General features: G+C 45.7%; 4 protein-coding genes and 2 long non-coding RNA genes across 16 annotated transcripts; 4 read left to right on the top strand and 2 right to left on the bottom strand.

The window, feature by feature from the left end:
• The first annotated feature begins 47,701 nt into the window (after nt 1-47,701).
• Nucleotides 47,702-49,768, top strand: IL3 (interleukin 3). Its single transcript, XM_033178640.1, has 5 exons — nt 47,702-47,863; nt 47,961-48,002; nt 49,311-49,400; nt 49,528-49,569; nt 49,673-49,768. Exons 1-5 carry the CDS (start codon nt 47,702-47,704, stop codon nt 49,766-49,768), a joined length of 432 nt encoding a protein of 143 aa, XP_033034531.1.
• Nucleotides 49,769-60,303: 10,535 nt separating this feature from the next.
• CSF2 (colony stimulating factor 2) lies at nt 60,304-62,674 on the top strand. Its single transcript, XM_033178639.1, has 4 exons — nt 60,304-60,491; nt 60,594-60,635; nt 61,320-61,445; nt 62,254-62,674. The coding sequence occupies exons 1-4, from the start codon at nt 60,333-60,335 to the stop codon at nt 62,359-62,361; spliced, it is 435 nt and encodes a 144-aa protein (XP_033034530.1). The 5' UTR covers nt 60,304-60,332; the 3' UTR covers nt 62,362-62,674.
• Nucleotides 62,675-79,971: 17,297 nt separating this feature from the next.
• Nucleotides 79,972-165,736, bottom strand: LOC117065902. 2 transcript variants are annotated; one of them, XR_004430085.1, is made up of 3 exons: nt 165,607-165,736; nt 92,820-92,989; nt 79,972-80,101 (listed from the first exon to the last, which is right to left on the bottom strand). It is a non-coding gene; the product is annotated as an uncharacterized LOC117065902 (long non-coding RNA). The 2 variants fall into 2 exon arrangements; XR_004430084.1 differs by lacking the exon at nt 79,972-80,101 and adding an exon at nt 82,127-82,308.
• A 3,566-nt stretch (nt 165,737-169,302) lies between these two features.
• LOC117065901 lies at nt 169,303-176,901 on the top strand. Its single transcript, XR_004430083.1, has 3 exons — nt 169,303-169,514; nt 171,742-171,820; nt 176,355-176,901. It is a non-coding gene; the product is annotated as an uncharacterized LOC117065901 (long non-coding RNA).
• On the bottom strand, nt 175,958-212,227 carry P4HA2 (prolyl 4-hydroxylase subunit alpha 2). 8 transcript variants are annotated; one of them, XM_033181308.1, is made up of 17 exons: nt 212,076-212,227; nt 211,394-211,529; nt 202,847-202,946; nt 202,054-202,150; nt 201,498-201,649; nt 198,223-198,360; nt 194,599-194,838; nt 193,463-193,656; nt 192,024-192,200; nt 188,144-188,214; nt 187,808-187,907; nt 182,952-183,005; nt 182,396-182,455; nt 179,500-179,568; nt 179,015-179,111; nt 178,754-178,893; nt 175,958-177,182 (listed from the first exon to the last, which is right to left on the bottom strand). In XM_033181308.1, the coding sequence occupies exons 3-16, from the start codon at nt 202,926-202,928 to the stop codon at nt 178,781-178,783; spliced, it is 1,644 nt and encodes a 547-aa protein (XP_033037199.1). In that variant the 5' UTR covers nt 202,929-202,946; nt 211,394-211,529; nt 212,076-212,227; the 3' UTR covers nt 175,958-177,182; nt 178,754-178,780. The 8 variants fall into 8 exon arrangements, with proteins under 8 accessions (XP_033037199.1, XP_033037195.1, XP_033037198.1 ...); XM_033181304.1 differs by lacking the exon at nt 182,396-182,455 and adding an exon at nt 182,281-182,346; XM_033181307.1 differs by lacking the exon at nt 182,396-182,455 and adding an exon at nt 182,281-182,346 and having other exon boundaries at nt 211,394-211,566; nt 212,076-212,134.
• A 29,913-nt stretch (nt 212,228-242,140) lies between these two features.
• PDLIM4 (PDZ and LIM domain 4) lies at nt 242,141-256,916 on the top strand. 3 transcript variants are annotated; one of them, XM_033181302.1, is made up of 8 exons: nt 242,195-242,328; nt 245,745-246,058; nt 247,128-247,279; nt 251,078-251,159; nt 255,512-255,690; nt 255,899-256,062; nt 256,375-256,492; nt 256,609-256,916. In XM_033181302.1, the coding sequence occupies exons 3-8, from the start codon at nt 247,212-247,214 to the stop codon at nt 256,811-256,813; spliced, it is 816 nt and encodes a 271-aa protein (XP_033037193.1). In that variant the 5' UTR covers nt 242,195-242,328; nt 245,745-246,058; nt 247,128-247,211; the 3' UTR covers nt 256,814-256,916. The 3 variants fall into 3 exon arrangements, with proteins under 3 accessions (XP_033037194.1, XP_033037192.1, XP_033037193.1); XM_033181301.1 differs by lacking the exon at nt 245,745-246,058 and having other exon boundaries at nt 242,142-242,328; XM_033181303.1 differs by lacking the exons at nt 245,745-246,058; nt 256,375-256,492 and having other exon boundaries at nt 242,141-242,328.
• The last annotated feature ends 18,564 nt before the right edge of the window (nt 256,917-275,480 follow it).

Below are 275,480 nucleotides of genomic sequence, written 5' to 3'. Positions count from 1 at the left end.
CTGGTTGTGGGATCATGGCCAGGTCTCTCTCCTCTCTAGGCCTATTCCTTCCACTGAGTAATGGGACTTGTTCTTTCCTGTCCTGAGTTCCCAAGGTCTTCTTCCTTCTCTGTGAGTCTCCATCTGTGAACCATCTGCAGGCATGGGTAGACACTGTGACTCAGGCCCTAGATTGCATGGGTGTGGCATCCATGGAACCCAGGGCCCAGAAATGCCCAGGCCAGGCTGGGGAGCCCTTGGATATCCCTCTTAGTCCTTAGACAGCAAATCCAGCCACCATAGTGGCCAGCCATATTCACACACATCTCCTCCCAGACCAGCATCTCTGAGAGGGCTGGCAGATAGGAGCCTAATCATCTATTTGCAGCCCTGGCACGGGGTCTGGCCCAAAGAATGCAGAGGATATTATCCCATTTGACAGAGCAGAAGACTGATGTCAGGAAAGGCGAACAACTGTCTTAGGTCACACAGCAGTTCTGGGTTCCTGACTTCCATTTATTCATTTTTCATTCATTCTCTCCTACATTTTGATAGTTTCCCAAGTTGCAAGTGTCTCTGGTAGAATCCAGAAAACTCACTTTTCCAGCTTCCTTTGCAGCTAGGAGTGGATAAGTGACTCAGACGGTACCAATGAAACACTCTCATGAGCCTTTGATATAAAAGCCAGAAATGAGTGAGAGAAAGTCATGCACATGGCATCTACCTTGCTGGCACAAGGGTGGTAACAGAAACCATGGATGGTAGATGATTCTGGGAGTCATTTCAGAAACTGAAATTTGAGCCTGTTTCTTGAACTGCCCCCGAAGTTGAGCCTTTTAGAAGTGAACATATTCTTTAATGTACTCTTTTTCTGATTAAAATAGTCAGTCCAGACTTTGTTTAGTCAGTTTGGAGCCAAGAACTCAAACTGATCCACTCACCATCCCACTGCTGAAGGTCTTTCCTGCCCTCCAGAGGGTGTGGCTATGGGGCTGGCACACAGCATGATGCATCCTCCGTCCCCATTACTGCATCTCCTAGTGGAAGGTCTGGCTGATGGGGCTGGGTGAGCTGAGCCAGGTCTTTGCTTCTCTGTATTCTAACAACCACAGATTCAGAGACCTGAACCAAAAACTTGAAACCCAACAAAGAATCCACTAAGGATAGCTACCCCTTCTGGAACAATGGCTTTTAACACATGATATAATGGTTGGAGAGCTGCAAACAATATTCAACCATGTCTTTTACTGAATAGTGGTGTTTTCCCCCCTCAGATTAGTCAAATTGTTCAACATAGAAATTTTGGAAAATATAGAAAAGTATAAGACAAAATCACTTGTAATTTCATCCCCCAATGAGAATGCAATAATAACTAATACAGTTTTGTATATTGTCTAACAACAATAATAATATCCAACATTTACATAGGGCCTAGTATGAGGCAGACATTATTTCTAAGCACTTTACGTATGTGTTATGGACCGAATTGTGTCCCCCACATCCCAATTCATATGTGGAAGCTCTAACCTTCAATGTGACTGTATTTAGAGACAGGGTCTTTAAGGTAAGTAAGGATAAATGAGGTCATAAGGGTGGGGCACTAATCCAATAGGACTAGTGTCCTTATAAGAAGAGTGACATCAGGAATAAAGGCCTGAACTTTATTGCGAGAAAGTTTATTGCGAGAACTTTATTGCAGAGAGAAGGCAGTCATCTGCAAGACAGACACCAACTCTACCATCACCTTGACCTTGGATTTCCAGCCTCCAGAATCATGAGGAAATAAAATTCTGTTGTTTAAGCCGCTAAGTTTGTGGTATTTTTGTTATGGCAGCTCTAGCAGCCTAATACAATATGCTAACTTGTTTAATCTTTAAATCAACCCTGTCTTTTCCACATGTGTAGTGCAGTTCAAGAAATACTCATTGAATGAATAAGTGAATTATGGATATTGTTTATTCAGTATCTTATGTTGCTTTATCTTTTTTTTTTTTTTTGGAGAGTGCAGTCGCATAATCTCGGCTCACTGCAACCTCTGCCTCCCGGGTTCAAGCAATTTTCCTGCCTCAGCCTCCTGAGTAGCTGGGATTACAGGCACTCACCACCACTCCCAGCTAATTTTTGTATTTTTAGTAGAGATGGGGTTTTGCCAAGTTGGTCAGATTGATCTCGAACTCCTGACCTCAGGTGATCCACCCACCTCGGCCTCCTGAAGTGCTGGGATTACAGGCATGACCCACCATGCCTGGCCCTTATGTTGCTTTTTAAAAACCTGACATGAGGTTTTTTCCCATGTTATTACCTCTTTACATTTTAGACAATGAATACCTGAGAGCCAGCTGAGTCCCCGCTATGTGCAAGGCATTGTTCTAGGTCCTGGGGATGTAGCAGTAAACAAACAAAAGGTCCCTGCCTGCATGGAAAGCACTTGCCCTGTGGAAATGCCATTGTCCATCTGTCAGGCATGAATTAACCCCGCTTATTTGGGAGGGTTTCTTTTAATTGAAAATTCTCTGTTGATCCAACCAGACCAACAAAACCAATGAGATTCTTTTTTTAAAAAAACGCCAATTAAATAACTGAAGGGCATCTGGGATTTCCCCCAGAGCTATGGAAAGGCAAAGATAGAGCTCTCGGAAGTTGTCCTGAGTCCACTGGGCTGGGAGTTAGCACTGGTCAACTAGCACTGGTCAACTAGCTGGGAGTTAGCACTGGCACCTCCAGGTTCCTGAGGGAACACCTGTGCATATGTCTCCCACTCACATGAGGTCAGAATTGGATGGGAAACAAACTACATTTTAAAGACTGAAACTGAATACAACTTGAAGAAAATATAGATTAATGTTTACACCATCTGGGGATGGGGAAAGTCTTTTTATGCACAACAGAGAAGGCAGAAGCCACAAAGGAAAAGACTGGTAGATTTGAAGGTATCTGACTACATGCAAATTTTAAATGTCTACATGTTAAAAACCACCATTACAAAAATCTAAAGAATCAATAGATAACTTACAAAAATATTTATGCCACAGGCAACAGAGGGTTTGACATGTAATCCAAATCAATAAGAAAAAGAAGAAAGAGCAAAAGCCATAGCAGGCAATTCAAGAAAGAGATGGTGCCCTTCTCAGCCGAACTGCCCACTTAGGCGAAACATGAAGCTGTTGCCTGTATGTTTTGTCTCCCTCTCCCAGAGATTATGGTGGCATTGCAGGGTGCTGATCCCTGTGATAGGAGAGAGGACCAGCATTCCATAGGCCCCAGTCTCATCCATCTGGAAGCCCGTCACCCACCCCAATCCCTTTTCTCTTCACTGAGAATCCAGACCCTTTTCCCTAGTGGTCACCTAAGCAGCTCAAGCCCACCAAGCAGGCCAGATGATTTTAAACAATAAAAGCAGGATAGAGATGTTAAGAAACTATGTATCTGAGGGTCTGACATCCTGAGAGCCCTTTCTGGCGAGGTTTTGGTAAGGTGTAATACAGACCTCAAAAAACTCTTACCTTTGGACTCTCAATGGTGGGTTGCTCAGGAATTAATACAAAATGTGTGCATGTGGTGGTGGTGGGGGAATCAGGAATTATTTGTTCAAAAAGATTGCCATTGCAATATTATTTACAGTAGTGCCAAATTGGAAGCTACCCTAATGCTCAATCACAAGGTTGGAAACATTTTTGGATATCTATAGGATGGCATATGCTTTGCTACCCACAAAAACGATGATGCAGAAGACTGCACAATGACACAGAGAGATATTCATGGCATGCAGCCAATTGAAAAATGCAGGTTATAAAACAGTATAGTCAGCATTATTCAAATGATGTTTAGAAGCAGTTATATATTCATGGAAAAAATAGAAGAAAGGTTAATATTAGTTATCAGTGAGTGATGGGATAATAAGGCTTTTTTCTTCTTTAAATTTATCTGTATTTTCCAAATTTTCTATAATGAATAAACATTTTTGTAACAAGGAAAAATCTATTATAAGAAGAAGCCATTTCCGGTGTCTCTTGGTTCAGTGAGGGCTGGGGTGCTGGAGAAGGATAAGCAGGTCATGGGAAGATAATTAGGGAAATCAGAGTGATGCCACCTCCCACATAGCCTGACAGCAGGGTGTGAGTAAAGAGTTCCTCCTCCCGGGACCTGTCACCTTCTGACCCTGCAGTCTTTTGGCACCTGCCCCAGGACCCCTTTCTCTCGTGGCCATTAGAAAACCACAGTGAGCTGGGGCTGGAGAGAGAGAGAGAACAGGGCTGGAGGTGGCCATGAGGACTTTCAGGGTAGCTCCTATAAGCCTGGGAAGATGTTACAGAGGGAGAGAAGGAGGAAGAGCCAGAGGCTTTAGAGGTGGTGGAAGGAAGAACTCCAGGAGGCAGGCAGGTGCCAGGAAGTCAAAAAAGAGAATTTCCAGAAGAGGGTGGTGCATTCTCTGGAGGCAGGCAGAATGTGTCCTACTCACAGAGCTTATTACAGGGAACCAAGACTTCAACACCTAAGACCCTGAACCCTGCCAATTTGCACCCAGACCCGTGGAAAACAAAACCTGTGCTTTGGGAGGACACCCTCAGGGCCAGGGGAGTAACCGGAAAGTGGAAAAAAAAAGTCCCTCACTAGAAATCTGCTAGAGGGCGCCAGAAAGGTGCAGAAGGGGCCCACAAAAGAAACGATCCCAAGGACCAGTGGCAGACCACCCAGAAAGGCCAGCCGGGCAGGGGCCTGAGAAGCCATCAGAGCCAGCTGTCCTGTCCTCTCTAATTCCACAGAGGCCCAAGGAGGGGCAGGAACCTGCCCCAGGCCACACAGAAAATTAAGACTAAGACCAGACCAAATCATGGATTTCTAACTCCCTCCCTAATGCACCATTCATTATTCCCTAGGGGGAATGTTTAAAATGTTGAAAACTTAAATAATTCCTACATATAAATTATTTAAAACTATACAAAAACATTATTTGTCATCCAATTCAATTTATGAGGTAAATATAGACACAATTCCAAGACTTGATGTGACATCAAATTTTTTGAACTAAGAATAGGCCCATATTGAATATAAATACAGGCACCATAATCCTAAGTGAGGTTTTAACAGATGGATTAACTATATAAATTGAAATTCCATGAAAATAAAATAGCATCTCTCTCCAAGGTGCCAGGCTGATACGGAACAAGCAGCCAGGGGCAGAACCCACAGACTTGTTGAGCATCATCCAAGCACAATTGCATGATGAACTCACATTCCACTCCTAGCCACACTAAAATATAAGGATGCTAGGATTATCTCTGCACAAGCTTCTTTAGAGAATGCCTGCTCTCACTATGCCCTTCATTCCATCCATAACTTTATGATAGCAGCTGCCATGGTCACAGAAGTGTGACCCCATTCACTGGTCACCTATGAAACGTCTGGGAGACCAATAATTAATTGGTCCAATAACTAGCTGGACCCATCATAGTTCTTCCCTGGGAACTCTGAATTGGGACTTTAGTCCTTTTCTGCAGAGAATACATATCTGCAGAAAACATGACAAATGAAGCAAATATGCCCAGAGAAGCACAGATGAAAAACAGAGGAATGCATTGCTAGATTCTCCATAGGGCAGACGACAGGTGGGAAAATCAGTGCAAAAAATCAGACTAGGAGAGGGCTCAAAACCAACTATCCTGCATCTCAAAGCCCAGATAAAGGTTTTCAGCCAGTCGAGAATGGAGTCTGACCTTTCAGTGGCCCTCATTTCCCACCATTCCTGCAACTCTGATTCTAGTCGGCCCTGGAAGCCCAGCTGCACTCCTGCATTTGCAACATGTGAGATACTTCTGATGACTGGCTAATCAATCTCAATTCCCTTTTAGCTGGCTTGAGTAGGTTACGGTGCTTGTGGTCACTTGCACTGACTAACATCTCATTTAACAGATGAGGAAACTGAGGTTTAGAGAGCTGACATAGCTTGCCCAAGGTCTCCACAGCTGGATTTGAACCCAAAGCCATCCAAATTCCAAGCCTGTGTTCTTTCCATTATACCTATTTACAGGAAAACTGGCAAAGATCATACAAAGAGGTATTCACAACAATTTAACATCTTTTATCAATAAAATCTATTAAAATTAGAGATAGAGAATTTCTTATGTGGAAAAGGAAACACAAGAATTAATTTCTTGGGAAGAGGCAAACTGAATTCGGGAAGCACTCTGTTTCGTAGTAGGAAAACACAGCAAGGGTAACCCCAGAAAACGTAGTAACTGGAGCCTTTGCTGTCATCACTGAAGCTACTATAGCCTTGCTATGGTTGTGTAGGGGCAAATCTCAGAGGGAAAGAAACAGAAGATCCCCTGCATTTGTGGAAATACCAGAGCCAACCATGAGCTCTCAGTGATGACACAGCAGCAGGGAATCCACCCAATATACCAGTACATCCTCCACTCCAACCTCACTCAAAATAATTTCCAAAAAGAAAAGGTGAAATCTGTACAATGAAAACTCCCAAACAAGGAAAAAGTAATGGCACATAAAACACTCAGGACAGACACACTGAGCCAAGTGTGCAGTGAAGAGAGCACAGTTTCACAAGGTGAATTCCCCGAAACTGTGAGGTGAGGAGTAAGGGAGGTGACTTGGCCACAAACACCTGTGAAAAGTCAGATTGAAACCCACAGGGCCACCCTTTCCTGACATATATCACCTCCTACACTCAGCATGCACGTGGTATCTCACTCAGCCTTCTGGCATTCCAGAGATACTCAATAAAGGCATCCACTAAAATTTTGTGCTATAGAATGTAAGAGAGAAGTCCTTGAGCAGGTGTAAACACCAACAGGGCGTGTTCTGGTGGAGAGTCAGAAAACAATTCACCCTGGGGCAATACTTTTTGTGCCAGAGTCAGCATGTGCATTTTGGGAGCGAGGAGGATGGACCTCTAATTTGTGCCCTTGGAAAGGACCAAGAAGGGTTTCCTCAGCAGGGCAGGGGCAGACAGTGGCTCTTGAAGGAAAAGGAGCATTGGCAGACAGGCCCGTACTCATCCTGCGCCCTCCTCCAGGCACCTCTGTTCCTGCCAGCCCCCTTCTATGCACAGTCAGCCCCTCCTCCTCCATGGGCCATTATTCTATTCCCATCACCGTGCTCCTCAAGGGTGGGTCTTCCCTGCCCAAGCATAAAGTCCAGGTCCTCCGGCCAGCCCAAGTTCCCAAGGCCTGGTCCTGCTGAACCTCCTGCCATATTAATCACTACTCCCTCCATGTGCTTTCTGCTTCCCCTAACTGATTTGCCCCTACCAGCAGACCTATTTCCACAGTTCCCTGGCTGAGTATCCCTCCTGTCTCAACCTGGACAAGTCTATGCCTCCACATAAGACTCCTCCTTCCAAGATAAGCACCAATGAGCTCACTGGGGGAAAACCGCACACCTCTGAGAACAGGAGTCCACACTACTTTGTATTTCTGCTTTGAATTACTCCAATTTAGCTCTGCATCTATATGTGGATGGAAGAGAGAAAGAGGAAAGACCCAAAGTGAGTGCCTAGAGGGCAGAAACTCCAAGGGAGGCAACTAAAAAGCTTTGTACTTAAGAGGAGTATTCATGAGGTGGCTGGGTATTTATTACATATGGAAATAAACAGAAAAATTACAGGAAAAATGTTTCATTCAAAAAGCAACAAAAAATAGAAACTAACTGGGAATAAACAAGATTTGCGCAGGACCTAGATGAAGACCAATATAAAACTTTATAGAAGGACATAAATGCACAAAGAGGCAAACTCTGTTCTTGGATTAAAATACTAAATGCTACGAAGACATTAATTCTTCCCAACTTATGTTTATATTTAATGTAATCTCTTTTTTTTTTTTTTTTTTGAGACGGAGTCTCGCTCTGTCGCCCAGGCTGGAGTGCAGTGGCCGGATCTCAGCTCACTGCAAGCTCCGCCTCCTGGGTTCACGCCATTCTCCTGCCTCAGCCTCCGGAGTAGCTGGGACTACAGGCGCTCGCCACCTCGCCCAGCTAGTTTTTTGTATTTTTTAGTAGAGACGGGGTTTCACGGTGTTAGCCAGGATGGTCTCGATCTCCTGACTTCGTGATCCACCCGTCTCAGCCTCCCAAAGTGCTGGGATTACAGGCTTGAGCCACCGCGCCCGGCCTGTAATCTTATTTTTTAAGTTAACAATGTGAATCTAAATATCATTTGAAAGTTGTACATGTACAATGCTGGCTGAGAAACATTTGTGAAAGGAGAATAATAATAAGTATTAAAATACCATAGTAAATAAGTACAATGAATAGCACAAAAATAAAATCTGTGATACAAGTACAAAAATGGATAGATCAATTAATTAGAAAGCCCAAATATTAAATAAAAATACCACATAAAATTAAAAATCTTTTCAACTCAAAAAAATATGTATTATGTGAGGAGCTCTTTATAAATCAATTAGGAAAAACACACCCCAAAAGAAGCTGACTAAGCAATTCAGAAAATAAAAAGTACAAATCACTAGCAAATATCTGTCAATCCCAAAAGTAACCAAAGAAAAAACCAATAAAAATAAAAATAAGGTACATCTTTCCTGTCAGTTATCAGAGTTTAAAGCATGATAATAGATTCTATTGGAAAGGGTTAAGGACGTGGGTTTAGATCACCCTTTTGGGGAGGGAAGGCAATTTGGCAAAATACATAGAAAATTTTAGTAAGCATGGTAAACCCAGCAAGTCCCCCTCTAGGAATTTATCTTAAGGAAATATGTGCAAAAAATAGCTATATATGAATATTCAAAGATGTTCACCATGATATTACTGATAATATAACACATTTGAAGCAACTTCAATATCTAACAATGGTGGATTAGAAAAATAAATTATTGCATACTCATAGGACAAATATTATGTAGCCAGTAAAAATAATGGCATAAGAGAATGGGAAATAATGCCAGAAGATGACTGCACTGCATTAAATTAAAATGGGTTATGACATCCATTCTTCCAACAAATATTTATTGAGTGACTACTATGTACTAGGAAACAACAGTGAACAAAGATAAAACCACTGTCCTCATGGAGCTTACATTCCATTATGAAATTTATAAACTAGAATGGAAGGTATGGCTCCAAGTAACAAAAAGAAGATGTGATTGGAAGGGAGTCAGGAAAGACACAGACTGATGTGTCAGAAGTAAATAATGACCTCTGAGCTGGGATCGACGGTGGTTTTTATACTCTTTTCAGTGCTTTTCTGAGTTCTCCAAACTTTCTATAATGAACATATATCACATTTGTAGTCAGAAAGAAAAATGAAGTTATATTTTTGAAAAGGAATGCAAATTAAGACATGTGTAATAATCAGGTTTCCAAAATCACTGGGTTTGTTTTTCTCTAAATGCATTGCCCACTCCTGCAGAGAAGACAGGCTGGATGGGGCTCAGGAGTTGGCTGCTCTGGGAATGGAGGTGAGGGGGCACTGGGGAAGGGACGTCTCAGCAGCAGAGGTGGGTGTGGGATCCCGATAACACAGAATGAGAGGTGGGAGGAAAGAAAGTTCAGGCAAAGGAACATCTTGCAGGTCTTTCTCAAACAACCTCCCCCGCAAAATCATATTGATCCTGATTACAGCGTCTTTTCCATGAGTCAGTGTCATCTCATCCCCAGGCATGGCTGAGACCCAGGCGTCCCCTAAGCAGCTGGGACAGACAGGTTGCCCACTGGCTTGACTCAGTCCTTCCTAACCTGGCCTTTTCAGTTGTTTTTTTTTTCTGAGCCTCTGCTGACTTTTTGGAAATTGACCTTCAGAATTGGTCAGTAATTATTTGACCACTTGTTTTCTTTTTATTCATCAAATGTGTCACTTTTGGTTCCTTCTAGTACCCAGGCAATGGGTGGCCAAGATTTTTTTCCCACATCCTGAGATGTTGTAGACCCACCACACCCATGACAATCAACCCAGCCCAGTCTAAGCCTTTTCTGAGATGCGTGAGGTCCATTTTCTGACCTCTGCTCATCCTTAGGGGTATCCTGTAATCCCCTGGCAATAGTCTGACCCCTGTAATATCCACTCCTCAGGTCATTGGCCCCTCACCCCATCCCCCGTCAGCGACCTCCATCCCAGCCTCTGCTCCCATACAGCCTTCCTGTGTCCTCTGGACTGCAGAGCAGGAAAATCTCGAATGTCCTGGAAGTCTTCACAGACCCTCCCTTCACCTCCTGTCCTGATCTGGCCCAGGATGCTGCTCCTGGAAGTCCTCGGTAGGGGCTGTTTCTTCTCACAGACCACACTAAAGTGGGTTTAGCAGATGGGCAGGACAGCAGCAGTCACAGATCATCTACTTACTCCCTGTGCTCTGGCTCCTTATTTGACTGCCAGTCCAGCCCTGCTCCCTCTCCTAACGCTGGTTATGGTGATCCTCCTGAAAATGGAGTGCTGATAGTCATTGGGGTTTCATGTGGCTCCTAAGTCAGTCATGGATAGATCTTGCCCTGATCTGTGCAGCTAATTAATCATGTGGCTTCTTTCCCAGGTGTGGATGGGCCACAGGCTGGAGTTCGGCAGCATGAGTGAAGAAATGACACAGCTCAGAAGGAGATGAATGCTTCCAAACTTTATCATGACACGTGTGATGACTTGGAACCAGCTTACGGGGCTTCTCCCAGCCCAGGCACCACTAGCCTCCAAGAATGGCCCAGAACTTTAGGACCCCGTTCCTGCTCTCTTCTTCCAGTCCATCACCTCTGTGTCCTGGCTCTCCCCTTCCATGACTTTTACCCACACACATCCCACACAACACAGCCTCAGAACGGTCCAGCACTCGTGCCACTCTCCCTGCCATGCTGGCCATTGGGCCTCTATTCTCCCTCATCCTTTATTTCCACTCCTGTCCAGTCCCAACTCAGTGATGCCCATGCCCCCAACTCCCTATCAATCACTTTTGTCAGTGCCCTGGATTTTCCATCTGTGCTGATGCCTCTGTGAATGGGGATTAATCCTCCACTCCGTTGTCTCCAGCCTGGGATCAGCCTGGGCTGCTGAGAAGAGGTAGGCATGGGTAGTTACAGCGGGGTGGGCTGTATGCTCTGACAGAAAGACTCCAAGGGGTTCAGAGGGATAGGGCACAGAGGTTCCTAGCTCAGGGCCACTCTGAGTCCAAGTTCAACCCAGAACAGAGAAGAAAATGACTGTCCTGTGGCCTGGATGTCCTTTTGGACCACAGCTGTGGACCACATGGGCACTGGCTTCAGCCATGATAGACTCTTACTTGAATCCATTTTTACCCCCAAATACCGCACCTTTTCTCTTCCATTCACAGCAAAATTCCCTGAGGAGCCGTCTGCATTCACTATTCCCACTTCTCCACCTCATGGCCTGTCCTCCAAGGTGTGACTTGTCAAGGTCACTAACACCACCATGTTGCCAAATCCAGGGTCCACGTCTTTGTTTTCATCTTGCTTTTTTGCCAGGTAGCCTTCCTGTCAGCTGCAGGGAAACAGCTTCCTGAGTGTTGTCTTCTCTTGCTTCCATGACAGCACACACTCCAGGCTTTCCTGCCACCTCCCCATGCTCCTTTGTTCTCTCCTTTGCTGCTTCTCCTCAGGAGCTGTCCTGCCTCTAAGTGCTGGAATGCTATGGGGCTGAGTCCTCAGAGCACAATTTACACATGCTTCTGGGTCCCCTCTCCCAGCCTCACAGATGCAAGTACTGTCTACCCGCCAATGATAACTAAATTCTTATTTCCCACCCTGATATCTCTCCGGAGCTTCAGACTCCTACATCTACCTTTCCTCTTGGTAACTCCCACTGGATATCAAGTGGCCTCTCCAGTGAACCACAGTCCTATAGACATTGGTGCAGATGCGCTTTCCTGGCATCCTTCCCACCCTCCCTGCTCTGGTAGGCAGATACTCCAAGTGTGAAAGCAACTGGTAGAACCCTGCATCATTGCCACCGTGATTGGTCATCTAAATTAGACAAAAGTTCAGGACCTTTGTTTAATGGTTTGACAGTAGAAGCTTCTGCTGGTGGATGTCAGGACTGGAACCAGTGCAGCCATTTTGCCTTATTGAGGGATGCCAGACTGAGGACAGACCAACTGATGGAGAGGCGCTGACCCAGCCACACCAGAACCTGTGCCACCTCTGGGCTTTTCGGTCACTGGAGTCCATGCAGTACAACTGCAATTCTCCAGTTCACCCTTGCCTCTTTCTTCTCACACCTCACATCTCGCCCGCCTGTCAGCAGCTCCTTGCAGCCCTGTTTTAACGATACATGCAGAGTCCGTGGGTGACTGGCTGCTCTGCAGCTGTCCCCAGCTCCCTGTCCTGCCGTGGCAGGTGCCTCACTGGTCACCCTACTCCTACTCTTGTCCCCTGCTTCCCACTCTGCCACAGCAGCCAGGCTCATCTTTGAAAAACCTAAGTGAGATCATGTCACTAGCCTGCCTGAAACTCTCTTAACTTGGAAGATAATCCAGAGTACTTATCAGGCCCAAAAAGCCATGAACGATCCAGCCCTGCCTACCTTCCTGGCTCTGCCTACCTTTCTGGCTCATCCTCTCCATGGCCCCCGCCCACTCATGCTGGCCTCCTCTTCCTTGGAAACTCCCCAGTCACTCCCACTGCAGGCCCCGTCCCTGCTCCACTGTACCCACGTTCTTCCTATGCCATTCAGGTCTGAGTTCAGATGTCCTCTCCTCAGGGAGGCCTGGCCTATGGCCGAATCTCATGGTGCCCACCCAAACTCTGTCACAGTACCTTGTTGGATGAAGGGACACTATGGGACATCACCTTATGTGTGCATGTGTTCACTTTTTAATTTTCTGTCTCTCTCTTTCCCTTGGGAACTCCTTGTTGGCAGGCCCAGCTCTGTTCCTTGCTATATCCTAGGTCCTAGCACTGCGTTTGGACAGAATGTGAATTCCAGCAACATTTATGGCCATCATAGAAGCAGAAGGTGGTTGTGGCCTCGCTGGTGTGGGATTTTCTGCCCCACTGCACTGGAAGCCAGAGTTTTCCTCCAGGCCTCTGGGCATAATGGAGGTGTGGGCGCAGATGCAGAGGGCTCAGGGGAGATCTGTGAGGCTTTCAGAGACTGGTTCATTAGGGCGGTTCACACCAGTTCCCAGATGTTCTATGGAAAAAGCATCAGAGAAAAGGGTCCTGAGAAGCCTCTGTGGCTGCAGTCACGGGAAGTCCCAACTCAGAGAGGCCCTGGGGCGGGGTGTGTGTGGGGAGATCTCAAGTCATCCTGAGGCCTTTGGTCATACATTCCACATCTGCTGGGGTCTGGAGTTCCTGATGCCATAGTGACCACCCTGACCACTATGGGGCAGGTAATGCCATCTGGGACAAAGTGGGCCATGGCAGTCCTCAGGTCAGACGTGGGACTCTGCTGGACCAAGGCCATTCAGGTCCGGGCTGGGGGCGGTGGGGCTGCTGTACACATTTCCTGGCACACGCTTCCTTTCTCCCATTTGATGAGCATACGTTGTCACTGGGGCCTTGGCCACAGTTTCCTGCCTTCATCTCAGATCAGAAGCAACAGCCACAGTCTCAGTGGCTGCCCCACAAGGCTGGTCTTGGCTGAGAGTCAGTCAGACAACTTCAGAGACAGGGCCAGGCATATGATGTCAGCCCACGCTCCCCACCCACACCCCAGCCCTTCCCAAGGTGGGCACTTTGTGATTCAGGGGGCACACTCAGTGACAGCCAGTTGGATGTCTTGGGGAAGGTCAGCTCTGGCCCTGGATGGACAGGATAGCTCTGGGTAGACCTGCACTCAGCACAGGTTTAATGAGCACCCCTTAGGCTCTGGGGAACCCCACTGAACCCCTGGCCAAGGGTACAGCTGTAGGTACTGGCGACCATCTGTGGACCAAAATCCCTGGACTGTGATCTTCACCCAAGCTCTCCACGCCCCAGGCTTGCCATGCCTCATGCGCACAGCCCTGCACTCCTGAAGCCATGATCGGCCTGTGGCTCTCTGTGGAGCCACTCTCTCTTTCACTTTTCATGCTGCTTCCTCTGCCTGAATACCTTTCCCCACTGTCTTCACTCATGGGACACTCCTCCTGGAAGCCCTCCATAAACTCCCTGCTCTCATGGAGGGCACCCCTCTATGCTCTCAAAGGCCCTGAACAATTTAGTTCTCTCTTTATTTATTTATTTTTTTTGAGATAGGGTCTCCCTCTGTTGCCCAGGCTGGAGTGCAGTGGTGCAATCTTGGCTCACTGCAACCTCCCCCTCCTGGGTCCAAGCAATTCTCCAGCCTCAGCCTCCTGAGTAGCTAGGACCACAGGCATGCACCAATACACCCAGCTAATTTTTGTATTTTTTGTAGAGACGGGGTTTCACCATGTTGCCCAGGATGATCTTGAACTCCTGAGCTCAAAGTGATCCGCCTGCCTCGGCCCCCCAAAGTGCTGGGACTACAGGCATGAACTGCCATGCCTGGTCAACAGTGTAATTCCCAATGAGGCTGCAAATGGTCTCCCCAAGTGCTGCCTTGACTACTTTATTTAACATCGCTATCTCTCCTTCCTCTTCTTCCAAGTATCCTTGGTTCCCCTATTCTGTCCTACTTTTCCCAAAGCATTTATCAGCTTCTAACATCCCATACATTTTTTTTTTTTTTTTACTAAAATCACATGTAGTGTTAGTATTGTCTCTCTTTCTCCTTGCTGAACTTTATAAGGACAGGGATCTTTGGCTGTTTTCTTATATATCCTAAGCGCTTAGAACAGTGTCTGGCAACTAGTAGGTGGTCAATAAATAGTGGAATGAATGAACCATAGTTGTCTCTTTACTTGTTGGTAAGCTTCAAGGGTAGGGCCTAAAGATAAGTCACCTCTGTGTACTCAGCACTCAGTGCAGGATTGTGGGCAGAGCAGGCATCTGTAAACTAAAGCCCTTGGCCTGCCATTCAAGGATCCTACCATCTACAACCAAGCTTTCTTTCCAGCCTCATTCAGCAGAGTACAGCGGGAAGAAGTTCTGGCTAAACGGTTGGCCAGCTGCTTTGCCCTGTTCACTGTGGCTCACTCCAGGCTGCCCACTCTGCCAATACCTGCATCACCACATGAATGGGACAAACTCTGCTAAAACCTCCTGCCAATGATCAGTGGTCACTTGTACCTGGGAGTGAATAATTCTAACATCTGAGCATGTGTGGGCATCGGTATGAGTTGTGTGTGACCATGGATACTGCTCTGGGAACACTCAGAAATAATTGACAGATGGTAGAAGGGCATGGATGTGTGTGTGTCAGAGCAATTCCTGTAATTGTTCCAATTGCTATAATTACATTTGAAGAGGGGTGAGTTACAGATTACAAATCAGTGGGGGAAGGGATCAATTCTTCACTAATAGTGATGGGGAAAATGGCTTTTTGGGAAAAACAAAACAAAACAAAAGCTAGTTGAGATCCCTGCCTCATGCTTAATCACAACAAAATTAATTCCAGCTGGAGTAAAAGCTAAATGTAAAAAAAGAAAAAGCCCAACAACTAGAAGAAAAGTTTAAATACTTATCCTCTCATTGAATGATAGAGGACTTTCTAAATAAAAATCAATGAAAGAACTTATCCAGGAGATATCCAAGTACATGTCCATATAATGAATGCCTGTACATGAATGACTGCAGCTTTAGGTGTAGCAGCCCTAAATTGGAAACATCCCAAATTTCCACCAGCAGATAAATGGATAAACAAATTGAGGTATAGCCATACAATGAAATACTACTCAGCAACATAAAAGAATGAACTTTACTTTTTTTTTTCCTGAGATGGAGTCTCACTCTGTCGCCTAGGCTGGCGTGCAAAGGCATGATCTCCACTCATTGCAACCTCTGCCTCCTGGGTTCAAGTGATTCTCCTGGCTCAGTTTCCTGAGTACCTGGGACTACAGGCACACACCACAACACCTGGCTAATTTTTTGTATTTTTTTGTAGGGACAGGGTTTCACTATGTTGCCCAGGCTAGTCTTGAACTCCTACGCTCAAACAAGTCACCCACTTCGGCCTCCCAAAGGGCTGGGATTACAGGTGTTAGCCACTGCTCCTGGCCGAGGTATGTCTTATATATAATAATATATATACATATGTGTACAACTCAGTGAATTTTTGCATATGCATATATACTTGTGTAAGCAACACTCAATCATGATCTAGAACATTTTCAGTACCCCAGAGGTTTCCCTCATATTCCATCTTACTCAATATCCTCCCAAAAGAAACCAGAAAAAGGCCAAAAGACTAGTAGATGTGCTCATATAAATTTAAAACTTTTATGTGTGAAAATCATCATGAATTATATTAACAATTAAGTATCAGGCTAGAGAAAATATTTTCCACAATATGACAAAACATTTCTCACCTTAATATATGAAAGCTCTTCTAAGGAAAACACTTGAGGCCTTAATGGAAAACATGCAAAGGAAAGGAAAAGGGAAAAGGAAAAGAAAAGGAAAAGGAAAAGAAAAGGAAAAAGGAAAATGAAAGGAGGGAAAAAAGGGAGAGAGGGAAGGAAGAAGAGAAAGAAGGAGGAAGGAAGAAAAGAAGATATTCAATCACTTTCAGTCAACTGGGATTTATGATGGGACTACTGTCTAGGCATTGACTAGATGCTGAGATTATAAGAGGAAATAAGGCACAGTACTCACAGTGTCATGAGAAAGATGAGCAAATGACAATTAAACGAGAAGGATAAAGTCTACAATCCACCTGGTAAGCACAGGTGCTATCGGAGCCCACAGCAGTTATCTGACCCAGTCATGGAGGTTTCCTGGAGGAAGCAGTGTCTGAGCTAAGGTTTGAAGAGAAAGAGGTGGTATGGGGGCAAGAGAGGAGGAAGCCAGCATTCCAGAGTGAAAGAAAAACTCGTGTAAAGGCCTAGGAGGGAGAGAAAGCAGCATGAGTCGTTCAGGCTGGGTGAACCCAGGGTTCAGGGGCACAGGAGTGATGGGAGATAAGGCTGGAGGAACAAGGGGCCATTACCTTGGACACAAGACCATAGAGAAACTGAAGAATTTTGAGAAGCAGGGGAATGAGATGACTGGAGTTAAATTTAAGAAGATCGCATCTGGCTCTGGGTGGGAGAGAGATCGACAGAGCAGGACTGGAGGGCAGGATTCTAGTGAGAAGCCTATAGTAGACAATGAGTAAGAAGCCATGAGGTTTGGGGCAGGGGACAGGGTCAGGAAGAGTCTTCCCAACAGGATTGTGAGAGTGCTTGGAGGTAGAGGTGAGGTGAGCAGGCGATGTGAGGGTGAGGCACAGGGGAGGTGAGGATGACCGTGTGGCTTGAGTTTCTGGGTGGATGGTGGTGGTAGTCACTGGGTGAGAAATGCTTTGGGAAGAGGAGGCTCAACTAGGGAAAGATGATCCAGCTTAGAATGTGGTAAACTGGAGGTCTTTAGGGAGCAACCCAGGGGAGTCATTGGCCGAGAGGTGTCATAGAGCTGTGGAATGCCAGCTGTCCTGGCCTAAGTGGTAGAGTTCCAAGACTGTTTTGGAGTCAGACAGAGGCAGAGGAATAAGTTATAAAGTCTAGAACAAGCTGTCAGGAGGATAACCAGGAAAATCTGGTCCTAGGAGGTTGATGAGCAGCAATATGGCTGCTGCTGCAACAGGTTAAGGATTCTGAAACCATTTAGTGAAATCCCTGGAGTAGATACTCACTAAAATGGAACCCTCATGTGCTTCAACTATAGCAAGGACCTTAAGCAGTGCTCCTTTCAAAGCAGCCTCCTTGGGTAGTGGGCTCACAGCCCACACGGGAGGAGTGAAAAAGGAAATATGAGAGTAGGAGAGAACAGGATTTCTACCCAAATTCCTCTCCCCCTCCTTGTTGCTTGTGGTCCCTGGGCCCTGCTCCTTATAACTTTCCCTAGTTCCCAAGAAGTCAAGGAAAAATGGTATGATGACAATTATATTAAAGGAAAATGTTAGAGGATATTATCCAGTTGTATTTTCCTGGTAAATTGTTATCCACAAGGCTTCCCCAATTCCCATAGGTGGAATGTGATATATCTGAGACTTCCCAGGAAGGGGTCAGAAACAGAAAAAAAAAAAACCTTTTGATTTTCAAAAGCCCAAACTCTTAAGGGATTTGGGACACAGGGAATGAACGCAAAATGATTTAGAACTAGGCCTCTAGCCCAACTAGAAAAAGTTCCCCTAGACTGGTAGGAGGGAGTATTTGGGGTAAGGCCAGAGGGAAAGTGAACATCTCTAGGAAAAGTCCTGTCCCTCCCGCTTCTTGGCCAGAAGGATTTAAAGGATCTCATTGTGGAAGGGTACCCTCTTCTCAGATGGAGCTAGAGGGAGGTGAGACCACACAGTGGCCAATCTAGGCTGCTGGGCTAGAAAGCCTCACGGAGATCATTGTGAACCTCCAGCTTGGCCCAGGAGCAACAGGATGGCTAGGGGCAACAGAGCCATCCAACCTCTTCCCCCCATGGAGGGGTGTCTGTGACCTGAGAGAGGGTCAGATGGAAGAAGCCTGGATGAGGAATGAGGGAAGATTTTGCAATGACATATGAAAACCAACATCTGAAGGCCCTCACTGATTCATGATTACATGGTTTGTTGTTGTCCATGCCTCTCTCTTCTCTGATGCCTCCAAAATACCCAGAATGTAAATACAACCCAGGAAATGGGAAAAGACCCAGATGAATTTATCAAGTATCACAGACGCTTGCAATGGAGAATGCATTTAGTCACAAAAATAAACTAAACCGTTTCATTTATAGTAATATACTGGCCTAGCTTATTTGAATTGAAAAAAGGCATGACTGACTTGATAAGATAGTCAAGAAGTACCAGAGTATAAACTAGGGGTGGAGCAAAAACTGAAGGGGAGAAAAAAGGGGAAACAAAATTCAAAAGAGGTGTATAGAACACTGAAGCCACTTCTGCTCTAAGAGTATTTACCAGCCCTGTAAATCTTGACTTCAGTTCTGATGGTCTTATAGAGTGAGGAGTCAGAAGTCAAAGTGCAAGCCTGCCTGAGGTAGGAGTCTAATAGGGCACACTTTCCTCACTAGTCTGTGGCCCTAGAGGCCTACACTTTCAGAATAAGAATGAAAGAGAAATAAATCTGGCAGAAGCTAATGCAGGCATCTTCATCTTAGATCTCAACTATCACCATGAATAATTTTTCAAGGACTTTGAAACATGCACAGTAAAAAACAGGCATATGAGAAAACAAAGCACTGTGAATGAGCACCAGAAGAAACAGAACCACAAAGACTTTAGACATTTGAATTATCAGTCATAGATTATAAAATAACTGTTTGTTAAGATTCAGAGAAACAGAAGAGAAGCTTGAAAATATATGAAGGAAATAAGAAATTATAAAAAGTAATTTAGCAGTTTTGAATTAAAAAAATAAAGTAGAACTTGTAGCATTTAAAAAACACAACACTTAAAAAACTCAATGACAAGGTTTATAGCATACTAGATTCAGCTGAAGAGAGACTTAGTAAACTGAAAAACAGGCAAGAGGGCATTATCCAGATTATAGCCCAGAGAGAAGAAAGAAAGACAGAAAAAGACGGACAGGAAGGAAGGAAGGAAGGAAGGGAAAGAGAGAGAGAGAAAGAAAAAGAAAGAAAGAGAGAAAGAAAGAAAGAGAGAGAGAGAAAGAAAGAAAGAAAGAAAGAAAGAAAGAAAGAAAGAAAGAGGGAGGGAGGGAGGGAAGGAGGGAGAAAGGAAGGAAGGAAAAAATGGAAATTAGGATATATGAGGGATCGAATAAAAAGAACGAACCTATGTTTAATCAGGATTCCAGATGGAGCAGAAAGAATGAAACAGAGGAAATATTTAGAGACAAAACAGATTTTATTTTTCCAAAACTGATGTAAAGGTATCAATTGTCACACTTAAGAAACTTATTGAAACCCAAAAAGAAAAAATAAAAATAAACCTACACCAAGACACATTATAGGGATACTGTAGATCATAAACGACAAATAGGCAATCTTAAAAAGAAGCTAGAAAAGGAATATATTGACTTGAAAGGAGGAGGAATTAGATTGACAGTTGACTTTTCAATAGCAATAATAAAACCAGGAGGCAGGGGGAATCATTTATCGAATATGCCAAAGGAAATAACTGCCTGCCTAGAATTTTATATTCAAGAAATAAAAACTGAGAGATTTTGTAACCATCTAGTTCTTACTAAAGGAAATTCTAAAAGATATGCTCAAGGCATTAGGAAAGTAATTCCACATAGAATGTTTGAGATGAAAGAAGAACACAGAAAGTATAATCACGGAGCGGGGATAGAACTAAACAAACACAAACTGCATAAAACAGAAATAATAATCTCTTGTGGAGTTAAAATATAGAAGAAAATATACAAAAATGAAAACATATAAGTAGGGAAATCGGAAAATGAAATTAAAATGTTCTAAACTCTTTATTTCTCAAGAGGAAAATAATAATTAACTTTAGACCTTGATAAGTTAAGAATGTTATAATTTCTAGGGTAATCACTAAAAGAATTGAAATGCAGTATATAACTTCCAAACTAGAAGAGGGGTAAAAAAGATTTAATAAAGAAACTAATCCAAAAGAACAAAACAAAAAAAAGAAAAAGAAAAAGAACAGGAAAGACAATGAAAATCACTGTATAAGATGATAAATTTTTACAAAATATAACAATAATTACATTAGATTGAAAAACAAACATTTTGGGTAAAAGATAACAGTTGGGTTAAAAAGCAAAACTCAATTATATGTTGCTTACAAGAGACACACTTGAAACATGAGAAAAGTTGAACTAGAGGAAGATAGATATACCATGCAAGCCCTTACCAAAAGAAAGTAGGTGGAGCCATAGAAATATCCCAGCACTTTGGGAGGCCGAGACGGGCGGATCACGAGGTCAGGAGATCGAGACCATCCTGGCTAACACGGTGAAACCCCGTCTCTACAAAAAATTACAAAAAACTAGCCGGGCAAGGTGGTGGGCGCCTGTAGTCCCAGCTACTCGGGAGGCTGAGGCGGGAGAATGGCGTAAACCCGGGAGGCGGAGCTTGCAGTGAGCTGAGATCCGGCCACTGCACTCCAGCCTGGGCGACAGAGCGAGACTCCGTCTCAAAAAAAAAAAAGAAATATAAGACAAAATAGACTTTAAGGCAAACAGCTTTTCTAGAAGCAAAAAAACTCAATGACAAGGAATTGTTCAATTCAAGAAGATACAATAATTTAAGATTTGTATGTATAATCTCAAAATATATAAAGGAAAATTGACAGAACTACAAGGATAATTAGGCACATTTACAATCACAGTGGAAGATTTTTACATGCTACTCTGTGACTGACAGAATAAACATATCAAAAATCTAGTAAGGACACCAAATTTTAAAAACAGTGAGAAAACCTGACCAAATAAACATAGATAAAATGCTGTATCCAATAACTGAAGAATACAGACTCTTCTCAATTATACATGGGGCATTTATAAAAATTGACATTATACTAGACAATAAAGTAAGTCTTAATAAATTTCAAACCATGACATCATCTGTAGCTGCACTGTCCAATACAGTAGCCACTAGGCACATGCTGAACACTTGAAATAAGGCTAGCCCTAATTAAGATGTATCAACACTGTATTTGAAGACATTGTCAAAAAAGAAATGTAAAATATCAGTAATTTTTCATATTCATTGCATGCTGAAATGATATAGTATTTGGATATAATATATTGTGTCAAATAAAATATATTACAATTAATTTCCACCTGCTTCTTTTTACTTTCCCAATATAGCTACCAGAAAATTTTAAATTACATGTGAGGCTTGCATTATATTTCTTTTAAATAGCACTGAGCTAGAGCATATTCTCTGACCATAATGTAATTAAATAGAAATCAGTTGCAAAACAGACAAATGAAAAAAAAAAAAGAAAACTAGAAATGCCTAAATACTTAGGCATTAAGAAACATTTCAAAAATAACCCTTGTGCAAAGAATAAATCAAAATTGAAATTATAAAACATTTAAACTAATAAAAAAGTATAACATCAAAGTCTGGGATGTTGCTAAAGCAATACACAGAGCAAAGTTTATAACAAAATTGGCAAAATCCAGCCCACAACCCGATTTTATAAACTTTTATTGAGACAAAGTTACTTCTGTTTGTTTATTTACTGCCTATTGCTGTTTTTGCCCTACAATGGCAGAATTGAGTAGTTCAGACAGAGACCTGCCGAGACAAATATATTTACTATCTGACCCTTTACAGAAAAAATGTTTGATTTAGTACATACATTAGAAAAAAAATACAGCATGAAAAGTAAAAAATTAAGGATTCATGTCAAGAAATATGGCAAAAAACAGCAAAATAAACCCAAATAAAATATATGAAAGAAGGCTGGGTACAGTGGCTCATGCCTGTAATCCCAGCACTTTGGGAGGCTGAGGCTGGCGGATCACTTGAGGTCAGGAGTTTTGAGACCAGCCTGGCCAACATGGTGAAACCCCATTTCCACTAAAAGTACAAAAATTAGGTGGGTGTGGTGGCACATGCCTGTAGTCCAGCTACTTGGGAGGCTGAGGCAGAAGAATAGCTTGAACCTAGGAGGCGAAGGTTGAAGTGAACTGAGATCATACCACTGCACTCCAGCCTGGGTGGCAGACTGAGACTCCATCTCAAAAAAAAAAAAAAGTATGAAAGGAAGTAATAAATAGTAAAGAGTAATGAAATAGAAAATTATCATTTAATAGAGAGGATCGACAAAGCTCAAAGCTTTTGAAAAGATTAAAACAATTAACAAACCTCTAATGAAATAATAAAGTAGAGAGAACTAATAACCAATATCAGAACCTTTAATGTTGCAGACATTAAAAAGATGAGCACATATTTTGAAAAACCCTATGCTAACATAATTTGGAAAAACTTGACAAATTACTATAAAATTATAACCTCAAAGTTGACTAAAAAATAGAAAACAGTAATAACTCTATAACCTATAAAATAATAGATTCAGTAAGGAAACTTTGACCCCCAAATGGCTTTAATGGTGAATTCTACCAAACATTCAAGGAAAATGACTGTTCCAATCTTATACAAACTGTTCTGGGAAATACAGAATGAGAAAACATTGCTGTGGTACCAAAACTGGACAAAGATAATAGGAGAAGATAGTATCACAGGCCATTCTTACTACAGTGACCATATACTTTATTGTCCAAACCCAGGCACTTTAAGAGTGTAAGTGCTATCAATAATGATGCAGAAAAACTAGTGTAAACTGGAGTTGCTCCAGGTAAATCGGGCCATGTAGTCCCCTAAATCTCACTCATAAACATAGACACAAAAATCCTTCAAAGTTAGAACACATAACTAGTAATACAAAAAAATGGTAATAACATACGATGACCATGTTGGGTCTACCTGGAATATGAATTATTTTAACATTAGAAAATAACTTAATGGGATTCACCACATTAAAAGATTGAAGAATAAAACACATATGATCATCTCAATATATGTGGAAAAAACAGTTGATAAAATCAACATGCATTCATGATAAAAGCTCTTAGCAAACCTAGGAATAGAAGGGAATTTCCTTAGTCTGATAAAGAATATCTGCAATACACTTAGAGGAAACATCATGCTTAATGGTGAAATGATGAAATCTTTCCCTTTGAGATCTATAACAAGGATGCCTGATGTTATTACTTCTATTCAGCATTTTAGAAGATATCCCAGTCTGTGTAGTAAGGAAAGAAAAATAAATAAAAGACAGAAAACTAAGAAAAATAGAAGAAAATCTGTCACTACTCATAGGTGATGTATTTGTATACGTAGAAAATTCAAAAGGATCTACAGATACGGTTTTAGTATCGATAAGAGAGTTTAGCAAGTTTGCTGGATACAAAATCAATCTGTAAAAATCAATTGCATTTCTTTATACCAGAAAAAGACATTTATTAACATGATATTTTAAAAGAAATTGCAGTTTTAAATATAATGCCAAAATACCAAGTTCCCATGAATAAACATAACAAAAGAAGTTCTCTATTAAGAAAATTTTAGGCCGGGCGCAGTGGTTCAAGCCTGTAATCCTAGCACTTTGGGAGGCCGAGACGGGCGGATCACAAGGTCAGGAGATCAATACCATCCTGGCTAACACGGTGAAACCCCGTCTCTACTAAAAAAAAACAAAAAACAAAAAACTAGCCGGGCGAGGTGGCAGGTGCCTGTAGTCCCTAGCTACTCGGGAGGCTAAGGCAGGAGAACGGCGTGAACCCGGGAGGCAGAGCTTGCAGTGAGCTGAGATCCGGCCACTGCACTCCAGCCTGGGCAACAGAGGCAGACTCCGTCTCAAAAAAAAAAAAAAAACTTTAAACTTTATTGGGAGACACACACACACACACACAAACACACACACACAAAGTGAATATACTGTGTTTATGAACTAGAAGTCTCAATATTGTAAAAACATCATTCTACTGAAACTGATTTATAGAATCAATGCAATCTCAAAGTCCCAACATTTTCGGGTGTGCTGGGAGAAGTTGACAGGCCAGCTTAAAATGAATATGGATAAAGAATAGCCAAGACATTCTTAAAGAAAAATAACAAGGTGGGAGAACTTGCTCTTGTAGATACCAATATGTATTATAAAGTTAGAATATTTAAGACACTGTGATATTAGTTTAAGGAGAGACAAACAGAGCAATGGAACAGAATAGAGAACCCAGAGGAAGACCCACACCCACGTATCTATGAACCCTTGAAATGTAAGAGGCAGCAATGCAAATCAGCAGGAAAATAAGTCTTTGCAAAAAATGTGCTGGAACAAATGAGTATTAATACGGAAACAGCTAAACCAGAGCCCTGCCTCATGCAATTCCCGGTCAATTAAAGACATAGATGTGAAAGAAAAGACTATAAAGTTTTTAAGATCCTATACAAGAAAATATCATCATCTCAAGGTAGAGAAGGAATTCCTAAACAAAACAAAAAGCAGTACCTATTTTTTTAACTTTTATTTTAAGTTCTGGGATACAAGTGCAGGTTTCTTACATGGGTAAACTTGTGTCATGGGGGTTTGTTGTACAGATTATGTCATCACCCAGGTATTAAGCCTAGTATCCATTAGTGCTTTTTGCTGATCCTCTCCCTCCTCTTACTCTCCATTCTCCAAAAGGCTGAAATGTGTGTTGTTCCCCTTTTTGTGTCCATGTGTTCTCATCACGTAGCTCCCACTTCTAAATAAGAACATGTGGCATTTGGTTTTCTGTTGGTGTTAGCTTGCTAAGGATAATGGCCTCCATCTCCAGCCACGTCCCTGCAAAAGACATGATCTTGTTCTTTTTTATGGCTGCATAGTATTCAATGGTGTGTATGTACCACATATTCTTTATCCAGTCTCTCACTGATGGACATTTAGGTTGATTCTGTGTCTTTGCTATTGTGAAAAATGCTGCAATGAACACACGCATGCATGCGTCTTTATAATATGATTTATATTCCTTTGGGTATATATCCAGTAATGGGATTGCTGGGTCGAAAGGTATTTCTGTTTTTAGGTCTTTGAGCAATCACCACACTGTCTTCCACAATGGTTGAACTAATTTACACTCCCACCAACAATGTATAAGCATTCCTTTTTCTCCACAACATCACCAGCATCTGTGATTTTTTGACTTTCTAATAGTAGTCATTCTGACTGTTGTTAGATGGTATCTCATTGTGGTTTTGATTTGATTTGCATTTCTCTAATGATCAGTGATGTTGAGCTGCATGCATGCCTTCTTTTTTTTTTTTTTTTTTTGATTATTGGCTGCATGTATGCCTTCTTTTGAAAAGTTCATGCCCTTTGCCCATTTTTTATGGGGTTGTTTCTTCTTGTAAATTTGTTAAGTTCCTTATAAATGCTGGATATGAGACCTTTGTTGGCAAAAATTTTCTCCCATTCTGTAGGCTGTCTGTTTACTCTGTTGATAGTTTCTTTTGCTCTGCAGAAGCTCTTAAGTTTAATTAGATCCCATTTGTCCATTTTTGCTTCTGTTGCAATTGCTTTTGGCATCTTCATCATGAAATCTTTGCCTATGCCTATGTCCTGAATGGTATGGCCTACGTTGTCTCCCAGGGTTTTTATAGTTTGGGGTTTTACATTTAAGTCTTTAATCCATCTTGAGTTAATTTTTGTATATGGTGTAAGAAAGGGGTCCAGTTTCAGTCTTCTGCATGTGGCTAGCCACTTATCCCATCACCATATATTGAATAGGGAATCCTTTCCCCATTGCTTGTTTTTATTGACTTTGTCAAAGATCAGATGGTTGTAGGTGTGTGGTCTTATTTCTGGGTCCTTGATTCTGTTCCGTTGGTCTATGTGTCTGTTCTTGTACCAATGCCACACTATTTTGGTTACCGTAGCCTTGCAGTATAGTTTGGAGTCAGGTAGTGTGATACCTCCAGCTTTGTTCTTTTTGCTTAGAATTGCCTTTGGTTATTCAGGCTCTTTTTTTGTTCCATATAAATTTAAAAATTTTTTTTCTAGTTCTGTAAAGAAAGTCAACAGTAGTTTAATGGGAATAGCACTGAATCTATAGATTGCTTTAGGCAGTATGACCATTTTAATAAAATTGATTCTTCCTATTCATGAGTATGGAATTTGTTTTTCATTTGTTTGTGTCATGTCTGATTTCTTTCAGCAGTGGTTTGTAGTTCTTGCCAAGATCTTTTCACCTCCCTAGTTAGCTGTGTTCCTAGGTAGTTTATTCTTTTCATGGGAATTGTGAATGGGAGTTCGTTCATAACTTGGCTCTTGGCTTGAACGTTGTTGGTGAATAAAAACGCTAGTGATTTTTGCACATTGATTTTGTATCTTGAGACTTTGCTGAAGTTGCTTATCAGCTTAAGAAGCTTTGGGGCTGAGATGATGGGATTTTCTAGGTATAGGATCATGTCACCTCCAAACAGCAATAGTTTGACTTCCTTTCCTCCTATTTGGATGCACTTTATTTCTTTTATTGCCTGATTGTCTTGGCCAGAACTTCCAATACTATGTTGAATAGGAGTGGTGAGAGAGGGCATCCTTGTCTTGTGCCAGTTTTCAAGGGGAATGCTTCCAGCTTTTGCCCATTCAGTATGATGTTGGCTGTGGGTCTGTCATAGATGGCTCTTATTATTTTGAGGTATGTTCCTTCAATACCTAGTTTATTGAAAGTTTTTAACATGAATAGATGTTGAATTTTATAGAAAGTGTTTTCTGCGTCTATTGAGACAATCATGTGGTTTTTATCTTTAGTTCTGTTTATGTGATGCATCACATTTATTGATTTGTGTATGCTGAACCAAATTTGCATCCCAGGGATAAAGCCTACTTGATCATGGTGGACTAGCTTTTTGATGTGCTGCTGGATTCGGTTTGCCAGTATTTTATTGAGGATTTTTGCATAGATGTTCATCAGGGATATTGGTCTAAAATTCTCTTTTTTTTTGTTGTGTCTCTGCCTAGCTGTTGGATTCTGTTTACCAGTATTTTGTTGAGGATTTTTGTATTGATGTTCATCAAGGATACTGGCCTGAAGTTTTCTTTTTTTGTTGTGTCTCTGCCAGGTTTTGGTATCAGGATGATACTGGTCTCATAGAATGAGTTAGTGGGGAGTCTCCATTTTGATTTTTTTGGAATAGTTTCAGTAGGAACAGTACCATATCTTCTTTGTACATCTGGTAGAATTCAGCTGTGAATCTAGCTGGTCCTGGGCTTTTTTTGGTTGATAGGCTATTTATTACTGCCTCAATTTCAGAACTTGTATTGATCTCTTCAGAGATTCAATTTCTTCCTTGTTCAGTCTTGGGAGGGTGCATGTGTCCAGGAATTTATCCATTTCTTCTAGATTTTCTAGCTTATGTGCATAGAGGTGTTCATCATATTCTCTGATAGTTGTCTATATTTCTGTGGAGTCAGTGGTGATATCCTCTTTATCATTTCTGATTGTGTTTATTTGAATCTTCTCCATTTTCTTCCTTATTAGTCTATCTAGCAGTTTATCTATTTTATTAATTTTTTCCAAAAGCCAGCTCCTGGGTTTGTTGAGCTTTTGATTTTTTTTTTTTTTTTTTTTATGTCTCTATCTGCTTCAGCTCAGCTCTGATTTTGGTTATTTCTTGTCTTCTGCTAGCTTTCAGATTTGTTTGCTCTTGGTTCTCTAACTCTTTTAATTGTGATGTTAGGTTATTAACTTGAGATCCTTCTAACTTTTTGATGAGGACACTTTTTCCTCTTAACAGCACTTTAGCTGTGTCCCAGAGATTCTGATATGTGTCTTTGTTTCAAAGAGCTTCTTGATTTCTGCCTTAATTTCATTACTTATCCAAAAGTCAGAGCAGGTTATTCAATTTCCATGTAATTGTATGGTTTTGAGTGAATTTCTTAGTCTTGGCTTCTAATTTGATCATGCTGTGGTCTGAGAGTCTGTTTGTTATGATTTCAGTTCTTTTGCATTCGCTGAGGAGTGTTTTACTTCTGATTATGTTATTGATTTTAGAGTAAGTGCCATGTGATAATGAGAAGAATGCATGTTCTACTGTTTTGGGGTGGAAAGTTGTGTAGATATCTATGAGGTCCACTTGATTCAGTCCCAAGTTCAGGTCCTAAATATCATTGTTAATTTTCTGTCTTGGATGATCTGTCCAATATTGTCAGTGGGTGTTAAAAGTCTCCCACTATTATTATGTGGGAGTCTATATGTCTTTGAAGATCTCTAAGAACTTGTTTTATGAATCTGAGTGTTCTTGTATTGGGTGCATATATATTCTTAGGCTAGTTATATTTTCCTGTGGAATCAAACCCTTTACCGTTATGTAATGCCTTTCTTTGTCCTCTTTGATCTTTGTCAGTTTAAAGCCTGTTTTGTCAGAAACCAGGATTGCAACCCCTGTTTTTTTCTGTTTTCCATTCGCTTGGTAGATTTTCCTCCATCCCTTCATTTTGAGCCTTTGTGTGTCACTGCATGTGAGATGGGTCTCTTGAAGACAGTATACCAATGAGTCTTGGTTCTTTATACAGCTTGCCACTCTGTGTCTTTTAATTGGGGAAATTAGCCCATTTACATTTAAGGTTGTATTAATATGTGTGGATTTGATCCTGTCATCATGATATTAGCTGGTTATTTTGCAGACTTGTTTATGTGGTTGCTTTATAGTGCCACTGATCTGTGTACTTCAGTGTGTTTTTGTAGTGCCTGGCAATGGTCTTTACCTTCTATATTTAGTGCTTCCTTTAGGAGCTCTTGTAAAGCAGGTCTGACAGTAATGACTTCCCTCGCTTGTCTGAAAAGGATCTTATTTCTCCTTCACTTATGAAGCTTAATTTAGCCGGATATGAAATTCTGGGTTGGAATTCTTTTCATTAAGAATGTTGAATATTGCTCCCTAGTCTCTTCTGACTTGTAGGGTTTGTGCTGAGAGTTCTGCTATTAGTCTGATGGGCTTCCCTTTGTGGGTAACCTGGCCTTTCTCTCTAGCTGCCCTTAACATTTTTTCTTTCATTTCAATCTTGAAGAATCTGACGGTTATGTGTCTGGGGGATGATCTTCTAGTGGAATATCTTATTGGGGTTCTTTGCATTTCCTGAATTTGATTGTTGGCCTGTCTAGCTAGGCTGGGGAAGTTCTCATGGATGATATCCTGAAATATGTTTTCCAGATTGGTTCCAGTCTCCTTATCTCTTTCAGGTACACCAGTCAGTCATAGATTCAGTCTCTTTACATAATCCCATATTTCTCAAAGGTTGTGTTCATTCCTTTTCATTCTTCCTTCTCTATTCTTGTCTGTCTTATGTCAGAACAGAAGTCTTCAAGTTCTGAGATTCTTTCCTCTGCTTGGTCTACTCTGCTATAAACACTTCTGACTGCATTATGAAATTCTTGTTGTGTGATTTTTCAGCTCTATCAGATTAGTTACATTCTTCTCTATAGTGGTTAATTTGTCTGTCAGCTCCAGCAATGGTTTATCATGATTTTTAGCTTCCTTGCATGGGATTACAACATACTCCTGTAACTTACTGTAGAGGACCACGTGCTCGCAAACGAGATGTTCCCGATAGTTATGCTCTTGCAAACAAAGCATGACGTTTCTTCTCTGCAAACAGGCAGAACAAAGGAGTTGGCTGTAAACAGCAGACTCTGGGAACTGGTTAATGTTTAAGCATCTTAAGAAATTGGAAAGTTAGGGAAAGGTCAGAAAAACAACTCATGACATAAAAACAACTTGTGACATAAAAACAACTCGTTTCTTGTGACGTGATAAAATTCCACAAGCATGTATAAAATAAAGCAGAGCGTGCTGCTCGAGGCGGCCGCCATGTTTGTCTTGTCTTGTGTTGTCTTGTGTGTTCATTCCTTTGTTTAGGAAACACGCGGACCCCAACACTTACCGAAGTTCGTTCCTATCCATATTCTGAATTCTACTTCTGTCATTTCAGCCATCTCAGCTTCAGCCTGGTTCCAAACCCTCACTGAAGAGGTGATGCAGTCATTTGGAGGAAAGAGGGCACTCTGGCTTTTTGGGTTTTCAGCATTATTGTTCAGATTATTTGTCATCTTTGTGGGTTTATCTATCTTCAGTCTCTGAGACTGCTGACTTTTGGATTTTTTTTAACAGACTGGCCACTTTGCTGCAGTTTGCTGGGAGTCCACTCCAGTCCCTAGTCACCTCAGATTTTCCAGTACCTGGAGGTATCACCAGTGAAGCCTGCAAAACAGTAAAGATGGCAGCCTGCCCCTTCCTCTGAGAGCTCCTCCTTGGGAGGTATGGACCTATTGCTGGCCCAAATGCACCTGTAGGAGGTGGCTGGAGACCCCAGTTGGGAGGTCTCACCCAGGAGGATCGGGATCGAAGATCCACTTAAAGAAGCAATCTGGCCACGCTTTCATAGAGTAGGTGTGCTGTGTTGGGGTACCACTTCCACCCTCCATCGGCTTCAGCTCTCCAAAGCCTGGAAGCTGGAATGGCTAAGTCACCCAAACAGTAAAGATGGCAACCTGCCCTTCCCTCTGGGGGCTCTGTCCCAGGAAGTTTTCAAATCTCTGTTAGCCAGAGAACATTGGTGGTGGTGGCTGGAGGTCCTGGTTGGGAGGTCCTGCCCAGTAAGGAGGAACGGATTTGGGACCCGCTTAAAGAAGTCTGGCCACATTTTGGTACAGTAGCTGTGCTGTGCTGGGTTATCCTTTCTGCCCCCGGTCAGTTTGGACTCCCCAAAGTCTGCAGGCTAGAATGGCTAAATCACCCAAATAGGAAAGATGGCAGCCTGTCCCCCTAACTCTGTCCCAGGGAGAATTCAAATCTCTGTCAGTAGGAGAACATTGGTGGAGGTGGTTGCAGGCCCAGTGGGAGGTTCTGTCCACTGAGGAGGAATGGGATTGGGACTTGCTTAGAAAAGCAGTCTGACCATGCTTTCATAGAGCAGCTGTGCTGTGCTGGGGTGCTACTCCTGCCCTGGTCAGTTTGGGCTCTCCAAAGCCTGAGTTGGAGGCTTTGTTGCCCTGAGTTGGGCTGAGTTGCCCAAATAGCAAAGATGGTGGCCTGCCCTTCCACTGGGGAACTTGCACCAGGGAGAATTCAAATCTCTGTTGACCAGAGAACACTAGTGGGGGTGGGCTGGAGGCCCCAGGTGGGAGGTTCTGCCCAGTGAGGAGGAATAGATCAGTGACCTGCTTAAAGAAGCAGCCTGGCCAAATTTTGGTAGAGCAATGACGCTGTGCTGGGGACTCCCTTCTGCTCCCAGTTGGTTTCAACTCCCCACAGCCCAAAGGCTGGAATGGTTGAGTCGCCCAAACAGTAAAGAGGGAAGCCCCCCCTTCCCCATAGGAACTCCATTCCAGGTAGGTGCAACACTGTTGCCAGTGGCTGGCTGAAATTCCAAGAGAGTGGGTCTTATCCTGTGAGGCACCCTAGAAGGGAGGTCTGCAGACTGTCACTTCTTGGCCCCCTGGATTCAGCCTCCTTCCTACGGGTGTGTATGGGGGTCTAACCTCCCACTTTGCTGGAGTTGCAGTTACTTTTGCCAGGAAGCCTGGAGCCCGAGTATGTAAAGCTCCTGAGTCTCCACACATGCCTGAGTGGCTGCTCTGTGTGTCACACTGAAGGCCCTGGTGGAGTGGATTCACGAGGGGATCTCCTGACCCAAGGGTGGCAAAGATCTGTGGGAGAAGTATGGTTTCCTGGGGTGGTACATTCACTCACCACTTCCTTGCCTGGAAGAGGTTCCCTTGGCTCCGTGTTGCTCCTGGGTGGGCTGTCATTTTGCCTTGCTTTTCTCCATCCTCTGTGTCTCAAGTTGTTTCCTTGATTACTCCCAATGAAAGTACCTGGATGTTTCTGTTGAAGGTGCTATATTTACCTGCCTCTTTCATTCCTCTCTGTGAGAGCCATGCACCCTAGCTGTTTCTAGTTGGCCATCTTGGCCACACTCCAGTTCCTATAATGAAAATATTTGACTACACTAAAATTTAGAACTTTTGGTTCCTCAAAAGATACCATGGAATGTAAAGATACAAAGCAGTGGGAGAAGATATTTGCAACATATATAATCCACAGAGCATTAGTATCCAGAATGTTAAAAAAAAAAAAATCTATAAATAAGAAAATTAGCCAGGACATGATGGTGCACACCTGTAGTCCCAGCTCTTTGGGAGGCCAAGGAGCAGGGATCACTTGAAGCCAGTAGTTTGAAGCTGTAGTGAGCTATGATCACACCAACTGCACTCTAGCCTGGGCGACAATAAGACCCTGTCTCTATAAAAAATATAATAATGCAAACAATCCCACAGAAAGCCAGACAAAGCTTGAACAGGCACTTTATAATAGAGGAAATCCAAATAATCAATAAAAGATTCTCAACCTCACTCATAATCAGGTCAAGGAAAATTTAAATCACAATAAGAGAAAGAATTCAAATTTCTGTTGGGAAAACCAAAGAGAGTTTGAAAAACTTTTAGAATGAAGAGAGGTTGGCAAGATGGCAAGAACCCTTGCTTTTTCTACTGGGCCTTTCTTCCTCCCACCCTGAGGGTGCTCCATGGAAAATGCAAATCTACTTCACCGACATTCCCAAAGGTCAAATGTATGGAGCATGAATTTCAATGGGAGTCTGAGGCTGTGCCACATCCTGCTGTGAACTACAGTTTTCCAGCCTCTAGAGCCATCTTAACATGGTGACTGCCTAGTGTCTACTCTCCCAGGATGTGCTCCAATCCCTGCCCAGGCCTCCTAGTGCTAGAGAGGATACTGACATGGCCTCTCCGTGGAAACCTCCAGGGCTGCTATGCATACCTTTATAAACAAAAAGGGAGGATTGAAGGTCAGAGGGGACCCGCAGGAGGACAGGTGTTGCCTTCTGGGTGGTAGGGAGGCTGAGAGGGCCACCCAGAGTAGGGACCACGACTGGAGTCTCAACATGAAGAGTCCTTCATCAGATCTCAAGGGGGCAGGGGCCCCCAGGCTAAAGGAGGACTAGAGGTCAGGGTGGGGAGGACGCTGGGATTGGCTGGGTGCTGTCTCTGTGCTGAGAGGTTTGGGTGGTGGGAAACCTTGGAAAGAGTCTCAGGGTCTATCGAGGAACATCCAGACTAGACTTTTTCCATGTGATAAAATATACATAACATAACCATTTTTAAGTGTACAATTCAGTGGCATGAAGTACATTCACATTGTTGTGCAACCATCACCACCATCCACCTCCAGAATGGTTTCATCTTCCCAGACTGAAACTCTGTACCCATTAAATATTAACTCTTGATAAAAAAAAATAAAATAAAATAAATAAATAAATAAATAAGTAAATATTAACTCTTCATCCCCCAGCCCCCAGCCCCTGGTAACAACTACTCTACTTTCTAGTTCTGTGAATTTAAATACTTTAGGTATTTCATATAAGTGGAAGCAGGCTGAGCGTGGTGGCTCACACCTGTAATCCCAGCACTTTGGGAGGTGGAGGCAGGCAGATCACTTGAGGTCAAGAGTTCGAGACCAGCCTGGCCAACATGCTAAAACTCTGTCTCTACTAAAAATACAAAAATTAGCCAGGCATGGTGGCTCACACCTCTAGTCCCATCTACTCAGGAGGAGGCCGAGGCATGAGAATTGCTTGAACCTGAAAGGTGGAAGTTGCAGTGAGCCAAGATTGTGCCACGGCGCTCTAGCCTGGGCAACAGAGCGAGGACTCTTTCTCAAATAAATAAATAAATAGAAGCATATAATATTTGTCATTTTGTGTTGACTTATTTCATTTAGCACAATGTCTTCAAAGTTCATCCATACTGTCACATGTCAGAATTTCCTTTCGTTTTAAGGTTAATATTACACTTATATACATACCACATTTTGTTTATCCATTTATCTACTGATGGACATTTGGGTTGTTTCTACCTTTCAGCTATTGTGAATAACGCTGCAGCTACAGCCTGAATATTTGTGCCTCAATATTCTTATGATGAAACCTAAGCCCTAATGTGATGGTATTTGTAGGTGAGGCCTTTAGGAGGTAATCAGGTCATGAGAGCAGAGCCCTCATGAATAACCCTAGGCCTTTATAACAGACACCTCCGAAAACTCCATTGCCCCTTCTTCAATGTGAGGTTATAGCAAGAAGATGGTTGTCTATGAACCAGAAAGTGGGCCCTCACCAGACACCAAATCTTCTGATTCCTTGATCTTGAAACTCCCAGCCTCCAGAACTATGAGAAATAAATTTCTGTTCTTGAATAGCCACTCAGTATGGTGTTTTATTATAGCTGTCCTAATGGGATAAGACAGCCACTATGAACATTGGTGTGTGAATACAGGCTAGATGTTTCAAAGTGAAAAACTAAGGCAATTTCAGTTAAGAAAACAACCACTGGAGAGGCCAGTACAGTTACAATTACCAAGACTAGAGAGAGATCCAGGAACTCCAAATCCATCTCTTACCTGCTGTCAGTGACCTCATGGCCCTGTTGGCACAGGCATCTCTGCAGAAATGAAGTGTGGTCATTCCAGGCCATGGGCTTTTCAACAGCAGCTAAAACCTCATCCCAGTCTCATGGAATACTGTATGTGTTCAGTGGAGTGACAAGAATGTGACTCAGTAGTTAAATCTGAAAGTTTTCAGAGATGAAAAAGTCCATCGCAAACCTGCGAGACCCAGTATGCAAGAAAATGTTTGGAAAACGTTAGTGCTCAATAGTAAAGCAAATGTTTCAAACTAAACTCCTGTAAATGAAGCCAAATGTCGGGTTCTATGTACAGACGGGAGACTCACCAATCAGGTACAGCATAGAGATCCTTACTACAGTGAGGTTTGCCTGGACCCATCCTGGCTTTTTAAAGCTAAAAGTCCTTTGTACTGGGAACCCCCTCAGGCCAGGGCAAATTGCTTGTGCTCTTGGTCTTCACAGGGCCTTCAACAAAGATGTCTCTGCCCTACTTGCCTCTGGGTGCCTGCTGGGGAAATATACAAAGTGAGCAGGGAGTTTGTAATGGCCATAATTATAGCCACGTGTAGGAAAATAGCCTGTTGCATGGCAAGAGTGACGCCATTTTGAAGCAAAAACCATCGTGACTGACATTTGACTCCTGCATACCAAGGTGTTCAGCAGCAAGGTCAAGAAATAATACACGTAGTGTAGATAAACCCTTGTAAAGATGCTTCTCTAACTTCCCCAGAGGTTAGGAGTTTCGCAAGAGTGTCTAAGAGATGAACAGTTGCACATGCATTTGCCCTAAAACTTTGTCGTATTAAGAGTAGTTTCTGGAGGACAAGTGTGGGGATCCACCGTCTAGGTTGCCAGAGACATCACTTCCGTTTCTAAGTCCCTATTAAATGCTTCTTTCGGAGAAACTGGACTTGTCAGACTTTTACTTCAGCCTCTCATTACTTCAGCTTCTCAGCTCCTTCGGCCTTTGGGGGTGGGTGTGCGTTAGACCTGTTCACCGCAGAAGCTATGTAAATTAAAGGATGGCAGCAGCAACAAGCCAAGCAAAGCCGATCCCCGCTAGCATACATGAGGTGCCTTTGCATGGGTGAGAATTTGCCAAGCGTGCAAATTACAGAAAGTCACTTTTCCTCCTGGCTGATGCACTCTTGCGCTCAGCCCATGTTGAGGTCTGGCTTATGACCCTCTTACCGCTAAAGCTCAAAGCCCTTTTGGAAAACTCAGTGTGCATGAGTATCTGGGAAGAGCACTCTGGAGAGCTCTGAGTAAGGGGCAAGAGAGCTTGTCCTGGAGCTCATGTGAAACACAGAGCCCTGCAGCCCCCACTCCCTGCATCAGGAGTAGGGTTTATAAGGGCACCGAGGTATTCTCATGGGCCTGCTCCTTTACCCCGGAAGCGGACACCATCAGAAGGTGCAAAGTCTGTAGAATGCGGAGCTCACATGAAGAGGCGCAGTGAGACTCGTCCTGTGTGGTCCAGGCCTGCATCATGGAACACTATTCTCCAGACTTCTGGGTCACTCGCCCCTTAATGCCCAATTACATACAACACTAGCCCCAGCCTGCTGGGACCACACAGCACTCCCGTGATCTGGGGCCCTGTGGCTTCCTCTTTCTCTGACCACTACTCAGGGCTCTTGGCACTTATGCTCCGGCCTGCTTGTCACACTTCTTCTGCTGCTGGAACTCGGAGCTGCCCACTGTATGGACTGGAAACCAAGCAGTAAGGGGTGGACATCACCCCTGCACCCACAATGCCTGAGCCAGGTCTCCAGGCTGAGATAGGGGCCCTACCTGGGGATTTGAGAAAGTGGATCCAGGCTCTGCAAAGGTGAAGACCTCTGGCATCTTCTGGAGCTGAGTCCTGATGAAAGAGCAGGCCTGGGAGGAGGGCTTTCTCTGGGAAAAGAGAGTGATGGTCCAGGGGCTGAAGGGTTTTAGCTCCCCAGAGAAGGGCCCTGGAGGAAGATGTATGTGAGTCCAAGTTGTGAATATTTGTCCAAACTCTCCTCTCAGCCTCAGGGGACTTCCACTTTAGCAGGAATGGAAGGTTATCCACACCTGACAGGTCTTCTTGGGGAAAGGTTAGTCAGGCATCCGAATGGGGAGGCAGGTGCATAGGAATAGCTGGCTTTGAGTGAAGGGCATGGGGGAGCTGTGGCAGGGCCGTGGGCAGCTGGTTTAGGTGTTCTACACCTGCATGTGGCTGTGGCACGCCTGGAACCTGGGGGGCACACACAGAACACTTTGTTTTTTCCAATCACTGGCCACAACTGTGTCCCTTCCTGCCACTCACTCTTGACCCTGGTCAACTTCTAGGGCAGATTCCCAATTCTGGAGTCACTTGCAGCATTAAAAAAAAAATAATAAAAATAAAAAATAAAAATAAATAAAATTAAATTAAAAAAAGGTCCAGCACAGCTTAGAGCCTCAATCTTTTTTCCATTGTGATGCCTGTCTCTTCTGGCCAGCACTGGCCACAGAGAGCTGAAATGGGGGTGCAGGGGAGGGCATGGTCTGGCCTTTCTCTTCTCTCCTCCCTCTTCAGGACCTTTTCCTCCGTGGTGTACTGGGGCAGGGAAGAACAGGGTGGAAAGAGACCTGTCTCTTACATGACAGACACTATCGTCATCCTCTGATCTGTTGCTGCTTTTTGGGCTGGCCATGTCTGACTGTGAGGCTGTCTGGCAGGTGGGTCCCCATGGGGCATGTGTACGCGTCCTACAGGATTTTCCATAAGAACAAGCAGAAACCTCCCTCCCTCACAGTTCCTCATCAAGGGAGAACCCGTGGTGTGGCCTCTTCTGAGCCCCCCTGCTCTGTTCCCTGTGGCTGTCCTGCAACCTCTGCCTGATGGGTCCCCTTGTCTGGAAGGCAACCCTCTTAATCAGAGGTTTAAGCCCTCTAACTTTTACGTGTCCACTTAGGTGATGGGAAACCCTATGCCCTTTCTCCTCCACATGGTGGGAGGGTAGAAGGCTCTAGGGTCCTCTGTCTGAACAGTTTCTTCCTGGCTCAGAGGCATGTGGTTGGGTGCCGCTTGTCTTTTCCAGGGCAGTTGGTAAAATCTTACCTAGCATCCTGTTAAACGGTCACCCAGCACGGAGGGGGCAGTTTAGAACAGGCAGATGGCTCTAGTGGACAGTTAACTAGGAAGGAGGCAACACCACAGTTGCCTGGTGTCTGTCATTGGTGTGCTTTAGATGGAGACTGACAGCAGGGTTTTAGAGTATAGAAACTGGGACAGCGTGCAGTGGCTCATGCCTGTAATCCCAGCGCTTTGGGAGGTGGAGGTGGGTGGATCACTTGAGGTCAGGAGTTTGAGACCAGCCTGGCTAACATGGTGAAACCCCATCTGTACTAAAAATACAAAAATTAGCTGGGTGTGGTGGCATGCACCTGTAGTCCCAGCTACTCGGGAGGCTGAGGCACAAGAATCACTTGAACCCGGGAGGTGGAGGTTGCAGTGAGCCGAGATTGTGCAACTGGACTCCAGCCTGGGCAACAAGAGTGAGACTCCGTCTCACAAAAAAAGGCGACAGAGCGAGACTCTATCTCAAAAAAAAAAAAAAAAAAGAAAAAAGAAAGCGAGGGCATGTGTCATCTCATGTGGTATGTGTCGCACGCTTCTTATCCGGTAGACCCCCAGGGATAGTTCCCAGGAAGTGGAGGAAGGCAGGAGGGTAGAGAGAGAATCAAAGTCTTAAATAGAGGTGAGAGAGTTTGGGCAAGCCAGGGATCCCAAAATAAAAAAGACCCATTGTTCCCTGGACTAGAAGGAGCCCTAGGAATCCTCAGGGGGATTTCCACAGGAAGAAAACTTGCTTGTTCGTCTCCTGGGTCCTGGTCCCAGGGAACCAACCATAAATCAGTGAAAGGCCAACGGCAGAGGTGACATGAGCAGGGAGGTGTCCAGAAAGGCTGCTCTGACATCCTCGAGACATGCAGTGGCAGAACCTGGGCCCGAGAGCTGTGGTGAGAACAAAGGCGGCCAGGCCTGGACCAGAATAGAGGAGTCCATGGGAGCAATGAGAAGCAGATGCCACAGAGAGGCCTTCAGAGGCTCGTGTGGGCAGTGAGGAGAGGGGTGAGTAGGTGGAGCGGGAGTGATGGGGGTGACTGAGCCAGGGAGAATGAACAGGGTCTGGGTGGGCCAGAGCTACTCAGGGCATAAGCAAGGGAAATACCAGGAAAACCCCCAAAGACAGAGTCCTGAGAGGAATCCAAGCTGTGGCATGAAAGAAATTAACTGTGGAGTGTGGAAATTGCAATTCAGAACCAAGTCAAATGGAGAAGCCTTCTAGAAATGCAGCACTGCTGATAAAGGGACTCTCTACAAAGTGCTCACTTTCCCAGAGGAGAAGGAACTTTCTGAAATCTAGAGAGAAACATAGATGCTCTTATACCCGTTCTGAGCTCTGCTCAGAGGCTCCTAAGAGGGCTCCCTTATTAAAATAAGATAATTTCACAACAAAGTGAGTAACAGTTAAGTAATCTGCAACATAAATACACATGATTGTCAGTACCCCTGAGAAGAAAACTGAGAGGCTCATTCCAGAGCTAAACTTTCAACCGCTGACGTCTGTAACAAGGAGTGGAGTATTCCTGGGATATCAAGAAGGAATATCGGTGACCCAAGACCTGAGCCCAGCTCTCAGGCCTGGGAGTTCAAGAGCCTGAACAAAGGCATGAGAGATTTGGTCGGTAGCAAGAGCCCAACATCACCCAGGGTTCTTGGGAAGCTATTCAACAAGTCATTAAAATCGCTTTCTTTGATGTGCAGCTGCTGTTTTTCCCTTGAAGAAACCAGAACCAGAATTGGGTCAGGTGTGGAGAAGGTGGAAGGGTCGTGGCAGGTACCTTGCTCAGCCTGGGGCAATGAGTACCCCAGCCCAGGTGACAGCTTCCCTGGGGTGTGGGTGTGGAGATGGGCAAGGTTTGCAGGAATTCCTGTGGGTCAGAGACAAAAGAGGCCAGTCAGCCTCTGGAAGCCGCAAAGACCAGAAGGGCCCTTTGAGAAGACTGAGAAGGTCCCGGGCTGTGGCTGTGGCCCAGCCCTGGAGGGGCTGCTGGCAGTGGAGAGGGTAAAAACCTGGGGGGTGGAGGTGGAGTGGAAATGCTGCCCCTATTTGGGAAAGGGCAGGACAAGGGCAGGCACTCTGACCCGGAACGGGTTCTGGGAACACAGAGACTCCAGAGACAGAGGGACGCTCCCCAGCCCCGCACACCTCAACCATCTTTGGATTGTTCCACATGGATAAAGAAGATGAGGTTTAAAGAGCTTTGAGGTGTTCAGTAAGGCAGCCAGGTTAGGCTTCAGAAAGGTGGTGTTCTACAGGGGCCAAGTGTATGCGGTATGGCCAGGAAGGTTGTCCTGGAGGCCTTGTTTGCCATTCCCCTGCCTCCTTTCTGGGGTGGCATTCACTAGTTACCCCATTGCCTCCCCCAGCTCTATCCTGTTCAGGCCCCAGAAGGAACCCAGCTGCTTTGAAGGCACAGCAGCCAAGGGGGTCACAGTACAGTCTGACACAGGCCAGCAGGGCAGGGACCATCACGCCTCCTGGCTCCAGGTGCACTGGGCAAGGGCCTGGGGTATGGGGGCACTTTCTGAACCAGCTTCCAGGACACAAAAAGGAGGCCAGCTGTACCAATGTGAATATTACAACTCCCACGCTTGGTGAAGAACATCTACCACACACATCCTCCATGAGGCAAAGAATAGGCTGGTGGACGCATCTGCAGTGAAGATGCCAGATAAAGGTTGACTCAGGTGTGACCCTGCAGGTGCGCCTCACCCGAATGTGCCCAAGCCCAGAGCAGTGACCAGCAATACAACGGCAGTGATGACTGGTAGGGAGGGCAGTGGGACTTCGGGGCTGTGTGCTCACCTCAGGATCCATTGCTCCTGGATCTCACCTTTCTGCAGGGGAAGAGCAAGAACCCACGAGTGCTTGGTCTGGGGCTGAGTGGAGCTGTTCCTACCCTGAGCCCATCTGGCACCAGATACTCACAGAGGGTGTGCTCAGGTGCCACTAGATTTCAAGGATGATGTTCAAGAAGTTGTCTTTAGTCTGGATTCTACTGGCCATTGTGGGTAGGGGCTTTTGGAGGCTGGGGGGAAGGAGGATGAGGAAGAGGTGGAGGCAAAATGGTCTCCACATATCCGTGCTGCTCGGAGGTACCACCGTCCTCCCTAACCTGTGTGGATCTGAAGTGGCCTGGCCCACATCCTCTGTAAAGGCCCAGCACGGGGGAGGGGGTTGCAGGAGATTCGGGGGTGTGGGGGTTGGGGGGATGGTAGGGCATGGGGAGAAGCCCCAGATGGATTGATACTCTTTTCTGATATGGAACCTTCACGACAAACACATCAACTTATTCATCATTTTCTGTAAAGAAAAGATCAGTAAAGCTGGAAAAAATGTTTGTAAAAGGTTTCTCCTCACCTCACCAAGGAAGATAAGACAGAGTGGGCATGGCTGAGAGGCAGCCTGGCTCTGAGCTCACCTTGGCCTGTCTGTGTCCCTGCTTAGCTAGCATCTGGTCCTGCCCTTCCCTGGACAGCTCTGACCTGCAGCTGCCCACTCAGGCTGGCCCTTCCCCTCTCTCCCTGGGAGGCAGACAAGACTCCGCCTGGCAACATCATCCATACAACTAACACCCCATGTGAAGTCTCCCCTACTTAGGGGAGCATTTCCTGAGGGCCTGGACTGCCAGGTTCTTAGCATTTATGCCCCAACATTGTCACCCCACAGTTTGGGAGCAGCTTCTTTGAGAATGGGGAGCTCTTGGTTTTGTCTGCAATAGATACGATAAATGCAATAGGAATGCATGTTCCAAAGCTTTGTACTCCAGGTGGGTAACAAGAGAGTGACAGGCACTGAAAACCCATAACTTATTAATAACAATAGGAACGATATGGCCCCCCAGGCACCCAGATATTGGAGCCCTGGATTGAGGCCAACAGATGGAGCACCTGCAGCCCCAAACCCAGCGCTCTCTAGGGAGCACTTCTTCCATGGCATGACGGGCTCCAGATCATCCTTTAGGTCATAGCTGTCCTTTCCTCCTGTCTTCTCTGATAGTGCAGGCTGGGTGAGGCGCCTCATTTCTGGGCTTCCACCTTCCACAGGCATATCATTCTAAATGGGGATTCTCCATCTTTCTTCTCTATTAGACTGGGCCTGGGATGGGGGGGTCTGCTCTGCACCAACTGGGCCCTAAGGAGGCCATGTCCCTGCAGCAGGGGATAGAAAGGCGAGGGTGCACAGGAGAGGCTGTGTAGGTCTTGGGGACAGAGTGCAGAGCCAAGGTTGGGACAGGAGTCCTGGGCTCTCCAGCTGGGCCTCCTCGGTGGCTTTTTCCTGAGCTCTCTGCTCAGGTAAGCAGGGGACATCTGATGGCACCGCCTGGGTGGCCAAGAACCCTGAGCTGCCTTCTGTGGTGACAAAACCAGGCGATGCCATCAGGGCCACCAGCGGAAGCACAAGTGAGGTCATGGGCAGACTAAATCTGACACACGTGATGCCATGGAGAGGGCGGCAGAGGAACTCGTCACAGTGACTGAGGCGTGGGTTCTTGCCTGTGGTGGGTACCCCAGAAAATTCCACTAGGCCTGTGGGGGTGAGTAATGGGAAGAAGGAGGCATGTACCTCTGATTGGACTGGACCCTGAGGGCCAGGACTTCCAACACTGTGGCCCACTCCGTAGGGATGGGGTCAGGCCCACAGAGATCCATTAGACAGGGGTCCAGAGACCCCTCCTGAAACCTCCAGGGCTTTAGCAGACCCCGGGCGGCAGTCTTGGGCTGGCTCTCCTGTCCGGGCCCTGGCACAGCCTCCCTCATACCTGCCCCAGGGGTGGGCACGTGTGCTCATTTCCTTTCTTGATAGCAATCAGCCCAGCCCACAAAGGAGGGTTCCCCTAAGCTGGGCTGGGTTGACGCAAAGGCCTGGGATGGAATCACCATCTTACAAGGGCCAGGTCTCTCCCCAGGGGCTGGCAGGACTGTGGCCTCTGGAGGAGGGAGGTGGTGCCTATGATTTTGCACGAAGCTCCTACAGAGTCAAGGAAAACCTCGAAGGAGACCCCCAGGATGACTCAGGCTATGCCTTGGTCCACCAGGGGCTCACGGAAGCGCTGTGGTGGCCAGCTACCCAGATATCCTCGGCAGCCCCTTCTGAATGGGGAACTTCAGGACATGTTCTGAACATGTTCTGAGTTTAGGAACATGTCCCTCCATTCCTCCCTGGTTCATCGAACAGCAGCAGGTGTTGGGCTGCAGTCACTGGGCCTCTCTGGGGGGCACACCCTCCTGCCTCCTTTGCTTTGCCTGGCTGGCCTCCCTGCCCATCCCAGCCTCCTCCTATGACCCCACACCCTGCTTCTGGGGCCTTCCATTCCATATTCTTGCCTACCAAGGCCCTGGGTCCTCCCAACCTCTTCACCCTCTCACCCCAGGGTGCCAGCCCCTCAAGGTCACCTCCAGGTAGTCACAGCTCAAGCCACCAAACCTCACCACTCTCATTGCCTCTAGCCCCACCTCAGGGGCTGACTTTACCTCTATTTCACAGAGAACACAGAAGCCATTGTCCCCTCCCACCACAAACCTGTGGACCAACCTGACCCACCCCACTGTACCTTCCCCACCAGATAGGCTGGGCCACCCAGGCAGCCTTTCCCCGAGCTCTCTGCGAGGAGCCCGGGACAGCTGATGGTGGGGCACTGCCTGTGCTGGCTGGCCAGCCATCTCGCCCACTCCCGGCTCACCTCCATCAGAGAGGAAGGAGCTCAAACTTTCATGTGGAAGGTGCACTCTGACCCTGTGACTCCTCTGGCTGCCCCATCCCCCTCTTTCCTTCAGAATAAAACTTCAAAGAGTCTTCTACCCTCCGTCTCACCGTCACTCGCTCCTCAGCCCACTGCCAGCGGCTTTGGCCCACCACACACTGAAACCACTCCACCAGAGGTCTCAGGGATCTCCCCGTCAGGAGTGGTTACACCTCATCCTCACCCTGCTGTCCCCTCCTGCCAGGCGGCATCACCCCTGAAGGCCGTCATGGTCCGATGCTGCCCAGGGGGTGCTCAGCCTCTGGGTTGGGACTGTTCTGCTTACCTCAGTCCCAGTGACGTCACTTCCTAGCTGCATCAGCTCAGCTTCTCTGAGACTCAGTTTCCTCTTCTAGAAAATGGGGCTAATAACAGTACCTGCCTCACAGTTCATCATGAGGAGTAAACGAGTTCAGCCACGAAAAGAACTTAGTTTCCCACACTTCACAAGTGCCATTCAATAGAAGTCAGCTGTGAGAGTGTTTTCTTTCACCCAGTCCCCTCCACCCTGTCAGAACCTACCTAGTCCAGCTTCCTACCACCTCTCTTCCAGAGGACTCCAGTATCCCCTCACTGGCCACCCTGCTGCCTTGACCCTTCTCATCCATGCTCCCACAGCAGGTGCACCTGAGCTTCACCACGCCTCCCCTGGTCGAAAACCCCGCAAGTCCTCCAATGCTCCTGGCAGGAAGCCTCAACCTCTTTCGCCTTTAATAAACTGTGTGTGTGTGTGTGTATATATGTATATAAAAATATATATTAAATATATAATTATATATACATAAAATATATATTAATATATAATTTAATATAAAAAATATATTAAAATATATATAATTATATACATTAAAATATATAATTATATATAATATACTATGTAGCCATAAAAAAGGATGAGTTCGTGTCCTTTGTAGGGACATGGATGCAGCTGGAAACCATCATTCTCAGCAAACGATCGCAAGAACAGAAAACCAAATACCACATGTTCTCACTCATAGGTGGGAACTGAACAATGAGATCACTTGGACACAGGAAGGGGAGCATCACACACCGGGTCCTATTGTGGGGAGGGGGGAGGGGGAGGGATAGCATTAGGAGATATACCTAATGTAAATGACGAGTTGATGGGTGCAGCACACCAACATGGCACCTGTATACATATATAACAAATCTGCACGTTGTGCACATGTACCCTAGAACTTAAAGTATAATAAAAAATAAATAAATATATTAAAATATATAATTATATATAAATTATATACATTAAAATATATAATTATATATTAAAATACAATATATAATTATATATTTTATTATATATTATATATAAATAAATATTTTATTATATAATATATATTATATATAATATTAAATATATAATTATATATAAATATATTGAAATATATAAATATATAATTATATATAATATTATATATAATATAAAAAATATACAATTTTTTTGGAGAGATGGTCTCACTCCGACGCCCAGGCTGGAGTGCAGTGGCGCAATCACAGCTCACTGCAACCTCGACCTCCCAGGCTCAGGTAGTCCTCCCACATCAGCCTCCCAAGTAGCTGGGACCACAGGTGTGCACCACAACACCTGGCAAACTTTTTGTACTTTTTGTAGAGACGAGGTTCTGCCAAGTTGCTGAGGCTGGTATATAATCATTCTTAAAACAAGAGACAAACACTACAAATGATAAGATTTATAATACTACTACTCAGGATTTTGTGTGCATGTGTGGTTACAACACAAAGTCTTGCCTTTTAAAGAAACAAAAAAAATACAGGAATGTTTTGTCTCCACAGCTTTAAATTCATTAAGCTTTAAAATTCCCCAGAAAAGCCCACTTACATTAAAAAAAAATACAGTTTTTCTCTATAAGGAATCACATTATTTGTGCAGAAGTCCCCAAAACGTTTATATGGTACCTTGGTGTTACTGAATACTTGAGTATGCAAGGAACAAACTCTGGGTCCCTGGGGCAATAGGGGACTCTACCAGAGCTAAGGTTGGTGAGGTAGTTAGATCAGAGCCCCTCAAATGTCACTGAATCATCAAGGATCTTGTCAAAATGTAATTTTTGATTCAGAAAGTATGGGCTGGGGCCTGAGGGTTGGCACTGCTCACAAGCTCCCAGGCAGTGCTGACCTGCAGGTCTGGGACCACAGGAAGGGTAACAAGACTTGAAATCTGTCTCCCCACAAGACTGAGCTGCTGGTGGAGGTTACCATGTCTGTGTCTGTTTAATTCACAGTGCCGACACACAGCAAGTGCTTTGTAGACATCTGTTGAATGAATTGTGCCTACCGAGTGCCCAAGCTGGTCCTAAGGCTCCTCTGTGTTGTGTTGAGTTGTGCCTGTGAGACTCCACTCTGGGTCCAGAACCTAGGGCTCCTCCTGGTCCACGGCCCAGCCTGGAGCTGAGCCAGGAGCACATATCAGCTACAGAAATTATCCTCACAGCATGGCCTTGAGTCACAGCCTCTTCACCTGCCTCCCCACAGCCACATCCTGGTTCTTGTCTTCACCTGATCTGCTTATGCTCAGAAGCCCAAAGCACCCAAATTCCCCTGCTTCAGCATAACCTCCTATCCTCCATCTCCCCACACTGATCACATCACACCGCACTACGACCCAGACCCTGGCCTTTCCATCCTGCTCTCCTCTCCCTCCCACTGGGGGCCAATCATCTTGAAGAATTCTTCCACACGCCCCCATCACACTCATCCCTTTACCAAAAGTTCCTACCCCATGGGGTGAGTCAGGCAGGCCTCAACACAGGCCCGTATCAGGGGGACTCGTCTTCCCTCAGGGACTGCCCTCTGGGATCACCACCCCCGCCTTCCTTGGTTTCCTGCTTTCTATCTGGCTGCAGCTTTTCAGGCCCATTGTGGATTTCCCCATGGTCTGTGCCCACTCGCATCGCCTCTCTGCAAACCTTGCCTACTGGGCCTGCACCTGGCAAATCCATGCTCAGCACAGACAGGGATCAAGACCTCTCAATGCAACTGTCTCCTGCCAATCGCTGCCCCAGCAGCCTGAGGCCCAGCCTGAAACCAGGGAGCTGCTCTCCATTCTCCTCTCCTCCCTTGACCTCGCTCTTAGACCATGCCAATTCTACCTCCTAAACCTCCCAGGCCAGCCCCTCCCCCAGCTCCCAGTGACAGTGTCCTCAAGAGCTCCTGTTCTCAGTTACCTAAGCTCAGCTCTCGGTGATACCAGAGGTACTGCCAGGGGCTGCAGCCAGGCCTCCTGCAGGGCTGAGTCCCACAACGCAGGGAACAGCCATGCCACTGCTAGCAGACAAGTAAGAGAATGGCCACCTGGTGCCTGAGTGCCCTTGGTCACCCACCAGAAACAAAGTGTCAAGAAGAAGCTGCCCGAAGCCCATGGGACAAACCACTGGGGATTGGAACACCAGTAATTCCGCATTGGGAGGGGACACCAAGAGATATGCTTCTCAGAGCCTGAGGCTGCACATGGATGTTGAGCAGTGTGACCGGCTACCAGACAAACTCATCTGTTCCAGTGGCCTCCTGGCCACCCCCCAGGACCAAGCAGGCCGGGTAGCAGAGCGCCACCTGGAGGTGATGGCAGATGAGATCCCGCTGGGCAGAAGGCCTGAGTGAACTGAGTCAGGCTTCCCCTTCCTGCCACAGGGGTCCTCTCACCTGCTACCATGCTTCCCATCTCTCACCCTCCTTGACAAGATGAGGGGATACCCTTTAAGTAATCTTTTTTCTTGTTTCACTGATCTTGAGTACTAGAAAGTCATGGATGAATAATTACGTCTGTGGTTTTCTATGGAGGTTCCATGTCAGATAAAGATCCTTCCGACGCCTGCACCACACCACCCGCCCCCCGCCTTGCCCGGGGTTGTGGGCACTGTGCTGCGGCACATATAAGGCGGGAGGCTGTTGCCGACTCTTCAGAGCCCCACGAAGGACCAGAACAAGACGGAGTGCCTCCCGCCGATCCAAATATGAGCCGCCTGCCCATCCTGCTCCTGCTCCATCTCCTGGTCAGCCCCGGACTCCAAGCTCCCATGACCCAGACAACGTCCTTGAAGACAAGCTGGGCTAACTGCTCTAACATGATCGATGAAATCATAACACACTTAAACCAGCCACCTTTGCCTTCCCCGGTGAGTAGCTGGGATAAGACTGGCCTGCAGCAGGGAGGGGTGGTGGCTGCCTCAGGCCAACAGGCCTAATGGGCCTCTCTCTCCCTTCACCCCACAGGACTTCAACAACCTCAATGGGGAAGACCAAGCCATTCTGGTGGTAAGAGCTCAGCCCCTGGATCCCAATCCACTTCCTGCCTGGGTGACTTCAGCCATGTCATTCCATCTTACCTAGCCTTGCTTTCTTCATCTGTAAAATACGGTTAATAGCGCCTGTCTCAGTGGGATTGTTATGACAATAACAAATCAAATGACACAATATGCATAATGTTCTGGCCCAGCATCTGGCACTTAAGGGTTCAATACGTGGCCACAGCCATGGCTATAAGAATGAAAATGACTTTTAAATTAGAAAATGAAAAGGCAGTTCTAGGTGAGGAATACTAAGGGCCTTAAGGTCAGTTTTTGGTAGGACAGACTCTGGACTGACAGACGGAAATTTCCCCCACAGATGTGCCAGCTTCTTTTTCCCTTTAAAAATTGAGTCTGTGTTTTCCACCCTCATTGGTTGTGGCATTATCATTTACAGTTATTTTTCATGGTTCCAGTTGGTTGCAATGGTTCTGTCTCACATTTGCATGACATTTCTTGGGTCAAACAAGAAGTGGAAGCCTTTGCTGGGTTCCTGGGCCATCTGTATTTGGGGCACTCACTGCTCACATGCTGCACCCACTTCCGTGCTGGGGTCTCTGTGATTTTCTTCTTGATTTCCAGGAGACTTTAATTCAGTCAGGGCATGAACGCTATTATCAGCCTCTGAGCTATAAACACTTTCCTTGGAATACCCCCTGCCTTTTGTAGAGTTTCTTTTTGGAGATATTTTCTCCCCCAAGTGCAGAAAGATCCACCTAGGTCCCCCCTCCCCACCTTTTTTTTCTTTTTTTTTTTTTTTTTGAGACAGAGTCTCACTCTGTTGCCCAGGCTGGAGTGCAGTGGCACGATCTCAGTTCACTGCTACCTCTGCCTCCCAAGTTCAAGCCATTCTCCTGCCTCAGGCTCCCGAGTAGCTGGGATAACAGGCATGCACCACCACTCCCATTTTTGTATTTTTAGTAGAGACAGGGTTTCACCATATTGGTCAGGCTGGTCTTGAACTCGACCTCAGGTTATCTCTCTGCCTCAGCCTCCCAAAATGCTGGGATTACAGGCTTCAGTCACCGCACCCGGCCCACCTAGGCTCTTTAGGCAGCTCCCATGGAGCCAGAGACTGGGGGCTTGAGGAAACCAGGGCCTGCCTGCCACTCACTTCTAGGCCTGTGCCCTTGGGCAGGGACCCACCTGAGGCAAGAATGGGACTAGGAGGGAACCCGAGAGTGGGCTTGGGAAACCGTGGGGGTGACTTCCAGCTGCTTGTGGGAGGGCTACTCCGTAACCTTTCACCCCGTAAGTGTATTCTCTGCACCGTTAGGAAAAAAATCTTCGAAGGTCAAACCTGGAGGCCTTCAGCAGGGCTGTCAAGAGTTTACAGAACGCATCAGCAATCGAGAGCATTCTTAAGGTATGCAAAGCTGCTGAGGGTTTGGGATCCCTGTGTTGGCCCTGCCCTGCCTCTGGGGAGGATGACAGGAGGGCCCACTCCCTTTCCAAGGGAATCTCTGACCATCTGCTTTGATCTCTTTCCACAGAATCTCCCGCCATGCCTGCCCATGGCCACGGCCGCACCCATGGTAAGCTGTCCCCCAAGATGCCCCTGTCATGGCTTGCTCCTCAGTTGGTCATCACCATTATAGCCTGGACTCACCTAATGCCACCTTCTTGGTTTCTTTATAGCGACATCCAATCCGTATCACGAACGGTGACTGGAATGACTTCTGGAGGAAACTGAAGTTCTACCTGAAAACCCTTGAGAATGAGCAGGCTCAATAGACGACTCTGAGCCTCGAGATCTCTCGAGTCCAACGTCCAGCTCATTCTCTGGGTCTTCTCACCACAGAGCTTTGGGACATTGAAAACAGCAGAACTTCTGAAATCTCTGGGTCATCTCTCACACAGTCCAGGACCAGAAGCATTTCACCTTTTCCTGCGGCATCAGATGAATTGCTAATTATCTAATTTCTGAAATGTGCAGCTCCCATTTGGCCTTGTGCGGTTGTGTTCTCATTTTTATCCCATTGAGACTATTTATTTACGTATTTATTTATTTATTTATTGCTTTCTGGAGTGTGAAGTGTATTTATTTTAGCAGAGGAGCCATGTCCTGCTGCTTCTGCAAAAAACTCAGAGTAGAGTGGGAAGCATGTTCATTTGTACCTCAAGTTTTAAACTGGTTCCTAGGGATGTGTGAGAATAAATCAGACTCTGAACAACTGCTTTGTTACCAGTGTTTCCATTTGATTCGGGACTTAGTGACCATTTTAGAGGAGACTGGTGTGCCACGAATCCTGGGTGGCTTGATCCTGCCACGTGGATGCTGTCTGTGTGAGTTTGTTCTCACACTGCCCTCCTGCAACCCCCATTTTCAGAGAGGTGATGATAACCCTAGCAATCTTGAATATCCACAGAACTGCTACCAGGTACCAGGAGCCATTCTCAGCACTTTACCTGTGCTACCTAACTTATTCCTCACACCAACCAAGAGTGTGTTTTCTCTGTTTCATGGGAAACTGAAGTTCAGCGAGGCTGAGCAACTGCCTAAGGTCACACAGCTGATAGTGGCCCAGCTGGGGCTTGAATTCAGGTCCCCGGGGCTCTGGAGCACACTAATCCCGTGGCACGTCTCCCCCTAGTGGTCCTTCCAGAAACTGCAGCCGCCGCCCCTGCTCCTCCCAGGGCCAAGTTCAAGGATCAACATCCCCTAATCCCCACAATGCAGCAGGTTCTGCTGACACAGGCCACCCAACCCTTGATTCCACTCCTTTAAGACCCTCCAAGCCTGGAGTCCCCACCCCTGCCTAAGCTCCCAACCTCTCCTGCCTGATGATTTCGCAGCCCCCCTGCAGGCTTCCTGGCCAGCCCTGGAACCCACACCCTGAAAATCTGTGCCCTACTGGGGAGTCAGACGGAGTTTTAGAAAATGCAAATCTGACCATGTGGATCTATACTGAATCCCCCAGTCCTCAGGGTCTTCTGGACCTTGTCCATATCCTTAGGACAACACCTGGTGCTTCTGTTTCCCCCATGGCTACCACCCTCATCAATGCTCCAGCCAACAGGAGTGCTGGAACTTCCTACAGGGGCCTCCATGAAGCCTCCCTTCACGCCCCTGAGCTTCTATCCACATTGTCACCTCAGTATGGAATGCCCTGACTTGGCATGAGGAGCACCTATTCCATGGACCAACTCAAACCCTGCCCACCTCTGGACTGTCCACACCATCCCAGGATGGGGCCCTCCTCTGAAATAGGTGGGTACGCAGGGACCCACTGGAGGGACAGCCAGTGTGGCTCGGAGGTGGTGCAGGCCAGCCTGGAAGCAGAAGGCAGGAGACTGGGACATCCCGAGTGTGGCTTCAGTCTGCCACCTGGCCCTTTAGCTCTGAGTGCCCCCCTCTAATGCCCCTGCACACCACCCTGTGGCCCTTGTCCAGTCTGCCGGTGGAAGGAGGGGCAGAGGGGGTCTTCCTCTGTCACCACGTAAGCAGCAATAGCATCCTCTCTGATTCCTCCCAAGTCCCAGAAAAGCCTCAGAGGCTGACACCAGGTGCTGGGGTCCTGTCCCCCTTTTTCCTCTTTTCCACCTTGATCCATCCCAGGATGTTTGTTGTTGGACTTAGCCTGGGAGGAGATACAGAGGATGCTGCTGCAGTTTCTGAATTGACCAGTAGGGAGAGGTGTGTGCCACTGGTCTCAGGGCACACCAGGGTCCTGGAGGAGCCAGGCCTTAGAGGGTACGGTGAGAGGCCTGACTCTGGACTGGGTTTGCCAAGTCTCCTGTACACCCAGCTCCCCAGCCCTCACTTTCCCTCCCTCTCGCACGTGATAGCTGGTCCTGTTTTCATCCTGGCCTGAGGCAGCATTTGCGCCCCAGTCTCATGTTCCCAGATAAGTCGCTGCTTGTCACCTCCTCCTCACACCCTGGAGAGTGGGTCAGCAGCCATCTCCTCTGCTGGTCCTGTGTTAGTGACTGATGCAGGCAAGAGGCAGGGTTAGTGGTTGGACCAGACACAGACCTGGTGCAAGAGGCCAGTCGGCAGGACCTGTGGCTGGCCGGAGGGTGGCAGGTGGAGGTGACATGCTGGAGAGGGCAGCAGGCGGGACTTTTCAAATGTGCTGAGGGCTCCTCACTGCCCTTCTGGGATAGTATAGACTGCAGCTTAAAGCCAGATTGGGGCCAGAACCAAGTGGCAGTCAGTTCCTGGACAGGTTGGGGAAATTTCTACATGCTTTAGACAAAAGGTTTATGTTCCCTCCAAATTCATATGTTAAAATTGAATCTCCACTGTGATGGTATTAGGATGTGGGGCCTGTCCTTTGAGCCAGGTCTATGTGTCCAGATGGCACCAGGGGGCAGCATCGCCCCATTATAAATCTCAGAACCGCCAGGGAAGCCGCAAGTTTCTGCCTTCCCACATCCCAGGTGTCTCCCCAGGGGGAAGGTGGGTTACAGCTCTCAGCCAGGACTTTTATTTTTCACTGAAAAATACTATTGTTGGAGCGAGACTCAGTCTCAAAAAAAACCACTATTGTTTTTCACTGGAGGGGAAGATGGGAAAGCATATATACTCTTTACTGAAAAACTTGGAAATGCAGAGAAATAGAACAAAGGGAAAACTGACAGAAAGGCAAGTGCCTAAGGAGGGCATAACTCAGAAGGCACAACCAGCCTCACCCCCTGACACGAATCCTCCCACTCCAGGAAGGGGCTCTGTTCCTTCTGCCCTGGCCTCAAGCCCTCATTTGAATCAGTGGAGCAATTGCTCCGAGGACCCTCCATAGATCCCCCAGGCTGGGGCGGGCATAGGTGAGGCACTGGGCCAGGCCTTTTGGGCCTCCCGGCCACGTGCAGCTGGCCCCGCACAGTGCGGTGGGGATCACTACAGACAGCACAGGACCGACGGACGGGCGTGGACCTCCTCGGAGGCGCTGCCCACAGGTGGCGCAGAAGGAGCCTGAGAAGTTCATCCAGCAGAGAAGGGTGGGAAAGGCACAGGGAGGGAAGGAGGCAGATGCCCTGGGGGAGGAGGGCATGGAGGTCAAGAAGACAAGGTAAGCGGAGGCACAGGAGAGTCTAAGCAGTGGAGAGGCCAGAGTGTAGCTGGGTGCCAGGTGTCCAAGGTGAAGGCTGTGGCCTGGGTCACTGCTTTTGCCCCTGGAGCCCAGCCAGTCTGGGCCCCAGGCACCTCTGAGTCTTAGCTAGTCTCTTCTCCCCATTCTTCCCTCCCTGATCCCAGCCCAGCCCAGCCCAGCCCAGCCTGGCCACCGTGGAGACCGCAAGACTGGACGACCATGGCCTGAGGAGGGGTGGGTGGAGGGAGGCAGAAGGACAGGATGGAGCCATGACAGACACTGTGTGTTTAACACCAACAGGAAGGAGCCAGGGCAGAGGGAGAGTGGTGCTGGAGGAAACAGGAGCTAGCCCAGCAGAGGGGAATCACTGCACCCAGGAAGATGTGGGACCCATGGCGGAAGAGAGGGAGAGGAGGCAGAGGTGGTGTGGATCAGGGGCGGGGGCTAGGGGCCCAACTTTCCCCCTTGGAAGCCTCAGGTCAGGCTCAATGAGGTGGATCAGCAAAGTTGCTGCTGCCCTCCTGGACTGAGAAGGGACTCGAAGAATCCCCACAATGACCCAGGCACTCAGGCTGTGATTAGCCCCATTACACAGACAGAGACTGAGGCAGAAAAAAGAAGATTATCTGAGTCCAGAGCCTCTGAATCCTTAAGCAATAGTGGTTCACCAGTGCCCACTGAGGCCCAGGAATTCTTTAAGTCTGACCCTGGTCGTGCCTGGGGTCTCCCCTTGACTGGATCCAAGCCTCCCATGGTAACTTCTGCCCTACAACCTCCTGGTTCCAGCCCCACAGTGAGCAGCGCAGCATCAGCGCCTCAGCTCCACACTTCTCACCTGACCACTCTCATGCTGCCCAGTAAATGCCTCTACACGCCCATCTGTCCTGTCTTCCTACCCGGCACCCCCTCCCCACAACCAACACACACACTGGGGGCTTAGATCCAGGGAGGTGGTCCTCTGTGCTCCTCTCTGTCTCTGTCCCCATGCCTTAAGGGACTTCTGAGAGAGACCCTGGCTCCCAGCTGTCCCCTGCCATGGCTGATTGTCAAGGCCTCTTCCAGCTCCCACTCAGGCCCCCCAAAGACCCCAAGCTTAACTCTGCCTCCAGCCATGGTTCATGATGTGACCCCTTCCCTTTCCCCTCCATGAGCCCTCCCTGTCCTGCGGGGTCCATGGAATCCTTCTGGTGTGAGGCCTCCTTGCCTCCTCCTCAGACTCATAAGCCCTTGACCCAGGCTGCTCCCGGGACCTGCTTCAGCAGAGACTTGCCTGGGGCCTGCACCTGGAGACTCAGCCCTTTCCTGGAGGGAAAGTGGACTGTGCTGGAGACCGGTAGGCAGCAAGGACAGCAGGCTGTGGGGGTGGTGTGTGTGCCCCGAGAGGGGCCAAGTCAGGGTGCCAGGGAGGAAGGACAGCTGCAGGGAGGCAACAGAGGGCAGCAGGCGCTGGAGCGAAGGCTGAGCAGCACAGCAGGGGTCTCCTTCCCTGCCTGCCTTCATGAGCACCGGCTGCGCATCTGCTCTGTGTCCTGATCCCATGGGCCAGGCCAAGGCCCTCCTGAGCATGAGGAATAAAAACACTGGGCAGCCGCCGCTACCATTCAGAGAGCCTTGAATCAGGGAGGTCCCCCACGCAGTGGGTCTCTGATCTACGTAGGCCCAGGTCCCATGAGGGAAGCCTAAATTTACACTCACCTCCAGGGCATGACAAGGCCGGGAGGCTGGTCCGGACCCTGGTAACCACTCCCCCCTCTTTGATGGACAGGGAGACTGAGGTTAGACGGAGGCACCTAGCAAGCCAAAACAGAAAACCAAAACAGAAACACCTTCCCGTGCAGATATCCAGTGCATCTCCCAACAGCCTGCAAAAGTAGTGCTGCATGCCCTGTGGGGAGAGCCAGCTGGGGCTCAGAAGGGGCAGGCCACAGTCCAAGGTCATGCAGCGAGCTGTGCCCGTCCAAACAGGGCCTCAGGAAAAGTCTGAGGGACACGTGGGGGATCCAGAAAAGTCTCAGAGGAGGCTCATTCCAGAACCACTCGTCCTGCTGAGAGCAGAAATCCCATATCTGCCACCTCAGTTCTGAGCCATCAGTTCCAGGGGGATGCAGGTGCGCGAGCTGGGCAAGGGCCTGAGACTTCCACCCGGCATCTTGACCCAGACTGTCGCTGCAGACATAGAGGGCAGGAACGGATGCCCGCAGGGCTTCAGAAACTATACAGGCTTCTGGTCTCATGATTTCTCCTACTTTTGATTTTTAATGCACCTCCCGATGGCTCTTCCCAAGAGGGCAGACACAGGCAGTGGCCCCTCTGGGTGCCTGATGACCCTCCCAGCTGGAGATGAGGCTCAGAGCAGACTCAGAGGCAGGGGATGCATTTCCGGCCCTAGAGGGAGTACACTGGGCAAGCAGTAGACAAGTCGGGGAGGGCGCTGTGGTGGGCAGGCCTGGCGCACCCACGGGGTGTTTGTGTCCACAAGGACTCCTCTGCCTGAGTGATGTGCATGGTGGAGTTGCCAGATCCTGAGGGAAAACGAGGAAGCCCCAAGAACAAAGAAGCAAACAAGGAGGTCTCATTGTCCTTGGCCATCCTTACAAGTTGACATCCTGCCACTGCTTCCTGCCTGGCTCACTCTCAATGGCCCCTCTGGTGTCAGGAGCCTCCTCTTCACCAGTGACTTCCAAATACCCTGACTTCTGGACCCACATGGCCACAACTGACTGAGTCTTCCTGGAGGTCCCCTGGCCTCTCAAACTTGCCATTCCAGGGCAGCATGGGCTGACCTCTCAAACCTCTCTGTGGCCTTGTGTCTCTGCCATCACAGCAAATGGCCTCCACATCTCTGACTGTGAGTGTGGACCCTGTGCTCCCTGTCCCCCACCCCATGGGACCACCAGAAGTGAGCTCTCTTAGAGTGCAAGGGGCCTGTGAGGTGCATACTCCACAGCAGACCCTCCTGGAAGCTTGGCTGAATAGATGCAGAGACCACACATGGTTGAGGGTTAACCACCCTCAGATCCTCCCAGGTCAGTCAAGACTTCCCAGTGCCAGGAAGCTGGGAATACCGAGACCAAACTGGAACTGGAGCTTGGCCAGGGCAGCTTCCCTTTTTGAGGTGTACATTTGTGGACCGAGACAGAGGCGATGCAGGTGGGGACACACTGGGGCTGAAACCGCAGAAGCCAGAGATGTTGCTTCATGTGTCTGGTGTGGCCTGGAGTGACAAGGGAAGGGCAAACCACTCACGGTGCCATGCAGTACCAGGATCTCCTGTCGGTGATGCAGGAGCCGGGAGCCCTGACTCGGGTGGAGGCTGGACTCCCTACCGCACCGTGTGTGTCCAGAAAGGTGCCCTCTGGGGCTAGGGCTGGGCAAGGGGCAGCTGTCCCTAGAAACTCCAGCAAGCCTTGCTCCTCTGACCAGTTTGGGCTTCAGAAATCTCTCCTAGCACTGGGGAGAGGAGAAATTGAAGCACTGCCTCTTCCCTCGGAGGATCTCCCACAAAGTTTCCTGGGGCAGGCAACAGTTTCCTCTGTGAGGCAGTGGCCACTAACCCATTGTACAGATGCAGAGGTTGAGGCTCAGGGAGGAGGGACTTTCCTATGCTTCAGGTGTCGGTGGTGGCTGGGTAAGGACAAGAGAGCAAGCCTAGGGCATAGAGATGCCTGGATGGCAGGATCTGCTGGGGAAACTCTGCCTTCAGCCCAGACTTCCCTGGGACAGTCACAGACCACTCCAGCCTACCTGCTCACACCTGGCAGGCATCTCTCTTTACAGCTGCCTTGAGGGGACAAGCATGCTGGATCCACTCCCTGCTGGTCCAATCAGGTGACCAGCATTTCCCAGCTTCCTGACCCCAAGACAATGGAAAACGTTAGGATAGCAGGAATGGATACGGGTTCAAATTCTGACTCTGTGGTCACTGGTTGTGTGGACTGGGCCGACCACTGGTCTCCCAGATCTCAGGCCCCCAGAGATAATAAGGACCCTCACCAAGGGGTGGACAGGTCAAAGAAGGATCAGATGAGCCCTGAAGTCTGTGCGGGGGTGCCATGGGACCGAAGGGATTTTGAGGCCCATTTCCTTCCCCTTGTGATACCGTCTCTCATGATAAGGATCCTGGGGTGACTCAAGCCCCTGTTTCCTACAGAGCCTGTGGGGTGGACACGCACAGGAAACTCCTTCCAGAGGGTTTTCTCCTGTCTCTGTAGGAAGGGGGGCCCCAGAGGGGTCATACCACCCATCGTGGTCCCCGCCTCTGCCCTGCCACAGCCCCATCGGAGCCCCTGAGTCAGCATGGCTGGCTGGATGCTATCTATTCACACTGTTTAAAATACGGTGCAATCTAGGAATGCCTGCCTGTGTCATGGCCTCAGGCCTGATGTCATCTTTCCATGAGAAAGATGTGTGGCTGCCCACAAACCTCATCACCAAACCCATGGATTTCTGCCCTGTATGTGCTGACCTGGGCACCTGCAGGCCACCGCTGCTGAAATGGATTTCTCACTATGACTCTTGCTTTCCTCCTTTCCTTCCCTCCTAGGTCCTTGGCCACTGGCCTGTTACCTGCCCATCTTTATGTCCTAGCCCTTAAACACAGCTTTGCTGGCCCTCAGCTCTTCTTCCTGAATAACTTCCGTGGCCTCAGCCACCACACGAACGTGTACCGCTGCCAGATCTGTCTCCTGTACATGCAGCCTCTGAAACTCCAAAACTTCCTGTGGGCCTCGTACTCTGAAGACCTGTCTTTTGTCCCCTGGGTCCGTATCTTAGCCACGTGAACAGTGATTCTAACTCCTCTTACTCACATTCAAAGCACGCTTTGGTGGGGAGGGGAAGAGTAGACTAATCTTGCTCCTCCATGGATGGGGTTAAAAAGTTATTGGAGGCAGGACCTTGACCGTTTTTGTCATCCTTATATCCCTTTTCCCTGCTGGGAACCTAGTAGGTGCTCAAAAAATAATGAATGACTGAGTGACTTCACTATAGCACCAAGTCCTTTTGAGATTCTACCTCCTCAATCTCTCTGGAGTCTGCCTCCTGTTCCTTATACCCATTCCTAAAACCCTAGGGCTCCCTGTGCCCAGAACATTCTCCCCTGTCCTCTCCTGCCCATCTCCTTCCAACCTGGGCTTGCAGGCAGGATCTCTGGGGAAGTTCTCTGGTCCCCTTGGATCCCCAAGCTAGAGAAGGTGGCTCTCTGCAATCCCTCAGCTCTGGACTTCCGCCGCCGAGTCAAGGTCACACCGTGGGAGGGTCCATTGCAGTCTGTTTCCTACCAGACTGAGAGCCTCAAGGGCCAAATGTGAGGGCCAGTGGGAGGGTCTCGTTCACCTTCTCCCCAGAACAGGGCCTGGTGTGGATTGGAAAGACTTGTTGACTGACTGTCTGAGCTATGACAACTCATTTCTAGGAGGAAAGTGACCTTCTCTCCCAGATGGGTCATACAGGCTCTCTACCTCCCTGGCCATCAGCTGAACCACTGTCTATGGCTTCCTTCCCTGCCCTCCAGCCTCCAGGGTGCTATCCAACACATGTGATATCTACGTGTAGTATCCATGTCCTCATTTCCCTCCCGAGAGCTCCCTGGAAAGAGCTGAGCCAAGGTCTTGCAAAAAAGGTGGAGGAAGGGCCAGGGCCTGGACATTTCATGTTCCCAACCCAGCCTGGCCACCTAGGAGTGTTCCACGCAGGCTCAGATGGATGGACCTGGCCTCACAGTGACGTCTGGAGGACTAAGATTTGGCTTCTTTATGCAAGGTCAGAAAAACTCCCATGATACAGGGAAACTTGCCAGGGCTGCAGACTCAGACCACAGTGCTAAAGCTATGAATTCCACCTGCTCTCTGAAGGCTCGCCAACCTGAGTCCAACAGAATGTTCTCGCTTGTGTCCAACCCCATTGGTTTAGGCTGAATCAGCCTCTAGGGCCCAGAGGCACTATACCTGGGGTGGGGAGCTTCTCCAGTATCAGGGTCACTTTCAGAGGCCTGGAGCCTTTCATAAAGCAGGTAAGAGGACTCACATAGATGCACTTGCATGGAAAACATCCTCCCCTCCACCATGCACCTATATGTACAGATGCAACCAATCACAGCAGCACACATACACCTAGAAATGGGCACGTGTGGGCCCACACCCCTTTAGCTATGAAACCCAGCCACGGGGCGGCTTGAGCCAGATACCTTGTGCAAACACAAACTCGTGCTGTCTTCTCTGGACTCCATTGTGAAAATCAAACACTTGTCAGCCCCTCAAGTGCCTTTAGCTTTCCAGAAGCAGTTCCTACTTCCACAGAAAGGCCTCTGGAGTTGGGGGGTACTGGGGCTATGTAGGAAATTAAGCCTGGAGGGCCTTGCTGGGGAAGCCATTGTCCCTGTACCTGAGATGGGTGCAGCCACAGCCCTGAAGCCAGCCTGAAGCTCCTGGTGCCTCCTAGGGCTACATGTAGGAGTGTAGCACCCACTTCAGAGGGGGCAAACCTGCTCTGCAGAGGGAGTCAAGGTTCACACAACCAGAGAGAGGAGTCACTCAGCAAGGTGGCTCCAGAGCCAAGGGTCAGACTCTGGGTCCTGACTTGGCCCAGCCCCACCCCCTCTGAAGCTTGCTGAGAGCAGCTGCAGTCTCGCTGCTGGATGTGCACATAGTGGTCATTCCATCTGCTCACAGGGGCAGGAGTCCCCCCTTACTGGACTGAGGTTGCCAGCTGCTCCAGGTCCTGGGTGGGAGCCCAGGTGAACCGTCAGTGGAGCAGGTCTGTGAGAGCTCCCTTCACACTCAAGTCTCTCACAGTGGCCAGAGAAGAGGAAGGCTGGAGTCAGAATGAGGCACCAGGGCAGGCATGGCCTGCCCAAAGGCCCCTGGGATTACAGACAGGATGGGGAGCCCTATCTAAGTGTCTCCCACGCCCCACCCCAGCCATTCCAGGCCAGGAAGTCCAAACTGTGCCCCTCAGAGGGAAGGGGCAGCCTCAGGCCCATTCAGACTGCTGGAGAGGGAGGGCTGGAGAGCCCTCAGGGAGGCGGGCGGATGGGCTGTCGGTTCTTGGAAAGGTTCATTAATGAAAACCCCCGAGCCTGACCACCTAGGGAAAAGGCTCACCGTTCCCATGTGTGGCTGATAAGGGCCAGGAGATTCCACAGTTCAGGTAGTTCCCCCGCCTCCCTGGCGTTTTGTGGTCACCATTAATCATTTCCTCTGTGTATTTAAGAGCTCTTTTGCCAGTGAGCCCAGTACACAGAGAGAAAGGCTAAAGTTCTCTGGAGGATGTGGCTGCAGGGCCTACTGCTCTTGGGCACTGTGGCCTGCAGCATCTCTGCACCCGCCCGCTCGCCCAGCCCCGGCACGCAGCCCTGGGAGCATGTGAATGCCATCCAGGAGGCCCGGCGTCTCCTGAACCTGAGTAGAGACACTGCTGCTGAGACGGTAAGTGAGAGAGAGAGTGTGGGCCCGTGCCTAGGCCACCCCGCTGGCCCCGGACTGGCTATGCCTGTCAGCTTGATAACATGACATTTTCCTTTTCTACAGAATAAAACCGTAGAAGTTGTCTCAGAAATGTTTGACCTCCAGGTAAGATGCTTCTCTCTGACATAGCTTTCCAGAAGCCCCTGCCCCGGGGTGGAGGTGGGGACTCCATTTTAGATGGCACCTCACAGGGTTGTCCACTTTCTCTCTAATCAGCTGGCTGCAGGGGGACGGGGCAGCAACTGGGTGCTCAAGAGGCTGCTGGTCGTGCCCCTGTGGCAGTCACATGAGCTTCTTTATCAGCTGAGTGGCCATGGGCAGACCTAGCATTCAAGGGCCAGGAGTCACCAGGGGACAAGTGGTAAAGCGGGGGTCACTTCATGAGACAGGAGCTACAGGTTTGGGGCGCTCACTGTGCCCAGAGACCAAGTCCTGTTGAGACAGTGCTGACTACAGAGGGACACAGAGGGGTTTCAGGGACAACCTTTGCCCACCCAGCAGGTCCAGGTGAGGCCCCGCCCCCCTGTCCCTGAATGATGGGGTGAGAATCACCTCCTTCCCTAAGGCTGGGATCCTCTCCAGGTGCCACTGAGGGTGGCCTGGGCTGGGCAGTGAGAAGGGCAGGCTCGTGCCTGCCATGGACAGAGCAGGGTGTATGACTGAACCCAGCCTGTGCCCCTCCCATGCCCTACTCCTGGGGGCTGGGGACAGCAGCAGAAAGGAGTGGTGGAGAGTTCCTGTACTGCAGGCACTTGGCCACTGCTCACCGAGGAACAACATTTTCACCAGGAGCCGAGCTGCCTACAGACCCGCCTGGAGCTGTACAAGCAGGGCCTGCGGGGCAGCCTCACCAAGCTCGAGGGCCCCTTGACCATGATGGCCAGCCACTACAAGCAGCACTGCCCTCCCACCCCGGTGAGTGCCTACGGCAGGGCCTCCAGCAGGAGTGTCTTCATCTAGGGGGTGGGGTCGACATGGGGAGAGATCTGTGGCTGTGGCTGTTCAGGACCCCAGGGGGGTCTGTGCCAACACTTATGTAATGATTAGCCCCCCAAAGAGGAGGCAGACAGCCCATTTCATCCCAAGGAGTCAGAGCCACGGAGCACTGAAGCCCACAGTGCTCCCAGCAGAAGCTGCTCCTATCCTGGTCATTATTGTCATTATGGTTAATGAGGTCAGAGGTGAGGCAAACCCAAGGAAACTTGGGGCCTGCCCAAGGGCCAGAGGAAGTGCCCAGGCCCAAGTGCCACCTCCTGACAGGACTTCCCTCTGGCCCCAGATGGGGTGCCTGAATTGCAGAGGATCAAGGAAGGGAGGCTACTTGGAATGGACAAGGACCTCAGGCACTCCTTCCTGCGGGAAGGGAGCAAAGTCTGTGGCCTTGACTTCACTCCTTCTGGGTGCCCGGAGACGACCTCAGCCCAGCTGCCCTGCTCTGCCCTGGTCTGGGACCAAAAGAGGCAGGCGTTTGACTGCCCAGAAGGCCAACCTCAGGCTGGCACTTAAGTCAGACCCTTGGCTCTGGCTGTCACCAGCAGAGCTATGCACTCCTTGGGGAACACATGGGTGGCAGCAGTGTCACCTGATCCAGGTCAGTGGGTGGGTCCTGAAGTGGGCCTCCTGGTCTCTGAGTTCTAAGAGGCAGTACAGAAACACACTGGTGCTTCCCCCACATTACCCACTTGCCTGGACTCAAGTGTTTTTAATTTTTCTTTTTTTAAAGGAAACTTCCTGTGCAACCCAGATTATCACCTTCCAAAGTTTCAAAGAAAACCTGAAGGACTTTCTGCTTGTCATCCCCTTTGACTGCTGGGAGCCAGTCCAGGAGTAAGGCCGGCTGGATGAGGCTGGCCAAGCCGGGGAGCTGCTCTCTCATGAAACAAGAGCTAGAAACTCAGGATGGTCATCTTGGAGGGACCAAGGGATGGGCACAGCCATGGTGGGAGTGGCCCGGACCTGCCCTGGGCCACACTGACCCTGATACAGGCATGGCAGAGGAATGGGAATATTTTATACTGACAGAAATCAGTAATATTTATATATTTATATTTTTTAAATATTTATTTATTTATTTATTTAAGTTCATACTCCATATTTATTCAAAATGTTTTACCATAATAATTATTAGTAAAAATCTGCTTCTATGTGTCCAGTGTTCTAGTTTGTTTTCAACCATGAGCAAATGCCGGTGGTGCCTGCCTTCCCATGAGGCAGGGAAGGGAGGAAACAGCGGGGTGGGGAGGGGTTGGGGGCCTGCCAGGGGTTTGGCACTATCCAAGGGCCAACACTGTCAGAGCAGAGGGGAGGTGAGAGCCGGGCATAGGTGCGGAATTCTGTGCACCTGGAAGGGCTTCCCTGGATGCTTCAGGGCTCCCACCCCAGAGAATGGCTCTCAAGTTCACCTAGAAGTCCCAGTCCAGAGAAATCTTGTCCAGAGAAGAGCATCACCCTTCCTGGGGAGGCCTGGGGGTTGGCTGGTCACTGGCTGAACAGGGCCACCCTGGGATCAGGTAAAATACTCGCCCCGTAGAGGCCTTGGCCCCTGTGCCCCACGCGCTGCCCCTCATACTCTGGGATTCAACCACTCCGAAAGTAGATAGCAAATAGACTAACTGTTCAGGGGAAAAGAAACCAAACCACAGGTGTCAGAATGCAACATATTTACCAAACTTGCCCCAAAATGGGTGATCTTAATCTCTGAGAGTCAGAATGTAAGGTCATCATTTGTTGGTACATGGCTGTAGTGCAGCATTTTTCTGAATTGGTTTTTATTATTATATGAAATTTTGAATCTAATCAGGCACTTTCCCCTAAAACTCATGGCCTGCAGGCTAAAAACAAAGCAGGCCTCCTCCTTCTCCTTGCTTTGATAGCTGGGCTGAAGGCCTTGTTCCTGAACCTGTTCTCTCATCTCCCTCCAGGACTATGAGGAAGAGGATGTGCCCCAAGTATTAGGTGGGCAGCAGGGCCAGCTTCTCCTTGACAGGTGGGCCTGGGGAAGCTGGCCTATGGCAGGTTTAGCCTCTGCCTGGCACTGTCCTCAGTCATGCGCCCACCAACCCACTTGCTCTCTCTGCTTCAGTCAGCACCTGCAGACGGCGCCAGGCCTGGCCAGAGACCCACTCCATGCTCACGCAGAAAGACTGTGACTTCAGGTGTGATTACAAATAAGAAGTCAGGGTGAACACTCAGGACGAAGCCTGAGTATCAGCACAGGCAAGAATGCATGAAGTGTGCTGTGGTTGTTGAAAATGCATGAAAATTACATCTTGCCCAGCAATAAGGTCCTCTCTGTTTTCCGCATAAGCCAATGATGACTGGTAAGACGTTTCACATTTCCTTAGACTCACATATATAGGTACCTCTCTCCACAGAAATGCTGCCAAGCTCAGGGCTCAGACCAGCTTGGAGTCACCTTCAAGTAATACCATGTACCTGTACGTGCTCCTGGCTCATGTGCTCTGGGAGTCAGAAAGCCATTCCTCCCCAGTGAAAGTAGCCACCATGTCTCCCCACAAAGATCACACAGTAATCTGTGCTGAGATTCAGAAAGAACTTTTGGCTGACAATAACACATACAAGGTAAGTCTGGGTCTCCATCCAATGTTATTTTGCTCTTAGTGGCCCTTTGTGCTCCTGACCAATTTATCTGGCTTCCAGGGTTCCTTCAATAGGCCCCAGAAAACCAGTGAGGTAAGAAACAGCTACCCCCCGACCTTTCACACCACATTTGAACAGGGAGAGAGAGATCCTAGCAGTCAGTGCCCAGGGAAGAGATAACAACGGTGGAGTGAGAAAGTTCAGAGTGTGGGGAGGGAACCTCCAGCTTAGCCAGCAGGCGAGCCTCCCAACCAAGTGCAGCCCTGAGCCCAGGGAGAGACCAGATGCCCATTGCCTCCACTGCTCAGCCCGCAAGGCCCACAGGTCTCCTTGTGGGAGAATCAGGGTAGGGCCTGAGCTTGGGTCCAGGGCTCCTTCCAGCCAGGTTAACCAGGGATGGATACGGCTGGGTCCGCTGGTGCCCTGCTGTGCACCACCATCATCCCAGAGCACCAACCCTGTTTCAGGAGCTCTGCTATGGGGAGTTTACAAAGAACTTCACCTTCACCCCGAAGGATCTCATTAACAAATATGACCAACAGGACCATCACATAATGAAGGTTTATATGGACATGGAAGAACTCACCAAAATCTGTCCAAAGCTGAAAGTAAGTTGCTGTTTGCTCTTAGGGGAACCTGACACATCGTTTCCCTGCACCAGAGGCCCAGTGAGGCGAAGGGTTTTTATACCCCCAGCCTGCACACGCAAGGTCTCTGGGGCTACTCTTAGGCCACAGGTGGCTCTTCTCTGGCATTGTCTCCCATCTAACAGAAGTCCACTCACTGACACAGGGTGGAGGCGGGGGAGTGGAGGGCTGGGTGTGAGGAAGTGGCGATTCAGAGATTCTCAAGGTTTCTGTCTGTGCTGTCTGCCAAGCCCCCATGCACAGGGATCAGCGTGGGACAGGTCTGAGACAGGTCAGAGCAGGGCCGGCCATGGACTCAGGATGAGGTCATGGACTTGAACTGAGAGCCAGTGCAAGCTTGCTCCAGTTTGCCCTGTCCCTAGGGCCTCTTTTGGATGATGAGCCCCACTGAGAACCCATGATAGGGGGATGAGCAGCAGTTTGCGGGGGCATGCCTGGAGAAGTGACTGAGCTGCCCCTCCCTCTTTTCCCACTGCTCGGACAGTCCTGGGTACTCCTCCCAGCCTGCTTGTCCTTATGTCCCTGTTCGGACAGCCATGGGACCTGCCTATCCTGTGGGCTCCCTCTCCAACGCTATGGATAGTCCTCAGACTGTGGGCCCTTCTATCACCACACAGCGCCTGTGCCCCCGCTCAAACAGTTGGGGAGGGCCTGCCAGAGTTACCTCCTAGAGGATGGCTGGAAGGACAAGAGTTTGCTTTTATTTATTCATTGTTTTTCCTACTAAGAAGATTACTTAAATGTGTATTTCTCATTTAGCCAAGAGACTCACCCAAGAATGGTACCATTGAGTAAAGTCATTTCTCCAAGTTTAAGGAAGTCTTATAGAGTGTTCTCATATCCACAGAAGGAGGGAAATCGTGTAAGAGGATCAAAGGCAGCCTCTGGGCTCCTGCCCTCTCCCGGGGTTAGCCCTGCAGGAAATTGATTGGAAAAGCATTAGGAACAACTTACTGCTGGCTTGGGGTGTGAGTTTGCTGGCCCTGGGCTGGCAGACAAGGATGTGAGTGGGTATTGGGGGTGGTGGTGCCTGGGGACACATGTCTGTAACTGACACCTGCTGCTTCATTAAAGCTCAGGGTGTGGAAATGCTGGTGAGTGAGAGTCATGATGGAGTCCAGCCTCGCAGGGACAGAGTCCTGTTAGACTGCAAAGGGTGGGGGCGATGGCTCCATTTCTGGGCTCCGTACCTGGAGTTCCACGGGTCTCTCAGGAGAAGCATCTGGCGGTGGATGGGGCAAATGGGAACCCACCTCATCTGAACCCCCACTGCATATCCAGTGCCAGTGGGCACACAGTGGGGGCTCTATCAGCTTGCTATGCCCCCCTTCTCCTTGTGTCCATCAGAATTCAAGATTTCAGGTCCTTTCCCAGGCCCGCCTCCCCAGCCTCAGTCAGCACATGCCCACTAGAGATCCAAGTGCCAGGACTTGAAGATCAAGGCCCTCCCTCCTCTGTTCTGTATTATAGCTCCTGGGGAGCTCGAAATCCAATCCAGCCCTGCCACCCTCTCAAGGCCCAGTGCAGTGCCACAGAAATGTCAGCCCTGGTAAATGGCTCAGGGGAACAGGGCCTTTCAGGTGACTCACAGAGCACTGGGCACAGTGTGGGACCTGCGGAGGGGGTGGCCCACAGAGGCCAGGGACATCTCCAAATCCCTGGCTTCCTCTGGACCAACACAGTCATCTGACCTCAAAGTAAAACCTCTTTCTTAGCCTGCAAAGCCCTGGCCAGCACTCTCCTGTGTCTCCATGGCATGACGGCCCCTCTCTGACTAGTACCACCTCACATCCACAGAGCACTGGGCCCTGCCTGGGGCGAAATGCCAGTTGCTTGAGTCCTAAAGTGCTGCCAGACTGGGTTACAAAGCTCTGAGCCCCTACCCTTAGCTCTAACTTGAATTCTAATCATGTGAGGAATTTATTGGAGGCACCTGGGATTACTCCACAGTCCACATAGCTTCCTACGATCCAAAACTCTCAAACTGTGAGCTTCTGCACCCAACCAGGACCAATAAAGACCCATTTGTTCTGGAACAGAATTGTTAAGTTGCAACCACAACTTAGCCCAGGCCAGACCTGCAGGGAGTCTGCCACATCTGCCCATTGACAGACCTGCCCAGCTGTAAAGCTTCGGACAGCGCTTGCAGCCACGCAGGCCAGCCACATACCTGCCGCCCCATCCCTTGCCCTAGGATCCCGAGATCCCCACTGCTCATCTCCACCTTGAGGGAACACATCAGTCTGGAGGGCAGCAACTACGCCTGAGCAAAGTTGCCAGATCATCTAGAATATGGAGGGTAGCCCTGTGACTCAGGATCAGGTGTCAGGCGCTAGTGCAGGGCCAGGGGCCAAGGGTGGTTTCAGTCCAGAGAAAGCCCATGATCCAGTCACCAGAGACTGTGAGCTCTTGTCCCTTGGGTGCACCACCTGGGTACTCAGGGGTCCCAAGGCTCTGGAGTGTGTGAGGTGCATAGCTGGATGGCGCTGCTGGGACACACTGGCGGGAGACCCCCCACTTCCCTGTCACAGACCCCTCTTAGACGGCATGAAGTCTCCTGACCTTGAGCTCCTGACAAAGCCTGAGGTGCCTGACAGTGGGGGTGGGCAGTGTGGATGTATGTCCTTGTCACCTCAGTGCCATGTTCAGTACAGCATGGTACATGTGACACTAGCCTGCCACTAGCTTCTTGTGTGACCTGGGACAGGTACTTCAGTCTCTCAGCCACAGAGTCTGCAAAGGTGGGGTGAACTCCAGCCCCAGAGGCCAGATCAGAACTCAGGTCCACGGTTGCCCCAGAGGCCAGATCAGAACTCAGGTCCACGGCTGTTATCCAGCGAAGGGACCTCAGGGCATCTGGCTCAACTCTGGGGAAACTGAGGTCAGAAGGATTGACAGGGAGCTTCTGGTACCTTTTCTGGTAAACAGGGAAGTTGGAGGGTGCACCAGTGGGAAGGTGGCTGTACTAAACCAAGTGACTGCCCTCATTCCCCTGACAGCCTTAACTCTTGATCAAAGTCACCAAAGAGCTACCCGTGAAGAGACTCTGCAGTGACGGCCACCTGGGTTTTCCATGTGCCCTTGTTCTACCGTCAGGTAGACTCATCTCTGGACAGTGGGGCTGGGGAGCCTGCTGGGGGCTGGAACCAGGTGGGAGGGCCATGTGGGTACTACACCTGAGACCCAGGCAGGCCTGAACCCATGGCTCCCCAGAAGCCTGCTGGCATTGCTGCTTTAGGATCTCAAGATGCTGGCCCGCTGAATCCCTGGAGCCCTGGGCTAGATACTTGGGCCCAAGAAGCATGGTCTTGACTCCCAGTTGGCTGGGACTGGCCCTGGGTACCCCCTTTCCCAAGGAGGCCAACAAATAGGTCCAAACGATATTCTTCCATAGGAGACAACTATAGCAGGCCGGGCCCTGAGGAAATGCTCTAGACTGGGAGGAAGAGCAGGGCTTGGTGGCCTGAGAAGATTCATTCACACATCGAGATCTCTCAAGACAATAGGATAGCCCCTCTTTTCACAGGGGCCTCCCAAGGGACCACCTCCACTCTCTACCACCTTCCGTGTCCTGTGTACCCTCTCCCACTACAGAAACCAGTAGTATTGAGGTTGGAACCAGAAATCTAAGAAATACACTAAGGCAGCAGGACAGCCCTCTCTCATATGCTGGGCCTTGAGAACCGGCAGCCCCACAGCAGTCTCCGTCACAGTCATAGTATGGCCATACCCTTTGACTTGACATTCACACCCAGAGAGACCACACATAAGGAGGGAAGCTTCATCCACGGAAATGGCCAATCTGTCAGTTTGTGAGATGAACTGATGGGCATGAAACTAGCAGGGCAATGTGGAAAGGCATCCCTGAAAGGTCCGGTATGGCACAGCTGCCAGGATAACCCCATGTGGGCTAAGGACTGGAAGGGAATTGGGATTATGACTTGGGAGATGGGATGGCAGATGAGATTTTCCCCATGGCTTGATCTGAAGAGAGGGGCTCAGTGTCCAGGTCAGTGGCCATCACGTGGTCCTCGTGCTTATAGAAAATTTCTATCCTCAGTGTCCCTGGCTAAATGAGATTCTCTGTGGTGTCCTGCATTACGTCAACTGATTCCACAAGTTGGTTGTTCAGCCAAGATACTGACCATCTTGATTAGCTTACAATGAGGCAGGTTTCCTCAAAGGCCCAGAACATTCCTGCCCGGGTAAGAGTCAAGGTGCCTCTTTCAGCACAGACAGCAGAAGAGGCCTGTCTGCTCCTCCTGGACAGGCAGAACAGCTCACAGCATGGCCTGAGAGGGTGCAAGTGCTGTCCAGACATCCTCAGTTAGCCTCACATGTTAATGCCCTGTGCATGGAGTCCCATACAGGGGGCTACCCATTTGGCCTGCACCACGTCAGCCCCAAATGGACAGGACTGGCCCTGGTAATCAGATGCGCTATGTTCTGGAGCCTTTACTACTGGTTCCTGGCTGCCTGCATATGTATGTGTTTGGTAAGCCGGGTCTGCATGACTGAAGTGGAGGGCAGGGGCTGCAGACACCACACTGTGCTGTCCCAGGCTTCTGAGCCAGCTGCTGGTTTGTGCTGAAGGTACATGGCTGGTGTCCCTGGACCCAGCGGCTCCTGCCGTGGATTCTCCCACTTTGTTACATGGGCTTCACAAGAAATGTGGTGCGTGGGTCCCTCTCTATCCTCAGTTTTCTTATCTGTGAAGTAGGGGTGAGGCAGAAATGGAAAGACCCCAGCCCAAGACCAGTTTGCCCTGACACCATTAAGCCCAGGCAGATGCAGAGCTGGGAAAACCTGTTACTGCTGAGAATACCCTGATGGGTGCCCTGTTCCTCAGAGGGGTGGGGAGGCCAGACACCCATGACATGCAGTCTGCAGAGCAAGTCAAAACAGGGGCAGCCCCCAAGATGGGAGCTGGGGGTGATGAGCAGCCATCTCACCTACTGTCTGTGCTGGAAGCTCCCCAGCCCCAAGGCCCAGAGAGGGCAAGGACTTCCTCAGGACCACACAGGAGGTGAGCTAGACAGAGTCGTTGAGGCTGGCCCCACAGAAATCCCCTCTCTGGGTCCTCTAAAGGGCTGCTGGACACAGGCCTCACTCTTGGAAACAGTTGACCAATTTCCCTTCTGTGAGGGGACCCTGCACCATGACTGCCAGGAAAAATGCAGCTTCAAAAGTTATTTTCACTGTGGTTTAAGAAAAGAGCAGTGAAACAGTTTCATGTTGGTGCTGCTGATGTTATCTCTGGCCCAGACCTGTTCTTTCAACCTGAGAGATGATTAATTAAAATCTTTCTCCCTTTTTTTTGGTCAACCTCAAGGGAAGATCAGCACGAACTTTCCAGGCCCTTCCCTTAACATATCATCTGGACGCTCACCCAAGATGAAGTTCAGCACTTCCTTCAAAAGCCTGCAGTTCTTGTGTAGGTGGAGAAAAACCTTTTAAAAAGTTATTTTCATTTTTATTGTATTACTGTACAAATTATTAAGTATATCGTGCACAAATCTTAAGTATATCATTCAGCAAGTTTTTATATTTATACCTATATAAATAACCAGCACCCAGGGAAACACAAAGACCATTCTTCACCACCACCAAAGCCTTCCTTACGCTTCCCTGCTCCTAATCAGTATCCTCCCTCCAAGTATAGCCACTATTCCAACCTCTGCCACCATAAATTAGTTTTGCCCATTCTTGAACTTTATTTAAACAGAAGCATGTACTATACCCTTTTATGTTTGACTTCTTTCATTCAACACTGTGTCTGTGTAATTCTCTAGTTGTTGCTTTGTCATGTTACTTTTCATTATCATTGTAACGTTACTTTTCACTGCTGTATAATATTCCATTATAAAAATATCCTACAATTTATTTCCCTATTCTGGCCAGGTGCAGTGGCTCATGCCTGTATTCCCAGTACTTTGGGAGGCTGAGGCAGGAGGACTTCCTGAGGCCAGGAGTTTGAGACCAGCTTGGTCAACACAGCAAGACCTCATCTCCACAAAATAAATAAAACAATTAGCTGGGCATGGTGGCGCAGGCCTGTAGTCCTGGCTACTTGGAAGGCTGAGGCAGGAGGACAGCTTGAGCCCAGGAGTTCAAGGCTAAGGTGAGCTATGATTATGCACTCTAGCCTGAGCAAACAAGTGAGAACCTGTAGCTAAAAAAAATTTTTTTAATTAAAAAAAAAATTTCCGGCCGGGCGCGGTGGCTCAAGCCTGTAATCCCAGCACTTTGGGAGGCCGAGACGGGCGGATCACGAGGTCAGGAGATCGAGACCATCCTGGCTAACACGGTGAAACCCCGTCTCTACTAAAAAATACAAAAAACTAGCCGGGCGAGGTAGCGGGCGCCTGTAGTCCCAGCTATTCGGGAGGCTGAGGCAGGAGAATGGCGTAAACCCCGGAGGCGGAGTTTGCAGTGAGCTGAGATCCGGCCACTGCACTCCAGCCCGGGTGACAGAGCGAGACTCCGTCTCAAAAAAAAAAAAAAAAAATTTCCTATTCTACTGCTGACAGACATTTGGGCTGTTTCCGCTTTGGGGCTAATATTAATAAAGCTTCACTGAATATTCCTGCACTCATGTTTTGGTAAGCATATGTCTACCTTTCTTCTGGAAATGCTGGGAATGACATGGAATTGCTAGGTCATAGGATATACGTATTTTAGCTTTAGTAGGTACTGCCAAATATTTAATATTTTCCCAAGGAAAGTCTTTCATTGGTCAGGCCCGGTGGCTCACGCCAGTAATCCCAGCACTTTGGGAGGCAGAGGCAGGCGGATCACAAGGTCAGGAGATGGAGACCATCCTGGCTAACACAGTGAAACCCTGTCTCTACTAAAAATACAAAAAATTAGCTGGGCATGGTGGCACATGCCTGTAGTCCCCAGCTGCTTTGGAGGTTGAGGCAGGAGAACCGCTTGAACCCGGGAGGCGGAGCTTGCAGTGAGCCAAGAAAACGCCACTGCGCTCCAGCCTTGGTGACAGAGTGAGACTCCATCTCAGAAAAAAAAAAAAAAGTCTTTCGTAAAAAACGTTGCTGTTGGTTTTCCTGCCTTTTGTAGACACTGCTTATCCACCAGACTCTGGAACTTTCCTCTTCTTTCACATGATCTGAGCCTGCTTCCCAAATGCTCTCATCATTACTGGAAATTCTTCTCTACGTTGTTTACTCCTGCATCTCCTTTTTGGGAGAGGTAGCTCACAAAGGGCCCAGTTTGACGTGGATGTGGATGGTGTCTTGCCAGCACACTGTGGAGTGCAGCCCTTATCTACAAGGTCTCAGAGCCTCTGGGAGGCTCCAAGGAAACTGTAATGTGCTGCTATCCTATGTGGAGAAACCAAGTGGAGACCTGGATACTGTCCTGGGTTCCTCTTGAGGTCTCGGTCCCTAAGTCAGTCCCCTGCCATGTCCTGGTGCATTCATCTTCCCAGCCCCTTTCCAACCACCCCACTTCTCTCTGTCTTTATGGCTTTGCCCTGACCCAGTCCACCTCACTAATGCAGACAATCACCCCAAATACCCACAGACCTTGTCTCTAGACATACCCTTCCTGCTTCTCTCCCCACACCAGCCACCCATTAATTCATTACATAAATATGTACTGAGCGCCTACAAAGTATCAGGAACTGTGCCAGGCTCTGAAAGGAACCCAACCCTTGAGGAGCTTACACTCTAGGGGTTAGTCTGGTTGTGTGTCATAAGGGTTACCTGCCAGCTCAGCATGAACTCCAAGCCCTTTGGTCTGACCTAAGACCCTCCTTTACTGCCCTCGCTCCGTTAGCCCCTGCAGACACCTCCAGCCTCATTACTCACCATCCATCTCCTTCATATCGGCCCTGGACCCCAGTTACACGAAACAGCCACAGTACTGCCACTGTCATCTGCTACCCCTGCCTGGAATGCACCCCAGCCAAATGGTTGACATCTGTCCCCACAATGGGGTAAGACCAATGTCCAGTGGGAGGTGGAGAGGTCCTGCATTGGGGCCCCCTCTTCCTCAACACCTACTCTGAGGCTTGCCTGCCCACCTCTTAGGCCACAGGGGTGGTCTGTCATCTGTTCCTCAAGGCACTGTGAGGGTCTCTGCTCTGAACTACTGCTTTATCCCCCAGCTCTGAGGAGGGCCCCTCATGGCATCAAGTGCCAGCAGTGACTATGCTCCAGAGTCTGATGGAAGTGAGCCTCTTTTCACCTTTGAATAAAAGAAAGGCACACAGGTTCTACAGAAGTCTGGATGGAAAGGCAACATCCCATTTTCCAAAGTTTAGAAAATGCTCTTGGGCCATGATCAGCCACAGGCTATAAGCAGGTACTCAGTACACAGCCAGGGCTATTGTCTGCATTATTCTTATCAAAAATAACATCTGTGAGGGAACCAACAAGAGGCGCTTGGGGCCATCCAGGAGCCAGGGGAACTGGGAGCCCAACACCGGCACAGCTGCCAGCTCTTTTTCCCACTTAACGGATTCGGGAACCATCTCAAAAGGAGCTGCAGGAGGGAGGGAAGCCCAGCTCTCTGGGAATGTGTCACACTTCCTCCCGCTAGGCCTGGGGCAGCCCCAAGCTCTCCTGGTGGAGGCCCTGGCTCCTACCCAGGCCTCTTCCTCCACCAGACTGGATAAGGGTGAGGTCATGTGCTGGGGAAGGGTGGGGAAGGGAGGCCAGGGAAGCAGCGACTGGGCTGGAGCCACAGTCAGAAACACAATAACAGGATAACTCATAGTCTCCCTTCTCCCCGCACACTCCAGGAAGCTGTCCCTGAGTGAACTCTACAGCCCTCAGGTCCCTTCTCCCACTGGGACCTCTCTGGGGCAGTTTCTGTGGGTGCCTCTCAGTCCTCAACTGAAATGGAAGCTCTCTCTCTTCTCAGGACTAGGGGCAGTGCTGTGAATCAGACAGACCCTAATGCCTCCTCTCACCAATCCAGCCCTGGGCATGCGCAGCAACCAGTGTTGGAACCCAGGTGGAAATAAGAGGAAGCTGCCAGAGCCTTGAGCCATACCCTGGGCCATGGTCACACCAAAGGTTCTTGTGCCTATGGGGCTGAGGGACAGAGATCTGCAGCCTTGGGCTCTGAGACCAAACAAAAATGGTCATGGGCCTGGGTCCCAAGTTACCATGAACCCCCCTGTTAGGAAGAAGCATCTGAGCTTAGACTCTGTCAGGCTGAAGGACGAGGTGTCACAAGCAGACAGATAGACAGACACAGCAGGACCATGACAGGGGCAGACAAACAGATAGGCACAGCTCAGGCTCCTGGCAGTGATGAGTAAACAGACAGACACTGACAGACAGACTCAGCAAGAGCCTAGAAAGGACAGATGGGGGGACAAGTGGGAACGCTGGCAGTGAAAGACGGACGGACATAGATGAGATGGCTGACTTGGTAAAAGCCCCTGGCAGAGACAGACAGAGACACAGCTGCAAGCTATGGTCGGGTTAAAATGTGGCCGTTCTGTCTCTGAGCTCAGCCCCTGACTGTAGATTCCAATTCTCTTGGAGGTTCCTCCTCTTGGCACTGTGATCAGAGGCTCTGTGGGACTCCTGGGACCCACCTCTCCAGGACTACAATGCCCTCAACCCCACAAGGCCCAGGAAGGCAGCAGGCTGTGGCCCTCACTGCCCCTGGAGGCAGACTCAAGAATCAACCCAAATCAACCCATTCTCCTGTATTTTTCCTCCCCTTCCCGGCCCGTGGGGCAGAGATCTCTGTCCTGGGGCCACCTACTCATAGCATAGTGGCTGTGCTTGTCATGGAAAAGGTCTTTTTAGGAACCACTGTGAGTCCAGACTCTGTGGGCACAGGGGGCAGTGCTCAGCAGAGGCTACAGTCCGGCATTTCCATGACTGTCAGAGGATGTTGAGCTCTACCTGGCCGCCTTCTTTTCTTACCACCCCTCATGATCTCCAGGCCCCAGAGGCCTGAGGGCCTAAAAAGTTTTGACCCAGGGGAGCGATTCCAGGCCGAGTGAGGATGGGGTAGTTAGTCCCCTTCACAGCTGCGGAGACTGAGGCTGACTTGAACACACTCTGCTCTGAGTCTGTAGGGTCCAAGAACTCCCCTGGGATGAGCTGAGGTTTTTCTACTTTCAGGGCACCTTTGTGCTGAAAGCATGACCAGTCTGCCTGCCTGAGGCTGGGTTGCCTGGGAAGCAGACTCTGAGACAGAAACTGGCTTGCAGGACTGCTCATGGAAGAGAAAGGAAGGAAGCAGGTATGAACAGAGGGAGAAATTGGACAAAATACAGTCACAACAAAAGTCTCAGCTGATCCTAAGGAGACTTCTAGAGCTGGGATGGCCCTTCAGACTCTTCCTATGTTGGGGCAAGGAGGTCAAGCCTTTATGCCTTCATTTTGATCAGTAATTGGATATAAGCTGCCCCTGGAAGGAAGCATGACCTTAGGCATGGAAATTTTCTTCAGCAGGAGAAATCAGACCTTGACTCCTGAAGGGTGTTCAGGGCAGCATATCACAGCGTCCACCACAGTCCACCCTTTGAGCTTTTCGGATCCACTTCTTCATACAAACACTTCCCGCTGGTTCTGGGAGCAGCTCCTCCAGGACTCTAGTGCTGTGCTATCAATAACTGGTTCTCAAAAAAAAAAAAGAAAAGAAAAAAAAAAACCTGTCATGGTATAAATACTCCCACCATCAAGCTACCAACAGTTTAAAAACAGACTGGCAACAACTTTAGCAATCGGATCTCACGGGCAAGTAGCCAGCTCTAGCACACCAATGGTTCCAGTAGGCTTCTACTCCTGGGAGGAGACTTAGAAGAGGAAGGTTCACAATGAACTACAGTCCCTGCTGTTGCAGTTATCTCAGGGCCACAAATGACAATCATCATCTCCTCCTTTACTATCCACTCCAGATTCCCCCTCACCCTCAGTTAGCACATTTGCTCATCCTGGTGGCTTACCTGGTAGCATGAACCAATCCCTCATCTCTAAGGGATCTGATTCCATCTCAGGCTGGGATTGTTGCACTTCTCCATTTACTGTAAACATTGGGAAAGGGAGTAATAAAGAGGTATCCAACTGGATCACCGGGGTGCTACATGTATGCATCCCTGCTTCCACCGTGTAGTCTTAGCTCCTGATGATCAGGCTCAGGTACCCCTGCCAAGATGGCACCTCCTCTTCTTTCCTGCTTGTCCCTAGACACAAGAAGGCTGAAGTGCCCTGGCAGCATCCTTAGCTGATAGTCTAATGGGACTCTTGCTGGAAATGTTCCCTCCTGGAGAACCAAGATCTCCAAACTCACAGAGCCCAGATTTGCAGGGATGAGAGGCATATATTTTCCAAGTGGGTCACTGGGAATGATTGTAAAGGGGACTACTTCTGCTTTTATCTCTTGGTTCTCAAACTCTTGTATTATACCTACTGGAACACAGCTCCATATAAAGTCTTTGATTTATAGTGAGAACTGCATCCTGAAGGACAGCTCACTATCCTGTAAAGTAGCACCCCCAAGCTGGTGCTTCAACTATGCCATCAACAGGCTGTTGCCCAACATTCTACCACACTAACAAAACACCTGAGTGGTGCAATATGTGATATGACTAGCAGATCCTATGGTCATGGACCTGTGCTTCCACTTTCTTTGGCATAAAGTATATCCCTCAGCCTGATATGTTATGTGAGATCCCATACCAGGGAAATAAAAAACTCTGAAGGCCCGTGGATAGTGATGTTGGCTGTGGCCCTGCAGCCAGGAAAGGCAACCCCATACTTAAATTGTGTATTTTTTCTTGTCAAAATGAATCATTGGCCTTTCTGGGGTTTAAGAAGGCTAATGTAGTCAACTAGCAGTGGGGTGGCCTCTTGATCTCCTTGAGGCCAAGTATTATATCTGAACTTATTTGGGAATCAAGTTTGAGCTTTTACATCCTCCATCAGCTGGACACAAAGGATCACCCATGCAGCCATAGATGTGAGCTGGGGGAAGGTTTTGGGGTCCTGGAGTTGGAAGGTACAGGGTTCTGGGTCAGTTGTACCTGCAGCTTACTTGTGTCTTCCAATCGTGCTCATTGGTTCCAGTTGTACCACTTCCATCTTACTATGGATTGCTGTTGAGCCCACTGACCTTATGACTTAGTAGGTCTCACAAAAACCAATTCATCATGGTGGTTCTTGCTGCATGGTCACTGAGTCAGGCCCTCCAGTCCCACCAAGGCTCAGAAACATGGCAGAGCTGTTTTTCAAAAGGTATGTAATTCTCCAGTGCAGATGGTATGGCCTTGTTCCAGAACCCTAGGGACAGTGGATTTTTCCAGTACAGATACCTTTAAAACCACAGTATCTGATGACTCATATGGCCCACATGGCAGGGCTACATGTACTACAGCCAAAGAGCCCTTTCCTGCCTGGGCCCTCACTCAAAGATGACAGGCTTTTGTGTCACTGCCAGATACGTGGTTCAGAGTAATATTCCCAAGTGTGTAATAGGTTGCATCCATATAGGTTGCATCCATAACCCTAAGAGGCCTGCCAAACATTCTGCTTCCTTCTTTGTGGTGGGAAGTACAAGACATAGTGATTTGTCCTACACTTTGGTGGAAATTATCTGCATGCTCCAGACTACTGGATTCCTAAAAACTTTACTGATGTGGCAGGCTCTGAATATTCATAGGGTTTATCTTCTGGAGTGCATGTGTTTTGCCATGGCCACCAATCTTGTCTGATTGGCATAATATTATCAATAGAGTAGACCAGGGTGATGTTTTGCAGTATGCCTAGGTGGTTCAGACCTCTTGCAACTATGTTGTGACAGAGGGCAGGAGAGTTAACTTTGCCTTGGCAATTTGAACTGTTGTTTGTCCCAAGTGAATGCAAACAATTTCTAACAGGGGTGGAAAAGAATGGATTCACCAAATCAGCAACTACACACTGTGCCTGAGGCCACGTTAATCTGTTGTAGTGAAGACACATTTGGCAAGCACAGTGACTGCAAATGGGGCTACTATTGAATTGGTAGTAGCCTGCTGTCATCTTTCAGGATTTAACTGGATTTTCCTGGTAAATTAAATGAAGATATGATGGACTCCTTTTGTGGTCTTTAACGGTGGCAATAATTTCTGTCATTAACCCTGGAATGTGATGTTGTTCTTGATTTACTATTTTGGCTGGAATGGGAAGGTTTTGAAGGCTTCCACTTGGCTTTCTTCACTATGATTACTCTTACCATACAGGCCAAGGACCCAATGTAGGGGCTGTGCTAATTATCAAGTGTGTTGATCTGATTATATCACTGTGGGTCTGTGGACCCAGAGGGCCTGCTATTAGCAGAACTCGGGCCAGGAATCTCTCACCTGGCCCACATATACCCCTCATTCTAACGAGAGGATTCTGATGCTACTTCAGGTACCTAGGTAACAATGTCAATTCTAATCCCAGGTTCAATAGTCTTTCACATGTTTGGATATTCTCTTTCCTAGTATGTAGTTATCCAAGTTAAGTGCCCACAGGTCTCCTTGGGAAAGGGCTGGGGAAATCGTTACCATGCACACTTGCTGTGGTGGTGTGGGACTCTTCCTTCTGGGAGATCTGGCTTCTTCTTCAATCAGTAGGTTCTAAGTCTGAAAACTGGTTCAGATCTGGAAACTCAGCAGGTGACTTTTTATTGGGGTGACTGGACTCATTATCCATGACTGATTTCTTTCTCTTGCACAGAATAACCCTCAGCATTGTTGGCTGGCCATCCATTGTGATCTTCCAGATGCTATGTTCTATTAACCATCTCCATAACTCCCAGGGAGTCAGGCCCTCTTAACCATCATTCTAATCTTGCCACTCAGACAACTGAGCCCATCAGACTTGTGAGGTTTAGGTGCTATGACTTGGCCTCTATTATTTCAGAGTCCTATCACCCCTACTGCTATCAGTGAGCCCAGTTCTGTGACATTTCCTGTCAGTGCTAGCCTATTTTAGCCACCATTTTAGTTCTTGGTGATACTGGTGCCCTTCTTTCCAACATATGCCTTGTTTGGTATCTTCTTGGCCCTCAGGCAAGTATTCTGAATTTGCTTAGTATATTTATTCCTGCATACCCACAACCTTCATAGTCTGCCACAGTCATTCTGGCTACCTTCAGTTAATATGGGCCATCCTCTTTCCACGCTTCTAGGAGCCATCCTAACGATGTATTTGCACCATCTCTTGGGGTCTTACCACAGTTTTAAATACTTTATCCTGGAAGAATGTTCCCATATCCATAAACTCTTTTGTTCAAATTTCTGTTCCACCCCCTTGGTCCAGAATCCAGTCCTGTGCATACTCTCCAAGCTCCCACTAGTACTTTCTGGATAGGAACAGAATTTCCTTTGAGGTATAGTCCTTTTCTACACTATCAAGTTCAGCATGTCTGGCCAGGTTGGGTTTTGACTTAACCCTAGTTATTGGCCTAGCACAAAGAGGTAACATGGGAGCAAATCCCAGAGGAATGAGAGAACATGTCTTGCAGGACAGAAGTCTCTGCATTTTCTTTTTAAAGTAAGAAGCAAGTTTTAGCTCTTAATAGAGATGAGTAGGTCACTTCTGCAGGTACAGAGTGTTTAGTGAAATCTGAGGATTCAAGATATTCAGGTGCAACAGAGGCCCTCCTCCCATGTGCCAGCATCTCATTCTTCCCCAACCAGGGCTCTGCCTTTGGCGTAGGAGACCTGCCTGGGTTGGGAATATAACCTTCTTTGAATTTTAACTACTTTGACAAAAGTATGGGTCTGATTCTCTGCTTTTTCTTCTTTTCTACAGATGCACCAAAGAGGCCTATGGCTTTCACGCTTATGTTTTCATTGCCAATTAATCACTCTAAGCTCTTCATTATCTTTTACCGAAAGTTAGTCAACCTTAGCAATTCTATTGTCCTTGAAGTGGCTAATTCCCCCACATTTCTCAAACACCTGAGGCACTGCACCATCTAATGCATTCTCTTCCAACATGGGTAAAAGTTTTAACAATTGCACTATTACCACGGGCCAAAAGCCATCTGCTTCACCTGCCACCTGTGAAGGGAGCCCTCACTGGCAGCCAACAGTGGGTGATCCAGCTCCAAAATCACATCTTAGCATCTCATTTTTTTTCTATCACTCCTAAAGCCAGATGCCATAGATTAGGTTCTATAGGAAACAGACTGAGTAGGTATGAGCATGCAGGACCTTTTTTAGGAAAAACTCTTGGGGTCAACATCAGTGAAAATGAGGACTGAAACAGGAAGAGGCAAAAGGAGAAGTGGAGCTACCATGCAGTTCCAGTCGAGGTTCCAGCTGAGACCAGGAGAGCTCATCTGTGATGATCCTTCAGAGTTTTCCTAAGAAGGAGAGGGAGCCAAGCCTTTATACCTTCATATTTATCAGTTGGTAGATGTGGGCTCCCTGCAGAAGCAGGTGTCACCTTACACACGGCAATTATTTTTTAGCAGTAGGCCAAAATAGGGCTACAGCTGGGGCTGTCTTCTGGCAGCTCTCCCACCAGCTGGTGAACTAAATCTTTCATTCATAAAGTCGGGGGGGAGGGGGGTGCTGAACTGTGTATCACAGCATCCACAAGACCACCTTAAAAAGCCTGTACACATCTTGTCCCTGGGCAGATGGGTCAGAGCCTGACGCTCACAAACCACGCTCCCCCCCATAACCCCAGCAACTGGGGTTCTGTTGCTTTCCTATTGCAACACATAAGCCCAAGGAAGAGCCTCATTCTGCCATTCTCAGGTACTCAACTCCTCAGGAGAAATGGTTACAGGGTCCCTCTCCCCATCTAATAGTGAGTACTCACTGTATCTCAGCCACCAGGTATCAGAGACACCTGTCAGGCAGCTTTTGTCCCTAGCAGTAGTGAGCAGACTCAGTACCATCTGGGTTGGGGCGGCTATAGCTTCTTCGTCAGTCTATGAAAGGAGGCGGAGGCCGGGTGCGGTGGCTCAAGCCTGTAATCCCAGCACTTTGGGAGGCCGAGACGGGTGGATCACGAGGTCAGGAGATCGAGACCATCCTGGCTAACACGGTGAAACCCCGTCTCTACAAAAAACTAGCCGGGCGAGGTGGTGGGCGCCTGTAGTCCCAGCTACTCGGGAGGCTGAGGCAGGAGAATGGCGTGAACCCGGGAGGCGGAGCTTGCAGTGAGCTGAGATCTGGCCACTGCACTCCAGTCCGGGCGACAGAGCGAGACTCCGCCTCAAAAAAAAAAAAAAAAAAAAAAAAAGAAAGGAGGCGGAGTCGCTTGCCAGGTGGCAAAGGGGCAGAGAAAAACATGCTTGTGATGGGAGGCCTTAAAGAAAGCCCTTCAACCAAGCCAGGGGACCTGGTAAGAGGTGTGGCAGGGATAGGCTGAAGCTAGATCAAAGAATTCTGAACCTAGTAGCTCGCATTTAGGATGGCTCCATAATCGTGGAGTTTCTCCCCAAAGAGGGGCACGCAGAAACATGTCTGGGAACACCACTAGTCTGAGGTGTTGTTTGTAGGGTGGCAGGTTAAGAAAAGGTAGGGACCCTTGTTGGAGGGTGCAGACCTTGATTTGGCCTTTAGACCACAAGTTTGAGACCTGTAGGGTAGCCAAAGAGAGAAGGACCAAGCCCCAAGGAACTTGGAAACCTAGACGATGGGCAGAGGAGGAGACAGCTGTGTGAGAGGCTTGTAAGAACTGGTCATAGAGGAGAAAGAGAAACGGGAGCAGTGCCATCATAGAAGCCATGAAAGACACAGAAGTCAGAAAATACCGATCCTGGAGGAAGCAGGTTGGTGCAGGGGTGAAGTGACATTTGTTGGCGGGGGCCTTGGGGCAGGCCTGCAGAGGATAGTGAAATGGAACAGTCCTGGCTGCTCAGGTGGCTAGGGGCTGGGACCTTTGGACAAGCTGTATATTAAGCAGGTTTCAGGGGAAGCCTCCCATTCTGAGTGTTCCCCATGGCCTTGCTAGTGCAGGATGGACAGGAACTGTACTCAGGTCCAGTGACAGCTCATGCCTGGATTTTCCCAAGGGGGCGGATCCAACCAGTCCATCAGTCCGTTCTGGCAGCTTTAAGCTCCTCTCAGACAGGGTGACATCCAACTGTTTCAAGGGCTTTCCAGTGGGTTGCACTTATTCTGTCCCCCAGGATCTATAGGGAAACCCCAGCTCTGGGCAAACAGACCCCCACCCCCTGACTAAGGCCTCCAGAATCTGGGCCAGAGGCCAGGGTGGGGCAAGACACTGAGTCAGGACAGCGGTTTTCTGGCTTCCTTAGTTTGTGTCCACAGACACCCTCACTATCCTAGGAGATGACCCCAGCAGGAATGGGGAGCTAAAGCCTGAAGAGTCACTGAAATGACTTACATAATTTCCTTAATGCTCACCACGATCATGTGAGAGAGAGAACATGACCCCTTTCACAGACGCATCACTGAAGCTGTGAGCAGAGAAATGACCTGTGGCATTTCAGACAGTGGCAGAGACAACACATAAACCAAAGTCTCTGAGACTCCTCAGGTGCCCTTCCATCACTCTTCTTGCTACTTGGCATCAACCAGCTGGGATGAGACACTGAAAGGGATGCCAGGTCTTTGTTATGTTGCATCCGAATGCTAGCTAGCCCCTGCCAGCCCATGCATCACACCCGGGCTGCCTCTCATATCTAGTATCTCAGCCCTCCAGACCCTCACTCCTCACTCCTCCTTGAGACTCTAGCCCTCAGTTCCTCCCAGACTCTTCACAATCACCAGTGTGGAGGAACCCATTATACCAATGAAGAGTGTAAAACACAGAGGAGCACAGGGAGCCAGGGGCAGAGAGCACATGGATATGACACCTGCCCTGTGGCAGCTGCCCTAGTGCCCATGAATGGCAGAGAAGAGGGACAGCAGCCCTGTGTCTCAACCACCACAGTGAGGACAAGGGTGAGGCTGCTGGGGCAGTCCCAGTTCCAGGGCCTTTGGAGGGGATCTCCTCTCCTTGCTCTCCACAGGAAGCATGTGGTGCTGGCCAGCCAGCCACAGAGGTCTGGGCATCCCCAGGGAGCAGCACAAAGGTGCCCAGCAGCCCCCACCCTCCACCCTCCGGCTCTCTTCCCACCTCTATCACGCTGGCAGCCACACTTCTTATCTCCAGGACTTGGCTTCCTGCTGCTTTTTTTTTTTTTTTTTTTTTTGAGGCAGAGTCTCGCTCTGTCGCCCAGACTGGAGTGCAGTGGCGCAATCTCGGCTCACTGCAAGCTCCGCCTCCCGGGTTCACGCCATTCTCCTGCCTCAGCCTCCCGAGTAGCTGGGACTACAGGCGCCCGCCACCTCGCCCGGCTAGTTTTTTGTATTTTTAGTAGAGACGGGGTTTCACCATGTTAGCCAGGATGGTCTCGATCTCCTGACCTCGTGATCCGCCCGTCTCGGCCTCCCAAAGTGCTGGGATTACAGGCTTGAGCCACCGCGCCCGGCCTTCCTGCTGCTTTTAAAGAGACAGGTGGCCTACTGGCTGGCATCCACTAGGCCAAGAGGCCTTGCCCCATAACTCCTGGGGTTATGGCAGGCTCATGCTTTGCTCACCGCAAGGAGAGGCTCTCCTTTCCACTCAGCACTCAGGTCGGCCTGAGGACTGCTTGACAACCCCGTGACTGGCAATGTGAGCTCTTCTTAAGATTGGATTCACTCATTCATTCAATAAATACTTTTTGAGTACCAATTTACCACGTTATCAGGCACTGTCCTGGGCATTAGGACCAAGCGAGACAAATTGTCTGCCCTCTTGATGCTTACAAGGTAGTAAAGAAGACAGTAAAGCAGTAAACAAAAGAACGCTCAAGATAATGTCAGTGGAGATAATAAAATAAAATACAGAGTGGAATAACAGGCATTGGAGACTTCAAAAGATGGGAGGGAGTGAGGGTTGAAAAATTACCTATTGGGTACGGTGTTCACTATTCAGGTGATGGCTACACTGAAAGCTCAGACCTCACCACTACACAATATATCCATGTAACAAAACCGCACTTGTGCCCTTTAAACTTATTTTTAAAATAAAAATAAAATAAATAGAATATGTGATGATGGCACGGAAGATTTTAGATGGTCGATGGGAGCCTTTCTGAGAAGGAGACATTTGGCTGAGACCTGACTGACAAGAAGAAGATGGATTTATGTTTTTAAAGGATCCCTTAGGCTACTGTGCTGGCCAAAAGTCAGTAAGGGGATCAGTGAGGTTTTTATATTTGCTTTGCCAGAGTTGATGGCCTGAACTGGAGAGGGAGGGTAAAAAGGAGGAGACGTGGTCAAGGAAGGGCTCACAAAGGAATAAAGGACAGAGGCTGGGGCACAGGAGGCTGGCTGGGTTCAGTGTTCAAGGTCTTGGCAGGTGGAGGCTTTTCAACACCTCTACACTCTGCTCCTCAGTTGGCCTACGTACTTGGCCTCTGTCAAATGCCCTGGGACGGGGCCAGAAGTATCCAGAAGGAAGTGGGAACAGACAGCAAGGGAGCCCTGGGGCCAGGTCTAGCTGGGTTCTGTCCTCACTTGCAGGGAACTCTGACTCGATCATAAAAAACACTGAACTTGACATGTAGCAAGTGGCCTTCCACCTGGTGCTCTTGTATCTTGAACTGACAGAACTTTGACAGGTGGATGCCACAGCAGCTGCTGGTTGACTGCCTGGCACTCAGCACCTTGACCTGGTCATAATCCAAGCTGATACCCAGATGATGCCCACTAAAGTTGTAGCCCATTGGCCATAATGTGCCCAAGCTGGAATCCTCCTGGTCTGCAGCATCTTTTGAGCTCCTGGCCATGGGGAGAGCAGAGAGGAGTGTTTGAACAGTGGTAGTGGTGCAGAGCCGAGGGAAGGCGGCTGCCAGGAGGAGAGATAGTCAGTTGTCATCAGAGGTCCACTATTCACCCCCTGCTCACCACCAAAGAGAGCTCTCCTCTCTACTCAGCATCCAAGACACAAAGATACCAAAGCAGAGGGCTAGGGATGCCAAGGTGAAGGGGGAAGAAATGGAAGCAAGGACAGCTGAAGCATAAATGGGAATATCAGGGAAGAGTCAAGGGCCTTGTGCGAGCATTCAGTGTTGGGGCAGAAATGGTCCATTAAAGTCACTCCAATCAGCAAATCTCAGTGGCGTGGGGCAGGGTGGATGTCTGTGGCACATCCAGCAATACCCCCCTCATGGTTTGGTACCCAGTAGTGGGACCCCAATGGTCAGAGAGTATAAGAATTATGCCATTTTCAAACTGAGCTGCCCTGGACTCTAAGAATAAGTCCAGGAAAATGTTGTTTAATCCGAATGATACTAGGCTTCCAATATAGAAGACATCATGGCTAAAAGGCAGGTACTCAAATGTTTTGTTCCTGCACAATTGTATAGCTTTCTTGAGAGACCATTCGGGAAGCTGGTCTGTCTCCTGAACTGTTTTACAGGCTACTGAAGCCAGTGTATTTGAGATTCACATGCAAATGTCCACACTGGCAGGTGCCATGAATCAAATCTCTAGGATTTAAACAGAATAAAGATGAGATTCCTGTCCTCATATACGCCAGTTCTACAGGAGGCCGGCAAGTAGAACTTCTGTACCTAAAGATTTTGTTATCCTGAAGCTGTCAAAGATGTCTCATGTTTACCTGAGCCCTCACTCACCACCAACCAGTGTATAGAGCAGGGGTGTCCAATCTTTTGGCTTCCCCAGGCCACAATGGAAGAAGAATTGCCTTGGGCCACACATAAACTACACTAATGATAGCTGATGAGCTTCAAAGAAAAAAAAGTCTCATAATAGTTTTAAGAAAGTTTACGAATTTGTGCTGGGCCACATTCAAAGCTGTCCTGGGCCACATGTGGCCCACAGGCCATGGATTGGACAAGCTTGAGAGGGATACTACAAACCTCGAGTTGTTCTTACATTTCTACCTGGAGAGAAGGCTTTCTCAGACAGCGAGCAAATGACTAAGAGTGTGCATGGCTCTGGGTCTGAGCAGTCACCAACGTCAGCTGAAGAGGGAAGTCTGGGCACTTCTAAGGAATCTATTTTGCTAGGCTTCACTACCTTATGCACCCTTCCTTGGGCTGTCCATCATGGTGGCAGCACAGTCAGGTGGCCCCTCAGATGAAGCAATGTAACCACTGAAAACACACAAATCTTACTCGGACATTTCAGAGACATCTTTACAAACTAGCCTACTGTCCTAAGAATGATTTAAGTTTACTGTTAAAAATTCATACAAGTAAACAGCATCCCATATCCAAAGATAGCCCTTGGGTAGCACCCTTCCAGGTACCTCGATTTTCTCATTCGTAAAGGCAAGTATATCCAATTATTCCCTGTATGAAAATGCTTCTACTATACAGACTATAACCTTTTTTGTTTTGTTCATTTAAAAATTGCAATGTGCCACATGCCAACAATCTTATTCAGAATCAAATGATTCAAATAGCTAAGATAAAGTTGTGACCTAATGTTAAGTCAGCCTACTATCTTTTATAACAAAAGTGTAGTTTTGGAGAAACTCCTTCCTTTCTTGAACTACTGACAATGGTTAACATTTACTAACAATGGTTAACCATTCTCAAGCATTTACTAAGCATACTAAGTTCCAGGTGCAATGCTACTAAGCACTTTTGCATGTACTCACTTACTTAATTCATATAACAAGCCTCTCTGAACCTTTGTTCTTCATCTATAAAATGGGACTAACAGTACCTACCTCACAGGTAATTTTTCAACAGTACCATAACAATCTGGGGGTGGGGGGACAAGGAGTGATATGGATGTGGGTGTGTGTGTCTGCAGAACCAAACTGTTCTGCTGAAGAAATCATGCCTCTTGTTCATCTGACACCAGCAGGGTGACTGATATGGAAACAATGAGCACAGAGATGGAGGCTGTCTGGGCGCCACAGTGCCCCTGATACAGAAACTCATCATCACACCAGGGTGTCAACATCACTGAGAAACCTTTGACAAATCTAAAGACCCTGTTAGCAACAGTGAAAGTGTCCTGAAGAGTGAGAAAACCACAGGGAGGAGGCTGTCTTGGCATCTGATTGGCACATTATTTCTACAGAAAGGCAAATTAGTCAAATTGGTCTGGGGACCCCAACTGTTCATGCTTCACCACCTCTTTGAGAAAGAAAAAAGGAAAGTGACATTTACGAAGAGCTAGCTAGGTGCTAGTGCTAAGGTCTATCATATATTATCGTATTTAACCCTCACTACAGCCTGTGAAGTTTAATTATCCCATTTTATGTGCGCTAAAGTGAACTCCTAATCTTCCCCTTCATGCCTGCCCCATCTATAGTCTTCTTGTCTCAGTTGATACCAAATTCTTCTTTCCAGCTGCTCAGAGAAAAACCCTTGGAGTCATCCTTGACTCTGACCTCTCTCTCATACTCAACATCTAATCCATCAACAAATGCTGATGATTCTTCTTCCAAAATAGGTCCAGAATCCAACATTTCTCATTTCTCCCCACTTCCACCAAATCCATGATGATTCCAGCCACTATTATCTTCTAGAATATACTTCAGTGGAAGCCTAGCTAATTTCTCTGCTTCTACCTGTTCCCTGCTCTATAATCTATTCTCAACTCAGCAGCCAGAGTGATCCTGTTACACTCTAGTCAGATCACACCCCTCTGTTCAAAACCCTCTCGGAGTTTTTTTTTTTTTTTTTTTTTTAATTTATTATACTTTAAGTTCTAGGGTACATGTGCATAACGTGCAGGTTTGTTACATATGTATACTTGTGCCATGTTGGTGTGCTGCACCCATCAACTCGTCAGCACCCATCAAGTCATCATTTATATCATGTATAATTCCCCAATGCAATCCCTCCCCCCTCCCCATGATAGGCCCCAGTGTGTGATGTTCCCCTTCCCGAGTCCAAGTTTCCTCATTGTTCAGTTCCCACCTATGAGTGAGAACATGCGGTGTTTGGTTTTCTCTTCTTGTGATAGTTTGCTAAGAATGATGGTTTCCAGCTGCATCCATGTCCCTACAAAGGACGCAAACTCATCCTTTTTTATGGCTGCATAGTATTCCATGGTGTATATGGAGTTCTGTGTTTTACCAGAGAAAAGCCATAGTTCCCACAGTGGCCTACAAGGTCCGCATCATCTTCCCCTTTATCTTTCCATCCCTCTCTTTTCCCCTGTGACCTTCCCTGCTCACTCATTCTGCTCCAGTCACACTTGCCTCCACATTGCTCCTTGAACCCACCAGCCTCAGAGCCTTTGCACTGGCTCTTCCCTGTGCCTAAAAGGGGCTAATGCCTTCAACACCTTCAAGTCTTTGCTCAGATGTTACTTTCTCAGAGATCTGCCATGCCCATACTGTTTAAGATTGCAGCCCCTTCTGCCACCACTCCAAGCACCGTTTATCTTGCTCTGTTTTTCCCCATAGCACTTACCACCTTCTAACCTGTTAACAGCTTTGTTGTTTATTTTGTACCTCCCATGCTGTGATACCCATTTCTGAAGGCGGAACACTTACCTATTTCCTCTACTGATCACTCCCAAGTACCTAAACTAGTACCCGGCACATGGAAGCTTCTCAGGAATTTATGTTGAATGAATGAGTGAGTGAGTGCATGAATAAATGAATGAATCCGACAGGGGCAAATTCAAAGTTACCAAACTGTCCAAGGTCTGGCAACTAGCAGCAAGGAGGAAGCGGCAGGAACTGGAGACAGCTGTCTCCCACTCCAGAGGTCTGGCTATTTTCACCAAATACCTCTCAGGAAGAATGAGGCAGAGGATCCAAAAGCAATGTGACTGTGGAACCTTTGCCTGAGTGACAGTCAGAGGACTCTTTTGGGGTTGGTGCCCATTCAGGGCTAGTCCTTCCTCCAGCTGCACCTGCATCCTCAGCTGGATTCAATGCACAGTGGCCAGCCTGAGCACTGGCCCTGAGTCACCCAGAAAGGTATCAGTTGTGGTCAGCACTGTTGATTAAGGTGGGTGGGGAAGTATGAGAAACCCCTGAAAAGGATGTCTAACAAAGAAGGTTTCACTAATGTCTGGAGTTTGCCCATCTGTGTTATTTAAGAGGCATTCCCCCATGAACTCAGACTTCCACTTTTCTGAGGGCAGAGTAGTCACCTCACCTATATACCCAGTTGCCCTCTCAATTTCTTGTCTGTGGTTTGTACACAAACCATCATTCACCTGCCAAACCTTCCTCTAAACCTGCCCTGAATGCAATGCCTGCTCATTTGCCACTCCCACTTCCTCATGTGTGGCAAGGCATCTTCTTCCTGAATTCTCTATACTGAGATGACGGTTATACCCTGAGAAGGCAGTTATACCCCGAGAAGACAGTATACCCTGAGAAGGTGGTCTAAGGCTTTGAGGCTGAGTTATTTCTCAACCCTCTCTGACCACATCAGCATCAGGTACCTGGGGAGGGTAGGTGGGTGATTACCTACTTCTGTGACTTCACAGGCATGAAAAGGGCCCTTAAAGACTTCCAAACACTTGGGTCATTGGGCCAATCCCTGGCTCCTCCAGGATCAAGGCAGCATGCAGGCCTTTGGAAAAAGAGGGATTACTTTCAAATAAACAAACCAACAAATAATTAGAAACAACAAACATTCCTAATGCCACCTAATTGCCACCAACTGGCAAGCAAAGCATAGACTGCCCCCAAGGCTTTGGTGGCAGGGCCCAGGGGCAGGCTCTCCTTGCTCCTCAGTCTGGCAGTGCTCCGCCAATTCCAACAGCTGATAGGCTCCTCAGAGGCACCCTGTCGAGCCCAGGAGCGGGGGTGAGACACTCCAGGGGTTTGGGAGAAGGGGCCCACCTGGTGAGATTCCTACAGAGAGATGGGCTGCACCTAATTCTCCCTTCCTAAGGGAAGCCCACCCTGGGAATCCAGGTGTGAATGCCACACAGGATGACACAGCCCCATCTTTCTAATGGGCAAGGAGCTCTGAGTCTGTGTGGTTTCCTGAAAATGCTTCATGAACTACTTCCATTAATATATTCCTTCATCTTAAGATGTTTTAAATGAAATGAAACTGCCCTAGAAAGTTACAGACTGGGTCCCTCACCATCATTGATACCTTGGAGTATATGGGTCTTCCCTTGAGTAGATTTTCTGGGAGCTATTCTACCTTCGTCCCTTTGTTGAGATCTTACAGGATTTCTTGCCCCAGTTAAATCTCCTGGGGTGGCCAAAGTGCTCAAGAAGCTGGAATGGAGCTGTGGGGCTACACAAACAAGGCAGGCATCCAGAGGGCCCACCATCAGTACTCAGGGCCTCCCTGGCTGCTGACCTGCAGCTGGGGAGGCAGGGCTGCAGTGCTGGAGGGGTATCTCTGTCAGCCTCCTGCAGCACAGCAGCCAGGGACTGGGGGCAGCGATCACTTTGGTGACTAATAATCTAATCATGGAAAATTACAACTTCCTGAGCTAGGTATATCAGAGGTGGCCACAAAACTCTTTATGATGTGGCCAAAAATTCCTCCTACCACCACAGCCCTTGAAAATAGGTCAAAGACACCTTCTATGGAACTCTCAAAACAAGGCTTAGCTCACACCATCTACCTCTATGTCATTGTGCTGCAAACACTGGAGGTTTCATGAGAATGCTCTTCTCTTCTGTGGTCTGAGTTCAGTCTTGGCTCTGAGCTAGTCATCCATCCTGTCCTACTTGTCTTCCACAAGGGACTGACTGGTCATGAAGGCCATGAAAGTGTCTGCTGTGTGTCCCTGGAAATGTCTGTCGACAGCCTCTCCAGGCAGAAGTGTTTCTTCTTGTGTACCAACCAAGACCTATAGGCCTGGCTTCATCTCCCAAGCTATACCTCAACACAAAGCAGAGCAAGGGGTGGATTAAGAACTGGCAGAGACTTATACTTGGCTTTCCAGAGGTCCCAGTTTGTGGTAGGGGTTCATGAGGCTGGCTGCTTAGTCTAGATGAGACCCGCAGAGTGAGCTCTTCTCCCTGAATGCTGTGCATCCCGTCAGTACTACGGGGCAGGGTCAGCTCCTCGCCTGGCTGGCTCCAATGCTACCTGAGTGAAGCTATGTAACCCTGGGACATCTCTCTTAACATGCTGAGATTTGGCTGCTTCTCTGATCATGGGAACAGCATTCTCTGGTATAGGGGGTGCTGTGGAAGCCCTAGGGAATGGGATAGCAGATTAAAATGGCCTTTGAAGACCCTTGCAGAGGTGACCAGTGAGGCCCAACCTTCTATTTCTTGTGCTCAGGCCTTGGCAGAGACAGAAACCACTAGGCTCCAAGGTCCCCAACCAGTGGGACCTCAACACCAGGAGGACAGAACTCTCAGAGTTCTGTGCCTACTCCTCAGTTTCTTTTGTGTCTGCTGCTATCAGGAGTCCCAATCTACAGGGCTCAATCAGGATGCGATCCTTAGTGTGGCATCTGAATCAGAAAGCTGCCCCTTCTAAGAGGCTCAGGACAGGGCTGACTGGGAGAAGAGGCCCCACCTAAGTGTCTGCCACCCAAGATTATACTTTTCTTGGCCCAGAAGCCTCATCTGACCTCTGGCCCAGGCTTCAGCCTGGGTAAGGGTGGACATCTGTGTCCTAACAAAATCCTTGGGAGCCTCGAGGCAGTCCTCTTGCAGGGATAAGAGGTCCTGTGTCTGCTTGGCCTAGAGTCAGGCCTGAGCTGAGTCACAGGACTCTGCCTGGTGTTCAAGGCCAAAAACAATGACTTACACATTCTGAAATCCAGGAAAAATCAGCACTGGCTTTCTACCCAAGAGCCCTGCCCAGCCAGGCATGAGCTCACCTAGCTAGACAGTGAAAAGGACAGTGGGAAACTGCCTATCCCCTGTAGGCAAGAGGAGCAGGGGGCTGAGCCTTGAGCCTGAAACCAACCCTGAAAGATTGTTTAAAAACCCCATATCAACTCATCTAAAATTAGCTTTCAGTATCTAAATCACTTCCTGTTACAGAAACCACAGGCCTGATGCTTCAGTCATCACCCTGCCTGCCTCTAGGGGTGGGGTAGGTGAGGTAGGAGTGCTGCACACAAAAAACAGTGACAATCCAAAAGTGACACAGCAGTCAGGAACCCCTTTTCCCCCTGCTGCAGAAAGGATGGCTAAGCAGGACCCTATAATGGTGTTGTTGTGGGGACCAGAGCCAACATGAACATGCATATGCATGTATGCAAACATGCACACATATGCACATTCCCCTGCACGCACACTGTACACACAGGCCAGAGATTTCTCCACTGCCACAGAGAGACTGCCACATGGAGAGCCCAAGCACGTTTCCGTTGTGTCCCTTCTGAGCACAGGACTCACCAAGAGAAGATGGCAAGTGTCTGGCCTGCTTGGAGCATCTGCATCTGTTTCCACATCTCTTGCAGCCCTGGTTACTTTATGCCTAATTGGCTGTGAGTGAGGTTAGCCCAGCACTTGGCACTTGGCTCTCACTCATTGTTTCAGCCAACATTGCCAAGTGTTTCCTATGTGCAGAAAACCAGGTGGTGGCCGGATTGAGGATGTGGAGTAAGTCAGAGGCCATCCCTGTACACCAACAACTGAAGTTGAAGGAACCATCTGAATCTCTAAACCAGACATGTCCAATCTTTTGGTTTCCCTGGGCCACATTGGAAGACTTGTCTTGGGCCACACATAAAATTCACTAACACTAACGATAGCTGATGAGCCAAAAAAAAAAAAAAAATCTCATAATATTTTAAGAAAGTTTACCAATTTATGTTGGGTCACATTCAAAGCTGTCCTGGGTAGTATCCAGCCTGTGAGTCATGGGTTGGACAAGCTTGCCTAAACCTTCCAGAGAGCTCTGTTCTTCCTACTGCCTCAAGCTAAGCCCTGACCCAAACCTGAGACCTGGATTGAAGGATGCCAGCATCTGTACACAGATAAACTGCAGCAGCAGAAGGAAGACACTGATCATTTGTCACAACTTGGCGAGTCATAAATAGTGCCACCTAAACCATGAGACAAACTGGGGGTGCACCTGGAAACCAGGTATCCCCCCTTAAGGGCATGGGCTTTCGTATTATAGGTCTGCTGCTATTCTCCCAGTACCCTCAACGGCACATGTCACATAGAAGAGTCTCAGTAAATACCTGGTGGGTGACAGAATGGAGGTGGGTGATTCTGTTGATGAGCAGGCTGGCACCGATGAGCATGGAGTGAGTATCTGCCAGGATGGTGCTATGTCTATGTCCATCCACTGTATGGTTACAAGACCTCAGGGTACCTGGGATCCCTCAGTCCTCACAGACCAGCTCCCAACCTGGGCACAAAAGACAATGTATGTTGAGTGTTGTTTCTGATGTGAGACTACTGGGACAGTAGGTGCCTGCCTGCTCCAGTAGGAGGGATCCCACTACTCTGTCACTGGATGGCCTTGGTTGCAGTGGTTTCCTCACCAAAGCACAATGACCCTTCAGTGGCGTCACCTTCAGCAAGTTAAAGGCCTGGCCTGAAATAGGTGTCTTCTATAAGAAAGGCAGAGTAGTGTCCATTATGCCTCTCTTGCTGCTTCCTGGTAAAGGGACCCAGGCATCTCTGGGTGACTGGAATGTCTGGTGACCACTTCCATCCACCCCCATTAGCTGCTGCTAAGGTACACATGAAGGGTCTTAGGCTCCCGGAAAGAGAACCCCTGTTGAACAGTAACAAGCTCCAGCACGGGGTGCTAATGATTTATCTGCCTTCACATTTGAGTGTACTTTCTTGAAAGTGATAGAGAATCTTCAGCCTGAAGATGTGGAGGCGCATGGAGAGTCCTGAGCTCCCCACAGGCTGCTTAGGTATAACTAAGAAGGGAGCTGTGAGCATATCTGGCTGCCCAGCTCCCACAGCAAGCGGGGTCCACCAGTATTGACGTGGCTCTTATCTGAGTGATAACCTGGACCAACAAGGCCAGGGCTCTGCCCACAAAGCTAAACTAGTATGGGGACTTGGCATTTGTCCCTGTCAGGTGAGTGGTAAGCACTTTCACACAGACTAGACATACTTTCCCAAGGCCTGCTTTAAGTCAGGCCTTATCTGGGCACTGAGGATACAATTAGAAAGAAGATAAAAGTCTGTCTCTCAACAATGGCATATTCCACTGAGGGAAACTGGTAACTATAATACCAGATTGCAAGCACAAAACTAGAGAGGTGTTAGAAAAAGACAGACATGGTGCTCTGGGTGCACAGAGAAGGAACATGCCACCCAGCCTGGAGGCTAGGCACAGTTTTGGTGAAAATTTTTACTGAGGTAGAACTTAGTAGGACTAAGACACTACCAAATTGAATTAAAAGAATAACAGATCATGATCAAGCAGGGTTGTTCCCAGGAATGCAAATTTGATGATGGAAAATCTACCAATGTACTCCTCCACAATAATGGGTTAATCAAAATATGATCATCTCAACAGAAACATCCGTTTATGAGAAAAATTCTTTGTCTACTAGAACTACTGGGGAGCATCCTTAATAAGATCAAGAATTATACCAGAAACCAGCCGGGTGCAGTGGCTCATGCCTATAATCCCAGCACTTTGGGAGACGGGCAGATCACTTGAGGTCCGGAGTTCGAGACCAGCCTGGCCAACATGGTGAAATCCCATCTCTACTAAAAATACCAAAAAAAAAAAATTAGCCGGGCATGGGAGTGTGTGCCTATAATCTCAGCTACTCCAGAGGCTGAGGCACAAGAATTGTTTGAACCTGGGAGGTGGAGGTTTCAATGAGCCAAGATTGCACCACTGCACTACGGCCTCGGCGACAGACTGAGACTCTGTCTCAAAAAAAAAAAAAAAAAAAAAAGCTGGGTGCAGTGGTTCTCACCTGTAATCCCTGAACTTTGGGAGGCCGAGGCGGGTGGATCACTTGAGGTCAGAAGTTCGAGACCAGCTTGGCCAACCCAGGGAAACCCCATCTGTACTAAAAATACAAAAATTAGCCAGGTGTCATTGCAGGCACCTATTATCCCAGCTACTCAGGAGGCTGAAGCAGGAGAATAGCTTGAACCGTGGAGGTGGAGGTTGCAGTGAGCCAAGATTGTGCCACTGCACTGCAGCCTGGGTGACAGAGTGAGACTCCATCTCAAAAAAAAAAAAAGAAAAGAAAAGAAAAGAATTATACCAGTAACCTATAGTAAATATATTTAATAGAGAAACAGAAGAAATTCCATTAAATCAAGAACAAGATGATATCTGTTATTAGTGCTAATAAAGTCTGACTATTGAAGTTTTAGCACATGCATCAATGTGAGAAAAATTGATGTAGGAATTGAAAAAACCTCAGATAAACTTATTTTGAAATAAATGATGTTGATTATCATTATTATTGAATACTTTATGTTCAATGCTTTACTTATCTTAAATCATTTAATCCTCACAACTGGCTTGTGAGGTAGATATTAGCATTAAACTCATTTTTACAGGGAAAGAAATTAAGTAATAGAGATGTTGAGGTGCTTGGTTATAAGTTACAGAGCCAGAATTTAAATCCAAGCAGTATGACTTCAGAGTATATGCTCTTAAACGCTATCCTGACGATATGAGACTCTACACAGAAAATCCAAGAGTTAAGATGAACAAACAAAAATTCAGCAGCTTTCCCAAATATCACAAAATCAATTCTCCCCAATCAGCCTATAAATTATATCCTAATTCTATCAAAATCAAAATCCCTGTAGAACTTCTCATAAAGCCTGACAAATTGATTCTAAAATCCATATGGAAGAATATATCAGATCATTTTGAAGAAAAATGATGGTGGAAGATTTGCCCTATATTATACCAAAATATATTATACCAAAATATAAAGCAATAGGAATTAAAACAGAGTGGTGCTGGTATAGCGATAAATGAATACATCAATAGGCCAGAATAAAGAGTCCGGAAACAGACTCACATATTTATGGGTTTATGGAGTGACACAAAGTCTAGGTTCAGGAATAGGTGAGAATGTTAACTTGGTTAGTAACAAGTAACAAGGATACTTTTACTTTGGCAGTTAACAATTAAAAGTACAAAGGATGTTCCTGAGATGAAGGTGCATGTGGGGGCTGCAGCTCCCCACTGCCTTTCTTGCTTTCTCACAAAGGCATCCCCCAAGTTCAATGGTCTTGGCAGCCTGCATAAAATGAGATGTCCATCATGTCAGAGGAGTCCAGATTTGAGCACTCACTGCCCTTTACAGCCCTTCCTGTGTGAGCACCAGAAACAGCTTACACTGTTTTACCAAAGAAAGCAAGAACTCTGCTTTTCAGTAAGCCACATCACATAGGTCTAATATGCAAATCCTAGGCCTTAAAAAGTCTTGTTGCCGGTATCTTGGGCAATCTTTCTTTAACTAGCTGTACAGTTTGGGAGTTTACAGTTCATGTTTACTCTGGGTCTTTGAGGAAGCAGGCCTGGCCAGGGTCTAATACAACAGGCATTTCATGTCAGTATGAAACGAAGCACCTTTCAATAAACAGCACTGAGGCAACTGTTATTAAATTAGTTAGGAACACTTTCAGATTTAAGTAAAAGAAAATACAACTCAAACTGGTTTAAACAATAAGGAAAGATAAAGGTATAGAAAGAGATCTGGAAGGATATACACCTAAGCTGAGAATTGTGGTTACCTGTAGAAGCTGGAGTAGGGGACGGGAATCAGGGCAGCCAAAGGCCAGTCACTTTATTTAACTTTACAATTTTACAACCTTAAGACTAAATAACTTTCTTTTTTTTTTTTTGTATTTTTTAGTAGAGACGGGGTTTCACTGTGTTAGCCAGGATGGTCTCGATCTTCTGACCTTGTGATCCGCCCGACTCGGCCTCCCAAAGTGCTGGGACTACAGGCTTGAGCCACCGCGCCCAGTCAACTTTCTTTTTTATTAAAAAAAAAAAAAAAAAAGGATGTACTCTTCTTGTAAGATTTGACAAAACAGTGTATTCATGTATCATTGGGGTGCTTAAAAAACAAAACAAATTTTTACAGGATCATTAGAAGTCAGCCAAGCAAAGATCAAAGGAGGCTGCTCCCTCTGCAGGAGGCCCTGCTGACCATGGGTGACCTAGCTCCAGATGCCTCTGCTCTCCTGTATATCTCTGCCTAGGCCTCCCTGCCATACTGGTGGGCCTTCCTGGCTCCTCAGGGTGGGAGAATGGGTCTCTCACCTGCACCACAGCTAAAGGCCTACAATTATGGGACAGTAAGCAGGTACAAGGTACTAGAGAGCCACAGGACTAGATGATAAGGGTTCCTCTGTTGAAATAAGTTCAAAGACAGAAAAGAAGGAAGGCCATGGAAAGTCAAGCATTCAGAGGTTTTATGCCTATCCCCCTGTACTCCCCTCTCCTCTCAGCCATACACCCACTTCCGGAGGCTGTTTGCCCAGACTTTGAGAGACTGTCCCTTAGCTCACCTTGGGTCTGGGGCACTGGCTAGAACAAGGGCAGGACTAGAGAAAGAAGAATGATCTGGGATAGTATCAGGGTCAGAAAAAGGGGTGTGCAGAAGTCAAAACAGGAGCTGGGAAAGGGCCAGGGGTCTGCATCAGGAGCAGAGGTTCTGTTCACATCCATAGGTAGTAGCGGCAGATGAAACCACTGCCTACCTCTTTCTCCAGTATAGAGCAAAATGTGTTTTACCCACAGGGAGAGCTACCTTAAATCCCATTTCATTTAGACAAGTCAGAGAGGAAAAAGCCTGCCCACCAGGCCAGGGCAAAGTAACTCCCTCTTTCCACTGGAGAAGTTCCAATGGAACTCAAGGCACAGGGCAGATCCCTCCCAAGGCATGGTCCAGAGGCCGGGCCAAGATGGCTAGGGGTGCTGCTGCTACATCTGCAGGAAATGGAATTCTGGGGGTGGTGTGGTTAAGAAAAAACCCTCTGGTTTTGATAGATCCACTTGTAAGTTTACCAAGAAAGTTCAGACCAAAGCATCACCCTCACCTTCCTCCACCCACTCTGCAATGACTTCAGAGAAGAGTTATGAGAACTAAAGTGCTCCATCCCAAGAAAAAGAAGGACTTCCTCTGAGGTTAAGGTGTAAAATAACAAATACTGCTGCACCTAAGAAGGCCTTTCCAATGCGAGACTTCTCACTCCTACCTTTACAGACTCAGCAGGAACTGGGAAGAAGGTGAGAACATAATTAGGGTCTTAAAAGGAATAGATAAGAAAAGTTTTCTTTGCATCCTTTTATAGCTGAGTAACCTGTCATTAACTGAGATAGCTTCAGAAATGGGTTTGTTTTCTTATTTATGCCAGGCCCAAGGAGCACAATTTGAAAGGGAGGGACTTCTCTGCAAAATAATGTAAGGTACTCGCTTTATTATTATGGGTAGATAACAGAGCAATTAGGAAAATGCTTTTCCTTCTCCTTGTAAATTTAGAATATCCAGTCTGTAAGAATTAATATGTGTGTGTGTGTGTGTGTGTGTGTGTGTGTGTGTGCATGTGCACGTACATGTGCACGTGTGCCTGATCTAACAGTTACCAGATGGCCAACTGGAATAATGAAGAAGTTATACTTTCTATAGTGGCAACAGGGAACGTGACAGGAACGTGCCTTGGAGTACCTACATCTACCTTGATAGTCCTGCTGGAATTTGGCAGTATTACTCTAGATTAGCATTATCCAATAGAACTTTCTGTGGTGATCAGAATGTTGTATATCCGCACTGTCCAATATAGAAGCTACTAGCACATGTGGCTATTGAACACCTGAAATATGGTTACGGCAACTGAGAGTTTTAAATTTCTAATTTTATTTAATTTTAATTAATTGGCCACATTTAATTAAATAGCCATATATGGCTAATGGCTACTGTACTGAACAACACAGTTCTAGATTAATTGCTCTGTTTGGGGCAGGGTTTACTGAAGGGTAGGAGAGGTTGTGTAATGGAATTTGGTAGGAGAAAACACTACTATGAGAAACAAAACCCTCATGACAGATGAAGCTAAGAGCAAGCACCATGGCAACATAAAACACATTTGGCACCTCAAGTCTTCTCAAGAATCTGCTCACACACGAAAATCTTGTACAAGTGATATTTTCAGAAAAGCCCAAGGAAAGGTGCTATATTAGTGAAACTCAGTTATATGAAACAAGTCTAGCAAACAGAATAACAGAACAGTGTGATCCAGCTGTTAGCTGGATAAAACCTTCATTTTTACTCCCATTACTGAGAAGCCCCACTTTGGCAAGTGGCCAAAGGAAACTACGGTTGGAACCATAGTGCATAGTTTTGAAATTTGACTTACCTGTTTTCCATAGACAGGGACCCAGGAAGAAAGAGTGATGAGCTGAAAGAGGCCTCAACTTTCTAACCATGCTGGAAAGTGCTCCCAAGAAGCAGAGAAAGTCATGACATTAAGAAAAACTGAATCCGGCCGGGCACGGTGGCTCAAGCCTGTAATCCCAGTACTTTGGGAGGCCGAGATGGGCAGATCACGAGGTCAGGAGATTGAGACCATCCTGGCGAATACGGTGAAACCCCGTCTCTACTAAAAAAAAAAAAAATACAAAAAACTAGCCGGGCGAGGTGGCGGGCGCCTGTAGTCCCAGCTACTCGGGAGGCTGAGGCAGGAGAATGGTGTAAACCCGGGAGGCGGAGCTTGCAGTGAGCCTAGATCGCGCCATTGCACTCCAGCCTAGGTGACAGAGCAAGACTCCGTTTCAAAAAAAAAAAAGAAAAAAAAAGAAAAACCGAATCCATTAATATGTACTATGCATTGAGGTCTGCAGCTGCAGTGTGTCCACCATTTTAAGATAAACGAATCTAGTGTAAGGACCACTGCTAAAAAACAAAATGAAATTAATGAAGCCATCTCTGCAACTATATCACCAGGTGCAAAAACCTTGCATTTTTGTGTGTGTGAAATACCTTTTTATCTCATATTGAAATTGCAGCTTTATGTGGGTAGAGGATTGCTAAAAGAAAGGTGTAACTGTAGACCCTACTGTGACTTGAGAAAAAGCAGTCATTGTATGACAACATAAACCAAAGGGAAGGTGAAGAGGCCAGGTGTACTGGCTCATGGCTGTAATCCCAACACTTTGGGAGGCTGAAGCGGGCTGATCACCTGAGGTCAGGAGGGAGTTTGAGACCTGCCTGACTAACATGGTGAGACCCCATCTCTACTAAAAATACAAAAATTAGCTTGGTGTGGTGGCACATGCCTGTAATCCCAGGTATTCAGGAGTCTGAGGCACAAGAATCACTTGAACCCAGGAGGTGCAAGTTGCAGCAGGCCGAGATCACACCACTGTACTCCAGCCTGGGAGGCAAAGCAAGATTCTGTCTTAAATAAATAAATAGGAAGGTGAAGGATCTAAAGCTGAAAAATGTAATGCCAGCAAAGGATGGTTTGATAATTTTAGAAAGAGGTTTGGCCTTAAAAATATCAAGGTAATAGGAGAAGCAGCTTCTGCTGACCAAAAGCAGGAGATGGGTTCCCAGATATCATTAAGAAAATCATTAAGGAAAAAGGATACCTGCCTCAACAGGTTTTTAATACAGACAAAAATGCTCTATTCTGGAAAAAAAAAAAGTGTCACAAAGGATATTTATTAGTAAGGAACAGAAGCAAGCACTAGCATTGCCCTTATCTATAAAGCTGCTAACTCCCAGTCCTTGCAGGGAAAAGTTATATACCAACTGCCAGTCTCTCAGCTGTACAAGAAGGCCTGGATGATGAAAATCCTTTTTCTGTATTGGTTCCATCAGTGCTTTGTCCCTGAGATCAGGAAGTACCTTGTGAGTAAGGGAATGCCTTTAAAAGTTTTTTTGATGTTGGATAATGCCCCTGGCTACCCAGAACCCCACGAGTTCAACACTGAAGGCATCAAAGTAGTCTACTTAGCCCCAAACATAGTCTCTATTTCAGGCATCCAGGATGCAGAATTCCCCTTTGGAAAACTCTAATATATCTGCCATATCTGACATGCTAGCCAGGTTCAGACTGCAGTAGCCACTAGTAAGTAAACTGTCTGGTGCTGACCTTGTTACTGCTTTGGGGATGGTAGTAATCAGGAGGCTGATCCACACTGGGGGAAGGGAAGAAATAGAGAAAAGGCAAGCTGGGAGCAGTGGCTCATGCATGTAATACCAGTGCTTTGGGAGGCTGAGGCAGGAGGATCACTTGAGGCCAGGAGTTTGAGACCAGGTTGGGTGACACAGCGAGACCTTGTCTCTACAAGAAAAAACTTTTAATTATTAGCCAGGCATGGTGATGTGTACCTGTAGTCCTAACTACTTGGGAGGCTGAGGAGGAAAGACTGCTTGAGCCCAGGAGTTTGAGGCTATAGTGAGCTGTGATCACACCACTGCACTCCAGCCTAGGTGAGAGTAAGACTACATTGACAGAGCGAGGGGTGGGGGAAGGCAGGTGGGGGAAGGCAGATGGGGCGAAGGCAGAAAAAGACAAAAGGAGACATCTTGCATCAGTGGAGCTTTTTTAATAAATTTTTTAACAGCCCTTGTCCTAATACAGAATAGAACTTCTTGAAGCACTTCTAACTATAGTTCTTCCTGGCTCAAAGGCTTCCAATACCTTCCTGTAGCCACAACGTAAAGGCCCAAATCCCAAGCTTAGCAATCAAGATGAATGCTCACTGGGCTAGGACCTACGTACTCTGTGCCCTGTATGCCTTTTCTACCTCAAATGAACCCTTTTACTTCTCCCACACATGTCATGCTGATTAGGGCCTCTACATCATCTTTATCAGTTACTCCCACTCTCTAGTCCACCCAAACCACATCCTTCCTTTTTCCAACCACTTCTTCAAGATGTAGCTAATATTGTCCTGTTTTGGAAGCCTTCCCCAACTATCCAATTTGGAGGAAGCCCTCCCTTCTTTCAGTACATCTAGATTTCTTCAGAAATCTTTGGTTATTATTTAACTCTTCAAATGGCTAATATCCCCTACTAGGTGAAGCCCCTTGTAGGAAGGGCTGTGCTTTTATTATCCCTGAATTTCCCATAGCACCTAGGACAGAGGCATGCAGCAATCAGTCAGTATACTTTGATTCATTTCAAGAAATGCATTCTGAGTACCAACTCTGTATCAGAAACTATGCTAAGTGTTCCTGCCTGGGATCATACAGATAACTGAGAGGTGGCTCTGGTTTATAAATACATTCATTTCACCTTCAGACATAGCTAGGCCAGTCTCCATTTCCTCTGACTGTCCAAGGTTGGAGAACCTCCTTTTGATGACAGACAATTCTCTATATCAGGCCCGACTCCTGCCTTTATCACAACTCCCACTCCCACGCCACTTGCTTGAGATGTGCAGGGTCACAGATGTCAGCAATATTAACAGTCAACAACTCATACAAGGTAATCGCCCTTACTGAGTAAAAGAACAAACAAGAATATTTCAGATATTGATAAATGCTTTGAAGAAAAAATAAAATATAAGGATGACTTAGTGATGGAATGGCCACTTTAGGTGTCAGGGAAGGATTCTCTGAAGAGGTGACAAGTGTACTTAGTCTTCAACGAAAAAAAAGCATTCATCATGAAAAAGAGCCTTCTAGGTACAAGAACTAGCTACCGCAAAGGCCCTGAGGGAAATGTATAGCATAGTTAAGGAAGAGAAATAAGGTCAGTATGTCTAGAGCACAGTGAGCAAAGAGGAGAGCAGTAGGAGATGAGGCTGGATAAGTATGCTGGGGGCTGCTTATACATATATACGTAAGGCATGATAAGAAGCATAAGTCTGAGGGAAGTTGTGAGAGAGCTTTTGGCTGGAAAATATTCCCTTTGGCTGCTGGGTGAACAATAAATTGTTGTAGGGTAAAAGATGAGGCAAGAACACCAAGTAGGAACCTATTTCAGTAGTCTAGAAAATGGATCACAGTAAACGTGGACTTGGGTTTTAGCAGTGGATATAGACACTAGCAAATGGATTAAAACAGATGGGCAAAAATACATAAAATAAGAAATCAGAAATAATAATAGATAATGAAATCAGAGGGTTATTTTGCTATGATAATACAGAATGAAGACAAACATTCATAACAATTTCTAGGCTGAATAACAGTTTACAAAATAACTAAAACAATAAGAAATAAAGAAAATTCAAGAAAAAACTGATAAAACCATAATAGTAATGAACATCATTAACATATTTCTTTCATCAAGACAGAGAAATTGACTATTATTAATAATTAATAAACTTGACTTAAGAGAGACATTAAACACTATAGCACATAAACACTGGATATACATTATGCTTAATAAGTCATAAAAACAACCTCAACAAATTTCTCAAAGTAGAAATTTTATTGCCCATTCTTTGACCACAAAGACATAAGAACAGAAATATTTTCTTTTTCAAAAATCTCAATCACCTTAAAAGCTTTTAAAGTCACTAAATAACTTTGGGTCAAAGAAGAAGTCAAAATTGCAAATAAATAAAAGCAAACATCAATTGGCATTGTATACAGTAGAACATATGAAATAGATATAGTAAAATAGAGAGAATTGGCAAGATCACCAAATAGGAACAGCTCCGGTCTGCAGCTCCCAGCGAAATCAATACAGAAGGCAGGTGATTTCTGCATTTCCAACTGAGGTACCCAGTTCATATCACTAGGACTAGTTGGACCGTGGGTGCAGCCCACGGAAGGTAAGCAGAAGCAGGTGGGGCATCGCCTCACCCAGGAAGCGCAAGGGGTCAAGGAATTATCTCCCGTACCCGAGGGAAGCTGAGAGGAACTGTGCCGTGAGGAACGGTGCACTGTGGCCCAGATACCGCACTTTTCCCACGGTCTTCGCAACCCACAGACCAGGAGATTCCCTCCGGTGCCTACGCCACCAGGGTTCTGGGTTTCAAGCACAAAACTGGGCAGCCGTTCAGGAGACACTGAGCTAGCTGCAGGACTTTTTTTTCCCATACCCCAGTGGCACCTGGAATGCCAGTGAGACAGAACTGTTCACTCCCCTGGAAAGGGGGCTGAAGCCAGGGACCCACGTGGTTGGGCTTCGTGGGTCTCACCTCCACAGAGCCCAGCAAGCTAAGATCCACTGCCTTGAAATTCTCACTGCCAGCACAGTAGTCTGAGGTCAACTTGGGATGCTCGAGCTTGGTGGGGGGAGGGGCATGCACCACTGCTGAGGCTTGAGTAGGTGGTTTTACCCTCACAACGTAAACAAAGCCACCTGGAAGTTCAAACTGGGTGGGGCCCTCCACAGCTCAGCAAGGGCGCTGTGGCCAGACTGCCTCTCTACATTCCCTCTCTGGGCAAGGCACCTCTGAAAAAAAGGCAGCAGCTCCAATCAGGGGCTTACAGATAAAACCCCCATCTCCCTGGGACAGAGAACCTGGAGGAAGGGGCGGCTGTGGGTGCAGCTTCATCAGACTTAAATGGCCCCGCCTGACAGCTCTGAAGAGCACAGGTCTCCCAGTAGAGCATTCGAGCTTTGCTACGGGCCAGACTGGCCCTCAAGTGGGGCCCTGACCTCCATGTATCCTGACTGGGAAAACTTCCCAGTAGAGTCCAACACACACTTCATACACGAAAGCTCTGGCTGGCATCTCTGGCAGGTGCCCTTCTGGGATGAAGCTTCCAGAGGAAGGAAGAGGCAGCAATCTTTGCTGTTCTGCAGCCTCCACCGGTGATACCCAAGCAAACAGGGTCTGGAATGGACTTCCAGAAAACTACAGTAGACCTGCAGCAGAAGGCCCTGACTGTTAGAAGGAAAACTAACAGAGACCCCATCTGAAGGTCACCTACATCAAAGATGAAAGGTAGATAAATCCACGAAGATGGGGAGAAACCAGTGCAAAACCGCTGAAAATTCCAAAAACCAAAACACCTCTTCTCCTCCAAAGGATCACAACTCCTCGCCAGCAAGAGAATAAAACTGGACAGAGAACGAGTCTGATGAACTGACAAAAGTAGGCTTCAGAAGGTGGATAATAACAAACTCATCTGAGCTAAAGGAGCATGGTCTAACCCAATGCAAGGAAGCTAAGGACCTTGAAAAAAGGTTAGATGAATTGATAACCAGAATAACCAGTTTAGAGAAGAACATAACGTGATGGAGCGGAAAAACACTGTACAGGAACTTCAGGAAGCATTCGCAAGTATCAATAGCTGAATCGATCAAGCAGAAGAAAGGGTATCAGAGACTGAAGATCAACTTAATGAAATAAAGTAAGAAGACAAGATCAGAGAAAAAAGAAAAGGAACGAACAAAGCCTACAAGAAATATGGGACTATGTGAAAAGACCAAACCTACATCTGATTGGTGTACCTGAAAGTGATGGGGAGAATGGAATCAAGTTGGAAAACACTCTTCCGGATATTATCCAGAAGAACTTCCCCAACCTAGCAGGACAGGTCAACATTAAATTCAGAAAATACAGAAAACACCACAAAGATACTCCTTGAGAAGAGCAACTCCAAGACATATAATCTATAGATTCACCAAGGTTGAAATGAAGGAAAAAATGTTAAGGGCAGCCAGAGAGAAAGTTCGGGTTACCCACAAAGGGAAGCCCATCAGACTAACAGCAGATCACTCTGCAGAAACCCTACAAGCTAGAAGGGAGTAGGAGCTAATATTCAACATTCTTAAAGAAAAGAATTTTCAACCCAGAATTTCATATCAAGCCAAACTAAGTTTCATAAGTGAAGGAGAAATAAAATCCTGAGAGACAAGCAAATGCTGAGGATTTTGTCACCACCAGGCTGGCCTTACCAGAGCTCCTGAAGGAACCACTAAACATGGAAAGGAACAACTGGTACCAGCCACTGCAACAACATACCAAATTGTAAAGACCATCAACACTATGAAGAAACTGCATCAACTAACAGGCAAAATAACCAGCTAGTATCATAATGACAGGATCAAATGAACACATAACAATATTAACCTTAAATGTAAACTGGCTAAATACCCCAATGAAAAGACACAGACTGGCAAATTGGATAATGAGTCAAGATTCATCAGTGTGCTGTATTCAGGAGATCCATTTCACATGCAAAGACACACTTAGGCTCAAAATAAAGGGATGGAGGAATACTTACCAAGCAAATGGAAAGCAAAAAAAAAAAAAAAAAAAAAAAAGCAGGGGTTGCAATCCTAGTCTCTAATAAAACATATTTTAAACCAACAAAGATCAAAAAAGACAAAGAAGGGCATTACATAATGGTAAAGGGATCAATGCAACAACAAGAGCTAACTATCCTAAATGTATATACACCCAATACAGGAGCACCCAGATTCATAAAACAAGTTCTTAGAGATCTACAAAGAGACTTAAGACTCCCACACAATAATAATTGGAGACTTTAACACCCCACTGTCAATATTAGATGGATCAATAAGACAGTAAATTCACAAGGATATTCAGGACTTAAACTCAGCTCCAGACCAAGTGGACATAAAAGACAACAGAACTCTCCACCCCAAATCAACAAAAATTATACATTCTTCTCAGCACCGCATTGCACTAATTCTAAAATTGACCACATAATTGGAAGTAAAACACTCCTCAGCAAATGCAAAAGAACAGAAATCATAACAAACAGCCTCTCAAGACCAGAGTGCAATCAAATTAGGACTCAGGATTAAGAAACTCACTGAAAGCCACACGACTACATGGAAACTCAACAACCTGCTCCTGAATGATTACTGGGTAAATAACAAAATTAAGGCAGAAATCAAGATGTTCTTTGAAACCAATGTGAACAAAGACACAATGCACAGAATCCCTGGGACATATTTAAAGCAGTGTTTAGAGGAAAATTTATAGCACTAAATGTCCACAAGAGAAAGCAGGAAAGATTTAAAATCACCACCCTAACACCAAAATTAAAAGAACTAGAGAAGCAAGAGCAAACAAATTCAAAAGCTAGCAGAAGACAAGAAATAGTTAACTAAGATCAGAGCAGATCAGAAGGAGATAGAGACATGAAAAACTCTTCAAAAAAATCAGTGAATCCAGGAGCTGGTTTTTTGAAAAGATCAACAAAATAGATAGACCGCTAGCCAGACTAATAAAGAAGAAAAGAGAGAAGAATCAAAGAGACGCAATAAAAAATGATAAAGGGGATATAACCACTGATCCCATGAAAACACAAATAAACTAGAAATCTAAATAAACCAAAAAATTGAGAAGAAATGGATAAATTCCTGGACAAATACACTCTCCCAAGTCTAAACCAGGAAGAAGTTGAATCCCTGAATAGACCAAAAACAAGTTCTGAAATTGAGGCAGTAATTAATAGCCTACAAACCAAAAAAAGTCCAGGACCAGACAGACTCACAGCCGAATTCTACCAGAGGTACAGAGAGGAGCTGGTACCATTCCTTCTGAAACTATTCCAAACAAAAGAAGAAGAGGGAATCCTCCCTAACTCATTTTATGAGGCTAGCATCAACCTGATACCCAAACCTGGCAGAGACACAAAAAAAGAAACTTTCAGGCCAATATCCCTGATGAACATCAATGCGAAAACCCTCAATAAAATACTGGCAAACCAAATCCAGCAGCACATCAGAAAGGTTATTCACCACAATCAAGTCGGCTTCATTTCTGGGATACAAGGCTGGTTCAGCACACACAAATAAATAAGCATAATCCATCTCATAAGCAGAACCAATGACAAAAACCACATGATTATCTCAACAGACGCAGAAAAGGCCTTTGATAAAATTCAACACCCCTTCATGCTAAAAACTCTCAATAAACTACGTATTGATGGAACATATCTCAAAATAATAAGAGCTATTTATGACAAACCCACAGCCAATATAATTTTGAATGGGCAAAAGTTGGAAGCATTCCCTACGAAAACCAGCAAAAGACAAGGGTGCCCTTTCTCACCACTCCTATTCAACATAGTATTGGAAGTTCTGGCCAGGGCAATCAGGCAAGAGAAAGAAATAAAGGGTAGTCAAACAGGAAAACAGGAAGTCAAATTGTCTCTGTTTGCAGATGACATGATTCTATATTTAGAAAACCCCATTGTCTCAGTCCAAAATCTCCTTAAGCTGAAAAGCAACTTCAGCAAAGTCTCAGGATACAAAATCAATGTGCGAAAATCACAAGGATTCCTCTATGCCAATAACAGACAAACAGAGAACCAAATCATGCATGAACTCCCAGTCAAAATTGCTACAAAGAGACTAAAATACCTAGGAATACAACTTACAAGGAATGAGAAGGATCTCTTCAAGGAGAACTACAAACCACTGATCAAGAAAATAAGAGAGGACACAAATAAACAGAAAGACATTCTATGCTCATGAATAGGAAGAATCAATATTTTGAAAATGGCATACTGTGCAAAGTAATTTACAGATTCAATGCTATCCCCATCAATCTACCATTGACTTTCCTCACAGATTTGGTAAAAACTACTTTAAATTTCACGTGGAACCTAAAAAAAGCCCGCATAGCCAAGATAATCCTAAGCAAAAAGAACAAAGTTGGGGGCATCACGTTACCCAACTTCAAACTATACTACAAGGCTACAGTAACCAAAACAGCATGGTACTGGTACCAAAACAGATATATAGACTAATGGAACAGAACAGGGACCTCAGAAATAACACCACACATCTACAACCATCGGACCTTTGACAAACCTAACAAAGACAAGCAATGGGGAAAGCATTCCCTATTAAAATAAATGGTGTTGGGAAAACAGGTTAGCCATATGCAGAAAACTGAAACTGAACCCCTTCCTTACAGCTTATACAAAAATTAACTCAAGATGGATTAAAGACTTAAATGGAAAACCCAAAACCATAAAAACCCTAGAAGAAAATCTAGGCAATACCATTCAGGACATAGGCATGGGCAAAGACTTCATGATTAAAATGCCAAAAGCAATGGCAACACAAGCCAAAATTGACAAATGGGATCTAATTAAACTACAGAGCTTCCACATGGCAAAAGAAACTACCATCAGAGTGAACAGGCAACCTACAGAATGGGAGAAAATGTTTGCCATCTATCCATCTGACAAAGGGCTAATATCCAGAATCTACAAGGAACTTAAACAAATTTACAAGAAAAAAACAGCCCCATCAAAAAGCAGGTGAAGGATATGAACAGATACTTCTCAAAAGAAGACATTTATACAGCCAACAAACATATGAAAAAAAGCTTATCATCACTGGTCATTAGAGAAATACAAATCAAAACCACAATGAGATACCCATCTCACGCTAGTTAGAATGGTGATCATTAAAAAGTCAGGAAACAAAAGATACTGGAGAGGATGTAGAGAAATAGTAACAGTTTTACAGTGTTGGTGGGAGTGTAAATTAGTTCAGCCATTGTGGAAGACAATGTGGTGATTCCTCAAGGATCTAGAACCAGAACTACTATTTGACCCAGCAATCCCATTACTGGGTATATACCCAAAAGATTATAAATCACTGTACTATAAAGACACATGCACATGTATGTTTACTGCAGCACTGTTCACAATGGCAAAGACTTGGAACCAACCCAAATGCCCATCAATGATAGACTGGATTAACAAAATGTGGCATGTATACACCATGGAATACCATGCAGCCATAAAAAAGGATGAGTCCTTTGCAGGGACATGGATGAAGCTGGAAACCATCATTCTCAGTAAACTAACACAGGAACAGAAAACCAAACACTGCATGCTCTCACTCATAAGTGGGAGTTGAACAATGAGAACACATGGACACAGGGAGGGGGAACATCACACACCAGGGCCTCAAGAAGTGGGGGGCTAGGGGAGGGATAGCATTAGGAGAAACACCTAATGTAGATGACGGGTTGATGGGTGCAGCAAACCACCATGGCATGTGTAAACCTATGTAACAAACCTGCACATTCTGCACATGTACCCCAGAACTTAAAGTATAATTTTAAAAAAATTCTGAAAACACGAAGAATTGCAGGATGTGGAAAGCCGGGACGAGCATTACACCCTAACAGCAAGAATAGCCAGATAAACTACAAAATCATAACTTTTTCTAAACTCATTAGAGAACTGAGATCATAGGGCAATCAAAAAGTCTAAAATGGGCCGGGCATGGTGGTTTATGCCTGTCATCTCAGCACTTTGGGAAGCTGAGACAGGCAGATCACCTGAGGTCAGGAGTTGAAGACCAGCCTGGCCAATATGGTGAAACCCCATCTCTACTAAAAATACAAAAAAACTCAGCCAGGTGTGGTGGCATATGCCAGTAATCCCAGCTACTCGGGAGGCTGAGGCAAGAGAATTGCTTGCACCTGGGAGGTGGAGGTTGCAGTGAGCTGAGATCTTGCCACTGCATTCCAGCTTGGGCAACAGCATGAGACTCTGTCTCAAAAAAATAAAATAAAAAGTCTAAAATGTAAGGAAAGATAGGTGCCACCAAAGAGAAATAGGACATGAGTACTGGGTCATCTGTGGCAGAACACAAAAGGAAGAAACACTGGGCAACATAGAAGCAGGTAAAAATAATTTCTGTGGAGTTTTTTTTTTGTCTTTTTCATTTTTATTTATTTTTTAACCTTACTTTAATATCTGGGATACATGTGCAGAATGTGCAGGTTTGTTACATAGGTATACATGGGCCATCACGGTTTGCTGCAGCTATCAACCCGTCATCTAGGTTTTAAGCCCCACATATGTTAGGTATCTGTCCTAATGCTGTCCCTCCCCTTGCCCCCCATCCCCCAATACGCCTCGAGGTGTGTTGTTCTCCTCCCTGTGTCCATGTGTTCTCATAGTTCAACTCCCACTTATGAGTGAGAACATGCAGTGTTTGGTTTTCTGTTCCTGTGTTAGTTTGCTGAGAATGATGGCTTCCAGCTTCATCCATGTACCTGCAAAGATGATCTCATTCTTTTTTATGGCTGTGTAGTATTCTATGGTGTATATCCAGTCTATCATTGATGGGCATTTGGGTTGGTTCCAAGTCTTTGCTATTGTAAACAGTGCTGCAGTAAACATACATGTGCATATATCTTTATAGTAGAATGATTTATAATCCGTTGGGTATATACCCAGTAATGGGATTTCTGGGTCAAAAGGTAGTTCTGGTTCTAGATCCTTGAGGAATCACCATATTGTCTTCCACAATGGCTGAACTAATTTACACTCCCACCAACACTGTAAAAGCATTCCTATTTCTCCACAGCCTCCTCACCATCTATTGTTTCCTAACTTTTTAATAATCGCCATTCTGACTTACATGAGATGGTATCTTATTGTGGTTTTGATATGCATTTCTCTAATGGTGGGATGATGAGCTTTTTTCCGTATGTTTGTTGGTTGCATAAATGTGTTTTTTGATAATTTTCTGTTCATACACTTTGCCCACTTTTTGATGGGGTCGTTTGATTTTTCTTGTAAATTTGTTTAAGTTCCTTATAGATACTGTATATTAGCCCTCTCTTCCTATTTGAATACCCTTTATTTCTTTCTCTTGCCTGATTGCCCTGGCCAGAACTTTCAATACTATGTTGAATAGGAGTGGCAAGAGAGGGCACCCTTGTCTTGTGCCGGTTTTCAAAGAGAATGCTTCCAGCTTTTGCCCATTCAGTATTAGATTGGCTGTAAGTTTGTCATAAGTAGCTTTTACTATTTTGAGATATGTTCCATCAATACCTAGTTTATTGAGAGTTTTTAGCATGAAGGGATGTTGAATTTTATCAAAGGCCTTTTCTGCATCTATTGAGATAATCATGTGGTCTTTGTCATTGGTTCTGTTTATGTGATGGATTACGTTTACTGATTTGCATATGTTGAACCAGCCATGCATCCCAGGGATGAAGCTGACTTGATTGTGGTGGATAACTTTTTTGATGTGCTGCTGGATTCGGTTTGCCAGTATTTTATTGAGGATTTTCTCATCGATGTTCATCAGGGATATTGGCCTGAAGTTTTCTGTTTTTGTTGTGTCTCTGCCAGGTGTTGGTATTAGGATGATGCTGGTCTCATAAAATGAGTTCAGGAGGAGTGCCTCTTTTTCAATTGTTTAGAATAGTTTCAGAAGAAATGGCACCAGCTCCTCTTTGTACCTCTGGTAGAATCTGGCTGTGAATCCGTCTAGTTCTGGGATTTTTTTGGTTCTCAGGCTATTAATTACTGCCTCAATTTCAGAACTTGTTATTGGTCTACCAGGGATTCGACTTCTTCCTAGTTTAGTCTTGGGAGGGCGTATGTGTCCAGGAATTTATCCATTTTTTCTAGATTTTCTAGTTTATTTGTGTAGATGTGTTTATAGTATTCTCTGATGGTAGTGTGTATTTCTGTGGGATCAGTGCTGATATTCTCTTTATCATTTTTATTGTGTCTATTTGATTCTTCTTTTCTTCTTTATTAGTCTAGCTAGGAATCTATCTATTTTGTTAATTTTTTTTTCAAAAAACCAGCTCCTGGATTCACTGATTTTTTGAAGGGTTTTTTGTGCCTCTATCTCCTTCAGTTCTGATCTAATCTTAGTTATTGCTTGACTTCTGCTAGCTTTTGAATTTGTTTGCTCCTGCTTTCTAATTCTTTTAATTGTAATGTTAGGGTGTCAATTTGAGATCCTTCCAGGCTTCTGAAGTGGGCCTTTAATGCTATAAATTTCCCTCTTAACACTGCTTTAGCTGTGTCCCAGAGATTCTGGCATGTTGTCTCTTTGTTCTCAACGGTTTCAAAGAACTTCTTGATTTCTTCCTTAATTTTGTTATTTACCCAGTGGTCATTCAGGAGCACATTGTTCAATTTCCATGTAGTTGTGAGGTTTTCAGTGAGTTTCTTAATCCTAATCGCACTGTGGCCTGACAGACTGTTTGTTATGATTTCCATTCTTTTGCATTTGCTGAGGAGTGTTTTACTGCCAATTATGTGGTCAGTTTTAGAAGAAGTGCCATGTGGTGCTGAGAAGAATGCATATTCTGTTGATTCAGGGTGGAGAGTTCTATAGATGTCTATTAGGTCCCCTTGATCCAGAGCAGAGTTCACAACCTGAATATCCTTGTTAATTTTCTGTCTCGTTGATCCATCTAATATTGAAAGTGGAGTGTTAAAGTCTCCCTTTTTGTATTGTGTGGGAGTCCAAGTCTCTTTGTAGGTCTCTAAGAACTTGTTTGATGAATCTGGGTGCTCCTGTATTAAGTGCATGTATATTTAGGATAGCTAGCTCTTCTTGTTGCATTGATCCCTGTACCATTACATAATACCCCTTTTGTCTTTTTTGATCTTTGTTGGTTTAAAGTATGCTTTATTGGAGACTAGGACTGCAACCCCTACTTTTTTTTGCTTTCCATTTGCTTGGTAAATATCCCTCCATCCCTTTATTTTGAGCCTATGTGTGTCTTTGCACATGAGACGGGTCTACTGAATACAGCACATGGATGGGTCTTGATTCTTTATTCAATTTGCCAGTCTGTGTCTTTTAATTGGGGCATTTAGCCCATTTACATTTAAGGTTAATATTATTGTGTGTGAATCTGATCCTGTCATCATGATGCTAGTTGGCTATTTTGCACATTAGTTGATGCAGCTTCTTCATAGTGTTCATGGTTTTTATATTTTGGTGTGTTTTTGCGATGGTTGGTACCAGTTTTTCCTTTCCATAGTTAGAGCTTCCTTCAGGAGCTCTTGCAAGGCAGGCCTGGTGGTGACAAAATCCTCAGCATTTGCTTGTCTGGAAAGGATTTTATTTTTCCTTTGCTTATGAAACTTAGTTTGGCTGGATATGAAATTCTGGGTTGAAAATTCTTTTATTTAAGAATGTTGAATATTGGCCCCCATGCTCTTCTGGCTTGTAGGGTTTTTGCAGAGAGATACACTGTTAGTCTGATGGGTTTCCTTCGTAGGTGACCTGACCTTTCTTTCTGGCTGCCCTTAACATTTTTTCCTTCATTTCATCCTCAGTGAATCTGAAGATTATGTGTCTTGGGGTTGATCTTCTCAAGGAGCATTTTTGTGGTGTTTTCTGTATTTCCTGAATTTGAATGTTGGCATGTCTTGCTAGGTTGGGGAAGTTCTAGATAATATCCTGAAGTGTGTTTTCCAACTTGATTCCAATCACCCCATCACTTTCAGGTACACCCATTAATTGTAGGTTTGGTCCTTTCACATAGTCACATATTTCTTAGAGGCTTTGCTCATTCCTTTCCATTCTTTTTTCTCTAATCTTGTCTTCATGCTTTATTTCAGCAAGGTGGTCTTCAATTTCTGGACATCCTTTCTTCCACGTGATTTGGCTACTAATACTTGTTTATGCTTCACTAAATTATCATGCTGGTTTTGCAGCTATGTCAGGTCATTTATATTCCTCTCTGAACTGGTTATTCTAGTTAGTAGTTCCTATAACCTTTTATCAAGGTTTTCTTAGCTTCCTTGCATTGGGTTAGAATGTGCTCCTTTAGCTCAGAGGAATTTGTTATTACCCACCCTCTGAAGCCTACTTCTGTCAATTCATCATTCTCATTCTCTGTCCAGTTTTGCACCCTTGCTGGAGAGGTGTTGTGATCATTTGGAGGAGAAGAGGCATTCTGGCTTTTGGAATTTTCAGCATTTTTGTGCTGTTTTTTCCTCATCTTCATGGATTTATCTACCTTTGATCTTTGAGGCTGACGACCTTTGGCTGGGGTTCTTGTGTGGAGGTCTTTTTTGTTTATGTTGCTGTTGTTGTTGCTGCTTTCTGTTTGTTAGTTTTCCTTCTAACAGTCAGGCCCCCCTTCTGCAGGTCTGCTGTAATTTGTTGGTCAACTCCAGACCCTGTTCACCTGGCTATTACCAGTGGAGGCTGCAGAACAGCAAAGATTGCTGTCTGCTCCTTCCTCTCGAAGCTTCGTCCCAGGTGGCACTGGCCTGATGCCAGCCAGAGCTCTCCTGTATGAGGTGTCTGTTGATTCCTGTTGGGAGATCTCTCCCAGTCAGAGGCACAGGGGTCAAGGACCCACTTGAGGAGGCAGTCTGTCCCTCAGCAGAGCTAGTACTGTGCTGGAATAATCTCCCTTGTCAGGATCAGCTACTTTCTTCAGAGTCAGCAGGCAGGAAGGATATAAGTCTGCTGAAGTTGCGACTACAGCTGCCTCTCCCTCCGGGTGCTCTGTACCAGGAAGATGAGAATTTTGTCTGTAAGCCCCTGACCAGAACTGCTGAATTTCCTTCAGAGATGCCCTGCCCAGTGAGGAGGAATCTAGAGAAGCAATCTGGCCACAGTCACTTTGCCATGCTCTGGTAAATTCTGCCCATTCCAAACCTCCCAGTCTCCTTAGCACTGTCAGGGGAAAACCATCTACTAATGCCTCAGTACTGGTGGATGCCTCTCCTGCCACCAAGCTCGATCATCCCAGGTCGACTCCAGACTGCTGTGCTGACAGTGAGACTTTCAAGCCAGTGGTTCTTAGCTTGCTGGGATCCATGGGAGTGGGACGTGCTGAGCAAGACCACTTGGCTCCCTGGCTTCAGCCCCCTTTCCAGGGGAGTGGACGGTTCTTCTGTCTCACTGGGGTTCCAGGTGCCGCTGGAGTACAAAAAAAAATCCTGTAGCTAGCTCAGTGCCTGCCCAAGCAGCTGCCCAGTTTTGTGCTTGAAACCTAGGGCTCTGGTTGTGTAAGCTCATGAGGGAATCTCCTGATCTGCAGATTACAAAAATCCATGGGAAAAGTGTAGTATCCAGGGAGGTAGCACAGTCCCTCACCACTTCCCTTGGCTGGGGAAGGGAGGTCCCCTGGTTCCTTGCACTTCCTGAGTGAAGTGATGCCCCACCCTGCTTCTGCTTGCTCTCTGTGGGTTGCACCCACTGCCTAACTAGTCCCAGTGAGATGAACCAGGCACCTCAGTTGGAAATTACCCACCTGTGTTGGTCTCACTGGGAGCTGCAGACTGGAGCTGTTTCTATTCAGCCATCTTGGCCCCTCCTTCCAAGAATTTCCTTTTTTTTTTCTTTTTAAACAAATTACTAAAGGCAAATTGTGGGCTAGTGTGTGAATATGAAAGTCCTGGGAGTCACAGGCACAAGAAGAATTCACACTTCTCTCATACATTTTTCTCCACAGAACTTTACTGGATGCTCACAAGAAAGACTGGCTCTCCATGTCTGGGGATTTCCTGGTGATCCTGATCCCCTCTCCAAGATAGCCAAACTTTTCCTTGTTTCTCTGATGGGTCTTGACCCGGAAAGAACATTCTCCCCTTCCAACAGTGGTAGAACACCTCACGGCCAGGTGCGATAGCTCACACCTGTAATCTCAACACTTTGGGAGGCTGAAGTGGGTGGATCACTTGAGGTCAGGAGTTTGAGACAAGTCTGGCCAACATGGTGAAACCCCTTCTCTACCAAAAATACAAAAATTAGTTGAGCGTGGTGGTGCATGCCTGTAATCCCCTCTTCTCAGAAGGCTGAGGCAGAAGAACTGCTTGAACCCAGGAGGCAGAAGCTGCACTGAGCTGAGATCGCACCACTGCACTCCAGCTTGGGTGACAGAAACAAGACTCTGTCTCAAAACAAACAAACAAACAAAACAACAACAACAACAAAAACCTCTAATGAACTTGGGCCAGGCCATTTCCTGCCCCTCCAACAGGCTGACAGAATTTTTAGTCTGTCTAATAGTGAGACTGGACCAGGACAACACAGAGTCCTCACTGGTCCCCATCACTGGGCTAGCAAGCATGATAACAAGACAGGAGACCACTGCTGGAGGAGGGGCAAGCATGCATCAAGAAACATCCCTCCAAGGTACAGGTGCATTGGGAGTTCTGAAAGCTGCAGGTAAAGCAGGAACATTTTAAGAAAACAAAACAAAAAACCTCTGGAAACTCAGCCTCTACCCTAAGCATAATGTTTTGAAGTTGGAGGTATACTGAAGGCAAACCACAAAAACAAAACAAAAAATCCCAAACCCACGCCACATCCTAATAAACTGACTCAACTCCACTTTTTTTCTGGAAATGTACACAACTCTTCTCCTAAGCCTTAAAATTGCAGAGGAAGGAAGTAGTTTTTTTTAATTTTAAAAAAAATTTTTTAAATTATACTTTAAGTTCTGGGATACATGTGCAGAGTGTGCAGGCTTGTTACATAGGTATACATGTGCCATGGTTGTTTGCTGCACCCATCAATCCGTCATCTACATTAGGTATTTGAAGTATATATATTTTAAAGAAGAAATATTTAAAGAGAGATTAGCCAAGAATCTTCAGAAAATAATGAAAGATACAAACTACAGATCCAAGAAGCTCAGAGAGACGATTGGGCACGGTGGCTCATGCCTGTAATCCCAGGTGGAAGGATTGCTTGAAACCAGGAGTTCAACACCAGCCTGGACAATATAGCAAGATCCTGTCTCTAAAATAAATAAACATAAATATACAAAAAATATATATTTAAATATATATTAAATATACACTTTTTTTTTTTTTTTAAAGAAACTCAGAGATCACAATCAGGATAAGTTCCCTACCACCACCACTAAAAGAAATCACACTTAGAAAGATATGTCATATTTAAACTGCTGAAAACCAAAGACAGATAGAAAATCTTAAACATGACAAGATAAAAAGAAACATTACACACAGATAAACAACATAAGAATTACATCAGACATATTCAGAAATTATATAATCCGGAAGACAGTGGTGTAAGAGCTTTAAAGGAATGAAAGAAAAAAAATTGCTATCAACTCAGAATTCTACACCAAATGAAATAATCTTTTAAATTGAAGGGGAAAAAATCTTTTAAAAAACAGCAGTTTTAGGTTCACAGCAAAATTAAGCAGAAAGTACAGACTCCTATTCTATCCCTGCCCCTACACATGCATGAACATCCCCAGTATTGATGTACTGCATCACAGTGGTACATGTGTTAGATCAATGAACCTACATTGTCACATCATTATCACCCCAGGTCCACAGTTTATACTAGAGTTCACTCTTGGTGGTGTACATTTTGTGGGTTTTGAAAAATGTGTAATGGGGGCGGACGTGGTGGCTCATGCCTGTAATCCTACCACTTTGGGAGGCCAAGACGGGCAGATCACTTGAGGTCAAGAGTTCAAGAGCAGCCTGGCCAACATGGTGAAATCCCGTCTCTACTAAAAATGAAAAAATTAGCCAAGCATGGTGACATGCGCCTGTAATCCCAGCTACTCGGGAGGCTGAGGCATGAGAATCACTTGAAGCTGGCCTTCTCAGATGAGCCTCTTTCACTTAGCAATATGCGTTTAAAGTTCTTCCATGTCTCTTTATAGCTTGATAGTGCATTTCCTTTTAGCACTGAACAATATTTCATTGCCTGGATGTATTAGTTTATTTATCCATCCATCTACTGCAAGATATCTTGGTTGCTTCCAGGTATTGGCAACTATGAAGAAAGCTGCTGTAAACAGCTGTATGCCGGTGTTTTGGGTGAACATAAGTTTTTAACTTATTTGGGTAAATTCTAAGGAGTACAATGGCTGGATCATATGGTAAGGGTATGTTTAGTTTTGTAAGAGACAGCCAAACTGCCTTCCAGAGTGACTGTGAAGTGTTTATTGATATGGTTTGATCTACCATATCTGTTACTATTTTCTATTTGTTGCCTTTGCTCTTTGTTCCTATTTCTGTCTTCCACTCTTTTTCTGCCTTTCTTTCTGTGGTTTTAATTGAGCATTTTATATGATTCCATCTTCTCTCTTTTCTTAGCATACCAATTATACTTCTTTTTCTTGCTTTTTAAGAAAAAGTTGTCCTAGAGTTTGAAATATACATTTATAACTATCCCCAATCCATTTTCAAATAATACTATACCACTTCCCATACAGTGCAAGTACCTAATAACCAAGTATTTCTAATTCTCCCTCCCATCCCTTGTATCATTGCTGTCATTCATGTCACTTATTCATAAGCACACATAAATGTGTATCTTTATATACACACAAAATTGAATACACTGTTAATATTATTAAACAAACTTATCAGTTACTCAGTTACATCAATTAAGAATAAGAAAAATAAGTGTTTATTTTATATGTACTTACTCCTTCTCTGATGCTTTCTTTATATAGATCTGAGATTCTAACCTATATCATTCTCCTTCTCCCTGAACAACTTCTTTTAACATTTCTTATAAGGAAGATCTACTGGCGACAATTTCATTCGATTTTTGCTTATCTGAGAAAGTCTTTATCTCATCTTCACTTTTGAAGGACAATTTTGCAGGGACAGAATTGCAGGTTGGTGGGGTTTTTTTCTCTCAATGCTTTAATTTTTCACTCCACTTTTTTCTTGCATGATTTCTCAGAAGGCAGAAATATTTGTTATCTTTGCTCCTTTATAGATAAGATTCCCCCCGCCCCACTCCCGGCTTTCTTTCAAGTTTTTTTTCTTTATCTGAAAATTTCTGCAATTTTAGTATGATATGCCTAGGTACAGTTTTTCATTTTGGGGGCTTTTAAAAAATTTATCCTATTTGGTGTTCTCTGATTCTTAGATCTGTGGTTTGATGTCTGACATTAATTTGAGGAAAATTATTTCCTCACTGCTTCAAATATTGCTTCTGTTCCTTTCTCAGTTTCTTCTCCGATACTACCATTACATGTACTTAAATTTTTTTTTTTTTTTTTTTTTGTTGAGACGGAGTCTCGCTGTGTCGCCCAGGCTGGAGTGCAGTGGCCGGATCTCAGCTCACTGCAAGCTCCGCCTCCCGGGTTTACGCCATTCTCTCGCCTCAGCCTCCCGAGTAGCTGGGACTACAGGCGCCCGCCATCTCGCCCGGCTAATTTTTTGTATTTTTTTAGTAGAGACGGGGTTTCACCGTGCTAGCCAGGATGGTCTCGATCTCCTGACCTGTGATCCGCCCGTCTCGGCCTCCCAAAGTGCTGGATTACAGGCTTGAGCCACCGCGCCCGGCCTGTACTTAAATTTTTGTAGTTGTCTTACAGTTCTTGGATATTCTGTTTTTTAAAGTTTTATTTCCTCTTTGCTTTTCATTTTGGGAAATTTCTATTGACATATCTTTAGTCTCACTGCTTCTTTCCTCATCTGTGTCCAGTATCCTGATGAGCTTAACCAAAGGTATTCTTAATTTCAGTTACTATCTTTTTATTTCTAGCATTTTCCTTTGATTTAAATCTTTCTTAGAGTTCGCATTTCTCTGCTTACATTATTCATCTGTTCTTGCATGTTACCTACTTTTTCTATTAGTGCCCTTGGCATATTAATCATAGTTGTTTAAAATTCCCAGTCTGATAATTCTCACATCCTTGCCAGATCTGGGTCTCATTCTGATGGTTACTCTGTCTCTTCAAATTGTGTTTTTCGCCTTTTAATATGCCTTGTAATATACTGCTGAAAGGTGTACGGGGTAAAAGGAATTGTGGTAAAAAGGTTTTTAGGTTGTGTGTGTGTTTGTTTTTGAGACAGAGTCGCACTCTGTTGCCCAGGCTGGACTGCAGTGGCATGATCTCAGCTCACTGCAACCTCTGCCTCCTGGGTTCAAGTCATTCTCCTGCCTCAGCCTCCCAAGTAGCTGGGATTATAGGCGTAAGCCATCACGCCCAGCTATTTTTTTGTATTTTTAGTAGAGATGGGTTTTCACCGTATTGGCCAGGAGGGTCTCGAACTCCTGGCCTCATGTGATCCTCCCACCTCAGCCTCCCAAAGTGCTCGGATTACAGGCATGAGCCACCGCACCTGGCTACATAGGCTTTTAGTAATGTAGTGGTAAGATACAGAGGGCAGGGAAGTGTTCCATAGTCCTATGATTAGATCTCAATCTTTCGGTAAGCCTGTATTGCTAGACAGTGAACTTCACCAGTCCTTTTCAGCTTTTTATCCCCCCTTTAAATGGGAAAGGATAACCAGAGGGGGCTAGAGTTATTTTCCTTGCCCCAGATGAGTCAAGTTCTTATAAAACTTCAGCAGGTTAGGCTCAGGTCTTGTCAAGAACAGAATGCTCTGACATATTGCAAAAAGGTTCCTTTTTCCTCCCCCTGCTGGAAGCATAAGGAGATTTTTCTCCAATCTTCACATAAAATTTACAGAAGTGTGAGGGATACCTGATGACTGGAAGCCACTGGGGTTTTTATTACTCAGGCTTGTCCACACTGAGGCTCCACAATTTGTCAACTATGGTTCAGGTTTTTCTGTCCTGGTACTTGCTCTCACGGAGGTGAGTTTCTGCTCTGGTAAGTTGTGATTTTCTGTATCTGCCTGTTTTTCTCACCAATTCTGGGTGCAGAAGTTTCCCTTGTGACCTCACCTCTCTTATAAATCTAAGAAGAGTTGTTAATTCTTCAGTTTATTCAGTTTTTATTTGTTGTTAGGATGGAGTGGCAACTTTTTAAAACTCCTTACCTGCTGGACTGGAAACCCAAATTCCTAAATATCTTTCCAGACAAATAAAAGCTGAGATAATTCATTATCCACAGACCTGCCCTACAAGAACTTGAATCTACACAAAGAAATGGAGATGTCTGGGAATGGATAAATGAAGATAAATATAAAATATTTTTTCTTATTTTTAATTATCTCAAACATAATTGTCTAAAGCAAAAAATAGTAGCAGTGTGTTGGATTATAGCATATAATAAAATAAAGTGTATGAAAACTATAGCACAAAATTGGGAGGAAAAAATTAGGAGTATCATAAGGTTCTTAAATATATTATACATACTGTTTGAAGGCTGACTGTGATTAATTAAAGGTACATACTGTAAACTTAAGGACAACCACTAAAATTTGCTTAGAATAGGTTACAAATAAGCCAATAATGGAAGGAAAAAACAGCATAAAAAATAGCCAATTCAAAAGCAGGCAGAAAAGGGGGGAAAAAAGAACAAAAAACAGACGGAACAAATAAAAAATAACCAAAAAAATGACAGATTTTAGTCCAACTATATCAATAACTATATTAAGTATAAATAGTCTAAACACACAAATTAAAGCAGATTGTTCAATTGGATAAAAAGTAAGACATGATTATATGGTTTCTATAAAGAGCTCACTCTAAACATAGAGGCAGAGATGGGTTAAAAGTAAAATATGTCAAGAGAATAAAAAGAAAAGCCACAGACTGGGAGAAAATATTTGCAAAACACATATCTGATAAAGGACTGTTATTAAAAATATATAAAGAACTCTCAAAACTCAACAATAAGAAAATAAATAACCCAACTTTAAAAATGGGCAAAAATATCTAAACAAACACAGCTCATCAAAGATGATATGCAAATGGCAAGTAAGCATATGAAAAGATGCTAAATATTGGTTGGGCACAGTGGCTCACGCCTGTAATCCCAGCATTTTGGGAGGCTGAGGCAGGCGGATCAAGAGGTCAGGAGTTCCAGACCAGCTTGGTCAACATGGTGAAACCCCATCTCTACTAAAAATACAACAATTAGCCACTCATGGTGGCAGGCACCTGTAATCCCAGCTACTCAGGAGGCTGAGGCAAGAGAACTGCTTGAACTCGAGAGGAGGAGGTTGCAGTGAGCTGATATCACACCACTGCACTCCAGCCTGGGTAAAAGAGCAAGAGTCTGCCTCAGGAAAAAAAAAAAAAGCTAAATATTATATGGCGTTAGGGAATTGCAAATTAAAACAACAATGAGATATCACTATGCATCTATCAGAATGATGAAAATCCAAAACACAGACAACACCAAATATTGGTGAGGACATACAGCTATAGAAACTCTTATACACTGTGGTAGGAATGCAAAATGCTACAGCCATTTTGGAAGACAGTTTGGCAGTTTCTTACAAAGCTAAATATAGTCTTACTACGCAATCCAGCAATCATGCTCCTTGGTATTTACCCAAATCAGCTGAAAATCCATGTACACATAAACACCTGCACACAAATGTTTACAGCAGCTTTATTCATAATTGCCAAAACCTGGATACAACCAAGACATCCTCCAATAGATGAATGGACAAACGAACTGTTACAGCCATACAATAAAATATTATTTGGCCATACAAGGAAATGAGCTATCAAGCCACAAAAAGACATGAGGAAACCTTAAATGCATGTTGCTAAGTGAAAGAAACCAATCTGAGAAGGCTAAATAATGTATGACTCAAATTACATCACATTCTGGAAAAGGCAAAATTATACAGATGGTAAAAAGACCAGTGGTTGCCAGGAGTTTGCAGGCAGAGGGAATGAGAATAAGCAGAGCACAGAACACTTTTTGGGCAATGAAACTATGCTGTATAATACTGTAATGGTGGACACATGTCACACAATTGTCAAAATCTACAGAACTGTACAACACAAAAACAGAACTCTAATGTGAACTGTGAACTTCAGTTAATAATAATGTATCAGACTGGGTGCTGTGGTTCATGCTTGTAATTCCCGTACTTTGGGAGGTCGAGGCAGTCAGATCACTTGAGGTCAAGAGTTCAAGACCAGCCTGGCCAACAGGGTGAAACCCTGTCTCTAATAAAAATGAAAAAATTAGCTAGGAGTGGTGGTACCTGCCTGTAGTTCCAGCTACTCAGGAGACTGAGGAAGAAGAATAGCTTGAAACCAGGAGGTGGAGGTTGCAGTGAGCTGAGATCAGACCACGGCACTCCAGCCTGGGTGACAGAGCGAGACTCTGTCTCAAAATAATAATAATAATGATAATAATAATGATAATAATAATGTATCAATATTTGTGCATCACTTGTAACAAATATACCACATGAAAGCAAGATGTTAATAACAGGAGAAATTTTATGGGGGCAGGGGATTATAGAAGCACTGTACTTCATGCTAAGTTTTTGTAAACCGAAAACTTCTTTTAAAAATGAAGTGTATTAATTTAATAAAAATAAAATGATGGAAAATGATACACTATTGAAACATAAATCAAAAGAAAGCTAGAGCAACTATACTGGTATCAAAAAATTAGACTTCAGAATAAGAAATATTTTATATATATATATATATATATATACAGGGACATTATAGGATGACAAAGTAGTAAATTAACAAAGAATACATAACAATCTTAATTATGTACTTACCTAACCAAGAGTTTCAAAATACATGAAGCAAAAACAATAGACCTGAATAGAAACACACAAACCCACAATTACAGTTACACTTCAACAGTCCTCAGTAAATTATAGAACAAATAGAGAAAAAATAAGTAAGGATATAGAAGACCTGAACAACATTATCAACCAACTTGACCTAGTTGACATTTATAGAGCATTCAACTCAAAAACGGCAGAATACACATTCTTTTCAAGTGCCCATGAAACATTCATCAAGTTAAACCATATTCTTGGTCATAAAACAATCCTCAACAAATTTAAAATAACTGAAAGCACACAAAGTATGTTATCTGACCACAACAGAATAAAATTAGAATAACAGAAATATCTGGAAAATCCCCAAATATTTGTGAAATAAGCAACATGCTTCTAAATAACTCATGAGTCAAAGTGGAAGTCATAAAGGAAATTAGAAAACATTCTGAGCTGCATTTACATGGAAGGACAACATGTCATACTTGTGTGATGACCTTGGCCAAGTGATTGAAGTTTACTTCATCAGTCACGTTCCCCTAAAATTATGCAACATGAAGGGTACATTCTTCCCTCAAATTCATAACTTTCATGTAATCATAAGAAAACATCAGAAAAATCTAAGTTGGTGGCCCTTCTATAAAACATATGACTCTTAATAAGCACCAAGATCTTTTAAAATAAGGAAAGAATAAATGAAAGAGACATGATGACTAGATGCACTGTGGTATCCTAGATTGGATCCTAGAATAGAAAAAGGACATTAGTAGAAAAGTTGGTTAAATCTGAATAAAGTCTGGATTTTAAGGTAATAGTAATACATCAATATTAATTTTTCAGTTTTGAAAAATGTACCATGGTTATGTAAGTTATTAATATTAAGGGAAATGATGAAATGTATGAGAGAACTCTACATTCTATTTAAAACTATTACATAAATCTAAAATTTATCCCAATGTAAAAAGTTTTTTTTTTTCAAATTTTGGCATGATATAGTCAAAACAATACTTACAAGAAAATGTAGATCATTAAATGTTTTTATAAAAATAAAAGTTTCCAGTCAATAACCTAACCTTCTACTCTAAAAGCCTAGAAAAAGAACAACAAATTAAATGGAAAGCAACAAGAAGGAAAAAAATTATGTAGAAGGGCAGAAATCAATGAAATATGAAAGAAAGACACAATAGAGAAAATCTATGAAACCAAAGATTGTCTCCTTGAGAGGTGAAAGACCTCTACAAGGAAAACTACAAAACACTGCTGAAAGAAATCATAGATGACACAAACAAATGGAAACAGATCCCATGCTCACGGATGGGTAGAATCAATATTGTGAAAATGAACATACTGCCAAAAGCAATCTACAAAGTCAATGCAATTCCCATTAAAATGCCACCATCATTCTTCACAGAACTAGAAAAAACAATCCTAAAATTCATATGAAACCAAAAAAGAGCTCACACAGCCAAAGCAAGACAAAGTGAAAAGAACAAATCTGGAGGCATCACATTACCTGACTTCAAACTATACTACAAGGCCATAGTCACCAAAACAGCATGGTATTGGTATAAAAACAGGCACATAGACGAATGGAACAGATTGCAGAATCCAAAAATAAAGCCAAATACTTACAGCCAACTGATCAAAAATATAAGATAGAGGAATAGCACCCTATTCAACAAATGGTGCTGAGATAACTGACAAGCCACGTGTAGAAGAATGAAACTAGATCCTCATCTCTCAACAAGATGGATCAAAGGATTAAACCTAAGAGCTGAAACCATAAAGACTGTAGACTATAACATTGAAAAAACCCTTCTAGACATTGGCTAGAAGGCAAAGACTTCATGACCAAGAACCCAAAAACAAACAAACAAACAAACAAACAACAACAACAAAAACAAAGATAAACAGATGGGACTTAATTCAACTAAAAAGCTTCTGCACTGCAAAAGAAATAATCAGCAGAGTTAACAGACAATCCACAGAGTGGGAGAAAATCTTCACAATCTGTACATCTGACAAAGGACTAATATCCAGAATCTACAAGGAACTCAAACAGATTAGCAAGAACAAAGCAATCCCATCAAAAAGTGAACTAAGGGCATGAATACACAATTCTCAAAAGAAGATACAGACATGGCCAACAGACATGAAAAAAATGCTCGACGTCACTAATGATGAAGGAAATGCAAATCAAAACCACCATATGATACCACTTCACTCCTGAAAGAATGGCCATACTCAAAATATCAAAAAATAATAGATGTTGGTGTGGATGCAGTGAAAAGGGAGCACTTTTACACTGTTGGTGGGAATGTAAGCTAGTACAACCACTATAGAAAACAATGTACAGATTCCTTAAAGAACTAAGTACAACCACTATGGAAAACAGTGTGGAGATTCCTTAAAGAACTAAACATAGATCTACCATTTGATCCAGAAATCCCACTCCTGGGTATCTACCCAGAGGAAAATAAGTCATTATACAAAAAAGATACTTGCACATGTATATTTATAGTATCACAATTTGTAATTGCAAAAATATGGAACCAGCCCAAATGCCCATCAATCAATGAGTGGATAAAGAAAATGTAATTTACCTGTCTATCTATCTATCTGTCTATCTGTCTGCCTATCTATCTATCTATCTATCTATCTATCTACCTATCTATCTGATGGAATACCACTCAAGCATAAAAAAGGAACATAATAATGGCATTCTCAGCAACCTGGATGGAATTGGAGGCCATTATTCTAAGTGAAGTAAATCAGGAATAGAAAACCAAACATCATATGTTCTAACTCATAAGTAGGAGCTAAGCTATGAGGATTCAAAAGCAAAAGAATGATATAATACAATGAACTGTGGAGATTTGGGGGTAAGCGGGAAGGGGGTTAGGGATAAAAGGCTACACATTGGATACAGTGTACACTGCTTGGGTGACAAGTGCACCAAAATCTCAAAAATCACCACTAAAGAACTTAATCATATAACCAAACACCACCTGTTCCCCAAAAACTTCTTTAAAATTTTTTTAAAGTTAACTCCACGAAAAGATCAATTAAAGAAACTTCTAGTCAAACTGATATTGAAAAAAAGAAGAAACAAATTGCTTATATCAGGAATGAAAGAAGGGCTATCACTACAGATTTCTCTGACATTAATATTTTTAACAACTTGGATGAAACAAACACATTACTTGAAAGACACAAACTATCAAAAGCTCATTCAAGAAGAAATAATGTGAATGATCCCATACTTATTAAAGTATATTCCAACAAAGAAAACTCCAGCACAAATTGGTCCATTTAGTGAATTCTACCAAATACTTAAGAAATACTAGCAATTCTATATAAACTATTTTGGAAACTAGAAGAGAATGGAATAGTTCTCAATTCATGAGGTGAGCATTAGCTTGATAACAAAACTAGAGAAAGACAATATAGAAAAAGAAAATTAAAGAGCAATGTACCTCATGTACATAGATTTAAAAATCTGCAAGAAAAACATTAGTAAGTTGAATCCTTCAATATATAAGACAGATAAGACATCATGATTGGAGTTTTTAATCCCAAGAATGCAAGGTAGAAGCTACAGCAAGTAATCCAGAAGACCTAGCTAAGATCCCTGATGAAGGTGGCTACACTAAACAACGGATTTTCAATAAAGATGAAACACCCTTCTATTGGAAGAAGGTGCCATCTAGGACTTTAATAGCTAGAGAGGAGATGTCAATGCTTGGCTTCAAAGCTTCAAAGGACAGGCTCTCTTGTTATTGTGATATTCACTTTATTGTGGTGGTCGAGAACTGAACCTGCAATATCTCTGAGGTATGCCTATATTTCTGTGTGAAGTATGGCAGTTAGAAATGAGGCATTTTAACCCCTGTTGAGATGTTCTAAATAAAAATGTTTTATAAAGTATGACAGTAGAAGTGATACACATTTTTTCAAATAAGCTTGCCTTTTCCATCCCTTGACTATTTTCAGAGAAGGCACTGCTCTTGAGGAATGATCTAATAAGGGCTAAATGAGTACTGATAAAAAATACGTAACATAAAAATAGTTGATTTATGTATTTAAATATTTAAATATAGGTAAATTTTCAGCTATTTTATTTAAATATAGGCAATATATTTATTTTATTTAAATAAAAGGCAATTCTTTAAATATAGGCAATTATTTTAATATTTAAATATAGGCAACTCTTTTAATATGTAAATACAGGCAATTCTTTTCAGCTATTTTAACATTCATGCATAGCATATGTCATTTGCTGAACAGAAAAGCAAATTCAAACAGCTGATATCCTCTAAAAGCAACTCTACTCACATAAATTTCTGAAAACCACCAATGAAGAAAAAAATTACCCATTATTTATGCCTACATTGTAACTGGGAAACAGAGAATAGTACAAATTTCCATTTTCTTATAAGTGAATAAATAAATATTAAATGTCAGCAGAGTACTCCAGAGACAACTGCAAAGAACCAGTCTGGGACTGCAGAAAGAGTAAACAATGCAGTGTGGTTTTAATGTGGTGTAATATATATATCATCTAAGGTCCTGCTTTCAGAGGAAAAGGGTTCCACCCTGAGCAGAAAAGTACAGAGAGAATGTCTGAGACTTAGTGCATCAGAGGACTGGCTTATGGATATTTTAAACACAAGAGCTTGTAAAGTGCACAGAGATAGTATAAGGAAGGCACTGTTCCTGGGGTGAAAGAGGAACCATGAAAAGTGAACTGTCCATTGTAGGTTTGGTAGTAAAGAGAATGAAGTGGCTGAGAGTAAGAGCCCTGTTCAAATTATACATTAAGAAACAATTTGAAGAAGACATACCATAAAAGTACCTTTAATTGAAAAAATTGCATTTCACTATAGAAATAAAAGAAATAGTTGACTCAAGATCACTGGTCCGGGAAAATCCAACACAAATAAATATATGAACAACAAAATAAAATTAAACCCAACATCCACATAAGTTACTATAAATAGAAAAACATAAAATACAATCAAAACTTTTCAAGAGTTGAAAACACAACAAAACAATCCTGCTCTATCCAAAAAAAGAGAAAAACTATAATAAAATACAGTAAGATGAATTAAATATAATTAAGCAAACAACTGTAGATATGAAAGAACACCAAAAATCATAAATTTTAAAACTCAGAATGGATATGGACAGCAAAAGATGTAAAACAGAAACTGATCAAACTCAGGAAAATTATTGAAGCAAATGATAAAATAATCTTAGAAACAAATACCAAATTATAATGTGCCTAAGAAAGAAAGAGATATGACCAAAACTATACTAAACAACACAGAGGACAATGAGGAAAGTCAAGAAAATGAAGCAAAAATGAACACAGAGATAAACAGTACTAGAAACAGTGATAAATATAAAAGAATGACAAAGAAGAGCAACATAGGTATTATTGAAGTCCTTAAAAGAAGAAAAATCAAAGAATGCAGTTGACCTAGAATGTCCAATTCCAAGATATATCCTAGTAAAACAGGAAAATATAAAATAATAAATACAGAAAATTAACCTGGAAAAATATGTCAGATTGAGACCAAATATATCAATCATAAGAATAAAAAATTAATATGAGTAAATTATTTTTAGTAAAAATAAAAGATGTGAAAAATATGGTTGAGTATTTTTCTATCACAGTGACCCACACGGATAGTAGCTATAAACTCTGGATAAAATACAAAATACAATTAGTAGAAGTCAATGGTGAGTAAACAAAAGCAGGCAGATAATGGATGGAAGTTGACCCTTGAATGAAGAGAACAGTACAGGGTGATTTCCTGTTTTTAAAATGACAATTAGCCTCAGGACATACCACAATTGATGGTATATACAGCAGCTAAAATTCTGATAGAAAACCCAGCTTTCTTAACCTAAAATATCTGATTACAGAGTCTAGAGCAAGCACAAATTCTGAAAAGTAGAAAGGAAATTCCAATAAAAAGAGAGGCATGGAGACACTCCATCTATGTGTAAACTCTGCCCAAATCTCTGGCAGACTGCTAAACAACACATATGTAGGTTATACTGCAAGGAGCCCAGCCAGGAATAAAAGAAATACACTACACAAAAAAACAGTTTGCAGTTTGTGTCCAGCCAAGTTAATTGCTTGCTAATTAATAACAACAACATTCTTCCAGCCAAGTATGGTGGTTCATGTCTGTAATTCCACCACTTTGGGAGGCCAAGGTGAGTGGATCACTTGAGGTCAGGAGTTCAAGAAAACATTCTTCAAAAGAATATAACAGAATCTGGAGTTCCCCCAGTAGCAACCAGGATACAATAGAAAGTTGCTTGACATGTGAAGGACCAGAAACATGTGACCTATTTCCAAGAGAAAAGACACAGAGATCAACCCAAAGATGAAACAGATGTTGGCATTCACAGACAAGGATTTCAAAGTGGTTATTAGAGCGATGTTCAATGATGTAAAGAAAAATAATACAGTTAGTGAAAAGAAGACAAGTTTCAGAAAAGAACAAGAAACAACAATCAAGAAGTAACTAAAAATTATAGAACTGAAAAATATATTATCTGAATTTAAAACTTTAATAGATGGGGTTAACATGAAAATAGAGATGACAGAAGGAAGAATCACTGAGATTAGCAGTAGATAATGGATATTATCTAATCTGAAGAAGAGGAAAAAACAGAAAAAAAATTAACAGAAACTTAGGGAACTATCAGACAACAATGAAAGGTCTTACATATATGTAAGTGGAGTCCCAGAAAAGGAAAAAAAGAATGTGGTAGAAAAACTAGAGAAAGAATGACGAAAAATTTCACAAATTTGGTAAAAGACACAAACATTACAGATTCAAGAAGTAAAACAAACCCAGCATGGTACTAGCATAAAAATAGAACAGAAACAAGAACCTAGAAATAAATCCATATATTTACAGCCAACTGATTTTCAACAAAGATGCCAAAACAGTACTGGGGACGGAATAGTCTCTTAAATAAAAGGTCCTGGGAAAACGGAATACCCATATGCAGAATAATGAAACTAGACCCCTCTCTTTCACCATATGCAAAAATCAACTCAAAATGGATGAACTACTTCAATGTAAGACCCCAAGTTATGAAACTACAAGAAGAAAACATTGGGGAAACACTTCCAGACATTTGGTCTGGGCAAAGATTTTTGTTTTTTGTTTTTTGTTTTTTTTTTAGCACCAAGACTTACTTTTATTTTATTTATTTATTTTTATTATACTTTAAGTTCTAGGGTACATGTGCATAACGTGCAGGTTTGTTACACAAGTATACATGTGCCATGTTGGTTTGCTGTACCCATTAACTCGTCATTTACATTAGGTATTTCTCCTACTAATGCTATCCCTCTCCCAGCCCCCGACCTCACCGCAGGCCTCAGTGTATGATGCTCCCCTTCCTGTGTCCATGTGTTCTCATTGTTCAACTCTCACCTATGAGTAAGAACATGCAGTGTTGGTTTTCTGTCCTTGTCATAGTTTACTTAGAATGATGGTTTTCTAGCTTCATCCATGTCCCTGCAAAGGACAAGAACTCATCCCTTTTTATGGCTGCATAGTATTCCATGGTGTATATTTGCCATCTTTTCTTAATCCAGTCTATCATTGATGGACATTTGGGTTAGTTCCAAGTCTTTGCTATTGTGAATAGTGCTGCAATAAACATACATGTGCATGTGTCTTTATAGTAGTATGACTTAATAGTCCTTTGGGTATATACCCAGTAATGGGATCAGTGGGTCAAATGGTATTTCTAGTTCTAGATCCTTGAGGAATCGCCACACTGTCTTCCACAATGGTTGGACTAATATACACTCCCACCAACAGTGTAAAAGCGTTCCTATTTCTCCACATCCTCTCCAGCGTCTGTTATTTCCTGACTTTTTCATGACTGCCATTCTAACTGGCGTGAGATGGTGTCTCATTGTGGTTTTGATTTGCATTTCTCTGATGACCAGTGATGATGAGTATTTTTTCACATGTCTGTTGGCTGCATAAATGTCTTATTTTGAGAAGTATCTGTTCATATCCTTTGGGCAAAGATTTTTATGGCAAGGATCTCTTTTGTGCACAGGCAACAAAAGCAAAAATAAACAAATGGGATTATATCAAACAAAAAAACAGCTTCTCCATAGCAAAGGAAACAATCAACAGAGGGAAGAGACAACCTGCAGAATGGGAGGAAATATTTGCAAACTATTCATCTGACAAGGAATTGATAGATTGATAGCCAGAATACGCAAAGAACTCAAACAACCCAATAGTAAAAAATAATAATAATCAGATTAAAAACTAGGCAAATAAGCTGAACAGACATCTTAAAAGAAGACATAGAAATGGCTAACAGGTATATGAAAAAATGCTCAACATCACTAATCATCAGGGAAATGCAAACCAAAACCACAACGAGATATTTCCTCACACCTGTTAGAATGGCTATTTTTTAAAAGACAAAAAATAACAAATGCTGGCAAGGCTGTGGAGAAAAGGGAACTCTTATACACTGTTGGTAGGAATGTAAATTAGTAAAGCCATTATAGAAAACATTATGGAGGTTTCTCAACAAATTAAAATAGAACTACTTTATGATCCAGCAATCCTACTGCTAGGTATATATCCAAAAGGAAGGAAATTAGTATGTCAAAGAAATATCTGCAGTCCCATGTTTATTGCAGCACTCTTCACAATAGCCAAGATAAGGAATCAACCTAAGTGTCCATTAACAGATGAATGGATAGAGTGTGGTGTGTGTGTGTGTGTGTATATATACACACACACATATATGTACACATATATATAATATACACATACATAGATGTAATATTATTTAACCACAAAAGAATGAAATTCTGTCATTTACAGCGACATGGATGAGCCTGGAGGACATTATGTTAAGGCAAATTAGGCCAGGCACAAAAAGATAAATAACACATGCTCTCACTTATATATTGAAGCTAAAAAAAACACTGATTTCACAGAAGAGAGTAGAATGGTAGTTACTAGAGGCAGGGAAGGGTAAGAGAAAGGGTGGGACAGCCAAAGGTTGGTTAATAGATACAAATGTAAAAGCTATATAGGAGGAATAAGCTCTAGTGTTCTATAGCACTACAGGGTGAATATAATTAACAATTAATTGTATATTTTCACATATCTAGAAGAGCAGATTTTGAATGTTCACACACACACAGATAAATGTTTGAGGTGATAGATATGCTAATTACTGTGATTTAATCATTACATATCGTATACACATATCAAAATATCACACCGTACTCCATAAATATATACAATTATGTCAATTAAAAAGAAAAAGGCAACAAATCCTAAAAAGCCATATGCAATCTTTAAAACTAAAATAAAATGTTGAAAATTAATAAAATTTACAGAGATTTTTAAAATTTTCATCTGAGGTACCAAATTAAAAGATAATATATAATGATACACATTTCTTCTGGAGGACCAGGTCATTAAAAAATAAATCTGCTTGCAACTCTGCTACCAGCTTTTTCCTTAAGGTTCTCCAAAATAATGACAGCAAGGTAGTTCTCAGGAAGTGGCAGAGGGAAAATGTGGTGAGAACCAACTGAGAAACATACTTTGAGCTTCACAATCTCCTTCATCCTTTTGATTTCCTCCTCAGACATGACATTATAATACCTGATGATGTCCCACTCATCCTCCTCTTCCAAGTGGGTGATGAGTAGCTGTGGAGCCCTCTTGCCATGGTAGTACCTACAGAAAAGCCTGTGCTGCTTCTGTCATGCCTGGGGAGCACAGAGCAACAGGCTCTGGCTTAAGTACCAGTCTGCTCTGGCTGTAGGCCTTATGCCCTTATGCCCTCCTTATGCCCACCTCCTTCACCCCTCAGAACTGAAGCAAAAGTCCTTTTCTTGGTTGGCACAAATGACAAACATAAAATATTCAACGGCTTCTTATCTCCCAGGAACATTCCTCCTCATATCTACAAGCTCTATGAGGGAAGCCATCTCTACACAGGACTTGTACAACGGTAACAATTCAATTTATGTGGGGCTGGAGAAAAACAGCCTTTCTCTTCCAGTCACCTTTCTATAATGTCCAAGGTAACTGGCTCACACCCCTGATTGAATCTTACAGCGCCTTCTATTCTGTATAGCCTTGCTACTCCCAGTGTAGCAGGGAGATTGTTAGAAACACAGCCTCTCAGGCTCTACTCTAACTTACTGAGTCAAGATCTGTACTTTCGCAAGATTCTCAGGTGATTCTCCTATGCACGTTGAAGTCTGAGAACTGCCTAACAAAGCAAAATCTAAGTTCTATATCATGATCCACCTGACCCTCCACAAGACAAGCCTGCAAATATTAACATCTTCAACACCATAGTTCCCTTTTTCAAATTTTATATTCTACTAATATAAAAAATTATTGCTGTTCTCAAAATACAGTGCAATTTTTTTACTGTACATTTGCACATGGAACAGGATCAGCCTAAAACTTCTTACTACTACTGTCTACATGAAATTCTAGTTCGAGTCCTTTCCTTGTGAACTGTCAATCCTCTCAAAGCAGAGTTAATTGCATCTTCTGTGTTGCCACCAGACTTTGTACATACCACTACTGTATTAAAACCACTGATTTACATTTTAAATTTTCCTTTAATAGACTACACTCTACCAAAAAAGGGGTATATATTATTCATTTTTCCACATGTCTCACTAGTACTGAGCCAGAAACATAGTGGGTACAAAACATTAATGCTAATTATGCCAAAATACAGGCAAAAAGGAACTTTCCAAAGGCAATAAACTAACAAACTGTTAAGAGAATGTCCCATGAATTAATCAAAGTGAATGCAATAATTCAGATATGATGAAAGACTGAGAAAAATACCTAATTTTTTTCTACAGGCATTTAATTAAAAATTGTCGAAAAGTAATATAAATAATGGTCTTAATGCCTAGCACCTAATTAGCCAGCAATAAAAATAAGTGTTCAATATAATTGTATTGAGAGAGACCCAGAGGTGCATTTAAGGGACAAGTTTGAGGATGGAATACTTTCTCAACCAAATCTGGCCCTTCAAAGCCAAGGTCCCAAGCATTCATATTACCAGGTGATCTGAAGGTCTCTCAAGGACCCTAAGCAGCCCTTTCAACCCCATCCACCTCCTTTCCCATTTTTACAGGTGTCTTTGTCTATCTGGGCTGCTCTAACAAAATACTTTTGACTGAGTGACTTATAAACAGGAGAAATTTATTTTTCACAGTTTTGGAGGCTGGAAGTCCAAGATGAAGGCACCCAGCAGATTCACTGTCTGGTGAGAGCCTGCTTTCTGGTTCACATATGGAGCCTTCTAGCTGTGTTCTCACATAGTGGGAAGGGTGAGACAGGAAGCTCTCTTGGGTCTCTTTGACAAGGGCACTAATCACCTCCCAAAAGACCTCACCTTCTAATACTATCACCTTGCGGATTAGAATTTTGAGATATGAATACCAGGGGGACACAAACATTTAGAGCATAGCAATGAGTTTGATATCCTCTCCCCTGCAGAGGCCCTCATAGACCTCCCAGTTTTCTAGATGGTCCAGAGAATCATCAAGGACACTACTCAGTGTCTCCTTCTTGGTCTGATGCCTTGTATCCAAGTTTCCTGCCCCTTCTTCCTCTAACAACTTCATAAAGTTGGCAGAAACTAGGCTTGTTTGTGAGAGAAGTCTGGACACTGGAAAGAAGAGAGGGTAGGAAATGGCTAGCAATCAGGGAGGTAACTTAAGAGAAGCTCCACAAATCCCTTCTTCAGACTACTCTCACAAACCCATGTAGAATTTGAACATTGTCCAGAATTAGAATCAAGAGAGAAATAAAGATTAGGGTGGAGAAAATCCATCCCACCTTTCTTCACCCACTAGTCCCAAGGACAGACAGACAGCGGTCCTACCTCTCACTCACAATTCACCTTCATGCAATCACATCTGCTTCCTAACGTGTTTTCATGACAATGTTATGTTTTACACCACTGACCACAGTTAAAATGTATACTAGAGTCCCAGATAACTTATACCTTCCCTGATAATTTCCACAGGTATTATCATCTCATGTGCCTTCATAATACCCAAGACCAAAGTCCAGCCAACATTTTGGTTTCCCATTCTTCAGATAAGAAAATTGATTCCCAAAGTAATCAAGGAACTTAGGTCAAGGTCATATAGAAAAAGAGGGGCAGATCAGAATTAGAGCCTAGACGTCTAACTCCTAGTCCAAGGCTCTTACCAAAATAAGTGAAGGAATTTACAAATTTTTTATGGCAGTCATGAAGGACTCTCCCATGCTAGCCAAAGTCAAAGACAGGGCACTGACAACAGTGTCAACAGAAGAAAGATTTTCCTAACATCAGTTAGCACAGCAAAGTCTAAGTGTGTGAAATTCGCCAGTCAGGGTGGCTTACGCCTGTAATCCCAGCACTTTGGGAGGCTGAGGCAGGCAAATAATCTGACATCAGGAGTTCGAGACCAGCCCGGCCATCATGGTGAAACCCTGTCTCTACTAAAAATATAAAATTAGCAGGGCATGGTGGCAGACGCTTGTAATCCCAGCTGCTCAGGAGGCTGAGGCAGGAGAATCGCTTGAACCAGGAGGTGGAGGTTGCAGTGAGCCGAAATCATGCCACTCCACTCAAGCCAGGGTGACAGAGCAAGACTATCTCAAAAAAAAAAAGAAAAGAAAAGAAAAGAGTGTAAAATCTTCCCAAGATTATCTAAAACAGGTTTTTATGATGGTATAACTAAAAGAAAACATATTGCAGTCAAATTAGAAGTTGCCCTTCGGTCAGTTACAGTGATTATAAAATTATAAATCCAGCATTTGAGTACATTTCCCTGAGCTCTCACAGTACTCTGAACATCCATTTTATGACTTGCCACACAATCCATTGAAGACATCTGTTTAAATATCTAGTCTACCACCATCATCCCCAAATAGACCATAAGATATTCTGGGCACAGACCATAAATGTTTCACTTTTTTGCCTACTACAGCATCCTAGCACGTAACAGATCTTAGTAAGTTTGCTGAATTCAATAAAAATGAAGTGACTCTGTAGTATCCCCATTTGTTGGTTGTCTACTTTATGCCAGAACATCTCCTTGGATAGAAATGGAGTGTACTGCCTGTCAAGGAGTTCCTTCCACTTTTTGGCAGTTAAGATTTTTATATATATATACTTTAAGTTCTGGGGTACATGTGCAGAATGTGTAGGTTTGTTACATAGCCATACACGTGCCATGGTGGTTTGCTGCACCCACCAATCCATCATCTACCTTAGGTATTTCTCCTAATGCTGTCTCTCCCCTAGTCCCCCACCCCTGACCGGCCCCAGTGTGTGATGTTCCCCTCCCCGTGTCCATCTGTTCTCATTGTTCAACTCCTACTTATGAGTGAGAACATGCGGTGTTTGGTTTTCTGTTCCTGTGTTAGTTTGCTGAGAATGATGGTTTCCAGCTTCATCCATGACCCAGGAAAGGACCTGAACTAATCCTTTTTTATGGTTGCATAGTATTCCATGATGTATATGTGTCACATTTTCTTTATCCAGTCTATATCACTGGGCATTTGGGCTGGTTCCAAGTCTTTGCTATTGTGAATAGTGCTACAATAAAGACACATGTGCATGTGTCTTTATAGTAGAATGATTTATAATCCTTTAGGTATATACCCAGTAATGGGATTGCTGGGTCAAATGGTAGTTCAGGTTCTAGATCTTTAAGGAATTGCCACACTGTCTTCCACAATGGTTGGACTAATTTACATTCCCACCAACAGTGTAAACGCATCCTATTTCTCCACATCCCCTCCAGGATCGGTTGTTTTCTGACTTTTTAATGATCACCATTCTAATTGGCATGAGATGGTATCTCATTGTGGTTTTGATTTGCATTTCTCTAATGACCAGTGATGATGAGCTTTTTTTCATATATTTGTTGGCAGCATAAAAGTCTTCCTTTGAGAAGTGTCTGTTCATATCCTTCGCCCACTTTTTGATGGGGTTGTTTTTTTCTTGCAAATTTGTTTGAGTCCCTTGTAGATTCTAGATATTAGCCCTTTGTCAGATGGATAGATTGCAAAAATTTTCTCCCATTCTGTAGGTTGCCTGTTCACTCTGATGATAGCTTCTTTTACTGTACAGAAGCTCTTTAGTTTAATTAGATCCCATTTGTTTATTTCGGCTTTTGTTGCCATTGCTTTTGGTGTTTTAATCATGAAGTCTTTGCCCATGCCTATGTCCTGAACGGCATTGCCTAGGTTTTCTTCTAGGGTTTTTATGGCTTTAGGTCTTATGTTTAAGTCTTTAATCCATCTTGAGTTAATTTTTGTATAAGGTATAAAGAAGGGGTCCAGTTTCAGCTTTCTGCAAATGGTTAGCCAGTTTTTCCAACACCGTTTTAAAATAGGGAATCCTTCCCCCATTGCTTGTTTTTGTCAGGTCTGTCAAAGATCAGATGGTTGTAGATGTGTAGTGTTATTACTGAGGCCTCCGTTCTATTCTATTGGTCTATATATCTGTTTTGGTACGAGTGCCATGCTGTTTTGGTTACTGTAGCCTTGTAGTACAGTTTGAAGTCAGGTACCATGATGCCTCCAGCTTTGTTCTTTTTGCTTAGGATTGTCTTGGGTATACAGGTTCTTTTTTGGTTCCATATGAAATTTAAAGTAGTTTTTTTCTAATTCTGTGAAGAAAGTCAATGGTAACTTGATAAAGATAGCATTGGATCTATAAATTACTTTGCACAGTATGGCCATTTTCACAATATTGATTCATCCTAGCCATGAGCATGGTATGTCTTTCCATTTATTTGTGTCCTCTCTTATTTCCTTGGGCAGTGGTTTGTAGTTCTCCTTGAAGAGGTCCTTCACATCCCTTGTAAGTTGGATTCCCAGGTATTTTATTCTCTTTGTAGCAACTGTGAATGGAAGTTCACACATGATTTGGCTCTCTGTTTGTCTACTATTGGTGTATAGGAATGCTTGTGAATTTTGCACATTGGTTTTGTATCCTGAGACTTTGCTGAAGTTGCTTGTCAGCTTAAGGAGATTTGGGGCTGAGACAATGGGGTTTTCTAAATATACAGTCATGTCATCTGCAAACAGAGACAATTCAACTTCCTCTCTTCCTATTTGAATACCTTTATTTCTTTCTCTTGCCTGATTGCCCTGGCCAGAACTTTCAATACTGTGTTGAATAGGAGTGATGAGAGAGGGCATCTTTATCTTGTGTCAGTTTTCAAAGGAAATGCTTCCAGCTTTTGCCCATTCAGTGTGATATTGGCTGTGGCTTTGTCAAAAACAGCTCTTATTATTTTGAGATATGTTCCATCAATACCTAGTTTATTGAGAGGTTTTAGCATAAAGCGGTGTTGAATTTCGTTGAAGGCCTTTTCTACATCTATTGAGATAATCATGTGGTTTTTGTCATTGGTTCTGTTTATGTGATCGATTATGTTTATTGATTTGCATATGTTGAACCAGCCTGGCACCCCAGAAATAAAGCCGACTTGATTGTGGTGGATAAGCTTTTTGACGTGCTGCTGGATTCGGTTTGCCATTATTTTATTGAGGGTTTTTGCATCAATGTTCATTGGGGTAGTGGCCTGAAATTTTCATTTTTTGTTGTGTCTCTGCCAGGTTTTGGTATCAGGATGATGCTGGCCTCATAAAATGAGTTAGGGAGGATTCCCTCTTTTTCTCTTGTTTGGAATAGTTTCAGAAGGAATGGTACCAGCTTCTCTCTGTACCTCTGGTAGAATTCAGCTGCGAATCTCTCCGGTCCTGGGCTTTTTTTGGTTTGCAGGCTATTAGTTACTGCCTCAATTTCAGAACTTGTTATTGGTCTATTCAGATTTTCAACTTCTTCCTGGTTTAGTCTTAGGAGGTTGTATGTGTCCAGGAATTTAGCCATTTCTTCTGAATTTTCTAGTTTATTTGCATAGAGGTGTTCATAGTATTCTCTGATGGTAGTTTGTATTTCTGTGGGATCAGTGGGGAATCCCCTTTATCATTTTTTTATTGTGCCTATTTGATTCTTCTCTTTTTTCTTCTTTATCAGTCTGGCTAGCGGTCTATCTATTTTGTTAATCTTTTCAAAAAACCAGCTCCTGGATTCACTGATTTTGATTTTTTGAAGGGTTTTTTGTGCCTCTATCTCCTTCAATTCTGCTCTGATTTAGTTATTTCTTGTCTTCTGCTAGCTTTTGAATTTGTTTGCTCTTGCTTCTCTAGTTCTTTTCACTGTGATGTTAGGATGTCAATTTTAGATCTTTCCTACTTTATTCTGTGGGCATTTAGTGCTATAAATTTTCCTCTAAACACTACTTTAGCTGTGTCCCACAGATTCTGGCACATTGTGTCTTTGTTCTCATTGGTTTCAAAGAATTTATTTCTTTCTTAATTTCATTATTTACCTAGTAGTCATTCAGTAGCAAGTTGTTCAGTTTCCATGTAGTTGTGCAGTTTTCAGCAAGTTTCTTAATCCTGAGTCCTAATTTGATTATACCGTGGTCTGATAAACTGTTTGTTATTATTTCTGTTCTTTTGCATTTGCTGAGGAGTGTTTTACTTCCAATTATGTGGTCAATTTTAGAATAAGTGTGATGTGCTTCTGAGAAGAATGTATAGTCTGTGGATTTGGGGTGGAGAGTTCCACAGATGTCTATTAGGTCCACTTTGTCCAGAGCTGAGTTCAAGTCCTGAATATCCTTGTTAATTTTCTGTCTCGTTGACCTGTCTAATATTGACAGTGGGGTGTTAAAGTCTCCCACTATCATTATGTGGGAGTTTAAGTCTCTTTGTAGGTCACTGAGAACTTGCTTTATGAATCTAGGTGCCCTGTATTGGGTGTATAAACATTTAGGATAGTTAGCTCTTCTTGTTGCATTGATCCCTTTACTGTTATGTAATGCCCCTCTTTGTCTTTTTTGATCTTTGTTGGCTTAAAGTTTTATTGTTTTATTAGAGACTAGGCTGCAACCCCTGCTTCTTTTTGCTTTCCATTTGCTTGATAAATATTCTTCTATCCCTTTATTTTGAGCCTATGTGTGCCTTTGCACATGAGATGAGTCTCCTGAATAGAGCACACAGATGGGTCTTGACTCTTTATCCAGTTTACCAGTCTGTGTCTTTTAATTGGGGCATTTAGCCCATTTACATTTAAGGTTAATAATGTTATGTGTGAATTTGATCCTGTCATTATGCCGCTAGCTGGTTATTTTGCCCGTTAGTTGATGCAGTTTCTTCATAGTGTTGATGGTCTTTACAATTTGGTATGTTTTTGCAGTGGCTGGTACCAGTTTTTCCTTTCCATATTTAGTGCTTCCTTCAGGAGCTCTTCTAAGGCAGGCTGGTGGTGACAAAATCTCTCAACATTTGCTTGTCTGGGAAGGATTTTACTTCTCCTTCACTTATAAAACTTAGTTTGGCTTGATATAAAATTCTGGCTTGAAAATTCTTTTAAGAATGATGAATATTGGCCCCACTCTCTTCTGGCTTATAGGGTTTCTGCAGAGAGATCCTCTGTTAGTCTGATGGGCTTCCCTTTGTGGGTAACCCGACCTTTCTCTCTGGCTACCTTAACATTTTTTCCTTCATTTCAACCTTGATGAATCTGATGATTATGTGTCTTGGGGTTGCTCTTCTAGAGGAGTATCTTTGTGGTCTTCTCTGTATTTCCTGAATTTGAATGTTGGCCTCTCTTGCTAGGTTGGGGAAATTTTCTGGATAATATCCTGAAGAGTGTTTTCCAACTTGGTTCCATTCTCCCCGTCACTTTCAGATACATCAATCAAATGTAGGTTTGGTCTTTTCACATAGTTCCATGTTTCCTGGAGGCTTTGTTCATTTCTTTTCATTCTTTTTTCTCTAATCTTGACTTCACACATTATTTCATTACGTTTATCTTCAGTCTCTGATATCCTTTCTTCTGCTTGATCGATTCAGCTATTGATACTGTGCATGCTTCATGAAGTTCCTGTACTGTGTTTTTCAGCTCCATCAGGTCATTTATGTTTTTTTCTGAACTGGTTATTCTAGTTAGCAATTCCTTTAACCTTTTTTCAAGTTTCTTATCTTCCTTGCATTGGGTTAGAACTTGCTCCTTTAGCTCAGAGGAATTTGTTATTACCCACCTTCTGAAGCCTACTTCTGACAATTTGTCAAATTCATTCTCCGTCCAGTTTTGTTCCCTTGCTGGTGAGGAGTTGTGATCCTTTGGAGGAGAAAAGGCATTCTGGTTTTTGGAATTTTCAGCCTTTTTGTGCTGGTTTTTCCTCATCTTCGTGGATTTATCTACCTTTGGTCTTTGACGTTGGTGACCTTTGGATGGGGTTTCTGTGTGGACATCCTTTTTGTTGATGTTGATGCTTTCTTTCTGTTTGTTAGTTTTCCTTCTAACAGTCAGGCCCCTCTGCTGCAGGTCTGTGGTAGTTTGCTGGAAGTCCACTCCAGACACTGTTTGCCTGGGTATCACCAGCAGAGGCTGCAGCAGAGGCTGCAGAGATTGCTGCCTGTTCCTTCCTCTGCAATTTTCGCCCCAGAGGGGCACCCGCCAGATGCCAGCCGGAGCTCTCCTGTATGAGGTGTCTGTCGACCCCTGCTGGGAGGTGTCCCCAGTCAGGAGGCATGGGGTTTGGGGACCCACTTGAGAATACAGTCTGTCCCTTAACAAAGCTCTAGGTATGTGCTGGAAGATCAGTCGCTCTCTTAAGAACCAGGAGGCAGCAATGTTTAAGTCTGTTGAAGCGTCGCCCACAGCCACCCCTTCCCCCAGGTGCTCTGTCCCAGGGAGATGGGAGTTTTATCTATAAGTCCCTGACTGGGGTTGCTGCCTTTCTTTCAGAGATGCCCTGCCCAGAGAGGAGGAATCTAGAGAAGCAGTCTGTCTACAGAGGCTTTGTGGAGCTGTGGTGGGCTCCACCCAGTTTGAACTTCCAGGCAGCTTTGTTTACACTGTGAGGGGAAACCTGCCTGCTCAAGCCTCAGTAATGGTGATGCCCCACCCCCTGACCAAGCTTGAGCATGACTGGTCGACTTCAGACTGCTGTGCTGGCAGCAAGAATTTCAAGCCAGTGGATCTTAGCTTGCTGGGCTCTGTGGGCTGGGATCCACTGAGCTAGATCACTTGGCTCCCTGGCTTCAGCCCCCTTTCCAGAGTAGTGAACAGTTCTGCCTCGCTGGTGTTCCAGGTGCCAGTGAGGTACGAAAAAAAACTCCTGCAGTTATCTCGGTGTCTGCCCAAATGGCCGCCCAGTTTTGTTCTTGAAACCCGGGGTCCTGGTTTGTAGGCACCTGAGGGAATCGCCTGGTCTATGGGTTGCAAAGACCATGGGAAAAGCATAGTATCTGGCCGGAGTGCACCGTTCCTTATGGCACAGTCCCTTGGCTAGAGGAGGGAGTTCACCGACCCCTTGCACTTCCTGGGTGAGGTGACGCCCGACTCTGCTTCAGCTCACTCTCCATGGGCTGAGAAGAGCCGGGGACTTGGGTTGGAAATGCAGAAATCACCCGCCTTCTGCACTGATCTCGCTGGGAGCTGCAGACTGGAGCTGCTCCTATTTGACCATCTTGCCAGCCCATGGCAGTTAAGATTTGTCTTCATACAGAACCCAAGTATATATGTCTGGATATTCTACATATGTGCTCTAGGGCTAATCCTCAGGGCCATAGAGAACAAAATATAATCAACTGCTTTAATTCATTAGTTCATCCTTTCTTCCTTCAATAACTTCAATTACTCATTCAATACAGATCAAATTAAGTACTCAGCACCACAGTTGGGCTTGAAAATGGAAAAATGATTTAAAAATCAGTCTTTGCTTACTGAGGGGAACAGTTTAATAAAAGCAATATAGATGTAAATGGACAATTAAAATTAAATATAATAAACTTCTGTAGTGGAGGGAATCACAGGCTACTATGGAACAAATGAAAGATACACCTATTGGGAGGTTGGGGAGAGGAGAAGGACGTCAGAGAGGATTTCTCAGAAGAGAGAATGCCCCAGTTGTGAGCCTTGTTGCTTTATAATCCAATGAAGTTTTTTCTTTTTCATTCTATATGTCTCTATTCCACATGCTGTTTCTCATATCATGTTCACATAACTCTTTAACATCCAGGCTACTTTCTTCTGAATGAAATGATAATATGCAGCTATTAATATATATCTGGAGGGCTGGTCCAACTGAGAAAGAGGCACCACTTTCTCATTCTAAATGCCAGACCACTATTAATTCTGTCTAGGATTACACTAGGTTGTAAACCTATTTTATTACCTCAGATTTCAGCATACTTTCTGTTTGTCACTGTATATGTCACTGGAGTTCATTAACAATTCAAAGGGTAGAAGAGACCCAAGAAGGTCAATAAGGCAGGGTTCAAGAGATTAAATGGAAGAAAAATCCAATTTTGCAATTAAAAAAATAAAGTGATTTCAGCACTTGAACCTTAAAATACAACAAAGAATTTTCACTTACCTTAACAAAGCTTAGCTCATTAATTCCAGGCTTTCTTCCTTTGAAATTTAGTCATTTAAGGCTGTAAATATCGCTCCAAGACAATCTAAATGCATCCCTCAAGATCTGATATATATTTTTATTATATTCATTCCATTCTAATATTTTCTAATTTCTATAGTGACATCATAACTTTTTCATTAGCTATTTAACTGTATATTTAAATTTTTAAAACACGAGCTTTTATTTATTTATTTATTTTTTATTATACTTTAAGTTCTAGGGTACATGTGCATAACGTGCAGGTTTGTTACATATGTATACTTGTGCCATGTTGGTGTGCTGCACCCATCAACTCGTCAGCACCCATCAATTCATCATTTATATCATGTATAACTCCCAATGCAATCCCTCCCCCCTCCCCTCCCCATGATAGGCCCCAGTGTGTGATGTTCCCCTTCCCGAGTCCAAGTGATCTCATTGTTCAGTTCCCACCTATGAGTGAGAACATGCGGTGTTTGGTTTTCTGTTCTTGTGATAGTTTGCTAAGAATGATGGTTTCCAGCTGCATCCATGTCCCTACAAAGGACGCAAACTCATCCTTTTTTATGACTGCATAGTATTCCATGGTGTATATGTGCCACATTTTCTTAATCCATTCTGTCACAGATGGACATTTGGGTTGATTCCAAGTCTTTGCTATTGTGAATAGTGCCGCAATAAACATACGAAACACGAGATTTTAAAAGTCACTTTTGTTACTTTCTGACTTCAAGGAATGATTATCAGAAAACACTGTATGTTCAGTTCCTTATTTTGGGACACTGAGGCTTGTTTTATAACCTAGTATGTGGGGAATTTTTTAAAAATATTCTGTAAGCACTTGAAACAAACATGCAGGATTCTCTATGTGTTCATTGTATCAAGCTTGTGAAATGTGTTATTCAAATTATCAGTAGCCTTACTGTGCTTTGCTTTGCTTTATTTATTTGCTTTATTTTATGATTTGCTCTATTTATTGAATAGGTACATTAAAATATCCCACAATAATTACAGTTTTATCAATTCTTCCTGTAATTCTGTAAGTATTTGTTTTAATATTTATATGCTATCTTACAATGCCCAAGCGAGTTTAGAATCCTTAACATCATTATTTGCCTTAAAGATCGTTTAGTCTGATACTAATATTGGCATATCAGCATACTTTTTTCTAATTGCCTAGTGTATATATAATTCCTTTACACTCAACCTTTCTGTATTCTTGAGTTTCATGTGTCTTTTGTAAATATAATATGGCTAAAATTTTTACTGAATCTGAGAACATCAAATTGCAACTTCCCAGCACCCCTAGTCTTGCTTACCCTACTCTATTTTATTCATAGCACTTCATATATTTTAACATACAAAAAACATACTTAACCAGTGTATTTTATTGGCTTTTTTCCCTTAACTAGAACATTAGTTCCAAGAGGGTGGAAATTCTTGTCTATTTTGCTTGTTGATGCCCCATATATTTACAACAGAGCCTGGCATATAATATACACTCAGTATTTGTTGAACATTAAGTGACTATATCTCCTCTAATTGCTAAGTTCAATGCATTTGTAATTCCCATAATTACTATTATATTCAGATTTCTACAATCCTATTTTTAAAGCATAGTTTAGTAGATCATCTAAGAAACAAAAAGATAAATTTCTAAAGTACAGCTTTTCTTTGCTAGCCAACCAGTTGTTTCCTCATCAGGAAATTCAAGAATTGATGGACTCCTTCATCAAACATGCTTTGGGTAATGTACTAGCCTTGATGAAGAGTGAGTATGTTCTTCCATCCACCACAATTTGGAATCTTTTGTCTTAAATGTAAAATTGAGTGACCTTACTTTTCTTAACAGCTTTACTGATAATTCACACACCATAACATTCATTTAAAGTAAAGAGTAGTTTTAAATTACACAGCCATCACCTCTAATTCCAGAGCATTTTTGTCATATCAAAGAGAAAGCCTGTATCCATCAGCAATCACGCCCTGATCCTACTTTTCCATCCCTTGGCAACCACTAGCCTAATGTATATTACTATGGATTTGGCTATTCTAGATATTACATATAAATGGAATTAAACAATATGTGACCTTTTGTGCCTGGCTTCTTTCACTTAGTATAATTTTTCTAAGTTTCATCCATATTACAGCATGTATCAGTACTTCATTCCTTTTTATTTAGCTAAATAATATTCCATAGTATGGATATATCATACTTTGTTTATTTATTGGTCAGTTGATGAGCATTTGGGTTGTTTCTACTCTCTGGTTAATTCTGAATAATTCTGCTATGAACATTCATGTACAAGTTTTTGTGCGGATATATATTTTCATTTCTCTCAGGGATGTACCCAGGAATGAAATTGTTGGGTCATACGGTAACTGTATGTTTAACAGTATGAGGAGCTGCCAATCTGCTTTCCAAGGTGGCTGCACCATTTTACAACCCTACAATGAATGAGGTTTCCAATCTCTCCACATCCTCGTCAACACTAGTAATTTTCTGTCTTTTTTTTATTTTAGCCATCCTAGTGGATAGGAAATGGTATCTCACTGTGGTTTTGATTTGCATTTCCCTAATGATTAGTGACACTAAGCATCTTTTCATGTGTTTATTGGCCATTTGTACATCTTTTTAGAGGAAATTTCTATTCAAATTCTTTGTCCACTATTAAATTGGGTTGTTGGCTGGCACGGTGGCTCACGCCTGTAATACAGCACTTTGGGAGGCCAAGGCAGGCAGATCACCTGAGGTCAGAAGTTCGAGACCAGCCTGGCCAATATGGTGAAACCCTATCTCTACTAAAAATACAAAAATTAGCCAGGCGTGGTGGCAGGCACCTGTAATACCAGCTACTTGAGAGGCTGAGGCAGGAGAATTGCTTGAACCTGGGAGGCAGAGATTACAGTGAGCTGAGAATGTGTCATTGCACTCCAGCCTTGGAGACAAGAGCAAGACTTCATCTCAAAATAAATAAATAAACAAATACATAAATAGGGTTGTCTTTTTATTGTTGAGTTGTAACAGTTCTCTATATATTCTTGATACAAGATCAGATTTTTGACTTGCAAATATCTGCTGCCCCCCACCCCCACCACCACCTACCTATTCTGGAGTCTGTCTGTACTTTCTCAACAGTATCCTGTAAAACATCAGAATTTTACAATTTTGATGAAGTCTAATATATATCTGAAACCAATATATCAAATTTTTCTTTGATTCTGTATGCCTTTGATGTCATTATATGAGAGACCATTACCTACCCAAGGTCAGGAAGATTTAGTCCAATATTTTCTTAATAGTTCATTAATTTGAGTCCTCTATATTTTTTTATGGTTAATCTAGCCAAGGTTTGTACATTTTGTTGTTTTTTTTTTGTTTGTTTTGTTTTTTTTGTTGTTGAGATGGGATCTCGCTCTGTCGCCCGGCTGGAGGCATGGCCGATCTCAGCTCCTGCATTCGGGTTTGCCATTCTCCGCCTCAGCCTCCCGAGAAGCTGGGACTACAGGCGCCCGCCACCTCGCCGGCTAGTTTTTGTATTTTTAGTGAGACGGGTTTCACTGTGTTCGCCAGGATGGTCTCGATCTCCTGACCTCGTGATCCGCCCGTCTCGGCCTCCCAAAGTGCTGGGATTAAGGCTTGAGCCACCGCGCCTGGCCGTTGTTGTTTTTTTTAAATCAACTTTTGGTTTTACTGATTTTTTTACTGTGTTTCTATTCTCTACTTAATTTATTTCTGTGCTAGTCTTTATTTCCTTCTCTCTGCTTGCTTTGGCTCAAGTTAGCTCTTTTCTGATTTCCTAGGGTAAAAGATTATGTTTTAATTTAATATTTTTCTCCTTTTTATTTCATTTTATTTTTTATTATACTTTAAGTTCTAGGGTACATGTGCATAATGTACAGGTTTGTTACATATGTATACAGGTGCCATGTTGGTGTGCTGCACCCATTAACTCGTCATTTACATTATGTATATCTCCTAATGCTATCCCTCCCCACTACCGCCACCCCACAACAGGCCCTGGTGTGTGATGTTCCCCTTCCTGTGTCCAAGTGTTCTCGTTGTTCAATTCCCACCTATGAGTGAGAACATGCAGTGTTTGGTTTTTTGTCCCTGTGATAGTTTGCTAAGAATGATGGTTTCCAGCTTCATCCATACCCCTGCAAAGGACATGAACTAATCCTTTTTTATGGCTGCATAGTATTCCATGGTGTATATGTGCAACATTTTCTTAATCCAGCCAAACTAAAGTGAAGGAGAAATAAAATCCTTTACAGACAAGCAAATGCTGAGAGATTTTGTCACCACCAGGCCTGCCTTACAAGAGCTCCTGAAGGAAGCACTAAACATGGAAAGGAAAAACTGGTACCAGCCACTGCAAAAACATACTAAATTGTAAAGACCATCAATGCTAGGAAGAAACTGCACCAACTAACAAGCAAAATAACCAGCTAATATCATAAGGACAGGATCAAATTCACACATAACAATATTAATCTTAAATGTAAATGGACTAAATGCTCCAATTAAAAGACACAGACTGCTAAACTGGATAAAGAGTCAAGACCCATCAGTGTGCTGTATTCAGGAGACCCATCTCACATGCAAAGACACACACACAGGCTCAAAATAAAGGAATGGAGGAAGATCTACCAAACAAATGGAAAACAGAAAAAGGCAGGGGTTGCAATCCTAGTCTCTGATAAAACAGACTTTAAACCAACAAAGATCAAGAGACAAAGAAGGCCACTACATAATGGTAAAGGGATCAATTCAACAAGAAGAGCTAACTATCCTAAATATATATGCACCCAATATGGGAGCACCCAGATTCATAAAGCAAGTCCTTAGACACCTGCAAAGAGACTTAGACTCCCACACATTAATAATGGGAGACTTTAACACCCCACTGTCAACATCAGACAGATCAATGAGACAGAAAGTTAAAAAGGATATCCAGGAACTGAACTCAGTTCTGCACCAAGCAGACCTAATAGACATCTACAGAACTCTCCACCCCAAATCAACAGAATATACATTCTTCTCAGCACCACATCACACTTATTCTAAAATTGACCACATAGTTGGAAGTAAAGCACTCCTCAGCAAATGTACAAGACCAGAAATTATAACAAACTGTCTCTCAGACCACAGTGCAATCAAATTAGAACTCAGGATTAAGAAACTCACTCAAAACCACTCAACTACATGGAAACTGAACAACCTGCTTCTGAATGACTACTGGGTACATAACAAAACGAAGGCAGAAATAAAGATATTCTTTGAAACCAATGAGAACAAAGATACAACATACCAGAATCTCTGGGACACATTTAAAGCAGTGTGTAGAGGGAAATTTATAGCACTAAATGCCCACAAGAGAAAGCAGGAAAGATCTAAAATCACCACCCTAACATCACAATGGAAAGAACTAGAGAAGCAAGAGCAAACACATTCAAAAGTTAGCAGAAGGCAAGAAATAACTAAGATCAGAGCAGAATTGAAGGAGATAGAGACACAAAAAAACCCTTCAAAAAATCAATGAATCCAGGAGTTGGTTTTTTGAAAAGATCAACAAAATTGATAGACCACTAGCAAGACTAATAAAGAAGAAAACAGAGATGAATCAAATAGACGTAATAAAAAATGTTAAAGGGGATATCACTACCAATCCCACAGAAACTACCATCAGAGAATACTGTAAACACCTCTACGCAAATCAACTAGAAAATCTAGAAGAAATGGATAAATTCCTGGACACATATACCCTCCCAAGACTAAACCAGGAAGAAGTTGAATCTCTGAATACACCAATAACAGGCTCTGAAATTGAGGCAATAATTAATAGCCTACCAACCAAAAACAGTCCAGGACCGGACGGATTCACAGCCGAATTCTACCAGAGGTACAAGGAGGAGCTGGTACCATTATTTCTGAAACTATTCCAATCAATAGAAAAAGAGGGAATCCTCCCTAACTCATTTTTTGAGGCCAGCCTCATCCTGATACCAAAGCCTGGCAGAGACACAACAACAAAAGAGAATTTTAGACCAATATCCCTGATGAACATCAATGCAAAAATCCTCAATAAAATACTGGCAAACTGAATCCAGCAGCACATCAAAAAGCTTATCCACCATGATCAAGTGGGCTTCATCCTTGGGATGCAAGGCTGGTTCAACATACGCAAATCAATAAACATAATCCAGCATATAAACAGAACCAATGACAAAAACCACATGATTATCTCAATAGATGCAGAGAAGGCCTTTGACAAAATTCAGCAGTCCTTCATGCTAAATACTCTCAATAAATTAGGTATTGATGGGACGTAACTCAAAATAGTAAGAGCTATTTATGACAAACCCACAGCCAATATCATACTGAATGGGCAAGAACTGGAAGCATTCCCTTTGAAAACTGGCACAAGACAGGGATGCCCTCTCTCACCACTCCTATTCAGCATAATGTTGGAAGTTCTAGCCAGGGCAATCAGGCAGGAGAAAGAAATAAAGGGTATTCAATTAGGAAAAGAGGAAGTCAAATTGTCCCTGTTTGCAGATGACATGATTGCATATTTAGTAAACCCCATCGCCTCAGCCCAAAATCTCCTTAAGCTGATAAGCAACTTCAACAAAGTCTCAGGATAGAAAATCAATGTGCAAAAATCACAAGCCTTCTTATACACCAATAACAGACAAACAGAGAGCCAAATCATGAGTGAACTCCCATTCACAAAGAGAATGCTTCAAAGAGAATAAAATATCTAGGAATCCAAAACTTACAAGGGATGTGAAGGACCTCTCCAAGAAGAACTACAAACCACTGCTCAATGAAATAAAAGAGGACACAAATGGAAGAACATTCCATACTCATGGATAGGAAGAATCAATATCATGAAAATGGCCATACTTCCCAAGGTAATTTATAGATTTAATGCCATCTCCATCAAGCTACCAATGACTTTCTTCACAGAATTGGAAAAAACTACTTTAAAGTTCATATGGAATCTCCTTTTTAAATACAGGTGTTTACATCCATAAATTTTCCTCTAAGCGCTGCTTTAGCTATATCCTTTAAGTTTTGGTATATTGTATTTTCATTTACACTCATTTCAAAATACTTTCTCATCTCTCTTGTGATTCCTTATTTGACTTACTGGTTATGTAGGAGTATGTTAATAAATTTCCACATATTAGTGAATCTCCCAAATTTTCTTTTTATTGGTTTCTAATTTTTACTGTTGTAGTAAAAACATACTTTACATAATTCCAATTCTTTTAAGTTTATTGAGACTTATTTTATGGCCTGACATGAGGTCTAGAGCCTGACTAAAGAATGTTCCAGGTTGGTTGCAGTAGCTCATGCCTATAATTCCATATCTGGGAAGCCACGTTGGGAGGACTGCTTGAGGCCAAGAGTTAAAGACCAGTCTGGGCAACATAGTGAGACCCTTTCTCTACAAAAACAAAAAAGTTGGCCGGGCGCGGTGGCTCAAGCCTGTAATCCCAGCACTTTGGGAGGCCGAGATGGGCGGATCACGAGGTCAGGAGATTGAGACTATCCTGGCTAACATGGTGAAACCCCGTCTCTACTAAAAAATACAAAAAACTAGCCGGGCGAGGTGGCGGGCGCCTGTAGTCCCAGTTACTCAGGAGGCTGAGGCAGGAGAATGGCGTGAACCCGGGAGGCGGAGCTTGCAGTGAGCTGAGATCCGGCCACTGCACTCCAGCCCGGGCGACAGAGCGAGACTCCGTCTCAAAATAAATAAATAAATAAATAAATAAATAAATAAATAAATACAAAAAAGTTAGCGAAGCATGGTGGTGCACACCTATAGTCCCAGATATTTGGGAGGCTGGAGCAGGAAGATTGCTTGAGCCCAGGACTTTGAAGCTGTAGTGAGCTGTGATCATGCCACTGCACTCCAACCTAGACCACAGAACAATATCCTGTCTAAAAAAAAAAAAAAAAAAAAAAAAAGGAGAAAAGAATTTTAAATGTGTATTTGAGAAGAGTGTGCATTACACTGTTGGGTACACTTTTTTATAGATGTCTATTAGCCTAGTTGGTTTATAGTGTTGTTGAAGTCTTCTAGTTCCCCAGTGATCATCTACCTACATGTTGTATCCATTTTTCAAAGTGGGGTATTGACATCTCCAACTATTACTGTTGAATTGTCTGTTTCCCTTTAATTCTGCTGGGTTTTGCCTCATTTATTTTGAGGCTCTGCTCTTAGGTGCATATGTTCATAATTGTTATGTCTTTTTGATGGACTGATCCTTTTAATATACAATGTTCTTCTCGGTCTCTAGTAACAATTTTTGTCTCAAAGTCTATTTTGTCTAATACTAGCACAGCCTCTCCAGTTCTTTTTTGGAGTACCGTTGTATTCTCTATCTTCTTCCATCTTTTCACTTTCAACCTGTTTGTTTGTCTGAATATATATTTGTCTCATAGACAGCATATAGTTGGATTATGGTATTTTATTCATTCTGTTAATCTATGTCTTTTGACCGTAGTGTCCATTTCATTTCTTGGAATTACTGATGAGATTTACATGTGCCATTTTGCTGCTTTCTGCACATGCCTTTATGTTCCTCTATTCTTTTATTACTGCCTTCTTTTGTGTTAGTTTTCTAGTATACCATTTTAATCCACTTGTTAGTTATTTTACCACAATTTTTTGGTTCTTTTATTAGTATTTGCCCTGGGGACTGCAATTAACATCTTAACTTAAAGCAATTTAGCTCAGAGTAATATTGACTTAATTTCAATAATATATAAAAACCCTGTTCCAGTACAGCTCCATTCCTTCTCTTCTCCTTTTATTATTATTGGCATTAAAAGTATATCCTTATACATTATAAAACATATAATTACAATTATTGCTTCATGTAGTTGTCTTTTGAATGAGACAGAAGAAAAAGGTTACAAAAAAATAACAATGTATACTGACTTTTACATTTACCTATAGAGTTATCTGTACCAGTACTCTTTATTTCTCTGTGTGGATTCAAGTTACTATTTAGTATCCTGTCATTTCAACCTAAAGAACTCCCTTTCATATTTCTTATAGGGTATGCCTGCTAGTGAAGAATTCTTTGTTTTTGTTTTCATGGGAATGTTTTATATTCACTTTAATTTTTGAAGACTAGGTTTGCTGAATATACAACTCATAGTTGACAGTCCTTTTCTTTCAGCACTTTGAATACATCATCCCTCTGCTTTTTGTGGTATCCACGGTTTCTAATGAAAAGAAAGCTGTTAATTTTATTGAACATGCCTTGCTGCCTTCTCTTTCTATTTTCAATATTCTCTCCCTCTCTCTCTCTGTCTCTGAGAGAAGGTCTGGTTCTATTGCCCAGTCTGAAGTGCAGTGGCACAATCTTGCTCACCGCAACCTCTATTTCCTCTGCTTAAGCCATCCTCCCATCTCAGCCTCCTGAGTAGCTGGGACTAGAGGCATGCACCACCACGCCTGGCTAATTTTCGTATCTTTTGTAGAGACAGGGTTTCTCCATGTTGCCCAGGCTGCTCTCAAACTTGTGAGCTCAAGTAATCTGCCCACCTCAACCTCCTGAAGTGCTGGTATGACAGGCATGAGCCACTGTGCCTGGCCAAGATTCTCTCTTGATCTCTGGCTTTCAACAGTTTGACTATGATGTGTCTCTTTAGGCTTATCCTACTTGGAGTTCATTAGTTTCTTAGTGTGCAGATTAGTGTTTTTCATCAAATTTGTAGTTTCTTGTCATCATATCTTCAAATATTCTTTCTGCCCTCTTCTTTTTCTTCTATTCTTTTGGGATTCTCCTTATGCATATATTGATACACTTGACAGGTTCTCACAAATCTGTATGGCTCTGTTCATTTTTCTGCATTCTTTTTTCTTTCTGTTCCTCAGACTGGATGATCTTAAGTTCACTGATTCTTTATTTTGCAAGTTCAAAAAGGATTAAGAGTCCCTTTAGTGAATTTTACATTTCAGTTATTGTATTTGTCAACCAGAATATCCATCTGGTTTGTAAAATAATTTATATCTTTTAATTGATATTCTCTATTTAGTAAGACATCATTCTCAAACTTTAATTCTTTAGATATATTTGTCTTTAATTCTTTGAAAATATTTATAACAGTTGGCTTAATGTCTTTACTTAGTAAGCTCAGTATCTAGGTATCCAGTCTGATTTTTTTCTTGCATGCCCTTGTCCCCTCTATAGTCTACTCTTTGCAAAATAATCTTCTATGATCTCACTTATAGTAAAACCTCAAAGTCCTTCCCCTGACTTTCAAGGTTCTGCATGCTCTGACATCTGGCTGCTTCATCTACTAAAGCTCCTTAACCTTGTTCATTCACTCCAGCCACAGTAGCCTGACTTTTACTTTTCCTCAAAAACACCAACTACTCCCCATTCCCAGATACGTTGTAATTGTTATTCCCTTTGTGTGAAATGTTATTTTCTTTTACTGTATTCAGGATTCTACTCAAATGACTCTACTAAGAGTTTCCTGGTCTCTCTATTTAAGATAGTAGATTCTATCAATCTCTACACTGTTAGGCTACTTTATTTTTCTTCATAGAGGAAGCTAATCTAGATCATTGTACTTCCTGTCTTTTGTAAAAATCAAAGTAAAATCCTGTTAAGTTTTTAATGGTAACAAGAGAAGAGTATATATTCCAGAGTAATTTCTGAAAACAAAAGAAAAGATCAGAAGAGAGAGGAAAAAAGAAAAGGTATAATAAAGAGAACTGACTACTACACTCGCAGGTTCTATGGTACACCAAAAAGAGTACCAGGACTTGTCATTTCCACAGTTTCATGAACTCCAAAGCGGCACAGGGGCAGAAAACTACCATCCCTCAAGGAAACTCCATGGATATGAACTCCATGGATATGGACTCCATGGATATGGACAAACACCCACATACTCTCCCAATGCCCATGACAAACTCAAAGTTAGAAGTTTTCCTTCTATTTTCTAGCAACCTTTTTAGCTTGTTTGGTGGGAACTTCTGAGGTGACAGAGCCCTAATAGTGACTGACAATACATTTCTCACCAGCTCAGCAGGGAAGAGTCTCTAAGTCAAATTTAATTTGAATTAGGAAAAAATTTACAATATGCTATTTCTTTTGTGTTTGTTCGTTTGTTTTGAGATGGAGTCTCGCTCTGTTGCCCAGACTGGAGTGCAGTGGCATAATCTCAGCTCACTGCAGCCTCCATCTCCCGCGTTCAAGTGATTCTCCTGCTTCAGCTTCCAGAGTAGCTGGGATTACAGGCACCCACCACCATGCCCAGCTAATTTTTGTATTTTTAGTAGAGACAGGGTTTCACGATGCTGGCCAGGCTGGTCTCAAAATCCCGACCTCAGGCGATCCAGCTGCCTCAGCCTCCCAAAGTGCTGGGATTACAGGTGTGAGCCACTGTGCCCAGCCTACAATATGCTATTTCTTGCTTACCAAGGTTTAGATTCAGATTTAGTGCACACAAATTGGATCAAGTTTCTTCTCCTCTTCAAAAATTTCAATGACTTCACACTACTTTTTTGAATAAAATACAAACTCCTCACCATAGACTTCAAGATTCTACAGTGTCACCCTTGTTTAGCATCCTATCCTTCATCTGCCACCACATTCCCTTCGCTCACTATGAACCAGCTTTCTCTTTCAGTTCTTCAAAAATGTCAAGCTCTCTTATCACTCAGAGTCTGTTCTCTTGACTTATAATGCTCTTTCCTTTCCCTTCCCTTCTTCACATTTTGATTCCTTCTAATCTTTAGTATCAGCTTTATGTCACCTCTACAAAGAGGTCATCCCTGAACATTCTATCTGAAACCCTTCTGCTCTGAGATTCTCTATCACTGAACCACCTTGATTTTTCTTAGCAAACTCAGAGCTTTTCGGATTGAATAAATAAAACAAGATCCAAATACATGCTACATACAAAGACACACTTTAGATTCATATAATCTAAAAAGGTTTTTAAGGTTAAAAAAAAAAAAAAGTAAGCCAAGGTGCAGTGGTTCACACCTGTAATCCCAGCACTTCGGGAGGCTAAGGCGGGCGGATCACTTGAGGCCAGGAGTTTGAGACCAGCCCGGCCAACATGGTGAGACCCCATATTTACTAAAAATACAAAAATTATCTGGGCGTGGTGGTGTGTGCCTGTAATCCCAGCTACTCAGGAGGCTGAGGCAGGAGAACCGCTTGAACCCGTGAGGCGGAGGCTGCAGTGAGTTGAGATCAAGCCACTGCACTCCAGCCTGACAACAGAGCGAGATCCTGTCTAAAAAAACAAAAAAAAAGAGGTAAAAGATGTACCATGCAAGCAACAACTACAAGAGAGATGGGGTGGCTACACTAATATCTGACAAAATATACTTGAAGATAAAAAATATTCCTAGAGACAAAAGGAGGCATTTTATAATGTAACGAGTCAATATATCAAAAAGATGTAATAATTATAGATGTATACTCACTTAATGAAAGCCCCCAAAGACAGAAAACAACAATCGACAGTGCTAAAAGAAGAAATAGATAACTCAATAATAGCCGGATATTTGAATACATCACTCTTATTAATTGGTAAAACAACCACACAGAAAATCAGGAAGGATACAGAAAATCTGAACAATGCTATCAACCAATTTCACTGACACCTATAGAATTCTCCACCAAAAAACAGCAGAATACACATTCCTTTCAAGCTCACACAGAACATTCTCCAGGAAAGACCAATATACTAGGTCACACACCAAGTCTTGATAAATTTTAAAAGACTTAAGTCATACAAAATATGCTATCCAACCAATGGAATTAAATGAAACATCAAAAATAGCAAGAAATCTTGAATATCTTCAAATATTTGGAAATTGAACATTTTTCTAAATAACTCATAGGTCAAAGAAGAATTCACAATGAAAACTAAAATATATTTTGAACTAAATAAAAACAAAACTATAATATATTAAAATTTATGGGATGCAGTTTAAAGTGGTACTTAGAAGGAAATGCATAGCTTTAAATGCCTATATTTTAAAAATTCTCCAATCAATAACCCAGGCTTTCACCTCAAGAAACTGAAAAAGGAGGGGCAAGTTAAAATGATCAAAGCAAGCAAAATAAATGAAATAATAAGGATAAGAGCAGAAATCAACAAAATAGACAATGGAAAAACAATAGAGAAAACCGAAGAAACCTAAAGGCTGATTATTTGAAAAGATCAACAAAATTGACAAACCTTTAGACTGACCAAGAAAAAAATAGAGAAGATAAAAATTACCCAATAAAGGGATGAAAGAGAGAACAGACTACTGATCCTATACAAATTATAAGGAAGTGCTGTAAACATCTTTATGCCAACAAAGTAGGCAACTAATATGAAGTGGAAAAGTTCCTAGAAAGTTACAAATTACCAAAATGAACTAAAAAATACATAGAACAATCTAAGTAGATCTATTAAAAAGTAAAGAAATTAAATTAGAAATGTAAAATCTTCCCATAAAGAGAATTCTAGGCCCAGATAACTTCACTGGTGAATTTTATCAAATATTTAACCAAAAAATAATGCTAATCCTTCACAAAGTCTTCAGAAAATAGAGGAGGAGAGACTAGATCCCAACTAAATCTGTAAGATGCTTATTACCCTAATCCCAAAGCTAAAGACATCATACAAAAAGAAAACAACAAAACCCTCATGAACATAATCATAAGAATCCTTAATTATTAGCAAACTAAATCAAGGAATATGTAAAAAGAATGTATATACCATGACCAAGTGGGATTTCTGCAAGAATATGAGGTTGGCTTAACATTCATTTAATATGAGACTATATAGAATAAAGGACACATGATTATTTCCACAGATGCAGGAAAGGCATTTGACAAAATTCAACACCTATTTATGATTTTTTTTTTTTTAATCTAGGCTGGGCATGATGGTTCAGACCTGTAATCTCAGCACTTTGGGAGGCCAAGGTGGGTGGATCACCTGAGCTCAGGAATTTGAGACCAGCCTGGCCAACACAGTAAAACCCCATCTCTACTAAAAATACAAAAATTAGCTGGGTGTGGTGGCGCACACCTGTAATCCCAGCTACTCAGGAGACTAAAGCAGGAGAATCACTTGAGCCCGGGAGGAGGAGGTGGCAGAGAGCAGAGATTGTGCCACTGCACTCCAGCCCGGGTGACAGTGCGACTCTGTCTCCAAAAACAAACAAACAAACAAACAAACAAACAACAAACAACAAAACAAAACAAAAAACCCTCTCAACAGCCTAGGAATAGAAGAGAACATCCTTAATGTGATAAAGACAGATACGAAAACCTCACAGCCTACGTCATACTTAATGGTGAAAGGTGGGTTGCTTTGCTCCTGATCCTAAGAGCAAGAACAAGGTAAATCCTATCAAAATTTTAGCTGGGCTTGTTGCAGAAATTGGCAAGCTGATCCTAAAATTCACATGGAAATAAAAGGGACCCAGAATGGTCAGAACAATTTTGAAAAAGAATGAAGTTGAAGGACTTACATTACCTAAAGGACCAAGGAAGTCTTCTCTCAAGGACATCTGTGCTTAGCCCACTGAAATAAATAGGCTCTTGACCACTCTGCTCACCCTCTCCCAAGAAACACTTCAGAAAGAAAGTGCTGTCTCTTTGAGGTGATGTTACAATTTCATCTAGAACTCTATAGCCCTTATAACTCTCTCCCTTGAGCTGGCCAATTAGGAAAACTAAATCATCTGCTTAGTGCTTTTGTTTACAAATTTTCTCAATTGTTCTATCTGAACAATAGCTGTAACAATAACATGGAATTGATATATTATCCCATTGTTATAGCAAAGTAAATTAATGCACAGTGTCATTAAGTTAACTTGCTCTAGGTCATCCAGTATGTGGTGGAGTCAGTATCTAATTGTGGAACCAGGATAGGAAGAGTTTTTTAAAAATGTATAATCATCTTCTAAGTTAGTATCAGCTAGCATTGATATAGCATTATACAAAGTCTATAAGGTAGACATGGCAAGAATTTTCCCACTGTTTGAAGAAACCAATGTTCTAAATATTTAAGTGATGTGTCCAAATTTAGACATTTGTTATCTCACTGGTGGTGACATCCAAAATTGGAATACAATGTGAGAGAACAGAGAAGGTTTAATTCGTTTTTTCACAAAGACCATGATTTAGAGAAATATTTTTGGGTTTTTTTTTCCAGATTATATTTAAGTGATTATATACCTTGGAACTGAGGAGCTACATCCATTAAACTGACAGTAGTTTCTCACTGTTACTTTGCTGTTACTGAAAAATCTTAGGAAGAAAGGTTGATATTTCTCAAAACAAATCAAAAATCACCATTAAGAGAGAGAGAAAAGGCAAGCAACCACTAAAGCTGGAGAATATTTTTGCAACATATACAACCAATAAAAGGCTCGTATCCAGAATATATAAAGTCTTTCTACAAATTAATAAAACAACTCAATAGAAAAATGGTCTAGAGACTCGAAAAGAACTCACAAAATATTCAAAAGGTTGATAAATATATGAAAGTGTTCTATATCATTCATAATCAAAGAAGTGTGAAATAAAACTATGGGATACAACCACATGCCACCAGGAAGTTTGAACTTTAAAAGTCTGACAAATACAAAGATATTGCTTAGGATGCAGTTTAGAGGGGAACTCTCACACATTGTTATTAAGAAAAAAATGCGGCCAGGCAACATGGCTCACATCTGTAATCTCAATACTTTGGGAGGCCGAGGCGGGCAGATCACTTGAGGTCAGGAGTTCAAGGCCAGCCTGGAACCTTATCTCTACCAAAGGTACAAAAGTTAGCTGGGCATGACAGCACATGCCTGTAATCCCATGTACTCAGGAGGCTGAGGCAGGAGAATCGCTTGAACCCAGGAGGTGAAAGTTGCAGTGAGCCGAGATCACACCATTGCTCTCTGGCCTAGGTGACAGAGCAAGGCTTCATCTCAAAAATAATAAGAAGAAGAAGAATGCAACTGTTTTGAGAAAGTCGCATAATCTAGTAAATTTCAATGGACCAATAATTCCATTCCCATGTATAACCTGCATAAAAATATATATTCAGGAAATAAGTACAGAATATTCATTACAGAATTATTCATTATATCCCCAAACTGGAAGAAACTAAAATGCCCACAAAAGTCAAATGGATAAACAACTCATGGTATGGTCATCCAATGGCATACCATAAAACAATTAAAAGGAATAACTATAGATACACAGAAATAATATGGATATATCTTAAAAACATAGCATTGAGTAAAATGAGCTAGATAAAAAGAATATGTGTTATATGAGTTGGTGCATATACACTTCAAAAAAAGGCAAAATTAAACTATACTGCTGTTATAAGTTAAATTTATGAATTTAATAAAATTGAACAGTATCACAACTTAAATATTTAGTTATATGTACTTAGTACATATTTTAGTTATATATAGTTAGATGGAAAAATCTTCAAGACATATTAATAGAACTATAGAACAGTATGTATAATATGATTCTATTTATGTAGAACAGAACATCTACTTGCGTGACATATACCTAAAGCACTGTCCAACAAATCTTACTGCGATAATTGAAATGTTTTACAATCTACGCTGTTTAACTCTGTAGCCATGTGTGGCTATTGAACACTTAAAAATGTAGTTAATAGCACTGAGAAACTGAAGTTTTTATTTAATTTTAATTAATTTCAATGTAAATAGCCTCATGTGGCTGGTGGTTACAGCATTGGACACTGTAGCTATGGAAAATGATGTGTAACAGATTACCTCCAGAGCAGTTTTTCAACCTGGTCACTACTGACATTTGGGACAGGAGAATTATTATTATTATTATTTTCCTTTGGATTACCAGTGCAAAACACAAAATGTAGGCATATTTATGTGGCTAGCTTTATGTATTTATTTTTAATCTATGTATTAATTTTTTAAAAACAGCCATAATAAACAGTTGGATTCCAAATACATTTTTTTTGTTGAATACTGCTCCAAATACATACCATACAAAGTAAAAATTTGAAAATATCTCCGGAACCATAACAATAAACATAAAGTAATGATATAACATCTTAGAAGGTATTAAGAACAAAGGAAGGAAACAAGACTATGTAAAGGTAACGGGAACCATGGGAGATGGTGTTGTTAATATGTGTGTGTGTATATATATACTTTTAGTGACCAACAGGTAGTTATTTTTTATTTTTTTTTAATTATACTTTAAGTTCTAGGGTACATGTGCACAACATGCAGGTTTGTTACATACGTATACATGTGCCACGTTGGTGTGCTGTACCCATTAACTTGTCATTTACATTAGATATATCTAGGGATAGGAGAATTCTTTGTTGTGCTGGAGCTATCTTGTGCACTGCAGATGTCTAGCAGCATCTCTGGTTTCTACTCTCTAAATTCCAGTAGTATCCCCTAAGTCAAGGCAATCAAAATTGGCTCCAGACCTTGTCAAATATCTCTTAGGGCAGAGGTCCCCAACGCCTGGGCCACAAATCAGTACCGGTCAGTGGCCTGTTAGCAACCAGGCTGCACAGCAGGAGGTGAGCAACAGGCGAGTAAGCATTACTGCCTGAGCTCTGCCTCCTGTCAGATCAGCAGCGACACTAACTTCTCATAGCAGAGTGAACTCCATTGTGAACTATGCATGCACATGCAAGGGATATAGGTTGCATGCTCCTTATGAGAATGTAATGCCTATGATCTAAGGTGGAACAGTTTCATTCTGAAACCATCTTCCACCACCCCCTGTCCATGGAAAAACTGTCTTCCATGAAACTGGTCTCTGGTGCCAAAAAGTTTGGGGACCACTGCCCTAGGGCACAAAATCTCTCCAGCTGAGAACCACTGCTAAAGAGATAGGAGAGTGATGGGAGGGAGGGGGCACTGTAACATTTTATTCTATTTCTGTTTTGCCTAAATTTGCTTAGAGGTAACATGCACATACATTTTCTTTGTGTAATTAATCATTTGAAAAGTAAGCCTGTTTTCTCATGAGTGAAACGGGAACTAATACACCTAAACTCTAAGGGTGCTCTAAATCTAAAGATTAAGAGCAAAATAGAAACAAGTTACCAACTTCCTGGAACAGTGGGGGAAAAATACCAGCCAAAGTGAAAAAGGAAGTTCACATGAATAGTTACCAAGAACAGTGAAGAAAGAAGACAGAATCGTCTCCTAGCTGAGACTAGGAGAATGATCAGTCATTTTTGCCATTCGCAAAGATAAGTAAAACAGAAATAGGAGCCATTTAAAGGAAGTATAATGAACCTGGTTCGGGATACATTAAAATGGAAGAACTTGTGGGCCATCTAAGTAGAGCTGGAGCTGGAAGTTGGAAAGTGATAAAAGCTAGAATTGAAGACTCAAGAGTTAATAATATCAATATATTCATATCAAATATTTGGAATATCAAGTATTTGGAAGTCATGAGCCTCCAGGGGAAAAAAAAAAATGGCTATAAAGAAACTCTGAGCCATAACTGAGGATTGGGAAAGGAGGGTCACGGGAGACTACAGTATTGAGAAGTTGTAGGCAGAGATAGAAGAAAAACCAGAATACAGTTGGATCATGGCAGCCAAGAGAAGGGTTTAACGAAACTGGATAATGTCTCCTTAGATCTCACCTTTATTAAAACATAAATATTAACATATCAATACAAGAAGAAAAGAGATGAAATAGATTTCATTCAAGAGAGAGTGGGGGTCAATCTCAAAACAGCACTCATGGACGATCAAGGCAATAACTCTGGAACTGAGAAGTCACTGGCCCAACAAATAAACAAAGAAGGAAAGTTCTGCTGGAAAGAAACTCCTGGCACTTCATGCACTTCTACGACCGCCTGATCACTCAGGGCTCCTACGAAGGCACCCGGTCTCAGAACCTTATCCGTATTCCTGTCCAGCTGGAGGGGAGCAGATTACACTCTTTTTTTTTTTCCAAAAGAGTCTCACTCTGTTGCCCAGGCTGGAGTGCAGTAGTGCAATCTCGGCTCACTGCAACCTCCAACTCCTAGGTTCAAGCGACTCTCCTGCCTCAGCCTCCCAAGTCACTGGGATCAAGAAGTATGCCACCACGCCCGACTAATTTTTTTATATTTTTAGTAGAGACAAGATTTCACCATGTTGGTAAGGTTGGTCTCAAACTCCTGGCCTCAAGTGATCCACCCACCTCAGCCTCCCAAAGTACTAGGATTACAGGCGTGAGCTACCACGCCCAGAAATGGTCTGAAGCAGGCCCTGGTCTCTGACCAGGCTAAGGCTATTTGGACTGTGAAACATGCAATCCACAGTTAATCAGAAACTCTCTTTGAAACGTTAACAAAAGACCATGAGATGCACAGAGGAAGAAAAGGAAAAAAAAACTTGTATTTTCAGAGGAAGAAACAATCTGCAAACTGGGGAATGCAACCTCCCAAGAAAAGCAAAAGGACGTACTCCAAAAGGGAATAGCAAGCTGGTATTTACGCTTGACAGGGATAGCCTTACATATTATATTTAGCATGTTGAAGGAATCTGTGAATATTCATGAGGGAAGTCAAGCATGTTGCAGTGGGTAAACATATACGTAACATACATTCCATGTTCACTTTGGGATGGGGTTTTAGCATTAAAGTAAGGTGAATTTGGCTCTTTGCATCAAAAAGGTGAACTACTGGGCACACAGACACTTTTGTGCAGTCTCTATAAGCTGGCCAAAACTGGCTGGCTTAAGGTCTATAGCTGTTTATCAGGAAAGAATGTAAGGCCAATCCTCTGTGCTATCAGAATTGTGGCAGGACCATGGTGGGCAGCCAGTGGGATCGGTCAGCTGGTGTCAGGTAGTAGTCTATCAGGGTCAATGGGAAATTTCCAGCTGTAGTTGTTTCTGTGATGTTTTTCAGGACCTGGTTTCTGCTTAATTACAGGAAAGAAAATCTTATGGTAGTTAGTAACACAGGGATACATGACAAAGCCCTCACCTTGCTGTGGCCGTTAGATTCTGGTTTTGGTATGTCTCATTTTAGCCACAGGGAGTCTGCTGGGGTATATTTTAATTCTAGGGCTCCAGATTTTTCATTCTATGTTGCTACTTCTAAAGACAATGTTTCCATAAATCACCCTGATGTGATTAATTAGGGTTAATGTTTGGTGAAGGCCGCAATACAATGCATTCCCACTGTAAGTTTCTAAATCTGATGTTTATATATGAAAACATACTTTTTCATTTTATCATTATCATTTCAGGAAGCTCTAACCAAAGACTCAAAATTCTTGAACTACAGAAAGTCTAGGGAGCTTTGAAACAGGCTAAAATTTGTGTGTACTTTTTAAAGGGAGAAAGACCCTGAAATTTTGTATGTGTCTCAAGAGGGTCTGTCACCCCAAAAGGTTAACAGTCATTGTAATTGTATTTTTCCTACATCAGGCCCTATTTGTGATCATTTGTTGAATAATTTGTGACACCTATTCTAGATGTTGGTCCAGGTGGGTATGTCCACTAGAAAGCTGGATATACGGGTCTAAAATAGAACTCAAGAGAAAGATTTGAGTGCAAAAAGACAATTCAATAAATCATAAACATATACATGTTAAAGTAGTGGAAGTAAAGATCCTTCCTCCTATAGTATACAGTACTACCGTGAAAAGGAAACAGAAACTAGGCTAGGGAACATATATATGAGAAGCGTAGGCTGATGAAAAGGAGCCAGGGAGGCCGGAGATAAAGGAGAACTCGAATCACGAAGTGCTTCGCTGGAGGAAAAAAAAAAAAAAGTCCGCAGCGTCTACTGGGTTTGGCCACTAGGAGGACCCAGAACACTTTACCAGACAATTTCAGGGAATTCGTTGGGGTAGACTCTGCGTCCAAAAATTAAGAATGTAAGGTGAGGACAGTAAATCTAGCATAAGCAGCTTGCCTTAAGCTTTTTGAAATCAAAGAAGCGGGCAAGATGACAGGTGTGAGCCCACTGAGTACAAAAGCAGTTTGGGTCATTACTTTGGTGAGTATCTGCTGGCTGCAAATTTCAAGACAAAGAGACGGACTTTTCAGAGGAGAGTAAGAGCAGGCAGGACCAAGCTGGGCTGTGGGGAGGGGGCTGATCCTCCCTGTTATAAATGCACTTTCAGAAAGACACTGAAAAGTGCCTTAAAAACAAAAAACTTTGAGCTTGCCAAATACCCAAGGCCTTTCCTACCACTTACCTTCTCACAATCCCCAAATACTTTACCAAAAAAAAAAAAAAAAAAAAAAAAAATTTCCCCGAGTTTAGAATAAAGAAACTTCACAAAAGTCAAACCTCTTCAAAGTAGCGTCAGCCTTAGGTATTATGTCCAAGACATCATTTCACGCACCCAGAGCGCTCCCTCAGTGCACATCCTTGACTCACCAGCCTCTGTCTGCTCCGTCCTTGGGGAGAGACCGCCTCACAGAACAGAGCCCCACTGGCCCCAGGAGCCTTGCGAGCTGGTCTTGCGGGGCTGATCTGCTAGGCCAGGTCCGAAGGGAGGGGCCAGCCACAGCCCTAAGCCAGTGCAGCCATAGACACACACCCTGTAGCCCCACTGCTGTCCTCTCTCCCTGCCATTCTCACCACCTAGCCTCTAGGCACACGCCCACAGGTCAAAGGCCTTTCCAGAAAACTCAGGCCCTGCCAGACCCTGCCCCAGGTCCTCAGAGGCCCCGCCCCTTCCCGTGGCCTCGCACGGCCTCGCCCCTTCCCGGGGCCTGCGCGGGGGAAGAGTTGGTGTCCTTTATCTGGGTACTGAGCTCCGAGTGCCATTTCAGTGCCCACTGAGCAAGAGAGGCTGCTTGATGCTTTCCAAATGTCCATTCTGGGCACTGGGGATAGAGAAGTGGAAAAACAAAGTTCCTTCCTTCGAGGAGCTTCTATACCATGGGGGAGACAGACCACGAACTAATACACAAATTAAATCACTTAACGGGTGGCAGTGATGCAGGGAAGGTGAGCCCCAAAGTGGAGCTTGGCCCACGAGAGTTCTTGGCTTTGCCCCGGAAAGAATTCAAGGGCAAGCCAGAGGTAGACGAAAACAACTTTCTTAAAGAGGCAGAACAGGGCTACCCCATAGACAGTGGGTAGCAGCTCAGGGCAGTTTTGCAGTCATAACTACTTTTAATTACATGTAGATTAAGGGGAGGTTTATGCAGACATTTCTAGAGAAGGAGTAGTAACTTTGGGGTCATTTTGGGTCATTACCATGGAAAGGGGCCCTAACGCCAGGGTGTTGTCATAGCAACTGCAAATTGATGTGGCATCCCGGTAGGCTGTCTGATTGAAAGCTACTTTGGCCCTGGCCCTGTTTTAGCCAGTCCTTAATCTGGTCCAGTGTCTGATGCCTGCCTCTAGAGTCAAGTCCCACCTTTTACCTCAGTGATAAGTGTTCTAAAGAAAAAATAAAACAGGGCTGGGCACGGTGGTTCACGCCTGTAATCCCAGCACTTTGGGAGGCAGAGGCAGGCGAATAACTTGAGGTCAGGGGTTGGAAACCAGCCTGGCCAACATGGTGGAACCCTGTCTCTACTAAAAACACAAAAAGTAGCTGGGTGTGGTGGTGCACACCTGTAATCCAAGCTACTCGGGAGGCTAAGGCAGTAGAATCACCTGAACCCAAGGGATGGAGGTTACAGTGAGCAGAGATCACACCACTGCACTCTAGCCTGGGCTACAGAGCAAGACTCTGTCGAAAGACAAAGGGAAGGGAGGGAGGGAGGGAGGGAGGAAGGGAGGAAGGAAAGAAGGAAGGAAGGAAGGAAGGAAGGAAGGAAGGAAGGAAGGAAGGAAGAAGGAAGGAAGGAGAGAAAGAGAGAAAGAGAAAGAAAGAAAAGAAAGAGAGAGAGAGAGAGAGAGAGAGAGGGAGGGAGGGAGGGAACCAAGGAAGGTAGGAAGGGAGGAACCTCTTGGGAAGATCACTTGAGGCCAGGAATTCCAGACCAGCCTGAGCAGCACAGCAGTGAAACAAGAACCCTTTTGGATACGGTAATCTTTGATCAGTCTGGAAAGGAATGAGTGTAGAAACTACTTGGGATAGGTACCTTCCAGGCAGAGGGACCAACAAGCACAAATGTACTGGGGCGGTGTGACTGAAGCAGAGGGAGCTGGGGAGAGGGTCATGGCAGTGGGGAATATGCTTGCTCCTCTGCCCTCAGATGGAGTGAGGCTGCTGTGTTCTCCTAGACCTGGTAAGGACTGGACACACCTACAGGCTGGACAGGGTGACACAGAAGCCATGTGACTTCCCGTGTGTGCACTTCAGTCATCTGCATAACCAGCAATCAAAGGGACAAGACGGTGTTGCTACAACAGTTACATTGTACCAAGAAGTAGGGAGCTTTTTCTTTTTTTTGTATTTTTAGTAGAGATGGGGTTTCACCGTGTTAGCCAGGATGGTCTCGATCTCCTGACCTCGTGATCCGCCCGTCTCGGCCTCCCAAAGTGCTGGGATTACAGGCTTGAGCCACCGCGCCCGGCCTAAGGCCGGGAGCTTTTTCTAACCATGTAAGATAATTATTTTTAGAATTACCAGATATTATACAAAATGCCCAGTTAAATTTCAGATAAGCAACAAACTTTTTAGTATGCATATATTCTATGCAAAAAATATTTGTTATTCATCTAAAGTTAAACTGGGTGTTACTTGTATTTTCATTTGCTGAATCTGGCAAATCTAATATTGGAGTCAAAATGCCAAGTTTGGAAACTTAAGGGCAGTGCTGTGCCAAACCATATTGAAACCTGAGGCAAAACGAAAAATGTATGCTCCTTATGTACGTTTTCGTGTTTTTGTTAATTTTTACACATTAAATTCGTTGATAATATTGAAAGGTGGTATCTTAAAACTAACATTAAATTTAAATATTTTATACCAATGACTTTAATGGAAGCAAACTGATCAATAAAATTGTCAAAATCTACTCCTCTTGACTAAGTGACGATCTTAAATAATTTTTAATTAACTTCAGGATTTTGCAGGATACCATGGTGCGTTGGTCTGTTCTTGCATTGCCATAAATACCTGCAAATGGGTAATTTATAAAGAAAAGAGGTTTATTGGCTCGTGGTTCTGCAGGCTGTACAGGAAGTGTAGCAGCTTCCCCTTCTGGAGAGGCCTCAGGAAACTATGAATCATGGCTGAAGGCAAAGGGGACGCAAACACATCTTACATGGCTGGAGAAGGAGCAAGAGCAAGAGAACAAGACAGCAAAAGAGAGAGAAAGAGGGAGGAGGTGCTACATTTTCTTTTTGAGACAGGTCTCTGTCCCGCAGGCTGGTGTGCAGTGGCAGTCTCGGCTCACTGCAGCCTCCACTTCCCGGGCTCAGGCAATTCTCCAAACTCAGCCTCCCGAGTAGCTGGGACTACAGGAGTGAGCCACTATGCCCAGTTAATTTTTGTAGTTTTTGTAGAGATGAGGTTTCACCATATTGCCTAGGCTGGTCTTGAACTCCTGAGCTCAAAGCGATCTGTCCGCCTCAGTCTCCCAAAGTGTATACGCACTTTTAAATAATCAGATCTCATGATAACTATCAAGAGAACAGCACCAAGGGGATGGTGCTAAACCATTCATGAAGGACCACCTCCATGATATGATCTAATCACCAACTACCAGGCCCCATGGCCAACACTGAAGATTACAATTTGACATGAGATTTGGTAGGGCCACAGATCCCAACTATATCACACTGTGACTGGTATTGTTTAAAAATTCTCAGGACCATTTTGAAATTTGGGTAAGACTGCACAAAAAAAAATTTACAAATCAGTTTTAAAGGATACAAACATCATGATTTTATATTACAAATGTGAACAAGTTATCTGGAAGAAAGGGACTTTATTCCAGTGAATAGTTTGCAAACTAGGGAGTCCAACACATCATTCAGTGTAAAAGGAAGGTGTGGTCCAAAGAAGAAAGGAAGGGTTCTAGCTTTATAGCAAAAGCTCCTGCCCTGGTTCCCAATCAGGGTCATTGAGACAAATGAGATGGAATCACAGTTCTGATTGGTTGATACAGCTGAGCAGCAAGGGAGGTGAGCTCTGAAAGTTCCAAAGTTAAAGAGGTGTGGGTTTTCAGGGAACTCAAAATAGGTGTGTTGCCTCTAGTCACCAAATGGCTTCTTAACTCTGCTTTACATTTAGGCCCAGTCAGCCACTTGAGATCCATCTTGAAGGACTGGCTCTTTCAGGGTCACATTTGTTCATGCAAACTATTGATATTGCATGCTATTTACCCCTATTTCAGATGAAATTGCCACAGGATTTAAATCATTGGACTATTTAAGAGGTAAGTCAAGCCAATGGCTGCTTTTTGTTAATCAGATGTATTCGTAGAAAATTTCTCCAAGTAAAAATACCAAAATACTTCATTTGATTTTTCATATCTCCATCTCTAGGACATCTGTAATCTCTTTAATTTCTATTCAACAAACTTTTCCCACAATAATTGATATGCTCATTCAGTAATTTGTACATTTCTGATTTTTCTTTAAGTATATTCATATCTCTTTTAAAGTTTTACTTTAACCAAACATAATTTTAAGTTACTTTCTCTCATTTGTTATAAGCAAAGGAATAGGCCTTTTATTAAGCATGCAGCTTTGTATATAGTCTTTTTTTCATAAACCTTTTTCTACTAAGTTTAAAATATCATCCCACATAGACAAGTTACATGAAAAAGTGTAATCTATTCACACCAAGATGGTTCCTATTTTAGGATATTGTGTCACTTTATGTTCTTTTAATATTTGACACACATATTTGTGTGAAGTACCTTGATCATATTTGACTTTGATGCCTCTCAGGATTTGTTTTTAATGTAGTTTTTAGAACAAGCATAACATTCCACTGCTCAATGAATTCATAAAAGATTATGTATCATTTGTACATACTAAAAAGATTATATTTGAATTCACAGAAGCAGCATTTTTGCACATTTGTTTGATCCACTCATTCTGTGGTAGTTTGTTATGGTAGTTTGTTATGAACTTATTTGGCATAACCATTTTAGGGGAAAATAATTTTAGGAAACAAATACACACCTGCTGTATTTGTCCAATTATATCCATGGCCTCAAAGATATTTTATGTCAATATCTTTTTCAATTTATTAATAATTTCATAGAAGAGCCTATAATCCCTTTTTCTCAAAATAAAAACTTCTAGTGTTATGACATTATTCTTAGACAAACATACTTAATAATCAGACACATTTGTTCAAGATGGGCTATATCTGATGTACAGAGAGTAAGGAAAAGTATTTTGCTTTAGTCTCAATAGTGTATCAGATCTAACATGATTTCCTGGTAGTTTTATGTGTTCTCCCAAAATTCATGTGTTAAAGTCCTAACCCAATATGTGACTGTATTTGGAGACAAGGCATTAAAGACATAATTAAAGTAAAATGAGTTAATATGTGCAGACTTTAATCCGACATGACATAGTCAACACACAGACCAAGGGGTGACCATCTGCAAGCCAGCTAGGGAGGCCTCAGAAGAAACACAACCTGTTGACACCTTGATTCTAGACATCTAGCCTTTAGAACTGTAATAAAACAAATTTCTTTTGTTTGATCCACTCATTCTGTGGTAGTTTGTTATGGTAGCCCTAGCAAATTATATACATTACAAATTCATTTTGAATTCTATTAGTCAAATAAGGCACAAATTCCTTTTAATGATTAGCTACATCAACATTATAATGACTAATTCAACTAAATTAAGTAACATAACATTTGTGTTTTTAACTTTTAGAAGCAACGTACCATGGCTACTAAAATAATGTCCAAAGTATAACTGATCAGTAGTTGGGAGGCAAAAGGGTGTATGATACTTAATTCTATATGTCAACTTGGCTAGAGAATAGTGATCATTTGTTTGGCAAAATTCTAGTTTAGATCTTCATCTCACCATCTTAGTTTTAACCAAACAAAAAAATTATGTTGCCAGGCAAACAAGAGAGGACTATACAAAATATAACTATCAAAAAATGGCAAAAGCAGGGGGAGGTACCAGGAGAGACAGTGAATATAAACTAAATGATCACCCCTCAAATTTATGAAGTGGAAAAATCAAGGAATAGCATTTTATAAGCATTTTATAGCCAGAAAAAATTAAAACAAAGATAATTGGAAAAGGTTCCTCTAGGAAGGGGGACTAGGAGTGGGCAGTAAGGTGGGCCAGGAACTATTTTAGGGTAATTTCCTTTGTCCCTTATATTTAAGCCACGTGCATGTATTTTAAATTAGGATAGCACAGTAAACAAATTCCTGCTCATACTTCAAGACCCAGCTCTAATGGTGCCTACTGTAGTGCCAACTTCTTGTTAAAGTAGACCTCCACTCCACTGTGCTCCTCAAGCACATTCTCTGTTATCAGACTTCTCACATTTCACACATCTATTTATGAGTCCCTTCCATTGCTCAGAATTCTTTAAAGGTAAAGACAGTCCTTATGTTTCCCCATCAAATCTTTAATAACTGTTAAATGCATAAAAATACAAATTTTGTTTTAGAGCAAAGGCTTTTGGAAGCTGCCAGAGTTTCATTGCCAGGTCCTCCACTTACCAGCAATGAGACTTCATGTGACCTCAGGTATATTACCTAACCTTTCTGACGTTCTGCTTATTTATTCATTCTGAAAAGTTGCTGAATGCAATAACAGACTGTAACATCCCTAGCACAGTACCAAATGCATAATGAAATGCTCAATAACTCTTCGCTGCCCTAGTGAACATATTATTGCCAAGCTAAATTAATAAGGATTGCTGAAAGCAATGCCCTGTCTCTAAGGTAGAAGCTATCCCATGTTTGTTCCCAGGACCATGCTGGGATTGACAGGCAGACATCAACATATAATAAGATTCTTTAATGGCTGATTCCATGCTTAATGTGAGAAATGCTCAAGATGAGTGTGGAGCATCTTATTATACTAGATAACAAAGGAAGATAACAAAGATAAGGTTTTCTGTATCAGTATTTTATAATAAAAATAATTTTTAAAAAAAATGGATAGGCGACTTCTACTTCCAAGATAGAATAGCTTATGGTAGACCAATTTTCATTCCTAAATGAATAAAGCTGAATAAAATATCTTAAAATTGTTGGAAGACATCAATGAATTGCTGAAGCAAAAAGAGTTTGAGCATCGAGATCCTGAAGAAGGATAAATCTCGTGGGTGAGCCAAAAGTTCGTAGTCTCTTTTATCCTTAAATAATTTACTGGCCGGGCACGGTGGCTCATGCCTGTAATCCCAGCACTTTGGGAGGCCAAGGTGGGAGGATCACGAGGTCAGGAGATTGAGACCATCCTGGCTAACACAGTGAAACCCCGTCTCTACTAAAAAATACAAAAAATTAGCTAGGCGTGGTGGCAGGCACCTGTAGTCGCAGCTACTTGGGAGGTTGAGGCAGGAGAATGGCGTGAACCTGGGAGGCCGAGCTTGCAGTGAGCCCAGATCGCGCCACTGTACTCCAGCCTGGGCGACAGGGCCAGACACCATCTCAAAAAACATATAATAATAATAATTTACTGATTGTAGCCATGGGGTAAGAATGAGGATCCAGAGCAATGGGCAACTACTAAGAGGCAGAGAAACCAAAAGAATTTTTGACAGTGTCAAGGGGCATTGAAAAACCAAAATTAGCCAGTAGTTTCTCAGAATATTGAATAAGAGGGAGGAGTGGAGAACTTGGCCAGACACTCAGCCTGTTTACCCAGTGAGGCATTTTCTGAATTCTGATGCTGTGCAGAATGGAAGGCTAAGAAGGTAAGCAAAAAAGATCTGCTTAGATAAAAAAAATTCAAATTCTTTGAAAAGGAGGATAAATTTTTTGGGCCGAGTATGGTACTAAGAAGACAAGAATTGGAGTTGAGGAACTGCCAGTGGGAACAGATCCAGTGAACACACTAGGCTCTCAATTAGAAAATCCTGGAGGACTACATCCTATACCGGGGGAAGTAAGGGTAAATCAGAGTTAGAGTCTTAAGAAAACTACCACCCAGTCTTAATTAAGTCAGCTCAGATCCTTGCTGGATTAAGGTGATTGATCCCCATTCTGCAGAGTAGAGGAAAGGGTGAGTCCTTTGTGCAGGAGGTTATCCATCCAGAGGCTCTACAATTTGTCATACACATTCAATCAAAAATTACCAGGCATATCAACAGAGTGGACCAAACAACCAGAAACTAAGGAGGGAAAAAGACAATAGAAAGAGAGCCATAGAAAATCAAAATCATGGTGTTATCAGACAAAAAATTTCACACAACTGATTTATCAGTCCGAGAAAAACACAGAGAAAACAAGACAGATTCTCCAGAGAATTAAAATCCATTAAAAGGACATGAATGGGCCAGCCGCAGTGGCTCATGCCTATAATCCCAACACTTTGGGAGGCCGAGGCGGGTGGATCACTTGAGGTCAGGAATTCAAGACCAGCCTGGTCAACATGACAAAAGCCCATCTCTACTAAAAATACAAAAATTAGCTGGGCGTGGTGGCGCATGCCTGTAATCCCAACTACTTGGGAGGCTGAGGTGGGAAAATTGCTTGAACCGGGGAGGCAGAGGTTGCAGTGAGCTGAGATCCTGCCACTGCACTCCAGCCTGGGTGACAGAGGAAGACTCCATCTCAAGAAAAAAAAAAAAAAAAAAAGACATGAATGGATATTTTAGAACTGAGAAATATTAAAAAAAAAATTAAATTAAGAACTCAGTAGATGGGTTTAGCAGCAAAAGTAACAAATGAATTCCAAGACAGATCAATAGAAAATATCTAGTCCGAAACACAAGGAAAAAAGCATGAGAGACACAGAAAAGGAGACACATAGAGCACTATGAAAAGTTCTAACATTCAGATTACTGAAGTCTCAGAGCAGATAGAGAAAAAATGGGACAGAAACAATATTTGAAGATATAATGTCTGAGAAATTTCCAAAATTGATCAGACATCAACCCAGAAATTCAAGAAGCTAAATGCCAAGCAGGAAAAGAAAAAGAAACCCACACTAAGTACACCATAGTAAAACTACTGAAAACCAAAAAGAAAAAAATCTTTAAAGCAGCCAGGTGGGGGCAAAGTTACCTTCAAAAGAACAACAAAGGACCAGATAGCGACTTTTCAACAGAAATGGTATAAGCCAGAAAACAAAGAATTACATCTTTAAAGTCCTTAAACAAAGACTCCTGGATGCACTCGACAGAAGACAGAATTAGTGAACTTTGTACAAAACAAGTATAAAATTCTCCCCAAATATAGCATAGATATAAAAATATGAAAGACAGATTAAGAGATAATATCATGATATGATCCAACTTACAATTAATCAGTTACAGAAGAAACAGACAATGCTGAAAGAGAAAATCATTTAATTTTCCAAAATTGATTAAAGATACCATTGTACAAATTCAAGAAGCCAAAAAAGTCTCAAACAGGAAAAGAAAAAACCTAGTGTGCCAGTCATGTTTCCGTTCTCAGCTGCAAGCTCATCCTTGTAGTCTCTACTGTTCTACTGTAGCTGCCACTCTGTAAACCACATTTCCCAGATTCCCTCCCTTATCAGCTGGCTTCCTGTTAGGGTCTACCCATGGAAGCCACTAGAGGGAGATTAGATGGCAGTAGATAGCAATTGCCTTAGACCCAGGGGTTTTTTGCATGAGACAATTTTATATATTAAGCCCCTGAGATTTGGGGATTATTTATCACTATAGCAAAAGCCCATCCTATCCTAATAAAATACGCAAAAAACTAAAAGTAGACCTTTACACTTCATACCATGTATAAAGATAAAATTAATGACAAAGACTATATAGCTTTCAGAAGAGAACACAGGAAACGTCCTCATGATCTTGGGGTTTCTCAAATAAGACATAAAAAACATAAATCAAAAAGAAAAAACTTGATAGATTTGACATAAAAATTAAAAGCTGTTTATCAAAAGACAGAAAATAGTAAAAAGACAAACCACAGAAGATACTTGCAAAATATATAACAAAGAGCTTGTGTACATATTTTTAAATTTCTATGAATCAAAAAGACTTGAAGAAACCTAATAACTAATAACATGAAAAGTTGTTCAACATTATCAACAATGTTAGATACTATACATGTACTGTCTTAGGTAGAGCCGCTATAATAAAATACCATACATTGAATTAAAAACATTGATTTCTCATGGTTATGGAAACTGAAAAGTCCAAGATCAAGATGCTAGTAGGTTTATTTCTAGTGAGAGCCCCCTGGTTCATAGACAGGCATCTTCTTGCTGTGTGTTCGCATGGCAGAAAGAGGGCTAGAGTTCTCTGGGATCTCTTCATAAGGTCACTAATCCCACTCGTGTGGGCTCCAGGCTTATGACCTAATTACCTCCCAAAGGCTCCACATCCTAATAGCATCACATTGGGGGTTAAGATTTCAACATATGAATTTGGGCAGGGGGGACACAAACATTTAGTCCGTAACATACCAAGCTAGCTAAAATGCAAAAGTATGAAAATACTAGATATTGGAAAAGGTTGGAGTAATAAGAACTCTCATTTACTCCTGGTGAGAATGTGTATAACGACCTTGGAATACATTATTTAGCAAAGTTGGAACACCATTAAGACTCCACATTTCCACTCCTACATATATATCCTACAGAAATGTGTGTTTATATGTGTGGCAGGAATCATGTATAAAAATGTTTATCACAGCATTATTCACAATATACAAAGACTGAAACCAATTCCAATGTTTATCAGCAGCATACTGGCTGTATTATGGTACAGTCCTACAATAAACATTAACAAAACTGTACTATAAAGATTAAAACAAACTACAGCTACACGACACGGATCAATCTTAAAACAATGTTGAACAAAAGAAGTCACATACCCAAAAATATTTACTCTGATTCTATTAGCAGAAGTTCAAAATCAGGGAAAACAGAATAACTACTTATCTAGGAATCTAATCATGGACAGTAAAACTATAAGGACAAGCAAAGGAACAAGTAGCACACATCACTAGACAATGGTTATCTCCAAAGTGCTGGGGGCAGTGAAGGAGATGTGATCTAGGAGGGGTTTCCAAGGGGCTCCTAAGGTACTGACTTGAAAACATTCTCTTCTCTAACTTGGTGTTGACACAGGTGCTCCTGCTCACCTTCATTTTTTTTTTTTAAGTATACATCTATGTATCATGAACAATTCTTATCTCAAAACTTAAAAATAAATTACACATTATAACAGCATTACAATCATGAACACATGTGCTATGTTCTCTGGGAGACAAAGAGAAATTATTTACCCCACTTTCCAGAAAAGGACACTGACACTTAGAGGAGACACAAGTGTTGAAACCAGGTCTCAAATCCAAGACCCAAGATGGCTTTGTTACTAAAGCATTCATGATCCAGACTCTGCCTGCATGGAGGCAATGCACAGGAAATGATGAACCTGGTAAAAGCTTCCAGTCTTAAAAATACTCCAAGTAAGGCTCTTTAAGGCTTCTCGCAGGGACATTTTATTTTTTGGTTAAAGCCACAATAGATAGAAATGCCATAAAAACAAACATGTAAACAAGGTATCAGAACTTTGGTTCATTGAAACATCTCACACCTAAAACACCTGAGGTACAAAGGCACCTTGCTAGGCGCTAGACAGCTAACTCTGCTGCAGCCACTTTGATCCTGGTCTTGGGGCCAGGGATGGCACAGGCTGAACGGAAGGGCTGGGACTTCAGTCAAACAGGACTCGCCCTAATATGGTCTCCCTCTGCTCCAGACAAACATTCATTTCTCCAAAAACCAGCCTGATAGAAACTGGAACATACAAAGGTGTCTGTCACATTGAACTTGAAGATGACATGGGCTGCAGGACCAGGAAGGGGAAGGACAGAAAAGGATGTCAGTCAACTTCTGTTGATCCACAAGGTCTCAAGAACTCCTGTCCTCGTTCATGGAACCACTTATTGGAGACTGTGAAAAGAAAGCAAGTATGTTACAATCCTATTGGTCAGTTTAGTAGCCTGAATGAATGACTCCTTCATGATGACCCCTGCACTGTGCCCTGGAATCAGACACAAATAAGACAAGACATGATCTCAGGCCTCAATTTGCTAATGAATTGGTGAGGAAGATACATGTAAACAGGTAAGTGTATGAAATTCTGCCAGCGGGACAAGATACATGTGTGCAGGTTGCCATGGGAATAGCACCAAAGAGCATCTAATCATGCCCTTTGATGCCCATGACCTTCGATGCCCTTTGGCTCTATTCCCATGGCAACGTGCACACATTTCTTGCTCTTAGAGGGAAGAGGAAATCCTAGGGCTAGAATATAAAGTTAAATAGAAGTTATCCTGGGAAGAAGATGGACATACCCAGATGGTTCTCTCACCAAGAGGGTCCCAGGAGTGACAACAGGATGAGAAAGTAATCAAGGCAGGAGCCACCCTGACGCGTGTTGAGGACTCAAGAAGCCTAATATTACTGGGAGGTGGCAGGTGGAAACTGAGAGGTAGGATGTGAGGATGAGGAAGCCTGTCAGCATTGCAGAGGGCTTTGATGTTAACCTCAGGAGCCGTGGACCAGCAGATCCAGTCTGTATGCCATGGGCACAAGAGCAGCAGAGCTGCCGCCAGCACTGTCACCCCATGCCATATCTTCAAAAACACAGGAACCATGATTCTGTTCCTCACAGACTCTCTCATAATGAATCAAAATTTTATTTCAATGCACTACTGAAGTCACAGAACTTTTAAAATATAAAGTAATACATGTACTTAATTGAAAAAAATAAAATTGTCACAAGGCTTATAATGATAAACAGCAATCTCCGAAGCTTCTCCTTCCCATCCCTAATCCCCACTCCCAGGGAACATTAAACTCCTCTAGCTGTTTCTTCTGATATTTAACCTCATTTTTCTAGGTAACATGCTTATAGTTCTATTCCGTGACTTTCAACTTTGAAATTCTTTTATTCTACCCCTAAAACATATACTTATCCCCTCCCATCTTTCCGGTACAGGTAAATCATAAGTTTTAAAGTAATACTCAGTGTGTACATAACTATATCATGTAAGTGTTACGCCTGAGCCATCTAGTAGTTTATACTTATCTCTTGTACAACTTTTTTTCCCCTGAATTCAGCAACTGCCTTGTTTTCTTTTTCATTTGCTTAATTATCTGTGAATCCATCACTATTTATCTTCAAAACTCTCCAAGGGGGCTACACACTCATCTCCTTAGCAAACACTTCCTGTCACATCCTGGTTTAAGCCTCTCCGAGGCTCACACAACTGCTCCCAGGATAAAGCTCAGGCTTGAGCCTCTGCAGTTTGGTCCCAGCCTCCAGCCTCATCTCCTGGCCCCTGTGCCACAGGTCTCCCTTTCTTCAAGTGACAAGGGAGCCTGTCCCCACACCCATAGGCTGGTTTAAGCCTGTGCCTCCATCCATATGGGCCTTGTTCGCCTGAGACACTCTTTCTCCTCACTGCTTCCAGCTCTCCACTCTGCTCCCCCAGAAGCCTTGCCAGAGGGTCCTGGACCTATGGTGTTTATGCAGCTGTTCGTCCTCAGGCCTTCTTCAGCTCCCTGTGTATCTCCAAGTGTTTCCAACCAGCTGCCTTGGCATTTACCGGGTGCATGGACATGACATGGCTGGATGGTAGTAACAGCAGAAAAAAACCTAAGAAGGGAGACAATCTCTGCAATTTGGCAGCAGTTATCTCCCAGCTCAGAATCTAAGGCCAGTAAGCAAAACCCAAGCTGAGGCCACCAACACCAACACCACCCCTTAAGACACTCACCCCACTTGCAGCCCACAAGCACAGGGCAGGCAGCGTGTCTTGTTCGGTAGTCACCTTCCCCGCTCCGCAAGAGGTTGTACCAGAATACAGCTGTACCCTGGGAAAAAGATTGTCTTTTCAGAACACATTCTTAGAGATTGTGCTCAGGGACCTGACCACAAGCATCACAGAAGCTCTGCCCTGAGCAGAAACACCCTCATTTTCCCATGGACGGGGGACAGGGCTCTGAGACTCTAGCAGAAGACTTTTCCCAGAAAGCACCTACCTTTCTGGAGTAGAAGTCTGGGAACTCACCCGCCCCTGAAGGGGCTTCCCTCCCTGTCCCTTCTTCCCAGGGAGAAGCTGAGGCTACAAGATCAGACTCCAGGTGGGCTAAGGCACATCACAGTGACAATCAGGCAGGCCAGGTAATGGTACTGGGGGACATGGACAAAGTAAAGTCTGAGCCTTGCTTCAACCTCTGACCCACAAGAATCAGAACTTACCTTCTTAGGCCAAATTGCAGCCCCCAGATCAGGGAAGACGGTGGCACCACCAGCTTCTACATCACTCATCTGGAAATATAAGACATAGAGCTTGGTCCTCCTAAGCAAGGCTCTCAGAGCAACTGAGCCACAAAGGACATGACAAAGTGTACAGATCACCCCCCTCTGAGCATCAGTGACACTGCTTGGAGTCTGCTCCATGGCCAGCCCGTTAGCCAAGAAAGGTTTTCCCATGCCTAATCAGTGTGATTCATTAGAACAGTCTCCATGTCATGAGTGTTCAAGAGTTGAGGCCCACAGAAGACCCACATCCGGGCTGTCCTTGGATGAAAATAATCTGAGTCTGTACTTAGAAAATGCCTGTTCTGACCCCCACCCCTTGAATTCCCATCTAGCCTTGGCCTTGCCTAAGCCACTGTACTCAGCAAAGTGCCCTGACCAGGAGCTCCCTACTGTTTCCCACACTATGTGCAGTCCCCACTGCAGCTCTGTTTCTCTGGCTCTTGTAGTTTGCTGCTCTAGTCAGACTTCACCAGAGTAGCCACCCTTCTTGGGGCCACCTGAGTGGGAAGGTGGGGCACTGTGTTTCTAGAGGCCCTGCTTTCTCCCATGGTAACGCCTTAAACTACATTGAACACAAGTTCCACACTAGCAAGGCTGCACTCATGCCCACAGAGCATGCCTTGACTCATGGCCAAAGTACTACTTCTTTCCCATATGGCTCTCTTACTTTTTTTGTCCATAATGTAATAAAAATTGGAGCTAAAAAATATTTCCACAGGACACATACCAGACTCAGTGAAGGGTACTTGACAGACATATGGTAAATGAATAAGACAAAAAGCTCTGATGGCCTCTAACAGCCCTGGGGATCAAACTCAAATTCTTTTCTAGAACCCCAAGGCCCTGTCAGTCTCACTAGCCTCTCTCCAGACACACCAGCCTTTTTCTATTTTTCCAACATCCCAAGCTCCTTTTCTCTTACAGGACTACATACACTCGCTCTCGTGCCAGAAACCATGTTCTACCAGCTAATTTCCACTCAACTTTTGAGTCTCAACTGATATGTTACTTCCAAAGAGAGGCCTCCATTGAACCGCAAGTCTGGGGTTCACAGCACCTGTCTCCATAACTACATAATACTCTCTCTGATGTTCAGGCTGGGCGAGGTGGCTCACACCTGTAATGCCAGCACTTTGGGAGGCCAAGGTGGGTGGATCACTTGAGGTCAGGAGCTCGAGACCAGTCTGGCCAAGATGGTGAAACTTCGTCTCTACTAAAAATACAAGTATTAGCTGGGCATGGTGGTGCACGCCTATAATCCCAGCTACTTGGGAGGGTGAGGCAGGAGAATCGCTTGAACCGGGAGGCAGAGGTTGCAGCAAGCTGAGATCGCACCACTGCACTGCAGCCTGGGCACCAGAGGGAGACTCTGTCCCCCGCTCCAAAAAAAAAAGAAGAAGAAGAAGAAGAAGAATCTCTCTGATGTTTAAAATAAGTCTCTCATATTGGACCTCAAGCACCACAAGAGAGACCATGTATGTTCTGCTCACAACATGTACATAGCACAATCCCCAGCATGTAATAACCACACAATAAAAACGTAAAAGGAAAAAATGGACACAGGCTTCTGTCTCTAAGTTACTTTACTGCCTCTATATCTCTTTAGAGCTGGCTCTCAGCAGAAGGGAGAGGAAACTGTTCCTCATGTGAAAAGTAAACCCTACAACCTATAGATGAAACAGAGACAAGAGGTAGGAATCAGGCCACTAAGCCTTGGAAAAAACAAAGGTGGCTCTCATCTAGAGAGAGCTAACGCTGTCTCCTCACTCTGGTGCCAAGGAGGGAACCCTCCAGGGCACCCATCCCAAAAATCCAGACTAGCACTGTGCCCATCAAAAATGAGCCAGAATGGCCAGGCACAGTGGCTCACGCTTGTAATCCCAGCACTTTGGGAGGCCAAGGCGGGCAGATCACCTGAGGTCGGGAGTTCAAGACCAGCCTGGCCAACATGGTAAAACCCCGTCTCTACTAAAAATACAAAAATTAGCCAGGCGTGGTGGCCAGCGCCTATAATCCCAGCTGCTTGGAAGGGTGAGGTACAAGAATCGCTCCAGCCTGGGAGGCCGAGGTTGCAGTAAGCCGAGATCACACCACTGCACTCCAGCCTGGGTGACAGAGCAATACTCCATCTCAAAAAAAAAAAAAAAAAAAAGCAGCAGCCAGAATATGCTACAACATGGATAAACTTTGAGGACATTATACACCAGCCACACAGAAAGACAAGTATTAATACTTTGATTCCACTTATTTAAGTAGCCAAAATCACAGAGACAGAAAGCAGAATGGTGGCTGCCAGAAGCTGCAGGAGGGGAATCTGGAATTATTGCTTAATGGGTAGAGTTTCAGTTTTAGAAGATGAAAATAGATGGAAATGAATGGTGGTGATGCTTGTGCACTATGAATATATTTAATACCACTGAACCGTACATTTAAAAATGGTTAAGATGGTAAGTTTTATGTTATGTCTATTTTATCACAATTTTAAACACTGGGGAAAAAAAAATAGCCAGGAATGTTAAAGTCCTGGTGGTGGCAGTGGGGAAAATGAAAAGAAACAGAGGCCAACTCTCCCTACTGCAGTCAAGAAGGGTGCTGAAAGCCAGAAGGACCTGACCATTACTTTATAGCAGATGGTATCAGCCCTGATGGGGGTGGGATATAAGGCAGCCCTCTGGACCCAGGGTCCCCTTAGGGCCCATCAGCACACATCATACTCACGTAGTTTAAGAAAGTGGCCACACGATTCCCCGTCCCTAAATGCTTGAAAGTATGTCGCTCATCATTCTACAAAATTAAGTGAGAATGAACAGGTGGGCCTGGACCCAGTACTTACGTAGTTAAGAAACGTCGCTAACCTATTCCCCTCTGTTTTGAGGCCGCTGTCAAAAGGTCGCTGTAACAGACAACAACTTTCACCGAAGTTTACAACAGGCTTCATCCACCACCCACAAGACTAGGACCAAAGGGTCATGGGAAGGTAGTGAGTGTGTGTTCCATAAATCAGCCTGGAACATGTGCCAAGGCTGCAAAGTAAATTCTGGCTAGGGCATGGGGTTTGCAGGGAAAAGGAAAAGGGACAAGAACAGTTTTCACAAAGACCTAGTGAGGCTCTTTGTGAAGAATCAGGGCAAAGGGTGATACAGTTAAGGCAGAGGATGAACTCCCCACATCTACAGGGGAGACAGCCAGGCTCCACTGTGTTCTGCAGGATCCCTGGTTCCAGATTTGGGATTCACCAGTAACAAAGAGTTTCTCCCAATGATGCAGAGGTGGAGGGAGGACAAGGGGTGGGGGTACTGATATGGAGGCCGAAATGCTCCTAGAAGCTCCACCCTTCTCAAATCAGCTAGAGTAGGGCCCTTTGAAAGCACCTGTGATTTAGGCCTTACCCTAGAGAAGTCAAAGTGTGGTTCATATTGTCCTCCCAGTCCATAATTTGCAACCTGTGGGAAATAACAGCATTAGACCTTGTAAGCAGCATGAACAGCTCTGTAGCAGCCCATCACTCTAGGGATACAATCTTCCCAGGCCTGAAAACAACCAGAACTCCCAAGAGCAGCCTCTCTAAGGTGGAAGACAACCATGCCCTGCCAGCACAGGCAGAGCAAACATCACAAACAAGTCTACATTTCTGTCCAAGAGTAAGGCTGCAGCACAAATGTGGTTTCCCAAACAAAACAAGATGGGTGAACTGCATATGATCACTGAGGAAATGCTCCAGCCCCTTCATGGACGCTCAGACAGCAGTAAAAGGAGCACTGCTTGAGGCTGGCCCTGGCCCTGGACCCAGTTTGTTTGGGACATATTAAGATAGTAATCCAGAGGAAAGTCAGTAACAAATTTAAGAAGAGGATTTTCTTTTTTAAACTAGTTTTGGAGGTACTCAGCACCTTGTACTGTTCCTACCACCACTGCTATTCCTGGTGAGACTGCGTGGGGCAGATTCCCACAGTGGTCTACTGCATGGAATGAAACAGCACAACATGGGTGGCCAGCTGCTGGGTGGCCAAGAATTACCGCACTACATCAGCACCCCCAGTGTGACCCTGGACCTGAAGTAACATCTGAGCAACTACCAGGTGTCATAAATTGGATTAGAAATTGTAAATGCCTTTGTGGACAGCTTATCAGCACAATGGAAAGTCCTAAATCACAATTATTGTCTCAGCTTCAGTAGACAGAATGAGAGACAAGGTTAAACATGAAGCACAGAATCTGATATGGAAGCTGGTGGATCAAGCAGCACCACCAATGTCCGTCTGGGAACAGTTGGTTAGTGTGTCTCACTGAAAACATAAAAACCTCTGGGTCTAGACCATAAGTTATCAGAAAGTTGGTATTTCTTGTATATCCTTTTCTGCTATCCCAACGGTCAGGTGAGAGATGCTACAAAACTAGCAATAACAGAGACCTATAGAAATGTGGAACAGAAGCCAGGCGTAGTGACTCATGCCTGTAATCCCAACACTTTGGGAGGCTGAAGTGAGAGGACTGCTTGAGCCCAGAAGTTTCAGACTAGCCTGGGCAACATAGCAATACCTCATCCGTCTCTACTAATGAAAAAATTAGCTGGGCACAGTGGCGTGCACCTGTAGTCCCAGCTACTCAGGAAGCTGAGGCAGGAGGATGGCTTGAGCCCAAGAGTTCAAGGTTGCATTGAGCTATGAGTGTGCCACTGCACTCCAGCCTGAGCAACAGAGTGAGACCCTGTTTCACATACACACAAAAAAAGAAATGCAAGAAAGAAAGGGACAGTGGACTTTATAAGAGAGGAAATTCTCTTATTGGAGCACAAAATGTTGGCAGTATCATTTTCAGTATCTACAAAGATAAAACTTCTGATACAAAGCATGGATGAAAACATGCTGTCATCCACTGCTTCAGCCTTTAAGATTCCTGCACCAAAAATACCTGGAAATCCTGTCAGCACAAGGAAGCCTGGTTCAGCAGGTGGCCCTAAGGCTGGAGATGCATCTAAGGAGAGAAGTGCCAGAGCAGCTGAGAAAGCATATCTTTTTTTGTAGTCAAGAGCTTGAAGAAAATTTTTTTCTCTCTCCTTTTTCTGGGGGGAGTGGGGGGTAGAGACAGAGTCTCACTATGTTGCCCAGACTGGTCTCAAACTCCTGGCTTCAAGCAATCCTCCTGCCTTGGCCTCCCCAAGAACTGAGTTACAGATGTAAGCCACCACACCTGGCCTGGAAGAAAATCTTAAACACGACTGTGACTCTGTGCCAGTGCACTCAGGAAAATTCAATTAGTGCTTGTTGCTGGAGCTGCAGAATATGACTGCATTTTCCAACACTTTCACTTGTTAAATGGATTGCTTAAACTTACAGATCCCAGGCAGTGAAAGTTGCGTTGCGAGAGCTGCCTCATCTTTTAGGTTTGGAGAATTATATTTGATCATGGTTCTGAAGCCACTGTACCTACACTCTTTAATACAGTTCCCAAATAAGTACAAAATGCATGGGACCATCTAGATTTGCAGCAGTAAGATTGCCTATCCAGGCATACGCAAGTCCCCAGGCTCACGCCTTTAGTAACAAGCAACTGTACATCAAGACTGATTCATGTGAGGAGGTGTTCATTTAAATCTTTAGACTTACTATTGTAAGAGTGGAGTCAGTTATTTGAAAGACCTGGGTATTTACGATGCTAAGGACAGAGTAAAGGCAAAATTAAAAAGGTCAGAAATCACTTTTCTGGTGAGGCTGAGACATCATGCAGCCGAAGTCTTCAATCTTAGAGAATCCTAGAGGTGTAGCATCTCTTCCTCTCTATCAGATAAGCCCTCATCCAATTCACCAGAAAGCCTCAATTACCTTTTTCCTTCAAATGATCTACAGCAAACATGTCAGCTACAGCTGAAAGAATGTCAACAGATAGAAGAACCAGCTCCTTTCCAGATTCCTGCAGCATTTCCTAAAGGACCTGATGTGAGGGCTGTTGCTGGTGCCTAGGCATGTATCATACCACAAGCATTTCATATGGAGTAAGTACTTAGGGATAGATGCTGAAATCCAGGTTCCTGTTCCCCAGACCATGAAGGATCAAAGCCTTCAACACCACTGACTGGCAAAGGAATGCCAAGACAGTTCCTAGGAGAAGAATGTAAACAAAAATGGCATCTCAGCCACTCGGCAGCTGGGGTCTGAATCTTCCAGAAGGTCCTTAACTATAAGAGCCCCTCTACCAAGAGGTCTGGCATTAAGACCCCAGTCAACTGAGCTACAACACTATGAGAGGCCAGATAAGATAAAGTCCAAATTGTAGCAGAGAAGTCAGTCCATAAGCAAGAAGCTGCTATCTTCCATGGGTGAATGTAAGACAGGCATACAGTGAGTGTAGCTGCATAGCCAGCCAGGAAAGCAACAGAGCCAGAGGTCCTGTCTACTTAGCCTCCTGGTCCAGGGTATGAAATCAGCCAAGCAGACTGTGGTCTTTGATCAGAACCATGAAAGTCCTGAAGACTGGCTCTGACACAGAGGAAGCAGTGGCAGATGTCTCAAAAAAAAAAGAACAAACAAAACCTGCTCCAAGAAGATATGAGTCAAGACAATGCCAACAGGGACTCATCTAGCACATCAAGAGTGCCTATCTCTCTCGAAATGGTGGTGCTCTTACACATACGCAGCAAGTGGGAGATGAGACAGAAGTCCTCCATGGATGTGCTTATCTGCAGAACTTATTTAAAAATTACAAAACACAAAGTTGAACTGAACTGAAAAAAAAATATTAAAATTTCACAATACTATTTGCAAGGTAATCAGTATGTTTTTTAAAACTCTGGTAGACTTCACACAAATCCATAAAGATGAACTTCAAAATTGATTTTCCAATTGCTGATGCAGCTACACTTCTTTTTGTTGAAAAAACAACAGCAAAAAGAAGGCTGATTTGTTTGGGCATGTCCAGGCAAAAGTTCAAAAAATCTTTCCCAAATGATCTTCAGTCAATATTCTAATGAGATCTATAGTAGATCAGACCCAAATGCCAATCATAAAGGTAAAGGCTGCTATCTTTAAGTATACACAAACTTTGGCCAAGCAGAGAGACCCAGGGGCCTCTAGAAAGATGCCAGTGAAACTTCTCTGACAGTGTTTCAGGTCATCAATTTTACAACAGAACACGGAAGTTCCAATATTCATAAGGGAACACAGCCAGTGCTGATTAGAACTCAATACCCAAGAGGATACTTTAATAAGGAGCTTTACCCAAAACCTTTCAGTAGGGTGTTGCCACGTTTCTTCATAATCACCTCTGAATAAAGGCAGGAAGCCAGGGTCCCAGTGGGAGTACTTGGACAAGAACACTCCACCTGCATCAGCTTAACCAGTCCAGGCCTCTCACTTCCACCTACATATCACAGTGTAAGGTCCCCTAGACCCACCTCTGCCTTTCTTTGTTCTGACTGAAAATCAGACTCCCTTGACAGCTCTGTGACCCAGCCAACTGCAGGTTTTTCCCTTCAGGCTGGAACACAAGCTGGAGTCTTGAACATTCCCAGGCATTGATGAAGGTGTTTAGGTTGTTGCCCAAAACACTGAAAGAAACTAGCCCCAGCCCTGAACCAAATTCCCTAAACCCTCCAGTAAACTCCATACTCTGACCCCATCACTGTGGAAATACTTAGGTAAAACAACTCTTGGCTCTTGCTGTCCATTTTGAGGATTGCTGCAGCCCACTCTGCAAGTTCCCTAATAAATGTTGTGGACTGAAGATCCAGGAGTTTAGTGCCGCTTTCTTTGGATTCTCAACTGACCCCATCTTGGCAGTCCCTCAGGGGAACTCCCCTGCTGCTGCTTTTGGAGTGACTTCAGCTGTGGTTCAGCAGGAGAAAACACACAGAACACTTTGACCTTCAAATGTATTTGATTATGACACAGAACCATGGCCTCTGAAACCATTTTTAGCTCTCTTAGAGATGTCCCTGGGACCATTCAGGATGTGAGCTTCTGTTGTCAAGAAGACATGAATGAACCTGTCATAGCCACCGCTGATCCCTAGCTTCCAGCACACTTGGGCACCCAGCAGATGCTCAATAGATATTTGTTGAACACCAATTGTTGAAAGCCAGCAGGCATGATTAATTCTGGTTTCCTAAAATGAGATCACTCCATATTCATAGCATCAGGCAGTAGTCATACAGTTGGGCCTCTCCTGGCCCAGTTCTGGACACCTTGTGAGACCATCTAGCCACAAATACCCACTTCCCAACTCCTACAGTCCCAGGGACTATCTGTACCTGTAACAATTCTGCAGTCTTTACTGTTAACCCTGTGATGTGCTGCATCCGACGATTTACTCGGGCCACAACAGGGTCATCGTCTTCCTCTAGCCAGGAGCTGGGTAAAAAGAAAAGAGCAGAGAAAAGAAGATGGAAGGGCAGGCTTCCATGAGGTCCTGCACTCTGTCCCCAGAGTCAGGGCCAGCACAAACAGGCAGTACAGGGTGCCTGCTGCAACAAGGGGTGAGGAGTCGCCAGCAGGCAGGAAAAGGCAAGCCACCCATTCCTAGGGTAGGCACTGAGAAGTCCTGAAGTTGAGACTGGAGCAGCTACCAACCCCTGCTCTTTGCTTACCTTTTGGAAACCCGATAGCTGGCGACAGTGAGGACTCCTGTCTTGGGATCACGAACAGTGGCTCGTGCAAGCTAGAAGGAAGGAGGAGAAGGAATACTTGATTTGTCTGTTTTGCCTTGAGTAGTTTCCCAGAGAGCACTGGGACCACATTTGCTGTCATGCTAGTGGAGCAAGCTTTGCAGCCAATGGCTCTAGCCAAGGCCCCAAGATCCTGCAGGCCAGGTGAGGGCAAAAGTCTGAGGCCTCCACATTCCCAATTTGCAATCAGTTCCTGGCTATTGCCCTGCTTGGTCACTGCTCATCCCTTCTCCTCCCCAGGTCTGCATTGCCTGCAGAATTATGCCTGCTTTATCCATCCATGCATCTGCCTGGCTAGCCCCTTTCCTTGCCAGGCACACATACCACTCCTGCCTGAGCACAGCCTGAGCTTAGCTACTCCCACCATATTCAGACTGTGCCACCATCCCTGAGCCTCTGCCTTATGTACTTCTCCCAACTTGGTCAAGTTCCACCATCATTCTGAACCTCAGTGGGCTCCTCTGCCAAGAAACCCATCCAAACACTCTCCTGCTGTACCTCACACTGGGTTCCCATAGCCTCAAAAACAAAGACAGATGGCACAGTTTTCACTCCCTTGGGATCCTTACAAGTCAGATGATAAAACCAGGAAAAGATTCTGTAAGTTAAAATAAGTGAACCACTGCCTGGAAGTCACCCACTCACATATGTACACACTACACACGTACTCCCCTCATCTACTTCATTCCCCCAGTCTCCACAGATAGGTTTAGTGAAACCCCAGGAGGTACTCACTGCCCAGAGTCAGCCAACATGGCAAAGGTCCATGTGCTTCAGTTGTGGACTGTCCTAATGACCTCACATGGGTGCAGCCACAGGCCCAGGTACTCCCACCCCAACACACTTCCCCTTGATTTTAATAAATATTGATGAGTGCCTACTTTGTGCCTGGCACTATGCTAGGTAACTGAGACATGGCCCCTGCACTCTTACAACTCAGTCGAGTGGGGAAAGCAGAAAACCAGCCAGGTAACTGCAGCACAGCATGGGTGAACTTAAATGTCCTGTGGAAGCTCAGGGAATAGTGTCAAGAATAGCTTCCTAGGGGAGGAGACCACCTAGCTGAGGCCTGAAGGGTTAACATGAGTTATCCAAGTAGAGGAACATTACAGGAACAGGAAAGGAGCAGCAATCCAGAGGCCTGGGAATGAAAACGGGTGTGGCAGTAGGTGTGGATTAAAGGTTAAGGGAAGTAGTAGGAGAATAGGCTGAAGAGACACGCAGGAGCTAGGGACTAGATACAACCTTGTGGCCAACGAGAAATGGGGAAGGCTTTATGCAGGGGAGGGACACTCAAAATTTGAATGTAAAATGGATCACTGTGAATACCACATGGAGAGTTGACTAATAAGGGGCCAGAGTGGGGACTGGGAGGCTAGTGAGGCCACGGCAGAGGTCAGCACAAGAGATGATGGTAGCCCAGGCCAGGTGGTGGCAGAAGGAATGGAGAGGAGTAGATGGACCAGAAGGCTAGTAAGCGAGAGAGATGGACCAACCTAGACACTGTGCTACTATAGCATGATCTGGTAAGATGGCCAGTGCAAGCAGGACAGATGGCTCCCAAACTCCTACTCACGGCCCTTCCTGAGCTCCAGCGTATGTCAGTCCTTCCCTGAAAACTGCAGCCACAACCAGACCCCATCCAAACATCTGTGCCTCAGCATTGGCCTGACACCCACAAAAAGGCTCTGAGCAGCTGTGCTCTGCCCCAGGGGAAACACAGGGCTATTTTGAAAGCAGGCCAGAGACCCCATAGACAGCTGCCAGGCATTCCCCACAGGCCAAGTTAAGCTCATTGGCTCTACTTCAAAGCCAGACTAGCATCTGTCCCTCACAGTCTCCGGAAAGGAGGGGTCAGCTTATCTTTGAATAGAAGCCATGTGAAGAGCCAAACATGTTTGCCATGCTTGTTTGGCTCTTCACATGGCTTCTATTCAAACATATGTTTTCCCAATACTACCCCCTGGCCAGCCACACACATGTGCACACATGCACACAGAAATGTTCTCAGTGTCTGGAACTGAAGAACAGGTAAGAAATCTCCCAGGAAATCCTGGCACAACCAGCAAAGTAGTTTTCTTTCCTGGAGGACTCTGGAGCTGAGTAGAAAGGGGAGTCCTAGTCCCCATTCTCCATACATCTGGCTAGCCCCCTCCCTCAGCCACATTGATGATGCCAACCACTGACTCAAAGCCCTAGATGTCCTAGTACCTCAAGCCAAGGTGTTCCAGGATGAGGTCCAGGGGCCAGGATAGGAACCTATTTCAGGTCTCTCCATGAGCGTTGGGCCTCCTGGTCACCTCGGCCACTACAATTCTATTAGGAGCAGAGCAATAGAGAATCCAGCTAAATCCTCCCTCCCAATCATCAGTGATGGGATATGGCAGCAAGTAGGTCTCTTTGAAAGATGTCAAATGGGGAGCAAATCTTTTATGAACTAGAAACAGAAAAATAATTGTAAAACATGGCATATATACAAAACCAACAGCCAACTGCATACTTGGCAGTAAAATACCATAGGAATTCCCAGGAAATTCAGGAATGAGACAAGGATTCCTATTCTTCGTAATTATGCTCTAGAAGTTCTGGGCGATTCAATAAGATTATAAAAACAAAGGAACTACAAGTATGATGAGAAAATAAAATTTTCCTTATTTCCAGGTGTTAATGCTATCCAGGCAACCAAAAAGAATCAGCTAAAAACCAAAAAAGGAATAAGTAAATTCAACCACTAGCTGCAATCTGCGTAAGTTTGCTTTTTCATAGGCAAAACAGAGACAGTGACACCATTATGAGCAGCTGTTCATAACTGTGACATAACAGTTAATATACATGTTAAGCATTTAGAAGTTTCTGCCACAGTTAAGAACTCAGTAAACATTAGCTCTTACTATGAAATGTATTTTTAAAATCAACAGTTTGGCATAGAATAGTAAACTAATATAATAATGTAATCAGCTAAAATACTGATGAAGAAATCAAGTAAATTAACAGTAACAAAGAAACTACTTAGGACTAAACTTAAGAAATGTGCAAGGCTTATATGAAGAAAACTTAAAAAGATATAAATAAATGGAGAGACCTGTCACGCCCTTGGATGAGAAGACCCAATATTATAAAGATATACATTCTCCTCTAAGTCATTCGCTCATTTACAGTCCTAATCAGGAGCTCCACAGGACCCAGCTTCATAGCACCCTACGGAATATTTCCTAAAAACTCCCACACACCAGTCTCCCAACCAGGTGAATTGACACACCAGTGTGGACCTGCCCTGTCCCAGCATGACTTTCTTTTTTTTTTTTTTGAGACGGAGTCTCGCTCTGTCGCCCGGCTGGAGTGCAGTGGCCGGATCTCAGCTCACTGCAAGCTCCGCCTCCCGGGTTTACGCCATTCTCCTGCCTCAGCCTCCCGAGTAGCTGGGACTACAAGCGCCCGCCACCTCGCCCGGCTAGTTTTTTGTATTTTTTAGTAGAGACGGGGTTTCGCAGTGTTAGCCAGGATGGTCTCGATCTCCTGTAATCCCAGCACTTTGGGAGGCCGAGACGGGCGGATCACGAGGTCAGCATGACTTTCTATCATAGCATTGGCTGTCCACATTGGTTACCCTGTTCTTCCCCACTGGACCACGAACTCACAAGGTCAGGCTGAGTCTGAAGCATCTCTGTATCCCCACGGTAGGCCCATGCTAGATATCGATAAAGGGTGGCTAGATGAGCAAACCAACCACCCATAGTGCTAGGGATGAGAGAAAGGACCTGCCCCCTTCAGTGCCCCGAGAAGGACCTGAAGTGACACCTACTTTAGGTTTTGCGATCTCCTTGATCCTCTCGATTTCCTCATCAGACATGACATCGTAGTACCTGACGATGTGTGGGCTGTCCCACTCATCCTCCTCTTTGAAGGGGGCGATGAGCAGCTGTGGGGCCCTGTTGCCATGGTGGTACCTACAGAAAAGCCTCTTCTGTCTCCGGGGTGTCTGGAGAGCACAGAGTAACAGGCCCTGAGCTGAGTGAGTCCTAATCCTCGGTCCCAGTCTGGCTGTCTGCAGACACTGGTCTCACCTCACGGCCAGCAGCTGCTCCCTCCCACCACACCACAGAAGAAAACAGAAGTCCCAGCAGGTGGGCATGCACAGTGGCTCACGCCTATAATCCTAGAACCCTGGGGGGCCAAAGGATAGCTTGAGACCAGGAGTTTGAGACCAGCCTAGATGACATAGACCCTGTCTCTATAAAAAATTAGCCAGGTATGATGGTGCACACCTGTAGTCCCAGCTACTCAGGAGGCTGAGGCAGGAAGATTGCTCAAGCTTGGGAGGTCAAAGCTGCAGTGAGCTATGATTACACCACTGCACTCCAGCCTGGGTGACAGGGTGAGATGAAAGAGAGAAAAGAAAAGAGAGGAAAAACAGAGGGAGGGAGTGAGGGAGGGAAGGAAGGAAGGAAAGAGGGAGGGAGGGAGGGAGGGAAGGAAGGAAGGAGGAAGGAAGGAAGAAAGGAAGGAAGGGGGGGAGGGAGGGAGGGAGGAAGGAAAGCAGGCAGGAAGGAAGGAAGGAAGGAAGGAAGGAAACAAAAGCCCCTTCAGCTTAACTGGCATGAAGTGACACCCCACAAATCATGCAATCTTTCTTCTCTCCCAAGATCACCTCACATCCTCAAGTCCCATGGCAGAGAGTAATTTCTGACCCTTTTCATGAAGACTTGAGTAGGTCTGAAGAGCTGGGACAGGGGAGAAACCTTTCTTGGTGGAGGAGCCAGTGGAAGCCATGCAGACGGGGGCATGGAAAAGGCCGAGAGCCTGTCACACCTGAGCCTCCTCAGGAAGCACTAGGATCCCAGGGCTCTCAAAGGCTCAATACCAAGCTCTGGTACATGCTGGTGTCTTTACCACAGAGACTTACTCTCCACTTATACCATGACTTCTCTTGGGGCCTGAGGTACGTCCACCCATCGTTTTCTTCACAGCAGTGAGTGAAGCAAAAAGTGGGACATGTTGGGGTAAGGAGGTGAGCTCAGTGGTAACTTAGAGGAGCAACACTCTACCTGAGACATGAGGGGAGACAGTCTCCTTTCCTAATTCAGAGAATATCCACGTCAGCCTCACAGATGCCATGAAAAACTGGGGGAGATACTGAAAAAAGTACCTACAGAATGAAGAACACCTTCCCCAAACCTGCCTACCCAGAGCCGGAGTCCAGGTCTACTGTTTTGGCACCCTGGCCCCCCTCACACATCTCACCAGTTTGACACCCTCCCCACGACAGAGGCTCTCGTAAACATCCCTCTCAGGCAGGTAGTCCACAGGCCTCTCATAGATGCCTTCTGGGGTTGCTAGCTCAGCTTCTGTCTGATTTGATAACATTTTTTCTCTCTCTTCCTCCAATAACTGCTCAAAGTACCGCAGATTCCCTCCAGCTCGTTCATGGCTTGGGTCTAGAAAAAGCAAGGAATGAGAAGGAAAAGGAAACCACAAACATCTGTTAGGTCATTTAGAGAAATTATTCTGTAAGGGTTTCTCTCCCAGCAGCTCACTTGCATGCTGCATTCTACCTTCCACAGCATCTAACCAGAGTATGCTGTTCGTAACCGAAAAACCAACAGAGGCCAGGCACCGTGGCTCATACCTATAATCCCAGCACTTTGGGAGGCTAAGGCGGGAGGATCATGTGAGGTCAGGAGTTCGAGACCAGCCTAACCAACGTGGTGAAACCCCATCTCTACTAAAAAAAAATACACCATGGGGGCATGTGCCTCTCTAATCCCAGCCACTTGGGAGGCTGAGGCAGGAGAATCTCATGAACCCCAGAGGTGGAGGTTCCAGTGAGCTGAGATCACGCCACTGCTCTCCAGGCTGGATGAGTGAGACTCGGCCTCAAAAAAAAAAAAAGAGGTAGATGAGTTTTAAAGGCACAGTGCTTTTGGCCTTCTTCAGTTCAACAGCACAAGGCACTATCAATGCCATATTAAGTCCGACTATTAGACCTCAGGCCTCTAATAGCACCGCCACTGTTTGTCATTGTAGCAATCCTAAAGTACATTCTGACTCCTGGGTTGCTCCTGATGCAATAAAGGTTCCACCCTGTGTAGTCCTGCATGGTGACAGATACACCGTAATGCAGAGTCCTTATTAAAAAGGGCCACAAGTGCCACAGGCCTGAGTGTATCTATCAGCGACTGGGCAAAGCTAAGGCCAGGATTGAGGTAAGGAGCTAGTAAGAAGCTGGATTGGTCCTAAAGTCAGTAATGCATTAGTCACTGGCCAAGTGACAGGGTAAACTGACTCAGTCCCAGGAGATGGGTCAGGTAGACGCCAGCACAGTGCAGTTCCTCTGCCACTCTCCATTCCCAACTTACCTTCCCCTAGAATCTCCTTACCAAGGGAGAGCAGGCGGCGGGTGAGCTCCAGGGCACGGTGCAGATCACCCAACTGGAAGACAGCATAGCTGAGGTAGTCCAGCACCTGGGACTTGGTTGTGGTGGCCTCCTCCCCAGCATCAAGCTGCTTTAGCACCTGCTCCATCCACAACACCGTATGATAATAATCCCCTTCATTGTAGGCTGAGCGGCCCATCCCAAAGCAGTCATCCACACTCAGCATTGCCTGGTACTTGGTTCCTACAGCAAGGGAAGTAAATTGTGAGGCTCCAAAGAGCCTCTGCATTAGGGAAAGAGATTCCCCCTTCAAGGAAAGCCTGGGCCACTGGATGGGGGGCACTACCAAGCAGAACCCCATCAGACATTTAGACCGCATATCCTGAAGGGCCGCTGACACAGTGAGCACAGACAGATGGCCCTGCCCTGGACTGGGGTTCACAGCCAACCTCACAGATTCCCCGTCCCCCAAGTGGGAAGGGGTCTTTTTAGGGGGAGCCCCAAAAACCCAACAGGAAGCATCGTTGAGGAGAGTGGGAAAGTCCTGTGGACCACAGAGAAGAAGATGTCTGGTGGGCAGCTTGCCATATGAGTCTGGAGGATGGGAAAATTAGCTGAATATAAAAAACATAAATTTAGGTGGCAACCAAGCTATGGGTGAGGAAAATCGCTTGCAGGAACTCTAAGGAAAGAATGGAGAAGATGGCTGAGCCCAGAGCTCCAGGGAACACCTACCCAGAAAGAACAGACAATGAGTAACCTTGAGAAAGAACTAAAGATAGGAGAAACAGAGGGAGCGGGAGTGGTGTGAGAGACATCAAGGGAGGCCAAGAGCCAAGGTTGCAGTGCCAGCTTTGGCTGTTAAGTGGCAGGGACCTTGCTGAGTATCAGCTCAGTGGGTCTTATGACCAAAGGTCATCTGCTGTAGGGGGAGTGCTGGAAAGTGACCATGAAGATAGTTTCAAGCCAATATGAAGAAGCAGCTATAGGAAGATGCAGGATTTAGGGTGGGCTCAAGATGGGAAAGACTATGTGTGTGGTTCCTCAGAGAATAATGAGAAAGCAGATACCATGGAGGGGAAGTAGGGGCTGTGACTCTCCCTGGAAAGCAAGGAAGACTCCCCACGGCCCCATTAACAGCAACCGGGGCATGGCTGACACAAAAGAACTCAGAAAAGGCTCTTTCTGCCTGGAATGAAACCCCTACACAGTAGGCTAAGTGCTTCAGAAACCAGGGTCTGCTCACCCCGGTGGCTCAGGAACCAATAATGAGGAATAGGAAGTTGGGGAGAGTAAACACAAGATGAAGTCCATAGGTAGGCCAGGGATTAGGGGGCTCCTGGAGCCCCTTGTCCCTCTCCACAGGTCTCCTCTGGCTCTGCAGGCCCAGGAACCTACATTGATGGGGCAGAGTAACATAGCTGACTGAGCTGGGGCTCTGGAGCCGGACTAAGCTAGGTCTGTGTTGGCCTCACTAGGGCGCCCACCAATGTGTGACTATAGACAAGGTACCATATCTCTCTAAGTCTCAGTCCCCTTATCTCTAAATAAAGATAATAGCATCAATTGTAAAGAGCTTCTTCCAAGAATTCAATGAGATGACATATGAAGATGTCTCCTATGATCCCCAGGATGCTAATGACCAGTAGCTATTATCAACATGTCTCCCAGATGCCAAGAATGCTAAGAATGGCTCCCTGGCACTCAGCATCCTCCCCAGAAGCCAATTCGAATGTCTACTCCCTGGAGAGCACTTGGGAGAGTGACAGCTGAGCTAAGTGCTGATAGGCAATCAGACATGGAGTAGCCCAGCTGACATGGGTAAAGGTATTCCTATAGAGGGGTGAGACAAAAGAGCTGAGTGATAGGCAAAGCTGAGTACAAAGGGCAAGGAAGCCAGGAAAATGGAGTCATGCAGGACCCCAAAGATCACACACAGGAGGAGTTTGGGTTTAGCCTTGGAAATTAAGCATAGTAATCAGGAACTCATGTGAAAAAAATGTGTGCTTAAGACCATATGGAGGATGGTCTTAAGCAGTGAGCTGGAAGTAGGAGACAAGTCAGGATGGTATTTTGATAATCAAATTGAGAAAAAATGGCTGTGAGGCTGGAGTCAGGGGATAAGTACAGAAGACATGAGAGAAGGAGGTAGAATCCATAGGCCTTAGGATTCTGGCTTAGGCAGCCAGAGGATGGAGGTCCTTTTTGCTGAGATAGAAGGATGAGGGGGAAGGTAAAGTGTTCACAAGGAGATGAGGATTTCAGTTCAGGACACATGAAGTTCGAGAAGTCCATTGAACATTCAAGTAGAGATGTCCCAAAGGCATCTGTCTACGCTGGTTAGAAGCTCAGGAGACAAACCTTGGCAGGAAACACAGATCTGGATGTCATCCACCTCACGTGATGGAAATGGCGGGGCTCACCTGGGGAAGGTGTTCAGGGAGAAGATGAGGTAAGGATGGAGTCCTAGGGAATAATTCCCTTCTGCTCCATATCCCTATTCAGGACACTCATGGGTTTGCTGAGTGAATGTGAGAGGTCAATGCCAGGGTGTGGTTCCCTTCTCCAAGCAACCAATCTCAAGGCTACAGGGTGAACAGATCTTGCAGGTGCCCTGAACTGCCCTCTCTCTAATGGAGTCTAAAGTGGGCAGCTGGGGCTCTGGAGCTGGAATAAGCTGGGTCTGCATGGGCCTCACACAGTGAATCGCTGGGTTTACTGGTCTCCAGTAGCCCTCAAAACATCTTCTTATAAACACTAACACTGGGAAGTCAGTGGGAGATGGGCCACTTGAGAGAAAATGACCAGAGAGGCTAAAAGAGAAGCAGATATCAGTATCCCAGAATTCAAAGGAGGAGAGAACATCACGAAGAATGAGGCAATCCATCTGTCAAATGCTGCTGTGAAGTTAAAGAACATTATGTGTGAACCTTGTTCTCTGCGTTTACCAGCCAAGTGGCCACTGATGACCTTGCAAGAACAGGATCAGTGAACAGGGGGGAAAAAGGCCAGATACTGTGAGTTCAGGAGTATACGAGAACCAGAAAAGTGGATAGAGTGTAGATTACTCTATCCAGTAGCCTAACCAGGAGGGGAGAAGAGATGGATCAGCAGCAAAGACTCAAAAGAGTCTCAGACACTGAGGGAGGCAAGTGTAAGATGAGCAAGAATAGAGCCTATATGTGAGCTCAAGGGTAGAACCCGGAGAGGTGAAGACAGAATGTATAGGAGCAGAGACTGTAACTAAGAGGACTCAGGACAGGGGGACACTAAGCCCAGATCAGTCTTAGATGAAAAGACATTGGAGGGTGGGAGACAGGAAGCAGGTCTGAACGCAGATCTGTGTGGTGCTCTGGAGACAGAGGCAGAGGGGGTTCCTGAGCAGAACTTTGGCTTTCTCTGAGACACAAGAGGAGAGGGCCTTGGCTAATACATGCAGGGAGGTGGCAGGGCAGGGGCTGAGGGAGAAACCTGTCATGGGAGAGGCAGTCTAACACAAAATGGTGAGCCAAGAGGTGCACCAGAGGTGCACCTGAGGGTAGAGGCCACAAGTCGGTGGTGGCTCCAACCTGTCCCGCCACTAAAGAGACACATGCGGGACAGGCAATGCCTGGAGTGGTGAATTACCTGGAAGTTCCCCTCTGGAAATTGTGTCTGGGTCCAGCCTGTATGTGTCCTGAAGTCTCATCAGGGCTTTGGCAGCTCCTATCTCGTCCTCATCAGTGGGGAAGAACTGCCGCTGCACAGAGAGGTTGGCGATAAAACCTTCCAAATGAGAGTTAGAACAAGAGATTACCCTTGATCCAGGGGCAGAATTCCACTTGGGACCAGAGAGGCAGCCAGAGAGAGGGTCTCTGGCTAGTGAAATTTCCCCGTCCCTTCCCCCAAAGGCTGTTGCCCCTTCCACCAGGAAGTTGTCCCTGATTACTCCAGTCTATGGGGACTTTTCCTTTCTTAGTCCTCATTGTACCTACTTCCCGTGCTGCTCTTTGGAACTAAGTAGAAACAGCCCCCCATATTGGTTAATATTTAGGAGTCTAGAAGTCTGGGCTCCAAAGCATTCAGTCAGAGTTGGTGGAGACAGAAGAAACAGAGGATAGAGAGGGTAACTGAGAAGAGCACGGGAGAGGACTCAGGGAAGAACTGTCCACCACTCAGTGGAAAATGAATCCCATCGAAAACCTTGATCCAGGGTAATTGGGCCAGTCAGGTAAACACAGACTTCCAGCCCCCATTTCAAGTTGAGGAGTCCAAGGGACAATGGCAGTTAACTAATGAAGCCGAGCTGGCCCCTCATTACTGACTACTGGCACTTATCATCCATAAAGGTGATGATGAAAGTCCTGGAGGTCATCCCCCTCCCCCTAGGTTGACAGCTGAGGGACCACCTAGACAGGCCAAGGACCAAGGTGGGACTGCACCAGCCCAGCAAGGTCGGTCCCCTGAGAGACCATGGTGGGCCTATTCTCCTCTGTACTCCCACCCCTCAGACCTGCAATGAGTTCAGGGCATGGGCTCTCCAGTTATGGTGCTCAAGACCACAGCCTGAAGCCTGGGAGAGCTTTTGACCACAGAAGTACTCCAAGGAGGCTTTTCTGGGACTCCAAGCCCTAGCTGTAAAGATGTGTACCTCTCACAATCCCAGAGCTCCAGGTGGGAGCCAAGCCTTCCCAGGGTGACTTAGGGCCTTCAATTCTGCCTCTAAGCTGAGAAATGAAAGGGGAACAAGGCCATTCCTTCCCCAACCTCTCCCCAAGAGTAGCTATATCCACTGCAACCTATGACTTCAGACCTAAACATCAACTTCCAGCCATAACTGGGGACAGGGACCAAGAAGCTGTAACCCTGCCTTCCTTGTCTTCATAGCTACATGGTCAGGGACTCTAAAGAGTTTAGAATCTGGTGGGGCGGGGGTAGGGGAACATGCTGCCAGGAAAAGCCACACTGTCAGCATGCCCCATTCATTTCAGGGGCAAGAACTCAAAGTCAGAGATGAAAACAACCAATTATTCTCTGGGCCTGACCTAACTCCTTCCAGGTAATCATAAGGTTTTCCAAAGGAACCAGATGATGGTGTGAGTGTAGGGTGTGGAGAACAAGATTGGAGAGGGGAGGTCATCTGGGTAGGCTTAGTCTCCTGCCGTGCAGGCAGAACAGCCTGTCCCAAGCTGCAGGCCCAGGCGGAGAGGCGGGAGTCTGGGAAAGGCAGACGTGGTTTCTGGAGGCAGTGAGCTCACTGGGCACAGCTCCAGCCTGGCTGAGCTCACCAATCCCTCTCCAGAGGCCACCCTGCCCCCAAGCCCAACCCAGTCTGGCCACATGGGCTAAAATGTCTCAGCCAGAGAGACAGCTAGTCTGAAGTTAATCAGCACTCACAACTCAGAGAAAAGAGGCAGTGAAGAGCTGGGTACGGTGGCTCTGTGCCTATAGTCCCAGCTACTCAAGAGGCTGAGGCAGGAGTATCACGTGAGGCCAGGAGTTCAAGGCTATAGTGTGCTACGATCACACCTGTGAATAGCCACTGCACTCTAGTCTGGGCTAATACAGTAAGACTCTGTCCCTTAAAAAAAAAAAAAAGGCAGCTGGGCGTGGTGGCTCACGCCTGTAATCCCAGCACTTTGGGAGGCTGAGATGGGTGGATCACAAGGTCAAGAGATCGAGAACATCCTGGCCAACACATGGTGAAACCCTCTCTCTACTAAAAATACCAAAAAAAAAAAAATTAGCTGGGCATGGTGGCACGTGCCTGTAGTCCCAGCTACTCAGGAGGCTGAGGCAGGAGAATTGCTTGAACCAGGAGGCGGAGGTTGCAGTGAGCCGAGATCACGCCACTGCACTCCAACCTGGTGACAGAGTGAGACTCTGTCTCAAAAAAAAAAAAAAGGCAGTGAGTCCAGAGGACTAAACCCAGGGCTAGGAGTTAGGAGAGCCCACCGCCAGGCCCACCCTACCATCTCTTCTTATTGACAGGAAAGTATTAGGGCATAAAAAGTATTATCACAATAAAAGCATCAAGTCTAGTTTAAAGCTTTTAAAAAGTTCACACTCTGACCTGTAAATATGACTTCTAAGAATTTACCCTAAAAAAAATCAGAAGTATACACCAAGAAATATGTAAAAAGGTGCTGATAATTCAGAAAAAAATCCCATATCCAATTACTTTACATATTTGACAGTATTATGACAGATTATCACCATCTGATAGGTAATCACCATCCAGACATTAAAACCACGTTGCAGAAGAACACTGAATAGCATACAAAGAAGCTCACCTGGCCAACATGGTGAAATTCAGAAAGAATTTTTTCTTCTGTCACAAATCTACCAACAGATACACTTTGTTTGTAAAAGATATGAATAGGAATGAATTTAGATGAGACCTATGCTCCCCAACTTGCCCTGGTCCCACCATCCAGCCCACTTGACACTTGTAAATTCATTTGTCCCTCCAAGCAACTGAGTTTGCACGCCCTGGTATGTATGTACAGTGCCATTTTTTAATGTATATGCATAGGTAGAAAAACTATAATTTTAATAATGCTCACCACTAGGCAATTGGATTAAGAATTATAATTCTCTTGTTTTTGTGTTTTCCAACTTTTCTATAAACATGTATCACTAAAGCATAATAGGAAAAATGTCATTAGCAAAAAATAAGAAAAGACAGACACTAAAAAAAGGACGCTAAAAAAAGAACTAACCATCATTAGACGTTAAAAACCAAGGACAGCCAACTTCCAGGTCCCCACAGAGAAGGGAGAGAGCCATGAGACCAGCAGGGTCCTGTTTACATAATGCACTTGCCCACCAACACCCAGATCAAGACAGGCTCAGACATAACAGCCCAGGCATGAGCACACGAACATATGGGCTCACTCAAGCACCTGCTCACCATTCCTCACCTGCAGCTGAGTCCTGCAGGACAAGGTCCTCCAGCGCAGGCCAGTCTGTGTTTAGCCGCTTCACCAGTTTGTAGGCATTCACAGGGTGGGCCAGGTAGCCCTCAGCATCAGCAGCTGACTTGCTAGTCAAGGCTTCCATTTTGTTGGCCCAGCTGTGGAACCAGAGGAAAAGGAAGAGTAATGCGTCCACCCACATAGGTCTTGACCTGTGATAATTTCCCTGGTGAGAAGTCCCTGGTGCCAGGTGCTGGGGCCCTTTTCATCAAGAGGCAATGAAAAATGAATACAGTAACTCCCCACAGATACTTCTAGCCCCTTAATCTAGATAAGAGCTGGGACCCCCAGTTTAAGGGAAAAGGTCTTAAATACAAAATAAACAGTGACTCCTTAGCCCATGCACTTAGCTCCTCTCAAGGACTGACATGAAGTAACCAGGCCAGCCCCACATCACCCTCTCAAGGGTTTCCTCTAATAGGTACGCTGAGTGGCTTCCTTGTTCCTTGAGGGGCAGAAGGGAAGAAGGGCCAACTAAGGATGGTATGGGGACTTAGGACACCTCTTAATCTTGGAAAGCTTGGCTTCCTCCACAAGGATGTACTCCTTCAGAGACTGTACCAGCTCTTTTTCTGCATAAATCAGGTCAGTCATGTGCCCTGCAAGAGAGAGAAGAAAGGCACCAATGAGAAACAGAAGAGGGATGTCCAGCCTCCTTCCTTGGAGCACAGAATACCAGCACAGAAGCAAGTCCCCTGGGATAAGAACACGTAAGCTCTCTGGGGATCATGGGGACTTGGAGTTAAAGGGGGCCTAGGCACTCATGGGGTCCTATCTCCCAACTTCAGGGAGAAAGAGGCAGAGGCACCAGTTGGACATTTGAGATAAATGCACTGGATGCCACTCAAGAAGTAGACCTAAATCTCATTCTCCAACTGTTACATAGCTGGTCATGACACTCGGGCATGGATATCCTGGGGGCACATCACAGGATAAAAAGCTCTGAACTTTAGGTCAGAAGGATAGGAAAAGCTTGATCCTCAGGATACAAAGGATTTGCTGCTCAGAACCACTCTCTGGTCCATGGGCAAGGTGGTCAAAAAGACCAGAGAGCCCGAGTGCAGCCTGCACTTCCCAGGGAGAAAGACCCAATTCAGACGGTTGGCTTCCTGAACAACCAGATCACTGGGATCGTATAGGGGAAAATAGCAACTCTGCCAGTTTCACTCTTCTCAAAACTGGTCAAAACCAGTTATTAAGGCTATCCCACTCTAAATGAGAACAGGCTGCAGCCAGAGATATCCGTGGCATGTGAGCCAAAGGATCAGGGAGACGACAGTCCTGTTGGCACGTACCAATAGAGGTGAAGAATTCGGCCTGCACACAGCTCAGGACACCAAACCAGGCCATCAGCAATGCAGACACCCAGAGCTTCATGGTCACAGAGGGAAGTGTCTGAAAGGCATTCAATGACAATCACTGGATCAACAAAATGAAAAAGTAATTTAGGTGAGGAGACACATAGGCATGTGAACACATATGCAGATAATCAAACATACCAAAATCCTGGCCTAGCACACAGAAGCTAAAAAGGATAAACAGCAGAAAGAACAAAGCGCGTGCAGCCAGTGATGTGTGCTCAATTCTGGTCCCTGCTCTGGGAAGCCATATGCCCTAGGGAGAGAGCCCATCCTCTCCACTCCCAGCAACCACCTGTACCATGGGAAGGTGGAATCACAGGGTGGTATAGTCAGCTCTGGTTCCATCGGTCTATCAGTCCAAGATTCTGGCCCACTCCTTCTTATTTCACAGACTGCTGTTTGTTTCTGTCTTATCTTCCAAGACATATGCCAGGACAGCGCCAGGTTCTAGGGAACAAGTCCCTGCCCACAAGGAGGTAACAGTACACGAGAGACAATAACAGAAAGATAATTTGACACAATATCCTCCAGGGTACCAACACCCAAACTAAGGTGTACAACAGATGGCCAGCCAGAAGAGAAATACAACTAACCCCTCCCAGTCTGCACCTGCCAGAGAAAGAGCAGTCAGGGGAGACAGTCTCCTGGGCAGACAGTGTTCTTCCTGTAGTAAGGCTCCTTGGCAGACACTGTCCTCACTGGCCCGTCACCATTCACTCACAAATATTTACTGAAGACCTGCAGATGCCAGGCACTGATCTAGGCACTCAGGATACAAAAATGAATATGCTACACATGGCCAAAACCTCAGGCTGGGCTGCTGACATGGGAAAGGGGCCAGCTACTGTCTTCTCATCAGCCCAGAAATAGGCACAACCTGAGACAAGCCCCACTGGCAGTAACCCTCAGTCCACAACAGAAGCTTCAGATATCGTCTTCCCAGCTCAGCCATGTAGCCTAGACTGTGCTGAAGGATTAGCACCCATCTGTACCCCAGCTCTGCCAGTCTTCTTCCTGCCCTGCTTTTGAGCACCCTATGGGAGTGCTCAAATGGAAATTTACTAAGAGAAAACACGCAAAACAAAGGAAATACAAATGCTTCCCCAAAAAACGTAAGCCTTATCTGACAGAATTCTAAGTCTAAGCTAATGCCAGCTCATCAATTTTTTGCCTGCCATACTTGATTAGACACACAGCACACCCACCATTCCTCATCTTACTCTTTCAGAAGAAATCCTAATCCATTGAGATTCTAGGTTAGGCTCAGAGAAGGCCAACCACAACTCCCATCTGCAAATGGCATCCTCTATCACAAGGAAAGAATAAGTGAATGGCCCCATGTGTTCATGCCTATGCCAAATGCCTGCAGAGCTGACAGTCTTCCTATCATAGTCTAGGTGTAGGGGTCCCAAGACACACAGGACAATTATCTTTCAACCTGGAACCTGCTGCAGGGTAGACAGTATTGTGCTGAGCAGTCCATTAGGGAGTTAGAGCAGCAGAAGAGAGCAAGTCATCAAGAGAAAGTGAGTAGGCCTGGGCTGGCCCTGAGGCAGAGTCCAGGCCCTCCTAGTTCTAGCCACAGGTCTGCTTCAAGGCCTTACTATACTGTCTTCTCTATCCCAGGATTTCAGAAGGCCTCTCTCTTGCTTGCACAAGCCCCTTACACCTAAGGGATTGGGTGTCTGTTCCTTGTTCCTCAAAACACTTGACTGACTCAGGCTCAGCTCCTTCTGTATGTATGTAGGGAGGGGACAGTGAAAACATAGAGCTGGGAGGATGTATCTGTGAACAGAAAGGGACCAGCTGACTGCTCCTCAGAGCTGGGGTGGTGGGAGAACAGAGCCCAGGCAGGATTCCAAACCAGACATGGTTGGAAGTGGGGAACCCAGCATCTCTCCCCAGGTGTGTCTCCAGCTACAGTTGCATACCTTTTTAGAGGTCAAATTCCAGGGAGGAAGTCTGTCCATTCCTTTCAAACCATTCTGCTCCTATCATCTATGGTTCATACCTCACAGCACTCAGGGAAAAGCCAGGTTTCTTCATTACATGAATACCAGCTGTCATTTCTCTGGAATGTGCGATCTGGCTTAGACTGAGCCCATTCTTGAATCTCAGCCTGGAGGCAGAGCCTCAAAGAATTACAGATGGGGTTTGGGCAGAGCCTCAAAGAATCACAGGTAATCACAGATGACTTGCCTACCAAGAGCCTGCAAAGTCTTACTCTGGTGGGAAAAGTGGATAACTAACTCTGCTAGCCTGGAGAGCTGGGCACCTCCAAGTAGCAGCTCCCAGACTACCACATCAACACTGACATCTCAGGCAAGGGTACTCTGGAGCCCTACCCCATTTCTCCCAAGCCTGGGCTCCTTAACTCAAAAGGCTCTGTACAAAAAGTCCTCTAATTAGGGTTAGACTGGGAAGAGGCAGCATCCAAGAGGGACTGTGCCCCACAATGTGGGAAAGGCCAATCCCCATCCCATCTTATAACTATGCCCACAGCTTAAGACAGAGTAGGTGAAAGTATGTGTACCTGCTGAGTGCCCCTACAAAGTGTCCAGTGCTGCCAAAAACCCTGCCAGAAACCCTCAAAATCCAAGTGGAATATGTCTGGAGGTGAACAATGTCAAACTCTCTTTTATGAAAAATAAAGTGACACCAGCCTTGAGCAGAAAACCAATACTGAGTTTTATCTGTGCTGCATGCCCAGAGTTTAGAACAATGCCTGCCTCATACCAGGAACACAATGAAAAATACTTCACCTCAGACTTGTTCAAATTAGGAAACTACAACAATAGAAGATTTTACATTTCTTCTATACAATGAGTTTTTATGGAGTATATTAAGAATGAATACTATATATCAACATGGAGAGATCAAAGCATACTGTTAAGTGAGAAAAGTGGGCCCCAAACAATATGCACTCTATAATTCCATTTTGGCAGGGAAAAATTAATGTATGTGTGTATACAGAGAGATGCAAGAAAAGAGTTATACGTCTGGCTCTATCTTGGTGAAATAATTTCTTTTTAGTTTTATGCTTATTTGTTTCTCTACTCTTTCTACAAGAAATTCTATAGCAATTTTTAAAATTATTTTATCATATGCTTAAAATGTAAAGAAAACAAAGCAGGTCCTTCTCAAATAGACTCCAAAGGGGCCCTGCCAGCCCCAGTGTTTGGACCCCCACAGGGAGGTCCTGCAACACCTGCCAACATCCCAGCAACAGTGAGTCACCCATCAGGCGACTGGCACTGTTTCTAAACACAGGGCAATTCCAAGACATACACCAGAGGTCCCACCAAGCCTGATCTTTGGAAAAGACATTGACAATCTGGCCAAATGGCCATGAAAAGATGTTTCCAGCTGCAAACCAGCAGTGTCCTTAGCTTCTCTCCTTACCTCATCAGGCAGACCCTCTGCCAAGCTCCCAGCTGCAACCCAAATGCAACAGCTTGAGTTTTAACAATGTATTTAACAGCCTAGAGACAGAACATGAGCTTGCTGAGAACAAACTGGTCTTGCTTGGCACTGAACAAGAAGCTGCCTGCCTTCTATGAAGGGGGAAAACCTAACTGGACACGGCTCCCCACCACCCCCAACTCTAGGATAACAGAGCTGAAAGGACCTGTGTGTTCAGCCTAAGAGGATCCAGAGGCTCCAGGAGACCCTGCCACCAAAGCATGTGGATGTCCATTCAGGCCCATAAGCTGCTGTCACGGCACCCTAGGCAAGTATGGGGGGCACCCTACTCTCCTGAGCCTCAGTCATCACCCTGATCTGAGCCACCCCAACTTCCCCTACAGCCATCCTGGCCCCCACTACACTGGCCTCTCCACATCTCATCTGGCCTTCCTCCCACCTCTGCTCTACAAAGTAGCCAGCATGGTTTATCAAAGCCCTCCTTTGGCTCTCTACTGTCATCAGGATAAAGTCCAAACTCTTTAGCCCAAAGGGTCCTTTTGACTGTGTGACCAGGCCCTGCTGCCCTCTCCAGCCTCATCTCACCATGCCAGGTTTCATATCTTCAACAACTACTTTATGTGAAAAATATTCTCCTTCACCAAGAACCTAATAAAGCCAAGATGTTTATCTGTATCTATCCACATACATTCTCTATCTAGTACATGAACAGTGGTTGACTTCCACTTTCCCACCTGGATACCATCAACACCACCACGAAGTCTTGCTTCAGTAACTAGACAATGAAGTAGCAGAGAAGGCTGTTAAAATCGACATGCAAAACCCAAGTTGGGTTTTCAGTCACAGTCTCAGCAGAGACTTGGCAGTCTGGATGAGACTAACTCATAAAAGGGAACTACACTCGAGGATAAAATCCATATACCACTATATTGGATGCCTCTTATGTCCCACCTTGCAACCTCTTGGTCTCACCCGTCTCCCAGGTCCCAGGGCATTTACTTTGCCTCAGCTCAGTGGTGGAGACTATCCAGGCGCAAGCTAGAATCTCTGGCTCCTCTCACTATCTCCAGACTGTTGAAGTACCAGACTGGTCTCCCCAGTGGCTACCAAAGGGCCCTCATAGGGTAACCGAGTACATCTCTGTGCAGAGTAGCCAGCTTGCTAAAACACCACCTCCCATCCTCCTTTATATCTCACTTTTTAAATTTTTTTGAGACAGTCTCGCTCTGTCGCCCAGACTGGAGTACAGTGGCGCAATCTTGGCTCAATGCAACCTCCACCTCCCAGGTTCAAGGGATTCTCCTGCCTCAGTCTCCCGAGTAGCTTGGACTACAGGCGTGTGCCACCATGCCCAGCTCATTTTTGTATTTTTAGTAGAGACAGGGTTTCACCATATTGGCCAGGCTGGTCTCAAACTCCTGACCTCAGGCAATCCACCCGCCTCGGCCTCCCAAAGTGCTGGGATTACAGGCCGGAGCCATCACACGGCCTGAGCCATCACACGGGCCTGCACCTCACTTTTCTTTTCCCTCACCTTGGCTGTCCTGCAATTACACCTTCCAATAAAGCATTAAGTACTTAAGCTCTGTCTCAGGCTGTTTCTGGGAACCTAGTCTGAGATAACCACTATTTGTTTCCAAAAATCTTTCATTTCTATTATCTAATTCTCACCCAAACCTTCTAAGCTAGATAAGTACCTCCATTTCAGATATAAGATAGATACAAATGACAAACAGCTGAGGCTGAGAGAGGGTTTCCTGCATACCTGACATCTGACAACAAATCAATGACAGAACCAAAAGTCAAACGCAAAACACACTCTGCTAGATATTGCAGCCATCCAGTCCTACTCAGTAATCTATCTGTTACCTTAAAGTGCAATGGACTCCCAAACAGAGGAGCCACACTTTGCCCAGGAAGAGCATGCCTGCCCAGGTTAAGGACTTTATCATGGGTTACACCAAAGGTTCATAAAGCAGGTCCATGACATCCCTGGCTGGATCTCACCAGAGGGAGGAATGCAACATGGACCCAGAAAACAGCACCATGGTCCCTTAAGTTCAGATGGGCAGTCACTCCTACCTTAGACAAGACAGCACTCACAAATAACCAGCCAGTCCAGCTCAGGGCAAGGCAGTACAGTCGAATGGATAGGCACACCTGCCCTAGGGTCAGACATACTAAAAGTTAAACCCCAGTTCTATACCACTTCCCAGCTTTGTGACCTTGGACAAGTTACAGGATTCCTCAGTTTCCCCACGTATATAATAGAGACAATACTAGGACCTATATCTCGTAGGGCTGTTGGAGGACTGAATATGATGACAGATGTTGGCAGGTAGCCCCACACTAGGCATAATTTATGTCAATCATTAGTACCAAGGGCAGCAGAGAAACATCAGTGGACCTGAGGCAGCCAGCTGCCCAGCCCAAGTCAGCTGATTCCTGGGTGAGAAAGAAGGTCCAGACTAGGGGACAGTGAAGATGCACACAAGGCAGAAATTGGGCGATCTCCACGTCCCAGGAGCTCAACAAGAGATGAAACATTTAATTCAGGAGAGACTGAAATCAGGTATAATGTAGTACATTGATCATCAGGGGATAACCTTGGAACTGGTCAATCACTGGTTCTAAAGCTCATCAAGCAACGTCCTCTAGCAAAAGGCGAAGGACTGGACCAATACTCTAGGATCTCACACACGTACATGCCTCTGATCTGCTCATTCCAGGCTCCTACAAGTACCCAGGCCTGAGGATCTCCACTACACCCTGGCCCTCAGAGTGCCAGGTACAAAACAGGCCACACTCTAAGCAAGCACTTCCTGAAAGGTCCAGAGCAGATGCTGGTCTCTTACCAGGTTCAGACAGATTCCATCTGAGCTGGAGAGCATTCTACCCAAACACTTAATCCTCTGCCCTGCAATGACACCAACTGAACAAGAACTCTCTTCTAGAGCTCCAGTAAATCATCCAGACTTTTCATTCCCCTCTGCTCTGAGGGAAAAAAAAAAAAAAAAAAAAAAACTGTCTTTCTACCCTTCATTCCATGTCCCTAGCACAAAGCCCACAGACCACAGGACCTTCCAGCCCTCTTTGCTCCAGGACAGGCTGATGTCTTACCCTAAGGAACTTCAAATGTCCAAATTGTTAGATGTGAGCAACTTTCCCGAAGTTTAACTCTCACTCCAGCACTCTGCTGGGCTTGCATGTACTTGCATCACAGCTTTTCCTGCCAACTTCCATCTGCCTAACAGTAAACTCTTGACAGACCCCAGGAGCCAGAGACACACCTCCTAGCCCTCTGCACACTATCAGCCAGCGTGGCCACAAATCAGCCAAGGCCTTGCTTACAGTCTCAGACCCTCCCAAGGATGTGGGAGGGCAGAGTGAAAAAGGGAGGCCTTCTTAGGAAATGAGGAGACCCTAGATTCCCTCAACCGACTCATTCCTCAGAGCTGCACCCACGTAGTCTCTCCCTTTGATGAGCACTCACAGCTGGGCTCCTCCCCTGGCACATGGCCAGCTGCCAATATGAAGCAGCAATCTCAGAGTACGAGCTACCCACAGGCAAGAATAGTGCCTTAGCCATCTCTTCTCTCTCCTCCCTCGTGCCAGCCCCAGGCACGCTCTAGTCAGAAGCCAAATAGGCAGGAGGCACTCAAGGGATGAACTGAGATCAGCTGGGGCCAGTCTAAACCAGTGACTAAGTAAGCACTGTCTACACTGTCTAGAGTACTCCAATGCAGAGCTTTCAACAGGATACAAGGGCCTATCACATGCCACAGACAATGTCTCAGCTAAGCTGTCACCAAGTCTCCCTGCTAAGCTCTTAAAGAACTAGGGTGATCCAGTATGACAGCATCTTTGGGATGAGGCCCCCAGCCAACTCATTCCATCCTTGCTACGTGGCTTCATTGGCTGGGCCACACAGTGGACACTCCACTGTGTAAGAACAAGGAGGCCCTAAAAGAAAAGAATCCAAAGATCAAACATTCTGTGAGTGGGGAGAAGCAAACAGAGAGACTCGGCCCTGAGGCCCAGAACCACAGTGAGAGGCTAAACCTTGGGCACTTCAGGGGCAGTTTAAGTACAAGCCAAAGGAAATTCGAGTTCATTTAACAGAGACTAAATTATGAAACCCATTAATGTCAGATGAGATACAGGCTGAGAACAAGCAGCAGATCCCAAAAACATCCTATAAATTCTTAGGTGGACAATGGATCTCTGCAAAGTCTGGGATACTTAAGAATGCCCCAAGTTACAAAGTGATGAACTCCAGCCCTTGCTCTTAGGACAGGATCTCCTACAAGAGGGCTGAGGCTGTGAGGCCCCAGGTAGTCCAGATCAAGAAGCACAAATCTCGGGTGTCACTCTACAGCAAAAGACAACAATTTCAGTCTTGGGAGGGATCCCAATGCTCTCCTGCATCATCTGTTTTTCTTTTTTCTTTTTTTTTTTTTTTGAGATGGAGTCTCGCTCTGTCGCCCAGGCTGGAGTGCAGTGGCGCGATCTCGGCTCACTGCAACCTCTGCCTCCCAGGCTCATGTGATTCTCCTGCCTCAGCCTCCCGAGTAGCTAGGACTACAGACACACGCCACCACACCCAATTTTTTGTATCCTCCTGCACCATCTTAAAGGATCAAATAGAACACAAAGGCCAGGGGCCCACGTGGGCTGCCCAGCAATACCTGAGGCAGGAAGTGTCCTGATCCAGGCTCATGCTGCGAGGGCCAACTGGGCATCTTACATATGCACGGCACAGTACCAGGCACATCGTCTCACTCCAGGGTCTTGTGGACAGCGTCCGTGGACAGTTATCCCCTACAGTGTTCCTTCCCCATCACCTTGCTTCCACTACAATGCCATAAGGAATGGCATTGGCCAAGGTCTCTGTTCCCACTCATATAGGCTGTTCCTCTGTCCACAGTGCCCTCTTGCCAGCCTTCCTCTGACCACTCCAGCTCATGGGTCACCTCTTCCGGTAAGTCCCCTGGCCAGAGGCAGCCAGTCCTCCACCAAGTACCCACAGCCCGCATTCCCTTCCAGCACAGCGCTCACCACACCACTCCGGGCCAGGACCTTCCCGCTCTTCCAATCCGCCTGTCCCACTGGGTTAGCAATTGCTTGCGGTTTCTGGCACACAGAAGGGTCCCGTTCGTTGAATTAGTTAACGAATTATCACGGGTCTCCGCAGCTGCCAAGGAAAAACAACGCAGGTTCCACAAGGATGTCTGGGGGAGAAAAGACTTTCTGATCCAATGACCCATCTAATGGGCTCCAAGCTGGACCCTGCCAGGACAAGACCTCGGACTCCCAGCCCTTGGGGGGGTGGAAAACGGGCCTAGCCAATATGAAGCGGCCCCTCAGGGCCAGGCGGACGCCGCACCCCTGCTCCCAACAGTCAGCAGCCCGGGGTCAGGCCGCCACTTCCCGGGAGCCTGACAGGGAAGGGCTGCCAAGTTCCCAGGCCCGCCCGACCGCCGAGGGGACCGCACGAAGGGCGCCGCTGACCTCACCACCCTGAGCTCGGGAAGGCTTGCGGGCGGCGAGACAAGAACCCACACGGGTGCAGAAACAGGGCGGAGGGCGCAGCGTTGCGGCCCGGACTGCTTTGCAGGCGGCTAGCAGCGCGACCCCTGGCCCCGGCCCCGGCCCCTCTCAGCCCCGCGCAGGCAGAACGCACCGCCTGGCGGCCCCAGCCCTGGGGTTGATCTGGCGGCTGAGCGGGCGGGGCGCTCACCTGGACACTCGCAGCTCCCGGCGTTTCCAGAACCTCCCGCGGCGTCGCCCGGTCAGCTTGGCGCCTCCTCCCTTGGCGACTCCGCCTCCGGCCGCGGCTGGGGCTCCGCCCACTTGAGCCGCCGCCACGTCCCCACCTCACGCTCCACACGCCCGCCTGCGTCCAGGCTCTGAGCTCCGGGGGCTCCGGCGGGGTTCGCAGTTCTCTGCGACCCCTGGGAACGCCCAGGCTACCCGACCTCGCGGGAGCGGGAGCCGGAGCGTGAAGCTGGAGCCGGAGCTGGCGGCCCGCGCCCTTCATGCCGCCCGCAGCCCACCGCACGTACTCCGCGCCCGCCTGGCTTTGGCGCCCCCCACCTGCGGGCCTTGGCCCGCCCTCCTCCCCAGCCCCTGGGCGCCTGGAGAGGTCGCCACGACCCGATCCCCGCGCTGGGGCTGTAGGGAGAGCGTCCCTGGAGTCTGACGGATTTCCCTGCCTGCGCTCATGCCCATTGCCTGAGGGGCCCTGCCGGGTACACGGGCCCCTTCTTCCCAACACAGGAGGCTGGGGTCACCCCGGCTAGGAACTGGGTATCAGGAGAGGAGGCAGACCAGTGGAGAAGACCCTGAGGAAGACTAGAGACCTGGGGCCCACCCCCTGGAGACCAAGATTGGGAGGCCCATTCCCAGGACTGAGCTCCCAGAGGGGTTCAGAGAGTCCCTGGCAGTTCAGGCAGTCCTGGTGGCATGTGCAGGGGTGATGGATTGATGAGAAGGGGACAACCTGGGGCACAGTGGGTTGCCCAAACCCTTCTTTATGCCATGGGCCAAAAAGAGTGGACACCTGGTTGAGCCAATCCAGTCTAGAAGGCAATAAGGACAGAGATGCAGTAAACCTCAGCCTGAGCGGGAGGAGGCCCTGGCGGCCAGGCAAGTTCCCACGCCTGCTCTGTGAACCTTCCTCTCATGAATGAGGGGAAACACGGTCTGAGAATCTCATCAGGGAGCAAGCCCAGAGCGGGAGATGCCCAGCCTCCGCCCGGCCCCAGTGTGGATATTCCCTATGGCACACGGGCCAGGCAGGCAGCCCAGACCTGGGGAAAGCAAGAGCACGCACACGGAAATACACATAAAGCATGGGTGAGCCACTGTTCCTGCCTGCGTCAGCCACCGGCCCGAGCCCGGCTAAAACCACACAGAAACCCTCCTGCATCTGCTACATGCACAGAAGCTTCCTTCCATCTCCTCCCCCTTCTCAGGAGCTTGTCCCATGGATCATCCCTTTTCTCTCCTGAAGGCTCAACCATCCGCTCTCAACTGGATCTTTCCCATTGGCCTATAAATGTGTTCAAGTCTCTGCTATGGGAACAAAACCCTCATTCGACCCCACTGAGTATCTCTGTTCTTAACCACAGCAAAATTCCTTGAAAGAGCTGTCTCCTCATCCTCACATCTCTCCCACTCTTCAGGCCCTAAAAGAGCTGTCTCTTCCACTCTTCAGGCCCTGCCATCAGCCTTCTAGCTCCCTAACAGCACCAAACCAGGTCTCGATAAACTATAGCCTCCAATCTCTAAATTCAACGGCTGTTCTTCAGACCTCATCTGCCAGGGCCCTGAGCAGTGTTTGACACCCAGCGATGGCCACTGCCCCCCTGGAACACTGATTTCCCTTGGTTTCCCCTCATCCTCTATGGCCACCTCTGCTTAAGCTTCTTCAGCGTCCTCTCCCTATTAGTAAAGTTTGGGGGTTCCTCAAAGCTCAAGTCTAGGCTTTCCATTTCCCTCTTCTCTTTACACGCAGGTGACACAAATTTCTCTCTTTACCCTTATCCTTACTGCTGAACCCCAAATTCATATAACTCATTGTTCAGTGTACATCCCCACTTGAGTGTCCACAGCACCTCAATGGCAACATGTCCAACACAGAGTTCTTGTTCTCCCCCACATCTCCCACCTCCACACATACTGTCTTCACTGCTGTACTGAAGGAAATACTTCCCATCAGTTACCTAACCAGAAGCCTAGGAGTCATACTTAGCAGCTCCCTCTCCCTCGTCTCCAGACTCTTCACCTTTATCCCAAGTCTGTTCAATTTTACCCCTAAATCTCCCTCTAATCCACCCACTTCTCTCCATCTTTTTCACATGAGTGACGGCAACACTTTCCTAACTGGCTACTCCTCCACTTTTGTTCCCTCTCATCTCTCCTTCATTACAACCCTGATGATCTCAAAATGCAGATCTGAGCCCATTACTTGCAGATGGGAAATTGCACTGATCTTGAGAAACATCGAAAGGTGACTTATAAGGTTCCACATGGTTTGGCCTCTGCTCACTTCTGTAACCACATCGAACTTCTTCCAGTCCCTCTAATTGGCCATTCGCCCTCCCCACCCCAGACCTTTGTACAAGCTGTTCCGTCTGTCTAGAAAAAAATTTTCCCCCTCTGATTAAAACCTTCAGAATCCTTCAGATTCCCTCAGAGGCAGAGAGATTTTCCTTACTTCCCTGAGTAGGTCAAAACCTCCCATAACAGACCAGGCACAGTGGCTCACGGTTGTAATCCCAGCACTTCGGAAGCCTGAGGCAGACGGATCACCTGAGGTCAGGAGTTCGAGACCAGCATGGCCGACATGGTGAAACCCTGTCTCTACAACAATACAAAAATTAGCTGGTCATAGCCGGGCGCAGTGGCTCACGCCTATAATCCCAGCACTTTGGGAGGCCGAGGCAGGCGGATCACAAGGTCAGGAGATCGAGACCATCCTGGCTAACATGGTGAAACTCCATTTCTACTAAAAATACAAAAAATTAGCCGGGCATGGTGGTGGGCACCTGTAGTCCCAGCTACTTGGGAAAAAAAAAAAATTAGCCGCGCATGATGGCAAATACCTTTAATCCCAGCTACTAGGGAGGCTGAGATGGGAGAATCGCTTGAACCCAGGAGGCAGAGGTTACAGTGAGCCAAGATGGCACCATTGCACTCCAGCCTGGGTGACAAGAGCAAGACTCTGCCTCAAAAAAGAAACAACAGAAAACCTCCCTTAACAGCTTCTCATGTCTCTATGTGCTTCATAACACTTGCCACAGTTGATAAAATTGAATCATCGCTTGGGTAACATCTTCCTCCCTCCCAGACTGGGAGGTCTGGGAGTACATAAACTATGCATACATTTATCCATTGCCATTTTCCCACCACAGAACTGGGCTCAATAAGTATTTGCTAACTCCTTGAATGGATGGATATCTCCTCAATACCTTGCTCCACACTGTAGGATTTAGTCTCCAAGGGCATGAGTAAGACTTTCACGGAGTCCAGGCGGCTCAGGACCACAGCATTGGTCAGGTATCCTCCTAAAAATCTGAGGCCTTGAGAAGGGGCAGGACTTCTGAGGATCATGTCTCCTTGGTCTTCCTGCCTTGCAGGAAGTGGCAATTCATTTGTCTTTACATTCCTTTTCCTCTACCTGCCTCCACCCAGAAGATACCATTTCTGACCTCTGCCTTTGCGGCCTCACTTCACCCAGTGCTTAACGTAAGACCCTCAGACTCCATCTGGGCTCCTGATCTATTCATTTCCTGGGGCTGCCACAACAAATTACCACAAATTGGGTGGTTTAAGTCAATAGAAGTTTATTCTCTCACAGTTCTGGAGGCCAGAAGTCCAAAATCAAAATGTTACCAGGGTGTGCTCCCTCTGAAGCCTCTAGGGGCGAACCCCTCCTTGCCTCTTCCAGCTTCTGGTGGCTCAGAAGTTCCTTGGCTTGTGGCTGTATCACACGAATCTCTGCCTCCATCTTCACCTGCCCTTCTCCTCGGTGTCTGCCCTTCTGTTTCTTATAAAAATAACTGTCATTGGCTGTAGGGTCTACCCAGGTAATCCAGGGCAGATTGGGAGGTCTACCCAGGTAATCCAAGGAGGCTTGGCACTGAAGCCTCCCTGAATGCTGATGACTCTTACAGGTCCTGGAACCACCATAATAGCTCCCCTAATCTGTAACTTAATAATATCTGTAAGGTCCCTTTTTCCAAATAAGGTCACATTCACATGATCCAGGTAGTAGGACATGAATGCAATTTGGTGGGGTTGGGGGACACCATTTAATCCACTACATTTAACATTCCCCCACACCCTCAAAGGCTTCTGGACCCATGTAAATCTGTCACTCAGTTTTGAATCTCCAGCCTGGGTGCCCTCCAGACCCACATCATCACAGCCTTTTTTTTGTGGCCTCTTGATAAGTGAACTCATTATCTCATGTAGGGTCCCCCAGGTTCCCCCACATTTTTCTCTCTCCTGACAAATACCAAATGCCTTGACCACTCTGTGACTCAGACAGCCGAAGGTTTTTTCCTGTAGGCTTGAGCCCAAGCTGGGGCCTTAAACATTCCTAGGCACTGATAAAGGTGTTTAGATGGTTGCCCAAAACACCGAAAGAAACTAGCCCCGACCCTGAGCCAAATTCCTTAAAATCTCATATAAATTCCATATCCAGACTCCCCTTGCAGCAGGCATACCTAGATAGAACATCCCTGTCTCGCTGTCTGCCTGGAGGATGTACTGCAGCCCCCTCAGAGACCGAGAAATGTTCCTAATAAATGCTTTCTACTGATCACCCTGGCATTTAGTGCTACTCTCTTCAGAATCCCAACCATTTCAGGATCGTTTGGGGTCGTCCCGTGTGGGGACTCCCCTACCACTGCTTTCAGGGCATCTCCAGTTGCAGACTCAGCCAGGATGAAACACCTGTCCCCGTAGCACACCCCATACCACCCAGACTGCTTCTGCTCCAACCTTCCCACATCTCAGCAAGTATCACCATCTCCCAGTGACTTCCCTTTTCTTTCCCACCGCATGCCCCCCCTGGAGATCTTACCCAGTGGATCTCTCTCCGTTCACTTACTTTTCCTCAACCCTGCTGTGGCAGACCAAATCCAGGACACCACCATCTCTCACTTGGACAAACCATCCTAGCCCACTCTTCTACTCAGCTCCTTCTATCCTTACTCCATTCCACAGGCAGAATGACACTGTAACCATGTGATGCCCATCATGTTATTTCCATACAGAACCTCTGAAAGGTATTCCATGGACCGAAGGATAGACACAAATCCTACCAATGCTGCCAATCCCCTTTATTCAGCCCTGATGGTCTCTCTTCTTATGTGCAGCCTTAAACTTGATGCTGCAGCCACTCCAGGCACTTTTTAGTTCCCTGGCCTTTGAATGTGTTATTCCTCCTGCCTAGAACACTCTCTTCCCAAAAGGTTGTGTCTTTTTTTTTTTTTTATGAGACGGAGTCTCGCTCTGTTGCCCAGGCTGGAGTGCAGTGGCGCGATCTCGGCTCACTGCAAGCTCCGCCTCCCGGGTTCACGCCATTCTCCTGCCTCAGCCTCCTGAGTAGCTGGGGCTACAGGTGCCCACCAGCATGCCCCCCTAATTTTTTATATTTTTAGTAGAGATGGGGTTTCACCGTGTTAGCCAGGATGGTCTCAATCTCCTGACCTCGTGATCTGCCCGCCTCAGCCTCCCAAAGTGCTGAGATTACAGGCTTGAGCCACAGTGTCCGGCCAAGGTTGTTTCTTTCAAAAGCCTCTCTGGGCTTAGCCTGAGCCAGATCCTTTTGGGGCCTATGGCTTTGGAGTCATAGGCCCCAAAACTCCTCATGGATGAGTTTCATACATGCTACCTGACCTCATTCAATGTCTACTTCATTTACCATTTGGCCCTCCTGGGGACTGCCTCTAACCTATTCATCACTGCGTCTCCAGCTCTAGCACAGGGTCTGGCACCCAGAGCCTAGACAGGAAGTGGTGAACAAAAATACATAAATGAATGGGTGGACATTCCCACTATTGTGGCCTTTAGCAGACCTCACTGAGTACACCCAGTGTGTGTCACTTAATGAATCCACAACCATCTCTAACAGTCACATATGACAGCATGTTATAGAGATTCCCATCCCTTCTCCCCAAATACATTGTATGAACAAAGCCATACCTCACTTCTGGAACAGCTCTATGCTGTTCATTTATGCATTCACTCAACAAACATTTGCTGATCACCAGTTGAGGTCGAGGCAGGGGATTCAGGGACCACACATGTCAAAGGGGCTCTGTCTAGTATAAAAAACTAGTAGGTAAGCAGAGGCCCACCCAGCAACTTTGTCTAGGGAGGGAAAGGCTACTAGTAGGAGGTACTGCCTACCTAGACCCAGTCTTAGAGACCCTTCCCAGGCTCAAGATCAGGCAAGGCCTATGACCTTTCACCCCAGCATAGCCAGGGTATTGCCAAATGAGGCTCTACCTCCATGCTGTCCCTAGACAATATCCCTGGCCATTGGTTCCTTGAAGCAGTCTGGACTTGTCTGCTTGCCATCCCCACCCAGAAGGAAGAACCTGGTGTTTCCCCAGAAGGGATAGTAAAAACATCTGTGCTGGGCGGACAGGAAATTGGATGAATAGGAGGGTGGGTGGGGCATAGCCCTTAACTCTAAACAGGGGCCTCCTCAGCCTGCCCTGCCCCAGCCTCCTCCCCTCCTACTCATCTGTGATCCCTGTTTTGGGGAAGGGGAGTGGGGCAAGCTCCACTGCTTGGCACTGAAGCCTTCCTGAATGCTGATGACTCTTGCAGGCCCTGGAACCACTGCAGCAGCTGGAGGTCTGGTCAGGGTTTACGACTATCTGGCCTTCCATGGAATTTCCCAGAACAAGGCCCTCAGGTTCAACCAATGCCACACAGAGGGCACTGTATATGTGGATCCACATCTGTATTCTTCAGCACATTCTGCATGCAGCTGTCCACTGGAGCCTGGAAACAATCCTCAACCCACCCTAGGTTTCTCCCCTTAGAGACTGAGGAAGGACCGGGTGACTCTCAATTGGCCATTGCTTTGACTGAAGGCCAAACACAGACAGCAAGAGGTGCAGCTTGAGTGGGGCTACCTAGTGGTGGCCCTACTGCTTCTGAAATAGGGCCTATCCAGTAATCTGGTCTTATAGCCTGGTGGTTGATCCTGGAAAAGGGAAAGATAATCTGGCAGAATCCCCGGAAGCCTGTGGGGACATGCTGGGCAGGACCAAGTGGGTACCTAGAGAGTGCCCCCTAATCCCTGAGCCCACCTGGTGGGTGCAAAAACCAAAGCAGGCTACAACTTTCCTACCAGTTGCCTCCCCCATGGATCCCTGCAGCCCGAGACAAGCAGAGTCAGCCCAGGCTGAGCTGTCATTACAGGCATGCCAAGACCTTCAGGAACTGCAGTTACCCAGCAAGTCGAGGGCAGGCCCCCCATGGTGTAAAGAGTGAGCTTACACTACAGCTTTCCTCCTCACTTCACCCCCATCCTGGGCAAGAGGCTCTGGACTAGTGCAAATGTCCAGAGGGCAGCAGTTGGCTAGGCATGGTGCTTGAAATCTGATATTTTGAGGTATATACTGTAAAGCACACTTTTAGAAATTATTATTACAATCCAGCAGCCACCCATCCTTCCTTCCCCAGCCCTGAGCCTATATTGGGGCTGGGTGGGGATTAGGGATAGGTGAAGATGAGGTGAGGGTTGAGGATAGCTATTGGGCATCTGATGTACTACTATCTAAAAGGCTGAGAGTTCAGTGTTTTTAATGTTTTTTTCAGGCCTTGTTAAAATGTCAGGAAGCCAGTAGAGATAAGACCTATAAAAGGTTAATAAAGCTAATAAAGGTTAAGTGAGGTCATAGAGATGAAGCCTTACTTGAATACGACTGGCGTCCTTATAAGAAGAGGAGAGACAAGAGGGTTGTATCTCCACATTTGCACAAAAACGAGGCCATGTGAGGACACAGCAAGAAGGTGACCATCTGCAAGCCAGGAAGAGAGGCCTCAGCAGGAGCCCGCCCTGATGACACGTCAATCATCTTGGACTTCTGGCCTCCAGAACTACAAGAAAATGAATTTCTATTGTTTAAGCCACTCAGGCTGTGATATTTTGTTATGGCAGCCTTAGCACGCTAATACATCTCCCCAGTTTATTGCCACAGCCTCCAAGCCCAAACCCCGGAAGCCCTCTTTGATTTGGGGAACAACGGTGGAACAGAGAGTAGGGAAGTAATAAGAGGTAAAGCTGCAGAGATCCCAGGGACAGATCACCTGAGGCCTCATGGGCCACAAAAAAGGATTTAGATGTGATGCTGAAGACAAGGAGCAAACACCCCAGAGCAAAGGTAGGGGAGTGGCAGGATCAGATTTGGGATTTAGGAAAAATACCCTTTCTACTATGGGTGAGAGGAGGAGAAGGAGAAGCAGAGCTTGGCTGAGGCAGGGTGACAGCTGACAGTGACCTGAACTGGGAACTGCCAAGGAATAGAGAGAAAAGTAGATAGAGTTAAGAATTGGTGAAGTAAAGTAGGAAGGGCTATGTTCTTTTGCTCATTCATTTATTCAAGAAATATTTGTTGAACGCTCTGCCCCCTCCTTTCTGAGCTCCCTTTTAGGAATGAGGTCCTACTTGTCATCCAGGCCCCCTGAGCCCTGTTACCCTAGAGCAGCCCTTGCTAAAGGAAATTAGTGGCAGCCCCCAGACAGTACAAGAACAGAATGCAAATTGGCTGCCTCCAGAGAACATGCCAGCACTCTTCTGGGTTTCAGGCTGACATGGAATCCTAATCACAGTGTCTGGCTTCCTCAAATGTGAGGCTCCTTTCATTGCAAGGTAACCACCCATTTAATGATGGTTTCAGCACAAATTCTCCTGGTGCCACCCTTCCTCTCCTTTTTTTTCTTTCTTTCTTTTTTTTTTTTTTTTTTTTTTTTTTGAGACAGGGTGTTCCTCTCTCCAGGCTGAAGTGCAGAGTGTGAACACAGGCTGGAGTGCAGAGGCTCACTGCAGCCTCAGCCTCCCAGGCTCAAGTAATCTTCCTCAGCCTCTCTGGTGGGACCACAGGTGCATGCTACTACACATGGCTAATTTTTTATTTATTTTTGTAGAGACGGGGTCTCGCCATGTTGCCCAGGCTGCCTGTCTCTATTTTTAAATGAATGTACTTCACTTTGCTATAATGAAACATGTTTGTAAGGTACCTTATATCCTTTCAGGAGCAAGATTGGTGTCTGTGAATCTATCTATGAGTGATCCTATCCCAATCAAACATTGCTCAATTGGTGCACTGCACAATGAAGCCTGGGGCTCCATTTACATGGCAGACATCATAGATGTGCATAGTCATTACAACAAGTTTTCAGTAGATGGAAATAAAGTGAACCGAAAAGGGAGTATGTCTTGCTAATTAAAAAAAAAAAAATCACCACATGAGCTGTCAGTGGCTAGCGCTAATCCCAATCTGCCACCACGTAATCACAAAAGCCTGAATCACTGGTGTGGCTAAGGCCTGCTCACTCCTGCCTCAAGGACCCTAAACCCTCCTATGGCCTCTTTCCTGCTCTCAACTGCCCTGCTAGTATCAGCTTCAGTTGCAGCTCTGATCTCCCCTTCCCTTCAGTAGACACCAGCATTTGAACTTGCTAGTCAGCCCTGCCTTGGTGCCCCTGCAGGACACTACCCTGGGACTCTTACCTACCACAAGGAGGCCAGGGCACTAATTCCTCCAAAGATCCTGACTACCTCATTCCACATCAAACCTGTTCCACACACCCACATCCCACATAAATACATTTTAAACTTAACCACACAAGAGCATGGCTGAACTTCAGTTGACTATGACTATGACATACTGTTAACATTTGCTGTATTTAGTATTTATATTTTTTATAGCTTTCTATATTTTTTCATGTTTCAAACATTTGCATAAACCTGTGAGAAGCTTGATAATCCCTGACCCTCTAGTGCCTGAAAGACTTAGCCATAGCCTCTAGTAAGTGGGCTCTCACCTCCCCCGCCCCACACACACACACACATTTGTATGCTTACGCACAGAGGGATTCACATGCATATGCAAGCGTGTGGATCTGGCCTTTCCCATGAGAAGGAGGAGGTTCTGTCCTTTGTCCTCTGGCTCTGCCCTTAATCTTGACTCTGAACCAGAGCCTGATACTGACTTTGAACCAGACTCTGGCCTTGTTCCACACCCTGAACCAGCTAGTTGCAGGCTTGGAATCAGGAAGATGTCTACCTCTATCATCTGTAGAAATCAGAGCCCAAGGGAGAAGGGATGGCTTGGACAGTACATCTTCTTGGCTGAAGAGGGAATGATCAAGGTGGTAAAGGTGGAAAGATGGCTTTCTCAAACTGGCTGGGCCGTTAGACGCTGTCATTGGTGGATGCAGTTTTGGGGGCAAGTACGGCCCTCTCACCCCAATGGTCACCCAACAGCTATAGGCCAGGCTGACACCCTGCCCTCATCAAGATCTGGAATTTTCTCTGCACTCTCTCCTGGGGCACCAACAACTATTTTTGTCCCAGGGCAAACGTGTGTGAGGCCTTCTGGGACAATCTTTTAGGGGAGCTGCTTCCTTCTTGTCCAGAGCTGTAGTTGCAAAAATGAGGTTGGCCACCAGAGGGTGCATGGAGCCCACCAGGGGACACTCAAAGGAGCAGCTCCAGCCTTGCTCAAAAAGCTCCTCCACTTGGGGTTCCACTTGGTGCCCCATCCCTCCAACCTGCCAAGGTTTAGCTGAGACCTGTGTCTAGGGCTGCATAATCATGAGCAACTGGGCAGAGAGAGATGTTTTCCAGGCCCTGGGGAGTGACTCCAATGCTGGGATCTCCACTGGCTGAAGAGGCAGGGAGGATATTGGGAAGCCACCAGATCCTTTCCTCAGCCCATAATGATCAGGGCCCTTCATGGTCAGCTAAGTTGACTTGTAGCCTTGGGAAGCCTCAGGCTATAGAAGCCTCGAGCCCTAGAAGCCAGTAACCCTAAGGAAACACCAAGGACTAGTAATGCAGTGAAGTTAGGAAAGGAGATGGGGAGACCTTGAACTCTGAACATACCCAGAATATCCTGGCTCTGTGGAGAGGAGCTCCTGGAGGAGAAGAGCCAGAGGAGCAGGATGGGCAGTCCTCATCTGGGTTTCTATGATGCTCTGGGATGCTTCTGTGATTGGACAACTAATTTATGGAGCACTCTCCCTGTACCAAGTGTTACCTAACACTTGACAGATGTCATCTGCTTACCCTTCCAGATCTCTTCTCCTGTCTCCTCTTCCCCCTGCTCTGTGTCCTGGCTGCTGACCTGTATGGATAGCATCAACGGGTACACCTGCCCTGCAACTTCTGGTTGGGTTCAACCATGGGGAGTAGCAGGAAAAGATCAGTAGGGAAGAGGAGATGGACTTTGAGGAAGCTGTCTGTAGCCTAGACATGAAAGCCTGGCTCTGTGACCTGTCAAGCCTCAGGACTGCCTTTGAAGGAGAAGACCAGCTGCCTTGGCCATGCTGAAGTGTGGCAGGCAGCGTTTCCATACTTGATCACTCAGCCTAGGGCTTCAGGAACCCTCTACACCCTCACTTTCAGTCAGTCAACAGACATCCCCTGACACCTCCCTTGTGTCCAGTCCTGGGTACCCAGGGACACAGAGATGAGTCAGAAAAACACCCCACCTGCATGGAGCTCATGTTGTCTTTTTTTTGCTTGTTTGTTTAGTTTTATGGGGGGAGAGGAGGCACAGATGAAGAAATTGACAGTGAATCGCAGAGGCTGAGGGAGACTACAGAAGGGGAGGCTCACTTGCCGAGTGGTCAGGTAGGAGGATGAGGTGTGGGTCTCCCTGCATAGTCAGCCAGGGAAAGTGCTGGAGGTCTGGGAGAATGGTATTCCAGCAGAGGAGATAGAATGAGCAAAGCCTGGGGGAGGGAATAGCTCATGCCCATGGAGACCTGTGGTGGCCACGCAGAGCCTCATTCCTCCCTGGGCCTTGCTGTGTTTGGGAAGTAGAGGGAAGTGCCTAATGAGGGAGTATACCCCCCACCACCATTGGGACTGGGCTGGGGGTATCAACAGTAAACAGCATCCCTCCCCAGTGGTGACCAGCACAGATGATAATTCCAGCAGAGCAGAGGCCTCCCAGAGCCATGGACAGCAGAAGTAGCAAGGGGTGGCAGGGCAGAGCTGTCAGTCCATCTCAGAGGGAGGGGATTGTTGCAGAACACACTGAGGTGACCCCCAGGAAATGCTCTGAGATCAGTGGGGTGGAGGGGGCCAAAATGACATAGGTATAAAAAGTAAATCAGCTCCTTTTATGGATTGAATTACATAGCCTCAAAATTCATATGTTGAAGCTCTTACCTACAATATGACTGCATTTGGAGATATGACCTATAAAGAGGTTAATAAAGCTAATAAAGGCTAAGTGAGGTCTCAGGAGTGAAGCCTTACTTGAATAGGACTGGTGTCCTTATAAGAAGAGGAAGAGACAAGAGAGTTATATCTCTCCACATTTGCACAAAGACGAGGCCATGGGAGGACACAGCAAGAAGGTCATCTACAAGCCAGGAAGAGAGGCCTCACCAGGAATCCGCCCTGATGACACCTTAATCTTGAACTTCTGGCCTCCAGAACTACGAGGAAATGAATTTCTATTGTTTAAGCCACTCAGGCTATGATATTTTGTTATGGCAGCCTTAGCACACTAATACATCTCCGCAGTTTATTGTCACAAGCCTCCAAGGCCAAACCCACAGCTCACCCTGGAAGCCCTCTTTGATTTGGGGAACAAATAGTGGTACGCAGAGAGAGGAAGAAGGTACGCATGAATGGATTCCATGTGTGACCTGTAATTGGTGTGCCCTGCTCCATAAACTAGGGGTGCAAATATAAGCCCATCTTCTATACACTGGAAAGCTATTAATAGTATCTCCCTCTTTGGGCCTCACGAATCCCCACTAGCAGGGGTAGAGAGGCATGGGCAGCCAGTGTGCTTTTGTTTAAAAGCTTATTAAGATATAGTTAACATACAGTAAACTAAACATGTCTAAATATACACCTCAATGCTTTTTGCTTATATATAAATTCACGTAATTACCTCCTACCTAAAAATAGAGTATTTCCAGAATACCAGAGGGCTTCCATGTGCCTTTTCATAGTCAGTAAACTCTCCCAAAGCTAAGCACTGTTCTTTCTTCTTTCACTTTTGATTAGTTTTGTCAGATTTTGAACTTTATAAAAGTGAAGTTATACAATATATATTTTTTCAGGTCGGCTTCTTATACTCCACATTATGGTTGTGATATCCATCTATTTTGTTTGTAATAGTTCCTCATTCTTTTTCATTGCTATGTGGTATTCCATTGTTTGAATATAACACAATTTATCCATTTTTGTTGATGAACATTGCGTTGTTTTTAGTCATGTTAAATAAAACTGTTTTGTATATGTTTGCACATGTCTTTTGATGGGCACAAGCACTTATTTAAATATAATAAAAATCCAGGAGTGAAATTCCTAGGTCGTAAGACATGCATATATTGAGCTATTGTAGATATTACCATTTTTCTAAATGGATAAACAAAATTACATTCCCAATGGCAATGAATGAGAGTTGCTTCATATCTTTGCCAACATTTGCTATTGTTAGCTTTTCCAATTTCGGTCATTTTGGTGGGTGTGTAGCAATATCTCATTGCAATTTAAAAGAACGTTTCCCTGGTGATATTGAGCACCTTTTTATGTGTTTATTAGTTATTTCTTGTGACATGACTGTTCAAGTCCTTGTCTATTTTCCTATTGGGGTTTCTACACTTTCCTCACTGAATTGTAGAAGTCTATATATTTTCTGTGTATGAGTTTGTCGCTGGATATATGTATTGCAAATATTCCCTCTCAATCTGTGCTTTGACTTTTCATTCTCCTAATAGGATCTTTTGAAAATAAAAGTTCTAAATTCCTACAAATCCAACATATTAATCTTTTATATTTTGGTTAGTGCTTTCTATGTCACATTTAAGAAATGGGACCCAGAGGTCATAAAACTATGCTTCCATGGTTTCCTTTAGAAGCTTGATTGTTTCATAGTTAAGTCTATGATCCATCTTAAATTAATTTTATGTGTGGTACAATGAGGAATCAAAGTTCAAATAGCGCTGGACAGGTGGAGGTCACATTTACATAATAAAAGATTAAGGTGGGATGGCCAATTTCTTCTCAGGCTATGTAATTACTTACACCTGGTCAAACCAATCCCCTGGCCCCTGTGTAAATCAAACACTGCCTCCTCAAGTCTCTCTATAAAATGGATCACATCCCACCCTCAACCCAGAAACCCTCTTGGGTGCCCTGCTTTCTCTGTATGAGAAAGCGTGCGCTCTCTCTCTCTCTCTCTCTCTCTCTCTCTCTCTCTCTCTCTCTCTCTCTCTCTCTCTCTCTCTCTCTCTCTCTCTCTCTCTCTCTCTCTCTCTCTCTCTCTCTCTCTCTCTCTCTCTCTCTTCTCTCTCTCTCTCTCTCCTTTTTTTGTCTATTAAACTTTCCCCTCATTAACCTGCTCCAGGTGTGTGTGCCTGTATTGTTAATCTTCTCAGTGCAAGATGAACCTAGGGTATTTCTCCAGACAACGAAGTCACTTCAATGCCACAGAAATACAAAAGATTATTCAAGGCTACTATGAAAACCTTACATGCAGAAACTAGAAAACCTAGAGGAGATGGTTAAGTTCCTGGAAATATACAACCCTCCTAGATTAAACTAGGAAAACATAGACTCTCTCAACAGACCAATAACAAGCAGTGAGATTTAAATGGTAATTTTAAAAATTGCCAGCTGGGCTCGGTGGCTCACGCCTGTAATCCTAGCACTTTGGGAAGCCAAGGAGGGCAGATTGCCTGAGCTCAGGAGTTCGAGACCAGCCCAGGCAACACGGTGAAACCCTGTCTCTACTAAAATACAAAAGAAATTAGCTGGGTGTGGTGGTGTGCGCCTGGAGTCCCAGCTACTCGGGAGGCTGAGGCAGGAGAATTGCTTGAACCTGGGAGGCGGAGGTTGCAGTGAGCTGAGGTCACGCCACTGCACTCCAGCCTGGGTGACAGAGCGAGGCTCCATCTCTAAAAAAGAAAAATTGGCAACCAAAAACAAAAATCCGTGACCAGATGGATTTACAATTGAATTCTATCAGACATTCAAAGAAGAACTACTACCATCCCTATTGACACTATTCCTTTCAAATCCTGTATCACGTTTCTGATTTCTTTAAGTAGGACTTCACTTTTCTCTGGTGCCTCCTTGATTAATTTAATAATCAACCTGAATTCTTTTTCTGGCAATTCAGAGATTTTGCCTTGGTTTGGATCCATTGCTGGTGAGCTGGTATGATCTTTTGGGGGTGTTAAAGAATCTTGTTTTGTCATATTAAGAGAATTGTTTTTCTGGTTCTTTCTCATTTAGGTAGACTATGTCAGAGGGAAGGTCTGGAATTCAAGGGCTGTTGTTCAGATTATTTTGTCCCATGGGGTGCTCTCTTGATGTGGTGTACTCTCCCTTCCCCTAGGAATGGGGTTTCCTGAGAGCTGAACTGTAGTGATTGTTTTTGCTTTTCTGGGTCTAGCACCCAGCGGAGCTACTGGGCTATGGGCGTGTACCTGGGGAATGTCTGCAGAGTCCTGTGATGTGATCCATCTTCAAGTATTGCAGCCATGGATACTAGCACTTGCTCCTGTGGAGGTAGCAGGGGAGTGAAGTGGACTCTGTGAGGGTCCTTGGTTTTGTGTTGGTTGGCCTCCAGCCAGGAGGTGGTGCTTTCAAGAGCACATCTGCTGCAGTCCTATAAGGAGAATGCAAATTTACCCTAAGGACACCTGGTTAAGACGGTGGACAGGGCCATAGAGCTCCCAAGAGATTATGACCTTTGTCTTCAGCTACCAGGGTGGGTAGAAAAAGACCACCAGGTGGGGGCGGGGATAGGCGTTTCTGAGCTCAACCTCTCTTTGGGCAGGGCTTGCTGCAGCTGCTGTGGGGGATGGGGTGTCATTCCCAGTCCGATGGAATGCTCCCAGGGGGATTATGGCTGCCTCTGCTGAGTCATACAGGTTGCCGGGGAAGTGGGGGAAAGCTGGCAGTTGCAGGCGTCACCTGCTTCCATGCACCCCGCAGTCCTAAAGGCCAATCTGACTCCCACCATGCCCCCACAACAGTACTGAGTCTATTTCCAGGCAGCCAGTGCCCAGAGCTGAGAACTTGTCCCAGACCATGAGCCTCCCCGCTGAGAAAACAAGCAGACGCATGGTTTTGTTGTGTCTCAAGGAGCCTGCAGTAGTGATCCAGTTCCTTCAAAGGGTCTGTGGATTCTCTTGGCTTTCCTGGTATGTTCCTGCAGTAGTTCTTGGAGCAAAAGTTCAGGATGTGAGTCTCCACACTCTGTTTGTCTGAGTAGGAGCTGCAAGCTAGTCCTGCCTCCTATCTGCTATCTTTATCAGTATTCTGGCAATTCTATTTTTAAATTCTCTAGCTTGTCATCTATTTTTTTTTTTTTTTTACTTTCTCTCCATTTTCTTGAACATTTTCATCATAATTATTGGAAGTCTCTCATTCCTGAAACACCTGTGGGTCTATTTCCATTGTCTGTCTTTTCTCTTGATTTTTAGTCATTTGGCCCTGTTTTTTTGTGTTTTGTTTTGTTTTGTTTTTTAGCATGTCTCATACTTCTCTATTGGATGACACACATTTTGAATGAAAAGTTGGAAGGTCTCTGGGTGATGTATTCATCCAGAAAGAAAGAATTAAGTTGCCTTCTGGAAGGCAGAGAACCAAATAAATACCTTACTCCTGTCAAGGCTTTGATTTATGTCATGTTTTGGCTGGTGTGGTTCATTTTTGTCCTAGGACATATCTCTTATTCCTAGGATGTGACCCTCTCTCCTAGTGTGTGACCCTTCTGGGACTTAGCAGAACACCTATGCATTTACCAAGGCCTCTCTACCTTGATAGAATTTGAATTCCAATTTGTCTCCCCAACACTTTAAGACTACTAAAATTTGCTCAGTTCTTTAGCCTCATAGGCTAAAAGTTGACCAATAGGCTGGGCACGGTGACTCATGCCAACACTTTAGAGACCAAGGCTGGAGGATTGCTTGAGCCTAGGAGTTCAAGCTCAGCCTGGGCAGCATAGTGAGACCTTATCTCTACAAAAACAAAAAAAAAAAGCAAAGTTAGCCAGGCATGTGCCTGTAGCCCCAGCTACTTGGGAGGCTGACATGGAAGGATGGCTTGAATCCGGGAGGTCGAAGGAGGCTGCAGTGAGCCAAGATCACACCCCTACACTCCAGCCTGGGCAACAAAGCAAGACCTTGTCTTAAAAAAAAAAAAATCCAATAAAGTTGGAGGAATTTGCATGCAATTTTGGGCTCCTTCTCTCTTGTTTCCTACCTTCTGGAATTTTCCTTCTTAATTTCCATCTTCTTTGACACCCCTGAACTCTGACATTTGTATCGTCAATCTGGTAAGACTGATGCTTTCTGCTAGGTCCCTGTTCCCTCAAGTAACAATATATGAAATGCCCCTACGGAAAAAGCAAAGATGTGGAACTCACCACACATTATTCCCTTTTCTCCGGGATCTTAACTCCTCAATTCTTAGCTGTATTGACTATTCTCAAATGCCTTCAACTAGTTGTTTTATACATTTTGTCCAACTTTTATAGTTGTTTTCAGCAGGAGCATAAGTTTGACACAATCTGCTGTAGTGGCCAGAACTGTGCATTTTATTCAGTCTGATTCTGATGCCAGGTTAAAAGGAACTACAGAAGGATATGCTCAACTAGCCCAGCTGCTTTGAGATGAAGCTCAGACTCTTAGACACTTATGACATCAGATCCACACCTTGAATTAGGCCTTCCTATTTTCTTTTCCTTTTCTTTCTTCTTTTAGTTTTCAAACTTTCCTTAGGTTCCAACCATAACTGATAAATTGGTAATAAACTTCCCTCTCCACTGTAAACAACCATAAAACTCGATGAAATATTTATAGCCAGTGATTACAGGCACTGAACATCAAAAGCCTTTGTCCTTGAGAGAAGGGAAACACACAAGGTGAACCAAAGTGCTTTGCCTGGGATACTTTCCAAACCATGGCATAGGGAAGTGGTGCCCAGAAAGCAATGGCACCAGGCACAGTGGCTCACGTCTGTAATCCTAGCACTCTGGGAGGCTGAGGTGGGAGGATCCCTTGAGGCCAGGAGTTTGAGACCAGCTTGGTCAACATAGCAATAATCTGTCTCTACGAAAGTTAAAAAATTAGCCAGGCATTGTGGTGCACACTTGTAGTACCAGCTACTCCAGAGGCTTAGGCAGAAGGATCATTTGAGGCCAGGAGGTCGAGATATCTAAAGAGAAAGAGAAAGAGAGAGAGTGAGAGAGTGAGAGAGAGAGAGAGAGAGAGAGAAAACAATGGTCTCATCAAGCGAAGGAAACAAAGATCATAGATAGCAGATGCTGAGGTGGCTGAAATTTGTGGGACAGGGTATCAAAGAAGAAGGAGCTACACAAAGAAGGAGCTCTGGAAAGGTACACAGAGGTGCTCCTGAGGCTTTGTCTAAGCCTCACATGCAGAGCAAGATTCCATAAGGCCTAGTGGATTGCTAATAAAGCCTAAAACCAAGCCTCATAGGCTCAAATTGGGACTCTAATGAATTTACTACCTAATAAAACAAACTCAACACTCTTTAAACATGATCCAAACTCCTAACAATGAAATATTCATAATTCCCAATATACAGTCAAACATTACCAAACATATGAAGAAGCAGGAAAACATGAGTCATAACCAGGACAAAAAATAATCAACAGAAATAGATCCAGAGGTAACATAGATATTGGAATTAGCAGATGAGGACTTTAAACAGCTATTATAAATATGTTTAAAAAGTTTAAATTACAAGATAGACATAACAAATGAATAGATGAGCTATCTCAGCAGAGAAATGAAAACTATAAAAAAGGAGCTAAATGAAAATTCTAGAACTGAAAAATATAATATACAAAATGGAAAATTTACTAGATAAACTTATGAGTAGACTGGATTCTACAAATGAAAAGATCAATGAGCTTGAAGTCAAGACAATGGAAACCACCTAAAAGAAAAAGGACCAAAAAATGCAAACACAGCCTCAACGAAGTGACCTTGAAACAGTATCATGCAATCTAATATATACATAAACTTGGAGTCCCAGAAGGAAAGGGGAGAAAGGGATTGGGGCAAAAAAAAATTCTTTTAAATGGTAAATAAAATTCTATATTTGATTTAAAAAATTATTAATACACCATCCAAAGAAGTTGGGGTTTTAAAACTCCAAAGAAGATAAAAACAAGGAAACTACATCTAGGAGCATCATAGTCAAAATCTTAAAACCAAATAGAACATCTTAGAAGTGATAAAAGAATGTAGGCACATTACATGGCTCACGCCTGTAATCCCAGCACTTTGGGAGGCCGAGACGGGCAGATCACGAGGTCGGGAGATCGAGACCATCCTGGCTAACACGGTGAAACCCCGTCTCTACTAAAAACACAAAAAATTAGCCAGGTGCGGTGGTGGGCGGCTGTAGTCCCAGCTACACGGGAGGCTGAGGCAGGAGACTGGCGTGAGCCCAGGAGGTGGAGCTTGCAGTGAGCTGAGATTGCCCCACTGCACTCCAGCCTGGGTGACAGCCAGACTCCGTCTCAAAAAAAAAAAAAAAAGAAAAAGAAAAAAAAAAAGGATCACCATTTATTTCTAACCAGGAGTAATGCAAGACATAAAACAATAAAATTATAGGAATTATATATTAAATATTAAATAATCTATGAGAAAGAAAGCAACCTAGTATTCTATATCCAGAGAAGTTATCTTTAAAATGGAATGAGAGGCTGGGCACTGTGGCTCAGACCTGTAATCCCAGCACTTTGGGATCCTGAAGCGGGTGGAACAGCTGAGGTCAGGAGTTTGAGACAAGTCTGGCCAACATGGCAAAACCCCGTCTCTACTAAAAATACAAAAATTAGCTGGGCGTGGTGGCAGGTGCCTGTAATCCCAGCTACTCGGGAAGCTGAGGCATGAAAATCACTTGAACTCAGGAGTCGGAGGTTGCAGTGAGCCAAGATCGTGCCACTGCACTCCAGGCTGGGGGATAAAGCAAGGCTCTGTCTCAAAAAAATAAATAAATAAAAAATAAAAAAAATAAGGAGTGGGGCGGGATGGGGAATGAAAAGTAAAGATACTTTGGGATTTTTAAAAAATGCAGACAGAATTCATCACCAGTTCATCTGTACTACTGGAAATGTTAAAGGAAGTTCTTTTTTTTTTTTTTTCTGCAGACGGAGTCTCACTCTGTTGCCCAGGCTAGAGTGCAACGGGGTGATCTCAGCTCACTGCAACCTCCGCCTCCTGGGTTCAAGCGATTCTCCTGCCTCAGCCTCCCGAGTAGCTGGTACTACAGGCGCATACCACCATGCCCGGCTAATTTTTTGTAGTTTAGTAGAGACAGGTTTTCACCGTTGTTGCCCAGGCTGATCTCGAAATCCTGAGCTCAGGCAATCCACCTATCTCGGCTTCCCAAAGTGCTAGGATTACAGGTGTGAGCCACCGCGCCTGGCCTAAAGGAAGTTCTTAAGACTGAAGGGAAATAAGCCATTTCTCTGCTGAGATGGCTCTTTGGTACTTGTTGGAAATTCAGCTCTAAACAAAAGAACAAGTACTACCAGTAAACCTAACAAGTAAACAGAAAATAGGTTTTCTTGTTTTTAAAATTACTTAAAAGACAATTGACTGTTTAAAGCAAAAATAATGATTATTTGTTATGGAGTTTGTAGCAGATACAGAGGTAAACACATAACAACATTAGCAAAAAAGAAGGGAGAAGTAAATGGAAGTGTATTATTGTAAGGTTCTTATATAAGAAGCAGTATTTGTCCTTCTATTGTCTTTCTTTTCCTTTTTATTATCCTCATTTTTTAATTACAAACTCAGTAAAATTTATTTATATGAAATTAAAACACTGTACAAATATATAACTTAGAGAAAGTAAATGTCCCAAAATACCATCCCCAGAAATAAAAACTACCAACAGTTTGCCGCATATTTCTCTGATTTTTGAAATCCATATGTAACAGGAAAACATATTTCAAGTGTTTATCTTCACAAAAGAGATGTTTCTCACCTCAAGTGTCTCAGTCTGCTTTAAGTTACTATAACAGAATACCAATAGCTGAGTAATTTATAAAGAAAAGAAATTTATTTCTCAAAATTCTGGAGGCTGAGAAGTCTAATACCAAGGTGCCAGCATCTTTCAAGGGCCTTCTTGCTGCATTATCCCATGGCGGAAGGCTAGAGGGTGAGAGAGACAAAGGGGGGCCGAGTTCCTCCCTCACAAGGACACATTCCCACAATAACAAACCCACCCTTTTTGGCATTAATCCATTGAGAGCAGAGCCCACATGACCTTATCACCTCGTAAGATCTCACCTCTCAACACTGTTGCATTGTAGATTAAGTTTCCAACACATGAACTTTGGGGGACGCATTCTAACCATAGCACCATGATTATAAAAATATTAATCTATATTTTTTACCAGTCCTTTCTTTAGTTTAAGCATATGAGCAGTTTATAAAAGCATTCACATTGGGAAAATTAAAATATATAAATAATGAATCCATTTGGGATTTACTTTATAATGTGGGAAATTATATAGCATATAGAATTATAGCCTTATTTTTTATGCATAATAATAAATGATCCCAACATGAGTTATTGAGTAAACTACCTTTTATTCCCTGGATTAAAATGTTTTCTTTATCTCATGCTATGGACTCTCTTTTGTTCCACTAATGTATTTGTCTTTTCCTATGCTGCTATCACACTCTTAATTATTTTAGCTCTATTGCATACTTTGATACTTATAGGGCAAATCTTACTTTATTAGTCTCTTAATCCAATATTTGTGGGGTTTTTTCATACTTACTTTTTAGTTGATCCTTAGAATCATCTTGTCAGTTCCTCCCACCCAAATGAATTTTGTTTGGAATTGCACTGAATTTACTAATAAATTTAAAATATTGAGTTTTCTAGAAACATGACATATGCCTGCATTCCTTTTGTCTTCTTTTAAATCTATCCTAGATCAAAGTTTATAGGCCGTTTGTTCTCACTCACTAGGATAAGAAAAAGGAAATAAAAAAGAAAAAAGTTTATGGCTTTTGACGTACTCAAAATTCATTTCTAGATATTTTTAATGTTTCACTATTATTGTGAATGGTAAATTGTTTTCATCACATTTTCCAATCAGTTGTGACTTAGCACTCTTAAAAGCTATTAAAATCTATATACATATATGAATTTATTCTACTCTGCTCCACCCTACTGGATTCACCCACCGGTCATAATCATTTTTCAATTGATTCTCTTGGATATTACAAAGGGAAAATCATAATATCTGCAAATAATGATCATTTTGACTCTTTCTATTACTTACTTCCTTTACTTCTCCCTTATTTCTTGTTTTCACCCTATTGTCCTGGTTAGGACTTCCAGAGCAACACTGAACAACAGTAGTGAAGAGGACATTGGATTCTCCCACTAATATAACTTTCTAGACTGTTAAATCTAATGCTGGCGTTTGGTTTTTATATCTGTTCTTTAAAATGTTAAGAACATTTCCTCTCTTCATGGTTTTCTAACATTTTTCATGTGAATGGCTGATGAAATTTATCAATGCCTTTTGAGATAATTACAAGATTCCTTTCTTCATTTTAATCGAATGTATTAATCATTAGATTTTATATTAAATCAAGCTTGTAATTTGAAAAAGAATCCCCAAGGTGGTAATAGGGTTTCAACACACCATGGGAACCAATTTGCTATACTGACCATTTAGAGGGAGCCACCATCTTCTTCAAGGGGATATATTGGTGTTAGGATAACAGATCTTCACAAGGATTGTAGAAGCTCTCCATCTCTCTCTGGCTCTGGAACACCATGGTTCTCTGAGAGAGAATGCTTGTGCGCCTTCTCTGGGCCAACAATGCTTCATGCTTGACTGCCCAATGTCACAGCTCTCCATGGTCAGCTTTTCTTAACCCTAGACACAGCTACTTCTCAGGGACTGCTGGTCCTAGAGCGTTAGGTGGGGCCTTCTCCAACACTATGTGCACTTCAAGCCCAGATCTACCATTTTCTCTTCACCTTCCCTGTGATGAGACAGCTTCTTGTTTAACTCTCCACACATAGAAGTTCTCATTATACATTCTCTTAGAGCTCCTGGTTTCTCCTGGAGAAGACACAGCCTCCACTGTTCCCAGGCAAGCCTATCTTCCCATTAATATGGTGATCTCACAGGGGGCAAACAATTTGATCAGGCATCCTCTTGGTGGAAGCTCAAGTCCTGAGAATGCTCTTACCATTGTGGGTGGGTATGAGAGATGCAGGGTGTGAGGATTTCAGCCCCACTCCCACTGAAAGCTCTGCCTCCAATTCCGCACTGCAGATCCCGGATCTACACAGCTATGGACCTAGCCTTGGGAGGGGAAGTGAGAAAGAATTTTGATTGTCTTAGAAGCCAAGAAAATAGCCACCCAGGACATTAGGCTGACTCATGGGCCCTGCTCCAATCCATTCTCTCGAGAGCCTCCAGCAACCTCAGCCCAGCTTCACCCTCACAGGCCTGGATCTGGCTCTTCCGACTTTAATCCCTGCACCTGGATTCCCAGACCTCTGGGCCAGCTGGCAGCTACTGGACTCAGCGACATGGCTCTGCCTGACTCTCCCAGCAACACAGGCGGCCAGGCTCACACCAGGTGGCCACAGCTGGCATCCTATGGCCAGGCCCGGAGGTGAGGTCAGCCTGAACAGTCCCCGCCAGCCTGTGACTCAGTCACCACTGGGCAGTGCTGGGCACCACGGGGCAGGGCACTTCACCAAGACCAATCAGTGACTAAAGGAGTTGGCACTGTAGGGGAGAGGGCCAGTCGTAAGAGATAGAAAGGATGGGCATGGAGGATAGGCTAGCGGCAGACCTATGCTAGCCAGACTCCTGAGGAGAGCTTCGTCACCTCTGCCAATCTGAATCACAGCCCCCATGGCCCCTCAGGATCAAGAGACAGAGGCCTAATCTATACCAGTAAGAAAACCATGGGCATCAGGAGTTATGGGGGTCCCTCCTGAGACGAAGAACTAGGAAGACTGGAATTTAAATCTTTGAAGTTATTCCCAAATGAGGCTATCCGTTTTAAACATGTATTACAAAGACTTAAGACCTGGCACAGTGGCTCACACCTATAATGCCAGCATTTTGGGAGGCCGAGGTGGTTGGATTGCTTGAGCCCAGGAATTCGAGACCAGCCTGGGCAACATATTGAGACCCCATCTCTTTTTAAAAGATAATAAATAAATAAGTAAATAAATAGATAAATAAATAAATAAATAAAACTTAATTGTTTAACACTCAGGCCTAAAACAGTGCCTGACACATAGGCTCTCAAAAATATCTGACCAATAAATAAACAAAGCAGAAGTAACAAATGCCGTAATTCTTGAAACGCTATTCTCACATTTCTTCCTTTTTTATTTTACTGGGAACCTAGAAATATGAAAGTGCTCCAAGTTCATTCTAGCTGGTATTTAAAAAAAAAAAAAAACGGGGCCGGGCGCGGTGGCTCAAGCCTGTAATCCCAGCACTTTGGGAGGCCGAGACGGGCGGATCACGAGGTCAGGAGATCAAGACCATCCTGGCTAACACGGTGAAACCTCGTCTCTACTAAAAAATACAAAAAAAACTAGCCGGGCGAGGTGGCGGGCGCCTGTAGTCCCAGCTACTCGGGAGGCTGAGGCAGGAGAATGGTGTAAATCCGGGAGGCGGAGCCTGCAGTGAGCTGAGATCCGGCCACTGCACTCCAGCCCGGGCGACAGAGCGAGACTCTGCCTCAAAAAAAAAAAAAAAACGGATAGGAGGAAGAAATATGGAAGTAGCGTGGGCTTTTCCTGCCCTCTGAGTAGCCCTGGATGTCAGTTCTAGTGGTCAAAAAGAGGAGAGGCCTCAGGCCAGAGACCAGACTGTCCTGGCCAGGCCACTGCTAAATTGGAGTGTGAGTCTCTGTGGATGTGTGCGCTGGGGCAGGGCTAAAGCTGGGCCATGAGTCCAGGTCCCAGCTGACAGATGAGTGACAGCGTATGTCTGGGGAGCCCCAGTAACTGAATTTCTGGACTGCATCTATGTCTGTCTCCTTCTTGTCATCCCTGCACTTTTGCTCGAGCCTTACCTGCATCTCATAGCAGTGTCCCTCTCTCTCGGGCTGAGAAGGAAAGGGTTTTACACCCCTGCTTTTGTCCAGGCACAGTGATGGTCAGGCCATGACCAAGACATTCTATGTCTAGGGCGTAGAATGAGCACACAGTACAGTTACTCCGCAATCCCTCTGCTGCTCTGCCTGGAGGAGCTGATTTGCAAATGGAGGCATCTTCTCCTCACAGACACCAAGAGGCGAGGCTAAGGGAAGGCTCCAGCTGTCAGGAGAAACTGGAAACCTGAATACACCTGGGCTGGGCCTCTATTTATGGACTACAGGTAGACTTGGGACATCTGATGCTGGGGGAGACTGGGGGATGGCAGGCAGCCTGCCCGAATCCTCTGGCTTGAATGAGAAGTGGGAAGGGTGAAAGGATGGGGGTCTCCTTGAGGCAGGGGTGAGGCTGTGGTGCTTTTGCAAGCTGCCTTCCTGAGGCCCCACTTGCACAAGGCTCCATCACATGGGCCTTGCTGCCACCAAAAACAGCCTGTTCTGTCACTTCCCAGCTGGGGCTGGGCTGAGCCGCCTCTGGCTCTCCCACCTGTCAGCTGCCTCCGCACCCCCCTCATTCCCCCACCGCCACCACAGTGCGAGATGCCACTCCTCCCAATACCCTCCTACACCCAGGCCTCAGGGCCGGGGCCTCTCTGGGCCCAATAGGTAAACCTGTCCCCGCCCTGCTGCCTGGCAGCCCCTTTGTTGGGTCCCAGAGCAGACTGGTTTTCTCTGTGAAAACAGAGACAGAGCAGGTCTGACAGGGGTACTGATGGGGACTGCAGGTCCGGCTGAGACACATCTGTCCCTGGGGCAAGGCACATGGCACAAAGGCACCAACACAGGGTCTAAAACTCCAGACCTACCACTTGAAACTGTGTGAGCGTTTGGTGGTCACACATCTCTCCCAGGATCAGTTTCCTGAAGAGAGCTGGTTCTGCTCTTGTGTCCGCCCTGGAATCTGGCTCAGGGCCAGTGACTGGGTCCCAGCTGGCAGAGTCAGCTTTGTCCCTGTTTGGATCGTTGGGGACTGACGCCCTCTGGAGCCTCCAGCATCTCAGCCCCTAGAGAGGTGTGGCAGCTTGGAGAATCCCCACCACACCCCCAGGTTAGTTGACCACGTCTGGGCTGGACATATAGCAGGCACTCAGTAAGTGTTTGTTAAAGGATTGAACGGCACAGAACTAGAGCTGGGAAACGCCCTTTGCCACAGGCATGCCGTCCCCTTTGTGTTCTGCCGAACCAACCACAGCTCCAAGACCAGTTTTGTTGCCTCCTGACTGAGTCCTGTCCTTCCAGGATATGCTGGTCATCAGCCCTCAGCCCACCTCACAGGCTGTACTGTCTCAGACCTTCCTTTTGGATGTTACCTGGTGCCCATGCCCCTGGCTGCCTCTACCCCTTGCAGAGCCCCTGACCCCTGCCTACGGTGGGCCTGCCTTAACTTCCTGTCACTTTAAGGCACAGTTCTAACCCTGCAGGAGACCCACACTGCCCCTCTATCCAGCTCTACCCACCACAGACTGCTTCCTCTCCACCATTCGGGTTCCTGGCCTTGACCAGCAGGCTTCTAGGAGAGCGGACACCTGGGTGGAGCTGGACCAGACAGGTCACACTGAAATGGGGGCATCTAAAGTTCTCTCTGGCTGTTTGCTGAGGCCCTGGAGTGGTCAGTTCTGTGGACCAGGCATTCCAGGAAGAAGGAACTCCCAAGCAAGGCTTTAGATTCCCTTGGAATCCAGGCTCTTGGCTGGGGAGAGGCGGCTGGGCCTCAAGGAGCTGAGCCTGAATGGAGCAGACTCTACCTAGAGACCTGAGGCCACTAGGCCAGGGAGGAGCAGGTCAGCAGCTGAGCTCTCTGGCTAGCCCCCACGGCCTCACGGGAAGGTATCCTCAAATATGGGCTGCCCCATTACTCCACGCCACCTCCCCACTCAGGACTACATCAATCCTGGGCACTCTCCTGGATTGTCTTCCAGGTTGACCTCGCCCTCAGCCTGAGGTTGTTCTTGTCCAAATCCTTCCCTCTCATTCTAGGCTCAGGCCCAACAGCATTCCCAAGGTTGTCTGCTCTTGCTGGAGCCTGCCAACCCTGCCTGCCCACTGAAGAAAGAGCACCATGACTTCTCCTGACCTTGGACAGACCTGGCCGCATACAGAAGGCCTGGGCATCGTGCCCTGAACCACTGGGTGTGGCCTTGAAGGCAGCAGAAGCAGAATTCTTCACCTTCCTAAGCCCCCTCATGCCCTCCCTGCCTCCCTCTGGGTCATGTCCAAAGGGCAAGCTAAGATAATAATTCCTGTAACTGTGGTGTTGTTAACAGCAAATGTTTTTTAATGCCTTCTGTGTGCCAAGTTCTCTGCATGGTGCTGGAAAGACATAAATAAATAAGACGGACACAGCCCCTGCCCTTATGGATGATGCCTGGACCCAGCCCTGAGCACTCAATACATATTTATGCAGAGAAGAAGAATGCATGAAATAAGCAGTCTGGTTATTCCCAGCAGCACAGATACCTGATGGATGTGCAGTAAATACGTGAAGGCCACCAGAGCAGGGGTGATGTGCAACCTGGCCACCACACATCCCCACCTTGAAGAGGGCTTCCAGACCCTGTGACTGCCTTATGACTTGATATTCCAGCACGATAGGGTCTCAGCAATGCAACAATCTCCCAGGACCAAGGCCATTACAGGGGAAAAGGAAATCTGAGGGCTTCCTTAAAGAACTTTCAGGAGAGTTGGAGAAGCCATAGAATCTGCAGCTCATCTGACCTGCTGCCTAGAACTCAGTGTACCTTACGAGTGGGTTCACAGTGTGGCCCCCTATGAAGGGCCACCCCCAAACTCCAGGTACACAATCTGACCTGGCATATCCCCTGTGGGAAGGTATAGTCAGAAGTAAGCCTCTGATGTTCTCTTAAGTCAGGGATGTCATCATGAACTCATGTGAGGGATGACTGGCCTGGACGCGGATCCTGCATCATTGCAATCTGTTCAGAACGCTGCACGATGAAATGGGGAAGTTTATGGACCAGATTCTAAAAAAGTCATCCGGAGTCCCCACCCCACCTCCACCTCCAACCCTGTGACAGAAGCCTTTGGAGATGGATTGCACTGCCCAGAGACTCAGGGGCCAGGAAGGTCATACTCAGAAGGACCACTTCACATTCTCCTGGACAGAAGTAAACGGGTAATGAGGGAATTTCAGGATGGAGGCGAGGAGTGTGGGCAGTGTTTGGGATGTCAAATTGGGGGAAGCAAGCAATGTATGAAGAGGAGTTTCAGGAATTCACTTTGGGATGCATTGGGCAGAAGCTTCCACAGACCTCTGAGGATCCCTTTCCCTAGCAAAGGTCTGTACTGTTTACATTCACCAGGACTCTTGGAGCCAGGCTGACAGGCCTCTGACCACAAGCCATGCTGTACACCAAACCCTCGGGACAGCCAGTGATAAGGGACGGCTGCCCCCCACTCTCTACCCCATTTAGTAGGGTTTAAGTCCTGGGAAACTTGTGGCCTACAGACATCAGAGAGACCATGCAGTGACCAGCTCTCCTGCTGGCCCTTCCACCTTTCTTCACTTGTGGTCCAAGTCTGCATGGGGCTGAGCAGAAACCTCCTCCACGACAAAGTGATGGAGAACAGCACAGTGGCTGGTGCTCTAATGGATTCAGACATCCCCCCCCCCACACACACACCCCAAATACACTCCCATATACACACACCACTTGTTTCTCTCCCAGCTGAAGAGATAGCAGCATCTTGCCTCCCACAGAGGCACCCACATTCTACCCCGAAGGGCCCCTCCCTTCCTTGGACTGTCCTAGGTTTGTGCCTCTCAAGCAGTTCTCCTTTTCGGGGGTTGTCAGAGACCCCGCGGACTCATTTCATCCCACCACCTGTGAGGAGCCCAAGAGCAGGGTCCTTATCACAGCTTGGCTAAAAGGACACATAAGGTTAAGGATTTGGGCTAAATGAGAGGCCTCCACAGGGTCTGGAAAAGTAAATGGTGTCTCCCTGATGTAGCCAGACAGAAGTGCCCGGAGAACCAGAGGGAGGTCGGTGGTGCCATGGCATCTGCATTGGCTATTTAAGTACATCCCTGGAGGATAATGGTTGGGAATGGAGAGAAGACCTGGGAGAGAGAAGGGCCCAAAGTGAAGAGCTGCATATATTTCTTCCCTTCACACTGCACAGCCAGGACCCCAGCCGCTGCAGCTGCTCCTTTCTCAGGAGACCTGGGGAAACAAAGCTCCTGGCAAAGGAGGAGGGGAGGGGGCTGTGCGGGCAGGGAGGTGGCCTTCGAGGAGCCTGCAAGCAGCAAGAGAAGGCCTGAGTGTCCTGGGGAAGCAGGGACACCTTGCTTCCAGATGCAAGTCAGGGACCACCTCTTCCAGGAAGCCTTACTGGCCTCCACAAACTAGTCGGAGGACCTTTCTGTACCCACTCCCATGCTTGGCGCTGCCTGCTGTCGTCTTGGGTCTGCGTCCCTGGCCCAGTGCTGCTCAGGCCCCTGGTTCAGAGGGTTCTTGGTTCAGAGGGCTTCTCACACGGGAGGACGGGCCGCGGGTTTGCCAGTCGGGCCCATGAGGAGGTATCTGAGCTGGGCGCAGCCCCATCCCCCAAGTGGGCCCTCCATCCCTCCTCGGGCTGGAGCACCTTCCCTAAAAGCGACTTCAAAGGGCCGGTGTCGACAGCCGGGTTTGGGTCCGCGGACGGCAAATCCGAGGCCCGAGCAGGATCCAGGCCGTCGGGGCCATCCGAACCCGGGGATCTCAGAGCTGGGCGGGGGTGCCGGGTTGCAGGCAGCCGAGGCTGAGGGCGGATCCTCAGAGCCCCCCGAAGTGGGAGGGTCGGGCCGGCCGCAGGGCCAATCCGGGCGCGCAGGGAGCGGGGGCGGGGGCTGGGACGAGGGGGGACCGGGGCGGGCTGGCCGGGGGCGGGGCGCGGCGTCCAGGCGGCGACGGCGGCGGCTCCTTAGAGTCCGGTTCGAGCTCCGGCTGTGGCTCCGGCTCGCAATGCCCCATTCCGTGACCCTGCGCGGGCCTTCGCCCTGGGGCTTCCGCCTGGTGGGCGGCCGGGACTTCAGCGCGCCCCTCACCATCTCGCGGGTGAGTCTGGCGGCTGCGTGGCGGCAGGGCGGTCCCGGGTCTGAGACTCGGTCCTCGCGGTCCGCCCGGGACCCAGATCCCCGATGTATCCGAGGCTTGAAGGCGGAGGGTGGGCCTGGGTGCCCCACATGCTGTAGAGGCGGCTTCCAGGCAGGGCAGGCAGCCGCAGCCGCCCTCCTCCCACGCTGGGCCTGTCTGCCAGATCCCGCGGAGAATCTTCCAAGAGTTCACGCACCGGCCTCCCAGCTGGCCTCATCTGGGGGAGCCACTGTGGACCCGGGAAGGACCTGCGGAGATGGGCCAGGGGTCTAGACAGCTCTACAGAGGCCCAGAAACTTTTCACTCACCCCTGCCTGAATATCTGGGGCAAAATGATTTAGAACCCCCCCTTCCCCTATCAGGGGTCCCTGCTGGAAGACCTGGGTGACCCGGGGAGGTCTGGGGTCCTCGCTGAATCTGAGAAGAGAAAGGTCCATCCACTTCCCACTTTGGGCGGGAGTCAGTGTCTCATTCATGACCTCAGTCACCCTAAGGGGAAGTGACCAGGAAGAATTCTGGCTTCCAGGGGAAAGGGAAACTTGACTGTGAGGTTGTGAGACCCCTCCCCACAAGAGGACACAAAGCCAGGGGTCAGGACAGCCTCAGGCCTCTTCCTCAAGTTTCCCAGGGCCCTGCCTTGCCCATGGAGAAGGAAAAGGAGCGGGCACAGCCCTGGAGCGTGGCTAGTCTGAGTATAGAGGAGTGGAGGAGGTGACTCAGGCCCTGTTCAAGGGGGTGCCTGTCTAGGGGAGACAGGATCCTGGCCCAGCCTTGATGTCCTCGTGTCTGGAGGGCCAAAAGAGAGGACTCAGACCCTGCCCTTGGGGGGCCCCAGCCTAAGGGACAGAAGAGGAGAGAACCCAGGCCCTGCCCTTGGCGGCTCTCAGTCTGGAAGGAGCAGAGGAGATGACCTGAAACCATCTGACGGCCATCCCTTGCTCCCACACAGGCTGATCTTGTCTTTGGGGGCCTGTGTCAGAGGCACAGAGAAGCACCTTCCCCCACCCTACTGCCACCTCTTGCCATGGGGGCTGGGCCAAGCTGGCTGGGCTTTCAGAGACTTCTCTACAGTTCTTGGGAGGGGGTGGGCACCAGGTGGAGCATGGAATCATGGAGTCCCGTTTCTGGGGGCCAGGGTGACAGGCAGGCCCAGCTGTCCTAGGAGGCTTCCCACATCTGCCCTCACTGCCAGGTCCCTGGGGCCGAGTGAGGTGGGCCTTCAACAAATCCTGGAGCCTTTCATCTCCCTCTTTCCTATTGGATTCCTGCTCTGTGTGTGTGTGTGTGTGTGTGTGTGTGTGCAAGCCTGTGTCTGCTTGTGTGTGTCATGCTGTGTGTCCGCTGAGGGGGCTAGTGGGGGCACTAAGCAGGCTGGCCAGGCACCCTGGGCGTGAGGCCGCTGACAGGCTCAGTGGCGGCGGCTGACGGCTGCAGGCGGCAGGGAGCTGAGACATCTGTTGCCCACGCGGCTGCCTGCCCGCGGAGGAAAGGCCTCCACACGTCACAGCCATCATAGCCGCGGCTGTGGCAGCAGCAGCAGCAACAGCCTTGTTTGGAGCTGACTGGGGATGCAGGCCCCAGGCAGGCGGGCAGTCTGGGAGAAGGTTTGCCAGGAAGAGCCTCCCTTGTCCCCCAAAGTCCCGCAGCAGCAGCTCAGGCCCTAGGAGCCAGGATGGCTGAGGTTGGGTTTGGGTGGGATCTGGGGAGATTTACAGTGCTGGGGAGGCGCAGGCCACAGCGTGCCTAGCAGGTACCTCCGGGGCAGGTCTACGGGGACTGAAGGTATGTGGGAGTGTCTTCACCAAGGGGGCTCAAGATCCAGCCCCTCCCTTGCTTCCAGGACCTCCCCTACCAGGGACCCAATAGGGAGGGACAGCCTCACGCAGACAGGGAGGAGGCTATCAACTTGGCAGGGCTGGGGGCTTGCAATCTCAGCTGATGAAGCCTCGGGGAGTCCCAAGAACATCATCTGGGGCTCCTTCCCCACAACCTATAATGATGGCTGGCCTTGGCCAAGCATCCAGGATGTGCCAGGCCCCACCCTAATGTGTGTTGGTAACAGCTCCCTGCAGTCCCTGGAATGAGCACCACCTTATGTCCAGCCTCCTGTGGGAGCTTTACACGCTCCGATTTTCTCAAGTAGTCCTTACAACAGCCTTTAGAAGTAAGGACTCCCTCTGGCCTTACATAGATGGAGACCCAGGCACAGAGAGGCTAATGTAATCGACCCAGAGAAGCAAAGTGGAGACAGGAGGAATCCAGGCAGTCTGGAGTTTGCTGTGACTGTGTAGGACAATGTGGCTCCTGGTTCTGACTTGGACTCCTAGCCTACCACAACATCTAGGCTGGGTGGATCAGGGGCTGGGAATGCAGCCACTACCGGTGAGGGGCTGATTAATGCCCTCACCGCTCACCTCACTTCACTGTTCTTGTCTGTGTTCCTTCTTTCTGTTTATCCTGTGCTTAGGAGCTAGAGGGATCGGCCTGAATTCCACTCTGTCCTGTGACTTCCCTGCTTAGAGCCCTCCATGGTTCCCAATCACCCAGGAGAAATACCAGCTTCCCACCCGGGTGTACAAGGCTCTGCAAGTTCTGTTCCCTGCCTGTTCTCTGACTTCATCTCTTCCACTCTCCCCTCACTCATGATGCTCAGGCCATACAACCTTCCTTCTACTTTCTCTCCAGGTGTGCCATTATACATGCTGGTCCTTCTGCCTGGAACACTATCTCTCCCTCGGATACCCTCTTTTCCCTTACCCCTTTTGGAAGAAAAGTACAGGTATTAAAAGCGTAGTTTTAAATTTGGACCCGGGTGGCCTGGATTGAAATCTTGATTCAATCTTTTATCAATTAACTATCCTTCTGTACTTCTCTGGACCTCCATTTCCTGATCTAGGAAATGGGCTTGCCTTCAGCATTAATGAGATAATGCATGTAAAAGTGGCTGGGAGAGTCACAATTTCTTGGCCTCACACCCTCTCTGACCAGAACTCCCCTAGCTCAATAGAGCTGGCAGCATCCCAGCCACCCCTGCTTTCAAGAAACTTCCTCCGCCCACAGAAGCCTGAATGCACCCCTTGTGCTGGCTGAGTCATCCTGCCGCAGTTAGCCGCCCCCTGAAGAAAGACTCCTCTCCAGTGTGGGGACTAAGGCATGGCACCCCTCCCCCAGGCTTCTCTTTCTTCATCTGTAAAATAGGGATGAGAACAGCCTCTGCCTCACCAGGTGGTTGAGGGCTTGTTGTGAGCTAGTTATGGGTAAAGCATAGAGCCCAGGCCCTGGCACAAGGCAGGTAAGGCAGGTATCCATGAAGGGGAAGAGGTGGAGGAGGGCCTTGAGGGGAGGGTGGGATGGTGCCAAGTGGGTGTCTCCCACAGGATGACAGGCTTGCACAGGTGCCCAGGCCCTACAAGTGAACATTCATGATTGCCTGGTTGGCTGAGGGTGTCATGCTTCAGAAGAACGTTTCCTTGAAGCAGCCTACTTCAGGACAGGTCAGCTTGGGCAGTGCCAACACCAAGCCTCCAGCCAAGGAGCTGCCAGCACCTCAGCTTTGTCCACTCACTACTGAGACCTGGCTGAACTGAGCCTAGCTGGGCTTCCAGGAGTTCCCACCAGTAGGAGCTCCCACCCAAAAGAACGAGGTCACTGGCAGCTTTTGAACCAGCTGGGCACTGGCTGGAGAGGCTGGGTAAGAAATCTATTTCTAAAGGCTATGTTGGGGCCAAGGCAGGGTGAGGGGTACTCCATTGCCTGGATTCCCCTGGGTTGCTTGCCTAGGTATCTCTGCGAGTCTAACTCCACTCCCCATCCTAGCCTTCTTCCATTGACCAGCATTGTAAGAGCTTCCAAGTGTGAACACTGCTTGACCTTGAGAGGTCAGTAGTGGCACTGAGGTAGCCTGAGTTCCTGTCCTGCAGGGGAAGTAGAGCTAGAATTCTGACCCCAAGTGCAGGCTGGCAGCTGGAACTGGATGGCCCTGGACTTGCCCAGGGAGGTGATGTTCAGACCTTCCCATTTTAATTACAATGAAGTATTAACATGAACAATGTAGGGGGGAAAGGTGGTTATGGGAGCACACAGGGTAGTGAGATCCCAGAGAGGCTCCCAGAGGAAGTGGCCTCTATGCTGAGATCTGAAGGATGAGGATGTGGGAGTCAGAGGAATGTTCCAGGTAGAGGGAACAGCTTTTGCAGAAGTGTGGAGGTGAGTGACATATGGTGCCTCTGAACACCCCATAGACATTCACATGGTCTGGACAGAGTGTGGGTGTGGAGGTAGGGATGAGAGTTGAGATCAAGCAAGTAGGAAGGCAAGATCACTAAGGGTTTGAACGTGAGGTCAAGGGGTATGGTCTGTCTGGGTGGGGCCTTGTCTGCGTAGGGCATCTGTGACACGTCCATGCTCTGTATGTGTCTGTGAGCACATATGTCTCCATGTGTCTCTGTGGCCCCTGCATGTCCTTGGGCACACATGCAGGCTGCAAGAACAACATCCACTTGTCCTAGCCCAGAGGAAGCCCTTCTCATATATCCTCATGCCCTGCCAAGCCTCCAGGCGCTGGAGTTGGAGGGTGTTTCCAGCAAGGCTTCAGCCAGGCTACATGGGGGCCTCAACCAGCCTCTCGGCTTGCCCATCCACGGGCCATGCTGGTAGCAGGCCACACTGGCTAGGTTCTGAGGTTGGAGGAGGCCTAGAGCAGAGCTTGCAGCAAGGCCACATCATGACTGTGCCCAGCCATCTGGCTTGTCTGCCCGCAGGTCCATGCTGGCAGCAAGGCTGCATTGGCTGCCCTGTGTCCAGGAGACCTGATCCAGGCCATCAATGGTGAGAGCACAGAGCTCATGACACACCTGGAAGCACAGAACCGTATCAAGGGCTGCCACGATCACCTCACGCTGTCCGTGAGCAGGTATGCATAGGTGGGCTGGGCTGGGAGGATGGCGGGACAAGGTAGGCAGTTATGGGCAGCCAGCATCTTGGGTGAGCACAGCTTCACACAGCTCAGCTCCTGGGCACCCCATCCGGGAAGAGTCCCAAGGAGCAGTACTTTCATGGAGGCCTGGCAGACACTGTTTAGAGCTGTAGCTTAAGAAGGGAAGAAATCCCCTTTTAACTTAGACTAGAAGTGTGTTGGGGCACTGATGGCAAGTGTTGCAGGCAACTGAAATAAGACCTTGAATAGCCTCTGGGACATTTGTTTCAGTCCTTCCCCCTCCCCTGAGCAACCAGCGTGATGACCATTTCAAAATAGTTTCTTGTGCAACACCTCGTTTAACCCTCATTTACCAACTTAAAAAAGGTAAAACCTAGTATAGTCCCTACTTCACAGATGAGACAAGTGAGGCTCAGAAAGGTTAGAAGGTGCTTAAAGTCACATAGAGAGGGCGTGGGGTAGCAAAATTTGACCTCAGGGCTCTCTCCTAAGACTACAGACCCTTTACTTGACTGCTGACCACTCCTACCAGCCCCACAGCTGCCCTGCCACAGCCGTCCCCACCGTGGCCCACACCTCTGCCCTGGTTAAATATGGATTTGGGAAAAGTTCATGCTATGGACTGTGTAATGCTGTGCAGCCAATCAAGAAGGGAGGACAGGAGGTTGCCAAGCCCCCTCTGTGCCCCATAAATTGTCCTGGGATGGAAGGTCCACTGGGAGTGGGGGTGGGGAGACCCAGCCTTGCTCAGGTCCTGGGTCTTTACTCAGCTCTGAGAAGCAGTTGGCCTAAGCCTGGCTGAGTGGGATCTCCCCACTCCCCTGCCCACCTCGATCCACAGAAGTCAGGCATAACTTATCAGCTCTGCCATGTTCACTGCTGATGGGGACTTCCATGACCTCCTGTGGAAGTGTGTGGGCAAAGCCTCCCCAAACCACAACCCAGCTAACCATGCCTCTAAGCTGGCAGGGTGGGAGGTAAGCCATTGGCTTGGAGCCATTACACATAGTGGAAAGGCCTGTGAGGTCACCCCTGTTTGTGCTTGGCCCATGACCAGATCGGGGTTGGGGTCAGGACCCCTGGCTGTGCCCGTGGCACTGAGTGGACCCAGCTGCAAGTGCAGGACCTTGTATGCTCTACCTGGCACATGGTGAGGATGCTCCATCTTTGGAGTTCAGCAAAGCTGGTCCTCATCCAGCCTCTGGAGCCTTAGGTGCCCAGATGACCTCCATGAGCCCAGGTTTCCTTTCCCATAAATGGATCACATTCATCACCCTCCTCCAGACTGAGATACAGGCTGGATGGGGGAAATGTCAGCACTGCTCTGCCCGTGAGTGGCCTCTGAAGCCTCCCCGGCTTGGCTGGGATCCTGGCCTCTGACTCACCTCCAGCCTTGTCTCTGTGTGACTGAACAAGGGCAGCCCTAGTGGTAGTGGAGTAGCGGGGAGGAGTGCCTCAGAGGGGGCCTGAGTCAGGAACTTCCCAGAGTGTATGATGTCAGGGGAGGGTGGTGGGGTGGCGGTCCCCCTCCTTCTTTCCTTCCTTCCTTCCCCAGTCCTTTGTTCCGAACCAGGCATGGATGGAGCCAGAGGTCCACTGACCTGTTCCATTCTGGGCATTTCAGCCCCAAAATGTCACTGGCCATGGAGCAGATGAGAGCACATTCTCTACTATTACAGAGCTGGGTTGAGAATTATGCTGTGCTGACACATAAAGCTACCCACAAAAGAAAGAGAGGGAGAGAGAACTCTGCTGTGCTCCAGCAAGTGATTTAATGTCTTGAGCCCATAACTTCCTCAACCAAAAATAGGGACCATCTTGTGATCTGGACACTGAGTGATGAGGATGTACCAGGCCTGCTCCGTCAGACTGAAAACCTGAGTCCTGCCCTGCAGCCCCCATCTCCAACCCTCACGCATGCAGACTCTGGGGGATCAAGACATGAAGGCCACCTTGACCCTCTGAGCCAACATTTCTTCTACTGGACACTTTCCCACCTGCAAGCTTTCTGACTCTGCTCCCTATCTTGCCTGCTGTGCCAGGACCTATGCCTGGGCCCAAAAGACACTCCTCCCTGCCCCGCGACACACATCCACACAGCAAGGGCTCTGCGCAGAATCAGCCTGTTGAGTTGGCTGGAGTGAGCTACTCTGTGCTCTCGCTCCCGGGGTGACCAGCTTCCCTACTTGCCCTCTTGTGTACAGCGAGCTCTAATCCCCCCACAGACTTCCCCATAGAATGAAAAGTGTATCAAAGGCCCAGCTTCCCCACTGGGCTTGTTTTGTTTTGAGCCCAAAGCCAGGCATCCAACAATCCAAGCAAAATCACACTTCCTGGCCATGTTCTATAGGTCCAGGACCTTCCTGACATCCACTCCAACACTGAGGCCACTGATAGAGTCCCTGTTGTCCATCACATGTGGCCCAAGGTACCTTTGCACAGCTTACTCTTTGCCTGTCATTTTGTTTAAAGAGCCCAGCCTGTGATGGGGGTTGACGCATGATTAAGCCTTTCATTCTGATCTGATGCATTGGGCCACATTAATGGCTCTGGGTACTTTACGCCCTTTGACCCTTAGACGTCAGGCTCGTACTGCTCTTCTGGGCAGAACTTCAGGGAAGTTTAAGGCCAAATAGCCACACAAGATGTCCCAGCTTTATCCAAGAGAAGCTCTGAGTAGGCAGAGGCCACAGTTAGAGCTGTGAGTTAGGGTAGCCACTTGGGAGCCTGCTTGAGGGGGCTAGAGACAGGGACTATGGGGCTGGTGTTGCCCTGGAGTAGCAGAGCTGTAATACCGAAGGCCTGGAGTAGAGAGGTAGCCTCCAAGGGACTAAGGAATGGGCAGAGGCAAGGAAGTGCAGAGTGAATATGGACCATGGGTATAGACAGATTATTAAAACCCTCAACTGAAGGGGCAGAAGTGGCAGGGGTAAGCTGCTATGTCAGTAGTGAGACCTCGAGAAGCCTCAGGAGGCTTCATTGGGTGAGTTGGAGGACATTATTCCCCTTTGGTCTAACCAGCCTCACTTCACACCCACCCACCAGTCCAGGATCCATGCCCCTTCCTGGCCTGCCTTCTCACAGGGCTACTGAGTGACAGGGCTGGGCCCTAGGCACGTAGCCTCTCGGCCTGCCTGCCCTGCTTATGGCAGGTTTACGATGTTTTTCTCCCTCCTGAGTGGTGTTTGGCTTTTGGTTTCTATGGCGAAGCAGGAATTTCCTAATGGCCTGTTTCCCATCTGGGCTGGGCAGACTCGGTGATGACTCTGCCGGCAGCAGCAGCAGGAGGAAAGACACACCCTCAGAGCCGCCATTCCACCTACCCCAGAGCTGATGGACGCCTGACCCCACACCCCACCAGAGGCATCTCCAGATGCCCAGAGGATGAGTGGATAGGCTTCCAGCTGGTCAATGTGTGAGGCCTGACTTGCAGTGCTGTAAGCTGGGCCTCTTTGGGCTGAGCTTCTGTAGGCCACGAAGAGGGTGGAAGATTAGGGAAGCCACAGGGCTTGTCCTACAACCCCTCCAGGAACAGACCACAGAGGGGTTGGGCAGCTGGTGGGGACAGAAGCATATAGCCCTGCCCCAGGAGGATGGCAGCTAGAGTTGTGGCTCATTGCCACAACAGTCACCATTGTGGTACAGGGGAAAGCGCTGGAGTGGTGTCCTTCTACCTGCAGGGCACAGCCCAGAGCCCAGCCCCTCTTGATCCTGGCTCCCAGGCACGGTGGCCTTGGTAGGAGACATATCTGACCATCACAATTTCTGCCACAGGCCTGAGGGCAGGAGCTGGCCCAGTGCCCCTGATGACAGCAAGGCTCAAGCACACAGGACCCACATCGACCCTGAGATCCAGGTATGTACAGACACTGCCTGGCCGGGCCTGGCTCAGAGTGAGCCCAAGGCAGAGGGGCCAGCATGCAGGTTCACCTGCACTGAGTGTCCTCACTGGGGCTCTCAGATACCCAAGACAAAGACTGAAGCAGAAATTTTCTCTGGACCATGCCCATACCCCATCCCATATTCCTCAGATGATGAGCACCTGCGTGGCTCTGTCTCTACTCCAGGCAATCCTGGATTCTGGACCAAGGTGCCTATGATGTCCAGGAGCTGGGCTAGGCCTTGGTTTGTGGCTACCACACAGCCAGCTGGAGTTCACTCTGATGCCCAGTAATGCCAAACCATTAAGAAGTCACTGTGCTTGCAGCAGGGGAGGTTGGTGGCAGTCTCAGGCTGTGGAGTGACCTCAGGCTATGGGACACTCCTCTGGGTGCCCTATCCAAGCCTGAAGTTCTCTCCTGGTCATCCTGTGGTGCTTCTAGCAGAACTCAGGCTGCAGGCCTGTTTGCCCAGTCACCTTTCTGTATGTGATAGGAGTCATATCTCTGGTCCTGTCCTCAAGAATAGTGAGGGGATCAGGCTGTTCTAGGGTCTTGTTTTGCCATGGCATGAGGAGTAGCCAAGTGGGGATGACTGAGGTATCCAGAGCCATCACTGGGCCACAGAGTTTGGGCAAGGAAACTGGGATGGTCTGTGATGGAGCCAGAACCATGGGACCCATCATGTGGGACCATTGCCTCCTGAGCCTGCCTTTGTCCACCCTCTCAACATGGAAGAAAAGGGGCCAAGGTAAGGAGAGGCTTCCCTGAACCAGAGGGAAGGATGTGCCTCAGCTTCTCCCTCACCATCTACCCCAATCCCATCTTGCTCTATTCCCTACCCTGCCTGGCTGGCATCCCTGAAGCCAGATGCTTACTACCTTCCAGACAGTGCCCATTCTGGCAGGGGAAAGGGACTTAGAAGTTCTGGGCTAGGGGAAGCCAGGGGCCAAAGGAGCCCAGAGTAGTCACATGACTCAGACAAGGAGTCGAGGAGGACTTCCTGGAGGAAGGGGTATTGAAGCCAAGACCTGAAGGCCTAGGAATGGTAAGGCAGGCAAAGGGGTATAGGGAGAGGAAGTGTGGCCCAGAGGTGAGGTGTTGCACCACAGGTTCAGAGAAAAGAAAGGTCCAGAGGAAGGGAGGGCAAGGTGGGAGGAGTGAGAGGACAGAGGTGAGAGATAAAGTGGTGGGGCAGGACCACAGAAAGGTTCTTGGGCTTCTCTATCCTGGACCTCAGCTGTTCTAACAGGGATCCATGGCCACATCTGTGTCTCAGAAGCTTGCTCTGGTGGCCTCATGGACCCCAGGCCTTAGGGGCAGGGGTACATGTTGGCATAGACAAATGAGCCAGGCTTGCCATGGGCCAGGCAGAGGGGAGCAGCATAGTGCGGGCCCCAAGCTCATGCACGAGGCCCAGCCTCCCTCAGAGGCAACAGTGCCAGGATGGACATGACGGGGTGGGGAGGGGGTTCAGTCTTCCAGGAGAGGCTCAAGGCCGGTGGGCCTGGGAGGCTGGCGACTGTAGAGCAGCTCGCCCTGCCCCCACACTTATTCTCATTGACTCCCTTGAAGACCAGGCTGGCAGTGGCTCAGACTGGAGAAGGAGGGAGTTTCCATAAGCACCAGGGCAGCCCCTCAGCTGCTGCCCCACTTTTGTACTTAAAAGGTCATGGACTCCATGGGTGGTGACAAAAACACTCCCACCCTGCCCCTGCAGGGCTGAGTCCTTGCTAACACAGACACAGGGCCCATTGTCCCCATGCTGCTCCCACCTTCTGCCGGAGTGGGGGTGTTGGGGAGGGGGTGGAGCTAGCTGGAGCCATTGAGGAGGAGAAGGAAACCACAGTTGGCCCTAGGACCAGCACAAGGTGCCCTGGCACACATCCCCGAGTGGGATGGGACAGGGCCAGCTGGAACTTCAGGCCCACCTTCCCTATGGGGCCATAGGAGAACCTCCTTCTCTCAGGCCTCTTGTGGGAACACAGGAGGTACTTGGCCTAGCCCAGGGTGGAGGAAGGATGGTAATAAGTCAGAGTTTTCTGGAGGGAGTGGCAATTATGCTCAGAACCAGGTGATAGGGAGAAGCAAGTCAGGTGGAGCAGGCAGTCCTTGCACACTCAGCCTGTCCTCCCCAGACCAGCAGAGAGCTAGAACTGAGCCTCTAGGAGGTGGCACCTGCTCATCTGGACTCAGCGCCTGCCTCCAAGTTGAGTGTCCCAAAGCAGGTAGTTACCCCCATCCTGCTGAAAAATCCACTGAAGCTTTAACAACCAAGTGGGCAGCAGGCTGGTTCTCAGAGCAGAGGAGCATATGGTACGAGGTGCACCACCCACAGAGGGGGAAAATCCAGGACTGGGGGCCTAGGAATTCCCCTGACAGCCATTCATCCAATGAGTATGTGCTTTGTGCCAGGCACTGTGCAATTGTCTTATTTCATCTCCACAAGGAACCTGATGTGGAAAGCATCACATTCCCCAGCTCATAGATAAAGAAGCAGGTTCAGAGAGGTGAAGTGACTTGCCCAGTTAGGGGATAACCCTGGGACTCAAAATAAAACTGAGGTAACCATGTGTGTCCTAGCCACAGAGTTCAGGCCTAGAGAGGCAACTGCATGGGTGGCCGTGGGAGGGGCAATGGCTCTGATGGCCCTGCAGTGGACCCCTCCACCCTGCTGGGTAGGGGTGAATGAGGGCCTCCTTCCTCCCAGTCCCAGTCCCTCCAACTCCTCCCTCCCACCAAAACCTCCGCCCAGAGGCTCAGCCACACCCCCACTGGCCACAGCCCATCTGGTCCCCATTAGAGGCCAGCCCTGCCTGCGTGCCTGCCCGACAGACACGTGTGTGAGAGCGCTCAGGTTTCTCAGGGGGTTTTGTTGGGCCTGATGTGAATAAGGGTTTTCCTGTTGCTGCTGCATTGATGGGGGCCACCTGGGCAGCAAGACCCTCCTGTTTGTCTGTTGGGGTGGGGGAAATGGAAGGGGGCCCACCCAACTGCTGGTCTGCCTATTCCCCAGGTTCCCACCATGCAAAAAGTAGGGGACAGTCAGGGCAGAACCCCGCAGGCTCAACTACGCGTCAGAGCTGCCTAAGTCCAAACCAGGGCTCTTCCCACTACGATAGGCATGCTTTCCTGTCCACACTGCACTCTGTGTCCACACTGTAGAGCAGAGGAGGTTTACATGTCACTCCCAGGCTGAGGCTAAGACCTACCCCATGGCCTGGACTCAGGCGTCATCCTAAAATCAGGCTGCTCTGGCTGCTAGCCCAGTCTCAGCCATGGAGGCCACCACGGCCATTCCCGGGGTGACCAGTGCTGGCTCCAAGTCTCTGTAACCATATGCGTGTGGTTAGTTTTATGTAGGAATATTGGCAGGTGCATGTGTGTTTTCCTTATGCATGTGTGTGTGTCTTTAAAACATACTTGTGAGAGTCTGCATGCCCCTGTTTACATTGCTGTGGGTGTGCTTATGTGCACTTGCAAGCTGGGAACAGCACAGCTCTGGACTCTGCAGGGACAAAGATCCCCAGTCCCCACTCAGACCCACACACACAGAGATACTGCCCTCTCCTCATGGCTGAGGGGGCAGGTTCAGGACACCCCCCACAAAATGTTTCAGCCATGGGCACCAGACTGGCTGTGGGGTAGTGGGGCAGAGAGCCTTGAGCCCTAGCCTGGTCTCTGCCCTTCATCTGCTGTGCCTGCAGAAGGCTACTCCTTGTGGCCTGGAAAGCAGGAAATAGGGGACAGGTGTAGGCCCAGAAGGGGCTGACCTGACAATGGCACTCTTGAGCCTCAGCCTGCCCAAAGGGCCTTGGACACATGACAGTCAAGGACCCTTCCTGGCTGTAGGACAAGAGTTACCTTTTTTAGTTCCCAGCCGTGGGCCCACCCAGTACCCGCCACAGTTCAGGCAAGTGAGAAGGCTTGGCACCAGGGCCACCTCTGCCAGGAGGCCACATACCCTGCTGTAGCCACACTGACCTTAGGCTTCTTGGGATAGGCCTGCCCCAGTACTAGCCCTTCATGAGTGGTGGTGGGCAGAACCACTGCAGGGCTCACAAGCCCAGGCTGAGTCTCAGCTGCTCAGGTTTTTGTGTCTGACTTTCCAAGGATATTTCTCATTTCTGCAGGGGCAGAACCAGTTCCCAGGCCCAGTCCTTTCCCAAAAATCCCTTCCCTGACTGAGCACCACGGGCCAGAGGTGCCAGAGCAGAGGTAGCCAGCTGATATCCACCACCTGGCACAGCACAGCAAGGTGGAGGTGGGGTGAACAAGGAATGGCCAGAGGCCAGAGGGTCTCCCAGTGCCTTAGGCCTCTCTCTCATAGGACGGCAGTCCAATAACCAGCAGGCGGCCCTCAGGCACCGGGACTGGGCCAGAAGATGGCAGACCAAGCCTGGGATCTCCATATGGACAACCCCCTCGCTTTCCAGTCCCTCACAATGGCAGCAGCGAGGCCACCCTGCCAGCCCAGATGAGCACCCTGCATGTGTCTCCACCCCCCAGGTAGCACAGAGATGCCTTCGGTGCCATGCCTAGAACCCATCTTAACCCTTGATCCCTCAAATCTCACCCAGTCCCATCCTGACCCCTGACACTTGATCCTTGGGTCTCAGCTGTTTGCATTCTGACTCATAAGCCTCATCAGACCCAAGTCCACAGAATGAAGGCTGGAACTGCATCCCTTCCTCCTCTACTTCTTTCTCCCTCCCAGCGCTGACCCAGCCAGAAGCCTCCCGCGGAGCCGGGACTGCAGAGTCGACCTGGGCTCCGAGGTGTACAGGATGCTGCGGGAGCCGGCCGAGTCCGTGGCTGCGGAGCCCAAGCAGTCAGGCTCCTTCCGCTACTTGCAGGGCATGCTAGAGGCCGGCGAGGGTGGTAAGACGCCTGCCACCTGTCTCCACCTGCCTTCCCACTCCCTGCAGTGCCCAGGTTGCCCCCTAGCGACCCCACATCCCGCCTCCCAGTCACCTGCCCTCCTCGGTCTCTGCCGCCCAGTCCCACACCCTTGCTACGCCCTCTCTTCCTGATTCCCACTCCACCCCCTGTCGCTGCCCCTCACCCCACGCCCGCCAAACCCGTTCCCCAGTCTCGGTGCCGATGGCCCATACGGCGCCCAACCAAACACCCCGCAGAAATGGAGTTCTGACCTCCTTACCCCGTTCATGCCACCTACGCTCCGGGTTTCAGGGGAGCGGCCAGGGCCTGGCGGACCCCGGAACCTCAAGCCCACGGCCAGCAAGCTGGGCTCTCCGTTGAGCGGCCTGCAGGGGCTGCCCGAGTGCACGCGCTGTGGCCACGGCATCGTGTGAGTACCCGCCCCCGCTGCCCTTCCCGGACCCCAGCCCTCCAGGGCCCTGGATGCGGGCGCAGTCGCGAACCTGTCAGTCACTCAACGCTGTCTTCTGTCGTTCCCCGCATCAGGGGCACCATCGTCAAGGCGCGGGACAAGCTCTACCATCCTGAGTGCTTCATGTGCAGCGACTGCGGCCTGAACCTCAAGCAGCGTGGTTACTTCTTTCTGGACGAGCGACTTTACTGTGAGAGCCACGCCAAGGCACGCGTGAAGCCGCCCGAGGGCTACGATGTGGTGGCGGTGTACCCCAACGCCAAGGTGGAACTCGTCTGAGCTGGGCCTCTGCTCCCACCCCTGCTTCTTAAGGTCCCTGCTCGGCCGGTGTAAATATGTTTCGCCCTGTCCCTCTAATAAAGTTCCTCTGCTCCACCTTGAACCTGTCACCTGGCCTGCCACCCTCCTGCATAGGCCATGCATGGCTCCCGAGTGCAGTGGCATCTGCTCAGGTGCCAGGAATGTCCTAGGCTTGGGGTGCAGTGGTGAGCACCCACTATGCTGCCCTGAAGGGGGCCGCAGCCTGGTGGAAGGCAGACCTGAATCACAACGGGGCAGCTCTAGTAATAGGAAGGTGAGGTCTGGGATGCTGTGTGCCACGCGACGACAAGAGGTATGACCTGGGTGGGGTCAGGGAAGGTGTTAGCTGAGAACTAAGAGATGAGAGAGGCACTAACTCTACACAGGTTGGGAGGGGAACTGTGTGTGCCAAGGTGAGTGGGGGGCGAGAAAGGCCCCTGTGGCCATCATCGGCACTAGCAGGGTGGGGGTGGGGTGCTGGCAGCCTCTGGAGCGATCGCTCCCCTGGAGAGCGTGATTGAGCGTGGAGATCACCTGGGCCGCCGCAGGCGGTCTGCACTTCCCGGCATTCTCTCTTCCAGGTTTCTTTCACCCAGGAGCACTTTATTCTACCCGGACACCCCCTTTTCTTCCCCTTTCTCTCTCCCCCCACCAGGGGGCGCGCTTAAATATCCAGACGGAGACCAGAAGGAAGGTTTAGAAAGAAAAGAATACTTGCCCAGGGCAGCTTTGCCCTCCAAGAGGTTCCCTCCTGTCTCTAAGTCAATTCCACCCCTCCTTGGAATCCCAGCTTCCACCCGTCCTCGGAGTCCTGGCGTTTACCGCGTGGTGGGTTTGCCTTGGGCCTTTCATGTCCTGGCTGCACACATCGTCTGTGAATTGTGGCTGTTCACTCCCGAGGGTGTGTCCTAGACTCCGGGTCGCGTGGACCTACGCTCTACTTTACTTGCTCGGGACAAGAAACTGACTTGTTTTATTTAGTGCCTGTTTAGCGAGCCCAGAGTAACGTACATTTGTGCTGTTTTCAATTTTGTGCTATTGCAAACCACAAAAAAACTTACCAATTCACATTCATCATCAGCACGAGACATTTCCTTGTGCTCCTGCCAGCTCAGGATATTACGTTTCTTTTTTCATTTTTGCCAGTCTGTTAAGTAAAATGTCATATGCAGTTGTTTTAATTTGCATTTCTCTGATTACCAGAGATGAGCATTCAGTCTTTGAGCATTTATGGTGTGTTTGCTGGGTGCCTAGCACTAAGGGAACAGAATGGTCCTCACTCTCAAAAGAGCAGTTCTTGTGTAAGTTACCCCAACCCCTTCACAATTTTTTTCCGAGGCTTATTTAACTACTTCTTAATGATTGGTAGGAACTTTTCCTAATTTTGTACAAATCTTTGTTACTGGATTCTGGTCATCTAATTCCCTGTTCCTGTATAATTACTACTGTGTTGGAGTTTAATAGCCAATTTGTCCTCCTTGTTGGTCATTTACAAACATGTCAAAGCTCTTCTTGTACATTTCCAGTTGCCAGAAGTTGAGACTGCATGCTTCAGGTTCTGGAAAAGCAAACCTCTTTGAACTGTGACCAGGTTGCCCTGAATCTAGAGACTCACTTGGGAAGAACTGGCATTAGTCTTTTCCTCCAGAGAGGACTGTGATCTGCACTTACTGTGCATGTATTCAGATATCGTGTCTGTCTTCGCTTAAGTTTTTATTTTCCTTTCTTCTCATAGATCTTCTGTTCATGGTTAAATTTGTGCTAGAGATACCTTCTAAAGGCTCCTTTTGCCTCCTTTGTTCACTGAAGGAGCACAGTTCAGGGCAATGGGCAGGTGCTGATAGAGCAGTGAGGCAAGGTGGGGTCCTGGTCCTGCAGGTGACCCCAGACCATGTCCGGCCCTTGTCTCTTTTTGCTTCCGAATGGGTCAGAATGTGTGCGGCGAGGCCCCGAGGGCGCCCCACCGTGGCGCTGCACAGGCGTGCGCACACACACAGTATACACGTGCTCCCTGCAGCCATACCCAAATAGGGTGGGGCAGTGGAGGAGTCTGCCCTTGCCTCCCCACCCTGCCTCGGCAGACTTGATCCCAGCCCCACCCGGTCATAAGTGGGAGAGAAGAGGATGACTGGCACCCTGGAAAGTAGGGAAGCATTATTAGGCACAGGAGAGGGTGGAAAAATACCGGGAACCATGGGCCCTGGCCCCCACTTCTCGTTCCCACTCACCCGCAGAAACTCGACTCTCCCACTGTCTACCACAGATCCACTAGCCGCTGGTACTCACCTTAATCCCAGGACACGCAATAACCCCTTCCCCCTGCAGGAACTACCACTCAGAGGCTCCCTGCCACCGTAGGCTACCCCGAGATCAACAGCTCCACCTCTGAAGGGTTGCAGCAACTACAGCAGCCCCTGCCTGGGCATCCTGGTTGGGGGTGACTTGGAGGGCAGCTAAGGGGAGTGACATTCAAAGCTGACAGCCTCATTTGTCCTTCCCCAGCTTCAAGGCCCAGCCTCTACCCAGTCCCCCAGCCCACCTCTTCTGCCCAGGGCCCCTGAGTGTAGTAGACCGTGAAAAGCTTGGGACTACCTCATGGGACAAGGTATGTATGGCCCAGGGCCCCAGTACTGAGACATGGGACATCAGAGTCTCTCTCTAGGAGGGGGAACCAAATCCAGGATCCCTAATTCAGAGTGCTCCAGGCTCCAGCCTACCTGGCTAGAACCAACTTTCACTGCTGTCCCCAAACCTGCTACATCCCTCCAACCCCAGGGCCCAGCTCTTTACCTCAGGGGCTTTCAAACCAGAGACACGGATATCATCCTCTACACCCTCACGCCAGCCATCACATCCTACCCAGCACTGTGTCTAGGATTTTGCCTCCCAAGCATTTTTAGACCCATTTCAGGGCAACTGAAGGAATCTCTCATTCCCTTGCTTCAACTCTTCCAGGGCCCTCAGGATGGAGTCCCTGGTCCTCCTCCTAATATTTAAAACCTCCCTGACCTCAGGGCCCTCAGGATGGAGTTCCTGGTCCTCTGTCTAGCATTTTAAAGCCTCTCTGACCTCGGGGCCCTCAGAATGGAGTCCCTGGTCCTCTGCCTATCATTTAAAGCCTCTCTGACTCCAGGCTGCTGACTGCTTTGTCTCACCTCCTCTGCTACAGCAGACAGTCCAGTCCAGCATCTTCTGAGCTAGTCCACCTTTTCATAGCCCTCAGACCTTCTCTCAAGCTCAAAATGCCTTTCTTCTTTTGTTATGGCTCAGCAAAGTCCCATTCACTCTTCAAGGCCCAACTCTACTGCCCCCTCCCCTAGAGGAAAGCCTTGGCCCTCCCATCCCTAGGGAGAGTTAATAGTTCCCATCCACATGCCCTTCATCCCATCCCTTCCAGTTTTGCCTGGTGCCTCTGGCACAACCTGTTATCTCCTTGGTCAGACCCTGACTCAGATTTACCTCTGTCCTGCCCAGACTCCACCCAGGCCAGGAACTTGGAGGCAAAAGGGTCCTGGAGAAGCACCCACCCTCACTCAGACGCACAAGCACACACATCCACTCACACATACACTGGGCTTCCCTTCCTCCCGCTACCTCTCACCTCACCTCCCACATCAGGTTTCTGCAAGCATCCTGCCTAAGTTCTTAGTGGGAGGTAAGTCTTGGAGCAGGGGTCTTCAATCCCCAGGCCCCAGCCCATGGCCTGCTAGAAATTGGGTTGCACAGCAGGAGGTGAGTGGCTTACAAGTGAGTGAAGCTTCGTCTATATTTACAGCTGCTCACCATTGCTTGCATTACTGCCCGAGCTCCACCTCCTGTCAGATCAGCAGTGGCATTAGATTCTCTAATTCTAGGATTCTAGGACTCCAGGAGTGTGAACCCTGTTGTGAGCTGTGCAAGCGAGAGATCTAGGCTGTACATTCCTTATGAGAATCTAATGTCTGATGATCTATCACTGTCTCCCATCACCCTCAGATGAGACCATCTAGTTGCAGGAAAACAAGCTCAGGGCTTCCTTCACCATATATTATGGTGAGTCGTATAATTATTTCATTATATATTACAATGTAATAATAATAGGAATAAAGTGCACAATAAGTGTAATGTGCTTGAATCATCCTGAAACCATCCCTGCCCTCCATCCATGGAAAAATTGTCTTCCACAAAACCAGTCCCGGGTGCCAAAAAGGTTGGGGACTGCTATCCTGGAGGGGACCTGCTCCCTCCTGCATCCTCAACCTCAACTCACACAGTCAACTAAATATTTATTAAAAGGTCATGCACAGTGGCTCAGGCCTGTAATCCCAGCACTTTGGGAGGCCAAGGTAGGGGGATCACTTGAGGCCAGGAGTTCAAGACCAGCCTGGCCAACATGGCAAACCCCCATCTCTACTAAAAATACAAAAATTATCCTGGTGTGGTGGCATTCACCTGTAGTCCCAGCTGCTCAGGAGGCTGAGGCAAGAGACTTGCTTGAACCCAGGAGGTGGAGGTAGCAGTGAGCCAAGATCATGCCACTGCACTCCACCCTGGGTGACAGAGCAAGACTCTGTCTCAAAAAACAAAAGTACCTATTAAGAACCTTCTATATGCCAGGCATTGTGTTGTACACTAGGAACACATTTTGAACGAACATGTCAAATAACTACAGGCTATAAGCAGTACTATCAAGGAAATAAAAAAGGCATTACAGTGGAGCATAAGGGATTCTCTTCATATATGGAATCTGGAAAGGCCTCACAGATAAGGTAACATTTGGGCAGAGAACTGAGGTGGTAAGATAGCATCTGTGCAGGTATATCTGGGGGGATTACATTCCAGGCAGAGGGCACAGGAAATCCTAAGGCCCTGGGCAAGCAGCAACTGAAGTGGTGTAAGTGAGGTGGCTGGAAGTAGTAGATGAGGTCATCAGAGAGATGTGAGAGAGAGAAGGCTGTGTTGGCTCTTGTGAGCCACTGTTCCATGGATAGCAGGACTATGCAAACCCAAAGACCGAGGGAGCTGAGAAGCCAAAGAGGTTAACAAATCCAGTTTCTCAGAGAGAAATATATGAGGGACTTACGAACAGAAGTGATGTCTCGGGTGGCTGCAAGACTGAATCCTGACACTAGCCGTCCAGAAAGCATCCTTTGTATAGCAAGCTCTTAGGGTAAAACATGTGCAGCTGGTCCCGTCTTCAGACTTTCTTGCCAAGACTCGTGACCACTGGGGAGGTTAGATAAGCATCTTTATGAAGAGTTTTCTATTCTACAGGCATTGTTTAAAGAGCTTGCTGATGAATATCTAAGCATCTAGGGGTCAAACATTGGTCATTTTGGTGGCTTTGGATCAAGATGGTGTCATGGCCTGGAACAGTGGCCCACACCTATAATCCCAGCACTTTGGGAGGCCAAGGCAGGAGGATCTTTTGAGGCCAGGAGTTTGAGACTAGCCTAGGCAACATAGCGAGACCTCCTCTCTACAAAATAATAATAATAATAATAATAATAATAATAGTAAAAATAGCCAGATGTGGTGGCATGCACCTATAGTCCAAACTACTCAGAAGGCTGAGGTGGGAGGACCCCTTGAGCCCAGGAGTTTGAGGCTGCAGTGAGCTGTGATCTTGCCACTGCACTCGAGCCTAGGCAACAGAACGAGACCCTGTTTTTTTTTTTTTTTTTTTTTTTTAAAAAGCATCGTTCTTGCCACACAACAGGCTGTTCTCCTACAGTCATGGTAAGGACTTTGACTTTTACTCTGAGATGGGAAGCCAGAGAAGTGGCATGACCTGGAATTATGTTTTAACTAGGATCACATTGTCTGCTATATGGAGAATAGGCCCTAAGGGGCAAAGGTAAATGCAGTTAAATCAGTTAGCAAGCATGACTGCGTTCATCCCAATCAATTCCAAACTAGCCCACTCTCCCCAGTCCAGGTGCCACCGTCTCATGCTGAACAGTGTAACAGCCTCTGCTTTGCCTCCCTGTCTCCTGCTTGGCCCCTCCTTTAATCCTTTCTCTACATAACAGCTAAAGGAGGTTTTTCAAGTGCAATTCCCTGTCAGTCTTGTCTGTTATAGTTTCCATGGCTCCTCACTGCTCTTAGGACACAGTCTAAATTCCAAATCGCAGCTCACAAGGCCGCATGAAGTACATAGCCACTGCTGGCCTCTGTGGACAACTCGTGCCTCTGTAACTCTCATGGTGCTGAGCTGTAAGTTCAGCCCCATCAAACTCTCCTCAAGACTCTTGTGGGCTTCCTTGACCCTCCAAGGAGGTTGAAACACAAATGGAGTCCTTTCTGGTTCTCTGAGTGACAAGCTTTGTTATTTGCTACCTTCCTCCTAGAGAACCAAAGAAAGGGGTGAAGGTAGGCGGAGCCCAGATGCAGCTTCAAGCCAGCCCTCCCTTCATGGCCAAGGACTCAGCCCCTCTAGGGCGTGCAATAGCTTGGCCCTGGGCTCACAGCCCTTGCACTGCTACGTTGGATGGGTGGGGGCAGTGTTGTGACTTGCACCACACCATGATGCCTAGAAGCCTGGACTGTGGGCCCTGAGTCCCTCTGCCCCACCTGGGGAGTGCCCCACCTCCCCTCCACCTCTGAGTGCCCCTGACCATCTATGTGCACTCCAGTGCTATCCTGGATTTCTTACCCAACTTCTTGTCTTGCACCCTAGGCCGACCCCTGACTTGCTTTTCACATAACTTTCTGGTTTATCATTTTCTCACAGAATAATCTGTCTTTCTAACAACATTCCCTCAGCACCTCTGAATGGAGGTGGAACCTCTCAAAAGGTTTAAGGGTAGTGAAGAGGCCACTCTAGTAAGCGGCACTGTCCTTCTGTGTCCCCTCTACCACAAGTGGGAAACTATTTGGGTCCCCACAGAAACCAAACCTCAACTTTGCTAGTGTCTGACATAGATCCATTTGTGGCTGGAACGCAGAGACTAGAAATCCCAGGAGAGGTTGCTAGAGACCTCACTGGGTCCTGCAGGGTCTGAGGTCAGTCTCAGTTATGTGGGCTCAGAAACCCCACTAACCAGCCCTTAAGTGGGTCTGTCAGACCTGGTGAGCCAAGCTCAGAGGCTGATGCACTGCCCCCAACACCCAGCACACACACACACACACACACACACACACACACACCAGCTTCTTCACTGACAATGACTGCAGTGCAAGAAACCTGCGTTGGCATCCAGGGTGTTCTTGGTCTGTAGTTGCATTTTCATGGGAAGCTGGAGCACACCCACAGTCTCAGAAGAAGGGAAGGGAGTTGGATAATAACTGTTATTGGAGCTAATGTGTCCCAGGCCTTCGTCTCCAAGCCCTTAGTGAATGATATGATTGTTGTTAATCCTCATACCAACCAGAAGGGAAGTATGGTTATTATCCCCATTTTATGGATGAGCTCAGAAAGGCTAAGAAACTTGGCAAGGTCACACACGCCCTAGCAAATCTCCATGGCAAGGGCAACCAAAGCAGTGGCACATACCAGTCTTCCCTGGAGAGTGTTGCCTGCCTACCAGTGGTTTAGTGACTCTGACCAAGCCATTTCTGAAGGGTGCTGATCTGTTTCCGCTTGGCAGGGTCCCCAGAACAGCCCAGAGTGCAGGCTCATACTTACCAACTTTTTTGCATGGGGTATGGAATGGTGGAAGCTGGGCAGAGTAAAGGTGACCCCTGAAGCTTTGGATCTGAGTGTGGACAAGGCTGGTGCCACAGCACCTGATCACCAACTCTGATATGCATGAACCCACCACCACACCTGCTCGTTCCTCTGGTCATGATCCCGGCTAAATGAGTCATCCCCACTATTCACCGAACCTCCATAGTTCCAGGAGCTTGCTGAGGGACAGCCTGGACTGGCCCCTTCCCAACTCCCAGGGCTCTTTCTCCAATTGCTGGAGACTGTCTCATCACCCAGAAAGAGATTTCTGGGTGGAAGCAGTCTCTTACTCCTCAGTCCTGTCACCCTGTGCCTTCCCAGCCAGTGTTCCTGTCCACTCGCTTGCCTGCCCCTGAGGCACCACCCCTCACAACCCTGTCCTAGCTCCTCCATTCCTCCCCAGATGCTCATTGTCTAGGGTGGTTTGTGCTGTGTGTGCTGTCTAATAACCACATCCCTTCTAAACTGTCCCTACCCTCCTTTTGTGGTCTCACCCCAGCCCCACTGGACTTATTCTGGGAGGACAGTGATCAGAGGCCACCTGGCCCAGTCAAGGAGCCACTCCTCCCCTACAGGCTCAGTCTGAAGCAGGCTGCCCTGTCAGGGCTCCACTCTGGTCTGTCTAATTCCCAGGTGGGTGCCATCTCCAACAGCTGATTTCTGCTTATCTCAGCAGGACATCAGCTTTCCCACCAATTCTGTGAGCATGCTTGCAACCAGGAACCCTGGCTGGCTCTGCTGTCACAGCAAGGGCCTCAGGAACTCTGCAGTTATGACCACTCCCAAATAGGTAACTCCAGCCCAGACCTAAATATTCCCTACTTCCAAACCTTAAAGACAGACATTTCTGAGACCCATCCCCCAATGTCTTACATCCGTAAACAACCTACTGCTGCATTCTTACTCTTCTTTTTCTTCTTCTTCCTTCTTTCTTCTTCCTTCTTCCTTCTTCCTTCCCCTTCCCCTTCCCCTTCCCATTCTCCTCCTCCTCCTCCTCTTCCTCCTCCTCCTTCTTCTTCCTCCTCCTCCTCCTCCTCCTCTTCTTCGGCTTCTGAATATTAATTTTAATTACTTAGAAACAACACAATTTAGTACCAACTGTTTAATAAGCATCTTTGCTAAAATGTGAAATCAGCATTATTTGTATCCAATCAGCTACACAAAACTCACCAATTTTTCATCTGACAAAAGGTAGTCAAAATCCCAAAGAATAAAGGAAAGACTATTCATTAAAGGTCACGTTCACTAATCTAACACCGTAATTTCCTGTCTTAGAACCTCCCAAGCTGCTGAAAGGAAGATGTGGAAAGAGATAAGGATGTTGGAAATATAAGGGTAATGTAACGAGAAAAACCCAGAATTGTATTTAAAAAAAAAAAAAAAAAACTTCCCTTCCCCCAAACTGAGAGGGAGCCAAGAGACCAAAGAGTGCCTCAGACAAGTCCAGCTTGGTAAGCAAATGAGTTTATGAGGACTTACACATGAGGCATTCCTGGATGGCAGCGGGACAGCTTTAGAGATCTGTGCCGCCTCCCATCCCTAAGCTGCTTTTAAGCTAATTTTCTGGTTCTTTGCGTCCACTGTGTGTGTGATGGGACTGTTTCCCTTGGTAGGTTCTCAGCTATTCTCTGGGATGTTTGGGTCCTCGGGGTCATTTGTTCCTTGGCTGGGCACCATGGCCCTGGGTCATGATCTGGTCTTCAGAGTCAGGCAGCGGACATCACCCTTAAGTAACCTGGTTGGGGAAACTGTCATACTTCAATTTATCCCATTCCCCAGCTCTTATATTCTTTCCACCAGTCTTGCTCGAGAATCCCTGAGCAGGAAACGAGGGGAAGAGCTATAGAGGTCTATAATGTATAGCCACAGTTTGTGGATACAGGCCACTTCCATGGTGTACATAACAGCATAAAAAGCAGAAGCTAACTATAATTATGATGCCTATTAGCAAAACATAATTCCAGCAAGTAGGTAAGGTGTGTACCTAATTTAAGAATGAGTCAAAGTAACGTAATTGAACTATATCATGGATCTGAGTTGACAAATGATTTAAAGCATCTGTGACATGATTCTCTTTATCAGAGAAATAACAGGTAGTGCCTGTAAGGACGTATGTTGTTGGAGCTCTGTCATGGTGGCAATTTGGCCTCCAGGTGGAGGCAATCCCCAGTGAGCCCGATTGCCTTATTGATGCTGTTGAACAAATCATTTCAGTTCTGTTGGGAGAAAGGCAGAATATTCCAAGGCATACCGTTATCATTTGACAGGGGGAAGTATCCCCATAACCAGTAACTGGGCTGGTTGTTGACTGTTGCTGTAGCTGCAGCCCAGTCCAGGAAGACATTATTAGCTGCCGTGGGTAGAAGAAGCCATAGCCTTTGGGCATAAACACAGACGTTTAGTAGAAACCCTCATAGGTGTATCTATCCCTTGTAACATCATTCTTGCTAACATAATGACTTTTCCCATTGGCCCCTATTGGGGCAACTGCCCTGGGCCTCGAGCCTGGCTTACAGTACTATATAGGATTTCCCTCCACAGGGGTGGGTATAAAGTCAATTGGTAAGTTTCTGCCTTGCCTGTGCTATCCCCATTATAAGGCATCTAGCAGGTGTTGGCGTTGCTGCATATTGATAACGTCAGTCTCTCGGATCTCCATCAAGGAGCACAGCTGGGATCATTTCCCCTCTGTCAGTCTTTATGGTATCCTCCAGTGCTATAAAATCGATCCAGTATGGGGGCATTTTCCAGCTCGACTTTGGGTCCATGTAGCCATCGCCACTTGGTAGATCCACTGATGTGCTCAGGGGCAAAGTCTGGCCATTTGTTTCAGGATCATGGCTCTGAGTCTCAGAGGTAACCCCAAGAGTTTGTGAGGCCTGTTTTACAGACCTTGCCAACCATTCACAGGAAGTGATGCCATGCATGGTAGTGGGTGACGTTTAAAATTTGTATAGCTTCAGGGAGATTCTTAGTCCAGTCCTAAGACAATGTACGTAAGGCCTGCCCCTGTTGGGTTATATGGTAAGTGGAACTTTCAGTCTATATTTTGTTCTGATGCCCAGTGCTTGATATTATGACCTGTGAATTGGGGCCTCAATCATTATCTATCCTTTTTGGTATGCCACACATGACGTTAAGAGCAGTGAGGGCTGGGCATGGTAGTTCACGCTTGTAATCCCAGCACTTTGGGAGGCTGAGGTGGGTGGATAACTTGAGGTCAGGAGTTCGAGACCAACCTGGCCAACATGGTGAAAACCTATCTCTACTAAAAGTACAAAAATTAGCCAGGCATGGTAGTGGGTACCTGTAATCCCAGCTACTTGAGAGGCGGAGGTTGCAGTGAGCCAAGATTGTGCCACTGCATCCCAGCCTGGGGGACAGAGCAAGACTCTGTCTCAAAAAAAAAAAAAAAAAAAGAGCAGTGAGACATTTGATGATCTTCAGCTGAGTGGCATGTTTTATTGGGAAGGCCTGTAGCAGCCCCGTTGTGTTCGTACAAGTTAAGGCATACCGTTTCTTTCTATTCTGGGGCAGGGGACCAATATAATTGACTTGCCAGGCTTACATAGTTTGTATGGCTCGATGTATGTGACTTGGTGTGGAGGGAATCTTTCTAGGTCGCAGTTGCGAGCAGATCTCATGGTTCTGAACAGCTGCCAAAACATTTGCATATTGGATACGGATGTCTGCTGCCTTTGCTATGGGCCACTCTGTGATTGCCCCTGGTGGTCGTTTTTATGATGTACACATACGGGAGTTTCCTCGGATGGGCTTGGGCAAATTGCCTGCATGTGAGTGAGTAAGGGCATTCACCTTTTGATTTCCAGGAGGTGGTTTGGGGTTATGTGCATCCATATGGTACATCACAAGATGGATATCCCTTTCCTGTAACCTGATGTGGATGTCTTGCCACATGGACATTCTCCAGAGGAGCCTGCCCCAAACTTGCCAGTTGTCTGTGGCACACTGATTGATCCACATGGTAAGGCCTCTGTATGTAATCCAATTATCTGTGCAAATGACAGATGGCCAGGGCTCGTGGGTGATGAGTATCCAAACTGCCTGTAGCGTGGCCCATTGACTGCTTTTTCCTAATTCCCGTTCTAACCATACGTTGTCGGTGTCCATTTTCACCATGATTGCCAGTCATTGGTGTTGGGTGCCTTTGCTAGACCCATCAGTGTATTAGACCCTAGTAGTTATCAATGGGATCCCTTCATATATGGTGGTTGGCCTAGTAGGTAGATTCATTGCCATGTCGGCCCCTTCCACTTGTTCAAAGTGGATGGGTCTGAGCATTTTCTGTGGTGCCTGACTTAGACTAGGACTCATGGACAAGACACCCCCTGTTGTAGATAGGCATGCCACTTCAGCAGAGTGTGTGATTGTATTATCCCAGGGGCGGGCTTGGCTAGAAGGCCCTCCATCTCCCCTTTTATAGGAGAGGCACTTTTGATTGTGATGGTTTGCTTTCTGGTGATGGCCTCCATTTGTTGCAATGCCCTATATACAGCCAGAGTTGTTGCTCCGGGACTATATAGTGGGATTCTGCCCCCTTCCATAATTGAGACCAAACCTTACAAGTACCATTACTGTTAGTTGCTTTTGCCACAAACACCATTTCATCCCTGTGGTATCTCTAGTGACTTCTAATACAAAAGGGTGCTGTGGCTGTCAGGCACCTAATGCTTGGGCTTGTTTTACCAACATTTTCGCTTTGTCAAATGCCTCTTGCTCTGTATGTGTCCAGTCCCACTTTGCATCCCTTTTTACTAGGGTGTGTAAAGGCTGGAGGGTTTGTGTTAAATAAGGGATGAATATTTTCCAGTAGCCTAATAAACCAAGGAAAACATGAAGTTGCTTTATTGTCTGAGGAATAGGCTGCTGTGCTATCTTATCAGTAACAGCTCTGGATCTGTTTCGTGTCTTACCCAGCCAGGTAATTCCTAGGAATTTGATGGCTACACTGGGCCCTTGTATCTTTGGGGGATTGACTTCCTATGCCCTGTCCTTTAGGCTGTCTAAGATGGTATGCAGGGCAGTCTCCAGATTTGTAAGAGATTCTGGGGTTAACATTATATTATTGGTATGGTAAAACAGGAAGACTGAGGTAGGCAAAAAAGTCTAGACAGGTCCTGTGCAATCATATCACGAAAGATGGTGGGGCTGCACAGATACTCTTGTGGTAGCACCTGGAAAGTCCATTGTTCACCCTCCCAAATGAAGGCAAACTGCTCCTGTGAATCTTCTGCTAAAGAAATGCTTTAAAAGGCATTAGCCAAATTAATCACAGCATGGACATTTCCCAGCTTAAGGACCATTTGCTCTAGCAGTTGAGCAATACTGGGCACATCACTCTGTTTGTGATACAGATGGCATCTCTCTGTTTAGCTGTTTAGCTCATGGCAGTTTACTGTCATTTTCTAGGCATCATCTGGCTTATTCGCAGGCCACATAGGGCTGTTGCAGGTGCTCTGAACTATTTGTGCCTTATGCAATTCCTGGATTGTTCAGGTGATTTCAAAGCACCCCTGGCAGGTGGTATTGTTTCATGTTAATTGCCCGCCTATCCCAGGGCAAGTGTACAGGCATTCAATTGGCCCATCCCCTTTTTGTTCTTTGATATTTTCTGGACTTGGTCCTTGTTTTGTTTTGTTTTGTTTTTTTGAAAGAGTCTCACTCTGTCACCAGCCTGGAGTGCAGTGGCATGATCTCGGCTCACTGTAACCTCTGGCTCCCAGATTCAAGAGGTTCTCTTGCCTCAGCCACCTGAGCAGCTGGGACTATAGGCATGCACCACCACGCCCAGCTAATTTTTGTATTTTTAGTAGAGATGGGGGTTCACCATGTTGGCCAGGATGGTCTTGATCTCTTGACCCCGTGATTCGCCCGCCTCGGACTCCCAAAATGCTGGGATTACAGGCGTGAGCCACCGCACCCGGCCGGTCCTTGTTTTTATCTAGCTCGTTAAGGTCCACAAATAGCTCCCCCGTATCATAACCCTTTTCAAATTGGAAATGACTTAGACATTCAATGAGGACCTAAAATAATTTTAAGATTTTAAACTATACAGAAGTTTAACCTACACACATTTATCTCATTTACTCAGTTTATTCATTTTTAGTAGTTTATCTACATTACTTGTGAGAACCAAGACCGTCAACAAAGCTAATCATCATTGCAAGTTATTTCCCTGTTAACCATTTTCATAGCTTGTGAATATCAGGTGTTGATCTAAACAGGCGCCTTAAAGTTAAACATATGGGGATTCTTGCTGATAACTCAGAAAATTCAGTTGTTTTCATTAAACCAACAATATCAAATTAGTCGTGCTTATCAAAAAAAGTCATACAAAGATCATTTTATTTTTGGCTGGGTTTACAGTCTTCTAACTTTCATGTAAAACCCTGACACCTTAAAGTATCTAGCAGAGGCAAATATAAAATGTTTTTTATCAGTAGACTCAGACAAAAATGTATGCTGACACTTTTGAAGATACCTTCATTTTTATTTACTTTTATTTAAAAGCCAACTTATTTACCACAGATTACTGAATTCATGTGAACTTGAAAAGCATTTGGACTTTATACCCATTTATTTATAGTTTTATTTGGTAGCATGTTAGGACATATAATACATGCACATATATAATGTATTTAAACATGTGTATACGTACATACACAAAGATCTGACACTAGCCATAAGACTGTACAATAAATTTGTTATTTTTACAAAAGACAGTTGGACCCAAATTACTTTTGACAAAATTGGGACCTGTTACGACTAAACTCTATTTTCTCCCATAGGTAATCCAAGGAAAGCTGTGGATCAAAATTTGGGGTAAAGCAGTTTCCATGGCAGTTTGAATTTTAAAAACCTCTTTTTTCCTTTTTTTTTTTTTTCAGTTTCAAATGAGTTTTATTGTTTATATTTTAACTAGAACTGGCTTAATTGTATAAAAAAATTGTATAAAAAATTGTATTTAAAAACTGGCTTAATTGTATAAAAAAAAATCTCCAAATAACCTTGAATTAGTGTGACCATAAACAGTGAGTTTTATCTCAACACGGGTGGCTTAATAACAGCAGATTCAAAGCATGTGGAAAAGGAAAGAGAAACAGCATCCGAAGATACTATTTAATTCTATATATAGTTGCAGGTTAACCATTTGAGCTCTGAATTTTTTGTTTTTGTTATTTGCCCATCAGTTTTAGACTATGCACAAGAATATACAAGAATAGGCCATAATATGTAACCTGTTGGTGTCCTAGAAAACCTGGCATGCCTCTGCCCTTCTGCAGGAGTTTTTACCCTTTCTCCGTTTCCTGCTCTCATGATTTCTCAGTAGCTACCCTTATTGCAACAACAGCACATTTATTATCTTTATCGTATTTTAATATCTTAGCTTCTTACAATAGGTGATTCAGTTTCTGCCAGTGTTTTCCCAGAGTCCACAGTGGCCCGTGAAGGTTGAGCAGTCAGGCAACTCTACCCCACATGCATGTTGCCAACCGCCCTAGGATTCTCCCCGCAGATGCGCCTTCCTAATTCATCCATTGGTTTCTCAGATCCTGCTCATGACGCCAATTGTAATGAGAAAAACCTGGAATTGTATTTTAAAAAACCTTACCCCAAACTGGGAGGGAGCAAAGAGACCAAGCATGTCTGGGACAAGTTCGGCTTGGCTAGTAGATGAGTTTATTGGGACTTATGCATGAGGCACTCCTGAATGGCAGCGGGACAGCTTTAGAGATCTGTGCCACCTCCCATCTCTAAGCTAATTTTCTGTCTCTTTACCTACAATGTGTGTGTGATGGGACTGTTTCCCTTGTAGGTTCTCAGTTATTCTCCAGGATGTTTGGGTTCTCAGGGACACCTATTCCTCAGCTAGACACCATGGCCTTGGCCTTCCTTCAGGGAAGGAAGTGGAACTGGCCTTCAGGGTTCAGGCAGTGGACATGTACCCTTAAATAACCTGGCAGGGGACCTGTCACACTGCATAGGTAGTTCTCAAGTTGTGGCCCCATTTTTGCCCTAAGGCAGCACAGAGTCTAGCCAAGAAGAAAATCGCTGAGGTTGGAGATGAAAACAAAAGGCTTTGGTTGAGATGGTAAAGGAGGTCCTTAAGAGTGGTGGAATCAGTGTAACCAGAAGGCAGTGCTGGAGTCTGCCTCATGAACTAGGGGTTTCTTCTTGGCATTCCCCTTTTCATTTCGTCAAGTGTTTTATCCAGGTTTGGCATGGCATAGTTCTGAGCCAGATACATTCCAATCACATTGCCAAAGTAAATTCAAGCAGGAACTGGAGCGTGATGTCGGCAGGGAGGATGGGGAAGGCAGGTAGGGCGCAAAAGGCAGCTGCAGCTCTTCGGGCTGGTCTGAGATTCTGCACCTTTTTTTTTTTTTGAGACAGAGTCTCACTCTGTTGCCCAGGCTGGAGTGCAGTGGCGCAATCTTGGCTCATTGCAACCTCCGCCTCCCAGGTTTAAGCAATTCTCTGCCTCAGCCTCCCGAGTAGCTAGGATTACAGGTGCATGCCACCACGCCTGGCTAATTTTTGTATTTTTAGTAGAGGCGGGGTTTCACCATCTTGGCCAGACTGGTCTTGAACTCCTCACTTCATGATCCACCCACCTCGGCCTCCCAAAGTGCTAGGATTACAGGCATGAGCCACCGCATCCGGCCTCTGCACTCTTACAATGGCTTCCCTTCTTTCCTGGTTTTACTCTCCCCAGTCACTTATTCCTGTTCCTTTGGATCCATTCCCAAATAAATCACATACACAAAAACTCTTGACTCAGGCTTTGCTTTCAGGAGGAAACCTGGGCTAAGACAGTCGACATAAGAGTGGTCCTAGAAGGCAGACCTGCAAGGAAGGGATTCACAGCTGTGATGGCTCTACTTTCTACAATGGAGTCATGGCCCTCATAGGAAACATATGGAACCCTGGAACACAGAATGGGAACATTTGAGTAGATTAATGTGAGAATTTTGAATTCCTGGATTCCCCTAAACCTTCAAGGCCAGTAGAAGCAGCTATCTTTCTCCTGCTATAGGAGACAAGCCTCTCCTTGCCTGGAATCCTGCCAAGACTCCTCCTAAGACAAGTGGCCCCAAAGTGATGCTTATTCTCCTTGATATCCCCTACCTCCCTTCATTGCCTGCAGACCAATAACCAGGGTTAGGTCTCAGCACAGCCAAAGTGGAGAAATACAGTATCTGACTTACAAGCAAATAGCATACACATTGAAAAAACTACAGGACCTATGTTCTGGCAGGAACAGGGATAACAGGCGTATGAGGAGAGGCGTAAAAATGTATCAATCTGGGGGCACTCTCATTATTCAGGGATTAACATCCAAGCAAGGATACATAAAACCATTCTGACAAGCTTCTGAGACACTTCTTTGAAACTTGGACACAATGACGACCTTCGGAAATGAAGTAGAGAGGCCAGAACTTCCTTGGCAGAATACCGAAGGAGTCAGAAGGCTCAGAGGGATAAGCATGTTAGATTGTAGTTATTATGCAAGACCAGATAACCTACTAGAAGACTACATTCCCATGGGAAGTCCAGAGGCCACTCTTTTCACTGAGGTAACACAACATGTAAAGGTGAGGAATCCTTAGTGTCAGTGGGGATGGTAGGACTCAGGAATTGCAGAGACCAGATGGGTAACAATCAACGGAGGCAGGGTAGATATAATAATTACCATAAAACCAAATGGCAACCAGAATGCTTTCACCTATAGGGTTTATCTGTGGCAACAGCTAATATACTATAGTGTCCCTAGGAGTTAACTAAATTGGCAGATGACTGGGTGTTACATCACTGTAACAGCAGCAATCCCCAAAATCAAGAGCTCATGAGCAAAAGGCAGATGCCAGCTGCCATAATGGGAAATAGTATTTCCTCATAAATTTCCTCGATCTAGGCCAGTTCTCAGGCTCAGAGCCTATTGATTTAAGGAATGGTCAAGTCTTTTTATAGACGAGCCCTCCAATGCTGCCAAAAGTAGACAAGATAATTATTTCCCCAATCTTTCCACATGAGGGATCTGTGGCCTTTTATCAGAGTAACTCTGGTCAGGGAGAAGAAAAAGAACCAGACTTTCAAAGGTACAGAGTATGAGCTGGCATCAATGCTGGGGGGAAATATGATCATGGTCCCCCCATGAGAGAGGCTCGTGAAAGCCAGGTAAATGGAGTACTCATGCAAACAGATCCAAGAAGTCTGAAGATCCACACTGTAATAATTTCCTTATCCCTAAGCAAATAACTGGGACAGATACTCTAGCAACTGGCAGTACCCTAACATTTACTCCCTATTTTATTAAGAGCCCTATTTTATTACTCCCTATTTTATTAAGGTAGGAAGGGCCAAATGACAGCCCCTGATACTTACCCTCACCTGTCTTATTAATTTATTAAATGAGAAGTAAAACCACATCCTGGGTGGTATTGCAGAGATTAATTTCAACATCAAATATTTTCTTCTTAATATCCTTCAGTCAGGCGGATGAAAAACTGTTTGCTTTTATGTGGGAATAATAGCAGTACATATTCACTCTCTTGCCTCTGGGCTATGTTAATTCTTCTCTCTGTCACAACACAGTATCTAGCAACTTTGATTGTCTCAATATTCCATTAGACATCATGGTAGTCCACTCTATTGATGACCTAATGCTAATTTGACCTAGTAAGCAAGAAGCAGCAAGAACTCTAGATGTCCTAGTAAAGACATGGGCATGCCAAAGGATAGAAGATAAAAATATGAAGATTCAGGGCATTCATATTGTTCAAATTTTTTCTTACCTTTTTGTTCTAGAATAAGTTAAATGGAAGTAAAAGTAGACAAACTAGTAAAACGAATCCCTAGAACCACTATTCATAGCCCATATTATTTCATCTATATCCCCACCAACTTCTTCTATCCCATATTATTTTGAAACAAACGGGTAAAGTTATCAGGGATCAGTAGTCATACCAGGTTATC

Source organism: Trachypithecus francoisi, unplaced genomic scaffold (genome assembly GCF_009764315.1).
Source record: "Trachypithecus francoisi isolate TF-2019V2 unplaced genomic scaffold, Tfra_2.0 Lachesis_group2, whole genome shotgun sequence".
NCBI lineage: Eukaryota > Metazoa > Chordata > Mammalia > Primates > Cercopithecidae > Trachypithecus > Trachypithecus francoisi.
Note: the sequence above shows the minus strand (reverse complement) of the source record. Positions and strands in the feature narration are given on the sequence as shown.

Excerpts from the sequence above, each read along its gene's own strand:
- CSF2 (XM_033178639.1), top strand. The coding sequence starts at position 60,333 with ATGTGGCTGCAGGGCCTACTGCTCTTGGGCACTGTGGCCTGCAGCATC. Across the intron at positions 60,492-60,593 it reads GAGACACTGCTGCTGAGACG|AATAAAACCGTAGAAGTTGT; the intron begins GTAAGTGAGAGA and ends CCTTTTCTACAG. Across the intron at positions 60,636-61,319 it reads CAGAAATGTTTGACCTCCAG|GAGCCGAGCTGCCTACAGAC; the intron begins GTAAGATGCTTC and ends CATTTTCACCAG.
- PDLIM4 (XM_033181301.1), top strand. The coding sequence starts at position 242,236 with ATGCCCCATTCCGTGACCCTGCGCGGGCCTTCGCCCTGGGGCTTCCGC. Across the intron at positions 251,160-255,511 it reads ACATCGACCCTGAGATCCAG|GACGGCAGTCCAATAACCAG; the intron begins GTATGTACAGAC and ends TCTCTCTCATAG. Across the intron at positions 256,063-256,374 it reads GCTAGAGGCCGGCGAGGGTG|GGGAGCGGCCAGGGCCTGGC; the intron begins GTAAGACGCCTG and ends TCCGGGTTTCAG.
- IL3 (XM_033178640.1), top strand. The coding sequence starts at position 47,702 with ATGAGCCGCCTGCCCATCCTGCTCCTGCTCCATCTCCTGGTCAGCCCC. Across the intron at positions 47,864-47,960 it reads AGCCACCTTTGCCTTCCCCG|GACTTCAACAACCTCAATGG; the intron begins GTGAGTAGCTGG and ends TTCACCCCACAG. Across the intron at positions 49,570-49,672 it reads TGGCCACGGCCGCACCCATG|CGACATCCAATCCGTATCAC; the intron begins GTAAGCTGTCCC and ends GTTTCTTTATAG.
- P4HA2 (XM_033181304.1), bottom strand. The coding sequence starts at position 202,928 with ATGAAGCTCTGGGTGTCTGCATTGCTGATGGCCTGGTTTGGTGTCCTG. Across the intron at positions 193,657-194,598 it reads CCGCCGCCTGCTCTCCCTTG|ACCCAAGCCATGAACGAGCT; the intron begins GTAAGGAGATTC and ends TGCTTTTTCTAG. Across the intron at positions 179,569-182,280 it reads TGGCCACTTTCTTAAACTAC|ATGAGTGATGTAGAAGCTGG; the intron begins GTGAGTATGATG and ends TTATATTTCCAG.